The following is a 226,953-nucleotide window of genomic DNA, read 5'->3' as shown; positions in this document are numbered from 1 at the left end:
AAGACAGTTTCCTTTTATGGTAAAACTCTACTTCGGGGCTCTGTTATGGGTCAATAAAGCTAAGCTTTTGTGATGAAAGATTTGAACTTGGGACAAAATCTGCAGGATGTTAAACCATGCAAAGATGTCTCCTCCTATTTCCAAAAGCTTTGTCTGAGATCATTGCGGCCGGAGCACAGTGTAATTTAACCTACTGTGTACAGTGTCACCATTTTAAAATGTAGGTTTCTTGAAAGATAAGTCTGATATCATTTGGGTGTGTGCGGTGAAGCATTCCTTATCCAAGACAGTAGATATACTGTAGTGCATAGTACACAGCAGGGGTGGGGAACCTTTTTGCATTCGAGGGCCACTTCAAATTCCTCCAAGGGCTGCAAAAGTCCTCCAAGGGCCACACTATGAACACAAACCAGAATTTACCCCTACACTTTAGGCCTTCATTGAAGGCAGCCACCTTTACAACAGACCCCACCTTAGGTGCCTAAATATGACTTAATTGTATTGCGAAAGTAATTCCTAAGATTCCTTTACAGGACATAACATAAAAATGATATGGGGGACTGTATAAGACGGCCTCAAGGGGTGTAAACGTCCCTCAAGACATACACTGCATTAGGTTCCCACCCCTGAGCTAGATGGAAGAAAGTGAAAGCCCAACTGGGAAACTCCAACTCCCTTTGTCACTGTGACACAGCACAGCACAACATTGCATTTATGCCTCACCCGTGCAAGGGGGCAGCCCCCAATGGCGCCCCAAGGGAGTACTGTGGCGGAACGGTACCATGCTCAGGGTGCCTCAGTCATGGAGGAGGATAGGGGAGAGCACTGGTTAATTAAACCCCCCACCCAGCCTGGTGGGTCGGGAGTCAAACCGGCGGCAACCTTTGGGATACAAGTCTGACGCCCTAACCGCTTACCCATGATGACTGCCCAATGATACATCGGCTCTACAGCAGGATTTATCATTTAGTACAGTGTTTCCCAAACTGGGGTGCGTGCACCCCTGGGGGTGCTCGGCCTGCCTTAAGGGGGTGCGCGAGCTGAATAGAACAATGGCGGATATGGTATTTTTCATCCAGTATTAATGAACATTAAGTAGTTTTTAATTGTATGGTGCATTGTATGCTGGAAGGGTCCATCTGAAGTGTAGTTTAATTCCAAGGCTATTGGAAAAGAGGATTCCCCGAAAACGACTGTGCTTAATATGCAGTGAATGTGCAGTGAATCCATACTTGCACCAAAATATTTGCTCAGGGGGTGCGCGAACCACATTGACATGTACAAGTGGGTGCGCAGGGAAAAAAAGTTTGGGAACCCCTGATTTAGAATATCTGAAAATCCTGACCAATGATTCTTCTTTTATCATGGGGCTACATGTCAGATTTGTGTCTGAGGGGTTATGGAGGGCTACAATATTTTTTGATGTAGGCCTATACCAAGAAAACACTACCAACGCTGCTCAAGAAATGCAGGAGTGGTTAATATAGCCTACCGCAGTAGCAATGTCCCTTAATCAAAATATTTTCAAGATTTTTACTTTTTCTGGTCCAAAACATTAAACAATGTGTATTTGCAGTATGTTTGCAAACTTTCCACAATACTGTAAAACTACAGTAACTCTGCAATAATACTGCAGTTTTTATTGCACAATGCAACAGTTTTGTGTTTGTTTGTTTGTTTGTTTGTTTGTTTGCACAATACAAGAGTTTTGAGTTTGTTTGTTTGTTTGTTTGTTTGTTTGTTTGTGGAATGGAATGGACTTGACTGAACGTCTCAGCATTCAAAAAGCTATGGAAGGAAAACAAATCAGATAAGGCCAAGTGCTCATCCTCCCACTTCTAGGGAGGTGATCAGTCCTGCTGCCACATGTGTTTCAACATCCCATGAAGTAGCCCAATGCGCAGCTCGTGCAGCCAGGAAAAAGAGCGTGGAACAGTGAAGGTTCTACTCTGAAGCCAAAAGAGGACGACACCTCTGCAGTCAATTAATATTCATATACGTTGATAAGCTATTTTGCATTAGTTAGGCTATAATCACAGAAACATTGCTGTGGCTCACTGTAGACGCGTCTAGGGCACAGTGGTCATAGTCTATGAACTTCCTGGTTGGTTTGGTTCGCTTACTACAATGAGGCTGGTAGATCCTGTTGAATACACCAGGGTTTCGTAAACCGCGTGCTTCCAATGACAGGTTATTTGACTAGACCTATTTACATAAAACCATGAGCTAAGATAAGGTTTCGTTTAAGAGGCAGTTGAGGTTATTTACATGACAATGAGTATGCAAACACACCACGGACTTTGCTGAGTTTGAGCCTGGTGGAGCTCCGGTGAAGACGGACGGTGATGTGTCTTCCGTGGCTGCTGCTGTTGCTGCTGTCTTGAGGGTTTAGAAGAGGGTGAAGATGTCGGACTCTCTGTCAAGTTTTTTGCATATCGGGGACATTGTGTCCCTGTATGCGGAGGGCACAGTCAATGGATTTATAAGCACACTTGGGTAAGTCCTTTGTGGCTTTTCGCAATCGTTTGGACACTCACTTCTATGCGTAAAGTGAGACAGACTTTCACCATGCCACTTGTCAAAAGGGAAGAGTCGACATCTGTCAGACTACTTAAACAACGAAACGTTTAGCCTACTACACAACCTAATGTCCGATACGAGCCAGTGCTGTGTACAAACACGGTCTAATACATTTGGAAACTCCACAGGTTGTATGGCATTTCCATTACACCGCCGAGGCAGTGACTTGTAGTAGGCGTGAAGGTTGACAGTTTCGCTGTCGTTTTACATCGTCAATAGGCCTATACATTCTTAACTTAAGATCTAATTAATTATCACACAGGTTATAGGAGTGCTTCCACAGGTGCTGCAACCTTAAAATGATACCTGCTCATAGGCAAAATAACTACATACGTTACTGGAAGAAAATGCCAGTGCACTCAAGCACAGATGTTCAAACATCTGTAGACTACAGATAGATAAGATAGCCTGGGTTATCTGTAATGTTTAGCATTAGTCTTGGTCTGTTTTCAAATGGAACAGGTTTTACACCCCAACATTAATGAGTTGGAAAAAGCGGGAAAATGAGTTAGGCTATTTTACATTTTAACTCTCCTATAACTTGGTGTTGATGGAATGTCAGATTTAGGTGGCATAGCCTATGGTGGCTATGAGGGTGCCCACTTCTTAGGAACTGATAGTACAGGTACCAGCAGGGGAGAACACTGTAGGACAGGCTACTACACAATCAGCTGTTGAGCTGGAGTTGAATTCTGTTGAAATTAGATCCAGCTTTGCCAGTTCACTGGAATTCAGCAATGATCCTAAAAAAGTGATTTTCAGATTTGATAACTGGCCCTCTCTTCTCTTCTCTTCCTCCTCGGCAGACTTGTAGATGACCGCTGTGTTGTGGAGCCGGCAGGAGGGGACCTGGAAAATCCCCCAAAGAAATTCAGAGGTGGGTGTGTGTGTGTGTGTGTGTGTGCGTGCGTGCGTGCGTGTGTGCGTGTGTGTCATAGAGCAATGCATTCAATTCCCTTTAAGAATTAATGCTTTAAGTGTAATTTCAAAACAGGGGGGGTCACCAATGTGGTCTCTCCGGGCCCCTGGTTGACCTCCAGGCCCTTCTGAGGTGCCTGCCTGGAAATAGTGACTAAGACAGATTTTCAGTCACTATATATCTTTTTTCCTGTTTTCATGTTGATATACCATATTTTTTCTTAATAAACATTATTATTAATGAAAAACAAGTAAGCATTCCACCACGGTGTGCCTTGAAAAGGATGTCAAGTCAACTGCTGATGATTTTGAACTAACAAATAGCCTTCGGTACAAATTCTCATCCTCAGGGACCCCTGTTCCAGTACATGTATAACAGCATAAAAAAGCTACATGACAGGCTGAACATTCACATCATTGTTTAAAGCCACTGGCCTGCAGCCTGTCTCCTGATTGGACGCCGCAGTACTGTGTGGTCTGGCCATGATAGATAGTGAAAGTGAAGTGAAAGCCCATTGGGAAACTCCAACTCCCATTGTCATTGTGACACAGCACTCCACAGCACACAAGTGAACACTGCACACTGCACACAACGAAATTGCATTTATGCCTCACCCGTGCAAGGGGGCAGCCCTCAGTGGCGCCCCATGGGGAGCAGTGCGGTGGGACGGTACCATGCTCAGGGTACCTCAGTCATGGAGGAGGATGGGGGAGAGCACTGGTTGATTACTCCCCCCACCAACCTGGCGGGTCGGGAGTCGAACCAGCAACCTCTGGGATGCAAGTCTGACGCCCTAACCACTCACCCATGACTGGCCTGTGCAAACTGCCAATCAACAGCGAAGTGGTGTAGCCCCTTAGCCCCTTAAGATGCTGCTTTATACATTTGTTGTTACCAGTATGGTAGTGACCAAGTCGTGGTGCATCGCTAAAGGCCCTGTGTTGTGTCATAGTACTGTATTGTAATGCTATGGTAGTTACATTTCAATGACTACCACTGGAGGTACGGCACGCATTAAGGGGTTAAAACACAGCGTTCTACCAGTGGAACTCTGTAATAGACATTGAAAAGTTAACTACCATAGTACTACACCACTATGAGATTGCACAAGACCTTTAGTAATACATTACAACTTGGTCCATTTTGGTAACAGCTAATTTATAACAAGGGCTGTGTCCTACTGGGTTAAAGCCTAGCACTACATCAGTGCACCACCATTAAAGCGCTCTAGTCATTGTAATAATTCTATTCAATTTAGAAATAATGTTTCCAAATTGTTTCATGGAGTCATGAACTTGTAATAGAGTGAACGATCCCTCTGAATTTACTGTGTTGCCCTCCCCTCTAAGTTACTGTAGTTTACTTGAGTGGGTTGTCGACTGTTTCTTTGTAGTTTGAATGAGAAAAAAATCCCCTTCCATCCTGTACGTCAACCAAACAGGATAACTATGTGGTGGTTTTGGTTTAAAAATATTGACTCATACTGATACTGATAGGCTATTTATATTGACAGAGTTAGACTCAGATAACACAGGACTTGACTTACAGTTTTTAAAGAGAGAGATGGGGGGAGCGCTGCATTGGGTCTCAATCAGTTGTGTAGTGCAGGTGCTCTCCTAGTGAAAAGGGGGCAGCAGCATCAGAATAAAGGAGGGTCCCGAGGCAACTCTGCTATGAAGTCCTTTGTTTTATTTGTGCCAAAAGCACACATTTTAGCGTGTGGCACAAATAACACAAAAGTAGAGTAGAGTAACTTTATTGATTCCCGGGGGAAATGAAGATGTCCATTAGCTTACATAAAGACAGTTTATAGTTTATTAATAGTCCCGACCCCCAGTTTGAGAACCACTGACTTACAGTTTGTTCCTCTTTTTTACCATGTGCCAGACTGCCTCTTCAAGGTGTGTCCCATGAACAGATATTCAGCACAAAAGCAATTCTGGAAAGCTAAACAAGCGAAATATGCTAAAGACAAAATCGCAGATGTGGTCCTCCTTCAAAAATTACAGGTATTGCAGTTTCATTACTATTGGAATTACTACTAACAATTATCATTTTTCTGTGAAATACATTATAAATAGTAGACCATGTACTGTCTTTTATTGACATTTGGGTAATAAAATATAAACTAATATAACTAATATAAACTAATGTAATAAACTAGTAATAAACTAGTAATTAATGTAATAAACTTGACTTGTCATCTCAAAACACTGTTGTAGGATGTAGCATTATCCTGACATTATATTGCTATCATGTTCATAACAAATTGGTCATCTGTGAGTAAAATGCATCAACAGTAGTTATTATGACATTTCAGAAACCTATTCTTACACAAATTTTCTCCTTATTGCGTGCAGCATGCATCCAACCTGGAGCAAAAACAGAACGAGGCGGAGAATAAGAAGGTCCATGGAGACGTAGTGAAATATGGAAACATCGTACAGGTAAGGGCCACGTAATCACACACACCACAAACAAGCAGTCAGGTCAAGTCCAGTCACTTTATTATCCATTTCTCTACCTTGTGATTGTGTTGGTGTTCAGTCACATTGTGTCTGGGTAGAAGAGATGCATGTGGACTCCCAGGCCACTGTGATTTCATCCCTGCCGAAAAAAGGACAAAAAAAAACATGAATCATCATCTTCAATATTCAAACGTTAACACCAAGACTGCAATTTAATCTGGAGGTTGTGTTCCACAGGCATTTGCCATACTAGCCCTTATAATGCATAAGCCATTGGACCGACACTAACCCATAACATGGGTCAAAAATGACCCACATTCATTTCCAATGTATTTCTGAGCATTAATCTGGTATTCTCTCACAACTTCTTAGACCAATACATTTTTTCCCATAATTCTTCTAAAAGTAATAATATAGGTTGTCCTTAATTCAAAAAAGTATTTTTTAATGTTTCCAGGATCAAAAAATGAGAATAAATTCTCTGACTGAGGCCTATGACTTGTCATACAAAGAATTGAAATGATGTTTCTTACTTTCCCATTGCAGACATACACATACTGGAGGCATAGACATAGACAGTACACATACAGTACCCTACCCATACAGTACCCTACACATACAGTACCCATACAATACCCATACAATACACATATATACAGTACCCATACAATACACATACAGACATTGAAAGCGCAAGATATCTTAAAAGTTATCACTAAGAGGTTAAGGTATAGGAGTGGATCTCAGTATCCCCCCTTCTATCATCTCCTCTGGCCTCGGTATCACCCATCCTCCCCTCCTCCCTTCTTCCCCTGGAGGGATACGGTTCCCTACCCGTCAAGCAGGTCAGAGTGGCTATTTGGGATACCGACCTCCACCCACTTCAATATCCTGATTGCAAATAAGAGTCTTTTTCAGACAAAAACATGCCTTTGCTGACGGTTAGGGTTAGGAATTGTTTTGGTTTTGGCATAGTTCTTACTTTTCAGTAAAACGTAGCCTCTTACTGCAGCAGGGGTCGCCGGCGACCCTATTCACTTGCTGAAAATGCTTAACTTTTAACTAATGCTTAAAATTGCTATGACATTACAGAGAGCCATCGTGCTGCGCTAAGGGGTTAATAAAAGTGAATGTTTACAAACTTATGACGCTAAAATAATTGTATAATGACAGAGCATGCTTTTAATGACGGTCAGGGTTAGGATTTGTTAAGGTTTGGACATAGTTTTAACATGTGTGGTCGGACTAATGGGCTGTCAGACTCACTCAATGACCCATGCTGATGGACATTATTATTATTACATTACATTATATTGCACTTAGCTGACGCTTTCAGTTATTCAAAGCAACTTACAGTTATTATTTTTCAGGGTATTGGTTACAGTCCCTGGAGCAATGTGGGGTTAGGTGCACAAGGGCACTTCAGCCATGAATGGAGAGGTCAGGGGGGGATTTGAACCTGCAACCCCTAGATTGAAAGACCAACTCTCTAACCACTAGGCCACGTCTGCCCAAACGGCTGTGGACAAACACAAAGAAACCGTCACCTCTCCCATCTCTATGGGGGTAGGAACTAGAAAAGCAATCGGTATAAAATGATGTATGACTCGTGCGATTCCAGAGTTGTTGAATGGAACTGTGGGGTTCTATGGAACAGCTCTCCGGCCGTTATTAAAATCTGCAGTACTCACACCTGAATTATCTGTTGCCCATAACAACTAATAACTTCACAACAGGTGCTATGCTGGGTGTGGCAAAAATGAATGATTACTTTTATTTCCAAATGAGGACTGACAGCCAGGATGATGTGTGATGTGATGTGATGTGATGTGATGTCCCCACAGCTTTTGCATATGAAGAGCAACAAATACCTGACGGTGAACAAGCGCTTGCCTGCCCTGCTGGAGAAGAACGCCATGCGAGTGACGCTGGACGGCACGGGCAACGAGGGCTCTTGGCTCTTCGTACAGCCCTTCTGGAAGCTGCGCGCCAACGGAGACAATGTAAACACACACACGCACACACGTACACACGTACACACACACACACACACACACACACGCACACGCACACACACACACACACACACACACACACACACACACACACACACACACACACACACACACACACACACACACACACACACACACATGTATACAGAGACACACAGACACACACACACACACACACACACACACACACACACACACACACACACACACACACACACACACACACACACACACACACGCACACGCACACGAACACACACACACACGTATACAGACACACACACACACACACACACACACACACACACACACATACACACACACACACACACACACACATGTATACAGAGACACACAGACACACACATACCAATACGTAAACTTTTTTGCTCGTCGGCCACTGTGGCTTGTTACTTGTCACAACCAAGTTTCACCTGCATTTGGCTGGTTGGCAGGTGCCACTGTGTGTCAAGGCCTGACAAACACACTCACACACACACACACACACGCACACACATACACACCAGTGCAGTGATTTTCTCAAAACCAAAGTTGCTAACTACATTAGCTACTTTGCTGTTTCCAATGCATTTTCTCATTGGCAACTACCGAAGTTGCTAACAGGCTAACAACTTCTCTTTTGAGGAACTCACACCAGTGCAGTGATGGGCAATCTGGGTTCAGAAGCTACAATCCATATCCGCTTAATGCACACAGTACCTCCTGTGGCACACTGTAATAGACATTGAAAGTTAACTACTATACTACACTACTATGACAGTGTACGGGGCCTTTAGTAATACATTATGACTTGATCATTGCCATTCTGGTAACAGCTAATTTATAATGGCGTGTCTTAAGGGGTTAAAATCCTAATGAACTGATTTGTCCTGGAGTACAATTAGCCTTGTTCACTACTTTGTCAGACAAGTTCCCTTTTGAAGTAAAGCAGGAAAAACGACTACCAGTTTCCATAGAAAACATTGTGGTGTAAATTGATGTCTATGCCACTGGTCGCTACTAAGGCATTAAATCGAATGTGTCTTGACATAAGAAAGGTGGTCTATACAGTATAGCCTTAATTGGACTCCAGGTAAAACCAGGTTGTAGCGAAGGGGAGTAGAGTTGCCCAGCTGGGACTCGAACCCAGTCCTTCTGGGGTAGTAAACTGGGGCTCTGACCGCTACACCAAAGAGCCAGGCTCGTTGGCATGTTAGTCAGAACACACCCACAACCCTAGTGATGGTCACTCCATCACACCAGGTCATTTGGAATATGAGGCACTGGATTGCAGCTTCGGAATCCTGCTTGCCCTTCACCGCAAGTACATTACACACCACATGGAATTCCTGTTTTGATGCAGATGTGATCACAGGTGATTCAACACACACTGAATCCAGTGCATCATAATAACAACATTGTTATAACAATGCAGAGAGTCATCAGTAACAGATTTGGTTCTAGATTTGGTTATATCAATCATTTTGGTAACAACCTTATAACAGAAAGGGTTAATGTGTACCAGATTTTGGGGTCATTAGCAATGGATAACTTTCAGGATAACTTTGATTCCTACTGGCTGTTTCAGGATAACGTTGATTCCTATTGGCTGTTTCAGGATAACTTTGATTCCTACTGGCTGTTTCAGGATAACTTTGATTCCTATTGGCTGTGTCAGGTGGTGGTTGGGGATAAGGTCATCCTGAACCCTGTAAACGCTGGGCAGCCTCTGCAAGCCAGCAGGTATGAGCTGTCAGACCACCCAGGCTGCAAAGAGGTGGGTGCTTTTACCTACAGTATGTAACAAAACGTACTTTCAAATCACAAAAACTAACACTATGTATAAGTCTCAGGGGGTCTTTTAAAAAGGACATTATAACCAGGGTGCGATTTGAAAGGGGGAAAAACAGAACAGAAAAGCCTTCTGGTTTTGATATCTCCTCTTTAATGTAACTATTGATCCATCTTATATTTTGAAGTGAATCTCCACCCCCCTCTCTGTTTTTTCGACAAATCCCACCCTGATTATAACCCTATTGGATGTAGCCCCAATATGCCACCATGCACATACAGTATGTCTATGATTATGCACTTCTGAACACAATTACATGATGATTGAGCTTGAATTAAAAACCCCACCTCATTGCTAAAGCAGAAATATAAAACATACTCTTCTTTGCCTGTATTGTTTATTTTGAAATGTGTGCACTATTTTACACTTTTTGGTTTTATAGTTTGTGCAATACTTGTTTGTATTTCTTTTTAAAGGACCATCTAACCTGTTAAGGGAGAACATATGGAAATTATCTATAATCTTGTATATTTTGCATTTTTCTTAAACGCTAATTAAGTGCTATTACATGCTTAAATGCTATTTCAAACTTTCACCCTGCAGGTGAACTCGGTGAACAGCAACACTAATTGGAAGATCAACCTCTTCATGATGTACAGCGATCACAGAGAAGACGTCTTAAAAGGAGTAGGTGCTTTTCATCACCAGCCAAAACGGCTCGTAGATGTTTATCTTACTAGCCAAATATACAGTACACTCACTAATGGGTCAAAGTGGCTACTGGCTAGTAAGTGAAGAGTTCAGATGCAAAACCCCCTAACTCCATTTCTGAAGACCTGCACTTCTATATTTTTAGAGAACCCCGTTGTTGTTTTGGTTTACATTCATGTACTTGATAATACATATAACTATAACTATATTACATAAATAAAATAAAAAATGCAATTTTGATAGCTTTGTATTAAATAAAAAATGAATTAAGATTATTTTCTGAAAAGGCACTTAGGGGGTTTTGCATCTGAACCCTTCAAGTTTTCTTTTCTACCAGCCAAACTGAAATGCAGGAAAAACGTATGACACTATACTTATGATACTTATGATGCTATACTTTCAAAATATAGTCATTTCGGCTGCATTGACGTTGTATTATTTAGTATCAAGATAAAAGAGAAATAACTAATAATTATATCCAATGTGACCACAACAGGGTGACGTCGTGCGTCTTTTCCATGCGGAACAAGAGAAGTTTCTGACGTGCGACGAGTACAAAGCTGGAATCCATGTATTCCTACGAACGACGCTGCGGCAGTCTGCCACCTCCGCTACCAGCTCCAATGCATTGTGGGAAGTGGAGGCAAGTCTCAGGATTCTCTTATGTTTGTTTTGGGGCATTTTAGCCTGTATTGAAACAAGAAAGTCAAAGATGTAGACAGGCAACGAGTAGAGTCAAGTCAAGTCAAGTCAAGTCAAGTCAAGTGTACTTTATCGTCAAAAATCTATGTAACAGGGTTAGCACAGAAGTTTGACATTGCATTTGACTAGTCCCCAATGTTCAGTGAAACTAAACATATAAATAAGACATTGACAATAATCACACACTGACACACACACACACGCACACACACGCCAACGGAGACAATGTAAACGCACGCACGCACACACGTATACACACACACACACACACACACACACACACACACACACACACACACACACACACACACACACACACACACACACACACACACACACACACACACACACACACACACACACACACACACACACACACACACACACACACACACACACACACACACACAGAGATGGGGTAAGACCGGGACAACATGATCCAGGTGGGATCTGGGAGGGCAATCCACCCGCACCGCACCAGAGCACCCCACTCAAGTATTTTTGCCATTTGCCTTTATTGGGAAGGGAGACAGCGAAGAGAGAGAGGAAAGTAGTCCGAGGGGAAAGGGTTGGAAAATGGCTCCTGGCTCCCCGAGGACTATGCTGCCCGTATTTGGTATGAGTATATTAGCGCGCTGTGCCACTGCATCCCCAAAAGTCTCTGAATTGAAGCATAAATCTTATATAAATAGACAGACAGACAGACAGATATATCTCTTAATCATGCCGAAGGGAAATTCCAGTGCTGCATTAGTACACCGTGATCACAGACAGAAACATAACCAAGATGCAAACAGTAGCAACCAGGGGTCCGTTTCTCGATTCTTGTCGTTGCTAACCGTCTTAAGACCGTCTTAAGATCGTCTTACCATTCCCTTGGATTTAGTGGTGAGCGTCGCTGTCGAGAGAGAGTTGAGTCGCTCTTACGAAGGACGTTGCTACCGTCGTTAGCAAAGACGCTTTCGAGATACGGACCCCAGATGCAGACATAACACATATCTACTGTAGGTGTACACAGGAACGAGTCAGTCACGCCATTACAACATAATGGACATTTTGCAATACTTGTAACATGTTGCGCACAGCACACACACTGACTTGTAAAGGTTTAAAAAAAGAAAGAAAAATGCTTATCTCTCTGTTCACATGGTAGTCATCACGAAATACTTCTGTTGTGGATGAGGAGGAAGTTCCAAACGCTGTGATCTGGTGGAGGAGTTGAGATATTTTTTTCTTGAGCTGTCATTAAGGCTGTAACGATATTGTATTGAACCGAGAAATCATGATGCACAGAGTTATAATACTGTATTGTATACGGTGCAAGATGGCAGTATTGTGTTTAGTTTAGTTTAGTTTAGTTTATTTAGTTTAGTTCAACAGGGACCATGCACAATACACATTGATTACAGAAGTAAAAAGACGGCTTGTGCCAGATTATAGCTATATAGCTAAGTTCCATCTGCAGTCCCTGGACAGGAAAAACAAATATGTGATACACCCTTTCAAAGTACTGATACCCTTCATCCAAGCTTAAAAAGGTGAAAAAAGCGAATTAATTAATTTTAAAATATAGATTAAAAAAGCGTGGGGTGTATCGAACCGTAGGTCCAAAATCGTGATAGGAAACCGAATCGTGAGTTGAGTGTATTGTTAGAGCCCTAGCTGTCATGGCCTAATGGTTAGGGAGTCGTAGGGAGTGATCTTGCTTCATTCATAGCATTGTATGTCTTATTGAGGCCCATAGCAGCTGTAGGAGGAATGCACATTAGACTCTCTCCAGTACATCTCTGTCCAGTACACTCATCCATGGCTTAAGTCAGTGGTTCTCAAACTTTTCCCATCATTCCCCCCTTCGGAGGGTCTGGATGCTTCCGAGCCCCCCCACCCAAGCAACAGCAGTAGCCTACTCGCGCAGATTTTACGATTTCTGCGCTGTGCATAATTAAAGGAAAAGTGACTGGTGAGATAAAACAAAGGGACTGCAGTGGAATGCAGATGTGTGTTCATTTCCTATATGAGAATTAATAATATAATGTTTATAATTATGTATATGATGCTTAAAACGTATTGGCTTATTGGCGAGACAGGAAATCATTTCCTTGGGGGAAAATAAAAATCAGATGTCACAAGCCCCCCTCTGTGATGCCTCCGTGCCCCCCCCAGGGGGGCTTACGCCCCACTTTGAGAAACACTGGCTTAAGTTCCCTTGACCAAGATAAATGCATCAGCTAGTTGTACCAGAGATACGTACTTAAGGGATCTCTGGTTGTACTGTATTAGTTCAAAAAAATGTGATCCTGTGGAGGAGTGGAGATATTTTTCTTTTGAGCTGTCATGGCCTTATGTTTTGGGAGTTGGCCTTGTGATTTTGTTTCATTCATAGTTCCATTGAGCTAGACACCTAACACCACAGTTCTCCAGGGACTGTAACCAATACCCCTTTAATCGGCACTATGATAAAACCCTGAGGCTTCGTTGTCTAAAGGGGACCGCTGTCATTTCCCTGTCTGTAGAGAGGAGCCCTGACTTCATATTGTATCAACGTGAGGCATGTGCAGTATACTAGGCCTATATATGTGAGATTGCTGATGTTGGTTGTCGTGTAACCTACAGGGCAGTGCTAGCTTTATTACATTACATTACATTTGGCAGAAGCTTTTTATCCAGAGCGACTTACATTTACTATTTTTCAGGGTATTGGTTACATTCCCTGGAGCAATGTGAGGTTAGGTGCCTTCCTTGCTCAAGAGCACTTCAGCCATGGATGGAGGTGTAGGGAGAGGTCAGGTGGGATTCGTACCTACAACCCCCAGATTGAAAGACCAACTCCCCAACCATTGGGCCACGGCTGCCCATAAGCTTAGCCAGCTTACCTCAGACAAGGCAAACAGCCCATGCGATTGGCTCTATGCCGGCAATTCCAAGCATCTTGTTTCGGTAGTTCATTACGGGAGGGGAGGGAATGGGTCCTGTCCAGAAACTGACTTGCACGCACCGGTGTATACACTGACTAAATCTGTTGGGGAGAGAATAGACTGCCACCTTCTCTCCCAATCACAGAGTGCGTTTTAATATGCGACCTTGCCTCCTCCACTTGCGCTTGTCTCCTCGTCCCGCCTCCTGGCCCCTCCTCCGTGGAGAAAACGATAAAGTTTCCCAGCTGTCAGCCTAGCCACAACAACTTTTGAGGGACTGTTTTTCATTCACCATCCCAATTGCAAATGAGAAAAAGACTCTACAATTGAGCTTTTGCAAGATATTGAAATATAATGCTGTTGTCAGTGATGTCATCATGACGAGAAGCAAGTGGAGGAGACAAGTGGAGGAGGCAAGTGGAGGAGGCAAGGTCGCATATTGCAACGCACTCACAGGCCTTCCGGTGATCATCACCTCTCACTTCTCATGCACACTTCCTCATTCATATGGGCGGTCCAAGACAAGCCAGCACTTTCCCCTGGTAGGGTAATGAGATGTGTCAGGTGATAGTGTACTACTGTCTATCTAAATGTGCTGACCTCTCCATGACCTCTCCCATCGTCTAAATAGCTGTAAGTGGCTTTAGATACAAGTATGAAAGTGTAATATAATGTCATGTAATGTCTCCTCTGTTGTAGGTGGTGCATCATGACCCCTGTAGGGGAGGGGCAGGCCACTGGAACAGCCTCTACCGCTTCAAGCATCTGGCCACCGGACACTATCTTGCAGCAGAGGTGAAGAGTTCACACTTACACGCAGGGGCGGCGCTATTAGGGGGGAGGGCAAGTAGGGCATTTACCCCTGGGCCCAGGGCCCTCCAGCATTAGGTGATGGGGGGCCCTATTGTTCTTTTGACATTATGATGGGGGCCCTATCAGTGTTTTGCCCAGGGGCCCTGTGTGCAATTGTTCTGCCACTGTTTACAAGTAAGTGCAAAGAAATCCCGCACACTGTCCATTCCACCAACAAACTTTAATACAACGTTTCGGTCATCTGACATTCTTCAGGTAAACTTTACCAGAAGAAGGTCGGACGACCGAAACGTTGTATTAAAGTTTGTTGGTGGAATGGACAGTGTGCAGGATTTCTTTGCACTTGACTGGCAACCCCGCTGGGATAACATCTTACGCACCTGCCCAACTACAGAGGTGTGCAAAAGCGTCTTTGTTGAACTGTATGACAAGCAGTCATTGACGTCAACACGTCATACTATCTGTGTGTGCAAACAGATTAACATTAATAATTGTATTTTAGTGGAGCAGCCAAATAAACAAAAGATTACCTACTGCATGTTTACATACTGTAAACAGACAGTAGTTACTACAGTGTTAGTAAATACTGATAAATGTACATTCAAGTGTTTTATGCAACATAAAAAAAATCTGGGGCTAGTATAAATCATTTCTTAAATTTGTATTTTTTTGTCTTTGTGTACATGTTGTAGGAAAACCCTACTTATAAAGGAGACACAGCTGAGATCCCAACTTATGTGAGTATTACTCTGAAGAGACATTCTGGTACTCAAACATGATTTTACTCCATAGATGATCTTAGACTTGGCCTCCATCTGCAGTTGGCTACAGCATGGATGTTCTGAAATAGCCATCTGATGACGTATTTCAAACTGGGAACACTGATGAAGGGCTCGATCCGAATTTTTTGTCCCTTGTCTGTCGGTTTTAATTACTTTATTCGGCTTTTGTTAAACACAGTTTTGATTTTGCATTCAGCTCTTGTGTTCAACTCTGTCCTTCCTTTTCCCCTTACCAGTCTTGGAATTGTGCACTGAGCGAAACGCTCAGAAAAAGACATTGGCGCGGACGCCACTGAAATAAGCAGCCAAAGATTTAATTTGTTCAACCTGTTGTCAGATCCACAAATAATAATGAACTAAAGGAACCAAACACTGAACCGAATGAACCAAAACATTTCTTCATTTCTGTTGCTAGACGGACAACACCAACACCAGGAACAACAAGTGGAGCCTGGGCGAGCGGATAAAGTACAAACTAGTGGCGGTATCCCACGGGAACGACATTGCCTCGCTGTTTGAGCTGGACCCCACCACTCTTCAGAAGACAGACTCATTTGTGCCCAGGTACTACATTGGCATCATTGGTTATTATTCCACAATTGGCATCACCACCACACAGTGACACATGGCTTAATTCAATACTTCAAATCAGATTTTGACATTTCCCCTCCTGAAATGTGTGCTAAATAAATTGGATTGGATTAGAGTAGATGAGATTAGATGAGATTAGATGAGATTAGATTAGATTAGATTAGATTAGATTAGATTAGATTAGATTCAACTCCACTCTATGATCATTACACATGTATTAATACTGGGCAACTGAATGCAGGTATCAGAAGGGCAAATAGCAGTAGTCCAATATGTATATTGCATTATATTACTTCAAATGTGAGACAGCAGGTAAAGGTGCACACTTTTTTTCATGAATGAAATCTCAGCATCTGCAATATGCTCATGTTTAGATGATAGTTTTATTGCGAATGTGAAGCATCCAATATTACAGACCATCAACATATTTTAAGATACCTTTCACAATTGCTACACGTTCTTCAAACAGGGATGAATATTGTCCGTTTTCAATTTCTTTCACAGAAACTCGTATGTGAGGTTCCGCCATTTATGTACCAACACGTGGATCCAAAGCACCAATGCCCCAATAGACATTGAGGAGGAGAGACCCATCCGCCTCATGGTGTGTTTTTTGTTCTTTCGAGGGTAAGGTATGGTAATGCCTCTTAGTCATTTTGGCGCGTCGGTGAGCAGTTTGCCATCTTCATGTATCCCTTTTCTTCCCCTGCATATAGCTGGGGACCTGTCCCACCAAGGAAGACAAAGAGGCGTTTGCTATCGTGTCTGTTCCAGTGATGGAGATCCGAGATCTGGACTTTGCTAACGACGCCAGCTCCATGCTGAGCACCATGGTGGAGCACTTCAACAAGGGCCTCATCAACCAGAACGACCGCAGGTACCTACTAGAGCATGACACGGGAGTGGATTTTCACTCCCGTCCCATCGCGGTCCCAGAAAAAAAATCCCATCCCGTCCCATCCCGGACTAGAGTAAAAGAAACAAATCTCATCCCGTCCACTCCTGAAAAGAATGTCTCCCAATCATGCCCACTCCCACTCAAAGTCAACCCCAATCCCATTTCGTCAAAAAAAACAAGGCTTTTTTTGTTTGTTTTTTAAAGAAAAAACAAGCGGCATTCCCGCTCACGTTCATTTTTATTCCCGCTCCTGCCCGCTCCCATTCATCTTTATTCCCGCTCCTGCTCTCTCCCGTTCATCTTTAAAATTTTGACTCCCATCCAGCGGGAATTCCTGAAAAATGTCATCCTCTAGTACCTACCGACAAAGACTTTAGTTTTCGGAGTGAGGAGTCCGCACACTTAAAATCCCTTTTGCTGTTCTCTTATTATTTCATGGCTGGATCCATGGCTGGTGGCTCTAATGGTAAAGCACTGGGTTCGATTCTGGCCCGGGGTCATTTGCCAGTCCATCTCCGCCTCTCTCCCCCCACTCGTTTTCTTTCTCTCTTGCACCGTGCTGTCATACCGTTGCTGTCCAGCAGAAACCTTGTATCTCCACTATTATTTTTACTTTTTTATATTCGTTTTTTATTTTTATATCTACTGGTCAGTCTCCATGGGTATATGTGTATGATAAATAATTTAGTTGCCAACTTTAATGTTGCAATGATAATTTATTTAGAAAATAGTGATTTATGAATTAATACATAAAAAACAATGAGAAGTGGAGATAGGAGGTTTCTGCCTGACAGCGACGATACATGAAGTCATTGAATCCCAAATATTGTCATTGATCAGAGACACTGATCTGTTATGTTATGAGATCGATGTGTCTCTGGGGTTGTGCAGGTTTGTCATCAAGCTCCTGGAGGACTTGGTGTTCTTTGTGGTGGACCAGACCAATAACGGCCAGGCGGTGCTGGAGGTGGTGATGGGCAAACCCAACCGGGAACGACAGAAGCTCATGAGAGAACAAAACATCTTAAAACAGGTAAGACACTAAAGGGCTTAAAGCGCTCAGGGGACTTTGCAGGGTAATATTACTCAGGTGGTCATCTGTACCGGGTGAAGTGTAGGTCCAAAAAAAGGAAGGAAAAAGCAGAGGCACTCTGAGATTTGAGAAAAATATAAAAAAGCCTTTAATTTAACATGGCCATGTTAAATTAAAGGATTTTTTATATTTTTCTCAAATCTCAGAGTGCCTCTGCTTTTTCCTTCCTTTTTGGATCTTAAAACAGGTATCGCACTTATTACAGAAGAACAGCAGTTGTTGTAATTCTGTAATTGTAATTCTGAAATTATTTTTGACAATGGAGCCTTTTGCACACTTATGAAATCAAACGGCTGTGTTGGATATAATCAATGTCATCATTCAAAAGTGTAAAAAACAATCCAGCACTATTGTGTATGGTCAGTATGAATGGTATTGACCTGATATAGACCTTTTTAAATAAATAAGTTGCTTTGAAATGGCAACTGTGCAGGATTTTCCATAGTTTCCTGGGGTAAGTATGTACTAATAAAATGTCTGATGAAGGGCATGCTGCCCGAAACGTCACTATAATTAAATTAAGAGAAACGGGAGCAGCTTGTTGTGCAGATGGACTTTATATTTTCAGTTTTCATGTGCTAATAAAATGCCCATGATGCTCTGTGCAGATCTTTGGCATCATCAAGGTCCCGTTGAAGGACAAAGGTGACGGCCCTCTGCTGCGATTGGAGGAGCTGTCTGATCAGAAGAACCTTCCGTACCAGCACATGTTCCGCCTCTGCTACCGGATCCTGCGGCACTCACAGGAAGGCTACCGCAAGAACCAGGTACATTCACAACATAACATTTCTATATTCAAAAAAGACTGAAGGAAATGCATTTGTCCTTTAAATAAAGTTTGTTTTTTTACTACATTAGCCAACTGAAGTGCCTGGACCAAGGATTTTTTTCCTTCAGTCTTTTTTGAACATTGAACGCCTTCCAAGAGCACCAGTTGGTTTTGAGGGACACTAGTAGCGCTCTACTAACTCTTTTGATAAAATTTCTATATATTTAAAAAATATTTTTAAGGGCTTTTTGCCTTTTTTTTTGAGAGGACAGTAAATGAGTGGGGGGAGAAAGAGAGAGGGACGGTTTGGCAAATGACCCGGGCCGGAACTGAACCTTAGTCGGCGATGTAGTAACCCAGTGCCCTACCGTTAGGCCACGGCAGGCCAACATTTCAATTTTTGTGGGGGGCATTCATTATTTTTCAGACAGGACAGTATGAGAGAGACAGGAAACGAGTTGGGAGAGACAGAGAGACGGGGAAGGATCGGCAAATGACCCGGGCCAGAATCGAACCCGGGCCGCCTGGCGTAGCAGTCCAGTGCCCAGCCGTTAGAGCCACGGCTGGGCCAACAGTTACATTTTTTTACATTTGAAGAGTTCAGATGCAAAACCCCCTAAGTGCTTTTTCAGACAATAATCTTAGTTAATTTTTATTTAATACAAAACTATCAAAGTTGCATAGTTTTTAATTTTATTGGTAACACTTTATTTTAGGGATACATCTATTAGCACTAATACATACAATATTAACGGCTGTATAAGTAACTTGTAAGGCATGTACTAAGCAAAATAAAACAGTTGTTAAGCATGTATTCACAAATGTCTTGTTCATGCACAATAAGGGATTTATTACCAATATAACCTTATTAAGGACCTAGTAGACCTAGATTTCTATTTATGAGTAAGCAGTAAGGGCCAGAATACAATGTGTATAAGCTCCTGGTACACTGTGTGAACAAACCCTGAACAATGTGAAAACAGATAAGGGTCCCTATTCTAAAGTGAAGCATAGCTCAGCCCAGATGGCTTAGGGCCCCCACACTACCTAGGGCCCCCACACTACTTAAGACTACTTAAGACTCTAACCCCCTCCCCATCCCCGGGCAGTAAAGTGTAAGAACATTTCTGTATCTGTATGAGTCTCATTAGATATATAGATCTCACTTATTCCACTTAATATATAAGACAGTGATTGGAAGCATTATATAGCAAGGATTGGACGTAAACTTCTCAATGACGGTGGGTGGTGAGATGTCATTTTTTTCATACACCAATTAGTTTTAATTGTAAAAACCCTACAATAAATGCAGAATATAACGATGAGTAATAGTTTGGAAGTGAAACTAAGCTATTCCTTTGTGATAAATAAGTTAATGCTTAAGAAACTTTGCTCCAAGAAGTGCAGTGCATGATGGGTACGCCCTTAGTCAGAAATGCAATGCATGGCCAATGCAGCAATGATAATATTTCTGTTGTTACGTACATGGCAAATTGTTTTGGATAGCATCTAAATTTCACGAGTGAGGGGAGGAGCTAAGGACGTAGGCTCAGAGCTGGGTAGGTTGTCTGTTGGCCTAGATTGCGTACCCATCATGCACTGCACTTATTGAAGCTAATGTTCTCAAACATTAATTTAATTATCACAAAAGAATAGATTAGTTTTGCTTCAAAACTATTAGTCTAATGTTCTGCATTTATTTTGGGGTGTTTTTACAATTAAAACTCAGTGGTACATGAAAAAAAGTACATCTCACCAACCCACCACCATTGACAAGTGTACGTTCCATCCTTGCTATATATAGGCTCCTGTTACCTTCTTTACATTGTTATGAAAAAGAGAAAAGTAGATGACTCAGCTGGGTAAATGTTAATTATTTAATATACCCTTACACTTTGTAGATCCGGGGGGCTCGGTGGTGTGGGGGCCCTAGGTAACGAGGGGGACTTTGGTAGTGCGGAGGCCCTGAGCCATCTGGGCTGACCAATGCATCACTTTAGAATAGGGACCCTTATTCTGCATCTGTTTTCACACTGTTCAGGGTTTGTTCACACAGTGTGTCGGGAGCTTATACACATTGTATTCTGCCACTTACTACTTACTAATAAATAGAAATATAGGCTTACTGGTCCTTACTAAGGTTATATTAGTAGTAAATCCCTAATTGGGCATGAACAAGACATTTAGAACAAGTTACTTACACATGCATTAATATTGTATGCATTAGTGCTAATAGATGTATCCCTAAAATAAAGTGTTACCTAACTATTTATATGTATTATCAAGTACATGAATGTAAACCAAACCAACACGGGGTTCTCTAAAAATATAGAAGTGCAGGTCTTCAGTAATGGAGTTAGGGGGTTTTGCATCTGAACTCTTCATTTCTACTTTATATCTCCCTTGAGTCACTTACATACTTTTCAACTCTCTGGTCCTGTGTCTGTATGTATGTTGTCTACTTTTCCACATGATACTGCTGCAATACAAGAATTTCCCCATTGTGGGATTATAAAGGGCATACGTACTCACTGAATTCAATTCTTCTGTGTATCTTTTATATGCTATTTAGGTTTAAAACCTTATTAGGCTACATTTTATTGTGTGTTAAAATTAATTACTGGTAAGTCTATTCTAATGTAGACATTATTCATCATTCTATCGCCCTCCCAACGCCCCCCCTTAGGGCTCCAATGCCCCCCTAAGGGCTCCAATGCCTTCTTGGTGGGCTGTACAGCCCTCTGTTGAGAAAGTCTAAACATTGATGTACTTCATATGTGCCCATTACACAAATCTGTCAGGGATTTTTTTTTTGTAAATGAGGTGATTACAACGGGACTGTCATGGGTGAGCGGTTAGGGCGTCAGACTTGCATCCCAGAGGTTGCCGGTTCGACTCCCGACCCGCCAGGTTGGTGGGGGGAGTAATCAACCAGTGCTCTCCCCCATCCTCCTCCATGACTGAGGTACCCTGAGCATGGTACCGTCCCACCGCACTGCTCCCCATGGGGCGCCACTGAGGGCTGCCCCCTTGCACGGGTGAGGCATAAATGCAATTTCGTTGTGTGCAGTGTGCAGTGTTCACTTGTGTGCTGTGGAGTGCTGTGTCACAATGACAATGGGAGTTGGAGTTTCCCAGTTGGGCTTTTGCTTTTTTTTCACTTTCACTATGCAGCAGTACAAAGTATGGCCATCACATGGTCCTATTTGAGCAAATGAGGTGTCACAATAAACATTTCTCAGTACTGTAGATTCAGCAAGGGTTACTTTTACACAAAACAGTCCCAAGTTTAACTATAACTCTTTCATTATGTAATAATTTCACATAAGTAGTAGTTAATAAATACACAGCGCTCTCCCGTTTTGGTGCCTCTCCAGTTGATTCAATGCTTTTCCTTCGGCCATGTGAAAAAAACAAAAAAACAAAGAAAAGAAGAATCGAGTGCGATCCACCTCTTCAGTTTATATAGTAATTGCACATAACATGAACTTCTGTATGTCTGTGCAAACAGAGGTACATTGCCCCTCAAAATATCTGTACACGACGCCACTGAACTATTATACTGTATGTCTGTGCAAACAGGAGTACATTGCCAAGCAGTTTGGAGTGATGCAGTCCCAGATCGGCTATGACATCCTGGCTGAAGACACGATCACTGCTCTGCTGCACAACAACCGCAAGCTGCTGGAGAAACACATCACCAAGACAGAGGTGGAGACGTTCGTCAACCTGGTACGGAAGAATCGGGAGCCCAGGTACAGAATGTTACAACAAAAAAGGGGTTCCACGCGCTTCTGTTTTTACATCTGGTGCATCAACGGGAGGGAGGCAGATAATCTTGAACGAAGAGAAGACACCGGAGCAGCTCAGAGTTGTGCACTTGAATTAAAAAGAAAAAGCATCCCATCTGAGCTGCTCCAGTGTCTTCTCTTCGTTATAGAATATTACAACTTTGCAGAAGACCTATCATCTATGTGGCGATTCTTGCCTTCAAAATACTTTGAGAGCATACTTTTTAAACCTGTATAAAACACATTTTGCAATGCAATGCAATGCAATGGAATGGCCAATACAAAATACAAAAATACAAAATGTTCCAAAATGGATATACGTCATTTTGCAACGAAGCTTTTCATAAATTATGTTATATTACATTACATTACATTTAGCTGATGCTTTCATTTGTTCAAAGCGACTTAGAACTATTATTTTTTAGGGTATTGGTTACAGTCCCTGGAGCATTGTAGGGTTAGGTGCCTTGCTCAAGGGCACTTCAGCCATGGATGGAGGTGGGATTTGAACCGGCAACTGCTAGATTGAAAGACCAACTCACTAACCACTAGGCCACGACTGCCCCATGCCCCCCTTATGTTATCCTTACAGTAGTCATGTTGAAGCGTAACGTTATCCCTACAGTAGTCATGTTGAAGCGTAACGTTATCCTTACAGTAGTCATGTTGAAGCATAACGTTATCCCTACAGTAGTCATGTTGAAGCATAACATTATCCTACAGTAGTCATGTTGAAGCATAACGTTATCCCTACAGTAGTCATGTTGAAGCATAACATTATCCTTACAGTAGTCATGTTGAAGCATAACGTTATCCTTACAGTAGTCATGTTGAAGCGTAACGTTATCCCTACAGTAGTCATGTTGAAGCGTAACGTTATCCTTACAGTAGTCATGTTGAAGCATAACGTTATCCTTACAGTAGTCATGTTGAAGCGTAACGTTATCCCTACAGTAGTCATGTTGAAGCGTAACGTTATCCTTACAGTAGCCATTACTGTAAATGTACAATTTACCATAGCTGCATTTAATTCATGGGCCTACTATATGTTATTCAACATGTGATAATAGTGAGGGTTAAGGGTTGAATTGTTCACATTTCAGGCCATTGTACCCTTTTCCATTTAGAATGTCTGACAGTTTTTCCATACCATTGTTATGCCAATGGCAAAATTATAAAGTAACAACTGAATGGTAAATGTATCAATATATACATATTGATATCTGCAGGTTTCTGGACTATCTGTCGGATCTGTGCGTGTCCAACAACGTGGCTATCCCAGTGACCCAGGAGCTCATCTGCAAGTGTGTCCTGGACCCTGTCAACCAGGATATCCTCATTAAGACAGAGTGAGAAGACTCTACCTCACACTCTTCCTCTCTCGCCATTGTATCAGTAGCACAAAAATATTTATATAGGGTGGGCCAAGGAAAACTGGATTGATGATTGTCTGTTATTGTTTCTGGCCTCCCTGTAATGAGTTTTCCCAAGATGGGTTCTGTGGAAGGTGTAATGAAAACATGAAGTAGACGACTGAAAACATGAAGTAGCTTCAAGATGTTTCGCTTGAGGGCCAGTGCTGTGGAGCGCTGCGCTAATACACCCATGCCATTTAAGGGCATAATGATTCACTTGAGAAGTCACTGTGTTAGTTAATGAGTTTTGAAAAACCTTTGCACAGCTGAATAAAAATAATGAATAACTCATAAACAATAAAAAAGTTATTTTGAAGTCTACCGTTTGTGCAGTAGCATACCTTCTTGTACCAACCTCGCATTGATGAGAATCTGGACGATTGATGTCTAACATATTGGCTGTATTCCCCCAGTTTCATAAAATATTTCAGGTTATGTGTCTATGGCATCACACAGGCGCAGGGCACGCAAGGACTCTCCAGACGGCCAGGACTCTGACTACCTGGGTCTGGAGGAGGCGGAGGAGGACGAGGTGTGGCTGGTGTGGATGGACAAGGCTAAGGAGGTCCAGGAGAAGGGCGTGCGGCAGCTGGCACACGAGGCCAGACAAGGAAACGTCCACGATGAGAACGTGCTGACGTATTACAGGTAGGAACTAACGGTGTTAGAGGTCTTTTTAGTCGCCTTTTTATTTTTAAATTTTATTATTATTTAATACATTTTAATTCTGTGACGTTTAGGGCTGTACTGATACACTCAACTCACACATTTTTTTTGACCTACGGTTCGATACGCCCCACGAAGTTTGGAAACACTATCACATTAAATCATAAGGTTGTTTTCTGGACTAATGGGTAATAAAACTTTGAAAGAGCGTATCACGATACTGCCTCCTTGTATCACGATACAGTATTGTGACTCTGTGTATCACGATTCCTCGGTTCGATACAATATCGTTACAGCCCTAGTGACGTTGTTGGTCCATAACATGGAAAGTAGAATCTAAAAGTCAAAGTGAAGTCAATCACAACATGTGGAGTCTTGAGTCAGTTTTCAGTTTTCAAAATGTCCTATACTCTGATACCTATTAGGCCACATTTATGGGGCTTATGCCACACGTTATTCCATATGCTGATTCAAAATGGGAGAACGTGCTGATGTATTACAGGTAGAAACTATGGTGTTAAGAGGTCTGTAACTGTTTGAATTTGTAGGTCCATAGCGGGGACAGTAGAATCTCAAAGTCTAATTGTCCATTCCATTATCCGAATTCCCATCCTCGACCTGTGCTTGTGGCCTCACGCTTCACTGACGCCCCGTCTCTGTGGAGAAAAACATGAAGTTCCCGGTTGGGCCATTTTGGGCCATATTGGCCATGATGATAGCTAGGGTACGCAAGCTATTCCACAATGCTCAAACAAAATGGTACGTTGTACCAGAAGAGCACAAATCTGTCTTGTGTGTGGTTGTCCATTCATTGTTTTTACTGTAGGTACCAGCTGAAGTTGTATGCGCGCATGTGTCTGGACCGTCAGTATCTGGCCATAGATGAGATCTCCAAGCAGCTGGACGTGGACCTGATCTTCCTCTGCATGATGGACGAGACGCTACCCTTTGACCTCCGCGCCTCCTTCTGTCGCCTCATGCTGCACGCGCACGTCGACCGCGACCCCCAGGAGCTCGTCACCCCGGTCAAGTTCGCCAGACTCTGGACAGAGATCCCTACCAGTATCACCATTAAAGAGTAAGGACCTGTTCACATTGGCAACTATTTTTCTCAGATGTGGGTGAATGCTTTAGAATTTACATAATATATTCCTATGACGGAAGTTGTTCAAGGATACTGTTAAAAAATAGGTTTTTTTTTATTTTTATTTTTTTATTGAAGATCTATTGTATGCTGTCACATTTTTGTGGCTTTCCTACTTGATACAAATGTATACAAAGATTCTCTCCGCGCTCCTGCACTTCATAATCTGGTGCATCAGCTTGGCACTTGCTCAATAAAAACAGTAAGCTATCCACATCTGAAGATGCTCCGGTGACTTTCTTCTTTATCTGCATTATCTTATTACTTGTGCTTGTTAGTGATGTACTTTTGTTTGTCTTTGTTGCAGCTATGACGCTCACATGGACTCTTCAAGAGACAATAAGAAGAACAAGTTTGCCACCACGATGGCGTTCATGGAGGAGTATCTCAACAATGTCCTGAACGACGAACTCCCTTTTGCTAATGAGGAGAAAAACAAACTGACCTTTGAGGTAATTGCATTGCTTTTGGTTTGGTAGAAAAGCCGCATTCTTGAGTGTGATTCTTGTACTTTATTTTAGTGAGTTAGCATGACAGACAGATGTTTCGGCCTAGGCCTTGACGCTGAAGAAAAAAAAGCAGATGGAAGGGGGTTAATAGGAGGAGAGGAGTGAAAAGCCAAAAAAATAAAAATAAAAAACTCAAACAAACAAACAACAAAAAACAAAAACAACCTTGAAGATGCTGAAGAAGGCTTAGGCCGAAATGCCTGTCTGTCATGCTAACCCACTAAAATAAAATGCAAGAATCACACTCGAGAATGCAGCTTTTCTACAAAATATCACAATCGAGAGTGCGGCTTTTCTACAAAATCACACAATCGAGAGTGCGGCTTTTCTACAAAACATCACACTCGAGAATGCAGCTTTTCTACAAAATATATATGCATCTGTTCGCTCGTACCTGAAGACCTTGTAAGAAACCATTTTGGAGTTGAGCGCACTTTCTGAAAAAAGATTGCATTACCTTTGGACACTTTCCTTTACATTAGATAACCAGAAAATTAATATGACATGGCATTGAGTTTAGGGCAAAATTATTGATAAGTATTAATTATTGTTAGTTAATCATAGTTAATTGTTTGTTAATTATTATTTACATGTTATTAGGGCCCTAAATAAATACAAAAAATCACCTCATTTCACATGTTAACCTCACTAGCCAAAAACACTCACTTTCTAATGGGTAAAAGTGGATAGTAAGTTTTCTACCAGCCAGACTGAAATTTCCCCAGCATTTGGCCAGTTTGGTGGTGTTAATTTGCATGTAATTGTAAATTAGTGTTAATGTTAACATGTCCTGACCTCCTCCTGTAGGTGGTGAATTTGGCGAGGCACCTCATCTATTTTGGCTTCTATAGTTTCTTTGAGCTGCTGCGTCTGACGCGGACGTTGCTTGGCATCATAGACTGCATCCCCAATCCAGCACTACAGGCCGCCTCTGTCCAGACGAATGCCAAGGGTAAGATGACATTAACATGTTATGTTGGGGGGGGGGGGGGCAGCCGTGGCAGAACGGTAGGGCACTGGGTTACTACACCAGCGACCTGGGTTCTGTTCCGGAACTGAACCCGGGTCATTTGCAGATCCCTCCCCACTCATTTCCTGTCTGTCCTTCACGGTCCTGTCAAGAAAAAAGGAGAAAAGCCCCTAAAAACACTTTAAAAAAACATGTTATGTTGGGCAGTGGTGACTCAGTTGGTGGAGGAGCCTGTTTGGCAACCAGAAGATTGCAGGTTCAAGCCCCACTCCACCTGACCCCAATCGATGTGTCCTTGAGCAAAACAGTTAAAGGATAACTACAGCCAATTTCAACATGCAGTTGTAATGCTCACACTACCCTGGACTTGTCAGTACCTGAGATTTTTTTTTTCTTCAGCCTTTTCCGAGATCCTGGTCATTGTAATGGGGGCAGTTGTTTGTTTACATTTCAATTTTTTTTTATAGTAATTCCCAAAAACATCCAAAAGGTTATGCAACATCAGCAGACAACCTATGAGTAGGCCTATGTTAGGAAAGTTTTTAATGTAAACAAAATCTGCCCTCATAAGAAAAGCTCAGATCTCAGAAAGGGCTGAGCCAAAAAATGCTATGGTCACTTGTGTGTGAATGCGAGTGGGAATAGGTAAATGAGGCATACATGTACAGTAAAGCGCTTTGAGTACTCGAAGGAGTGGAAAAGCAGTGCATATTCATATAAATGCAGTCCATTTACCATTTTACATTTACATTATATTACGTTACATGGGATTAGATTTTATATATTTTCTAAATATTTTAATAAAGTTTCTCTACTCTATGTAACTTTCAATGTTTTTGTTTTGCATTTCTTTACATTGTATGGAGATCCGAAGGGACAATTGGTTAATTGTAAGGTTTCTGGTGTGCAAGAGAACATTTTAGTATGCATTTAAAGCTGCTCAGTGAGCACCAGTAAGAAGGCTGTGTACAGATAGCCTACTTTAACTTTGGTGTACAAGAAGAGGAAGTTGTCTATATAAAGCTAACAATGAATAAAATTAGCATTTTACAGTATTCTCACCCTGCTATCTTTTAGTTACTTAATGAAACTTGTCAGGAACTTAGCCCATGTTCAAGAAAGATAACTGTTCCTCATCAGCTGACATTCTTATCCTTAGCCCGAAGGCTTCCCTCCAGGATGCAGAGCTGCGCATTTGTGGTTTCCTGTGAAACCAGTTCAGCTTCTCACCCGGACATTTAATACATTCAGTAGACAGCATTTCTTTGCGGGCAAGATCAGATGACAGAATTTTAACAGCTCCAATGAAACTTGATCATGTGACGTGAAAGTGTCTCTCAGTATATTATATTACATTACATTACATTACATTACATTACATTACATTACATCACATTACATTGCATTTGGTAGACGCTTTTTAACCAAAGAGACTTACAATCAAGGTTGTTTGTAAGGACAAATAAACATCCTTGTATCCTTGTATCTCTGGATAGTAATTAGACTCAAATATAATGAATATGTGAATATAGGGGGTCTATACGTCAACAAATATTCAATTTAGCTTTCTGTTAAATACTATGCTGCTACAACATGCCACTCAATAACTAAAGACGAACTTAATAATGTGATTATTATCGTTACTTTTATGCCCCATTTCCTCTGTAGGGAAAAACATGAAACAAACCATCCATGGCGTTGGGCAGATTATGTCCACAATGGTGCTCAGAAAGCAGTCTATGATGCCGGGACAGGCCGGGGGGCTGGAGGGAGGTGGGGTCTTCAAGGACAGCATCGACATACAGGACGTCACCGTCATGGACACGAAACTCAAGATATTGGAAATACTGCAGGTCTGTTCTTTAGCAAATTCCTTTTGAACATACAGTTGTTATACTCCAAAGAAAGTTGTTCGCTCTAATAAACAAGCATAAAGTCAAGAATGTGTGCGGTAGACTTCTTTCTTTTGAAGTATTGAACATTCCTGCATCTACCAGCACCTAGGAGCTGTGCATGGAACTTTGAACTGTTGAATATACAGTTGTTATACTTTTGAATACACATGTAATTGACAAAAAAAATACTGTTCAGTGATTCAAAAATTCAATTGTTTGTTTCCTCTTTATTACAGAAGGTAGTATGGTGATGACAAGAAAACTGAGTGAAGTTGCTAATTAACTGCTCAATGAATGTAATTTGCTTTTGCTCTTTATCTTTTCTTAGTTTATCCTTAATGTCCGACTGGATTACCGCCTGTCTTACTTGCTGTCGGTCTTCAAGAAGGAGTTTGTGGAAGTGTACCCTATGGGAGACGCTGATGCCACTTCATCCATAGAGCGTGCAGGTGCATAATGCTGAACCAGTTGTTGCTTCTCGTATTGCTAGTCGATTTGTTAACCTTTGGATGGGGAAAAATATTTCTCTTCCACACTACACCATCCACACTACATCATAACAACATTTCTATGACAGTACTGAGAACCTTAAGTAACAGATTAAGACATAGCCATTACAATGTTGTTGACAGTAAGGTTATAACATGGGCTCTGCGCTAAGGGGTTAATAAAATATGTCAATAGTTGAACTGTATGTTTTTCTGTGTGGGAAATATAATAGACTTTCTATTGCCACAGCTGCCATCAATCTGCAGTTCATCGGAGAGCAGGCAGAGGCAATGTTTGGTCTTGGGTAAGTTGAATGGTTACCATGACACAAAATGTTCTTCATTAATGTAATTCCGTTGTTTTTGTCATTGATGATTCACCTACTGTATATGCAGTGCCGATCCTGCAATGACCGGCACCCCATGCGACGATCCCTGCAGCGTCCCGCACCCCAAGCCCGGCCCCACACCTCACCAAAACTCCCACAAAATTGGCGAAGAAACACTTACAACCGCTGATACAAACCACTCATACCATGTTAATATAGAAATAGTGTTGTAATAGTGCAGGAATAGCATGTTCATAGTGCTACATGGCGATTTTTGCAATGTCGACTGGAGCGGAATTTCATGATGATGCCACTTCCACTCTGTTTTGGGTGCTGCCCTTAGGACTGCCCCTGCCTATGTGTTACATTTATGACCTCATCTCTTTTTCCACAGTAAGGGTAACAGCATACTAGAGGTGGATGATGAGGGAGTTGAATAGTAACCAGGATACAAACACAAAATCCTATAATGCAGATAGGGAGCTTTTTCTTAAATTGCTCTCCAATTTGTGGTCTTAATTACCTCTTTTCTTGCTCCACACAGGAAGGGTAACAGCATCCTGGAGGTGGATGACGAGGGAGGCCGCATGTTCCTGCGGGTGTTGATCCATCTCATCATGCATGACTACGCCCCGCTGGTCTCCGGGGCGCTACAGCTGCTCTTCAAACACTTCAGCCAGAGGCAAGAGGTCCTCCACACCTTCAAACAGGTAGCTACCATATGTCAAGAGGTCCTCCACACCTTTAAACAGGTACAGTAGCTATATCAAGAAGTCCTCCACACCTTTAAACAGGTAGCCACCATATGTCAAGAAGTCCTCCACACCTTCAAACAGGTAGCTACCGGTACCTGATAGCAAGAAGTCCTCCACACGTTTAAACAGGTAGCTACCATATATTAAGAGGTCCTCCACATCTTCAAACGGGTAGCTACCTTGTGACAAGAGGTCTTCCACACCTTGAAACAGGTAGCTACCTTGTGACAAGAGGTCTTCCACACCTTGAAACAGGTAGAGATATCAAGAGGTCCTCCACACCTTTAAACAGGTCTCCACATCTTTTTTTTGAGTTATTTTGGATGTTGACGGGTTGCTGAGTGACCTAATTTCAAAATATGAAAACGGTTTGTGCACAAATGTTACTTTTACGTGCGCGAACGTGCACAATCGAAGCACAAACTATTCCAACCATTTTTAAGTCATTTGGATGCTGAGTGACCTAAGGTCGCCAACCTCTTGAAAGTTAAATATCTTCAAGACAGTTTGTGCACAAACGCTCATTTTGCCTGCACAACCGTGCACTACAGATGCACAAACCAAAATGTTTTTAGTCATATTTTCAACATATGGGGTGCCAATTCCACATAGGTACTGTAGTGGACAGACTGATCCAAGTATCCCTTTTACAGTAGAGCATTGACTGTACGTACATTACTTTTGTCAAATGTCTTGGTGAATGAAACGTCTGCTAACGAAAAAGTCCATCGAACGAATCGACCGTCTGTCTCCCTCAGGTCCAGCTGCTGATCTCCACTCAGGACGTGGACAACTACAAGCTGATCAAGAGCGATCTGGACCGGCTGCGCACCATGGTGGAGAAGTCGGAGCTGTGGGTGGAGAAGAAGAGCTCGGAGGGCAAGAAGGACAAGAAGGACAAGAAGGATAAAGGAGAGGCGAAGGACAAAGGAGAGGTGAGAATATAACAATACGAAAGGATGATCACAATGTCTGTCTGTTGATTGTCAAAGCATTATGCATGTGATTGTTGTGTATGTTGGTTACGGATGGTAAATGGCATCCCACTACTCTGGGTGTGTGATTATGTGTGCTGTGTACTAGTGTGGCATAGTTCACTGTATGTACATAACCTCCAGACTCCAGACAACAATAAATCGATTGAAACATTAATCAAATTTGAAAAAATGCAATTAATCGCCAACTTGACTGGTGAGAGAGCCAAATCAAATGGGCATGACGAAGTGTATATGAAGAGGAGTGTGAAGAGTGGGAACATTTCAATCATTTAAAGAATGTAAATATAGATTAATTTATGTTGCATTTAGGACTTCATCTCATTTTCAATTTTACATTTTAGATTTAATCTCTTTTTTGTAAACATTGAGCTTTGGTGGAAAATGCTGCTTATCAATGAATTGTAAGTCAATCGATTAGGTCAATTAACAATTAATTAATTAATCAATAATTTGTATTCCTACTCCAGACTGTTCAAATGTAGAAGGCAAATATAATCCATGGTGCTTCAGAATGATATAAAAGCCTTACATCACTAATTTGTCCCTGACAAGCATCTAATTAGATTGTTAATGATGTGTGAAGAGTCTGTTCATATTTGTGACCTCCTACATGTTATTTCTGTTTTCCCTTTGTTAGGCTTCTCAGGAGCCGGTGGCCCCCAAGAAGCCGAAACAGGAGAAGAACAACGAGAGCTATCAGATTGTTAAAGAGGTTTGTTTTCAGAGTCAAACTGTGAAAGTGCAAGACTGTGTTCGGGGAGAGGGAGGTTGAATTAAATCAGTGATACAGATATCTAGAAATTCATGATCTAATTTAATATTGATTCAGGTCAGTTCAACATTCAGTTGAAAGAATGATTGATATCAGTAGGCACGGTTGTTAAAACAGAACTATTACGTTTCGGTGAGTGTTGTTAAAATCATATTTGCATTTTTTTGACAAAATACCGTACACAGTATATGACTAGCTTTGTTCCACAGATTTTGGAGAGACTTAACAAGATGTGCAGCTCAGGGGTGTTTAAGAAACAGCAGCGCCTACTGAAAAATATGGGTGCTCACAAAGTGATGCTGGATCTTCTGCAGGTGTCTTACGACAAGGTGAGATTTCTTATGTGTTTGCATTGCCATAGGCATGCTGAATTGTGTAGTCAAAACAAGGTATACAGATCTACGTATGTTGCATACCAACACAGTCTCATCCCAAATCATACATTTCTTATTTCCACTGACCAGTAGCAATTTTTGAGGGCATACCTGCCACGTCAAATGTTGACCTAATTCTTGACCTTTTCCTAAGCCTAACTGTCAGTGAAGTTATGCTGCCCCCCTCGGCGCCTTTGAGGTGCACGTCACATTTTGACTCACATACCTTAGACGTCAAAAATTGGACTTACTTTTTCAGAAATTGACAAGTTGGGATGAGACACTATCGCATACAAACCTCAAAAAAGCTAACTGGTTTCTGACCACATTACAGACCTAATGGTGTAAAGAGTTGCTGCAGTGGACAAATACAAATCTTCCATGTCTACATATCACACTTAAAAAGACTGAAAAAACTACACAAATATATTCCTGAACATGGTATTATTTGTACAGTTCTAATTGTTGAATTCATCTCTTCATAGAACGACAAAAAGATGCAAGAGATCATTAAGTACACCCATCTGTTCCTGCAACGATTCTGTACAGGGAACCAAGAAAACCAGATCCTCCTTCACAAGAACCTGAACCTGTTCCTCACTCCTGGTGTAAGTTCCATAACATAGTTCACTAGTTCGCCATTGAGTGTTTAGTGTACATTAGGCATGTGTGACATGTTACCTGGCCTTGGTCCTGGAATGCTTTAAGTGGAGATCATGCAGGATGAGATCCGCTTCGACAGTAACCCCTGTGTGTAGAGGGATGGTAGAGTGGGACCACTAGTGAAATAAAATGGAGGAGTTTGGGGAGGAGGCGGGACAATTCAAGAGCCTCCTTCGCATGAGGCAGGTGGATGGGTAGGAGGGGTTAACTCTCTGCGAAGGTGGAAGCAGTAATGGCAGCTGCCAATCACTCCCCAGGCGCCTCCCTAACTACATTTGCATACAAACAACATTTAAAGGGACACTGTGTGAGATTTTTAGTTGTTTATTTCCAGAATTCATGCTGCCCACTCACTAATGTTACCTTTTCCATGAATACTTATCACCACCATCAAATTCTAAGTATTCATTATGAGAAAAAATTGCACTTTTCATACATACAAAGGGGGATCTTCTCCATGGTCCGCCATTTTGAATTTCCAAAAATAGCCATTTTTAGCTGCAAAAATGACTGTACTTGGACCATACTATAAAATATTTGTTTATTACTCAGTAAACTTTCACGTAAAGATCAAATTTGGCAATAGACAGCTCAGTTTCAATAAGCAGCATAGTTGCAGTACCTTTTTTGACCATTTCCTGCACAGTGTCCCTTTAAGTTGCATGCACTGTGTACTACACACTGACAATGGCTTAAGGACCGAAGCGTGTCTGCATGTGCACATGGCGGTATTTGATAAATAAAATAATGAGATTCAGCTTGTGAATCTTAAAAAACTATGACACATCATGTCATAATAAAGGAAGTTTGTCTTACTGCGCAGCTTCTTGTAATATTGCTACTTTTCCAGCCTGATTTGCTGGTGTAAGTTCAATCACCTCATTCATACATTTAGGAAAAGGCATTCTGTCACACTTCTTCCTCCTCTACCGTACCGGTACTTATTTTTTTCCCCCGTCTTTACTGGTTTGTCCTCCTCAGCTTCTTGAGGCGGAGACAGTGCAGCACATCTTCTGCAATAACTACCAGCTCTGCACTGAGATGAGCGAGCACGTCCTGCAGCATTTCATCCACTGCGTGGCGACGCACGGCCGCCACGTCCAGTACCTCAACTTCCTGCACACCATCATCAAGGCGGAGGGCAAGTACGTCAAGAAGTGCCAGGACATGGTCATGACGGAGGTGAGCGGACACACAGATGAGCCGTGGCCTAGTGGTTAGTAGAGAGTTGGTCTTTCAATCTAGGGGTTGCCGGTTCGAATCCCACCTGACCTCTCCCTACAGACATCTGTACATCTCCATCCATGGCTGAAGTGCCCTTGAGCAAGGCACCTAACCCCACATTGCTCCAGGGACTGTAACCAATACCCTGAAAAATAATAGTTGTAAGTCGCTTTGAATAAATGAAAGCGTAAGCTAAATGCAATGTAATGAGAACATTTGTTACATTACATTACATTACATTGCATTTGGGCAGATGCTTTATAACCAAAGCGACTTACAAACGAGGACATAATCATAGCAAACACATCACTAGCAGATACACAGGAAATATACAGAACCACAAGTGCAGATGCAAAGAAGGGTTGGTTAATTGTTGTTTTTTTGTAAAGTAGAGCACACACACACACACACACACACACACACACACACACACACACACACACACACACACACACACACACACACACACACACACACACACACACACACACACACACACACACACACACACACACACACACACACACACACACACACATAAGGACATTTGTCTGTCAAGATTTTCATTCATCCGGCCCTGCTGTGGCTCCAACATCTGGCCATTGGACTGCTACGCCGGTGTCCCTCTCTCTAGTCCCAACCCGCTTCCTATCTCTCCTACACTGTCCCATCTCAAACAAAAAATAAGAGGGCGTAGCCCCTTAATGCACACTGTACCTCCTGTGGCACACTGTAATAGACATTGAAAGTTAACTACTATAGTACTACACTACTATGACAGTGCACGGGGCCTTTGGTAATACATTACGACTTGGTCATTGCCCTTCTGGTAACAGCTACTTTATAATGCCTTAAGGGGTTAATAAAAAGATTTTCATTCATCCAGATCACGTTATCAAAAGAGATTAATTGTGAGCAGCAAGTACTGGGAAGAAATCCAGTAGCTCACATCTAAACCTTTCGGATGAGAGGAGTTGGCATCCGAAATATGGCTACAGTGTCTCATCCCAACTCGTCTGGTCTGACTACCTTTGAGCAGACTCCAATGTTTTACGTCTGATGTACGTATGCCCTCAAATGAGTCAAAATGTGACATCATGCGCTACAAATGCGTTACAAAGTCATCAGTTTCTTCATGGACCCTAAAACTCAAGTAGTAGTTGATAACGCTGCGCATTGATCCGTCTCCAGTTGAATAAAACGTAGAATGAACTGATGGATCGCACTAGGTTCTTCTTTTCTATGTGATACTTCATTTTTTACATAGCAGCTTTCTATTAGTAAGTATTACAAAGGCAAGAAGAACCCGAGTGTGACCAACCTCTTCATTCTACTCTAAGAATTAAACAAAATCTTTTTATGGTACTTTTTTCCATATGTCTAGTCTGACTATAATACAACAATGATCAAAACTAAGACCAGCCTTTACACTTGACGCAGTTAACCAATGCGGGTGACGACGTGGTGGTGTTCTACAATGACCACGGCTCCTTCTCCACCATGCTGGAGTTGATGGTGGATGCCAGGGAGGGCATCACTGAGGGCAGCCCCCTGCGCTATCACATCTCCTTGGTGGAGCTGCTGGCCGCCTGCGCCGAGGGCAAGAACGTCTACACGGAGATCAAGTGCACCTCTCTGCTGCCCCTAGAGGACGTCGTGAGGGTGGTCACGCATGAAGACTGCATCACGGAGGTATCCTCACTCACACGATCAGACAAGAAGCAAATTGATTTTATTTAAACTTTCACCCCAATGTTGTTGTCATTTCTGTCTGTCTGTCTGTCTGTCTCTCTGTCTGTCTGTCTGTCTGTCTGTCTGTCTGTCTGTCTGTCTCTCTGTCTGTCTGTCTGTGCCAAGTTGGTTTACCCTGTCAGTACTATACTACTGTATTCTTATCATCTCAAGACACCATTCATAAATAGCAGTGAAAAAAACTTAAATGAGCCAGACTTGTATGAATTATACTTTACAATCCACCACTTAGGTGTTGAGTGTATGGCTGGCCAGTAGGATTAACATCCATTGACTGGTGATGAAAAACGTTAATTCAGAGCCCTGCTTACAGTTACAGTTATGTACCAGTAGTAGTACCAGAGAGAGTAGAGAGAGAGGGGTTCCATTGGCCCATTGTTTCCGGGTTCTATTATTGCAAGAGGGAGGGGGGGAAATACCCCTTTAGGCAGACCTAAGGACTGTTCTATTCAATGCTAGGAATATTATGACACGCCCCTTTAGGCAGACCGGAACCTGGTCACGTTAGGTGCCCATAGCAGCCTATTACGTTGGCAACTTGGCATATCTCTATATACTTAAAGAATCTCTGGTAGTACGCTAATACCATTCACTGTGTGCCTTTGCAGGTTAAGATTGCGTATGTGAACTTTGTGAACCACTGCTATATCGACACGGAGGTGGAGATGAAGGAAATATACACCAGTAACCACATCTGGAGACTGTTTGAAGACTTTACCGTCGGCATGGCACAGGTAAGAAACACCAAGTATGTGCATGTACACAACAGAGATCGATAAAACACAGTGTCCCTATTATTTCAAATATGTGAAATATGTCGAGAGTTTGTCCAGATATTGCACTGGCCCTGTCAGTGTGTTTCTCCTCCTGTCTGTTTGTTTGTCAGCCCAATTGATTTGTCCATCACTCAGTCGTCAAGGTCTCGATTCTTACCAAAACTTTGTATAAAAATTCAGGTTTCTACACATATAGGAACCGATCCTGTACACTGTAAAACATTGCAACCAGTTACACATAAAAAAGTAAGTTTCCCTGCTGCCTGAAATTTGTAAGTTAACTCAACTTGAGAAAGCCTCAAGTTAAGTCAAGTCTCGAGTTGAGTTACAAAACTTACAAACTTCAGGCAGCAGGGCAACTTACTTTTTTATGTTTAACTGGCTGCAGTGTTTTACTGTGTCGGTGGCAGAACTTAATTTTCTGTGTGGGTCTTTAAAAAAAGCACTGAAAATATTGAAGAAGTCATGGCAGCAAGGGGCTCTTTGTTTTGAAAATAGCTGGCAGCCAGTGAGTTATGATCTCGATTGTTACCAAATTTGGTCTGCAGACTCATATGGAGAATAAAAGCACTCTGTTGAACTTCCATGGCAATCTGCCATCACATGCACCTACGGTATGAGCTAGTAGTTGGGGCTATGTTGCCTTCTCTGATTGCACTTGTTTTTTGTAAAACTATTCTGACATTGATGTTTTGGTTTAGATAAGTGGAAGACGAGACAAAAGGATTCCCGATGCGGCGCTGGAGAAGTACGTCATCAACACCGTTCTGGAGACCATTCATGCCTTTTTCAGCTCTCCTTTCTCTGAGAACAGCGCCTCTCTACAGGTACGAAAATCTATTTATGAAACCTTAACTTTTCATTTGAATGTCTTTTGTCTTTTTCTTTTTTTTCTATTTATATCCATTTACTCTGAGGGCCTGCACAAGAGTTCCTATGTGCCTGGACTACTTGTCCATTTCCAAATGGCGAATAAAGAACTTTGTCTTTGACTTTGACTTTGATATTGTTTGGTATGAAATTCTCTGTCCTCTACTTTGATTTCTTTATACCCGGTACCGTTAATGACTTTCCTTGTTTGTCATTGTGTTGGCAGTCTCATCACGACCTTGTGGGCCAGCTGCTCCAGGCTAGCTTGCGCCTGCTGGACTGTTCCTGGCTGCAGCCTGCACAGAAAACTATGGTGGACACCTGCGTTCGCACACTCGCCATCACTGGTGAGCAGACCGCACAACCACAACCACAAACCAAGATGGTTATCTATCTTGCTGATAAGGCCAATAGGCTTTATACAGGGCGCCGGGGAATGAGCTTGATTTGAATGCATGGCATGAGAATAATGCTTTAGGAGATATTACAGTATAATTAACACCTGCCTGGTTTACTATGAACACAATTATGCGCCAATGTCAAGCTAATCATTGCCTTTGCCACACTGCACCTTACATGCAGGGCTATAAATTAACTTCAGCCAACCGGCCAAAAGCTGGTTCAGTTTGGCTGGCAGAAAAGACCAACTTACCAGCCACTTTGAGCCATTAGTGAGTGTGTGCTTGGCAAGTGAGATCTACTAAAAACGTGCGCGCCGAGATAATGGGTGGATAGAAAGCTACCGGTGTGTACTTTGACTTTACTACTCAAAATACAAGATGGAAATGTACTCATTATACATCAAATTAGGTCATTTTAAATGGCAGGTACTGTAGATCACAAGTCTTCTACTTGGGGACAAAAAAAGTCAATTTAGAGCCCTGTTTACCTACATGTGTTATAATTAGCTGTTTTGTTCCATGTCTACCTGTACCCTGTGTATCTGCAGCTAAGAGTCGCTCCATCTCGTTGCCGCTTGAGCTTGAGGCCCAGATGAACATCACTCTGGCCGCCATCTCCGCGAATTCCCTTTCCCGAGCCAACCTCAGCCTCAAAAGCTCCTCGCGCTCCTCTCGCCCTACCGTACCCACCAACCCCTGGGACTACAAGAACATCATCGAGAAATTACAGGTGCAGTGAATATGGGGAAACAACCTCTTACTGCTGATGGGCCCATCTATGGACCTATTCAGTCTTGAAACACTCAATTGCATCATTACCTCAGCGCTTTCGTTCTTCTCCATTTTTTGTTTTATTTTGAAATTACATACATACATGGGCAGTCATGGGTAAGCGGTTAGGGCATCAGACTTGTAGCCCAAAGGTTGCCCGTCCGAATACCGACCCACCAAGTTGGTGGGAGGAGTAATTAACCAGTGCTCTCCTCCATCCTCCTCCATGACTGAGGTACCCTGAGCATGGTACCGTCTCGCCTCACTGCTCCCTTGAGGTGCAAATTGGGGGCTGCACCCTTGCACGAGTGAGGCATAAATGCAATTTCGTTGTGAGGAGTGTGCTGTGGAGTGCTGTGTAGTGTCACAATGACAATGAGAGTTGGAGTTTCCCAGGTGGGCTTTCACTTCACTTCACTTCACTTCACATACACATACACACGGGGTGGCCATGGCCTAGTGGTTAGAGAGTTGGTCTTTCAATCTAGTGGTCGCTGGTTCTAATCCCCCCTGACCTCTCCCTACACCTCCATCCATGGCTAAAGTGCCCTTGAGCAAGGCACCTAACCCCGCATTGCTCCAGGGACTGTAACCAATATCCTGAAAGAATAATAGTTGTAAGTCGCTTTGAATCAATGAAAGTGTCAGCTAAGTGTAATGTAATAATACTGCATATTCTTCATGGCAGTCTAAGTCTTGGTGTCCTATGTTTCAGGACATCATCAACACCCTGGAGCAGCGTCTGAAGCCGCTGGTGAACGCTGAGCTGTCGGTGCTGGTGGACGTCATGCACCAACCAGAGCTGCTCTTCCTGGAGGGCACAGACGCCCGCACACGCTGTGAATCAGGAGGATTCATATCCAAGTGAGTGGAGAGAGAGAGAGAGAGAGAGGGAGAGAGATCGAGGGAGAGCGAGAGTGTGAGAGAGAGATACAGAGAGAGAGAGATACAGAGAGAGAGAGATACAGAGAGAGAGAGAGACAAAGAGAGAGAGACAGAGAGAGAGACAGAGAGAGTTTGTGGGAGTGTGCAATGGTGACCAACATCATTAGAACACCTACCAATTCACCATTGTGTGTGTGTGTGTGTGTGTGTGTGTGTGTGTGTGTGTGTGTGTGTGTGTGTGTGTGCGCCCGTGTGTGTGTGTGTGTGTGTGTGTGTGTGTGTGTGTGCGCCGTGTGTGTGTGTGTGTGTGTGTGTGTGTGTGTGTGTGTGAGAGAGAGAGAGAGAGAGAGATACAGAGAGAGAGAGATACAGAGAGAGAGAGATACAGAGAGAGAGAGAGATACAGAGAGAGAGAGAGAGACAGAGAGAGTTTGTGGGAGTGTGCAATGGTGACCAACATCATTAGAACACCTACCAATTCACCATTGTGTGTGTGTGTGTGTGTGTGTGTGTGTGTGTGTGTGTGTGTGTGTGTGTGTGTGTGTGTGTGTGTGTGTGTGTGTGTGTGTGTGTGTGTGTGTGCGCCCGTGTGTGTGTGTGTGTGTGTGTGTGTGTGTGTGTGTGTGTGTGTGTGTGTGTGTGTGTGTGTGTGTGTGTGCGCCGTGTGTGTGTGTGTGTGTGTGTGTGTGTGTGTGTGTGTGTGTGTGTGTGTGTGTGTGTGTGTGTGTGTGTGTGTGTGTGTGTGTGTGTGTGTCTACTTGTAGGCTGATTCAGCACACCAAAGCGCTGATGAACTCGGAGGAGAAGTTGTGCATTAAGGTGCTCAGGACACTGCAGGAGATGCTGATCCGATCACTCGACTTCGATGAAAAGGTTCACCAGTTTCACCAATAGTCACATCTGTTTGTAGCCTCTTACTACAGATGGGGTCGCTGGCGGGCAGTAACAGATTAAGACAGTAACAGGTTAAGATATAGCCATTTCAATTTTGGTGTGGGTATGGTTATAACAAAGGCTCTGCACAAATACATATACTGTATGTAGGTCTACATATGTACATGTATAGTAAAAAAGTCGCACTCCCGGATCAGTTTCTTGCAGTTTTAATACTGGGTTAGCATGGCAGACAGACTGACGTTTCGGCCTAAGCCTTCTTCACTGCAAGAAACTGATCCGGGAGTGCGGCTTTTTTACTATGCATGAACTTTGCTGTTTGCTCGCACCCAAAGACCTTGTAAGAAACATTTAGGAGTTGAGCGCACTTTCTCTACTAAAAGGTCTACATATGTACTACATAAAGTATATATGGGACTGCAATGTCTTCATAGAGACAGGACAGTGAAGATTTTGAACAGGAAAGTAGTGAGAGAGAGATTACATCACATTACAATACATTACATTACATTACACTTAGCTGACTCTTTTACCCAAAGTGACATTGGGTAACACAGGGCATTGGTTACAGTCCATGGAGCAATGTGGGTTTAGGCACCTTGCTGCAGGGCACTTTAGGCATGAATGGAGGTGTATGGGGAGGTAAAGGTGGGATTTGAACCTGCAACCCTCTAATCTTAACACCACCTCCCTAATCATTAACTCCTGTTGTTATTCAGACTGGGTCCTCCTCATGGGTAAATCACTTACCTGTATTCATGCTATGGGGCGATGCAACACAGTGCTCCTAATATTTGCATAAGTTTGGGTGTCTTGTGACTGTGTAAGCAAAGAATGACGTTATGTTTCTGTTTTCAGGGGATGACCCTGAGGAAAGTGCTATTGCTGAGAATGACATGACATGATGTTTCTGTTTTCAGGGGATGACGCTAAGGAAAGTGCTACTGCTGAACTATCTGTACAGCAACAGAAAAGAAATTCCCGAGATCAAAGGAACAGGTAACATTGCCAGGAACTTGACAAATTGTTCTCTTGACATCCTGATATTTTCCTGTTGACGAGTCTTCGCATTGAAAATTGTAAAAATGTTTCAACTTTTTGACGGTTTAGTCAAATGTTGATTATCTTTTGGCTCATTGAAACAACTTTGCTTCCATAGTTCGTCATAGTCCTAAGTAATGCATTGCAACTTGGTCATTGCCATTCTGGCAGCAACACACTCAGCCATGGCTTAATGCACTCAGCTGTGATTCATTCATTCATTTAAAAAGAAACAATAAATGTCCGCAACACTGTTCAATGCTCCCAAATATTTAATGGCACATTGTTTCGGACGCTCAATAGTATTGAACAGTGTTGTGGACATTTATTATTTCTTTTAAGTTCTTTTGTTTTGTCCAGCACATGTGCACTACCTATGTGCGTGCATTCTCTACTTTTTTTGTCATTAATGTATTTAGTATGTTGTGTCCATCCTCAGGAGGCGATGACTGTGATTGGTTAATTTATTTCCCATGTTGTGTCGGTCCTCAGGAGGCGATGACTGTGATTGGTTAATGTATTTGGCATGTTGTGTCTGTCCTCAGGAGGCGATGACTGTGATTGGTTAATGTATTTGCCATGTTGTGTCAGTCCGCAGGAGGCGATGACTGTGATTGGTTAATTTATTTGCCACGTTGTGTCCGTCCTCAGGAGGCGATGACTGTGATTGGGCGGCCGTAGCTGCGGTGCAGTGTCGGCTGGACAAAGTGGGCGGGACCAAACTGTTTACGGACCTGGTGATGAGCACCAAGAGCGACAAGATCTTCCAGGAGTGTATCCAGCTGGCCATATGCCTACTGGAGGGCGGAAACACAGATATTCAGGTATAGCAGTGGCTCTCAACGGGGTGTTGGGTGTAAATTTAGGTGGATGGTGGTTACATGTCCATACCACTTTTGAGATAAACCTAGCTTGTCCCCACTACTTTTTCACAAATATAATGCAAAAATAGCTTGACCAGACAATATGCCATTGTAATGTCCCCACCACTTTCCAAGCCAAACCTGCACCTTTTTGTACAGCCCCTCAGGGGGCATCAGAGAGCCCTATGGGGGCGTTGAGGATACAGTTGAGAGGGGGCAGTGCTTAGTTGTCATTGGGGTCATTATAAGGGGGGCGTTGGCAGGCTTTTGATGAGGCCAAGGGGGCGTTGGGAGGCTTAGGATGAGGTCCACTGAGGAAAACAAACTGTTTACGGACCTGGTGATGAGCACCAAGAGCAACAAGACCTTCTAGGAGTGTATTCAGCTGGCCATATGCCTACTGGAGGGCGGGAACACAGACATTCAGGTGTAATATTTTTAGTAGTTTATTGCCAGAATTCATGCTGCCCATTCACAAATGTTACTGTTTCCATGAATACTTACCTCCACCATTAAATTCTAAGTACTCATCATGAGTGAGAAAATTGTATTTTCCATCTGCCTCCTGGAGAGCGGAAACACAGATAGTCAGGTACTGTACACCAGGGGTTCCCAAACTTTTTCAGTGGGGACCCCTTTTGGACTTCAGAATATTTTCAGGACTCCCCCCCACCCACCATACTCTTACTCTAGCCTAGCAATGCATTTTTAGCAATATCAGTGGAACAACTATTAGTGGAAAATATAGAAACATTAATGGACAAAAAAATTGCCAAGGCATTTTTTTGTCCATTAATATTGCTAGATTTTCCATTCATAATTTGTCCACTAATATTGCTAGAAATACACAGGACAGCATGAATTACATTACATTACATTACATTTGGCAGACCCTTTATAGCCAAAGCGACTAACAAAGGAGGACATAGTTATAGCCATACAGACAGCATCTGTTAAACATACAGGTGATTACAAGTCCATTTGTCTGCGACCCCCCTTCAGTACATCCGCGACCCCCCGAGGGGTCCTGACCCCCAGGTTTGGAAACACAGATGTTCAGGTAAACAAAGCGGATCGCTGCAGATTTAACCACATCCTTTGCATGGGGCGGCACCACCACATTTGCATAGCTCTAGGTTTCTAAGACTACGCACAGCACAGGGCAGGCACGTCTATCAATTGGGGCAAAGTTGAACAGGGGATTTTTTTTGAGTAGGCAACAAGCATTGCAGAGGGTTAAGTGTTATGTTCTATTTTTAGATCCTGGTGACTCAAAATGGTGACTGCTGGAAGGAATTGCATGTTTTGCACAACGTTGTAACAGCAGGTTATGGGTGTTTATCTGTTTTTACCTTGGCTTTTTTTTTTTTTTTCAAACCTCCTGATGACATGCATGTAATCCTTGCCAGCTTTAATTTAAGTTATACATGCACTGAAAATACATCCTTAACATACGTATATTATATGTCCCTTTTTTATTTACCATGCACTCAGAACTCTTTCTACAAGTTGATGATGGGCGACAATAAGAGCGAGCCGTTCTTCAAGGTCCTGAACGACCGTCTGAAGGACGCCCAGATGGAGATCAAGGCCACGGTGTCCGTCAACGTGGGCGAGATGAGCAGCAAGGCCAGAGACGAGCAGGACCTGGAACCTGGTCAGATTTACTGAGTCACAGATTTTTTTAATTTATTTTTTTTAGATATTTTTTTATGGGCTTTTTTTGCCTTTATTGCAGATAGGACAGTGGAGAGTGACAGGAAGTGAATGTGGAGTGAGATGGGGTAGGGTTGGGAAATGACCTCGTCCGGATACGAACCGGGGTCCCCATGGGCATGCAAGCCCAAATGTGGGGGGCTTAGCGTGCTGCGCCACAGTGCCACTTGGACTGGTGAGATTTACTGTAGTTTCTGTACAAAAAGGAGACATCCACACACCTCAGGTCTTTTTTGTGTAAAGTTTTACTTGTCCGAGGACCGAAACAAGCGAGGGAAGCGACAGAGTATGTCCGTTAAAAGCAGAATACAAGTATTCTGACATTCTTATGGCTGTGACATCTGTCACCGAACTGCATCATAGCTTATTTGATTAATATTCCCTCAAGTCCAACTACAAACTGTTGCCCAAGTCGCCCAAATAGGCCCTAGTTGTACAAATCGCTTTTGTCTCTTCGCTCACCAACGACTCAATACAAAGTCAGTTACTTCCTTCGCTGGAATCTCTCAAGTCGGCGCTTGGTGTATTTTTGCAGTAATACTTCTGAAGGCAAAAAGCCGAAAGCCCAACTGGGAAACTCCAACTCTCATTGTCATTGTGACACAGCACACAAGTGAACACTGCACAGTGCACACAACGAAATTGCATTTATGCCTCACTCGCGCAAGGGGGCAGCCCTCAATGGCACCCCAAGGGAGCAGTGCGGTGGGACGGTACCATGCTCAGGGTACCTCAGTCATGGAGGAGGATGGTGGAGAGCACTGGTTAATTACTTCCCCCACAAACCTGGCGGGTCGGGAGTCGAACCGGCAACCTTTGGGCTACAAGTCTGACGCCCCAACTGACTCTCTCCCTTGTCAGGGTCACAGCAGCTGGGTCTGGGTATCTTCCCTGTAATTTAATGTTATTTAATGTGATGTAATGTAACACCTCCCTTCCTCCTCAGGGTCGCAGCAGCTGGGTCTCTCCTCTGCTTCCCTGCTCCCCTTCGGCCCCGCCTCCTCCATCGCCCCGGCAACAGCAGCAGCAGCGGCCGCCCCCGAGCAGCCGGAGCAGGAGATCGAGATCGAGATGGGGCCCTCAGTCACCATCATGAAGCCCATCCTGCGCTTCCTGCAGCTGCTCTGCGAAAACCACAACCAGGACCTGCAGGTGACTTATTATTATTATTATATACCAAAACCAGGACCTGCAGGTGACATATTATTAATCACAACCAGGTGACATATTATTATTATTATTATATACCACAACCAGGACCTGCAGGTGACATATTATTATTATTATTATATACCACAACCAGGACCTGCAGGTGACTTATTATTATTATTATTATATACCACAACCAGGACCTGCAGGTGACTTATTATTAATCACAACCAGGACCTGCAGCTGACTTATTATTATTATTATATACCACAACCAGGACCTGCAGGTGACATATTATTATTATTATATACCACAACCAGGACCTACAGGTGACATACATTACATTCAAGACTCTAAATGAACTTTTTTCATCACCAGCCAAAATTATTAGCAGATGCTAATGTCACTAGCCAAACACACAGTGACTTATTATTAATCACAACCAGGACCTGCAGGTAACTTACAGTACATTACATTACATTTTACTTAACTGATGCTTTTCCCCCCCAAAACAAATGACACTTATTTACAGGGTATTGGTTACAGTCCCTGAAGCAGTGTGGGGGGTTAGGTGTCTTGCTCGAGTGTGGAGTGTGGAGTGTGGTAGGGAGTAAAAGGGTAGGATTCGAAGTCCATCTTCTTAACCATTACGGTAGGGACACATAGGAGGCGAAGAGAGGCGAAGCGAAGAGAGACAAAATCCAACCGTCATCAGGTCGCCACGGCGAATCAAATGGAATGGAACAGTTATGTTGTTGATTTGATTGCGCCGCGGCAGGCGAATTCGCTCCTCATTTGCATAACATTAAACTTTCTTTAATAATTTTGCTTTGCTTCGCTCCTGTTCGCTTGCCTTCGCTTGCCTTCGCCTGCCTTCGCCTGCAAAGTTCGCAAATTGGCGTGTATGTGTCCCTACCGTTAGTCTTCTTATTACTTATTAGGGCCCAAGCACCGGAGGGTGCGAGGCCCTATTGTTCTTGCTTTGTGATACATTTTTCCCGCACGTCGGGCTATTTTTGAGGTGGTTGCCATGCGTAACTTTGAACGAAACTTGGCACAGGTGTTGGATATGGTGGCACGATGGACTCCAATAAAGCTCAGCCCCCAAATCGGCCGACGGGCTCAGTAGCGCCCCCTTAAGTCATGGGCCTATGGGGCGGGACCGGCATAAAGTTGAAGCTAACGGCACCAAATTGTTTGTGCTTGTATAACTCACCAAGACAAGCAAAAAAGTCTTTAAGGTGCCATGGCCACACCCAACAGGAAGTGAGGTAATTGGAGCTAAAGTTGAACTTTTGTCAACTTTTGGCATACGACAAAATTGTCATACCATGAACTTTGATGTACTTGTCCTAAACCGTACAACTGTTTGGTTTCGTTTCAATTTGTAAATGATCTTAAGACATCGCAGATGATATATTGCAAAGGAATTTTCAATATGTTGTAAGAAAACAAGATGGCGGCTTGATGTATTCTGATGAAAAAATGACCGAAAATGTGCCTCCACTGTGCCCTTTCTGAGGGGGTTGCCATGCATATCTTTCAAAGTTGCTTTGCACAGGTGTTTTGTAGGACACAACGTACCTCTCAAAATAAGCCCCACCCTTAACTCAGGACATGGGCTCTGTAGCGCCCCCTTAAATCATGGGCCTATTTTGTGGGACCGGCATAAAGTTGAAGCTACGGACTCCAAAAAATTTTTGTGTGTGTATCTCACTATGCCAATCAAAAAAGTCTTTAAGATGCCATGACCACACCCAACAGGAAGTGAGGTAATTGGACTAGAAATTCAACTTTTGACATACGTCAAAATTGTCATACCATGAACTTTGATGTACTTGTCCTGAACCGTAGAACTGTTCGGTTTCGTTTCATTTTGTAAATGATCTTAAGACATTGCAGATGATATATTGCGAAGGAATTTTCAATATGTTGTAAGAAAACAAGATGGCGGCTTGATGTATTCTGATGAAAAAATGACAGAAAATGTGCCTCCACTATGCCCTTTCTGAGGGGGTTGCCATGCATATATTTAAATGTTGCTTTGCACAGTTGTTTGGTAGGACACAACGTACCTCACAAAACAAGCCCCACCCCTTAGTCAGCACATGGGCTCTGTAGCGCCCCCTTAAGTCATGGGCCTATGGGGTGGGACCGGCATAAAGTTGAAGCTACGGACTCCAAAATTTTTTTGTGTGTGTATCTCACTAAGCCAATCAAAAAAGTCTTTAGGATGCCATGGCCACACCCAACAGGAAGTGAGGTAATTGGACATGAAATGCAACTTTTGACATGCGACAAAATTGTCATACCACGAACTTTGATGTACTTGTCCTGAACCGTACAACTGTTCGGTTTCGTTTCATTTTGTAAATGATCTTAAGACATGGCAGATGATATATTGCGAAGGAATTTTCAATATGTTGTAAGAAAACAAGATGGCGGCTTGATGTATTCTGATGAAAAAATGACAGAAAATGTGCCTCCACTATGCCCTTTCTGAGGGGGTTGCCATGCATATATTTCAATGTTGCTTTGCACAGTTGTTTGGTAGGACACAACGTACCTCACAAAACAAGCCCCACCCCTTAGTCAGCACATGGGCTCTGTAGCGCCCCCTTAAGTCATGGGCCTATGGGGTGGGACCGGCATAAAGTTGAAGCTACGGACTCCAAAATTTGTGTGTGTGTGTGTATCTCACTAAGCCAATCAAAAAAGTCTTTAGGATGCCATGGCCACACCCAACAGGAAGTGAGGTAATTGGACATGAAATGCAACTTTTGACATGCGACAAAATTTTCATACCACGAACTTTGATGTACTTGTCCTGAACCGTACAACTGTTCGGTTTCGTTTCAATTTGTAAATGATCTTAAGACATTGCAGATTAGATATTGCAAAGGAATTTTCAATATGTTGTAAGAAAACAAGATGGCGGCTTGATGAATTCTGGTGAAAAAAATCACAGAAAAATGTGCCCTTTCTGAGGGGGTTTCCATGCATATCTTTCAAAGTTACTTCACACAGGTGTTTGATAGGGCAGCACGTACCTCTCCAAACAAGCCCCGCCCCTAACTCAGTACATGGGCTCTGTAGCGCCCCCTTAAGTCATGGGCCTATGGAGCGGGTTCGGCATGAAGTTCAAGCTACGGACTTCAAAATTTTTATGAATGTGTATCTGACTAAAACGAACAAAAATGTCATGCAGTGACATGGCCACGCCCAACAGGAAGTGAGATAATTGGACCTCTTATTGAAACAGGAAGTTGGCCACTCTTTTAGTTTGCAGTGTTTTCAAAACAGTGCAAATGCATGTGTTCATGCATATAATGAATATAAACCTTTTTCTATATGCCTACTATGGCAACCTGATATAGCGCCACCATGTGGTAGTCAAATGAACTGCAGTAAAAGTGGAGTTCTTAAAAATCTTTATCTCGTGAACCAAACGTCTTAGAGACTCCATTTTTGTTTTGGGCAGGATGTGATGGGATTTGGGGCGATATGCCTTGAGCCGTAGGTGCGAGGGCCCGTCATCGCCGCTCGCGGCTTTAATTAGTCTTATTACTGCTCTTTTGGCCTGCCAGTGGATAATCAGGCAGTTAGTTAGGCCCACAGTATTTAGCAGACACTATCCACATGGACTAAGAAAATGAAGTTTGGGTGAACACACCAGTGCAAGGGAGAGGGAGGAGGGGGTGAGCGAGAGAGAGACAAAAAGACGGAGCTAACCCACAGGTAGGCCTACAGAGAATGTTTGCAGGGGTTACTCGCACACAGAATGACCACTCAAACAGAGTGTTTTTTCAGAGTGTTTTTTGTACTTGGTGGAGCCCAGAAGGGTGAAAAAAAGAAAATAAAAGGTGCAAACGTTTCAGTCCTCCTGGACTTTCCTCAGTGCAAAAAAAAAAAGAAAAAACCTACAGGTAGGCCTACAGAGAAAACAGAACAATCCACTGACCTAGACTAGAGTAGAGTATGTCACCGGTGGCTTCCTAGGTCAGTGGATTGTTCTGTTTTCTCTGCACCTGTGACTTCCTAGGTCAGTGGATTGTTCTGTTTTCTCTGCACCTGTGGCTTTATAACCATCCTCTCGTTTCTCACGTCTGTCCCTCACTCGCTCTGTCCCCTATCTTCCTTGCACTGGTGTGTTCACGCTTCGGCTGAACAGAAATATTCTATTCTGTCTATAAAGTTCACTGCAGCTTCAACATTTGGGTCACACTGGTGGTCATGGCTCTTTGACTGAACAGAAATATTGCAAGTTCACCGCACAGGTCACAAAGTGCACATGAACAAATGTGGTCAGGAATGGTATTTCTACGTCTATGTTTCCTTGATTATTTTTTCGAAAAAAGGGTTAACATGGCAGTTCCCCAGTGCTCACGTTGCGTTGCTCTTTAACATGGCTATTCCCCAAGGGCTGCCGCCGTGTCGCTCTCAAGTAGCCTATTCTACGGTGGGCCCAGGCTTGAAAGTCAAATGCAGGTTTTTGGGAGCAGTAAACCTATCCTCTTTCCGGTGCTACGCATCTACTTTCACCCCTGCTGTAAAGTCACATTTTTAACCACTATTACATTAGTACCATTAATACCATGGAAATTGTAAAAAAAAATATCTAATCAATACTGCTGATTTTATGTCAAGGGAAACCACTGTTTTCAACGGACATCTTTGGAACTATAGATATCAAGATTTGTGCTCAATTTGTTTGTTTGTTTGTTTATTTATTCCAGAACTTCCTCCGCTGTCAGAACAATAAGACCAACTACAACCTGGTGTGCGAGACGCTGCAGTTCCTGGACATCATGTGTGGCAGCACCACGGGGGGCCTGGGGCTGCTCGGCTTCTACATCAACGAGAGGAACGTGGACCTCATCATTCAGACTCTGGAGACACTCACAGAGTACTGCCAGGGGCCCTGTCAGGAGAACCAGGTTAGTTTCCCAATGTTGGAATAGTTTTAATCTCTGAAGGAAGGAATGGCTTCTGTTTCAACTGCTATTTATAACTCCATATCAGGAATTGCATTGATCTAAAATCTGGTCATTACTGAAGACCTCAATGATGTATCTGGCAACTTGGTGGTTTTATCAGAAAAGCTTGTTACTGTTAGGAACCATTACATTTTATTACAGCTGCATGCACGCTGATGGACGGATTTGATATTGATGAATAAGTGAATTGCTAATGATTGATGTACAAAAAATAATAGTATTTAATTCTCTATGTGTTTCTCCTCAAAGACCTGCATTGTGACCCATGAGTGTAATGGCATTGACATCATAACGGCCCTCATCCTGAATGACATCAGCCCTCTCTGTCGCTACCGCATGGAGATGGTCCTGCAACTGAAGGTTTGATCTGCTCTTATTTGCAGTATGTGGAGGCACAGGTTTAGGTAATGGAAAGATGCACGATTCAACATCAAGTGTTAAAAAAAGTGTTTTTGCCTTTATTTTTGACAGGACAGTGGAGGAGAGACAGGAAATGAGTGGGGAGAGATAGATGAGGAAGGATTGGCAAATGACCCAGGTCGGAATTGAACCTGGGTCGCTGACGTAGTAACCCAGTGCCCTACCATTAGTAATGTTGTACAGTTAGGTTTTTGTCAGTGAACAGTGTAGCGTTTTACATACAGTATGAGTGAGTAGTGTGTACTGAGAGGCTACGTTCACTCTGCTCTGATCCTGACTGCCATTCCCTTTAATGCCTGACTGGCTGACATTCCCATTTCAGGACAACGCCTCCAAGCTGCTGCTGGCGTTGATGGAGAGTCGGCATGACAGCGAGAACGCTGAGCGGATCCTGCTTAATCTCCGACCCCGGGAACTGGTTTGGACTTTTTTTATGGAATCTATCCTCTTCAGGGCTCTAAATTAACCTTTCTCATCACCAACCAAAATGACTAGTACTAGATGCTAATTTTACTAGCCAAACACACACTCACTAATGGGTCAAAGTGGCTAGTACTATAAGGTGGTATTTTCTACCAGCCAAACTGAAACTTCACCTGCATTTGGCTGGTTGGCTGGTGTTAATTTAGAGCCCTGATCCTCTTTCTACTTTCACTTGTGTTGAATAAGCGTGGAGGAATACCGCCAGAAATCTAAATTCATACTTACTGTAACTATTTTACATTTGCATTAGAAAGCACCAATGGATGAATACAGCTTTGTCATACCATTGTACTGTAAAATATGCTGCTGATTTCTTTTTTTCAATTTACCCCGAATAAATACCAGCTCAATTGTCCAAGTTTGCCCTTCTCTCCAGGCATTTCTTTGTAAGGATAAGGCTTAGTGTGGGCAAACATTTACAGTCAGGACCTAGCTGATAATGTCTGTTATTACGTAGTGTTTGAAGTATTGCAATTACAAATGTTTGTGCATGCCTCCTCGCAGGTGGAGGTTATCAAGAAAGCGTATCTACAAGAAACAGAAGAGACCGAAGAAGAAGGGGAGGTTTTACCACAAGAAGTTGGACACAACATCTACATCCTCGCTTTGCAGGTACAGCAGTGCCATCTATGGGTCAAAATGTGCACAGTTTGATAGCAGTTTTTACCCAAGTAGATAGACATGAAGCCGTTTTGCGCAGACGGGCCCGCCGGTGGGCCTGTTCACACTTGGCGAGAAAGATTCAACTTCATTATAATATTATTACATAACATTGCATTTGGCAGATGCTTTTCAACCTCAGCGACTTACTGTACAATAAAGGACATGATCATAGCCAACATCACTAGCAGATCCGAAGTGCACAGGAAATATACAGAACAACAAGTGCACAAGTTGTTTTTTTTTAAGTACAGTACACACACATACACATCATGTCAAGAGTTTGGCCCAGAACTAGGGGTTCAGTTTGAAATCTTTCGCAAACATCTTTAAGCTGATAAAGATTTCAATTTGCTTTTGAGTCAGCTCAGGTGAGCAACTATTTTGAATGTCATGTGTATCATATACATACAGTAGTTACACGTGTACTAATGCACTAGATATCAATATTGTGATATAATAAGCCTTGGACCTTATCTTCCTCTCCCTTACAGTTGGCAAGGCACAATAAAATCCTGCTGAGCCTCCTGAAACCTCAAAAGAAGAGCAAGGATGATGAAGAGGAAGGCATTGGCTCCATGGTACGCTATGCTTGTCTATTTGAAGTGTGTGTGTGTGTGTGTGTGTGTGTGTGTGTGTGTGTGTGTGTGTGTGTGTGTGTGTGTGTGTGTGTGTGTGTGCGCGTGTGTGCGCGTGTGTGTGTGCACGCTTGCGTGCATGCATGTGGGCGTGTGATGTGCGTGCGTGCGTGCCCGCACGCATCTAAGCTAACTGGGTTTTGTATGTATTCCCAGTTCACCCAGATTTTGATGGTGTGTGTGTGTCTGTGTGTGTGTGCGTCCGTGAGTGTGTGCACGTGTATCCAAGCATACTTGGTTGTGTATGTATTCCCAGCTCACCCTGAACATGATGGTGTGTGTGTGTGTGTGTGTGTGTGTGTGTGTGTGTGTGTGTGTGTGTGTGTGTGTGTGTGTGTGTGTGTGTGTGTGTGTGTGTGTGTGTGTGTGTGTGTGTGTATGTGAGTGGGACTATGTATGCAAGTGTGCGTGCGTGCGTGCGTGCATGGTACGCATGTGATTCAATCTAACTGGGTTGTGTTATGTATTCCCTGCTCACCCTAAATATGAGTGTGTGTGCGTGTGCGTGTGCATGTGTGTGTTCGTGTGCGTGTGCGTGTGTGCGTGTGTGTGTGTGTGTGTGTGTTCCCAGCTGACCCTGATCTTGGTGGTGTGTGTGTGTGTGTGTGTGTGTGTGTGTGTGTGTGTGTGTGTGTGTGCGTGTGTGTGCGTGCGTGTGTGTGTGTGTGTGTGTGTCCTGCAGCTGACCCTGAACAACAGGCAGTTCTCCCAGATGCTGACGTCTGGCGGCCAGGAGGAGAAGCCGGAGGAGGAGCCACTGGAGTTTTACGACAAACACACGGCTCAGATCGAGGTACAGTAGACCACACACACACACACACATATATACACACACATACACACACATACACACACACACACACACACAGCACAGATCGAGGTACGGTAGTGTAGACCACACACACACACACACACACACACACACACACACAGCACAGATCGAGGTACGGTAGTGTAGGCCTCAAAACACACACACACACACACACACACACACACAGCACAGATTGAGGTACGGTAGTGTAGCCTTCAAACACACAGCACAGATCGAGGTACAGTAAACCTCACACACACACACACAGCACATATTGAGGTACAGTAGTGTAGACCTCATACAAACAAACAGCACAAAATTGGGGTACTGTTGGCCTTAAACACACACAGCACAGATCGAGGTACGGTAGGTCTTAAGCACAGTAGGCCTCAACACAAATAGTCCTCAAACACACAGCACAGATTGCGGTACTGAAGGCCTCAAACACACAGCACAGATTGCGGTACTGAAGGCCTCAAACACACACACACACACACAGCACAGATCGAGGTACAAGTATGGTAGCCTTAAACACACGGCACAGATCGAGGTACAAGTACGGTAGCCTTAAACACACGGCACAGATCGAGGTACAAGTACGGTAGCCTTAAACACACGGTACAGATCGAGGTACGCTAACCGGGCGAACACACCGGCCACAACATGAGTTAGCTGAACGACGGAAGTTAATTGACTTTGTATTGAGTGTCGAGACAAAAGCGATTCTGTAGACTAGAGCAGGGTTTCCCAAACTGGGGTGCGAGCAATGGTGGATATGTGTGTTTTTTTATCCAGCATTAATGAACGTCAGGTAGTTTTAATTGTTTGATGAATTGAAAGTGTAATTTATAACTCATAGACTTGTCATGAAATAAATTCCATTGTAATGATGGCAGAAAAAAAGGTCTAATTGGAAATCAGGATTACCAAAAATGTGCGGTGGTGCAACATTTGCTTAGTGGGTGCGCGAACCACATTAAAATGTGAATCGGGGTGCGCGGGGAAAAAAGTTTGGTAACCGCTGGACTAGAGATTGCACGATGAGAGCGACAGTTTGGAGTTGAGCTCCACTGGGAATATTACGCTAATGAGTTATGAAACGGTTCGGCGACAAGCTGCCACTGCCAATGACTGCATAGAGGTCAGTGACCACAGCCAATGGGAATGTTGGAATGCTGTGCGTTCTGTGTGTGTGTGTGTGTGTGTGTGTGTGTGTGTGTGTGTGTGTGTGTGTGTGTGTGTGTGTGTGTGTGTGTGTGTGTGTGTGTGTGTGTGTGTAGATTGTGCGTGACGACCACAGTATGGAGAAGCAGATCGTGTCCCCAATCCACCCCATCTGCAACCTATACTGTATTATACCTATACCTAGTATACCTGTGTGTGTGTACATGTGTGTGTGTGTGTGTGTGTGTGTGTGTGTGTGTGTGTGTGTGTGTGTGTGTGTGTGTGTAGATTGTGCGTGACGACCACAGTATGGAGCAGATCGTGTTCCCCATCCACCCCATCTGCGACCTATACTGTACTATACCTATACCTAGTATACCTGTGTGTGTGTGTGTGTGTGTGTGTGTGTGTGTGTGTAGATTGTGCGTGACGACCACAGTATGGAGCAGATCGTGTTCCCCATCCACCCCATCTGTGAGTACCTGACGGAGGAGTCGAAGGTGCGCGTCTTCAACACCACGGAGCAGGACGAGCAGGGCAGCAAGGTCACGCACTTCTTCGAGCAGACCTCTTTCCTGCACAACGAGATGGAGTGGCAGAAGAAGCTGCGCAGTAAGACAAACTTCCTTTATGACATGATATATCATATTTTTTTAAGATTCACAAGCTGAATCTCATTATTTATTCATCAAATACCACCATGTCCACATGCAGACACGCTTCGGCCCTTAAGCCATTGTCAGTGCGTAGTACACAGTGCATGCAACTTAAGTTATTTATTTTACTCTAGACGTTGAGCGCACCCGCTGCCACACTTTTAGATCATATTTTTGACACTGCTTTGCTTTCTTTCTAAATAGTTTCTTAACAATATGTGTAACTCTTTTTGACATTCATGGTGTTATAGATTGGGTACTAGCTAACACACAAATACACATGAAAAACTGGTGTTAGAATCTGCTACTATGTGTTCATCATTACAATTTTGGTACACAGATCAGGGTTTTTTTTCCAGGTTTTTTTTCTAGTATTAATGATATACCAAAACGTGCTTTTTTTAAAGATAAAAACACACTTACAGTATGTCATGGAATTATCATATGTGTGATTCAAGAGTACTGGCATTCCTATGTGCAGGTATGGCAATATTGTGGGCAGCCGTGGCCTAGTGGTTAGAGAGTTGGTCTTTCAATCTAGGGGTTGCAGGTTCGAACCCCCCCTGACCTCTCCCTACACCTCCATCCATGGCTGAAGTGCCCTTGAGCAAGGGACCTAACCCCACATTGCTCCAGGGACTGTAACCAATACCTTGAAAAATAGTAGTTGTAAGTCGCTTTGAACAAATGAAAGCATCAGCTAAGTGAAATATGATGTAATGTAATATTGTACTGGCATTCCTATGTGCAGGCATGCCGATACTGTACTGGTTTTCGGGCCGCATGACGTTGTGGGGCAGCATCTCCTTCAACTTGGCCGTCTTTATAAACCTCATCATCGCCTTTTTCTATCCATACAACTCTGGCGAGTTGATAGGTGAGACATCATGCTTCCTTTTATATTTATTACATTGCTTCATAAACGATGTGACATTTGAAATATCTGTCAACAAAGCAGCTTGGCTGAATCATGGCCCTGCCGATCTTGGCCTAACGATAGGGCACTGGGTTACTACGCCGGCGACCCGGGTTCGATTCCGGCCCGGGTAATGATCCCCCTCCATCTCTCTCCCCACTCACTCACTCTCACAATCTCCACTTTCCTGTCAGTAAAGGCACAAAAGCCCCTTAAAAAAACAGCTTGGCTGAATCTTCACAGGCAGGAATGTGGCCGACTGGTTAGGTTCTTACATCAATACACTGTTGTACATTGACTGACTGAAATGTTTCTGTGTTGTGCTGGCATAACTCAAGCACTACGCGCAATGTTCAGTAATTGTTCAACACAATTGGTTATCTATCCGTTTTAACACTTAACATAATATCTCATTAAGTACTAAAGTACATCTGCGGTGTGTTTCTCGAAACCATAGTTGCAAACTACGTTCACTTCATTTTTTCCAATGCAATTTCCCATTGGCATCTACCCAAGTTGCTAGCTGGCTAACAACTACAGTCCACCTTCGAGAAACGCAGCAACCCCAGATGTTGTATCGTTGGCTATGAATGATGCTGAGTGTTGTCTGCCAGGTACCTTGGACACGTCTCTGTTGTCCATGATGTTCTGGGTGTTTGCGGGCCTGTCTGTGATGGGCCTGCTGTCCCAGCGCTACGGGCTGCGGCCCCTGACTGTGGCCCTCATCCTGCGCTCCATATACCACTTCGGCATCGGGCCCACGCTCATCCTACTGGGCACCCTGAACGTGAGTCCTGTTCAGCTTGAGAACAGTGGATAGCTGCTGATTAAATGGTTCTTTTTGCCTTTTTCCAATTTACTGTTATACAATCAGTTTGTGGAGTATGGCGTGCTCTTATCCAGATCCAGTTTGTTGGCTTCTTGGGTTTGGGTGCTCTTTAGTCCAAGGTATAGTACTTCCAGGATCAAAAAATAAGAATGAATTCTCTGACGAAGGCACTCCAAATTAAAATGTCTTTATTAATATGACAGGTCCTACATGGACATATTAAAAACAAGGCCCACGCGTAGTGGCATGAGTGCCTTCTTCAGGGCAGTAACACAAAATTGAGTGCCTTAGTCAGATAATTCATTCTCATTTTTTGATACTGTTATACAATATTATACAATAGTATGGTAAACAATATACTATTTTTTCCAATATTTTGATTTAGATTTTTAAGTTTTTACCCTAGACACATTTTTCATTCGAATTAACATCCACACTGTCCACACATCCACTGTCCTTTTCATTGATTGCATCGGCCCCACGTCTTCGGCATGACCACAGTGTCTCCTACAATGGCTGCTGATGAAATAGTACTGAATACCTTGATTTGTACCTCTACCCAAAATTACAGTGTTACTTTAATGTTAGTTAAAAAAAAACAACATCCTCTGTACGTTACACATTGTACTTCAGAATCAACACTCAACGCCCTCAACTCCACTTCAAAAGATAAATGTCTTTTTCAGTGATGGCTCCATTGTCCCTTGTTTTCTTCTTTTCCAGCTCATCAACAAGATTGTCTTCGTGGTGAGTTTTGTGGGCAACAACGGCACGTTCATCATGGGCTACCGTGCCATGTTCCAGGACGTGGAGTTCCTCTATCACCTGGCCTATGTGCTGACCAGCACGCTGGGACTGTGTGTACACGAATTCTTCTACAGCATCCTGGTACGCTCCAAATTTATTAATACTTAGAATTGAATACATTATGTAAATTAATTTTTAACTTACCCAATTTAATTATATTGATCATTTCCCCTATTATATATGGGATAAATGACGTTACACTATTCTTAAAGGGGTATGCCACTATTTTGGGGCTTAATACAGTTAAAATCGTTGACTGGGGTTTATAAAGGTGGTTAAGTGTCTTATTTTTCATGTTAAGCGTTGTCTTGCTGTAAGACAAGTTAAAAGAGGGAATATGTTGCTAAGCTAGTGAAAGTCAATGGATCCATGTAGCATTGTAGCATGCTACACGGATCCATTGACTTTCACTAGCTTAGCTTATTATGAAAAATAAGACACTTAACCACCTTTATAAACCCTGGCCAACGATTTTAACTGTATTAAGCCCCAAAATAGTGGCATACCCCTTTAAAGTTACTCTATATTTGCCCAAGAGTTCACTGTGCCATTAGGCCTTCAATTCAATTCAATTCTACTTCAATTCATGAGGGACCATGTACAATTAAAACATGAATGTTACCATTTCACCCATTGTACCAGAGTTAGCCTCAGGCTAATATACATCTGCAAATCTTACAAGTTGAAATGTATCTTGTCAGTAATATTTTAACTTGTTCATTCTCGCTGCAGCTGAAATTGTAAAGCACTTTGTGACTGTCTTGTCTTCGAAAAGCGCTGTAAAAATAAAATGTACTTACTAAATTTACCAGATACTTACTTTTACTTCCTAACAGCTTTTTGATCTAATCTACCGGGAGGAGACGTTGTTTAACGTGATCAAGAGTGTGACGCGTAACGGACGCTCCATCCTGCTAACGGCTCTGCTGGCCCTCATCCTGGTCTACCTCTTCTCCATCGTGGGCTTCCTCTACCTCAAGAACGACTTCATCATGGAAGTCGACCCTCTACCAAGTCTGGCCGGTGGTAAGCTGTCATGTCTCAGTCATGTAAATGGGCGGTGGTAGCTCTCATTCTCATTGTAAATAGAAAAAAAAACATGCACATCATCTATCTAAACAAATTGGGTGCAAGACTTGCAAATTCACATGAAAACTGAAAATTAACTCCACGACACCAAGCTTCCGTTTCTCTAACTTAAATGTGACGGTTCGGGTAGCATGCCCTTCATCAGACCAAGCTTTCATTCTCATTCATGTACTGTAAGTACAGTAGTTGTAAATTGTACCTAACTGACTGCTGCTTTACGATTGACACTACACTGTATATTACTGTTGACATAACCATCACATTGTTTTGAATTGCACATTTTATGAAGTGCTCATAGTGCATTGCAATAAAATGATATCGAGTCGATATTGAGTTATTTAGTGAGTGAAACAGGACCGCTATTGCTTTACTTTCCATTATGAAAGTTGACCCTTTACCAGGTCTGTCAAATGGTAACATGTCATTTGTATTTTTAATAGTACATCAGTACTGCCTGTCTAGTAGGTGGCATTTCACATTTGATATTCAGTATTATTGTGTGATACAACTATCACATTGTCTGATGAACAGACACTATGAAATGTTAATAACTCATTATACTAAAAATATTCTTATCTCATTCATTTTTGTGTATTCTTGTGGCTTTTTATGTCAGAAGGCGAGGAGGGAGAGGAGGGTGACAATACAGCAGTTGCAAATCATGCCTTACTGATTGCCACTTTACAATTGATACTGTGTATTACTGTTGACATAACCATCATCTTGTTTGAATGACACTACGTTTTATGAAGTGCTCATAGTTCATAGTAATAAAATGATATTGATCTTATCTCAGTGATTTAAGGATTTCATTTTTGTGTATTCTTGTGGCTTTTTATGTCAGAAGGCGAGGAGGGAGAGGAGGGTGACAACACAGAGGGTGCCTGTGACACCCTGCTCATGTGCATCGTCACCGTGCTGAACCACGGCCTCAGGAACGGAGGAGGCGTCGGAGACGTGTTGCGCAGACCATCCAAAGAAGTATGTATGGTCATACGTATATAAGGAAGCTAATTCTCTTTCTAGGTGGTAATGCCATTATTCAGCCTACTGGACCATGTCTAATAGCCATACATAAGGAATAACGGACAACCTGTTTCTTTCATATATTAGAGAGTTTGTGCATGATTAAGTGGCAACGCCATTACCATTACGGGACTCACTAGAACGACGCCCTTTCGTGACTTACCGCTTACGTCATACGACTCTAAACCTAATCCTAACCCTAACCTTAACCCTAAACCTAACCCTAAACCTAACCCTAACCCTAACCCTAACCTTAACCCTAAACCTAACCCTAACCTTAAATCGCTTGTTTGAAATGTTTGATTACCATGTGAAGTCACGAGAGGGCGTCAAACTAGTGGGTCCCTTACCATTACACCTCAAAGTGCATTTACTTCCTGGCCCTACTGTCACTCTAATGGTAGGGCACTGGGCTGCCACACCGGCGACCCGGGTTCGATTCCGGTCCTGGTCCTTTGCCAAACCTTCCCCCTCTCTCTCTCCTCACTCATTTCTCACTCTCATTTCATTACTCACTGTCCTATCATCAATGAAGTCATAAAAAAGGGCATTTTAAAAAAAGGACATTTACTTCCTGATTCCTGGCCTGTCATGTCATGCATCTATATTTGTAATTAATCAATGTGTCACCTTTTTGCCTCTGCAGGAGACCTTGTTTCCCGCTCGTGTGGTCTACGACCTCCTCTTCTACTTCATCGTCATCATCATCGTCCTCAACTTGATCTTCGGAGTCATCATTGACACCTTTGCTGACCTCCGTAGTGAGAAACAGAACAAAGATGAGACGCTGAGGAACACCTGCTTCATCTGTGGTACAGTACAGGAGGAGCCTAAATCAATACACTTTTACTCAATTACGTACCTACATTTGCACCTTAACCCAGTTAAACCTAAGGCACCTGCAAAAAAACGACTTCTGAATGCCTAAGCTTGAATGAATTTGTACCGTCTTGTATTGCTTTAGGAATAAAACCCACAATTCATTATCTTTCACCTTTTCCTTCCATAGGTTTGGAGAGGGATAAATTTGATAACAAGACGGTGTCATTTGAAGAACACATCAAACTTGAACACAACATCTGGAACTACCTGTATTTCATAGTGCTCATACGGGAGAAAAACAAGACAGACTACACGGGTCCAGAGAGTTACGTGGCCCGTATGATCAAGGTAATTTGGTGAACACAGGGCTGGACTGGACCGGGGGAGAAATAGGACACGGGCACTTTTGGCTTAAAGTGGCCCCTCATAATTAGCGACACAGCACCGACTCACCGGTGCGCCCCACACCCTCGTGGGCCCCTATTTTCAGAAATGTAAAAAGAAAAAACATTTCTGAAAATAGGGGCCCACGAGGGTGCAGGGCCCACCGGGAAATGCCCGGTATGCCAGATGGCCAGTCCAGCCCTGGATCAACAGGAACTATTCGTGTACTGTATTTAGCATGCCTGTGGCAGTGGCATATTTAAAAAGAATGTTAAAATATGCTAATATGCTTTTACAAACTGGAATTATGAGAAATTGATATTAGGTTGTAATATAGCTTCAAGCACTGATGAAAATGCAGTTATTGCTGAGGTAGGAGAAGTTGGGGGAGATACATAAATGAATAATTGGGAAAGACTTCCGTATTTGACAGAAGATGAAATAGGCATTGCATGTCTATAATGACTATATTACCCCCATTACAATGCCTAGATCTCGGAAAAGGCTGAAGAGAGAGAGAGAGAAAAAATCACAGGTACTGACAAGTCCAGGGTAGTGTGAGCATAACAACTGCATGTTGAAATAGGCTGAAGTTATCCTTTAAGACAGACAAATAGAGGAGGCACATACATAAGACTTAAAGTTAAGACAAACAAAAAAAGTACATGCAAGAATATGCATAAGCCATACACATATCAGACATGGGTGCAAGCAGATAGAGACACTAGACCAGGGGTATTCAATTAAAAGTCACCAAGGGACAGTTTTTCAAATTCCTTCCAGTGAAGGGGCCGGACATAGAATCTGTATAACTGCGAGCAGCACAGTGTCTGAGGTTAGGGTGCAAAACAAGCGGATAGCTTTCCAGACAGAGCAGATACTGTATTCACATCTCTATCTCTTAGTAGCCTTAGGATGGTCTATTTATGACACTGTTTTAGATTAGATCTCACTCTCATGTGAATGCATAGCAGAGCTATGACCAACAACCTTAAGTGTTAGTGATTGCAAATTATGCACGGCCACAGATAGCATACATATTACTTTTCATTTTGTTCTGACCTTGCCCATGACCTTGCCCATGGGGGGGGCAGAACCTTGCCATCCAAGAGCCGCATCTGGCCCCAGGGCCTCCATTTGAATAGCTAGACAAAGGGTAGTTAGCAAGGCAGGCAAGCACTAAGTAGTAAAAAAAAAGTAAAGAAAAGCAAGCACACAACAGACAAGAATACAGGGGACCACAAAACTCAACTGACAAGGACTGACATAAAAACAAACACAGTAAAACTGAGATTAAAAACAGTGACACTAAAGTTGTAGAAGTTTTATAAGATGTTTAAAAGTATCTATAGAGGGGACAGATTCCAAGTTTAAAATGTTTTGGAGGTTATTCCAAGCATGTGGGGCATATGAGCTAAAATAGGTCTTTGGTCATTCAGTTTGTACAGCAGGAATATTTAAGATTAGACCTAGTGTTTAAACCTAGAGTTTAGCATCCAATGTCTTCGCAATAAAAATGAGGGAATGGCATTTTCTCCTGAGTGATAGTGAAGTCCATGTTACCATTTCATAGCCAGGCTGTGAACACTTTCAGCGTTGCAACTAGTCAGGTCAAGAGCAATGCAAGTACTTTCTGAGTTCCCGAAAATACAGGAACTCCTCCCACTTTGTCGGTAAGCAAACAACCCTAAGCAAAGCAAGGGAGGCGTGTCAACCATGCCGTTTGGGACATGTTAATTGTTCTTGGTCAGACCAACTCTCGAAGAGATTTGAACGTCGATGATAATCAGGCCAACCATTTCATACAGTGTGCAGTGATGTGTTCTCATGTTTGCAGTAGTAATGAAATTCAGCGCTGCATGGTAAACTACATCTAGCTTTTTTAAAAGAGAGGTACAGTATAAGCATGTATATACAGTATGACACCGTAGTAGTAGCAGAGTGTATATGTATTGGAGTGTATATGAATAGATGTGTGTATATGTACAGGTATTTGTATATGGATGACTGAGGATGCTTTGTGTCTGTGAAAATGGTGTCGACCTGTATTGTAAATGAGATGTGTACTACAAAGATCTAACCTGATGGAACTGAACAATCTGATGTGAAAACAAATATCCCTATGGGACGATAATGAGTCTAATATAGGCTAGTCTTAAATAAGTAAAAATGTACTCTGTACCAATCTCAATCTGGCAGGAAAATGAAAACACTTTTCCAAGCGGAAATAAAAACTCAGTTTTGGTCTAAGCTTTTTAAGAAGATGGTCAATATGTGTTTCATAGTTCAACTTTTCATCGAGCCAAATCCCTAAATACTTGCATGTTTTAACCCTTTCTAACAAGGTGCCAACACCAGTGGACACGTCAACTTTAGATAAAGATGAGCGGGTACGCCTGAAAACTATGTACTTTGTTTTCTTTGCATGTAGAAACAGTCGCAGACTAAGTAAAGACGCCTGCAAAACACTGAGAGCAGATTGAAGATTGATGTATTATAGTACATATAGGCTTAAGGTGGTGGACATCAAGACACGTTTTAGAATCGAGAACAAACAGGAAAATGGATCATTAGTACGACATTCCACAACCCAGTTGCCCCATAATGCATGTGGAATGCTGTAATACGCATTGAAAAGCTAACTACCATAGCACTAGAGTACACTACTATGACATAACACAGCCCTTTAACTAATACACTAATACACTACGACTTGATCATTGCCATTCTGGTAACAGCATTTAATGTATAATGCCGACGTCTTACCGGGTTACGTTCCAATCCTCTTCCTTGGACAGGAACTGAACCTGGACTGGTTCCCGCGCATGCAGGCCATGTCTCTGGTGGTAACCGATGGCGACGGAGAGCAGAACGAGATGAGGAACCTCCAGGACCGGCTGAGTATGACCATGAAGGTGGTGACCCAGCTCACTGGACAGCTCAACGAGCTCAAGGAACAGGTGAGAAGAACATAGCGTTGTTTTGTAGTGGTGTTAAAGGAACAGTCCACCCTTTTTGATTTTCACAATTTGCAGCATTTCCAAGCATTATTCATGAATGTGCATATAATTTTCTTCTCATTTTTTCAGTACTTAGATTTATTGGATCAGAATTATTAGCATAGCTTAGCATAATCACTGGAAGTGAATGGGGGCATTAGCATCAAGCCACAAGTGATCACAGGACAGGATTAAATAGCTGTTTTGCACTCTGGTGAATTGTACATTAATTTTAAAGTACTTTATAAGTACATTTGATGATGTTTTGTTTGCCCCCATAGACTTGCATTGCTACGCTCAATTTGGCTCTTAAACTAGGCAATGGAAACACATAGACGAAAAGTATATGCACATTCATGAATAATGCTGGGAAATACTGCAAATATGTGAAAATCAAAAAAGAAAAATTGATAAAGGAATCGAATAATCGATTCAGCAAATGCCATAATCGATGTGGATTTTTTTTTTCAAGTTTCAATTACTTCTGTGGGCATTTCTGGAGCAAATGAACTTTGAATTAAATTAAAGCAATCAAAGCTTTTAAAACCGCAGGAGTGATTGTACAATCAGACGGCATCGATTCAAATCGAATATTTACCTCCTGAATTGTAATCGAATCGTAAGGGCAATGCCAATGCACACCACTATTGTTTTGTGTGGGACAGTGATATGATAACATGCTGTATTAAGTTACATGCAACAACCCTATACGCCACCATGTCATTCAGTCCATTGGTTGGAAACCGGTTTATGACCAGTGAACTGAAGAAACAGATGGTGGCATGTTGTGTCTTGTTAGGAGCCTTTTAGACGTTTAGTGCAATGAACTGCTATAGTCATGGGTGAGCGGTTAGGGCGTCAGACTTGCATCCCAGAGGTTGCGGGTTCGACTCCCGACCCGCCAGGTTGGTGGGGGGAGTAATCAACCAGTGCTCTCCCCCATCCTCCTCCATGACTGAGGTACCCTGAGCATGGTACCGTCCCACCGCACTGCTCCCCATGGGGCGCCACTGAGGGCTGCCCCCTTGCACGGGTGAGGCATAAATGCAATTTCGTTGTGTGCAGTGTGCAGTGTTCACTTGTGTGCTGTGGAGTGTTGTGTCACAATGACAATGGGAGTTGGAGTTTCCCAATGGGCTTTCACTATAGAACAGATAGAGGATCTGGTTGAGGTGTGGTGGTTACAACCTCCATGGATATGTGCACAACTTATTTCCTCATGTCATATGAGGATTTTTTTTTACAGGACAGGGATGAATTTCTCGAAACCAAAGTTGCTTACTACAGTAGCTACTTTGTTGCTTTCAATGCATTTTCCCATTGGCAACTACCGAAGTTGCTAACAGGCTAACAACTTCCCCTTTGAGAAACTCACCCCTGTATAGCAGGAGCATTCGTGGGATTAGTCCAAAGCTGGGGGGAATGTATGACATTTGGACTACACACATGAGGTGCATTTCTGGAAAGCGTAGTTGTTAGCAGTTAGCAACTTCGGTAGTTGTCAATGGAAAATTGCATTGCAGCCAACAAAGTAGCTAACATAGTTAGCAACTATGCTTTCCAGAAATGCGCCCCTGGACAGAGCATGTACTACTTTAGATAGCTACTTAGCAGTCTAGTAAGAGCTTTGTGTGCAGTCCAGTAACAGGCGCTACGAGCCCCCCAGTGCAGTTAACTAGCATAATACTCTTATCAGCTTATCCTGAAGTTCAACTTCAAATGCACTCCCCCATGGAATAGGTCATTTGGATTATTTAGACCTATCAGTCTATTGCTTTCTCTGTGGTGTTTTCACAATCCAATCCATTCTGAAGTGTTTTTCAGTATTATTTTTTTCTGTATTTACCAACATCTCTTAGTGTATATGGGGTCACCGGCGGGTCTATTCACTATTTGCTGAAAATACTCAACTTACATCATTGTAACATTGCTATGACATTACAGAGAGCTTTAAGTAACAGATTAAGACATGGCCATTACAATTTAACATAAGCTCTGTGATAAGGGGTTAAGCACTATAAAATGCTTGAATACTCAAGTTGTTACTCCGTAGATACCTATGTAGTATATAGTGAACTATAGAAAAGGTAAGCAAAAAGAAAACAAAACCAGGAAAAACACTACCCTCAGCTTTTTCCAGAATGAGCCTTTTGCCTTGTGACTGTGTGATTGTGATCGATTGTGTGTACTGTCATTTCCGTGTTACAATGGCAACAAATAAAAACATATTCGATATTCAATAGTGTCTACTGTACCTGTGTACCTGTTTTGCAGATGACGGAGCAGAGGAAGCGGCGGCAGAGGATGGGCTTTGTGGACGTGCAGCAGGCCAGTGGACCCAGCACCTCCCTGGCCCCCAGCATGGCAGCCGGCAACCTCCAGATGCAGAAGTCTGAACGACCCGCACACTAGCTAGCACATGGACGCAGTGACTGCCAAGTAGCCTTCGTCTACGCTCCTCCCGCCAGTCATATGTGTATTTATTATATTGTTATTAGCAGGAAACCTCCAGATGCAGAAGTCGGAACGGCCCTCACACTAGCCAGCACATGGACACAGTGCCAAGTAGCCTTTGTCTACGCTCCTCCCGCCAGTGATATACGGATTTATTATAGCAGATGCAGAAGTCTATATTATTATTAGCAGGAAACCACCAGATGCAGAACTCTGAACGGCCCTCACACTTGGCGGCGCATGAATGCAGTGCCAAGTAGCTGCAACCGTTCAAAGATCCATGCACATCAACTTCTAGGCGCTGGTAAACAGGGGTGCATTTCTCGAAACCATAGTTGCTAACTACATAAGCTACTTTGTTGTTTGCAATGCAATTTCCCATTGGGAACTACCGAAGTTGCTAACAGGCTAACAACTACGCTTTCCAGAAACGCACCCCAGGAGTGTTCAATACTTCAAAAGAAAGAAGTGTACCGCACACTTGTTTGACATTTTGCTCGTTTATTCAGAGGGAACAGCCTGGCCCTGACGAACCTGATGACGCACAGAAGCGAAACGCGTTGTTTGCTCTGAATTAACGAGCAAAAAGTCAAACAAGTGTGCGGAAAACTTTTCTCTTTTGAAGCAGTGCCAAGTGGGCTTCGTCTTCGCTCCTCCTGCCAGTGCCATATTTATTATATTATACTGTATATAGTGTATACTATAGAATGTGTGTGGTCTATCCCTACTCTTTCATACATGGCAGGGACCGGGCAGCTGATTCGCTGTAGGGGGTGACGACCTGTAGTGGGTACAGTAGTATGTATGTCAGGGGTGGGGAACCCATGTCTCGAGGGCCATTTGCAGCCTTTGAGGCCGTCTTATATGGCCCCTGACATAATTTTAATGTTATGGAGCTTCACATGGTATATGATGTGTTTTGTAAAGAAATGTTAGAAATTATATTTGCAATACAATTAAATTATATTTTCAGGGAACCTAGTGGAGGTGGGTTCTGACTTCTGAAGTAAAGATGGCCGTCTTCAATGTAGGCCTAAAGTGCAGGGGGAAATCCTGGTTTATGTTCATAGTAAGGCCCTTGGAGGACTTTATAAAATTTGGAGTGGCCCCTCGAATGAAAAACGATTTCTGGTGAGAAATGCAGATCCATGCAGTATGTGGATGTTTATCCCAAAAAAATGTTTTATATTATTCAGCAGGATAGATGTGGCCAAAGTGCACCGCCCTGTAGCCTTGGGCCAGGGACATCGCCTTCAACCTTATCCCCATCCCCCACTCACTCCGCTTATGAGCCATGCCTTATGTGCCCTTGGGCAAGGCACTTAACCAGGGACTGAAACCAATACCCTGTACCTAAATATACTGCAAGTTGCTTTGGGAAAAAAGAATCAGCTAAGTGGAATGGAATGGAATGGAATGGAATGCTCCTGCAGGTTGGCAGTGGAATAGTATGTCATAAGTAAGAGACTACAGAGAGATAGTCCAGTTCTGCAAACTTGTTCAGTGATGTGTAATAGCCCATGGGGACCAAGACAGCATGTTCAAAAGTGCCTTTCGGGGCCCTACTGTGGCTCTAATGGGGGCGCCTCGTCTGGCTGCTACTCCGGCGACCCAGGTTCAATTCCAGCTCGGGTCGTTTGCCGACCCTTCCCCGTCTCTCTCTCCCCATAAACATTTCCTCTCTTTCTACTGTCCTGTCACTAATGAAGTCTAAAAATGCGCCATACCATTAGGTCGGGGACCAGGGTTCAATTCCGTCCCTATGCTGATTCCAGATTATCCCCCATCTCTCTCTCTCTCTCTCTCTCTACTGTCCTATTTGTCTCTCATCAATCATTTCCTGTCTCTCTCTCTCTCCCTGCCCTATCTGAATAAAAAAGGTGTAAAAGCCCAAAAAAATATCTGGTGATTAAGTACATTTTACCCTGTTACGAGTTAAAGAAATACTATGCAACTTTTTGTGAGCCACTGGGTTTTGTGAATGTTGATTTTAATATTAAAGGGACAGTTTAGTCAATTTCAACATGCAGTTGTAATGCTCACACTACCCTGGACTTGTCAGTGCCTGAGATTTTTTTTTCTTCTTCTTCAGCCGTTTCCGAGATCCTGGTCATTGTAATGGGGGCAGCTCTTTGTTTACATTTCAAAAAAACATTTTTATTTATTCCCAAAAACATCCAAAAGGTTATAAAACATCAGCAGACAACTAGCAAACAGCAGTACCTTTTGGGAAAATATTTGGAGTTGGCCTATGTTTCATTTTTAAAAAATGTAAACAAACGCTGCCCCCATTAGAATTGCTCATATCTCGGAAAGGGCTGAGCCGAAAAATGTGGCATCACCAGGTACTGACAAGTCCAGGGTAGCGTGAGCAATACAACTGCATGTTGAAATTGACCAAACTGTCCCTTTAAGAACATTTGAGTCTACTTTAAAAGCAGGACACTACCACATTATTGTGTGAATTATCAGTGACACATTAAAGGTCCCCTGACACGGAAAACTATATCTTTAAAATTCCTATTGTTTTATTTGCAAGGTTATAAGTTAACTTTTTGCCTGCGTCTTTGTGATTGTCTTTTTGGAACCCTTGTAACAAATAACTCTTTTGTAGATCTAACATTCACTAACTTATTTACTTTACTGGCTTAATTTGACATGTACTAATGGGAGGCATAAACATCCAATTATCTTAACGTTCAAGCCACTCCCTTACATTTCAGTGTCTTTCGTATGCCTTTTTCATTTGCCCATTTACTCCCAGAGTTATAATTCAAAGATCTGCTTCTGTCTCATGGGACTTTTTGAAGTTAACACCTATGTAACTGACTGTATTTATGATAACGAATGTTATGAAGGTATTCTTGTTTAGGGTGTAATTTTTACCGTCACTTTTATACTGCTTTTGGGGGAAATCCTGTTAACACACCAAAAAAAAAACAACTCAAAGCACAAAATTCCAGAACAGCGAGTTGCATAGGCTACTGTAAAGTAGGCCACATTTTGTAAATGGTACACGTACATGGCAAAGGTTGTTTTGCTGTATGGGTTTTAACTTTCTTCTAATAGCATATGGTTATGGCAACATTGTCAGTCATAATAATGTCTGGACACTGCTGTGACATGTTGTGGCCAAATGCATCTGCCACTGGCGAAGTGGTGTCATAAGAAAAGGTTAGTTAGTTATATCGTCTTAATCATAGTTTATTTATAACCTTGACCTTTTCACTTTGACTGGGTTGGGATTAGGTTCTTTTGTGGTGAAATATTCATGAGTGGACAGTTTTGAGACTGCTTCTCTGACCCCCAACAAGATGGCACATACTGAATATTAAAAATGGTAAACTGATTGTTTGTTTTTTGTATATTTGCAGTTTTTGCCTCAAGCGTGTGAATATTCTGTAGGCCTATGTGGTTCAATAAATCCAAATAGCCTATATCTGCAATGAATGTGACTTGTCTTATTTGCCATAAAATAAAACATTTGATCAGATCATTTTTACATGTATGAAATTCAAATGTTAAAGAATATTGTGTTATTATTACTATTTATCTATTGTAAAGCACATTGATTCCAGCCCAGGTGACATGGATTGGTGACTTAATTAATTTACTTTTGCTTTTTTGATATTTCTGTAAAATGATTAAAAAAAGTAATAATTATAATAATGAAAAACATATTCAGATGTACACTGTAAAATTGGTACAGCGTGCATTGGTTTGCCTGTGATGAGAATTAGAATCTATTCCAATTGCTGCTAGTTGGTGTGTTGTTATGGTAGGCAGGTCAATGTGCGCAGGGTCACGTTCAAACCAAACTCCAACGCCGCGGACGGGCGGGTTGTGAAGCACAATATGGCGCTATGCTCGAGGAGGTTGTTCTGCGTTCGGTCACTTTTGCTCTTTGAAGTTCAAGCCTCCAGTGCGACAACTTCTTTCACAACTTCGAAGCTACTGCCAGCACGAACAAGGTGATGCATTGCCCTTATGAAACGTTTGCTTTGTTTGACACATTCTGGGGAAACAGTATCAAAGTGACATGCTAAGTAAGTTGTTGGACGGAAGGAACTCTCCCCACGAGAACTACATTGTAGCTAATTTGAACACACGTGTACGTCGCATTGTAGTTCTACAATGTTCCCCGGCATGTCAGTTCTTCAGAGGCTGCTTGAACTTCTTGGCAAAGCGTTGCTCGTATTTGTGTCACCAAAAACTAAGCGTTCCTTGTTTATTTAAGCTTGGTGGACCTCCTTCAGTGACACGCCCTCAATCGTGAAATATTTGATAGGCTAGTTCTACTTTTTTGGCGGGCGGTGGGACTATGAAACACCCTTTTGCTTACTAGAGGTCATCATGCCTTGGTTGCGAAAGTGAAAGCAAAATAATCCGTGCGGGAAGGCTGTCTTCATGACATTTGTGCGAAGCCTGCATCCAGTATGCTATGACAGTTTCATGCAGGTGGTTTGTTTTTGAGATTTCGACTGTGAGCCAACACTGAGCTACATAGTTACAAGGCAGTGGCTGTGATGATGGAGAAATATGACAAGTGGGAACTGGGCAAGAACCGCCCACAACACTTTTAGTCCCACTCCAACACCAAACTATCTGATTTAACCATCCTACGAGGGAGATTTGAAGGATCAAATTTTAGAATGATCCAATTTTAGAATGACTAATAAGCCTACTGCCTATTATTATACTACTTGAAGTGAAAAGGAGAAGTAGATGTCATGAGAGATGAAGTTCCTTTATTATTATTATTATTATTATTTTACTTCTAACTATTAAATTATGGTTTAGCTTGTTTTGCCCATTTTCCTTCTAATTGTCCATGACTTTCCTGGTGAACCAGAAGCTATGTGTTGACGCCCAGGGCGGGGGCCTGTTACTTACAGGCTACTGGTTCACCAGGATAGTCCATGACCCCCACTGGCCTACAACTCGCACGTCATTGGTGTGATCAACTACCATACGTTAAAGTAGTTTGTCTGACACTTGTGTTTTTTCTGCTCCGACAGAGTGGTATGGTGCCAACGCTTCTCCACATCGAGAGCAAGAGAAGGCCTGAGCCAGAGGATCGTGTTGGGAGCACAATGGGCTAATGCCAAATATGAGCACTTTCTACAGCAACGCTTCCCACGCTTTTACAGACTCTACAGCACGTTCCTGAAAGGTAAGTTACGAGGCATTTTAACACTATTTCAGTAGTAAATAAAATGGGGTAACACTTCACTTATGTCATACGTATGACATAACGGTGTCACATACCTGCCGACCATTACGCATTTTGTGTAGCAGATACGGATTTTGACATCAAACTACGGCGCTGTCACTTCAAAATACGGGAAAAACCAATAGCAAAGTGTGTTCATGGGCCCAATACATTGCTCTGTAGACTTGCAACCAGACAGAGCCGTAGATATGGCTCTGCTTGCAATTGTCTCGCGCTGGCCTTTCCATTGGCCAGCAACGTGTGTGGGGGGAATATTGACCAATCAGAGCGCTAGTTTGAGGTCTTCATTTGGTGTGCTGTGCTGCGCTCCTCTCGAGTCGAGGCATCAGCTGCCGATAGAAAGTTTGCTTCGAAATCACACAAGCAGAGAGACTGAGTAATATAGTCCTATAATCTCTGACACAAGTGTCCTCCTCCTGTCATCATGTATTATCCATCTTGGTACTGTCGCTGTAGTTTTACAAGTGAGCACCGTCAAAATCACCGTTTCAAAGGTAAATGGGCTTTGAGAAAGGTGACTGCATGTATGGGAATAGTGAATTGCGTCCAGTTGCTAAATTCGTAAACTTATGAAAATAAATAAAGGCCGAGGTTGATATTGGACCGAAAGGAGATTACTTCCGAATGAGAAAATGTCTCGATGACGGCGCTATAAATTAGCAGATTAGCAGCAAACTAAATTCGGTTTCCCTTTGCGTCGGATCATTTTAACTCGGGGAAAATAAAGCGATATTTCTAACGGTTGTGCTCGGAGTACATCCGTAACCTACCATGACACCGTATAGGAATACTGTTCCCCCCCGAGTCGTGACCCATTCTGTGAACAAGTGTAACAGGTCGTGCGTCATACCAAATATGCATCACTCCACGACTACTATCCGTAATCACGTATGGCAATCTATTAATAAAATCAATTCTCCTATCATCATATATGTGCCGAACAGTGAACAATAGCCAACTCATGGCGGCAGATGAGGGTAGATAGGCCTACTATTATGCAGAGAAGTACAAACAAGAAGCGTGCATGCCCCTAAGTTAGTGCATGCCCCTATACGTCCCAAGAGCAATGGCCATTAGCCCCCGTCCCTCAGTAGAGCCACTACATGACGCATTTTGTACTGAATGGATGCAAGTGTGATTTTGATGTTAGCCCCCAAGGCAACCTGATATTATCCTAGTTTAGATAACACTTGTCTTTATTTTTTTCTCTACTCTGCTGATGCTTCTTCACAGTAGGTGACAACATTACCATTTATTAATATTGGGGGAGATGATGTAAGAATCATTACAATTTAACTTTTTTGTTCATTAAAATAACTGAAATGCCTCTGTATTATATAATCAAATTATACATTTTCCTACATGTACCTTCTACAGCCAAAAAAATAATCAGCAAATGCTTCAATTTCATACTCAATTCCAGCTCCTTAACACCCCCCAATTGACCAAATGCTCTGTTTGGCTGGTACATAGGATAACTTAATAGGCCTATAGCCACTTACTAGCCAGACTGGTGGTATGTTTGACTAGTAAGATTAACAGCCATATTGGCTGGTGATCAATAAAGTTAATTTAGGGGCCTGAATTCCAGCACACTATATCATAGCATTTTATTGGTGTTATGGTGTGAAACAAAAAAAAAAAACATCTTCCATGAAAAATTAATAAATTATGGTAGTTCAAAGCACTGTGAAGAGCAAGATAAACTATTTGCCAGATACACAGGATGTTAGGCTAAAATGCATTAAAATGCAGGAAATTGCATCTAAGAAAAGCAATTTTTCTCGGGGAGGACCCCTAAACCCCCTGCCTGAATGAAGTGTCTCATATCTTCCCTGTTGACATTTGGCAACCCTAGGTGTAGGGCAGACTATGCAAAACAAAGTAGCCTCTCAGATGGGCCCGCCGGCGGCCCCGTTGCTTTGCCATGCCAAGTTGTTGCGCCGTGAATTGCCGCGCCGCGATAAGTTGCTACTCAAAAAATTTTGTAAAGGTTGGCAGGTATGGTGTCATAACATTGTCATTATGCAGTCATGCATGTGTCATAAACATTATGTCAATGTAATAAACATTTTATGACTTTGTATTTAAGTGAAATCCGGTTATGACAAAGACAGGCCTAACAATGTCAACTTTTCATGGCCATAAAACGTTTATGACATTGGCATTGTGTTTATGACTCGTTCATGACACTATTATGACACGGTTGTGACGCTGTTATGTCATACATATGACACCGGCGTAAAATGGTTATGATATGGTAATGTCGGCCCTGCCGTGGTTGAAACGGTAGGGCACTGCACTGCTTCACCGGCGACCTGGGTTCTATACCTGACCAGAGGTCATTTACCGATCCTCCCCCGTCTCTCTTTCCCACTCGTTTCCTGTCCAACTCTTCACTATCCTGTCTGAATAAAGGTGAACCAAAAAAAAATGTTTTGGTAATGTCACGACTCGCTTCGCTTGTTTGCCTCTTTCCATCCTTGAATCAAGCTGATATAGCCTGGGAATTTCCATACTACCTTGTGCACTCTTTTCGATATGAAGGACAACTCACCTGAGTTTAGGATCTCAACCACAGAGCATGGATGGATGGCAAGACATATTGTACAAACATGTAAGGCAAACGGAAGCTTGTCATTTTTGTTACAGATCCACCATGCCGACGACCCCAGATGTGAAACCAGCTTTCCAGCAAGCTTTAGATATTAGTATTTTAAATAGTTTTGGTCCACCTCCCTTACAAGAAAATGTATAGACCGTTTCCAAATGGTAAATGGTAAATGGACTGCATTTATATTGCGCCATTCCACTCCTTCGAGCACTCAAAGTGCTTTACATTGTATGCCTCACATGTACCCATTCACACTGTCATTCACACACTGGTGGCGGTGGCTGCCACACAGAGTACCACCCTGCCACCAGGAGCAACTAGAGGTTAAGTATCTCTAGTGAGGAGTACAGTTTCCCTCTGGTGGCGAGTCGCAGTACTGCTTTAGGTTTTTTTTTTTTTTTAAGAATAATGTTTATTGAAGGAAATAGACATTTTACAAGATTTCAATATACCACATATTCCTTCGTATTTTGTTTACGTTTTTCACACAAGGAACAACAAAACAATCCCAGCCAACTCCCACCCCACACAAAATGCAGTACTGCTTTAATCCTTGCCTTTCGCATGGATCTCCCTGTATATCCCTGTGGCAAAGTTGCCAATATTGTTGTGGATTGTCTCTCTTTAAACGATCCTTGAATTTAACCCATGCTATTTGGGGAAAATCCCTGACTGTTAATAGATAACAGCTGTGGCCTTATATTTAGTGAGTCGGAGTTGAAAAATCTAATCTGAAGAACCACCGTTCTCTTCTGAATCTTGAATTTCTTCCTTTTTTTTTTTTTTTACAGGATTTCGACTACTGTTTCAAGATGCCAAAGAGGTCAGAAAGATTAAGGCGAGAATGTATTCCAACGATACAGATCATTGGAACCTGCCATATCGGGACATGGAAAAACTCAGGCAGGTTAGTAGTGTACCTGAAGCACATTCACTCACACCTCACAAAGTGAACTTTCATGACGACCTTTGAAGCTGTTTGTCTGATGTGTGTGTTGTGTTGATCTCTTTAGTTTCGTAGAGACATGATTAAAGCCGTCCCACTGCTGCTCATCTCCATCCCACCCTTCGCCAACTACGTGGTATTCCTCCTAATGTGAGTAATAAACGTATTATTATACTATTACTACTATACCTATTATACTATTTATCTTTTATATGATATTTTTGTGTCCCACAAAATATTTCCATATATACACACTTGCAAAAATCTGGGTACCTTCCCACATACTGCACTATGTCTTTGATATTGTGTGTGTGTGTGTTGTGTGTGAACTGTCTAATGGCTGAATGTATGCAAGTGTGCGATATACATGTATATTAATTATGTTGTGCGATAACCTTCTGTATAGAGGCAGCTCTGTCGCATGAGAACTACAAATTCTCAAAGTAGTACTGTACATAACCTTTTGTTGTCCTACATTTGTCTTATTGTCATTAGGTACCTCTTCCCACGGCATTTCCTCATTCACCAGTTCTGGACACCTCAGCAGCTGGCAGAGTTCCAGACGGTGTACCATTCCTCTCGAGCCCAGTCCCACCCCCCTCTCCTGGACGCCCTGACGCAAGCAGTGCCAACTGTGGAGGATGACCATCTCAGGTCCCGCCTCAGACAGCTGTGTGAAAAGGTCGGTGTTACTGCCCTCAGTTTATTTATCGGTCATTTCTTAGCACTACATACAGCATTCACACACTTTTTTTCATTCTGATAGTTTTTGATGATAGTCAAGATGGAACACGTGGTACTGAATATAACTGTAACAAATGCTTAATAGATGTATGATGTTCATTATGTCTTGAGGTTATAGTAAATATTCAAGTTCTTTTGTTTCAGACTGTTTGTTATCTTGTTATCTTTTACCTGACATGTTTCGACGGTGAAACTTCCGTCATCATGATGTAACAAATGCTGTTTCATTACTGTGAGTGAGTGGACAAAAGTTTTATTCATTTTGTTTGACAGATATATTTGGTGTCTTGTGCATGTGCAGGTGCAAGGTGGGGGCCATCCTTTAGTCTCGGAGGTGCATGCGTTGCGGTCTCTGTTTGCGGGATCCGGCCTCGGACTCGAGAGCTTGTGTGGCGGCCACAGGGTAGTACATGAAGCTTGTGATATTTCCAGTAGCCTACTACAGTGTTTCCCAAACTTTTTTGTCTCGCGTACCCCCTAAGCCTCTTAGTAGTTACATGAGTACCCCTTAATTCATGTTCTATATCGCTTTGTCTGTCCTGATGTGACTACTGCTCCATACATTTGTTATAATAATACAAAATTTCCAAGTACCCCCTGCAGTGTGCTCGCGTACCCCTAGTGGTACACGTACCCCTGGTTGGGAAACACTGGCCTACTACTACTCAAACTCAAACACATGAATGAATGGATGGATGAATGAATTGATTGATCTATTTTTGGTCCACCTTTTCATGTATGAAAACTGATAACTTAAGTTGTGATAGGCCACCGCTCATCTGTTTAGAAGGTGCAGGATTCAGTAGAAATTTCTGTATAAAAAGAAGACAATCCGCACACTTCAGGTCTATTTTTGTGCAAAGAAGCTTTACTTGACTTGCAAGCTTTCGGTCCTTAGACCTTCATCAGGCAGGTGCACCTCTAATGAAAAGTGCCATTTTCCCAGTCATAATGAATACTTAGAATTGGATGCTTGTGTGCTTTGTGAATGGGCAGCATGAATCCTGGAAATCCGCTACTAAAAATATTACATACTACAAAAGAAAATAAATAGTCTGGGATGACGCAAAAAGTCCAGAATTTTATTTCCATTGTAGTTCCCAAGATGGCAGGAAACCAGGGCATATGGCGGCATTCTCGTATATGCTACATACCGTACATACATTCAAGCATAGGGGGGCACAGAAAGGGACGAGGTGGTGATTAATAGTGGTGTGGATTGGCACTGCCCTCACTATCCGATCCGATTCTACAATGTATTGCAATGCATTACATTTCTACTGAAAGCAAAGCAAATGTTTAATCAGTCATGATGAGGCAATACAAGTAGTCAGATACTGAGCAATAATTTATTGGCTGTTTTCTTTATCCGTCTGTATCAGTCTTGCAATGTTTTGAGGTGCTTTTATTTAATTTAACATTCATTTGCTCCCGTAATATCCATGGAAGTAATTGAAACTTGAAAAAATTTCCGGATCGATTCTGGAACTTGCCGGATCGATTCTGGATCGTCCATGCCCCGCATTGGATTGGATCGCCGAATCGATCATTGTTGAGAACACTAGTGATTAAGCACCTTTGCCCTACTGCCCCTTTGCCCTACTTGACTTGTTCTAAATCATATGACAACAATGCTGTATATAGCCTCTATGGCAGGGGTCAGGAACCTGTGGCTCTAGAGCCATATGTTACTCTTTTGGGGATTGTATCTGGCTCTTGCTTAGTTAGGGTTGCCAACCGTCCTTTGAAATAAAGATTCGTCCCATATTTATAAATAAAAGTATGTGTTCCGTATTGAGCTGAAACGGGACACGGCACATTAAAATACGTTAAAATGCAGGAAATTACATCTAAGAAATACAACATTTTCGGGGGAGGACCCCCGGACCCCCCCCCCATAATAAAGTTGACAGTTGGCTACCCTTTACTTTTACCAGTTGTCAATAAAAGTAATAACTTGACAGTACACTAAATTTTTGGGCTTAATTGAAACACATGCTATTAATTGTTTTCCGTGTTTTTAAATAGTATGGCTCTCAGGAACATTTCTTTTTTTTAAATTGGCTTTTATGGCTCTCTCCACCAAAAAGGTTCCTGACCCCTGCTCTATAGTCTAGTAATGTAGCTGGAAGTTCCACATATCCTTGCCCCTCCTCCCCCTCGAGCACCTGCCCCCAAAATGTCTGTGCACGCCACTGCATTCAAGTCAAATCTATGAATTCTTCCTTATGTTGTGTTTCCTCCCCAGCGACAGCTCTGTTCCTTACTCTTCCTCACTACTCATCTGCCGTCTTCGCTGCTGGCCCGGAGACTGCATAGCCACGCCGTAGAGCTGATGCACCTGGACAAAGCCCTCGCACAGCTCAATCCACACCTCCTCAGCGATGCGGAAATAAAGCAGGTTAGCGGTTGGGATACATTTTTATGACTAATATCTGTGACCTTATGGTTCCTGCTGTGTTATTTTGAAAGTCAGTTTGATTGGCTCAGGAAAGTGTAATAATAGCCTGATAATAATAATAATAATAATAATAATAATAATAATAATAATAGTTCAAATGTTTCTTTTTCTTTCGTTCCACAGGCATGTTATGTGAGAGGAGTGAACGCTCACTCTTTGACTTCGTCTCAGTGCACAGAGTGGCTTCTTCAGTGGCTGCGGTTTTCCCTCCAACTGAAAGGTTTGTTTTCTGCCATTAAAGATCCATTAAAAAGCCCACCCTGTCAGTTTTAGACGATTTTCCACACACACGTGACACGTATGTATATTTCCAATCTGTGGTGAATTTCTCGAAAACAAAGTTGCTTACTACATTAGCTACTTTGTTGCTTTCAATGCATTTTCCCATTGGCAACTACCGAAGTTGCTAACAAGCTAACAACTTCCCCTTTGAGAAACTCACCCCTGTAATGTTGTTTTCTTGTTTGTAATGTAGAGTCAGAGACGTCTATCTATCTGCACAGTATGGTTCTTCTAACTGCCAACTACCCCGAGCTTCATCATCATCATCACCATCATCATCATCAAGACTGACAGTTTTCACCAAATGGTATTTTGAAGTTGAAGTATTGTGAAAATAACTTGTTTCCTTAAGGCTGTAAAACTGAAACTTCATATATCACTGCTTTATCTTGAATTCAGCTGCCCCACTTAAATACAGTGATTTATGAACGTGTTCAACCTGTACTTGACTACATGTGTTTGACGTTGATACAAGTGCCACATATATGAGATGATTTTATATTACTAAATATGATGATGCTAAAAAGTTGTGCAATAAATGAATCCTTGATGGTATGGACATGACATTACCTTCACGATATTTTTGTTTGCTTGTAGAAAAAATAAATACCTTCTGAGTTTGTGTAGAGCTGATATTGCACTACCTGATCTAAAGCATCACAACAGCGACATTATAAGCATGTTTTTCCCCAAACCATCACAAAGGTAGAGGCAAATGTAAAAGGTATGGTAAACGGCAGCATTTTAGCAATTGTGAAGGGTGACCTTTTATAATGTGTTTTTCCCAACTAGACAAAGCCACTGACAGTGCTTAGTCAAATATTTCCTTATTTCTGAATTCCTGTTGATATTAGTGAAATATGATGTGACAAGTACTAAGGAACTTTTTATTTCCTCAGAATTTATTAAAGGGACACTGTGTGAGATTTTTAGTTTTTAGTTGTTTATTTCCAGAATTCATGCTGCCCATTCACTAATGTTACCTTTTTCATGAATACTTACCACCACCGTCAAATTCTAAGTATTCATTATGACTGGAAAAATTGCACTTTTCACACATGAAAAGGGGGATCTTCTCCATTGTCCGCCATTTTGAATTTCCAAAATTAGCCATTTTTAGCTGCAAAAATAACTCTACTTGGACCATACTAGAAAATATTTGTTTATTACTAAATAAACTTTCATGTAAAGATCAAATTATGCAACAGGCAGCCCAGTTTCAATGAGCAGCATAGTTGCAGTACCTTTTTTGACCACTACCTGCACAGTGTCCCTTTAAAGGTGCACTGTGGCTGGTGGTCAGAGTAGGTATTACAACTATGCTGCTCATTAAAGGGGTATGCCACTATTTTGGGGCTTAATACAGTTAAAATCGTTGGCTGGGGTTTATAAAGGCGGATCCATTGACTTTCACTAGCTTAGCGACATGCTCCCTCTTTTAACTTGTCTTAAAGCAAGACAACGGCTTACATGAAAAATAAGACACTTTACCACCTTTATAAACCCTGGCCAACGATTTTAACTGTATTAAGCCCCAAAATAGTGGCATACCCCTTTAACGCTGTACTGCCTATTGCTAAACTTACTAAATAAACAACTAATATTTACTAGTATGACCAAACTACAGTAAGTTTTGCAGCTAATAATGTCTATTTCTGGACATTCAATATGGCAGGCATAGAGAAGATCCCCCATATCATGTATGAAAAGTGCAATTTCACCAGTCATGAATACTTGGAATTTGATGGTGGTGGTGGTATGTATGTATTCATACAAAAGGTAACATTTTTTAATGGGCAGCATGAATTTTGGAAATAAAGTACTGAGAATATTACACAATTCACCTTTGAAAGGGTGCTTTGATTTGAAATACATGATACTTGTACACGCTTTTTGATGTTCCTCTATTCACACAAAATTAGTGAACAAAAAAAGAAAAGGGTTCAAAACTGGGCCAATTCTTATTGACCTCGAGAGAGGTGAGCAGTTTTAATATTAAATGTGCATAAATAAATAAAACAAATAAATAGCATAAACCTGTCTTGAGTTGTTACAGAATTGACCAGTGATGAAAATGGGATTTCGAAATCTTTGAAATCTTTGAAAACCTTTGATGTTAAACTCATCAGCCATCAGCCAACTCACACGTATAGCCAGCAATAGAGGGACTGTTACTGCCACATAATAAGAGCCCTTGAATTGATTGCAAATATTCACAATATAATAAAATTAATGTTATTTAAATAACTGAAGTTTCATAATTCCATCTTTGAAATGTCCCATGAGTGTCCATTAAAAAAGTAATACTGTAACAAAATATAACAAATTGATGTGGACTGATTGACAATGAAGTGATCCAGACTAAATGTTTTATTAACTAAATCAATATTGTTTATTTCCTCTAGCCACTTGTCCCCTTAGCATTCTTTAAATAAATAACAATGAAAACAATATAAAAGAACAAATAAAAATGTAACCAGTTTAGCACATCCAAATGTACTTTGCCTGAATAAATAATTATCAGAACGAATAAAAACACACAATGATATAAGTTTCCCTATGACTTAGCAGAGCATACCTGATGCTTTAGTAGTCAAGCAAATTGTAGCCTACATACAGTAACATCAGAGATTCCAGTCTGTCTGCTCACATGGAAACACTAGCATTCTAGAATGTCTTCGGGCGGTACATTCTGGTAACTAGTGCTTTCCTAGCCAGATACATCTTGTTCCTTGCAATGTAGAGAAACTACGGCAAGTTCCGATTTCTGTGAATTGAAATTTTTTCATTGATCCGGGTCCGCATTGGTAATTTCAGTACAGTCTGTTCCATGGAAAAAGTGGATTTCGGTCATTTTCTAAAGACATCAGGTATCACTGGGATGTTTAGTCCACAAAATGGTATTTGTTTCCATGCATACCTTTTACTTCTGTGCCAGGCATTGTCATTTCTCATGCCGCACATATGTAAGTTGTGTAATAATTTTGTAAAGAATCGTAGATAAGGGCAACATCCTCCGTGCTCCTGTACTTCACAATCTGGTGTGTCACAGGAAAGGACTAGTAACAGCAGGCAAAGAAGAGAGTCACCGGAGCCTCTTCAGGGGTGAGTTTCTCAAAATAGAAGTTGTTAGCCTGTTAGCAACTTTGGTAGTTGCCAATGGGAAAATGCATTGAAAACAACAAAGTAACTAATGTAGTAAGCAACTTTGGTTTTGAGAAATTCACCCCAGATGTGGAAAAAATACTGTTTTATTGGGCAAGTGGCAAGACTAACATTTCAACGTTTTCACGTCTTCTTCAAAGTTGATATGGCAAATCAGGTTTACCATATTGACTCTGAATAAGACGTAACAACGTCGAAACGTTAGACTTGGCACTTGCCCAATAAAACAAAGAATCCTTTCACTTCATTACGCCTTTTTGATGTTACACTGTTTAGTCAGGGAAAATTCAGTTGAATGCTGTGATATTCCTGGGCTTTCACCTTCACAGAGGCAAAGAAAAGAAAGCTCCCGCACACTGTTCACACTGGCAAGGTTTACTGTGACGTTTCGTTTTTTTATTTGAATTGCTTGAAGGTCAGTAGACCGAAACATCGCTGTAAACCTTGCAAATGTGAACAGTGTGCGAGAGCTTTCTTTTCTCTAACGTTGGTGAACCAGGGGTTCTTCTCCGACGCACCTGACCAAAGGTGCAAGAATTCTACACAAACCGACCTGCCCAGAGGCAATCCATTTCCTGTTATTCAAAACCAGCACTGGCACCCTTGACTTGCATCCATGCAGCCCACATAAATCAAAGTGTGTTCTAAACCTGAACATCTATTTAAAAAAAAAAAAAAGTACTTTTTTTTACAAGTCTTTCTGCTGTCGTTGTAGTATATTTTGTTTTGTAAATTAGGTGTCTATCTATCGTCCTTTAAATAGTCCGTCCAGCATGCGATCTCCTTTCTCTGATAGCCAGTAGCCTGCCATGGCTGCGAGGCCTCCGATGAAGATGGCTGTGAAGACCATGTCTCCTTTTGCGGCCAGCGTGGCCAGGGCACAGATGACTACGCCGAAGAACATCTGCTGGAGGACCAGGACCTCGTCATCCGTCATGTCGTCAAACAAGCCTTTGTCTGGCTCAGCTAGAGAGAGGAAAGACAGAAAAGATAGAAACATTTAAACAGGATTTCATTAAACAGCCCCTTCTCACGCTCAGCTAGAGAGGGGGGAAAAAACAGAAAAGATGGAAACATTTCAAAATGAATTTTAATTCAATCCAGCCCTAGGGCCTTGTCATTTGCCCTGTCATCATCAAACAAACCCTGAACAGGTTCAGTTAGAGCAGTTTTTCTCAACCGCCCCCTTGACCTCATCGTAAGCCTCCAACCGCCCCCTTGACCTCATCATAAGCCTCCAAACGCCCCCTCCACCTCATCATAAGCCTCCAAACGCCCCCTTGGACTCATCATAAGCTAACGCCCCCTTGACCTCATCTTAAGCCTCCAAACGCCCCCTTGACCTCATCATAAGCCTCCAAACGCCCTCTTCACCTCATCATAAGCCTCCAAACGCTCCCTTGACCTCATCATAAGCCTCCAAACGCCCCCTTGACCTCATCATAAGCCTCCAAACGCCCCCTTGGACTCATCATAAGCCTCCAAACGCCCCTTTGGACTCATCATAAGCCTCCAAACGCCCCCTTGACCTCATCATAAGTCTCCCAATGCCACCTTGACCTCATGATAGGTCTGCCCCTCCATTATTGAAAAATGAATAGACTAATGGTCCTCAATGTTAACTAAGCCCTGCCCCCACTCAGCTGTATCCTTCTCAACACCCTCCGTGGGGCTCCCCAACGCCCCCCTGAGGGGCTGTTCTGCCCCCGTTGGGAAACACTAACCTAGAGCATGAATGATCATGAATGAAGAATGATCGCAGCAGTGTGTCAAAGGGGTTTTTATATCATAACTACTGTATTTCAATGCAGTTCCTAGGATCTCATCATCCATCCTGTAATCAAATAAGCCCTTTTCTGGCTCGGCTAGAGAAACCAAAAAAGATAGCAATGCCTGTCAAAATGACTTTCATCATAATTGTTCAAATCCAGGCTTAATATTGAACCTACACTTAATAAAACAGCTTGCGGCAAACCCAAATCCCCGCTTCAGCTTCAGCGGGTTTTTAATCCCCAAGGGTCACATTAGATTGAGATTCACATCATTTGGACCAGGGTGGTGGGTCACAGATTCACATGATTTAGACCAGTGTGGTGCATCACATGCAACGTCTGGGTTAGTGACTCACTATAACGTCCAAAATATGAAAAGATGAAACTACGAGAGTGCAAACATTAAATAAATAAACTGGAAATGCACTCCGAGTGCAGACCTCCGCCAAGGAAGGTGTTTGATAGAACATTTGACTATGTTACATCCTACATCCGTGTAGCATGCTACAATGCTACACGGATCCATTGACTTTCACTAGCTTAGCGACATATTCCCTCTTTTAACTTTTCTTACAACGCTTAACATGAAAAATAAGACACTTTACCACCTTAATAAACCCCAGCCAAAATAGTGGCATACCCCTTTAACAGGATGACTAGAAGATCACTATCAAAATTCTTTCAGATGTTAACAATGCCTCCCTCGGCCTCTGAAACACTCCCTTCCCTCCGTACCCCCCGAGGGGCCCCAGCCGCTAGTTTGGGAAACTATTTATATGCACCAATAGCTGCCCAAATATACAGTATACCAGGGGTTCCCAACCTTTTCCAACTTGGGGCCCACTCGAAATTATCACAAATGTTCGGGGCCCACCTCTGACCCGATTACGAATAAAACTCACATAAATCAGCAGCAACACACACCCCAAAATGTGATTATAATTTTTTGAATATTATTTCAAGGCACGCTTGGTATACCTTCAGGGCCTACCAGTGGGCCCCGGCCCATAGGTTGAAAATCACTGCAGTATACAAAAGGTAGACTACTGTACACCACTGCATACGTATATGGTCTCTCCAAACGAGTCATTAGTAAACCTTTTTTTCATAATTGTTTCAAAATAAACAAAATAAATAATATGTTATCACCAAGTTTCACATAAGGTTCCCCTAATTTGTTCAAGTGTGTGTATCACATAATAAAAGCATCCCGTGGGTTAACTTACTGGGTAACACGTTTTCCACACATATGCTGTCTCTGCGGATGAATCCCTCGGCACACTCGCAGCGGAACGAGCCCTCCTCGTTAATGCAGGCCTCATTAAGACCCTTACAAGCCATGTTGCGATCACTGCACTCATCCACATCTGAGAGATAAAAACGGAAACAACAGAGGTATGTTTTATCATAAAACAGAAAAACAATACCAAGGCTAATTCTGAAGTTTGTGGGCCAATAAGTTGCAGGCTGTTGATTTATTATTATTTGACTACTTAACAGGAGTTCATCTTCATTCAACAGTAAAGAGTTCAGATGCAAAAACCACTAACTCCATTTCTGAAGACCTGCACTTCTATATTTTTAGAGAACCCCGTTGTTGGTTTGGTTTACATTCGTGTACTTGATAATAGATATAAATAGTTATATTACATAAATAAAATTTAGAAAATGTGCCATTTTGATACATTAATTAAGATTATTTTCTGAAAAGGCACTTAGGGGGGTTTGCATCTGAACTCTTCAATTACTCATCCACATCTAAGAGATTAAGTGTATAAAAAAAAAAAAACTAAAAATGGAGGACTATTAAATAATAGCCAACACTACTTTTGGTGAAAGTATGTCAAAGGTACACTATGTTACATTACATTGTCAGTTGTTGAGGACACTTGGGTAAATGTGGCCAATACATTGAATTGAATTATTATTTGGATATTTGAACAAGAGTTCTTTTTCTTTGTAACAGTAAAGGAATGATAGTAGCGATACTATTACATAATATTTTGGTAACACTTTATTTTAGGGATACATCTATTAGCACTAATACATACAATGTTCCTGTATAAGTAACTTGTAAGGCATGTACAAAGCAAAATCAAACATTTGTTAGACATGTATTCGCAAATGTCTTGTTCATGCACAATAAGGGATTTATTACCAATTTAACCTTAGTAAGGACCTAGTAGGCCTCAGCGTTTGCTTAGTACATGCCTTATAAGGTACTTATGCAGGCATTAACATTGTATGTATTAGTGATAATAGATGTATCCCTAAAATAAAGTGTTACCAATATTTTGAAGTTAAACCAAGGCACTTGGAATACTTATTCCCTACACAGTCTCACGCCAAGTAGTCAATATCTGAGTACCTTTGACCAGACTGCAATTTTTGACGTCTTGGGTATTCCTTCCACGTCACATTTTGACTATGTCCTCAAAGGCGCCCCCTTGTGGCAGCATAACGTCATTGAGGTTAGGCTTAGGAATAGGTTTAGGGTTAGGCCACATAGTCAAAATGTGACGTGGAAGGAATACCCAAGACGTCAAAAATTGCAGTCTGGTCCAAGGTAGTCAGAAATTGACTACTTGGGGTGAGACTGCGTTGCTCCTACTCACCAAGGCACTTGGCCCCCTGAAGTCTGTAGCCTCTTGCACACTTTTTACACCTGGCCGGCCCACTGCCCATGCAGCCCACGCAAGACTGGTCACAACCTGGCAACACACACAAGGGGAAGAGGATGGTGAGGGGACAGGACAGCGCTAACATGGTCACAACCTGGCAACACACACAAGGGGAAGAGGATGGTGAGGGGACAGGACAGCGCTAACATGGTCACAACCTGGCAACACACACAAGGGGAAGAGGATGGTGAGGGGACAGGACAGCGCTAACATGGTCACAACCTGGCAACAAGAGGAAGAGGATGGTGAGGGGACAGGACAGCGCTAACATGGTCACAACCTGGCAACAAGGGGAAGAGGATGGTGAGGGGACAGCGCTATCATGGTCACAACCTGGCAACAAGGAGAAGAGGATGGTGAGGGGACAGGACAGCGCTAACATGGTCACAACCTGGCAACAAGAGGAAGAGAATGGTGAGGGGACAGGACAGCGCTAACATGGTCACACACAGACACACACACAAGGGGAAGAGGGACAGTGAGGGGGCATCGCTAACATGGTCACAACCTGGCAACAAGGGGAAGAGGATGGTGAGGGGAGGAGACACGCTCACAGATGTACAAGTAGAATGATGCAGCATCATATACAGTATGTAATTATGCACAGTATTGCAGGATATGTTCCAAAACCGTTGAGAGTAATTTGAGATACATCTCAAGGGGGTAAGTGGGACATTTGCCCCAGGAGCCAGAACCCTCTCATTTAGTGGTGGGGGCTTTGTTGGGGGCCCTATCAGTCTTGCGCTGGGTCCCTGTCTACACTTGTGCCGCCACTGAATGTATCTACTTACCTCTGCACTCATATGAACCCTCTGTGTTGAAACAATACGTATTTGATGGACAGCGAGCCAGCTCTGTCCCACACTCATCCACATCTGTAATGCATACAAAAAGACGAACACATACAGTAAAGACATAAATACATAAAGATAATGGTAGAGGAAAGAATCAAATTGACCAATAGAAAGAAGATGTTGTTTATGGTGAGACATTCAAATCAAATTATACTCAACTGGGGTAACAAATATTCACATTTTAATTACGGTCAAGTTAAATTATTAAATTATTAAATTATTCTTTTTATTAGTATTTTATTAACTATTTAATGACTATTAAACCATAACAAAGTGGTTTTGACAAGCCGCTGTCTACTAACCCCAACTCCGATGAAGTTGGGACGTTTGGTAAACAGTGAATAAAATCAAAATGCTATCATTTTCAAAACACTCAATCTATTCATTAGATGGAGAATAGTGAAAAGACAACATATTAAGTGTTAAAACCGAGAAAAAATATTGTTTTGGGGGACATATGTACTCATTTCTAATTTGAGAAATCCAACACGTCTCAAAAGAGTTGGGACGGGGACAATAAATGGCAGCAAATGTCGAGGAAGACTAAAAACAAAACAAAAGACAACACTTAACAGTTAAATACATTAACCGATGAGATGATTTTATATAAAAAACAGTGTTAATTCCTATCTTGGACATGATTTCACCAGCTTAAATGGTGGGTGTATTCCTTGTCATGTTTTGCAATGTTTTCTTTTCTGTAGTGCTTACAGTGTGACAGGTCTTGACCAAAAACCCACCATTTTATCACATGCTGGTCCTTATGATGGAGCCAAACTGTTAAAACATAGTAGAGAATGCAATTTGACCTTACTATGTGGCAGTAATCGAAGATCTCCCTTCAACATATAATGCATGAGTGGCTTTTCATGCTGTTTAAAACCCATTTATACTATTCAGCACTGTATTTAACTCTACAGATGAGTGAGAACATCTTAACCAATGCACTACTGCATCCGCATGCCATCATGGAGGCTGACTTTTGAAGCTAGCACTAACAGAAGTTGGATGGTCCATTTTCACTGTAGCACAGGATGTGCAATGCTCTATTATTGTCAAAAAGAATGGACTTCTACAACTTCTGCTGACTTCTGTAAGCAAAGGACAGTTTCCCATGTCTTCTGGGTCTATTTCAAGTGAGCTCAGGTGCTTAGGAGAATGTTAAACCCCTGTGTCATTTTCATGCATTAAGCATTCTTAATATGGTCAATTTTCAATAGCTCTAGCACTCCAGGAATTAGAGTGAGACTACAGCCAATATATATTTCATGATGTCATGAACCTATACAATGATTTTATTAACAAAAATATGTCTTATATACACTCAATCGTGGTAAATCAAAGGGAATTCAAAAATGTATGTAATAACTATGGTAATTATTCCCTTTGCATCTTTAATTCTGAGTGACTCAGCCTCTCTGTGATGATCTTATACCTGGACACCTATATTGTCCGTCAGTACAATTCATTTTGAAATGTTCTTCTTTGTTGTTTTATCTTATTTGGATGTTTACTAAATTTCACTGATCCCCGTCCCAACTCTTTTGAGACGTGTTGGATTTCTCAAATTAGAAATGAGTACATATGTCCCCCAAAATAATATTTTTTCTCGGTTTTAACACTTAATATGTTGTCTTTTCACTATTCTCCATCTAATGAATAGATTGAATGTTTTGAAAATGATAGCATTTTGATTTTATTCACTGTTTACCAAACGTCCCAACTTCATCGGAGTTGGGGTTTGTAGGTGGCTAGCATGTCAGTGAATGCTTCCTGCTGAGCAACATGGTTGCAGATGATTGATAGAGGAGCTTGCCTCTTATACTGACCAAAACATTTGTTGTCGTGCAGTATCCATCCTGAGTTGCAATCGAGACAGCTGTAGTCATGTGGCCCCGTGCACTTTCGACACGTGTGATAGCATGCTGTGGAGAGAGGGAGAGACAGTGTGTCAGTGGTGTATATTACATTACATTACATTATACTTAGCAGACGATTTTATATCCAAAGCGACTTACAGTTATTTACAGGGTACATTGGTTACAGTCCCTGTAGCAGTGTGTGATGGTCGGAGGTGTAGGAAGCATGGGTGAGGGTTTGATTCGAACTTGCAACCCTCTGATCTTAAATCCACCTCCCTAGCCAGGCTATGGCTGCCCCATGTATAGGTTAAGTAGCATGTGAAATACTGTAGACACTAGACATGCTGTAGATTCATATCAGAAATGTAAAAATAACCAAATATATCCAAATTTGGGTATGTTTGGTCAATGTTAAATCTGGCATATTGTTCCAGACCATTACACTATACTGCCCTACAATTTCAGGACGCAGTATAATTCGAAATGGCAAACTGAGAAAAAAGGCTTTAAAGTTTCCTTTCTGGCCATGCAACTGTGTTGGAGGTCAAGTGATTATGACACTTCCATATAATACTTTTTTATGATGGAAATTTATGCACACAAGAAAAAAAGCAAAAAAACAACATTCTCATTACTTTTTAGCTGAAAAATCATTATACTGCGTTCTGTTGTGATATTACTGTCTACACCAAAACCACGGTGTCAATGGAGAAGTGCAGTATAATGCGCGTTATACTGCGTTCTTGGCTAGTACGGCATAACCTCCTAAAAGCAAAAAGCGCAGTATAATCGGTTTTTAGCGTTTTTTTCTGAAACGGGACCAAGTTGGACCAAAAAAAATTAACACAAGAAAAAGAAGGTATTTTAAAGCCAATTTACGGTCTAAACCTATTTTTGACCATTTTCAAGATACTGCGTTCTGATATTGTAGGGCAGTATATGAAACAAGTTCTGGAATACAACGTTTTTTTTTACCTGAACATGGAGGTTGTGTTCCATTTGAGCTTTTTTCCCTGTAATACCCGTCAGCACATTCTTGGCAGAGCGGTCCAGAGTAGCCGGGGTCACAGACACACTGCCCATCTCCTAGACGAGTTCCATCCCCCTCGCAGCGGCCCAGACCACCACACACACCTCCAGGGTTCAAGGGGCACTCTAGGAAAGACAAGGCAAATATTGTTTTCTTTTATATACATGTACAGTAGGCTACCAATCATTTTGGTAGATCACATTTTTCATTCATTCATATTTGAGCATTCAAATATCAAGATTGTGTAGTGTTGGCTCAAATTATAACTGAAGAAAATATTTGTACCATATTTTTTTATTAATAATAATACCGTACAAATTATCAGTTACGATACAAATACGGTACAAATTATTATCAATGTGTAGTTTCATCTTGCAAAGGGCAAGGCAACTTTTGATCATCAGCCAAACAATAAAGTATTTTGACAATATGTATATATTTTGTATTATTATTATTATTATTACAGCATTCTTCGCCGTACATGAATGGAGGCCGTAGCGTACCTGCACAGTTGGGCCCGTAGCGGCCCGGAGGACAGCAGAGTCTCAGCTCCTCAATGCACAGCCACTCAAACAGGTCCGGAGCCTCATCCTGCCTGCAAACATACAGGAAGCTTGGTTAAAGGGACACTGTGCAGAAAATTGTCAAAAAAGGTACTGCAACTATGCTGCGTATTGAAATTGGGCTGCCTATTGCCAAATTTGATCTTTACATGAAAGTTTACTAAGTATTAAACAAAGATTTTCTAGTATGGTCCAAGTACAGTCATTTTTGCAGCTAAAAATGGCTATTTTTAGGAAATTCAAAATGGCGGACCATGGAGAAGATCCCCCTTTTCATGTATGAAAATTGCAATTTTCCCAGTCATAATGAATACTTAGAATTTGATGCTGGTGGTAAGTATTCATGAAAAAGGTAACATTAGTGAATGGGCAGCATGAATTCTGGAAATAAACACCTAAAAATCTCACACAGTGCTCTTGTCTCATTTACATTTTTATGGTGGGATGATGGATTTAAACACAGTACTATTTTGTAACAGGGAATAAAAGAACCAAACTGAGACAGAAACAGTCAGCATATTGCTACAATGACATTTTCACGATAAGCATTTTGCGAACGGATGTCTCATTTTCAAACCAGCGGTGTTTAGAATGTGATATGGTACAATAATATAACCCAAGATGTATGTCAGTAGTTAGGCTGCATTTTGCCTTCTTTCTCTCAGTCTGTTGTAGGACAAAGGGCACATAGGCGAGTACATTTAGGTTTTAACCCCAAACAAATTGATACAAAAGGTTTTTTTATGGATTCTATTACTATTGGACCTGCTAAATGACATACTAAAAATCCAGTAAAATCTGACTTAGCTGCCATAGGCTTATCATAAGGGTCAAGAGACACTCCACGTGAATAGGCCAAAAAATTTAGCTTGCAGATATCACCATGAAACTTAATCAGGTAATTACTCACATATTTGTGAGAAAAAAATGTATTGCAAGTTTTCTGAAATGTTATGTTTTAATATGGTAATTGGACTATATCTAATTAAATATGCATTCAATTTCAAAATGCAAAAACTCAAAATCTGAAAAAGCCAAGCTCAAAATTACTCTTTTATTTTGTTTCTAGTAAGCCAGAAGATATCTTCAGAAGAGATTATGGACATCTCTTTTTGTTTTGTAGTAAATCTAAAAATCTTTGTGCAGACTCACCAGCTAGCATTTTTTTTCAAAACATGATTATTTAACATCTCTCTTAGATAAATAATTGAGTTTTATGTTTCTCAAGTTCTTCAGACATTCTTTGAGTCTGGTGGTATCATTCTTAGCATGTATCAAGGGCAAGGTCAGCTGTCCTCAAATCATAGCCTCTCCACAGAGGTGTCCTAAGGGCTGGTGCTGGGACTCCTATTTGCCATGTACACCACATCACTGGGCCATGTTATCTGTTCTCACAGCTTCTCATACTACTGTTACACCGATGAAGCACAGTTACTTTGTGCCAGATGACACGGTCACACACATTTCCGCTTGCCTCTCTGAACTATCCACAAGTATGAAGGAATGCAACCTTCAGTTGAACCTCGCCCAAATGCACTGCTGGTGATCCCAGCCAAAGATTTAGGTTGCCATGATATCAAACTCAATATGGATTCTGCTACTGTTGCCTGAAATAAGGCCACAAGAGATCTAAGTGTCATTGTTGATGACCATCTATCATTCTCTGACCACATAGCCTCAGTTTCCCAGTCATGTCCCTAATCGAATACAAGCCCCTGACCCTTGCCTATGAAGCTACAACAGGCCCTACTCTGACATACGCGAAAGCTATGCTAAAGCCAGGACATTGTCTGTCTCCAGTACCAACCGTTTCACCTTGCCCTCTACTTACACATGTAGTGGCTCCTGTCTATTCAGTTCAGCTGCTGAAAGACCCAAAATACCTAGTGACACCATGATTCATTACTGATGATGTGCCCTGACAAACAGCACATGGATATTACCATAGTAGTGTCTTTATCCACCCAAACAGCACTCCAAACAAACAGATACTGAAAACATGTTAGTTCATGCCAATGTAATTATCATGTAGTAACCTTGATTTTTAAAAACTTTGATCTTGAAAATGACACCTTTCCTGAAGTTAGATTTTCCTAGATTTTTAGTATGTTAGTAAGGACAGCTGGATGTATTGAAATCAGTTGAAAAACCTTTTGTATCAATTTTTTGGGGGTTTGGTGCATTTTGGCCATAGATGTACTCGACTAACATTAATGTTGGTGTTTTAATATGTTGGTCAACAACCAATTTCAACATCTTTCTAACCAATTGGGTGCCTGAGAGAAAAAGTCAGCTTCAACCAGGATATCCTGCTCCCACTTATTTTATTTTCCTGTGACGTTACGGGTAAAAATCCTTCTTCAGATGTGACAGAAAAATAAAATAAGTGGGGGCAGAAAATCCTGGTTGAAGCTGACTTTTTCATTTTTATCTGGTCATTTGGTTCGACTCCCGACCCGCCAGGTTGGTGGGGGGAGTAATCAACCAGTGCTCTCCCCCATCCTCCTCCATGACTGAGGTACCCTGAGCATGGTACCGTCCCACCGCACTGCTCCCCATGGGGCGCCACTGAGGGCTGCCCCCTTGCACGGGTGAGGCATAAACGCAATTTCGTTGTGTGCAGTGTGCAGTGTTCACTTGTGTGCTGTGGAGTGCTGTGTCACAATGACAATGGGAGTTGGAGTTTCCCAATGGGCTTTCACTTTTCACTTTTCACTTTTCGCTTTCACTTTGGTTGTCCCGCTCCCAGGTCAGACGTTTGGATGTGCAGGCTTTAACCTCCTCATTGCCTGTGACATGAGACCATGCGGTGAGCATTTGAAGACGATAGGTCTGCACACTGCGGAATAAGCTCCAAATAATAAAGTTCATTAAATTAAATCAGCACCGTTTCCTGACGTTGCTGTTTTAATATAATAAACGTTTTTTTTTGGTGCTTATTCCGCAGTGTGCAGACCTAACTACTTCAACTGTCTGACACTTTTGTCTAGCACCTGCAATAAGAGACTTTGGATGTGTGCACCCTACCCAAAACGATGAACATGCATTGAACACACATACGTACCTGTGAAACCACCAGGTCTCCACCTGATCTTCTATCTGTTCTAGCAGTTTATTGCAGTCAAAATCAGTCTTCTCACAAGCCGTCTCCACAATCTCCAGGAGCCGGGTTTCACTGTAAGCATATATCGGAAACATTACATATCATAACTACCTGATTTCTTTTTCATTAATGCAAATAGCCCCTGTCTTTTATGTTACGTCTCATTGTTTGCATTAGAACAACGTTTACCGTCTTCAGAGTTCACTGACAGCCAGTGTAGGCTACAAATGGTCAGACTCAAATAAACTGCATATATCACACCCATACTGTATATACCAAAACAGAGACGTATTAAGTACAAGTAGAAGTACTCTGACTAGGGCTGCACAATTAATCGAGAATAATCGAAAATCGTGATAAATTAGTGAATTAATCGTGGCAATAGTGACCTACCTTTGAGAGTGTCCTTGAAGCCAGAACATATTGACAGGCTCGTGTTTCTGGACAGAAATCTGTCCACCTAAGTTTCATGCTATTGTCTTTACATAATTATTACAATTCGTTTTATTTTGCTTATCCCGTATATAATTCATTCTTGGTTATATTTCATCTTGTTATAATTTTCAAAAAAATCTGCGAAATTCAATAATCGTGATTAATAATCGTGATTACGATTTTGACCAAAACAATCGTGATTATGATTTTTTCCATAATCTTGCAGCCCTAAGTCTGACAGTGCGTTTACTATAATTAGGTACAGTGTTATAACTGGTGTATAAACTATATCAGATCATGTCATAGTGTTGTAATTACATCAGCAAGAGTACTTTTTACTTCTACTTTATACACATGTGCTAAACAGTTTAGTTTGTGTCTCACCTGCGTGCATATTTAGCCAGTTTTTCCTCCTCCCAGGCTGTGTTGCCCCCACCAAAGTTCTTTGAAGCCGTTCGCTCGATACCCTGAAATTAAGAAGATAATCATTTTGGGGAAATATCACTCTGATATCCAGGTCGGTCGACAGAGGGAGATAAATGGGTCAGGGAAATGGGGGGCCCAGAATTGGAACCATTCTGGCACTATTATATTGTATGGGTGGATTCCAATATGCGGACTCCCGTCCTCCCGTGCTAACTAGGGATGTAAATAAAATCGAAATTTAAATCGGCGATTTAATCGAATCGCATCGTATCGTGGGGCATTCTTAAGAATCGAAAAGAATATAATCGCTGTCCCCTGTGCAATGCCCTAGCTCCATAACACAATAGTAGTGGAAAAGTAAATGGAAAAAATTGAATCGAACCGAATCGCATCGTATCGTGGGGAATTCTTAAGTATCGAAAAAAAACAATCGAATCCCTGATTTAAGAAATCGATACTGTATCGTATCGTCATGAAGGCTGTGATTTACACCCCTCCCTTGCTAACTAGCCTCCTTGTGGCCTCGCGATGATGTCACCGGCCACAACAGTGTTGTATTTCAATATCTCGCAAAAGCTCAATTCTAATGTCATTTTCACATTCGCAAACGGGATGGTGAATGATGAATAGTCCCCCAAAAACTGGTGCGGCCAGCTAGGCTGACTGCTGGGAAACTAAATGGTTTTCTCCACGGAGGAAGGGGATCAGCAAAACGCGAGGCCACAAGCAGAGGCGGACTTTACATTAGGCAAACCTAGGGCCCCGACCAAATCTGCCCTCCATAGGGGCCCCCAACTGTCACACACACAAAAAAGTAGGCCTGACCTTAATGTGTCACTTGTGTAAAGTAATCCAAGATGAACGTATATGAGACAAAACACTAAAATGGCACCCTCGCTCCTGCCATGCCAATTGTTGAATTGTTAAAAGAATTACTTTTGAGGTCACCATGTTTATATTTCGCCTAGGGCCCCAAAGTGGCTAGATTCGCCCCTGGTCACAAGCACATATTGGAATCCAGCCCATGTCTTGAGAGGGGGCCTTTTCAGATGATTTTGTGCCAGGCTTGGTTCAAGGGACACTGTGCAGGAAATGGTCAAAAAGGGTACTGCAACTATGCTGCTCATTGAAACTGGGCTGCCTATTGCCAAATTTGATCTTTACATGAAAGTTTACTAATATTAAACAAATATTTTCTAGTATGGTCCAAGTACAGTCATTTTTGCAGCTACAAATGGCTATTTTTGGAAATCCAAAATGGCGGACCATGGAGAAGATCCCTCTTTTCATGTATGAAAAGTGCAATTTTTCCAGTCATAATGAATATTTAGAATTTGATGCTGGTGGTAAGTATTCATTAAAAAGGTAACATTAGTGAATGGGCAGCATGAATTCTGGAAATAAACAACTAAAAATCTCACACAGTGCCCCTTTAAAGTTGTCAGCGGTCCTGCTGATATCAATTATCCTTCAAAAGTGTATCGACTATAAAAAACACATTTTCACGTTCGTATTGAAATGACAGAGACAGATTTCATAATCGGCTGTTACCAGAATGGCAATGACCAAGTCATAAGTTATGACTAAAGGCCCTGTGCACTGGCATAGGGGAGTAGTACGATGGTAGTTACATTTTTCAGTGACTATTACGGACGGTGTCTGGTAAGGGGCTAATGCATTACTACAGTGAAATGTATGCAATATCAACAAAACACATTCATCGTATTAGTGCCCTTAGTGCATGATCAGAAGCGCATCTTGCCACCAGGCCAAACCTTTAATTTCGCACCTTCAAAAGCGGCAGCGATCCGACGAAATTTAGGCAATTCCGTGGAGGATTGGTGGCGTCCACAGAGCCACAAATTCCCCTTTTGGTGCTGTGAGGCCAGGCAGGCAGCCGCTTGGGGCCCCCAAGCCCTAGATAGTGACCACACTTAACCACAGCCCACACTTTACCACAGTAGTGGCGATTTTGGTTGAAATGCTTTCGCATTTTAGCTTGGGGCCCCACCTGACCCAAGAATCACCTCTGCGCGTGATTGTTTTCTGGTCACTGCAGTTCAGAAAAATAAATCATCCGTACCTTCACAAAGTTCTGGGTGAGTTTGCGGCAGGTTTGGCACGGTGCCGTGTCCACTGTCATGACGTAGGCGAAGGGCATGAGCAGCACCGCCGGCAGGAGAGAGTACGGCCATCCCATGACTACCAACAGAGACACAAGCACAACACAAGCGAGTTAACCCTTTGAGGAGTACCATTAGATATATGTGATTAGAATTTTGCCAACATTTTGAGTTCTCATTATGATGTCATAATGACTTTTCTAAATTTTTTCCGCAGACTTTTATGGGAGCTGTAGAGTGTTCGAGTACAATTCTAGAAGAATTGGGGAAAAGTCTTTACTCCTCAAAGGGTTAAATGCCAGTAATTATCTGATTGTGTGACAAAAAAATGAAATGGAATGTACTGTACGCCACTACTTATCTGTAATTCAGTCAGAAAATCTAAATACACACAAATCAAAACTACTTACTTGAGAAAGGAGGTAGCAGAGACACTCAAATATTCAACAAAAATGTAAATACCGTAGGTAAATAAAGCCTATGTTATACATTTCCTGTCTTCAAGAGCTGATGAGGACCAGAGTAATATTATACACCTATGTAGTTCATTGTGCTCTAAGTACCTTGTGTCTCCTCACTGCGCTACTTTGAATATTGGACATACAGACTGTAAATAATGTGGAATACTTGAATTAGTTGAAAACAATTCATGGACCTCAGATTACAGGGCATCACAGAAGCCTTGGTTTAGTTAGCTCAGGGTAAAAAGCAAAAACTAGTAGCCCAATGAAAGAGCCCAGTGGCCTTATTGTGAGGATTAATTCTCAACATTCTCCTATTATATTAGGACAGGGATGGGCAACTGGAGGCCCAGGGGCCACTTGTGGCCCGCCTCCTCACCCTTTGTGGCCCGTGGATAAAACATAATTTTAAAAGAAGACAATTAAAAAAAAACACTAGTTAATCAATACATTGTAATTATACTGTTGGCTGATAGAGAATACTCCTATATATTCCTTCCAAATAATATCGGCAGTCAGTGAGCGAACAAACTGCATCTCAAACTTTCCAAGTTAGAATCAGATCCGTTGTCATATGGCCCTTCGATGAAAAAAATGTGGCCCCCCTTATCATGAAAGTTGCCCATCACTGTATTAGGACGTGTAACCAACCACTCTACATGAAGGCATCTGGGTTAGCCCTATATACCCTAATTATCATAGCATGGGCTGGGCATGACAGATGGTACAGTGCAACCCCCGCATGGAAACCAGCCAATGAGTTCAAAAAGGGAGCAGTACGCCGCCACCCATCCCTCCCAGAGAGAGAGAGAGTGAGAGAGACCTCCTCTCCTCTCCTCCACACCCAGCCCAAGCTAGGCGACTGCAGGTGCTAGATCATAGGACGCACAGCTGATGCTGCTTCATGAAGGGCGTTGTTTACCGTCCTCCCGTCCCGACAAGCATCCCATTTCCTGTATCTCCCCTTCAATAACAAAGCGAACATCCTATCAGGCCTAAACTTTCATGTCAGCAGATCAATAAGGCTTACCTCACGTTTACTAAACGGAAAACGTGTGTGCATTTATACGGTAGCCTAGATGCTGCGCTCTTTGCGCTGTGCGTCCCAATAAAAGACGCGGTAGGCTCCTGGCAAGATTATCGCATTACGCCAGCTGTAGCCTACTATAACACTAGCAAATAGATAAAGCATTTGCTTGCATATGCTACAATTGCTGTCAAATGACGAATCTGCCACATCCTTAATGAGTAAAATATTGATCAAGAAATATGAAAACTCGACTTTACAATCAGGAAGGCGCATTCACTTTTCTCTGCGACATGCTACTAAAAAATGTATGGAGACTACTGCGGTTTACATTGTCCACTAGGCTACAACAGCTGACCTACCTTTGTCAACGAAGGCTCCACGCTACCAGCAATATCCCAAAAACCATAAAGTCCTCGGTTTCATGACAGCGGCGGTTTCGGGTTGCGGATGTGTGTGTTCCGGTCTTTTGCAGCTTTAACGACGCTCTCCTTCTCATAGGACAAAGGCTCCCAGCCAATGATGTATCACGACCGCAGCCCACACTGCCAATGGACTGCTGCCGTGTAGGGCTCCTATGGACCTTAATGAGGATGAGAGAGTCCCATCGGGTACTGTTTTCGGGACGCCCATTGGCTAGCCATCCTTCCCGTCCGACCCCGCCCCTTCCATTAAGTAAAACATGATGATGCGAGAGGGATGCTGAGGAAGGGGGATGCGAATCGGACAGATAACTGGATGATGGAAGAGTCGGATTTCTTACCCTCTGACTTTACTTGTCTCTGTTGCACGACCACTGACTGAATTAAGGAAATACTGACTGCGTTATTTTGTGCCAATATGAAACCATGAAATGCAATTTTTTTTGTTATTTTTAAAAAAAGGGACTGTGGAAATGGACAATGTAAAAAAAATGTAAAAATTTAAACACTAACCTGAATTAAGTAGTTTGCTGTTTATTTATAAATAAATAAATGTGGTCCAGAACTGAGTCCCAGGGGCGGCGCAGAGGGGGGGGGGGCATAGGGGCCAGGAACCCCCGGCCTCACCACTTGGGCCAGTGGCTTTCGATTGCCAAACATCTTGTAGGGGCCCCATTCTACGATATTTCGTGGGCCCAACACCTCAGACACATCTCCCGCCGCCCCCCCCCGTCCCAATACCAGTGGTCCGCCCCTGCTGAGTCCTTTTGCATTTCATGTACTGGGCAGCGGGGCCTTTTTAGACGACTTTGTCCCGGGCCTGGCCAAAACTGTTAGCAACCCTGGGTATTGGTGATGCTGCTCTGCAGTCCTCTCTCCAAGTAAACCACGCGCATATGCAGTTGGGAAAAATCCTACAACGTGTGGAGAACAAAGTTCATGAGGACACTAAAATACCTAACCATTACAGTAGGGGGGGGGGGGGGACCTACTGTATGTCTCGAGGGCCTAATGCGGCCCCTGATGTCATTTTAATGTCATGCCGTTTCACATGAAATATGACATTTTGTAAAGAAATCTTAGAAATTAAATTTGCAATACAATTAAGTAATATTTTCAGGGGACCTAAAGGTGGGGTCTGTTGTAAGGGTGGGCACCTTCAATATAGATCTTAATTGCGGGGGGAAGTTCTGGTCCTGCTGGAAAATCCATCAAACCTCAAAAAAGGGTTTCGGCTAGATTATCACATGGCTCCAAAGTAAGCTACATACATTTCATCTACAGTAGGTATAGGAACATCTCCCTGGAGTAATGTGGGTTTAAATGCTTCTTTCTAATGGTACAGGATTTGCTGCTGTGAGCCTGTGACCCTTTTGACCCAAAACCAAACCCTGTTATCCATTCTCCTCCTGAAACTAGCCTGCAGTAATGTGCCATTACTGTCAACAAGGTCCCAAAGACTCTTGAGTTGGTGTGTAACCAAGTTGACGTATAAACAACAGCATGTAACTTTCTGTGAAGTTACTTCATCTTTAATTATTCTTACGTGTGAAACAATTATGTATTTTTGTCGAGTAGTTCAACTATGACCAGGGATAAAGAAGCCTGTAATGGTATAATGATATTATAAGCCTGTGATTACTTTAGTTCTATATTATAGTTTAGTTATATATTATTATGTTATCTCATATTAGTTATAATCCTCAATATCTTCAGACAGGCCTATTACACACAGTACAGAAGAAATGGTCATTTTCACCATGGCTATATGATGACACCACCACCCACCTGATGCGTTCAACATCACACGTTAATATAGCTACTAAAACAGTTAGGCTCCCCTGCCGGGTGGTCCGCAGCAGGTGGTCCTAGTTTAGACCAGAACTATTTAACCTTGTTGATCTGTTGATCGGTTCCTGTTGTGCTTCAAGTATGTCTAAGCCACAATCACCTCCTAAAAGAATTGACTGGCGGGCCGATCCGGGCACCTTCCACTTTCACCAGCAGGGTCGGATTAATGCACAGGCTAGATATGGCTGCAGCCTAGGGCCCCCACCTGCCAGGAGGCCCCCACTGGCTAGATATGGCTGCAGCCTAGGGGCCCCACAGGCTAGATATGGCTGCAGCCTAGGGCCCCCCACCTGCCAGGGGCCCCCACCACCACAGGCTAGATATGGCTGCAGCCTAGGGGCCCCCACCACAGGCTAGATATGGCTGCAGCCTAGGGCCCCCACCACAGGCTAGATATGGCTGCAGCCTAGGGCCCCCACCTGCCAGGGGCCCCCCACGGGCTAGATATTGCTGCAGCCTAGGGGCCCCCACCACAGGCTAGATATGGCTGCAGCCTAGGGGCCCCCACCTGCCAGGGGGCCCCCACGGGCTAGACATTGCTGCAGCCTAGGGCCCCCACCTGCCAGGGGCCCACCACAGGCTAGATATGGCTGCAGCCTAGGGCCCCCCACCTGCCAGGGGCCCCCACCACCACAGGCTAGATATGGCTGCAGCCTAGGGCCCCCACCACAGTCTAGATATGGCTGCAGCCTAGGGCCCCCACCTGCCAGGGGGGGCCCTGATTAGTCAAAAGTGAAGACCTGCATAATTGTGACAAGACGCAACATTGAAAAATGTATCTGTTGTGTTGAGTAGAGTTGGTAGACATCTCTTTAGTTCCCTAGCTTGTAATTATGACACCATCTATGTAAATTTGTCACAAAATGTGCCTTCTGGTGGGCCCGATGTAACCAGTAGCCTAGGGGCACCAGGACAGCTTACTCCGTCCTCTCCCCACCACTATAACACTAGCAGGCTCAAAAGGTTCTGCCAACTGTGATCTGACCTCTGTATACAGGGCAAATCTGGGCCTGCACTGTATCTGACCTGCGTCTAAAGGAACGTTATCGCAATGTCACACGAACATTATCGCAATGTCACACGTTAAATATGACTTTGGACCTCACACGCATCAGCAAATTGTTTCGACTGCTTGGTTCCCACAAACTCTTCACAGCCATATGACGATTAGGATTGTTGGTGAGTTTAAAATGAATGTTAACGTTAGACGCTCAGACACTTGATATGTACTGTAACAATTACCATATAGTTTCAACAGTCAACTTGGAAAAACACCCTGGTACACGGTTGGACAGTACAGTAAGTGTGTATGTCCTTAAAACCCACACAGTAGAATTGAAACAACCATTAATGAATACATCTTACAACTTCAAATACACCACTGCGTGACCAGGGGCAGATCTAGGGCCGTAGCCAGCATTTTGGAATAGGCGGGGTCCATGATGCGCATAGCAAAAAAAATGTAGACAGAACATGATATATTTTACATATTTATACATGTTTATATTTATATTTACATATTTGTACATGTAATGTACATATTTATACACAGTACAATATGTCTCATAAGTGAAGTAGAATAGAAAAGGGTGGATTCTCAATTAGTGTTCGCATTTACAGAGCTCTTGTGAAATGAAAATAAACTATTTCACGAGGGCAATGGTGTCCCATTATTAGACAGACAACCAACTTTCAGTCCCCCTTAAGATTTTTTTGCTGAGTGGTTTAGGGAATTCCGGTGCCATACCTGCATAATTATGAATTATGGGGCATAGAAACATGATAGATATTTGGCCTTCCAATTTTTTTTAAGAAAACCTTGGACAAAATGAGCGAGGTCCAGACCTCCCTGACCTCTAATGTAGCTACGGCCATGGGCAGATCTAGCCATTTTGGGGCCCTAGGTGAATTATAAACATGGGGCCCTCAAAAGTCATCTTTAAACATGTAATGTACACATGATGAGGCTCACTAATTGGCATGGAAGGAGCGAGGGTGCTACTTTAGTGTTTTGTCTCGTAGCCTAGTGGTTAGAGAGTTGGTCTTTCAATCTAGGGGTTGCAGGTTCGAATCCCCCCTGACCTCTCCCTACATCTCCATCCATGGCTGAAGTGCCCTTGAGCAAGGCACCTAACCCCACATTGCTCCAGGGACTGTAACCAATACCCTGAAAAATAATAACTGTAAGTCGCTCTGAATAAATGAAAGCGTCAGCTAAGTGCAGTGTAATGTAATGTAATGTAATGTATATCTTCGATTACTTTACATAAACGGCAAATTAAGATCAAGCCTACTTTTTGTTTGTTTATCGCGACTGGTGTGACAGTTGAAGGGCCCCATGGAGGGCTGATTTGGTCGGGGCCGTATGCAATTGCCTAGGTTTGCCTAATGTGAAGTCCGCATCTGGGGCACAGGGTATCCCAGGAGCTTTGAATAATATAAATTAAATCAGGGTTAAAAGTTAAAACTACCACACCAGTTGTTATCGCGACTGGTGTGACAATTGCAGGGCCCTATGGAGGGTTGATTTCGTCGGGGCCCTATGCAATTGCCTTGGCTTGCCTAATGTAAAGTCCACCTCTGCGTGTGACATAGGGGGTCTGCAGATGTCTGCGGGTGAGCGTTCAGGGGTCCAAGACGTGACGGTGGCCTGCGGGCGGGTGTCCTATTACCTCTTGTCATCTTTTCCCACCCAGCTGTCTGAGACACTCAGGACCTGCCATATGCTTGATGACAGCCCTCCGCTAGTCCATGGTTAAGCCGTCTGGACATAAACTTCATATCAGAAGTCTGTGAGCGTATGTTTTCTTCTGGCATTTTTGGATCCTGGACCATAAGTGGGGAGGGGAACAGTTGCTGCTTTTATTTATTTTATTAATCCTTCACCTCAAATTAAGGTAAGGTAGTCCAGAAATGCTCAACTTCTTCAGCATATCTTAATGGAAAGGTGTTCTATTTTTTATTCCTAATGGCAGTGTTTCTCAACAGGGGTGCCGGGGCACCCTGGGGTGCCGCAGGCCCTCCTCAGGGGTGCCGCGGAAACGTGGCTGATAAATAAGATATGTAATATAATACATCATTTTCTAAACTGATAAGTTAATGCTAGTCAGTGGAATCTTTCATCTGCCATTTACGCACAATTAAGTATATATAGGTCGCCGCAGTCAGCTGCAACTTCGAACGTAGGTCTTGTGACGTCTCCAAATGTGTTACTTTTCTACAATGCCATGCCATGTTGACTTGTTGGTTTGGGGTGCCTTGAAATTTTTCATGAATTGAAAGGGTGCCTTGCCTAAAAAAAGGTTGAGAAACACTGCCTTATGCTAACATAGGGGAAAGTGTTGTTCTTCTAGTTTGAGCTCAATGGGTTGCTGCTTTGAATGACATTTTACTACGATACTTTTTGAGCAGGCATGGATTGATATATGATTACAGGAGGTACCTATATCATCTGGTTCTTGCCAACAGGAAGACTTTATGATAAAGTATTTGTGTCACAAAGATTTTTTTCAGAGTGAAAGTGTAGACAGAAGATGCAACAGGGAGGCAACATGTATCACATGATTTCTGTATTTGTTGTAAAGCTGGCGTGACCATTTTTAATAGATACAGTAGATGTATGCATTTCTCAGGACACCTGTGTGGAAGCACAAGAAGGACCTTTGTTTTACAAAAGAATATATTTGGAAAAGCAGTTTTACAAAATCACAACTAATCACAACAAAATCATAACTCTAAGAGCTATATTAAACTAAGAACCTAGAACTAGCAAAAAATATAGGTCAAGTTTTTTTTTAAATGTCAAGTTAAAAAATGTTTGAAATACATGAGAAAGTTTGAAGACTTTTCTAGAAGTGTGTATCCAAGGGTAACAAAGTTTGTCACTCCACCCACTCAGACACTGTATTGACATGATGCATGGCCACTCTTCAGGAAGGTACTTTTCACTTCCAAAAATGCTGCCTAGATTGTCCTCTTGGGTGAAAGCTAATGATAGCTCTTTGGCTGGTGAAGTATACTTTGACTGCATACACACATACACACAGACACAGTGTGTTTTAAAACTCAACTCCACGCCATTATAAAGGAATCCTAAGTAAAGGGTGTGGACAGGATAGAATTGCTAACCGGATTAGCATACTGTAGCAGGGGCTACATACACCCCATGGGCTGGAATGGGATCGAAAAATGACCCAGGCACTTTTGACACAGACTGGCCCCCTAGGGTGACCTAACCTGGCTCTCACGCTGATGGATTACGAAGTGTAACGAAGATGCACGAAGCACTAGGGGTCTCGCGAGAGCCAGGCTAAGGGTGACCATCTCGGTGAAAGGAAAAAGGAGGACATATTTTAGGATGAGGGGTTTTGGGGGGTCCTCCCCCAAGAAAATTAGCGTTTCTTAGATGCAAATTCATACATTTTAATGCATTTTTGTCCGGCTTAATGCTGTGCCTTACGCTGGACAAGGCACTGAAATGGAGGACGGTCCTCCCTAAAGGAGGACGTCTGGTCACAGTACCCCTAACACATCCCTGGGCCACCGTCATACTGTATCTTGACTGGTCAAATCCACCGTCTATGTTGACGATGGACCGATGGGCCTCCCCCTCTAAAATGTGAAAGTGAAATTTGTGGGCCAATCCTCAGGAAAACAACAACAACAATTGGCCCCTGAGGACTGTCGGCCCACCAGGGAAATGCCCCGTATGCCAGATTACCCGTTCTGCCTTGCAGATACACCCCATGGGCAACTGGTGTCCAGTCGAGTGATGGGATGAATATAATATGCAGGGCAGTGCCCCGAGGCCGCCCCAGGAACGCGCACACACAGGGGGGGCGGGCAAGGCCGGCTTAACCAGGACTTGCTCTGCTTAACCCCACACCATATGATCGCATAGTACATCCACCCCTAGTTAGCCTGGCTGTAGGTATTGGTTTGACTTCATGGCTAGTACTGTAGTTATTGCCCACGTTTCCTGCTCAAGATGTTTGATTAACCTCTTACTGCAGCAGGGGTCGCCAGCGACAGTATTCACTTGCTGAAAATGCTTAACTGCATCATAACAATATTGCTATGACATTACAGAGAGCCACAGTGCTGCGCTGAGGGGTTAAGGTTGCCTGGCAATCATGGACGGTTTTAGGCAGGGGCCAGGGTGGGCCAGGGCCCCTGTAGATTTCCTGCTGGCCCCTGTTGTGGCCCCTGTGCTGAACACTGAACAGCCAATGATATACATGACATGATATACATTTTTGTATATTATATATTTATAACATTAAAAATGTATCTCTTTTGCCAATTCATGTGCCCCCCTGAAAAAATATAGCCCCCACCTCGGCCCCCCTGGTAAATGTGGTCTAGAACCGCCCCTGCTGGCAATCGCACTAATCTTCTCGAATTCAACCAGTTGGGATGATGTGATATGATATGGTACGGCATACACCAGCAGTGTAAAGCTTGCGTTTGAAGCTATGAAGATTCTGCATTCCAGGCCCTTAGAAAGTGGGCCATTATTTCATTGCATGATCTATGTATTGTGGTTCATTGAAAGTAGTATAGTATACAGTAGTAGTTTTTCTGTTCCTTAATTTCAGGCTGTACTGGTGATTGTGTTGTGGTGGGGTGTGTGACCTAGGTGGCAATCTCAACCATCTTTTTTTTCTTGCTCCAACATGACCTCTCCAGAAAAGCAAAATTAGAGGTTGACCATGGCACAATATGACACGTAAGTAAAATGTTTCATTTTGTCCACTTATTGATCAAATGAATATCCAGTAGTCGTTCAGAGTGGTGATGTGGGGTGCGTTCCTTTCCTCATCTAGGTTAGAGGACAAGGACTCCTTGGATTTCCATGACAACCCACCTGTCTCTGAAAACCTGGTGAAAGAGGATGAAAACACGGTAAGTACTATACGGCGCAAGACCACTGAACATGCAGGAATTATACATACATTATACATACATTACACATTACCTTACTAAGTATTTTGAGTGAGGTTTAACCCACACAGTGTAATAAATTTGCTGTTACCAGAATGGCAATGACCAAGTCATAGTGCCTTATTAAAGGCCCTCTATGTTACGTCATTGTAGTGTAGTGCTGTTAAAGCTAACTTTTCAATGACTACCATTTTTCTCGCGTTCTGATTGGCTTATCACAAAAAGTTGCCAGAGGCGATCAAAGATGTTCAGAAACCAGCAACTTTGCACAATATCAAAGGGAAACACTGTTTGCACCATCCCCCGGCAACATTGCTTGGCAACATTGCCCAAAAAGTTGCCCCGTAGAAAGGCTATGGTATCATGGCCTTTAAAGTGTTCTACTGGTGGAACAGAGTGCATTGTGGGGCTACTGGGCCTTATTGTAATAGATATGTATTTGCTGTACTCTGGTTCCACATTCTACAGTAGTCTTGGTGGGTACGGTTTGTCCGTGTTAGCCTGGCTTTGGTGCCTGGCTTTGGTGCATGGCTAAGGGGCTGCGTTCCATTCCAAGCCAGGACAAGGTCAGGCCAATTAGCACATTTACACTCCCGGCCCAAGCCAAGCCAAGCCATGCCCACACCAGAAGCTACGGCTAATAGGTGCTAATGCATACACAATAACACATTGTAGATAACCCATCCATAACAAGGAAGATAAATGAGATAGGGATATAAATGTTGTTATCAGGGCTCTAAATTAACACCAGCCAATCAATCGGCCGAATACTGGTGAAATATCAGTTTGACTGGAAGAAAAGACCAACATTGACTAGCCACATTGACCCATTAGTGAGAGTGTGTTTGGCTAGCAAGATTGACATCCAGTTGCCATTTTGTCTGGTCATGAAAAAAAGTAAATTTAGAGCCCTGATTATTATTAATAAAAAGTAGCACTTTATAATTTGCCAAAAATTGCTTTATCAAACTAGGACTGTTATACATACATCCTCACAGCTTTGATGGCACATACTGTATTCTTTCAACTTTTTCTAAACACGGAAAGTTTTGGAACTCCCACACCCACATCAGTCCAGTCAGTAAAGCTCTGCTGTGGTTCAAGAATGTTTTTCTGTCCTAGTGTTACAAAACAAAGTCAGACCTCATGGAAGTCAGCTGACAGCTGAATGAAATCCAAGTTGAATTGCGTGAATTGCCGTTCCATTCCTCTCCACACATGCCACCCCACCGCACAGCACCCCACCCCATCGCACCACACAGCACCCCAACGCACCGCACCGTACCGTACCGCACAACACCCCAACGCACCGCACCGCACCCCAACGCACCGCACCGCACAGCACCCCACCGCACCGCACCGTACCGTACCGCACCGCACAACACCCCACCGCACCGCACAGCACCCCATCCCACCCCACCCCACCCCACCCCACTCCTTCCCCCCCAACGCACAGCAACCCACTTTACCCCACGCGACCGCACAGCACCCCACTCCTTCCCACCGCACCCCACCCCACCGCACCCCACGCCACACCGCCCCACGCCACCGCACCCCACCCCACGCCACACCGCCCCACGCCACCCCACCGCACCCCACCGCTTCCCACTCCTTCCCACCGCACAGCACCCCACCCCACCCCACTCCTTCCCACGCCACCCCACCGCTTCCCATGCCAGCCCACCCCACCCCAGCCCACTCCACCCCAACCCATGCCACGCAACCCCACCCCACCCCACCGCTTCCCACTCCTTCCCACCCCACGCCACCCCACCCCAGCCCATGCCACGCAACCCCACCCCACCCCACCGCTTCCCATGCCAGCCCACCCCACCCCACGCCACCACACCCCACGCCCCCCTACCACACCCCACTCCTTCCCACAGCTCCCCAGCCCAGGCCACCTTGCACGGCTGTGGCACCTGCTGCCGGAAGGTATTTGCGAGGTCAGATATTGTGACCCTTTGAAGTGACACAGCCAAACTTTGACACCATTTAGCTCCGTTCCATAACGGTGCAGACATGTGGGGCTCCCATACAGTACAGCTGTTAGCTAGTTGTCTTCTCTTCAGGGTGATTGTGTTAACACACAGCTACTCCTACTGGTTCACCGGAACACCAGGGCCGCTGACAGCTTTGACTGGGCACGGGATGAAGTCATCTGGAAGCCACCCGCCCATCCCCCCACTTATTACATACAATGTAAAGGGAACCCAATTCTGGATCCCCTCTCTCCCTGGGCCACATAACTGACCTCTTTGTCCACCCCTGTCTGTCGGCTTCCCTGGTGGCCACCAGCTGCAAGGCACATTTGTGCTACTCATAGCCCTGGATATCCCTCATGCTAACCCAGTTTAGTTAGCAGCTAACCCAGTTTAGTTAGCCCTGGATGTCCCTCATCATGCTAACCTAGTTTAGTTAGCCCTGGATGTCCCTCATGCTAACCTAGTTTAGTTAGCCTCATTCACAGTGGGTAGCACACAGGGAGCACCCTTATGTTCTCATAACCCTATATCTTCACACGGCTCTACTAATTACAGTGAAGAAAAAACTTGGAAATGGTGCTACCTACACCTATACCAGGCGAAGACCAGACTGGTCGAAACGTTGTGTTAAATAAACTGAGAGCAGCAACAGTGTGCAGATCTTCTTTCTTTTTTTTCTTTGATCGTGTTTATTCTGGCTCCTGTTTACTTGGATGTGCGCACACTCCACACGCTTACTGTAGAAATGGCTCTCCCATGGCCTTCAGTTGAAGGAGAAGAATTGTGCATATCCCAGGAAAAGGTGCAGGACAAAAGCTGACTGTAGTTTTCGAAGTAAGAAGTCTGCACACTGAATATCCTTTTTGCTGTCTTTTATTATTTCATGGCTGGATTACGTTTCGACTTCAACAGTCTTCTTCATCAGATTCGAGAGTCCGATGAAGACTGTTGAAGTCGAAACGCAATCCAGCCATGAAATAATAAAAGACATCAAAAAGGATTTTAAGTGTGCTGACTTCTCACTCTTAAACCTCCCATGGCCTTGTCATAATCCCAGACCTGAATTTGCGCTGCCAGGCCAAAAGGCTCATCCCTGTGTTCCCCATTTCTCTTGTGCTCCTCAGTCAGTTGTGATCATCTGAATAGGGTTTGGGATGAGGAAAAAAGGNAAATACCCAGTGGTGCTCATATGTTTACATACCCCAGCAGAATATACGCTTTCTCTGCGATTTCTCACAAAATATGACGGATTACACAAAAACCTTTTTTTCACTAATTGCTAGTGACTTAAGATATTTATTAGCAGTATTCTGTGTTTACTCTTTCAAAAGCATGATCACAACCCAAACTACCCAAAATGACCCTGTTCAAAAGTTTACATACCCTAGTTTCTGATGCTGAATATGGCCCTGTTTAACACCACGGAACGCTCTAAATGGTTTGTGGTAGTTGTGGATAAGGCTCTTAATGTTCTCAGATGACAAAACGGCACATTCTTCCTGGCAGAATGGTTGTTTCCTATAATGTCTTTGGGTGTCTTGCTGGAACCTCACATTTGAGGTTTCTCCTGAGTGGCTCAATGATGTTGAGATCAGGAGAGTGAGATAGTCGCACAAAAACTTCATTTTATTCTTTCTGAAGCTAATGACGGGTTGATTTGGCTTTCTGTGCTGAAATATTGTCATGTTGGCTCTGTTGGAATTTCAATTCAGTATGAGCAATATGAGGGGTTTGGTTGGAATCAAGCAAATGGGAAAGGGAACCATTGTATTGCAATGATCATTGCAAGGGAAATTGTTCAGGAGGCATAGGACAACCAAAAAATAACTTCAGGTGAAATATAAGACAACATGAAAAAATGCTTTAAACTGTACAGGAGGCAGGCACTTGAGGAAAGATGGGCTGTCGGGGGTTGCCAGGAGAAAGCCATTACTACAAAAATGCAAACATGTTATTTTGCATATGATACACCAAAGTCAAGTCAAGTAGGTTTTATTGTCAATTTCTTTACATGCACTGGTCATACAAAGAATTTGAAATTACATTTCTTGCTTTCCCATACAGACATAGACTAAATCTAGGTAAGGACATAGACAGTATAGACATAGACAGTACTTATACATGGACTTAAGACAGTATGGACATAGACAGTGCTCATACAGACATTTAAAGTGCAAGACTGGACAACAGAAGACTTGTAGAGGACATACATTAAGAGGTATTGTTGTGCTTTTGTGCTTTTTCCTAAAAAGTCCTTTATAGCGTTCTGACATGGTAATAGTATTTGAAGAAAAATAAATATTAAAAAGGTCTGTCAAGTACACCAGCAGCAGTGTGTGTGTGTGTGTGTGTGTGTGTGTGTGTGTGTGTGTGTGTGTGTGTGTGTGTGTGTGTGTGTGTGTGTGTGTGTGTGTATGTGTGTGTATGTGTGTGTATGTCTGTGTATGTGTTTAGTGCAGGTAGAAGGTGCGGTGTGCGTCTGTGTGTGTGTTCGTGTGTCTGTGTGTGTGTGTGTGTGTGTATGTGTTTAGTGCAGGTAGAAAGTGCGGTGTGCGTCTGTGTGTGTGTTCGTGTGTCTGTGTGTGTGTGTGTGTGTGTGTGTGTGTGTGTGTGTGTGTGTGTGTGTGTGTGTGTGTGTGAGTGTGAGTGTGTGTCAGTGTGTGTCAGTGTGTGTCTGTGTGTGTCTGTGTGTGTCTGTTTGGGTTTAGTGCAGGAAGTGCAGTGTGCTTGTGTGTGTGTGTGTGTGTGTGTGTGTGTGTGTGTGTGTGTGTGTGTGTGTGTGTGTGTGTGTGTGTGTGTGTGTGTGTGTGTGTGTGTGTGTGTGTGTGTGCATGTTTTGAGTTAGTGCAGGTTGAAAGTTCAGTCACGAGTAGTAGTGCAGGTGGAATGTTTTAGTCGCAGATATGGTGGTGGGGGATGGGGGGGGGGTTGTCAGTGGCCTTGCTGGCTAGAGGCTGACAGTGGAAGGAGAGTGGGTTGAGTGTTCAGCATCTTGATCGCTTGGTGCATTGTGCTGCTCGCCAGCTGGTGGTACGGGAACGGAGGCGCCTGTATCTCTTTCCAGAGGGCAGGAGGCTGAACAGTTTGTGGTGCAGGGTGGCTTGTGTCTTTGATGATCATCAGTGCTTTCCGGGTGAGGCGTGTGGTGTAAATGTCCTGCAGGGAGGGGAGTGGTACTCCAATGATCTTCTTCGCTGTGTTCACAACACGCTGGAGTGTCTTCCTGTTTTTCTCCGTGCAGCTTCCTCCCCACACTGTGATGCAGTTGGACACGACGCTCTCTATGGTTCCTCTGTAGAATGTTGTCATGATGGAGGGTGTAGCACTTGCCTTCTTTAGTTTGCGCAGGAAGTAGAGACGCTGATGGGCCTTCTTCGCCAGTGATGTAGTGTTGGTGGTCCAAGAGAGGTCGTCGCTGATGTGCACTCCAAGGAACTTGGTGCTGCTCACTCTCTCCACAGCATCGCCGTCGATGGTCAGTGAGAAGCATCAGAATGCATGTGACAAAGTCATTTGGAAAAATTAGATCAATATGGAACTTTTTTCAGCCACTATTAACAGTACCATTTGGAGAACAGTCAACGGAGCCTATGATGAAAGTTACACCATCCCTTCTGTGAAACATGGTTATGGACCACTGATGTCATGGGGACATTTGAGTTACAAATGCACTACACTTTTGGTCCATACTCACAGAATGATGAATACATTGCCCTGTGAAAAATACTGGAGGAAACTTGACACTCATCAGCCTTGAATCTGCACATGGTCCATTGTTTGGACATGCCAACATGACAATATTTCAACACAGAAAGCCAAATCAACTCGTCATTAGCTTCAGAAAGAATAAAATGAAGTTTCTGAGCGACCGTCTCACTCTCATGATCTCAACATCATTGAGCCATTCAGGGGAAACCTCAAATCTGAGGTTCCAGCAAGACACCCAAAAATATTATAGGAAACAACCATTCTGCCAGGAAGAATGTGCTGTTTTGTCATCAGAGAACATTAAGAGCCTTATCCACAACTACCACAAACAATTTAGAGCAGTCCCTGATGTTAAACAGGGCCATATTCAGCATCAGAAACCAGGGTATGTAAACTTTTGAACAGGGTCATTTGGGTAGTTTGGGTTGTGATCATGCTTTTGAAAGAGTAAACACAGCATACTGCTAATACATACAGTGAGTCCAATAACTATTTGATCCCTTGTTGATTTTGTTGGTTTGCCTACTAACAAAGACATGATCAGTCAATAAATGTTATGATAATATGTATTCTAATATGGAGAGACAGAATATCAAAAAGAAAATCCAGAAATTAACTTAAGAGAATATATATTAATTTATTTCCATTTCATCGAGCAAAATAAGTATTTGATCCCCTGCCAACTGATTACAGTTCCGGGCCCACAGACCAGATGGGCACTTCCGATCAACTTGTCATCTGAATGAAAGACACCTGTACATAGTAACATGCATAAAAGACACATTTAATCAGCAGAATCAGTTCATAGTATGAGTGAATCAGTCACACTCCAACCTCACCATCATGGGAAAGACCAAAGAGCGGCCAAATGATATCAGGGACAAGATTTTAGACCTGAACAAAGATTAAATGGGCTGCAAAGCCACAAGAAAGAGACTGGGTATTAATGATCCAGCTGTTGATGCATTTCTTCCAAAATGTGAGGAATACAAAATGACTATCCATCAGCCTGTCTGGGGTTCTTTACAATATTTGACCTTTTGTAGGGATTTGATAACCATGAGAACAGAAAGAAAGCACCCTAGACCTGTACGGGATGAACTAGGCAATGATATCAAAGCTACTGGGACCAAAATCACTGAGAAAACTACTGGTAGAACTTAATAGTGCACACATGATACCTCTACTTCAGAAGGAACCTGTGCAGTCCCACCTGAGGTTTGCCAACAGACATCAGGCTGGTTTAGGATATGATAAGGAGGTGCTGTAGTCAGATGAAACCAAAATCAAGCTGTTTGGCATTAACACAATTCAATGTGTTTTGAGAAAGAGTACTGCTGTCTATGATCCCAAGAACACCCTCCTCACCATCATGCATGAAAGTGGTATCATTATGGTTTGAGGGTGTTTGTCTGGCCAAGGCACAGGACAACTTCACATCGTCAACGAATGGATGGAGGGAGACATGTAATGTGCAATCCTGAGTGCAAACGTCCTTCCTTCCACCACTACACTGAAGGGTGGGCCATTTTTGGATCTCCCAACATGACAATAATACACAACATACAGTCAAAGCAACGAAGGAGTGGCTCAATAAGAAGCATATTAAAGTCGCGAAGTGACCTAGACAGTCTCCAAATATTAACCCTATAGTAATTCTATGGAGAGAACTGAACTTCCCATTTGCCAAGCTACAGCTACAAACTCAGGGTTCCCACACGTCCTGGAAAACCTGGAAAACCTGGAAATTTAGAGATGTGTTTTCAAGTCCTTGAAAGTCCTGGAAATTCACCAAATGTCCTGGAAAAAAAATATTTGTCCTGGAATTTTTTTCCTTCAACTTTTTCCCGATTTTGTTTGTGGTATAATTTTTACTCTTCTCCGAGTCTAGACATGACGATTCAATTTATATCCACCTATTGAATACATTATTGTCCACACACACACACACACAGTTTGGTCAGGTTGCCATCTTTGATTGCACTTATACACAGTCATATTCTTTGACTCAGTGTTGCTAGAAGTCGCTAGTTGGCTTGCTGAAAAGTCGCTAGCTGATATCATGGCCTTATATATCTCTCGAAAACCTGCTTACGGTCATAATAGGCCTACAAATAGGCAGTGCTAGCACTTCCTTCCAAAAAATTGTACTGCTATCTTTTTTGGAGATCAGAGCTTTCAGTCTCACTAGCCACTTTGAAAGCTAGTTTGATCTTTGGTGTGACAAATCACAGTAGTCGCATCAATTGTTTGTATGCAAGAATATCCCAGAGAAAAAGAAACTGTCAACAAAACTGGCTTGCAGAAAGACAGAAACCACTGGCCACAATGGTTGGTGAGCAAAAAAGTCAAAGTCAAGTCTTGTGAAGAATGCATTTAAATCCAAGTACACCATTTTTTTTCGATAAGAGAGAGACTATTAAGGTATTAATTTCTGAGATAATGTGACATTAATGTGAATTTACATTGCACTTTCATTTAATTCCGAATAAACGTTTTGTGGATCAGAAAGCATTTCAATTGAACAGAGGCTGCACGTGCTGGGCTTGCGAAATTTGACATAGGGGTGTGGTCGCCAAGCTCCAGCAGATTCCTACTAGCGGGACAGCTGGTGATCTTCAACCGCAACCCAGGTCAATACCTTTGGACAAAGAACATAGAATGGATAAGAACGCTTATTCGCATTGGCCACGGTGTAGTAAGGGGACGTAGCCCGGGTACACTATGCGCAGTGGATGCAAGGCCATGATCGATAAAAATTGTGACACTGGAAACTCTGCAATTTGAATTGCATTGTGGGTGCGAGGAGCTGCTGCTAGTTCCGGCCCGGTCAAAATAGGATGTCCTGTCGTCAATGTTCAGTTTGTGGTTAAATTACAGCTGTCATTCAGCCTTAATTACAGCTGACACAAATTCACTATGTCCTATTACCTGTTCCACACTCCAGCCCTGGCGGTAGTGGCTTTGCATTTTACCTTGCCGCCAGTACTAAGCAAATAACGTACATTGGATAAGAAGTATCACTCAATGGAAAATGCATTGGGTTAGGTGTAGTCCGAGGACATTGCTTAAAGACACTGTGCTCATGGTCAGTGGGTGCAACGCCATAATGGATAAAATCTGAACTCTGTAACTTCGCAAAATTGGTCAAGAGAGGAGATCCAGTTGTCAGTGTGTAATGTAATCCTCCTATCACTAGTCTCCTTAGTACTAACTGCAAAGTGACTCCCCTTGCGGCCATGCCATACTATGCTCTTATGACGTCTTTGGACGTACCCTCTTCCCTAACACACTGTACTCATTCATTACAACTCATTTCAACCTTAAAGTCACATTGTCTCTAAAATGCATTGTGTGTCGCTGTGTATGTCCAAATTGTGGGTCCGACAGATGAAATATCCGTCCTGAATTATCCAAAAATAGTCCTGGAAATGTCCTGGAAATATCCTGGAAAATGATTTTTGAAAAAGAGTGGGAACCCTGAAACTATTAATGTTTTGGAGATAATCTGCAAAGAAAAATGGGCAAAAATATTTTCTACTATATGCACAAACATTGTCATCAACTCAAAGAAGCATCTGACCTCAGTGCTAGACAACTAGGGCTTTGCCACAAAGCATTTTATCTTCTTTAGCTAGAGGGGTCAAATACTTATTAGCCTAAATTAAATACAAATAAATTAAAATATATTATTTTAAGTTATTTTCTGGAATTTCTTTTTGATATTCTGTCTCTCCATGTTTGAATACATATTATCATAAATTTATAGACTGATCATGTCTTTATTAGTGGGCAAACGGGCAAAATCAGCAAGGGATCAAATACATATTGGACTCACTGTATCTTAAGCCAGGCACTAGCAATGAGTGAAAAAAAAGGTTTTGTGTAATCCTTCATATTTTGAGAGAAATCGCCAAGAAAGCGTATATTCTGCTGGGGTATGTAAACATATGAGCACCACTGTAGATGAGTTGTGTCTGTGGGGTAATAGTGTGAAAACCTTCAGGTGCTCATCGGTATCCAAAGTTGCAAACTTGTAGTAGAGAGAGAGAGGGTCCGAGGCACTCTGAAGTCCGTATTAAAAGTCCTTTATTAATACATGGACACCATTGATAGCCGGCGCGTTTCGGTTGCGTGCGACCTTTAGGGCTAATTGAAGGTTGAGGGTTTGGGATGAGTTTTGGTCTGGCCACAGTTCACAGTGCTCATACTGTCATTCGCTGGTACTTACTTACTTATCCTCTTCATCCCGGCTGGGACATAAGGCCGCAATCATGCACTGCCACTGAACCCTGTCTGGTGCTTTGGCCTGTGCTCCATCCTAGGACAGCCCCATCCCCTTTAGCTCTGTCATCACGGTCCTTCGCCAGGTGTTCTTTGTCCTTCCCCTCTTTCTTTTCCCGACCAGGGTCTATCTCAGGGCGACTTTTGGTGTTCTTTCATTGGGCATTCTGAATACATGGCCGAGCCATCTTAGTCTACATTTCTGAATTTCAAGAGACATATGTGAGCTGCCTGTCCTCTTGTAAAGTTCTTCTCATTCTCTGGTGCTCACATAGAATTTCCACATAACGTAACACTATCAAATGACAGAAATTGTCAACCAAAGGCTGACCTGGGAACATAGGACGACACAGGAGACATAAACAACCAAAAACAGACATGCAACCCATATATGAGTGAGACTGTAATGTGTAAAACCTGAAAAATAGTTTTCATAATCTGTTGCTTCTTTTTTTTCCAACTTCTTTTCATTGAAAGTAGTTGAGTAAAAATACATAGAAAATAGTTACATTGTTTTTTGTTGTTGTTTTTTGTTTTAGCACACAAGCAAGTAGTGTGTTGTTTCTGATTGTTGTTTCGGTTCGCCTACAGGTTTATGAAACGTATCCAAGGCACTCTTCTTCTTGGTTAAAAAGATTTTAATAAACTTACCTAGTTCATAGTGGAACCGTTAAAAATTGCCAACATGTTTTGAAATGTTTTACAGCCCTGAAGAAGGCCATTGTCGGCCGAAACATGTTGGCAATTTTTAACAGTTCCACTATGAACTAGCTAAGTGTATTAAAAGCTTTTTAACCAAGAAGAAGAGTGCCTTGGATATGTTTCATTAACCTGGATCCTTAGTAAAGGATAACCAAAGAGCACCTTCGCCAAACTTGACTGAACGTCGAAGCCCTCTGACCCTTTTTCTTTGCACCTATAGGTTTATTTTGTGTATGATGAGGAGGTGGAGGAGGAGGATGTGTAAAACCTGAAAAATAGTAGTGTGTTGTTTCTGATTGCTGTGTTTCTGACTGTTCACCTGCAGGTTTATTTTGTGTATGATGAAGAGGTGGAGGAGGAGGAGCCTCTAAAGCTGCCCACCCCAGAGCCTGTCGTTATGATCAACCCCAACCCACACAAGTTTAAAGACCACTACTGCAAGAAGCCCAAGTTCTGCGATGTCTGCGCAAGAATGATTGTTCGTACGTTTAACACCCAGCCAGCACCACAACGTATTTTTTTAAATGTTGAATTGTTTTAAGGGTCCACTTACTTTCAATTGTTAATTTTACACTCAAATAAGTTGTTGTTAAATGGTCTTACCACACCACATTATGAAGGACTGTGTAGGTCTTTTTGGGAGTGGATTGTCTATTTCCCAGAGTGCATGTTTTTATTATGTGAGCCCACCGCTTTTGCCTTGTTGCACCTATCTGACTATGCTTGGACTTTGTACAGGATGTGGCATGTTGTAATATGACAGTTTTCTAGTCCCTCTGCTTGCCACAAGTGCCATCATCTTACCAAGTTCCCGCTCCGCACTAGCCATCATTGTGATGAGACCTGCTTGCCGATCAGGGATGCTATATCTGTGTGTTACGCTATTGGTTTGAAGGCGTCGTTCAGTATATGGGTGAGCTGTTAACCTTTTGTGCTCTTGCTATTAGTCCTAAACATTCCAGCACCAGCCCCAGTGGCAAACTCAACATCTACTGTGACTAAGGGGACAGACTGTACCAATCATTTGACTAGGCAGAGGTTTAGGAGCTTTAACCCCTTAGCGCGCCGGAGAGCCTGTTATAATCTTACTGTCACTTCAAATTGTTATGGCTGTGTCTCAATCTGTTACTTAAGGTTCTCTGTAATGTCATAGCAATGTTGTTATGTATCGTAGTTAGAATTGTTTTTAGCAAATAGTGAATAGGCCCACCGGCGACCCCATCTGCAGTAAGAGGCTACAGTAATAGTGAATAGGCCCGTCGGCGACCCCATCTGCAGTAAGAGGCTACAATAATAGTGAATAGGCCCGTCGGCGACCCCATCTGCAGTAAGAGGCTACAGTAATAGTGAATAGGCCCGCCGGCGACCACCATCTGCAGTAAGAGTCTACAGGAATAGGCCCGTCGGCGACCCCATCTGCAGTAAGAGGCTACAGTAATAGTGAATAGACCCGCCGGCGACCCCATCTGCAGTAAGAGGCTACGTACTGCTTTGAAAAATGTCTGGATCCAAACAATGACCCAGAATCCCAGGAGATGTCATGCAGATCAAATCATTATTCTTTTTGGAAAGTGTCTTGCTAACAAACAGCCAAGCCCACTAACACAGGCATTTGTTTGTTGAGTTTGTTGCTGTAGCACAGTGGTTCTCAACCTTTTTTAAACAACCGCCCCATTGATCTCATCAAACGCCTCCCAATGCCCCCTCGACCTCATCATAAGCCTGCCAATGCCCCCCTTAATTTTGAAAAATAAAATAGACTAATGCAACTAATGGTAATGCACAAAAAACAAAAAACAATGGTAATGCACTCAGCTGCATCCTTCTCAACGCCCCCCTAGGGCTAGGGCTGTACCACCCCCATTGGGAAACACTAAACTACTACAGTGTAGCACTTCTGAGGGATGCATATTAGTCTGTGCACCTGTGCATTACTCTCTAATGTCATGAAAGCTTGATCATTAATGAGTGGAAGAACACGTTGTGACTAACTCAAAACCTTTCACCATCATCAGCACATGCCCAAGACATTGAAAGTAGCTAGTTACTGTACTAATCCCAAAGAATGAATCTGTCTGGCATCACTTTTTCCAGTCCAATTCGACAACTTCTTTAATATATCTGATGCTGCAGCAACAGAGTTAATCTAATCATCTAGAAATGTTGGCCTCGTTGTCAAAATAGTAGGGATGCACCGATACCGATACTGGTATCGGTATCGGCACCCGATACTGGTCATTATACTCGTACTCGTCAAGCACTTGCCGATACCAGGAACGATACTGCTATTACACAAAACACTTAAAAGCAGCATGGAAAAAAGTGCCACCTCATACATTTACTAACATCACAGGTGCAAAAAACAAGGCCATGCATTTATTTTCATTGTATTTTGTTGGTAAAAGGTATCGGTACTCGGTATCGGCAAGTACAGACATAAATGTACTCGTACTTGTACCGGTTTTCAAAAAAGTGGTATCGGAGCATCCCACAAAATAGCCATCCTTTTTGTACTGTGTAGCAGTCTATATATCCTCACATTTTGAGTCACTGATCTGAGCCTATAGTCCTGTTTAGGCTGTTCATTATTTTTTAATAAGGTTTAGCATCTGAATGGAAAATTAAAGTGTATTTTGCTTCTGTTGACAGAATATTTGCAACAATAGGTGGTACAATCTTATGCACATTTTAGATGCTAGATGACACTGCAGAGGTACAGAATCAAAAACTGTATTAAACAAAGCCGAAAAAAGTAAATAAAACCGACAGGCAGGGGACAAACGTGATGATGGGCTAGACCCGAAACGTTTGTCCCCTGTCTGTCGGTTTTATTAACTTTTTTTGGCTTTGTTTAATACAGTTTTTGATTCTGCATTCAGCTCCAGTGTGCAACTCCTTTCTTTCTTTTCATTATACTGCTCTTGGAATTACGCACCGAGCGATACGCTCAGGATAAGACATTGGCGCGGACGCCACCCCACCATTACTGCAGATGCACAGTAATCTGCTCCATCTATCCGCTCATTCCACAGAGAACAACAAGTTTTGCATCCGGTGCAAGAACTGCAAGACCTGCATTCACCATTCGTGCCAGTCCTATGTGGAGTTCCAAAAATGTTTCGGAAAAATTGTAAGTTTCTCTTTTGTCTATTTTAACATTGTAGAGAACATTTTGGAGAAATACTATTTTTCTTTTGAGTGATGGTAAAATTAATGGTTCATTTGCTTATTGTTTTTCATTGTTTGCATAGGCTATATTAATTATTATTAGTATCTTGGTAATAATAATTCTAGTTATTTGTTTAGTTCATTGCTTTGCTTTGCTTTATAGGTATAGTGATTTTCTTTTATTTATTCACTGATGTATGATTTGGACACTTGGGGGTAGTAGTGGGCACAGGTACACCTGTATATAGGTAAGAAGTAGGTAGTGATCTGTGTAGGCACCTGGGTGATGGACATTTTTACCAGTGCGAGAGAGACCATGTTTGTTTGCTCAACGGGAATACAAAATAAACCACCATCAACTTAAGAAATCTGCCTGGAAATTGCCCATGGTGCCTCAAGTGTTTGTTTGATATGCTTTAATTTAAGTTTCATTTTATTTGTTTGGCAAACAGCCACTATAGAATAAAATTGGCAATTTCCCTCATGAATATGTTTTGTCTCTCTATGTAGCCCCCTGGATTCAGAAGGGCATACAGCTCCCCTCTTTATGATCAGGACGTAACAGGCCAAGGTAAGCAATAAGCATGCCAGACCTGCATGCAGAATTTTAAAGGAGCAGTCCACCCTTTTTTGATATTCACGTCTTTGCAGTATTTCCAAGTATTACATATGAATGTGAATATAATTTTCTTCTCAGTGTGTTCAGTACTTAGTCTACATGTATTAGCATTAGAATTATTAGCATATCTTAGCATAATCACTGGAAGTAAATGGTACCATTAGCATCAAGCTACAAGTCATCCCTGGACGGCATTAAATAACCGTTTTGCACTCTGGTGAATTTTACATTCATTGTAAATTGAGTGGTTTATAAGTACATTCGATGATGTACATGTACATTAGATTATTCGCTATGCTTAATATGGCTATTAGAGCTATTACTGTACAGAACAATATGTATTCTCATATTTTACAAGGGATTAACTACATATGAAGAATTTCCTGAAATGAGGTGCACTGTTCCTTTAAAAACATACCTTTGATTTCAATTCAAAGAGAGTAAATATGAGGAAAAGTGGTACTTGAAATGATGTGGACGTTGATGTGTAGGCTATGCAGACATGCCTTTTCAGATATATATATCTTTGTGTTCTAGGACACAACCACACAGACCCGGTCTTTGAGACACTACGCACAGGTGTTATCATGGCCAACAAAGAACGCAAAAAGAATTCAGAAGAAGGGAAAAAAGTAAGCGTTTAAACTTAATGACAGTTCTTATATCTGCATTTCACTGATTCATAGTCACTATCCACCATTTTGTTTCTGTTGAAAAAGATGCCGATGCTTGAAGAAGAGGAGAATGGCGAAGAGCAGAAGCCGGAAGAGGAAGGTGGGGAAGGTGAGTGCAGAGCAGGCTCTTCTGAAAGGAACAGTCCACCGTTTTTTGATTTTCACATATTTGCAGTATTTCTCAGCATTATTCACGAATGTACATATAATTTTCGTCCATGTGTTTCCATTGCCTAGTAAGAGTAACAGTATAGCCAAATTAAGCGTAGCAATGCAAGTCTATGGGACAAACAAAACATCATCAAATGTACTTATAAAGTACTTTAAAATTAATGTAATATTCACCAGAGTGCAAAACAGCTATTTAATCCTGTCCTGTGATCACTTGTGGCTTGATGCTAATGCCCCCATTCACTTCCAGTGATTATGCTAAGCTATGCTAATAATTCTGATCCAATCACTCTAATTACTGAAAAAAACTGAGAAGAAAATGATATGCACATTCATGAATAATGCTTGGAAATACTGCAAATATGCGAAAATCAGGTCTGCAGGGGCGCAGGTAGAATGGAGCAGGGGCGGCGCTAGGCATAGGCAGACTAGGCGGTCGCCTAGGGCGCCAAATGTCCTGGGGGGCACCAAGGCCCACATAATTACAAAATTAAGCTAAATAAAGCATTACACTTTACATTTAATTGGCACTCAGTATAGTACATGGTACTAGATCAGCTGTGCTCAATCAGATGACATTATGTTTACAGATGCCAATGTCAAATTCCACAAAAAGGAAAGATCGGTGCTCGCCTAGGGCACCAAATTGTCTAGAACCGGCCCTGGAATGGAGTGCTGAGGGTAGCAAGTAGGACTGCACTGGGGGGACCCACTAGTTTGACGCCCTCTCGGTACTTCACATGGTAATCAAACATTTCAAACAAGCGATTTAGGGTTAGGTTTAGGGTTAAGGTTAGGGTTAGGGTTAAGGTAAGGGTTAGGGTTAGGGTTAGGTTTAGGGTTAAGGTTATGGTTAGGTTTAGGTTTAGGGTCGTATGACGTAAGCGGTAAGTACCGAAAGGGCGTCGAATTAGTGAGTCCCTGCACTGGGACCAAAAAACAGCCCATGCATTGTTGGCATAGACCAGCCCCTCATACAGCCTGGGATATCCCATGATGCTTTGCACAATCATTCCGATCTGAAAGACAGCATGGATTCGATCCAGGGGCACCGCCAGAAATATTGGGCCCCATAAAAGATTCAAATTTTTGGCCCCCTTAAGGGCCCCTGTCAGTGCTGTCAGTGCTTGGGCCCTTAGAATCTGTATCACCTTTCCCCCAGATATTGGGCTCCATTCAGAGAGCGGGGAGGGGTGGAAAGGTGATGATGACTGCAGTTTGTTTTAATAGATAGGACTGGTATGATTGGCTGTGGGCTACGTTCATACCGAATGTCACATTCGTAACGCCCAATTGACGGCCATTCTTAGTATAAGCCCCAGCCGAGCAGGAAACAGGACAGACCGGTTATCCATGTTAATTATGCAATTATAAATGAATACTGTATATCCCTTAATCAATGCTGCATTGTATTCTTTTTTACCTTTTCCCACTCTAAAGATTACTAACATGTATCGTTACGATGTACTGTCCTTCATTGTCTTTAGCCTTCTCTAACACTAATGGGCAGTCATGGGCAAGCGGTCAGGACATCAGACTTGTAGCCTAAAGGCTGCCGGTTCGACTCCCGACCTGCCAAGTTGGTGGGGGCAGTAATTAACCAGTGCTCTCCCCCATCCTCCTCCATGACTGAGGTACCCTGAGCATGGTACCGTCCCGCCGCACTGCTCCCTTTCGGGCGCCATTGGGGGCTGTCCCCTTGCACGGGTGAGGCATAAATGCAATTTTGTTGTGTGCAGTGTTCACTTGTGTGCTGTGCTGTGGAGTGCTGTGTCACAATGGGAGAATGTGAGAATGGGAGTTGGAGTTTCCCAGGTGGGCTTTCACTTTCACTTCACCTCACTACATCATTTACTAATACTAAAACTACTACCATTTTACCAGAAGGGGGAGATGACAAGAAAGGAGACAAGGACTCTGCGGATGACAAGGTAACTGACTCTTTAAGGGAAGTTGTATTTCCTCCTTACTTGAAAATACAGTAGATTGCCTCATAAAGGCTCACAAGTCTGAGAAAGTGATTTTTTTTGGCACATCAGTCAAGTCAAGTGTACTTCATTGTCAAACATCTATGTAACAGGGTTAGCACAGAAGTTTGAAATTGCGTTTGACCAGTCTCCAATGTGCAGGTTAACTAAAAAACATTTAAATCAGTGTTGCAGAAATTATAACGATAATGACCAGGAGATGTTAAGGGTCCGCAACACAACAAGGTTTGTGTAGGACCATAGAACAGTGAGTGCATTCCAATATGCGACCTTGCGTCCTCCACTCATGCTTGTGGCCTCACCCCGCCTCCTGGCCCCGCCTCCGTGGAGAAAACAATAAAGTTTCCCAGCTGTCAGCCTAGCCAAAAAAAAATTTGGGGGACTATTCCTCTTTCACCGTCCAGTTTGCAAATGAGAAAATTACTTTACAATTGAGCTTTTGTGAGATATTGAAATGTAATGCTGTTGTCACGATATATTACTTCCTGGTACGAGGCCACAAGCACAAGTGGAGGATGCAAGGTTGCATATTGAAAGGTACCCACTGTTCCAGACTTTTAGCATTTCTTTTCAGTTATCTTCTATTTGGTCCAGCACATGTGCTACTGATGTGCGCATGTTGTCAGACTTTTTAGGCCTATGTTGCAGACCTGCATTATTTCTTTTCAGTTTATCTTGTTTTTCGGTATCGGTACACCTGCACTACTGTGATGTGTGCACAATTTCTTTCTTCCTAGATTTTCTCTATACTGTAACTCACATCACAGTGACTAGCAAAATGGGCTTTTATTTGTATCCAATATCACTGTCTTCAAAATATCATACTGTGAACTAATTCTGTACTATTTTACCCATAGAACTAATTTACAGAATCTTGGGGCAATTTTAAGGAAATTTTTTTGAGTACTCCCTTAAAAAGATTTTCTTTTTCGGTGTTCAGATAGCTAAAATGGTGTCAAAGTCTCTACGGGCATTTTATTTGGTTTATTTGTGTTTTCAGAACAAGAAGAATGTAGGCGCCCCAACACAGACCCATTTCTACGTGGCCCTGTATCGCTTCAAAGCCATCGAGAGAGATGACCTGGACTTCCAGTAAGCGGCCCATCTTATTACCTTACAGCAGATGTGGGCAAACTCAGGCCCGGGGGGCACATGCGGCCCGCTCAGCCATTTCATGTGGCCCTCAGAGCCTTTCCAAGAAAAAAATGCAGATTCATATGGTCACTCATTCTTAAATGGGCTACCTAAAACAAGGGTCTTGGAAACCTAAGATTACTAAAGTCTACATCTAGATACAATTCGCAGGAATGGCATAACTGACAATGGTGTAATTATGTTGGTGTACACCTTTTCTTTTTATTGGCACGGGCAAGTTGCCTATGACATCCGGCCCTTTGGTCAACTTTCTAAACCCAATGAGGCCCTTGGGCCAAAATAATTGCCCGCCCCTGCCTTACAGTGTAATGTAGCCTTTTTTTTAACCCGTTAAGACACGGCATTAGCAAGTGGGGAGAGAGAGAGACAAGGAGTGCATTCCAATATGCAGACTTCCGTCCTCCACTTGTGCTTGTGGCCTCACATTTTGCTGACGGCATGCCTCCGTGTAAAAAACAATAAAGTTTCCCCGCTGTCAGCCAGGCCAAAACAATTTTGGGGGACTGTTCTTCATTCACCTTACCGATTGCAAATGAGGAAATGACATTAGAATTGTTGCCTGATTATTATAGACTTGCAATCGCGATTCGATCTGAAGCAACGCCACAGAGGGTGTTGGGTCACTAGGATGGGGCAGCCTGGCTATTAGAATTGTGCTTTTGCAAGATGTGTCATTAATTTTCCGTCGTCTGTGACGTCATCATGAGGTCACAAGCAGGCAAGTGAGCAAGGGAGGACAGAAAGTCCGCTTATTGGAATCCACCCAGGGAAGGACCAACAAAGGACCCATACTGGAATCAAACCTGGGTCTCCGGTGTAGCAGTGCAGTGTAGCTTTGTGTACGGTGTAGCCAGTGTAGCTGTGCCCTGTAATGTAGCCTTTTCATACAGAGGGGCTTGCCAACAAGCCCACACAGCTTAAAAAGCTTAACTACCAGCCAGTACATCATAACAACATTACTATATAACATTGCAGAGAGTGTTAAGTGACAGATTAACCCTTTAATGCAGAGCTTCTTTTATAATCTAATTGTCACTACAATGGTAATGACCATCTCTTAATGTCATCACATTATTGATACAGTTTAAGGTCCAGATACAGCAGTTGTGTGTGTGTGTGTGTGTGTGTGTGTGTGTGTGTGTGTGTGTGTGTGTGTGTGTGTGTGTGTGTATGTGTGTGTGTGTGTGTGTACGCTGGGTTTCTGGACAAATATTGTACACTCCCCTAGTACATCTAAAATGTGTCCTGCTGTTCCTTGTCTTGTAGTCCTGGCGACCGCATCGTTGTCCTTGACGACTCCAATGAGGAGTGGTGGAGGGTACGTACGTCATGCTTGTATACATTAAGTAAACGCTTATATACTGTATTATTATGATTTTTTTGGTCTTTTTGGCTTTATTTATGATAGTACAGTGAAGGTGGTGACAGGAAGCGAGTGGGGAGAGAGAGACGGGGAAGGACCGGGAATCGAACCCGGGACGGCTGCATAGCAGACGAGTGCCCCACCGTTAGCCCATGGCAGGGCCTACTATATTATTATACTACTATACTGAATGCTTATTTAACTAAATAATAATTGGTAATTAATGTATAATTTCTAGATAATCCAGTAAAAACAAAAAAAAAGATTTAATTCATGCAATAGTGGCATTAGCTGTTGTTGGACCACTCTGATGTCTGTGACGTCAAATTACCCATTTATTTTTTACATTATCTATAAAAAAATGGCCCATTCAACAAAGCACTGTCATTGTATTATGGATGGACTGCCACCCAAAGGTGCAGGAGCCAACATTTCTCTGGTCTTCTGGCTGCATGTGAGTCCAGTCGTCTGTCACACATTGTGCAATACATTTTTATTGAATTGTGAGATTGCAAAATCTGAGTGCTTCTGGGTCTTCACCTTTATTCCTTGGTGATCATCAGTGTAGGAGCTCTCAAACTTGGTCCAGGTTTTTTACGTTTTTTGGCTACAATGCCGTGTTTTGACCCATATGATATGGCCTATGGCTGAAACATAGGCATTGTAGCCAAATATAAAGAAAAAAATTGTGACCTTGAGTGCCTCAGATTTTCTCTACCTGGACTTTGTAGATGGTCGCTTTGCCATCAGAATCATCACTTTGTCATTTTTGCATTTGTTTGTGTCCACTCTGTTTGTGTGTGTTTAGGGCAAGATGGGTGAGAAGACTGGCTACCTTCCAATGACCTACATCATCAAGGTCCGCGCTGGAGAATTGACCTACAAAGTCTTGCGCTCGTTTGTAGGGAACCGAGAAATGGGCCAGATTACACTGAAGAAAGATCAGGTAAATCAATCCCTACTTTTTTATCGGATCATTCATTCATTCATTTTGGCTATCAGTGTCTTGCCCTGAGGCCCTGTGTGCAATTCTACCCCCCACTCATAATCATTCAAGAGCAGTAAGCCTAGTTGACAAGGTGGTCGAGCTACGGGCAAAATATAATATCTTGATGTATTTGAGGTTTGTTTTTACAGTATGTACAGTATCTGAGACAGTAGACTGTAAATAAAGTAGATATATGATATTCATTACGAACAGTCAAAACATGTCAGGTAAAAGATAAAAAAACGTTGTCATGTCTGAAACAAAAGAATCTTGAAGATTTGATGTAAATAAAGTAACTGTCTTTTCCCAGATTGTGGTGAAGAAGGGAGACGAGGTAAACGGCTATTTGAAAGTCAGCACCGGACGCAAAATGGGATTTTTCCCATCGGACCTTCTGGAGGAGATTTAGGTTTCTGGATCAGAGATTCTTTAAGTATATAGAGATATGCCAACATAATAGGTTTCTATGGGCACCTAACGTGACCAGGTTCCGGTCTGCCTAAAGGGGCGTGTCATAATGCTCCTAGCATTGAATAGAACAGTCCTCAGGTCTGCCTAGGTCTGCCTAAAGGGGGGTTTCCCACCCCCCTCCCCCTTGCAATAATAGAACCAGGAAACAATGGGCCAATGGAACCTCTCTCTCTACTCTCTCTGTTTAGGTCACTGGATCATGTAAAAAAAAAAGTCATGCATGTCACATTGTCACCTTCTGCATGTGTCACATCTTTTTTTATTCGTCTTAAGGTTTTAAATATAGAAAGAGAATGTTGCTGCTTTTCTGTAAAAAAAAATAGATTGTGTCTCACCATTAATTTAATTTATTTATCAGATGTGTGTTAAGTTATGCTGTGTAATTATCAGTTGTGTTATGCACTACTTTTGTTTACACTAACCGAAGATAAGGAGGATGCTTGGATTCGTTCACATGAAGAGTACTGTACATTGGCATTGGGTCATCATGTCATTTTTATATCTACTGTAAACTGAAAACAGTCAGGCCATGTGTCAAGCTATGATTACTGGTGAAACGCATTATGTCTTACTATTTTAGTTATATAGACGATCTAATGATAAGTGAAGTAATTTCACACCACGCCAAGGAAAGAACAGGCTGAGATGAGCACAAGTTTTTAAAATGTAAATTCTTGTAATATGAATTATGTATTGTGTTTGACACTGGAAGAGTAAAATAAAGCGCATTTAATGTATTCCCATCTTGTCTTTTTATTTCTGAAATATATTTACATATGTAACACATTTAAAGTTTATCTTTTTGTTATGTAATTAGACTGTTATATGCTCTTAGGCAAGCACACTAGAAGGATAATTTAGATACAGCCAGATGTGTGTACTATAGGCCTACATTTAAGAGCACAAATGTGTCACTGTAGTTAAATGAACTGTCAGGCTCTTCAGGTTGCTGAATGTGCAGTACTGTAGTTGTCCTGCTTGCAGCTTATCTTTCTGTCTGATGTCTATAGGGATGCAAATTATCGATTAATTAATTAATCATTAGTTGATAGCCTTATCGGTCAACTTACGATTAATTGATAAGCAACGTTTTACCCCCGAAATCTCAATGTTTCTCGAAAAAAAACTACTACATCTAAAACATTTAATTAAAAATTTAGATATTTCAATGAATTCTATTTCAATTCTTTAATCCAAAGGTGATTTAAATATTCCGACTATTCACACCCCTCTTCACACACACTCTTCACATGCCCATTTCACCTGGGTCTCTTGTCAGTCGATTCATTGCGATTAATGTTTTTTAATCGATTAATGCATTGATAGATTAAAGTTGATTAATCGTTTGCATCCCTAATGTCTATAGTGATGGTTAAAATGTTAGAATGAATTGAGAGACTGTTTGGGAACAAAAAAAATCAGAGGCCTGAATTCAGTAGCATTGACATTGAGGTCCTTACTCATAAGGTCAACATGTTTTCACCGTAATACAGACAGGAGTCACATCATCAATACGCGCACACATACACAAATAACCTATTCTCCATCCACTGGGCGTTTACCTCCCTCCTATGGCATAATTGAGTGCAGATCTCTGGCACCAGGCCTAATAGCCAACTGGAACAAGCAGCCCATACATTAAGCTGATAGGCCTACTAAAAATAAAGTGGACCGCAAACCACAAATTTTTTTACAACATTTTTAGGACTTCAACTGTCACAGCCTGTTTCTTCTTCACCATCACTGGCCAATACCTAACTGTCCATAGGGATTCCTTTTTTTATTTATTTTGGGTCTTTTTTACTTGGAAGGGCCGGCAAAGGTCAGCCGCATGGCAGACGAGCCCTTTGGCCACGGCAGGGCCTTGTCTATAGGGATTCCATTCCTGCTGGTCGCACTGATGGGATTATCACACGCTAGATCAGATGGCCTCAAGGACACTGAACGGCCTCCGAGACAAATGTAGGTTCCCCACCTCCACTGAACGGCCCCCGAGACATACGTAGGTTCCCCCCCTCTGCTGAACCCCCCCCCCCCCCTTATAAGTTCCCCACCTCTGCTGAGGCCTAATTCCCAGTGCCTTCAGATCTTTTTGCGCCTCTTCTGTTGTTTCCACAGTAGGTCCTGACAGTGTCCACTTACCCCTTTGTCTTACACTCAAAAAAGATTACAGGGTTACAACTGTTTTTACAGTATCTGCATTGTCTCTCTCTACTACCATACTCTTAACATAGACAAGAAATGAAAAGGCATGTTTAAAAGTATGCTGCGTCTACATTTCATTGACATACTGTAGAACTGTGGACATGTAATGATTCATGAATAGGCTTTGCTATAAGGTTTATTACCTCCGCCAAGGAGGTAATGTTTTCGGTCGTGTTGGTTTGTCCGTCCGTCCGTCTGTTTGTTTGTCTGTCTGTCTGTCTGTCAGCAGCATAACTCAAAAACCAATCATCGGATTTTTAATGACCTAAGGAAGTGATTAAATTCTGGTGGTGATCCGGATCAGAAACCGGAACCAGGACTTTTCGAAGGATTCTTCAATTTCTAGACCAGAAATTGAATTACGGGGACTCCACAAAAACAGATTCAGATTCAGATTCAGATAACTTTATTAGTCCCATCAGAAGGGCAATTCAGTTTGCGGTCCCAGTCTCCATCAGTCAATGAATAGATAGTATAAATAAAAAGAGTAGAAAATGAAATACAAAACCTAAAGGAAACAAAAAACAATAAATAAATAAATAGGAAAACAAAAACATACACATTTTAACACATACATTCAAACACCCTGTCCTGTCAGTGATGAGCAGCCCTCAGTAAATTAAATGGTCAGTAATGAACTCTATCCCTACAACCTTGTTTAATAATCTAATGGTTGTAGGGATGAAAGATCCAGAGTAACGTTTTGTTTTTGTCCTGACAGAATAATAGCGCCTCCCAGAGGGCATTAATGAAAATTCACCACTTAAAACATGGTCAGGTTGACTAATGATACTTTTAGCCTTTTGGACTGCCTGTTTGTTAAACAGAGCACTCAGACTATTTAGCTGTGTTCCAATTATCTTTGGTGAAGTCTTAACAATGCTGCTAAGACTGTTCCTGTCTTTGACTGATAGGCTATTGAACCAACATAAAAAAGAGGAAGTTAAGAGACTCTCAAGGCAGAAAGACTTAGGGTGTAACATAGTCAAATGTATCAAGCAGCTTCCTTGGGGGAGGTCTGCGCTCTCTGAGTGCTTCTAGTTGAAATATATTTTTACTAGTTTGAAATATTTTCTTTGTAATTTACTTTTACCATAGAAGAAGTCTATACTTTCACAAATTACTCAGCACAAGATAGATCAGTAGTATGTATTTGTTTTATTTACTCATGATAAGACATATAAGACACACTGTATTCCGTGTCTATGCCGTACCATAATGTTAAAACAAACTATTTCAGAGAGTGAAGAGCAGGAAACCACTGAAGTTGTTATAGTGGCCACCATCATCATAGACGCGTTCTCCACCATGGAGTTGCAGGTTAACTGTGTCTCCCACCTCCATCAGCAGAGTCAGGCCATTGGAGCCTTGGATACGATACGGATTATCATCATACAGAGGTGTATACAGGACCTGATTTCCATTCTTAAGAGTTCTGATGGCCAAGTATCCTGATCTATAAGCATCCATTACATTAAATCTGAAGTAGTAGACTCCTCTGACTGGTGCTGTAAAGGCCCCTGTATGAGGGCTGTAGGCCTGTCCCACGTTTGTAACAACATTACTGAACACCAAGTTCATGTCAGTATTCCCGGCCTGCATGTGCCCAGCTGTGTTAGTCAGTCCTGCTGAGAATGCCACCTTGGGGGTGTGTGTCATCTTCTCCTCTAGGTCGTCGATGTCCGTCTCAGTGGCTGCCAGTCTGGTCCTCAGTGCTGCCAGCTCTGCCTCTTGTGCTGATGTCGCCATTTTCAGTTCCCCTACTTTGGCCTCGTTGGTTGAAATCTGTGCCTCTTGTGCTTCAGTCAGTCTTTCGAGAGCCTCCACCTTGGTCTCAGTGGTCGCAAGTCTTTCTTTCATGACCGCATTTTCCATCTTCATGTTCACCACTTCAGTCGTCACTGCTGTCAGCTCTGTTGTGAGAGCCTGCACTTTCGTCTCACTGGCCACCAGTCTTTCTTTGATGACCGCATTTTCCGTGTTCATTTCATTAGTCACTGCTGTCAGCTCTGTCGTCAGACCCCACACTTTAGTCTCGCTGACCACCAGTCTTTCTTTCATTGCAGCATTTTCAGTGTCCATTATCTTCAGCTCATCCTGAGTGGATTTCAGAATGACTATCTGCTCCACCACCATGTCTCTGAGTTCCTTCAGCTCAGCATAGATGTCCACCTGCGTAGAGACCTCAGCGATGGCAGTAGCAGCAGCAGCAGCAGCCCCAGTGCCCTGGCTCTCTGCCTGGACTTCAGTCTGGGTGCTCCGAGTCTGAGCTCCACACATGGAGGACAGCAGCAGCAGCAGTGAGATGGCAGACTTCATCCTAACAACACTACAGTGTCTGTCACCGGCAGCAACAGCAATGGTGGTGATATTAGTATAACACAACAGCAACAGCAGTTTGAGAGTTGTAGACGTGAGTGAGTGCCACTTCCAAGACAGTCAGACACTTTTGTCTGTCTCTTTGGGTCTCTTTGTGCAATCCTTTTAGGTGAAATGCAGCCAATGGCCATTGCTCTTTTTCTTTTTTTTCCAGGTAGAACCGTATTTGTTTGATCAGATAGCGGTGTTCCATGTTTTCATGGCTGTGAGTGCTGTGGGAAATTGCAAACCTGTCACCTATCATGAAGGCCACTGGTTGCGAGCAACGTGTACTTATTTTATCTCACGTTGCCTGTCGTGGCAAATAGATTATTCAACAGAAATGTCTGGTTGGTTTGTGCATGAAAAAAACAATGAGGACATGCAGTTTGGTTTAAAAGGTAAATAAATGAGTAAAAATATATATATTAGGCCTATGTTAACTCACAAGTATGTGGTGTGTTTGACTGTGAGTTGCTTTGGGTAGAAGCGTCTGCCAAATGCAATGTAATGTAATGTGTTAAAATGCCTGCTAACCATTATAGCCTGCAAGTCATTATACTGACTCAAGTGAAAGTCACATTTCCGTCATTGTGACAAAATAAAACTGTATTTCTTTTATTACTGTATTTCTTGCCCAGGGCCGCTGACAGCTTCGGGTGGGCCTGGGACAAAGACATCTGAAAGGGCCCCAAACTCAAATCAATGTAATAAGGATCCAATTCTGGGGGCTCTTTCTCCCTGGGCCCGCTGTCGTGCCGAAAATCGAGTCCCTGCCAGAACACGACTGCCCTCATTGAAACCAATGGAAACCAATTACCAATTTTTCAGATATTTTTTACTAATTTTTGCAGACAAATCCAATACAATTTAAGATGGAAAGCCTATCAATAAAGCATCTACATTCCTTCTGGAAGTATTACAAAGAGCTGGTTACAATTTCAGTATTATTTCCATAAAAGAATCGAAGAATTGTCATAACAAATGTTAAGGTTTCATTCAAATAGCTCATATAAAGTGGAGGACGAGTAATGTTTCATAAGCATATGTTTAGTTCATAACTTATGTAATTCATTCTGCAATAATTAGTATAATTTTCTCTCAAAAAATGTCATTGGTTTCAATGAGGGCAGTTGTGTTCAGGGACTCGCTTTTCGGCACGACACCGGGGCTCATTTCTTCCGGTCTGCCTCCCTGGTCTCACCTATTCAAACAGGGAAGCCCAACAAGTGCCCTAAAGGAGCAGTCAGGGGAAACTGTACCAGGCTCGATTCCGGACCGGGCCATTCGCCAAGCCTTCCCCATCTCTCTCTCCATGCATTTCCTGTCTCTCCTCCACTGTCCTGTCAAAAATAAAAGGCAAAAGAGACCTAAAAATATACATTTTGACCCCTTAGCACAGAGTCTATGTTATAACCTTACTGTCTTACCAAAATTGTAATGGCTATGTCTTAATCTGTTACTTAAGGCTCTCGGTACTGTTACAGCAATGTGGTTACAATATATATAAACTTTATTACAGGCTCAGGGCCCAATAGGCAGACACACAACATATACATAGAAATAGAATGTGCAGGAAAAAGAAGAAACAATAACAATTTAAAAAAAAACAGCAATGATGCCAAAGCATATACAAACTATGTCATGACGGTCTTAAAAGGCAGCCATACCAATGTTTCCACATATATGATTGGTATCGGACAGAGCTATATCTGGCACTTGTGAGCATCATGATAATGCAGTTTTCAGACTTATCCAAACGGCACATGAACTTAAACATTAGGTTCCTCAGGAGAGCCTGTAAAGTACATAGTCCTGAGTCACAAAATAGTTTACTAGCACTGCAACTCCTGGGCTTTTTCAGCAATATCCTCAGGCAGTCATTATATGCTACTTGGAGTTTACGCATTGTCTCTTTTTTATAGTTGATCCATAATGGAGCTGCATACATAGGACTACAGTAGGCACGAAACAAGCTTACTTTCACATCATCAGGACAGTAATGAAATGTTCTTACTAACATGTTAGCTTGTGCATACAACATTCGTCTCTGCCTATACATGTCAGCATCATCCTCCAGCTTGTCAATATAGTTGAGTAATTTCAGCAAATAGTGAATAGGCCCGCCGGCGACCCCATCTGCAGTAAGAGGCTACAAAGGCGCACTACAAGAATTACTTGCAGAAGGAGAGAAGTGCCGCACACTCTCAAGTTGAATGAACAAGTTTTTAATGTGACAACGTTTCGGGCCTGTCGACCTTCCTCAGGCACTATAAGGATTAACCAAAAATCATGTGGAGTCAGGGCCAGATGTATGTAGCACATTTGCTAACACAGGGGGTATTACTTCAATGCAATTTGGGGCTCTTCAGGTCAAAGAAACTACATGCTGGTCACCTTCTGGACTTTCTCTAGCAGAGTTATCATGCCTGAAGCTCGTCTTTCTTTCTGTCGTTTGTGGTGGTTAAAACGCTGAAATTGAGTTGCTGTTAAAAAAATAGTCAATCTGTGGTCAAAAAAGGGACAAATATTCAGGACCATTGCGGCTCGCTCTGCTGGACATTGAGGTCCTCTCACATTATTATATAGCCCATAACATTATTATCCTTAATTTTACCCCGTGATCAATAAAGTTACTCTACTCTACATAGACACATGACCCAATAGACACACACATACACAAATAACCTATTCTCCATCCACTGGGCGTTTACCTCCCTCCTATGGCGTAATTGAGTGCAGATCTCTGGCACCAGGCCTAATAGCCAACAGGAACAAGCAGCCTATACATTAACCCGATAGGCCTACTAAAAATAGAGTGGACCTCAGACCACAAACTTTTTTTTGAACAACATTTTTAAGGGCCCCACTGAATGTTTCTTCACTATCGCTGGCCAATGCCTCATCGTCTATGGGGATTCTATCCTGCCGGTTCAACTGGTGGGGTTTTGGGGAAGGCCGCACGCAAGGTCGAAATGTCATCATGCTAATGAATGAATACAAAAAAAATTGAACATAAAGAAGATAAAAAATAAATCCAAAGGAGTGCGCGTGCAAACCTTTTTCAAAAAAACGTCAGCACCAGGGATTGTGCCTAAGCAAAGCCCTGAGTCCACTGGTGGGGTTGCCTATCGCTGCTTACTTCCTCTTCTTCACACTTCCCCTGAATCAGACTTACGCATCTACCGCCTGTGCCCCCAGATCTTGCTCCACCAGGGCTGGACTGGTTATTTGGCATACAGGGCATTTTCCAGGTGGGCCTACAGTCTTACAGGGGCAATGCTGTTGTTTTCCGTTCGTTTGTTTGTTTGTTTCCCTTATATGGAATGAGGGGGGACCCCGAACTGAATCCTCAGGATGTTGTGATTAATTGTTTTATTTTATTTCAAAATAAAAGGGGCCCATTCAGAGATGTTTGTCCCGGGCCCAGCCAAAGCTGTCAGCGACCTTGCTGATGGACATCACACATCTATACAATTCTTATTTCAAATCTTTTTATTGTGAAAAGCATTTCAAAGTATCACATATTTATGTACATTCAAAATTGTTTTTAAGTAGAAGATAACAACAACCCACATATAACAACAGACAACAAAGACCAAAAAAGCAAAACCCACCCCACCCTCACACAAATACACAGCACACCCTGGGACTTCCTTACGTATTACAATGATGAGGCAATCAGATATTAATATGAATTAACAAACAACAATCAATGAATGTGTTGGAGAAGGGGATACCAAATCTCCTCGAATTTCTCCAGTCTGTCTGATAACACATACCGTATTCTTTCCCGGTGCCAAAGTCGAATCATTTCGTCTAGCCACATTTTAACAGAAGGGATCTCACTTTTCTTCCAAAACTGTAAAAGTAGTTTCTTGGCTATAATTAACATGTATGATAACAATTTTATGTATACAATTCTGTAAGGAGGAGACGTGTGTCCTCCATTTTACCCTGGGGGTGACATCTAGGCCTACAGGCATATTGTCCAGGATGTAGCAACTACAGTACCTCTGCTGTCTCTGGCCTGAACCAGTGCATTTTCTGTGCACATTAGATTACATTACATTACATTGCATTTGGCAGACACTTTATAACCAAAGTAACTTTCAAAAGAGGACATAATCAAGCCAACATCACAAGCAAATACAAAGTGCACAGGAAATATACAGAACAACAAGTGCAGTTGCAAAGAGGGGTTAGTTTTTTCTTTTTTTCTTTAATTAATTAAGAGTACACACACACACACACACACACACACACACACACACACACACACACACACACACACACACACACACACACACACACACACACACACACACACAAACTAAACTTAACTAAACTAAACAAAACATCATGTCAAGGGTCTGCCCTGGGGCTAGGCCAGCTCAAGCATTATTTTAGTAGCTCCTCTCGAAAGAGGAAGGTCTTTACTTGTTTCTTGAAGGCTGCAAGATATGTGCACCTCGTCCAATTTGCTACAACAATATAGTCCAAATTGCATTTAATTTCTACGATGTTGCATCATGTGCCATGTTTTAAAGACATTCTTTTCAGATTAGAATACTTTCTTATTTTACCCATATTTCTTCTTTCAATTATTACAAAAAATGTTGTTATAATACATTTATTAATGCATAGATGTATTATATTTTATTATTGTAAACCCATTGCCAATTCTCATGCATGGCTTAGTTCTAGGCCTAACTGATGTGTACTCCACTGCGGTCATCTTGACAGGTCGAACACACCCTAAACGCCACATTTTCAGCAGACGTCACTACGTCCATGTGGTCTCCACCCTTGTTATGATTTTGTCCATGCGTGGAAAAAATAGACTTCTTACTTCTGCATCAGAGAAGTTTTTAGTGTTGGTGAGATTTTCTACAGCTTATATAGTCTGACCGTATCTGGACTGTACCATTTATCCACGTCCTTTCCAAAATCTGCAGTTGCGTAATTATAGCTAACGGTCAGCCAACTCTTTCAAATATTTGGTGGACACCCCGTCCAAGAACTCCGTCGCCAGGGCTTGCCATATGATTACGCTGCACAACTCCACCTCCGAGTAGTTTCCGCTAGTTGGACCACAGTCGCACGCGCTCCTGAGGCAGATATTCTCGGCAAACCGTTACGCGCGAGCAGAATGCTTTGGATCTGTTTGTCATGAGAGTAAACTCGCGGTTGTAACTTTTCAACATGACTTTCCGGAGAAAGAACAAGCAGCGCTCTAATGAAAGCCTTGGCCGTATTTTTGGAGACAACAGTGGAGACAACTTCCCCTCAAAGCCGTACAACAAGTCCCCGGAGTTCGTTCCCACTTGGACCGACGTTTACATTTATGACACTGTCGCGTACTGCGGAGTCACTTTGCTGAGAAGTTTTCAAAACGTAAGTTTACCGTCGTCATGCGTCTGTAAGGCTGTTTATAATGCTACAAATAGATAATAGAGGATATGTTTTTAAATAGCCTGGAGCAGTCGACAGGAGGCAGTACATCCTGACTGACTGTTACTGTAACATGCTGTCACTTTTCTAGGAAATCACAAGGAATCTGGGGAATCACATGGGAAAGCGAAACAGAACAGAACTAACTAAACTAATGGAATGTAAGCCTGGCTATGGTCTTGGATTAATAGGCCTATCTATATGGCCTAATAGCAAAAGCATACAGCACAGCAGTTATTCATATCCAAGAGTGTAACATTTGAGATTTCTTCAGGTCTATGATTTTCCACCTTCAAGTTCACAAGTGTTTCCCACTTTTGACTGTTTGCCTTTAATTTCCATCTTCTTTCTCTGTCAATGTCTACTGTATGCAAAGCGTTGATAATGTTCCAGGCTGCTTTGGTAGAATAATAGCCTAGTTGGCCTACAATATGAATGCTTTGATATCAAAGTAGTTAAGTTTTTGCATTATCAATTGTTTTGGAGTTCCTCTATTCATGGTCACTGGCTGTAGTGGCTTATCTAGTGTTTGAATCCAGTGAAAACAATAGTCAAGAAGCAAAAACTGCAATACAGTATAGTCCAAGATAATGGAAGTATCTCAGTCACTTTACACACACACACACACACACACACACACACACACACACACACACACACACACACACACACACACACACACACACACACACACACACACACACACACACACACACACACACACACACACACACACAGCAGGCCTGCACAGACATGTGCCTCATAGACACATAATCTGACTCCCTGTCACTCTGACATACAGTGAGCACATACAGAGTTGACATAAATAATGTAACTGAAAAGGTGCCAAATTCTTTGCCATATTACTGTATGGTAATAATAATAATAATAATAATGATAATTGTATTTGTATAGCACTGTGTCATACAAGGCATGTAACTCAAAGTGCTTAACAAATGGAATAAAACATCATTGTTATCATTATAACACAATGGTTATTAACATGTTTATCTGTTATTGTTTTTGGCACATCAGAGATGAAACTAATGGAATAAAAAAAACTCTAAAAAGTATTTAAAAAATAGCTTGCTTAATCCAAATGTAATACTGTGCAAAATACTCAAAAGGGCAGCCCCCCAACAGCTGTTCTGTGTGTTCTGTTCTCCATGGGTGTCCTTCGTCATCAAGACCCGAATTAATTATTTGGCATTTAACAACCTCTGATGTGTGTTTTGTAATGAGGCCCCCGTGCCCTCCTCTAAAGGCACAGCTCTTTGGCACTCGTCACCCCAAAAGACACTTGCGTCACCCCAAAACGCCCCCTCCTCTCGCCTGTAGAATCGGAGCGTTGTGTGTGTGGCGCTTGAAGAACGAACCACCAGATGACCCAGATTTTTAAGCTACGCTAATCATGAATATGGAGATCCTCACATCTACTCAGAAAATGTTCGTTCCCAACCAAACTTTGCCGTCAGTAAGGGACAAAGAGCTGTGTGATAGATGAAGCACTAGGCGAAGAAGTCGAGGGACTGTGTCGAGTGTTGTTGTGGACCTCTGAGCCGAGTGGAGTGGAGAAGCAGGGGCGATTATAGGGTCAGAGGGGGCCCCAGGCAAATATTCAAAAGAATGAACATTTGAACCAAAATCACCACTATAGTCAAGTGTGGGCTGTTATTCACTATCTAGGGCAGGGATGTCAAACTACTCATGCCCCGGGGGGCAAATATGTCCCGCAGGGTCATTTTATTTGGCCCTCCAATCATTTCAAATGTCTATTATTATTGGCCCACATACACTATTAACATATAGAAACATGACTTGAACATGAAATCTGGTGTGTCATAGGAATAAGGACTAAGGCCAATGTAACATTTCCCACTCATACAACAGAATATGGTCAGGCATATTTAAGCTATATGAGTGTTTGTGAAATTTGCCTTTGAGTGTAAAGTCCGTGCATGCAGAATTTTAGCTCATTTTAAAATATCTGCATGTTGTGTTCGGCCTGCGACTTCACCACAGATTTCAATTTTGGCCCTCAGCGATTTTGAGTTTGACATCCCTGATCTAGGGGCTTGGGGGGCCCCAAGCAGCTGCCTGCTTAGCCTGGTGACAAGCTGCACCTCTGTGTAGAAGCCGCACCAGTTAGACCACCGGTTCTCAACCTTTTTTGAACAAACGCCCCCTTGATCTAATCACAAGCCTCCTAGCACCTGGCACCTCATCATACACCTGGCAACGCCCCCCAAGTATTAAAACAATTAAACGGACTAATGCCCCCAATGTCAACTGACCACTGTCAACTAACCACTGCCCCCTCTCAACTGTATCCTTCTATCCTGTATCCTGTATCCAACGCCCCCCTAGAGCTCCCCATCAACCCCTGGGGGGCTGTACCGCCCCCGTTGAGAAACACTCTGTTAGACAGTAGAGTGCTGGTTCTCAGTCTCCCGTCCTGACCGCCCACATGTGCACGCAGGCCACATGTGGCCACAATAAAGCGTTTGTGCTGCGGGTCCCGGGGGGGAGGGGGGGGGCCCGGGGCATGGGGAACATATGTCAGCCGCAAGAACACACAATCAGCCACTTCACACATAAATTAAAGCAGTTCAAATCCAGCTTTGAACAACTTACAACTGCAGATGATGGAAGCTTTCCCCCTGCTAGACGTCACGGGACAAAGAGGGTTTTATAGTGTGGTGCCCTTTCTAGGTTAGATTAAGAGGTATACCAGGGTAATATATGTCAGAGGAAATAAAAAGGGATTATTTGTGCAGACCTTTTCCGGTGAACTGAATGACGTTGATACTTGTTTAGAAAACCACAGCTGGAAATGCCATGGGTAGAAGTTTGTGATTAAGATCCGTCACGGAACCAACATTTCTTAAAGGAGTCACTGGCTTTGTATTTCTAGAGGATAGACATGGAAGCTATAAACCAATTGAAAACATGTTTTTTGTGTTTTACTTCAGTAAGCCTAATCACTGGGTAATGTCGGATTTCTGTTTTGTGTATGTGTCTGTCTGGGTCAGTCATATCTATGCTCCCGTTAGGTTGAAATGTTGTGTCAACACTTCATATCTTATAGTGTTCATGTAGGCACATCTGAAATCTTGTATGTCAACACACATATCTTACAGCACAGTATGTTCTGAGATGCATTACAAGAGCACTACAACCTACTCAGTTGCAAGTCAACCATAATTGCTGAAATAAGAGAGAGAGAAAAAAAGAGTTGTCCTTTCATCTTAGTAGTTCAGTGAGCACAAGTAGATAAATAATAATGTTGAACGCTGTAATAGTCACGGAAAAAAAGCCCACCATAGTACTACACCACTTTGACGGTGCACAGGGTCGTAAGTAATGCATTACGACTTGGCCATTTTCATTCTGGTAACAGCTAATTTATAACAGGGGCAGTGTCTTACTAGGTTAAAAGATATGAATGTATTAAAAACAACATGATAAGGAAATACATCATGCATTCCAGGCAATGCAAAGCAAACAGCCAGAAGCTTAAAGGTGAATGATTGTAAGTGGCTCACCCTTGTCTCCTGTCTCTCCACCCTTGTCTCCTGTCTCTCCACCCTTGTCTCCTGTCTCTCCACCCTTGTCTCCTGTCTCTCCACTGCTGTCTCCTGCCTCTCCACCCTTGTCTCCTGTCTCTCCACTGCTGTCTCCTGCCTCTCCACCCTTGTCTCCTGTCTCTCCACTGCTGTCTCCTGTCTCTCCACCCTTGTCTCCTGTCTCTCCACCCTTGTCTCCTATCTCTCCACCCTTGTCTCCTGTCTCTCCACCCGTGTCTCCTGTCTCTCCACTCTTGTCTCCATCCAGCATGGACAGCTACAGCAGTGGAGACCTCTGACAAAGTCGTCTGGATCCATCAGGTGGGTCATTGTGATGTCTTACTGTAATCTTAATCTCTGATCTGATCAACGCATTCATCTTGTACAGCAGGCATTTTATGCACTGCAAATGGGTTATCTAGCATGTTAAGTTTTAAAATTCACAGCACATTTTCCTGATGAGGTATTGTAGTATACTATAGAATACAGTACTGTGAGAAAGTATAGAAGAAAACGTGTTATTTCAACAGCACATCATCAAATCACAATACATATCTATTGCAACACATGTTGATGAATTTGGGGACATGGTGTGAAAATGCACATACTGTACCTGTGAGCATTATGTTTACCAGTAGACTGCTGTCCGTGTGTATTACCAAGATATCTTTCCCATCAGTACCGGTTTGTGCCTATATATATAATACTATATTATCTTTCCCATCAGTACCGGTTTGTGTCTATATATATAATACTATATTATCTTTCCCATCAGTACCGGTTTGTGTCTATATTACACTTCCTGCCCACTACTACTGGGTTGTGAAGTGTGACTTGTTATTCTTGTTTCTCGGAATCTCGCACACAAGGCTCAAGTTAAAAATGTACATTTTGGTCGAATAGCTAACAAAATAAGTCATTAGGACAACACTGGAGCTCCAGTTTCCTCCGGTTTTGTCCTAATGACTTCTTTTGTTAATTTTTTTCGGCCACAATATACATTTTTAACTTGAGCCTTGTGTGCACCTCTTTTTTTTTTTTTTTTTTAACTTTCTTAGTATCGTTACTTTTGATGAGCAGTCGCAAAAAGCAACACATGGTTCTAAGCTAAGGTGCAGACGCCAACCGTTTTGGTTTCCCTTTCTTGTTTCTAGGACATCAATGGTTTTGGAGAAGAGTGAAGATGAAGCCTATGGCTTTGAGCTGCAGGTGAGAGAATATTCCGGTTTCCTGAAGTACAGCTCCTGTTACTGTACTTGAGGCAAAACACTGACGCTTATCTGTCTTGCATCTTCATCTTGCTGTTCTAACATAACACAAAGCATTTCCCTGTGCCAGACGACCTATTTGCTTCAGGTACACTGTAAAACATTGCAGCCAGTTAAACGTAAAAAATGAAGTTGCCCTGCTGCCTTAAGTTTGTAAGTTAACTCGACTTGAGAAAGCGTCAAGTTGAGTTACGCCTCGAGTTGAGTTAACTTACAAACTTGAAGCAGCAGGGCAACTTACTTATTGATGTTTAACAGGCTTGCAATGTATTACAGTGAAGCCAGACACTTAGCGTTATCTACTATCTCACATCTTCATCTTGCTGTTCCAACATAAAGTGTTTCCCTGTGTGAGGCGACCTATTTGCTTCAGGTGCTGTCCCTTTTTGTTTCCTTCTTCTAGACATATGGCCTCCACCACCAGACTGAGAACTCGGTAGAGATGTGCACCTTTGTGTGCAGGGTTCACGAGGGCAGCCCAGCCAAGCTCTCCGGCCTGAGAGTGGGTAAGTATGAGGAGGATCAAACGTTACTCTACTACATACTGTGTACTATACTGTATTGGGATTTGTATAGGAAGGTGTTATGTCCTACTGGGCATTGCTGCCTGTCGCACCTCCTCCGGTGCCAATGGGTCAGCTGCAGGGTCATCAGTCTGGAACCACCATTCACTAACGTTTCGCCCCTTTAATCCCAAAACGTTTCGTGGTGGCTGTATAACTTTCTGTGGTATTTTCCTTTGTTCATTACTCTTACCATTTGTTTTGCTTAGTGCTCTTCTGTGTTGTAATCATATAGTAAGAAATGTTCGATGCCGGTAGTATTTTTCACATAATATGAACGTGTGTTTCATACTTCTTGGTAATTTTCAGTTGTTCCACCCTCTGGAACAGTCTACCTCCCAACATAATATACGGCAAGCCCCCACACTGGCTACGTTGAAGAAGCACCTTAAATCCCACCTACTCACAGAGGCATATGGACTCTGACCACCCTGCCCCTTTCCCCCAGCCCCTACACCCCCCTTGTAAAGCCACCTTGGGGTCCATGAAAGGCGCTATATAAAACCAAGTTATTATTGTTAGTAGTAGTAATTCTGACTTGTAATTTTGGACATCGGCCTAGATTTCTATTGTACCGTATGTGCCGGCATCTCAATTCCAGTCGAAATCCAATGCATGTCTCCAGGAGGTGCAACATATACACTATATCACCAACATACCTACTATATCACCAACATATTCACCTGCTCCTTACCACTTGTGAAATATGTCACCTATCATGATCGATTTATTGATGCACATGTTGTATATGTAGTACGGTACATGCCACATATTGGCAAGTGATGTGCCCACCCCAAACAAAATATATATCTGTGAAATATATTGTATATATCTGCCTAGCTTCTATTTTGAATGTCTGCCTAGCTTCTATTTTGAATGTCTGCCTCATGTGTGTTTGCAGGACACACCATTGCGTGTGTTAATGAGACGTCAGTGGAGGGTTTCCAACACAAGGACATTGTGCAGCTGATTAAGTCATCCGGAAACAGTCTCAGGTGAGCTTGTCATCTGCTTGTTTGGCAAATTACTGCCACTTAAACACACTGAACAGCCTGGAATTAAACTTAGGCCTAATTTAGTCACACAGAGGGGGCTGGAAGTGCCGAATTGAGAAATAAGGGGTAGTGGGAGGGGGAGGGGTGAACTCTGTTGAAGATTGAAATATGCATCTGACTCAATTCGGGCTGTAATGATACACTCAACTCACGACTCGGTTCACATCATGATTTTTGACCTACGGTTCGATACACCCCACAATTTCTGAAATGTATCTCATTGGAAGCTTGCAAGCACTATCGCATCGAATCATATGGTTGTTTTATGGACTGAAGGAGAACAAAATGTTGAAAGGGCGTATCACAATACTACCTCCTTACATCACGATACAGTATCGTGATTCTGAGTATCGCGATTTCTCGGTTCGATACAATGTCGATACAGCCCTAGAATCAATGAACCCCCAAAGCCCCCAAATTACCCCTTTGTTGATTTCTCCGCATTCCTACCAAACTATTTTGCTTTAAGCTATTTACTAAATAAGCTCTTCCTGTGTTTGGCAGACTGGAGACGCTCTACAGTGATTCCATACGAAAGGCAGAGCTTGATGCCAGACTGCAGTATTTGAGGGTGAGTTTTATTCTCTTTTGGACTCATACTTGTCCCAATTTAGCCTGATAAACCAGACTAAATGTGGATGTCTAATTTAGTCTGGCCTCGATGCATAATACATCCGAAGATTGTTGATGAGAACAACCTTCCCTCAAAACCCTGCCCGCTTTGATTCAAAACACATCTTTGCGTTGTAATTGGTTTGCCAGATTCATGGCATTCTGGCTTCATTGAATCATTATGCGAGGCCAGACCCACCCGTAGACAAAACATTTTGCCGTCCAGCGGGTGGCGCTGGTTCACCAGGCTAGTGCTCATTAGCTTTTGTTAATGTCCAAGGTGCATAACTCGGTGGGTGATCCCATAACTGGCTACGGATATAATAGAGCGCTAGACCGAATTTTGTGCAAGTTATGTCAGAGTCAGAGATAAGTAGTGCTATAAAAAGATGACGTGTCCAATTTTATAAACCCCAAAGTGTAAAGTGAACTGTTGTCATTTGAAGTTGTACATGTTTCCTACAGCAAACCTTACAGGAGAAGTGGGATGAATATAGATCCCTGATGGTGGATGAACGACGACTAACACACGGTAAAGAACATACAGTTGCACCCAGCTTTTACCAAATAATGGAAAAAATCTTCAAAAACTATACATGCACATAAAAGGCAGCCTGCATCAATCTCATATCTAAACTGGTGTCCTGAGAAATCAAGTTATGGGTAATAACTACACGAAGGATGACATTTTACAACACAACATAAGAATTCCAAGTCATTCTTTTTTCAAGTCGCCTTTTCTTAACTTGAAAAGAATGGTCGTCGCACACTCAGAACTTCATGCAGTTCCATTTAATAAGACCAACGTTTCGGCTTACGCCTTCATCAGTGTCATCAGGGTCATCAGATAACCCTGATGAAGGCGTAAGCCGAAACGTTGGTCTTATTAAATGGAACTGCATGAAGTTCTGAGTGTTCGACGACCATTCTTTTCAAGTTGAGTCTATTTGTCCGCCGTGTGCACCTCAAATGGTGTGTGCGTTTACTGAAAAGTTGTCTTTTCTCAACATTGTGCTCATCCCCCATGCTCATCTTAGGTGTTGTGGTGAACGATGCAGCCATCTACGAGTCCTTAGAGTCTGCAGGGACATACGGGAGCTTCAGCTTGGGTCTTCCCAGCCCGGTTCTGCTCCGCGCTCACCACTGCAACCACAGCAGCAGCGCCAGCCTCCCGGGTACCGACCCGGACCACGACATCTACAAGACCTACCACGGCCCGCCCAAGTACCCCACCATCTCCAGCGCAGAGTCCTGCTGCAAGCTGTCCATGCAGTTCTCGGCCCAGTGTCTTCTTCACCCAGCGGCCGGAGAGGTGTTCACCACGACCAAGAGTCCCCTCACCAGAAGTGCCAGCACGCGCTCTTACGTAAAGGAACCGACGAGGAAGACTGCCTCGTTACCCTTCAACAAGCAGGGGTGGTCGAGCGTCATGCTGCACAAAGCGAAACAGAAGAGCTTCCCGATCCCGAGGAAACTGTTGAAGTTTATACCAGGCCTGAATCACACGCTCGAAGAGGAGGAGAGCAAGTTATGATGGCCTGTACTTAGGGATCAATTCATGTGTTTTTGTTTTGTTTTTGTAAGCCAAAAGTAGTATTACTATTTGATGTCTTAAGCCCGATTTGGATGGGACTTTTATTATCTATGGACCCCCAGTAATTCTGAATAATTACGGAGAATGTCTGAGTTCTTAGTCCTGTGCGAATGCGTCATGTCCGTGATTTGTGAAGTAAGACGTCCCGGGGTCATTTCATGTTCCATATCCACATGCGCGCCGTTTGCACCCCCTCACTTTGTCTGTGAATTGAGTAAATGACAGACGTTTGCTTATCCCGTCCGAATGCGCCACAAAAAATCACAGAGGTCCGGGGGTAATTGCGAATGACCAGGGGTCCATAGGTAATATTGATCTGGTTGCGAATCAGGCTTTAGAATGCCCTTCATTTCACTGATATTATGGGCTGGCATTCATTGCATTGCATGTTGCAAATGCTATTTTTTTACCAGCAGCTCGTATTGTCTTATCCTTAGGTGCTGGTGGGTGTGTGTGTGTGTGTGTGTGTGTGTGTGTGTGTGTGTGTGTGTGTGTGTGTGTGTGTGTGTGTGTGTGTGTGTGTGTGTGCAGTCGTCTGTGTGACAGAGAGAGAGCGAGAGAGAGAGATTTCATAATTGACATTAAATGTCAGAGTGAACTATCCAAATAACTCTTAAACCAAAAGTTACTATACTAACAAAACTGACTGGAAAATGCTTAAATTGCAACCAAGTTAATGTTGTACTGAGAGATTTAGTATTTTATTTTATGGTCAGCTTCATGCAGTTAAGCACAGGAGAGAATAATTGCCAGAAATATTGAACAATGTGAGGGAAGATAAGTTAATACAGGCAATCGTTATTTATATCACAACAATAGTAGTATTATTAAGATTGCTTACAACAAATGACTACAACAAATCAAGACAGTCAAGGCAATATAATATAATTAAGTGATCCATAAATAAAGCCAGTTGCACTAAACCTTATTAACAACATTTCTGTTTGAACAAGTGCCTTTAAATTATTTAAGTGTATTTAATAAGTATTCGCTGAACTCTTTTATAAATCAATACCAGAATGAGTATTATAATGTACAGATCGCTGTTTTGGTATGACAGTACTCTTGAGTTTTTTTTTACTGGTGTATTTTGTTTTGTTTTTTTACTTGTTTTTCTTGGCTTCAACATGTAATCAGAATTCCACAGCAAAATTGTTTTAATGAAATTAACTTAACTTTTTCAAAGCTTCAAGTACGTTACAAGTTACTGATGGAAACCTTGTGATCTAGTTGGCATTACCTGACATTATCATCAGGGCTCGAGTTGTAGGGGGATGAGGGGGGATGCCATCCCCCCAACGATGAAAATGGTCAAAAATCATCCCCCTCTAAAACAGGCCTCCCTTCTTCACATATTGTGTTTAAATTGCACTTTTAACAACAATATTTTCAAAATTTGAATTTCAATCTCTGACCATCCCCCCCTGCTTTGATTTTACAACTCGACCACTGATGATCATACTCTAGCCAATGGCATTACTTGTTGTCTTGGTATTTTATGTTACTTGTGGAGAGAGGAGTGAAGATCTCTATGCATCTTTGCAATTACTCATTTGTCCAGAAGTATTTTCAATAAATCAAGTTCACAGTTTGTACATACTTGACTATATCCCCTACCCAAAAATGAAATCTAACAATTAACTGATGCATCAATAAATTATACTGTTCAAACAGTTTTATTTAAAAAAACACACGCTATCACAAAATATGTGGCAAATAAACAATATATACAGCATAGAGGCATGTTCAACTGTAATGTTGTAGAAAACCTCTATTAGAAATTTTATCAATGGTCCTTTTCAATGCTAGCATTATACATTTCTATACATTGCTGTGTCAGTGTTGTAACATTACTTTGACTTTGTTCCTGAGATCTCTGAATGAATAGACGACAAAACGCACATAGCTGCCGAATATTTCAATATACAGTACATGTCTTCTATATACAGAATGGTAAAATTGTATCATAAGATTGGAGTAAGGAGTCAGCACACTTAAAATCCTTTTTTCCTTGACTTTTTATTCCATGGCAGGATTACTTTTGGAACGAAGATGGAATGAAATGGAATAATGCAATAAAAAAATAAAAGGAAAAAAGGATTTCAAGTGTGAGGACTCCTCACTCCAAACTTACAGTCAGTCAGCCTTAGTCCTGCACCTTTTCCCTGAGATGAGCACAATATTCACCTTCAACAGGTTGCATTATAACCATCACCCTTTTAAGTGCTGCAGTGAGTGTACGTACTGTAGCTTAGTGATGGACATTCTGCAGCCTCTGAATGAATAGTCCACAAAATACACATACGTAGCTGCAGAATGTTTCTTCTACAGAATGGTCAGGTTGTCTAATAACCATCACCTTTGTACAGGACTGGACTGGGGGAGAAATAGGGCCCGGGCACTTTTGGCTTAAAGAGGCCCCTCTTAATTAGCGGCGCAGAACTGACTCACCGGTGGGCCCTGCACCCTCGTGGACCCCTATTTTCAGAAATGTAAAAAAAAAAACGTTTTCAACATTTCTGGAAATAGGGGGCCACGAGGGTGCATGGTCAACCAGGAAATGCCCGCTATGCCAGATGGCCAGTCCAGCCCTGGCCTTGTAAATGCTGCTGTGAGTGGAGTGGAGTTCAGTGGTGGGCACTCTGCAGTCTCTGAAAGAATAGTCCACAAAATACACATACGTACATACAGTAGCTGCCGAATATTTCAATATACTGTACATGTCTTCTATATACAGAATGGTCAGGTTGCCTAATAACCATCACTCTTTTTCACATTTTTCCATCACTTTTTTTTAACATTTCTGAAAATAGGGGCGTACGGTGGTGCGGGGCGTACGGTGGTGCGGGGCGTACGGCGGTGCGGCGCCCACTGGGAGATGCCCGCTATGCCAGATGGCCAGTCCGAATATTTCAATACATATGTCTCTTCTACATTCAGAATAAGCGCTGCAGTGAGTGTACATACTGGAGCTCAGTGCTGTGCGTTCTGCAGTCTCTGAGCGATCTGCCATGACACCTGCTGTGCCCAGTACAGGTCGGGCAGCCACAGCCAGCAGTGAGGCCTTTTAAAGGCACGCTGCAATGCTCTCCTAGCCAGGCTGTGCCCTCCTAGTGATGCAACACTTTCAGGTGCCCCTCATAATAGCGGCGCAGAACTGACTCACCGGTGGGCCCTGCACCCTCGTGGACCCCTATTTTCAGAAATGTAAAAAAAAAATGATTTCAACATTTCTGAAAATAGGGGCCCACAAGGGTGCTGGCCCACCAGGAAAGGCCTGTTATGCCAGATGGCCAGTCCTGCCCTGCTCTTGGAAGCGCTGCAGTGAGTGTCCGTACTGTAGTAGCTCAGTGCTGTGCGTTCTGCAGTCTCTGAGCGATCCGCCATGACACCTGCTGTGCCCAGTACAGGCCGGGGAGCCACAGCCAGCAGTGAGGCCTCTTAAAGGCACGCTGTCCTCCTGCTCTCCCGTCATGCCTACTGGGGCCCAGGCTCAGCTCCAGCACCAGCTCCGGGAGGTCCTTTGGCAGGTTATACGAGGGTAGAGTCTGTAACAGGCCTGAGAGCGTCCCGTCTGTTTCACTTTCATCTTTTGACGCCGAAAAATGAAGTACGGCGAAATTGGCGCTCTTGTGATTTGACTGCCGCGCCGCTTGTACGTATGACAGAGTGGCGTCCAGCACCACTCCAGTCACTGAGGTCTTCACGTCACGTTTGCTCTCGTCACATCCCAACAGAGCCGCACCGTCTCCCATCTCCGTGTTTGGAGGTGCCCCATTCATTTCTCCTGTCTCTGCTTTTAATTCCAAAGTACAATCTTCTGGATGGCATTCACACGTACTGTGGTTCTTCCTACATTGATAACTTGTCAGTTGTGAATGTTCACATTCAACACGTCTGCTCTCGTGTCCTGTATCCTCTCTCCTCCCAGCCTTGTGTCTCCTTTTGTGGCTATCAGAGGCAGTAGTATCTAGGGTTGTGCAAAAAAAACGTCATGATATACTGCATCGATTCATGACAGTGTGTGTATCACAATACTTATTTTCACAATATACTGTGAATTGTGAAAAAAAGTTGTGAACTGCATTGATTCATGACACCAAAAATGATTATTTAACGATAAAAAATAGATTAAAAACATTGTGTGTGGAATATGCCCATGTGTTCATTTTTTCAGTAAAGAGTAGGTAATATTTCTGTTGTACCAGATAAATTGACTTATGAATGCTACAGCTTCTGGCAAGTAAGCTGTATTTTTTCACACATTTACTTAAGTAAATATCGCAATGAATCGCAATAATCCATGTAGGTATTAAATATGTATCGTGATGGGCATCAAATCCTGAACCTCCTTAATAATATTAATAATAATAATAATAATAATAATAATAATAGATCAGTTTTATATAGCGCTTTTTTAGTACTGAAAGCCGCTTTCCTATCAAATTCACACATGATGTCAAACACACACACACACACACACACACACACACACACACACACACACACACACACACACACACACACACACACACACACACACACACATAGGAAAAAAGCAGATAGATAACAATACCCACCCCTAGTAGTATCCCAAGTGATAAGGAACAAAACTTATCATACTTATTATATTATATATTATATATCTATATCTATATATTATATTGTATTATTATGATGATTAGTGCCAATACCCACCCCTAGTAGTGTCCCAAGTGATAAGGAACAATACTTATCATACTTATTATATGTATTATCATTATTATGAGTATTATTGCCAATACCCACCCCTAGTAGTAGTATGCCAGGCGATGAGCACCATGCCCCCGGCCTGCAGTACTGCTTGGCACTGGGCGTGTAGCCAGGGCACGGGCCCCAGGTGGGCTATGGAGGCCTGCGAGGAGCACTGGTCCCAAAGGGCCAGGCGGACACTGCACTGGAGCTCAGCCTTCAGGCCAGAGGCCAACGCCAACACGGAGGACACGTGGCCACACTCCTCAGAGGAACTGACCAGCAGGATGGGCCTGTTCAGACAGAAGCCTGCAGAAACATAGGATGGGATGAAGATAAGATAAAATAAACGTAATTGTCTGTTTGCACAGAAATTTGTCTTGCATGACACTTCTCCACAATCCACATTAAAAACAAATTAAACACAATGTGGCCTATAGAGTCGATGAACATAGAACAAATAAATATTAATGTAGAAGGGGTAATGTAATGCAAAAAGGACAATACCAAAGCCATCCAACATATGGAGTTATGTGTATATATTCAGTTGATTCCGGCTTGCGTATTTCACAACAATGAACCTATTATGATATTTTTTTGTTCCATATTGTGGTACCCAGCCCAGAGAGTGTTCTGACTGTGCAGTATGTTTATGTACAAATATGATTGAAAGACATTTACCTGACAATTTCTTTGATAGTTGTTGACAGGCAAAACCTCCCAGGATCACTAGTGTGAGCATGAAAGCCAACGCTGCTCCGAAAATCAGACCCCCTCTCCTGTGCACCTGGGGATCTGGGGCATCAAACACATCCTTTAAGAACCCTTAATGTGATATGGTCCCATTTTTTGAAATAAGCTTATTTTACACCTCTCCTTGAGTTAAATAATTGGGTTTTACCTTTCTCCTGTACTTTCAATCATTCTTTGAGTATGGCAATGAACATTTCACCTTCAAGCTAGCAGTTAACATTGAGTTAAATAAGATCAGCCGGCGGCTAACTCAAAGGGAGGTTAATATGAGCTTATTTCTAAAAATGGTACAGTATCACTTCAATGTATATGGCATTTGCTGATTCAACAATGCCCTCAGTTACATGGAATATTTAATTCCGAAACAACTCAATCTAATTCCAAGTAAAACTTTGAAAACATCATGTAAACACGCAATTCGGATTTAAATGAAAGTGCAATGTAAACTCAATGGAACTATTTAATTTGGAATTAGTCATTCGGAATTAAAACCATCATGTAAACGTAGCCAACGAAAACTAAAATCTACGAGTGAATACTGATCACACATATCATAGCCAGAGTAGGCATTTGGATAATATAATGAATAATTGCACTGACCATCCAAGCAATGAATTCTTCTTCCAAGAAGAAGCGGTTCAAATCTCCACACCTAAACAAAAAATTATTCAGTTCATTTCTATATAAGTTAAATCACATGACAGTCATGTTATGGACCACTGTCTAAAATACAGGCTATATTGTATCACATATGCAATTATTTCAAATGGTTACAGGTTTTTTGAATCAATGTTTTAAGATCTTACCTGGACACAAAGCTTAGCAAATGAGAAGGGGAGTGGTAACATCAAGTCGGCTGCACTGTCGCCCTTCTATAACAAAAAACATACAATACAATACAATATACTCAGATAAAAAATATGTGTTTTGAGTTTGAATATGAACTTATCAACCCTTATGAAGCAAACCTAGTTTTGTAATAAGCCATAAACTAGAACTAATAAGACCGCTTCTCTTGAGAACCTTTTCAGTGATTTAGAGAAAAGCCAGGTTAGCCAGACTGACTAGCGGACTAAATTCTACAGGCAGCAGGCTGGGTGGGCCCACAACACTGGATTACTTTTCACTACCATTGACTGTACCTAGAAATGTGAAATAGTGACACCCTTGCATTGACTGTAAAAATGTGAAAAAGTCACACCCTCGCTCATATTCTATTACTTATAGAGTCTACAGAAGAAGAGACAATTCGTACATGTGTATCTAATTGACTATTGCAAAGAGAAAATTGAGGTGGCACCTGTTTCTTTCCATCCCCATATTGGTTCACGTCACCGATCTCCCCTTTCACTACACTCCCTTTAAAGGGACACTGTGTGAGATTTTCAGTTGTTTATTTCCAGAATTCATGCTGCCCATTCACTAATGTTGCCTTTTTCATGAATACTTACCACCACCATCAAATTCTAAGTATTCATTATGACTGGAAAAATTGCACTTTTCATACATGAAAAGGGGGATCTTCTCTATGGTCCGCCATTTTGAATTTCCAAAAATAGCCATTTTTAGCTGCAAAAATGACTCTACTTGGACCATACTAGAAAATATTTGTTTATTACTTAGTAAACTTTCATGTAAAGATCAAATTTGGCAATAGGCAGCCCAGTTTCAATGAGCAGCATAGTTGCAGTACCTTTTTTTGACCATTTCCTGCATAGTGTCCCTTTAAAACAGCAACTGACCTCAGATCAACTTTATGTCCACACCTGGAGGGACTGAAGCAGCTTAATATACCCAAACAGCAACGTTGCAGACAGTGCACATGAAACTCATCACACATCATAAAACACCAGACACACCAGAGATGTCTGATGTGTGCCAGAGATGTGCCGGAGATGTTAATGTGCTAAATTATAGTTGCCAAAGGGGGGCGCCATTCAGCAACAACAAATGTCCACCCATAGCCTAAAAATTAGGGTGGCCTCATGATAATGTGCACACTGTTTTAAGTATTTTTGGGGGGCTTTTCAAGCCTTTGTTTTTAGTTTTATACGATAGGACAGCGGTTCGGCCGCATAGTAGACAAGTGCCCTACAGTTAGCGCCATGGTAGGGCCAAAAATATTGAGATGTTTAACTTGAAACTGTTTTCAGTAAACAAAAGTTCTAACTGAAGATAAGGGAACAATATTTCATTCAACTAGATCAACTTTAAGGTCATCTAAGATGAAAGAAGTAAGAAGATACAAATGACATTGCCTCGCAATCAATCACAATCACAATCACAATCACAACAACAGTATTATTCCCATCAGTGATTTACCATGCTGATAAAGTGCTCATTCCCCAGTGGGCTGCATTCTTCATCCGCAGGAGTGCACAGTACGGCCGCATAAGATGCGGTAATCTTGGATGTGATAGATACTCGCAGATGGCCACTGGTTACTGCTAAACTAGTAACATCCCACAGATGACCATGGCCTACACATGCACATGAAGGGGAGAGAGAGAGAGAGAGAGAGAGAGAGAGAGAGAGAGAGTGAGAGGAGAGAGAGAGAGAGAGAGAGAGAGAGAGAGAGAGTCATAATCCTTCTGTGATTTAAAAACTGAATACAGAAAAAAAATCTGTACATGCTTACTTACCAAATGGACAATGGACATGCTGGTTTTTATTCAAAGAAAACTAAAAGCATAAAAAATAAGTATCAGTCTTTTTATAATATAAAAAATGCTTGCAGTAACAAAAACAAAGCAGAGACTTGTCAAGGTAAGTGTTATGTTATGTTATATTATAGCATATTATATTTTATGTTAAAATCTTACCTTTATACACAGTTGTGGGTGCCTGTCCATGGCAGATACATCATAGTTCTGAAATGGGAAACAGGTTTTCAGATTTGAATCTACTGGCATGAATGAGATGTTTGGTCAAGCAACACACCTACATTTTAACAAAGAGTGTTAAACCTCGTAAAGGAGGAGCCGATGGCCATTTACTTAGTGAATACATTGCCCTGCCCTCTTCTACTAACAGGTGTATGACTAGTTTGAGATTATGATCCCAAGACTATGATCCATAAATTAAATACACACCGTGACTACCAAAATATTTCTTCATCTTTAATAACCAAACTGACAACCTTTTGTAAGATAATGGGCACATTTACATGTTTTTAATTCCGAATTAGTAATTCAGAATTAAATGGTTCCTGCGAGTTTACATTGCCCTTTCATTTAATTCCAAAATCTGAGGTGTTTACATGTTTTCAAAGCGGAATTAAGCTTTATTCAGAATTAAATTGAGTTAATTTTGAATTAAATGTCTCATGTAAACGAGGCCAATTGTGTACTTACAAGGTCAGCTCCTTGTAGTCTGGTGTTGGGCAATGCTAAACAGTCCACCCGACTGGTGTTCCAGCAGAGACTGACTGAGGGCATGAGGGTGGTGGAGGGGCAGAGCCAATGCAACGCCAGCGTGGAGTTATTGTAGATGATGTCAACATAGGACCAGACATCCGTAATACCTGCAGAGGAGAGGGAATTTGTTGTGGAGCAACAGCACATGTATAAGACGGCCTTATGTATTTCTTTTTAGGCCTTTTTATGAATGAAAGTTCAAGTTTGAATACAGTATACAACCAGGAAAAAAACCATAAAATCATAAAAACAGAAACCTGAACGCTACACTCAGTTATGTGTGCTGCTGCACACCATACAAAGCACCACGCACTGCATTGCGCAGGAGCCTCTGTTATAACATGACAGTAACTAATGACCATGTCTGTTACTTAGCTGTTACTCAGGACTCTTGGTGTTGTCATAGTAGTGTTGTTGAGATGTATTAGTTGATTTTTTTTCAGTAAAGAGTGACTAGGCCTGTCGACGGGTTTGTCTGAATGAAGACGCTATACTCACCCTCCTCCGTTATGTTCTCCAGAGGGCATATGGTCCTCCTCTCTGTGTCATAACCGAGTGATGAAAACATCTGAATATTGAAGGACAGAATAATGATGACATGTAAACTAGTTCAATCCAAGAATCAAGTAGAATAATAGTATGAGCAGAAGCAGGATCTCATTATAGTGACAGCAGGAATACAATAGAACAAATGAAGGCTTTATTTGCAAAACGGTCTATCTCCATTATATAGAATGTTGGGAAATTGACATTTTTGTATTGGGCATCCCATTGAAATGCATTGCAAAATGCATTTTATATAGCTTAAAAAAGTATGTTCTCAAAATATTTGAATGGTAAGAATTCACACATGGGTGATATGACCAGTCTGAACAGTCAATTCCAATAATAAAATGCAAAAGTCAAAAAATGGAGATACACCGTTTTGCAAATAAACCCTTGAAATCCTCATCACCCTGGAAGATAGAGGCACTAGACGTGTAAGGAGACATGAGAAGAGCGACATCCACAGTTTTCCTCCGCATTTCATTGGCCTTGTTTAGGCATACATTATGTTTTTGATTTACATTGTTTTTTTATTATTCTGAATGAATAATGGCAAATTAAATAGTTCTGACAAGTTTACATTGCACTTTCATTTAGCTCCAAATTGCGAAGTGTTTACATGATGTTTTCAAAGCAGAATTAAGTTTTATTCAGAATTAAATGTAGTTAATTCATGTCTCATATAAACGTCTTGCTTTTTCCTGTTGCGGTTGCCTAAAGTGTTGTGTATAAGGGGTCTTACACACTCGGGCGGTAAAGCGTCACGGAACGGCCGCGATTTTTACCGGCATCGGTGAAAATACATTGAAACATAACGGCGGTACTCGGGCGTCAGTGGCACGGGAGCGCCGCCGCGCTGCATTTGGAAAATAGAACTCGAGCGTATTTTTCATGCCGGCGACCGGTGGTGTCTCATTCAAATGAATGGCGAAGTAGCATGCTAGCTTTGGCTGTGGGGGGGTTTTGAACAGGACTGGCCGCGTACGCCGACGCTGTCAGTGTGAAAGGCAGAGTAGAAAACACCATCCGAAACTAAGCAGAAAGACCACGTTCGTCTCGCGTCCGTTCAGTTCAGCTTTGGTATGTTTGACGCCTAAGGGCCAAAACATACCAAGGCGGAACGGAATGGTCGCAGGACGAACGCGGTCTTTCTGCTTAGTTTCGGCCGGCGTGTGCGGCGTGCGTCGGCGTGCGCGGCCAGTCCTGTTCAAAACTCTCCCCACAGCTAAAGCTAGTATGCTGCTCTGCCATTCATTTGAATGAGACACCGCCGGTCGCCGGCGTGAAAAATACGCTCGAGTTCTATTTTCCAAATGCAGCGCGGCGCGGAGCCATCTCCCGTGCCGCTGACGCTCGACTACCGCCGGTTGGTGTGTAAGGACAGATATGTTTCAATGTATTTTCACAGACGCCGGTAAAAACCGCGGCCGTTCCGCGCCGCTTTACCGCCTTGATGTGTAAGACCCCTAAGTGTCAGTGGTGCTGTTGCTACAAAAGCGGCCTACCTGTATACAGAGGCATGGCAGCATATGTGGGAACCTGACGATAGTGGGGAAGGGGTTGGTTGCGTTTGTCTGAAATAAAAGACAAAGAAATTCATTTGATGTATTTGAAAACTGATCATCAGAAAAACAAGTCATTATTCACCTCAGCAGACACTTCTAGTATGTCAAGCAACTGACCACACATGATGCATATCAAACGCACATTAGAGGACACACATCTACCAATAATTAGGTCTATTTTAACACCAACTTCTCACCTCAAATTCGACTGGAGGAGAGAGAGAAAGGCAGGTTGTGGAGGACCTCTTGTAGCATAATCTGACTGTGACCATATGAACGCCCTCCGTCATGAATGAGAAGCTACGCCTCTCCGTGTTCAATGTGAGGTTGAGATTGGGCACTGCAAGCAAAGGTATGTAAAAGACTGACAGTCAGCATGGGCCTGAATGATGTGACTTTTCCCAAAGACTGATTGGAAAAAAAAACGCTTCTTCAAATGAGGTTCTTTGATAATGCATGATTTCACTCTCAACATTACAGAAAACATTTGGCAGCTGTAGTATTATTTCAAATATCAAACTGAATGAATGAATGAATGAATGAATGAATGAATGAATGAATGAATGAATTCATGAATTAATGAATTTTATTAATGAATGAATTAATTTTATTTCTTTACACCATAATTTCTCTTTCAATTACATAGCGACAGAGAATGTGTAACAGCATGGAGAAATGCGCAGTATTATTTATTACTTAATCACTTTACTGACACCGTAATTTCAATTTCCTTCTATGACCTGTGCATATGAAGAAACTGACAAATAATAAAAGCTGACTTGACTTGACTTGAAAACTAAAGGGTCCCCAGGTGAGGCTAAGAGTGTAGGCCTACGCGTACGTATATATAATGGGGCCCAAGGCAGGCCACAAGGCATACAATATGCAAATATCTATTGACACTAGGTTGGCCCCACTGAAAAGTGGGTTGTGTGAAAATAATAAAGCACAACAGAAAAGGTATAAGAATGAGATGAAAAGTGCCATAATGTGATCCATGTAAAAACAGATCATATGCCCAGATGTATAGCCTAGGTCCTGAGTGTAACCTTCTCCTTCTTCAAACTCTATAGGCCTGAGAAAGTGGTTATATGATAATCTCTGTATGCTGAGAGTTTACCGTATCATCTCATGGTGAGGAGGGGAAACCCCAAAGCAAAAAAACACAACAACAGTGGAACAGTGTAGCCTACTAACTCTGGGAGCGTGTCTATGTTCCCACAGCCCATTGGTCCCACACAGTGGTGTAGTCTACTTTTTCATGGTGGGTATACTGTATATTGGAGCATTTTTTGAAGTGGGTATACTGTATATATTTGTGCCATTCAAAATAATGGATCAATCAATTTCAAGTGGGTATACTGAAATCCCTGAAATTTAGAAGTGGGTATACTCCGTATACCAGCGTTCTACGTAGACCACACCACTGGTCCCACATCACTAAGACTTTTAACATTATTTTTTAGGCCCATTGGTCCCAGAGCCCATCTGTCCCGCAGCATATTCCTGCTGCTCCATGTGCACATTTCTAAGAATTTATTAAAATGTAGGCCCTTTTTTCCCCAAAGGCACGTTCTCTTAGTTTACTCTGTCTGCGAAGAGTGCAAAACATTTTGCAGACTGTTACCATCCTGCTTACCACCTGCTGCTCTCAGGCAGAAGATACAGGTCCTTACAGGCACGAACTGCAAGACTTGGTAATAGCCTGTGACCTGAAGCCATTAGACTGCTTAACTCTAGCGCTCTTACATACGTAGGACTCTGGACTGGTGATTGTGACTGTGACTGTGATTATTTTAAGGGATGACGTTTAAGATCCTATTGATTTGTTCATTTATACATGGACCTGTGTGTTTTTAAAATATCAACAGCACTGGGGTTAACCTTGAATTGTGGGGAGGGGGATCTCATTTTGCTTTACTTTATTAATTACTCATATTATTGCTTTATTATTTAGTTTAATGTATTATACTTGATACTGTTGTATATATGATATACTTCATGAATTTTGACTTTTTGGACTACTGCTCTTTGGCTTATTCTATACTTGAAACTAGACAATGTTGTTGCTCCACCCACAATTTCGTTGCCTTCATTGACAATGACAATAAACTCCTTGAATCTTGAAATGTGGGAACATGGAGTTGTAGAACACAGGGCCTATATTTGAATAATTCAGTTAAAATGTAGGAACATGGAGCAGCAGGAATGAGGCCGTGAGACCTTTGGGCTATGGGGCCAATGGGCCGTGGGAACATAGAGCTGACCCCCTAACGCTTAGGTAAGCTGAAGGAAAATGGCCATGGCAGTTGGACCACCCTTTCTGGCACAGAAATACATACAGTCAATGGTAATACAGGAAATTGTTTGTGGTGCTAAGCATTCACATAAATAGAATAACAACAACTGTCCTTTTGGGTTAAGGTGGGTGTTTCTTTTCTTTTACATTTTTAAATGTGTATAAAAGACAATAAAGCTATTTTGGTAAAATACACAAATAGTGTAACAAGTACTCTATTCTGCTTCTTCCCAACACCACCAAAGTGTAGGCCTACTCACACAACCTAACCAAGTTCTCAAATAGCATTATATTGGCATGAGATCTAATAGCCAATCTTTAAATAAACAAAACTTACCTGAATCTGCCAATGCCTGTGTGGGACAAAGGGGAAAGTAAGACAGTCTGTTGAACAGGGATGTGAAGGTAAATAGGCCCTACTGGAAAGAAAGTTAAGTGAAATCGGAAAAAATAATAAGTGTAGTATCATATATTAGTCTGCTATTAGTTCGGTTACTTTAGAGTATTTAACGCCTGTTGACAGAAAACTGCGTGGGACTTTAGTAAGGCCCAATGGCAATGCCATACTGCTCGGAAAACCCCATGACTGAAGATGTTAGGCTTTTAGGGTAGCCTGCTATGCACAACAAAAAACTTCCGGTAACAGGCGAGGATTTGATTTATTTTGCCCTGCGTTATGCACTGACATGTGCCCAACGGCTGCCCAACGCAGAAGTTGTACTCAGACTAAGTGTCCAAATCCACACGTGAAGCGTGAAGTGTTTGTGCTAAAATAAGCTACACTAGTAACAGTAACACAGTTTACGTCCATGCAGTGTTCAAAGTTGACACCTGCACACAACACATGCTTCTACTGTACTTCTGAAGAGTGGGCTCGCGCTGACGTGCTCAGTTCCTGTGCGTGCACTGTCTGCGTCTCCGCATCCTGTAGGCTACGATGTGTGCTTCTGTTCTGGCACAAGGCCAACTCCGGTGAGCGCTATTCTCAGAAGTGAAGACCGATTAACCGCAATAATCCGCGAAATTAACTTGATGTACAGCAAACTAGAAATTACCCTTAGCCAAAGTAGAGGCTACTGTTAACGTCACCAGTAAGCGCAACACCTGTCCTGTGGGCAACTTGGGCATCACGTTCCCACACACTCAATGGGACACGACTCTATGTGAACCCTTTTCCAACTTACCTTACGAGCGTCCACTGATTGTTGTTGAATTGCCATCACGGCGTTCAGTAGATACACTATCAATGTCAGGGGTAGGCGACCCATGGTTGTAATGTCATTGCGCGCGGAGAGAGTTCACGGATAGGTTTCAATAAGAGCTGCCATAGTGATGTGTGAGCGCTGAGAACAGGGTTGCAACTGACGCCTGAGCTCAGTTGAAAGAGGTCAGAAAGCTCCTCCCAAGAGTCACTCACTTTGATCATTCGGGTTCTAGGAACAGCATGTAGAAAGAGTCGAATGTTTGCCTATTGGTTTGACAGTATTTGTCAAATGGTGGCAAGAACAGCCTCTATTTGCCACCACTTGCTGTAGTTTGGCCATTTAATGGGGACCATCAAAATAGCCTCATAAATAGCCTCAAACATCTCTGGCTACAGTAGGCCTATTTATTGTAACATAAATAAATAAATCTATATTCTGAGAAATCAGCCTATCCAGTTTGGAAACAACACTGATTGTGAATCCATTTTACCAACTTGTGCAAATACAACAGGCAACAAATGAAGGTAATAGTTAAGACACACGCTTAAAAATATTAGTGTCCACAGACCAGTTCTCCATTTCACAATTTTTGGCTGATATGTTGGTCACAATTGCCTTTTGCCAGTGTTCACCCCTGGAGGTCACATGAGGTTACCACTGGCCGACCACTGCTGTGGCCAAAAGGTTTTAGACAGGTCATCAGATGGGAAAATTAGGCCTTTCGTCCTACCGCACTTTTCTCTGTGGATTACTGACCAGAAGCCCTATTGGAAGAAATTAAAACATGGGGCCACGTCAATTTTTGCTCAGAATTCAATATGGCCGCCATTTTCCAAAATGACTTGTTTTCATGTATTATTACATTGTACTATAAGGTGATATTCATGAACGATTAACATCTTTCAGCACTATTCTGTCCTATTTCCTTACATACATGTTTACAAAGGTTGACTAAACTGAGTCTATGGCTGGGACAATTAGGCCTATTGTCCTGTCAGGGTTTTCACAGTGTAATACAGACCAGAAGGCCTATTGAAAAAGAACTTGGGGCCATCTATGTCCTCCAAAATTCTCTGTTTTTCAGAATGGCAGACTTTCACACATTTTTCTCAATACTGTAAGGCCATAATTATCAATAAAGATTACATATTTTTCAGTTAAATTGTCCTATGTCCTTACAGACGTGAGTATAAAGGTTGTAGAAAAAGGCATGAATTAATATATCCTGCCACTTTGAAATATCCAAAGGAATGCTGTCAAATGATTGAATTTCACAAACACAGTGGACTGCTGAAAAAAAGGCATATTGTCCTGCCAAACTGTGTGTGTGTGTGCGTGTGTGCGGGCGTATGTGTGTGTGTGTGCGTGTGTGCGGGCGTATGTGTGTGTGTGTGTGTGTGTGTGTGTGTGTGTGTGTGTGTGTGGTGTGTGTGTGTGTGCGTGCGTGCATGCGTGCGTGCGTGTGTGTGCGTGTGTGCGTGTGTGTACGGGGGTAGCCGTGGCCTAGTGGTTAGAGAGTTGGTCTTTCAATCTAGGGGTTGCAGGTTCGAATCCCCCCTGACCTCTCTCTACATCTCCATTCATGGCTGAGGTGCCCTTGAGCAAGGCACCTTACCCCACATTGCTCCAGGGTCTGTAACCAATACTCTGACAAGTAATAACTGTAAGTCGCTTTGAAGAAATTAAAGCGTCAGCTAAGTGCAATGTAATGTAATGTAATGTGTGTGTGCGTGCGTTTGTGTGTGCGTACGTTTGTGTGTGTGTGTGTGTGTGTGTGTGCCTGAGTGCGGTTTTCTCAAGTGTGTGTGGCCAGTGTGCTTCTTACACTGACATAGACACAGTAGACCGGGTGTGTGTGTGTTGGGGGGGTAGGCGGGACCGAATGATGTGGAGGAGCGGGGGGATGAATGAGGGGGTGAGGGGTAGGGGGGGCAGATTGGGGGGTGGGGGGGAATGAGTCGGGGTTGAATTAGGGGTGGGGGGCAGAATAGTGTGTGGGGGGATGAGTGAGGTGGTGGGGGGGAATAGTGTGGGGGTTTAGGGGGGCGGAATAGTGAGTGTGTGTGTGGAGGGGGTTAAGTTGAGTCGGGTGGGGGGGTTCACCTGCCAAACTTTTCACATTGGGTCGGGGGTGGGCGAGTATTTTGTGGGGGGGTGGGGGGAGAATGAGTCAGGTGGGGCAGAATAGTGGGGGGTGAGTGAGGGGTGGGGGGGCAGAGTAGCATGGGGGGGAGGAGTGAGGGGGTGGAGGAGGCAGAATAGTGTGTGGGGGGAGATGAGTGAGGGGGTGGGCGAGGCAGAATAGTGTGTGGGGGAAAGACACTGTAGAGCAGGGGAAAGATGAGCGGGGGATACGCGCGGACACACGCACACTCACCCTTGCTTTATGCAAAAAAAAATGTAGGCCTGAAAAACTTTTGGTCAGTAATGTAATGTGAAAGGTTTGGCAGGTCAATAGCCTTTTTTCAGCAGTCAACTGTGTAATTCAATCATTTTCTGACAACAATCCTTAGGATATTTCAAAGGGGCAAGATATATATTTAAGTTACATCATTCTGTTGCCAACCTTTGTACTCACGTCTGTAGATTAGAGATAGGACAGAATTTCACTGAAAATAGGAAGCCTTTATTGATAATTATGGTCTTAAGGGCCGTACACACACATCGCTGCTATTTACTAGCTTCTCGCTTGCTCGTCTCCCATTCTAAAAAACAGAGAACATTTTGAATTTTGGAGCACATTTGAGATGGCAACCAGCTGGAGAATCTTTTTCAATAGGCCTTCTGGTCTGTAATCCACTGTGAAAACCCTGACAGGACAATAGGCCTAATTTTCCCTGCCATAGACTCTGTATGTGCATTTCAATCATTATTTTCAGCACTTTCCTTTGAATATTGCAAGGTGGCCAACTTTATTTTCATTTGTTTTAGTTTAGTCAACCTTTGTAAACATGTATGTAAGGAAATAGGACAGAATAGTGCTGAAAGATGTCAATAGTTCATGAATATCACCTTATAGTACAATGTAATAATGCATGAAAACAAGTCATTTTGGAAAATGGCGGCCATATTGAATTCTGAGCAAAAATTGACGTGGCCCCATGTTTTAATTTCTTCCAATAGGGCTTCTGGTCAGTAATCCACAGAGAAAAGTGCGGTAGGACGAAAGGCCTAATTTTCCCAGCTGATGACCTGTCTATTTTATTTGCCGTGTCCAGAGCATGGAAGAGATACCAGGATTGTATCTACCAACAGAAACCAACGAGAATTAAGCTTTTATCCCAACACGTTTGAGGCAGGACATGATACGTTGATACATAATATAGGCGTTTGGGGAGGGATAAGCAAGGAGGAGGTGGGGGGTAGGCCTAGGGTGCATCCCAATATGTGACCTTGCCTCCTCCACTTGTGCTTGTCTCCTCGTCCCGCCTCCTGGCCCCTCCTCCATGGAGAAAACGATAAAGTTTCCCAGCTGTCAGCCTCGCCACAACAACTTTTGAGGGACTGTTTTTCATTCACCATCCCAATTGCAAATGAGAAAAAGACTTCACAGTTGAGCTTTTGCAAGATATTGAAATATAATGCTGTTGTCAGTGATGTCATCATGGCGAGAAGCAAGTGGAGGAGGCAAGTGGAGGAGGCAAGGTCGCATATTAAAACGCACTCCTAGCGTCTTACTGCAGATGGGGTTGCCGGCGGGCCTATTTGTTATTTGCTGAAAATACTTAACTACATCATAACAGCATTGCTATGACAGTACAGATAGCCTTGAGTAGCAGATTAAGACATAGCCATTACAATTTTGGTGACAGAAGGTTATAACATAGGCTGCTGCATTAAGGGTTAAACCGGAACTAAAGATGACGTTTGTGTTGATCCGAATTACTGGATCATCACATCAATGTCTTGAGAACGATTTGTGTGCTCACACATCCGCATCCAAAGCTTTCCCTGTCTACACAATGCTGCAAAAAAATCTTGAAATGTGACCACACATTCACCAGGGCATGCAAAAGCTGGCATAAACAATACAATTATATGTAGGCCTGGCCTTGCCGTGGCCAACCAGTGGGGCACTCGCCTGCTGTGCGGCTGACCCGGGTTCGATTCCCCGCCCGGGTCCTTTGCCGACCCCTCCCTGTCTCTCTCCCAGTTCGCTTCCTGTCCACATCTCACACTGTATCAAATAACACCTATCAAATAAAATCGAAAAAGATGAAAAAAAAATCCTTATTAAAAAATAATTTAAAAAGAAATAATATGTAGGCCTATATGCATTTATAATATGAATATACAAATCCAAACATGCCAACAGAGTTGCAGTGCAAACTTGATCACAGCAGCAACCTACAGCTGCTTGCAGCATGGGCTATTAGGCAACGCTCACATCCACAACAGCTGAGCTGATAAGCTCTACTGAAGAGTAATGGACATTTAAACTATGCAAGTTTGCAATTATGATGGATGTACAATAATGTGAAGTGACAAACGAGAGAAGAAACAGTGCCAATGCTACCGGTCCCTTCTTTCAGATCAGCGAGGTAAAAAAAAACTCTCTCTCTCTCTCTCTCTCTCTCTCTCTCTCTCTCTCTCTCTCTCTCTCTCTCTCTCTCTACTCTCTCTCACTCTCGTCTATGAACAGGGCTGGACTGACCATCTGGCATACCGGGCATTTCCAGGTGGGCCATGCACCCTCGTGGGCCCCTATTTTCAGAAATGTTAAAAAAAAAAAAAGTTATTTCTCCCCCAGTCCAGCCCTGTCTATGAACAAGAAGAAAGTTTTATAACAGACCTACTTGCCAGTCTTCATAATATGAGATGGGCTTAACCAAAATAAATTGTGTGCAAACTATGTGGTTCACAAGTTGCAAGTCCCTGAGGTGATACACTTGGCCAAATTTCCATCACATCGACAAAATGTCTGATAACATCCAATGCTGGAACAGTTCCGTATCAGGGTGAATACGTGGACTGGTGGTTTCAAATAGTTCCGCCTGTAGGTTTGTTTTCCAGCTTTTCAATCTGCACGGACAGTGCATTCACAATGGAAATGATTCAGAAATGGTCTAATGTGAAGGGTTAAGACAGTTCAGAATCAGATTCAGAAGCCAAGGCCTGTAGCCTACTGCCCTGATAATTGAAACTACAACTCCAACTACAATTTGAAAAAAATGTTGTAGAATTGAAAACTGCAGTTTTTAAGTTGCAGTCTGTAAAGCTGCAGTTTTACTGTTATAGTAGGCTATGTGTATTACTACAGTTTAATGCAGTGAATGCAATATTTGGGGATTGAAAATAGGCCTACTGCATTACTAAACATCTTGCACACTAATTCTGCAAACACTGTAGCATCACTGCAATTTTTAATGGTTGAAATATGCACATCACCAAAATGTAATTAATTAGTTAGTTAAATGGTTAATTTAGTTAATTATTTAGTTTAATTAGTAAAATAAACAAATTAATAAATAAGCCCTAAGGCGTTGGAAGAGGGGGAGTAGGTCTTACAAATATAACTTTAAAAAATAATAATAAATTGGCCGGATTAAGATGGACTGGGCTGGGGCCACTAGGCTACAGGTTAATAGGCCCCCACGAAAGGCAACTAGATGGATGAAGAGTAACATTTCCCCAACAATGGAAAGTATAAATGAGATTTCAAACTCTACCAGACATATCGGACTGTATTTTGTCACAATTCTGAAAATATTGATTTACTTTCGGGCCCCCTGGCAGGTGGGGGACCTGGGCTGCAGCCATATCTTGCCTGTGCGGAAATCCCGTCCTGTTTGTAGGCCTATTCGTCGCAAATAAATGAGAATATATAGGAGAAAAAAAATGTTGTGTCAAAAATCCTTTAAAATTATAATATAGGCCTGTATTTGTTTTTAAACAAGGGACATCATAGTTTTATCTGCATGCATGTAGGCCTACGGCTCTGATTGTGGCCTAAAATTGCTCAAAACCTCTTTTGAGGAGGACACACACACACACACACACACACACACACACACACACACACACACACACACACACACACACACACACACACACACACACACACACACACACAGCAAATCATTTTTGGACTGGGTGGCGCTCCATACTGATGAACGTTGGTACGTCACACATGCTAACTGTCGCTAGCCGTTGCATTTGTTTTGTGAATGGAAAAGCCTGCTAGCATTGCTAGCAGAGAGAGGCTATGTTGCTAGCTAGAATAAAGGAAGGCGTCTCGTGGGCTGCACCCGCAGATTCATCACAAAAACAAGGGGGAGAAAAATGAATGCCTGAGTTTTAACCGTCAAAAACTGTTCTTAACTGAAAGCGAGCACAAGGGCAGGATATTGTGTAAGTTGTTGAATACCAAACAGTGGTTATTAACGTAGGCCTGTAGTGGACGTTTTGAACCAGTTGATTTTGTTGAATGTGCTGTCACAGAAATGTAGGTAAAGCTTTGTGTGTAGTGGTTTTGGTGAATCCGAATAATTCGACATCGTAAAAACAATAGGACTATTAAAATTACCCAGCCATGCTTACTACTGTGATATGAATCTTCAGGTGTAGGCCTACTCATCGCTGTATGCCAGTAAGTTTCACAATCCATGGATAAGACAGGTTCAGTTCCTATAATGACTTCAATCAGATACGTTCAAGGAAAGGATGTGTTGTAGTAATGTCAGTGATTGGCGATATTCTGCACTTATTTGCTTTCCCTGCAGTCTTGATCAACATCGTAACACACTTGAATGTGGTTTTAAGATAGCATTTTGTCGCTATGGTGAAGTTAACCTGGGAGGTTTAATTACAATGGAAACATAACACGAGAAATATGTCTTCAGAAGCAATTCTTCCGCGTTAAGAGGTAACGATAAGGTTTGACGTTTTGATAGGTGATGCCCATTGATGCCAGATACACTGTAATTTCGAATGTTTTATTGTAACAGAAATCAAGCCGCAGCCTGTTAGATACATTGTAGACCTCTGTTACAATCGTTTGCTGCAGGAAAGACTCGCATACATTTCGTTCGCGGTGCTGTGTTTTTGAATACAGAAGAAGCGGGTGCTTGTAGTCACAGAAGTGGACGAGCGAGGGAAACAACTACAAGAACTACGCTTGTGTTGAACTCAGAAATGGGACTTTTGTAAACAACATTGTAAAGCAAATCGTTTCATGTTGTATACATTGCAAATGTCATCCGTCATTCCGTCATCCGTCATTATACAACTTTGTTGCTTGCAAGTTGCAACTTTGTTACGGTTTACGCGGTTGTCTGGTTGTATTTGATTTGGGCTGTAGTAGGGAAGCGCGCAGTGTACACCTGTATTTTAGATTCATAACTAATCGAATGAGCTAATTTTGTAATGGTAAGCTTACCGGTATTTTGTAATTCTAATAATAGCAGTTTCGTGACTGTTACTTTGCGGCATACCTGCAACATCAGCTGCAACATCAGGGATGCCGTTTTCTTATACCCAAGTGTTGCATGAGAATCTTACTCAAAACCAATGAAAAAATATGTTCAACTGAAATTGTAAATAGTGAAGCGAACAGCCAACCACTTTCATGTTCTTGTTGTCCTTTAGATAGGTCTTGGAGAGGTCTCGGAGAGGTGTAAGGTCTGTTAGTTCTGTGAGAATTCTGCTTCTGTGTTATATTGTGAAGATCTTGGCAAACCAATTAGGGGAAAGGTAAACATTTGTCACATGCGTTTGTGAAAACTAGTGGTACTAGTGGGTTTACATTAGTGGTTTTAAGTTACTCTTTAGGTTGACATTACTTTTCTGACACTGTCAAGATGATGTTCACTTTTAACTTCAGGAGAACTGTATTGGTATTTATTATGACAGGCCAGTTAAGCCATGCCCAGGGCCTTTTTCATACCCTTCTCTCTCTCTCTCTCTCTCTCTCTCTCTCTCTCTCTCTCTCTCTCTCTCTCTCTCTCTCTCTCTCTCTCTCTCTCTCTCTCTCTCTCTCTCTCTCTCTGTGTCCTCAGATGTAAAACTGGAATCCTTGGCTGCATGGTAATGCGTCATAATGGGCCCGGACTTCGACGTGAAGACCTTCTGCCACAACCTGCGGGCCACCAAGCCTCCGTACGAGTGCCCCGTGGAGAGCTGCCGCAAGGTCTACAAGAGCTACAGCGGCATCGAGTACCACCTCTACCACTACGACCATGACAACCCCACGCCCGCCCAGGGCAGCGTCCCCCCGAAGCGCCGCAAGGGCCGTCCGCCGCGCGTCTCCCAAATCGGGAGCGACGAGGGGGGCGCCGGAGGGGATCACGGTGTCTCGCCGGGCAGCGGGGCGAGGCGGACGCCGGGAAGCCCGCAGAACCAGTCGGAACACTCGGGGCACTCGCCCGGCAGGGAGACCATGACGTACGCCCAGGCGCAGCGCATGGTGGAGCTGGAGATCCAGGGACGCATCCATCGCATCAGCATCTTCGAGAACCTGGACGTGTTGTCCGAGGACGAGAACGGGACGGACGATCACACCAACGAGGGTGGGGGTGGCATGTACAATGGGGGCGGAGGGGGCGGGGGTGGGGGCGGTTCAGTCGGTGGAACCGGGGACATGGCAGGCGGGAGCAGTGACGGGGCCAACAGTGGCAACACTGCCAAATGTGCGGGGTCCACGCCTAAGCCTGGCAAGCACAAAAGCAAAGACAAGAAGAAGGAGGGCGTGAGCTCGTACCCGGCGGTGAAACTACCTGAGGTTGTGTACCGGGAGCTGGACCAGGAGAGGCCTGACGCGCCACCACGACCGTCATCATACTACAGGTTTGTCACGTTCAAGAGAAAACATGTTCTTTTTTTAATGTACATTTTTAGGTATAGTTGGGATGTGACCCAGGCCGTACTGAAAACTTTATGTACACATATGGTAAAACTGCATTTAGTGCAGCACGTAGCACACTCTGAAAATGTCTAGACTCTAACATCAAATAATGTCCTTTCCCATGACTGGAAAGACTGAGAAGTATACAGCTACATGGCTGTGTTTTCCTTTTTCTCCAAAAAATGCATTTAATTTCAGTGCTGGTCTGCAGTGCAGGCGTCAGTACACATTCTAAGTGGGAGCAGGTTCGCACACTGAATAGCACAAGGAGTTTTTTTATTTTTCTCAGAGGAGAGTAGAGCCGATGTTTCAGGTTTCTGTCATTATCAGTGCTCTCTGTGCTCACCTGCCCTGATGATGACAGAAACCTGAAACATCTACAGGTACTCTACTCTGCTCTGAGAGAAAAAAAACCTCCTTATGCTTGCCTCAGTGTCTTATGCAGTGTGCAAACCTGCTCCCACCTTGAACTGTACTTTTTGAATCCATGCACCTGCTTATTTTTCTTAACATCTAGAGTACAAAAATACCCTTGCCATCAGTACACAACTACACATTCTGAAAAAGTCTTTTCTGCCTCTTTCATTTTCTCAGATACATAGACAAGTCTTTGGAAGAACTGGATGAAGAGGTGGAATACGACATCGACGAGGAGGACTACATCTGGCTTGACATCATGAACGACAAACGGCGTAGCGATGGTGTGACGCCAATACCTCAAGAGGTCTTCGAGTATCTGATGGATCGGTTGGAGAAGGAGTCGTACTTTGAAAGCCATAACAAGGTGAGAAACACTTGAAGAATGCAGACAGGGAAAAACAATCTGGCATTGAAGGCAACTCACAAAGTCAACTAACCAAAGACCAGTTCCATGCTAAGAGGCTGTAAACATTTTGGTTGAACAAGAAGCATACCAAGCTTTTCTACACGACTTCTTCTGACCACCTCTTTGATTGATATTGCTGTTGTTGTTAATATGATGTGTAGAGGCAATGGTCAGCGTGTGGTCAACATTTTGTGTGCATCTCTGAATTTTTGTGCTGGACCACCTAAAAAAAGTTAGGTATACCAAGTGCAAAAAGTTAATCTAGAGCACCAAAGTCTTTCGTTTGTACTGGTTGGATTGCTTTAATGAAGAAAAATAATGTTGCTGTGTCTATGTCTGTGATGTATCTGTGCTTATTTTTATTGACCAATGCTTGTGTTGCCATTGCAGGGAGACCCCAACTCTCTGATCGACGAGGACGCGGTCTGCTGCATCTGCAACGACGGCGAGTGCCAGAACAGCAACGTCATCCTCTTCTGCGACATGTGCAACCTGGCGGTGCACCAGGAGTGCTACGGGGTGCCCTACATCCCCGAGGGACAGTGGCTGTGTCGCCGGTGTCTGCAGTCGCCCTCGCGAGCCGTCGACTGCGCCCTGTGCCCAAACAAGGGAGGCGCCTTCAAGCAGACCGACGACTCCCGATGGGCACATGTGGTCTGTGCACTGTGGATCCCAGAGGTGCGTACTAGTGTTTTGTGAACCATACACCTTTTTTACACATTTTTGTTCAACATTGCACCTTCCAAGAGCACCAGTTGTTTTTGAGGAATTACAGCCCCTGGCATTAAGTATGGAATCACCTGACGTGGAGGATGTTCATTCAGTCGTTTTTATTTTTTAGAAAAATTATGGATCACAGACCTGACTCAACACTGAAGTCATTTCAAAGGGGAACTGTCTGGCTTTAAGACACACTAAAAGAAATCAAGAAAATCAATTTAGTCACTTTTTAGAGCATGCATAGAGAAATAAATATGGAATCACTCAACTCTGAGGAAAAAAATATGGAATCATGAAAAACAAACAGTGGCCAACAAGGCCAAACAGTTGCCCTTTGAAATGACTTCAGTGTTGAGTCTGGTCTGTGATCGGTAATTTTTCAAAAAAATGCAAAGGACTGAATGAACATCCTCCACGACAGGTGATTCCATACTTTATGCCAGGGGCTGTAGCAGCTCTCTACCTACTCTTCGGCTGACACTGTAATGCGTAATTGAAGTCAAAACATTCAATTCATTTTTTACAACTTAGTTATGGGTCCCATCACTTTTACAATTCATTATTATGAGACAATATTACAAGACACACGCATGTAACACAGTGACACTAACACAACTCCTGGAAGAAGAAAAAAGATGACTGCCGGTTACAATGTATCATAAATGTAAAGATTAGTGCAATGTACATGTAGCTAGGTAGGTAGGAAGAATTGATACATTCCAGAAGTTGTGGGAAAAACGCATGTAAAAACGCTCGTGTAATGTGCAAATGCACTTATTTATGTCACGTTTCATGTTTCTTGTCTATTATTGTCGTGTTTGTGTCTTCCATGTATACTTTATGTCATGCTCCATGTTTGTATTATGTATTCTGTTATTGCTGTTTTTGTGTCTTCCAGGTATGCTCTATGTCATGCTCCATGTTTGTATTATGTATTCTGTTATTGTGGTGTTTGTGTCCTCCAGGTATGCTTTGCGAACACGGTCTTCCTGGAGCCCATCGACAGCATCGAGCACATCCCGCCGGCGCGCTGGAAGCTGACCTGCTACATCTGCAAGCAGCGCGGCTCTGGCGCCTGCATCCAATGCCACAAGGCCAACTGCTACACGGCCTTCCACGTGACCTGCGCGCAGCAGGCCGGCCTCTACATGAAGATGGAGCCCGTCAGGGAAACCGGCGCCAACGGCACCTCCTTCAGCGTCCGCAAGACGGCCTACTGCGACATCCACACGCCGCCCGGCACCGCCAGGCCACTAGGGGGCAGCCTGGGCACCGGCAGCCTGGGGTCGTCCAACAGCGACGGGGAAGGAGCGGAGGAGGAGGATGAGCTGGTGGTGACCGGGGAGGAGGAGGGGAAGGGAGGCTGGAACTCGGAGAGGGCCAAGAGGGCGAAGGCCAAGTCCAGACTGAAGATGAAGAGGGCCAGGAAGATACTGGCGGAGAAGAGGGCGGCCGCACCCGTGGTGTCCGTACCCTGCATACCTCCACACAGGTGAGGGCCTGGCACAGAGTTGCGGACGTGCTGTATACCCGTGTAGTTCTCTTATTGTCTTCAGACTGATCAGGACTGCGTTTCCCAAAAATCCTTAAGTAGTACTTAAGCCTAAGTTGTACTTAAGTATGAGGGGCCCTCTAGGCAATATACCATATCACTAAACGTTTATGCATACAATAATTTTATAGGCCTACGTACAAAAAAAAAATCTTGCACATGGTAATAAAATGGTTGCGCCAAGAGCATTCACAAGGTAAAATAGTGAATGTATAGACTTTTAGTGATGATGTGAGACCTATTTCTAATATATTGCCTAGGCGGCCCCTCATACTTAAGTACTACTTAGGCTTAAGTACTACTTAAGGTTTTTTGGGAAACGGAGCCCAGAACGATGCCGGTGCCTGCACCCCTTACGTTCGGCACTAAAGTGCTTATCTGCAAACCAGCCGCGTGCATACGGGGCTCTTAACTTTTTCCGCATGTTACTGTGTTACCTGGATGGATGAACCTGCTGACGTCCTTGTTGTCGTCACGGTTGGAGGAGAAAAAAAACAAAGTATTTTTTCGGTTCGCATAGAAACTCAAAAGAAGAACTAAACGCTCAGAAGATCACAAGTAAACGATCCTCTTTTCCCCACCCCTCAGGTTGAGTAAAATCACCAGCAACTTGGAGGTGCCCAGGAAGAGTCAGTTCATGCAGCGCCTGCACAGCTACTGGACCCTGAAGAGGCAGAGTAGGAATGGAGTCCCCCTGCTCAGGCGTCTACAGACACACTTTCAATCCCAACGCACTAACGAACAAGTGCTTCCCGCTATAGTAAGTACTATCTACAGACACACTTTCAATCCCAACGCACTAACGAACAAGTGCTTCCCGCTATAGTAAGTACTATCTGCTATCTACAGACACACTTTCAATCCCAACGCACTAACGAACAAGTGCTTCCCGCTATAGTAAGTACTATCTGCTATCTACAGACACACTTTCAATCCCAACGCACTAACGAACAAGTGCTCCCCGCTATAGTAAGTACTATCTGCTATCTACAGACACACTTTCAATCCCAACACACTAACGAACAAGTGCTTCCCGCTATAGTAAGTACTATCTGCTATCTACAGACACACTTTCAATCCCAACGCACTAACGAACAAGTGCTTCCCGCTATAGTAAGTACTATCTGCTATCTACTGACACACTTCCAATCCCAACGCACTAATGAACAAGTGCTGCCCGCTATAGTAAGTACTACATGTACTACTATTTATTTGGATTTCGTTCAGGAAGGTGTATTGCGTGCGAAATGTGGTTCGACCGTGTAACATGCCAATACACACAGTCTGAGCTGGTCACTGTCAGAAAAGTGGCATCAACTTAAAATATATGTGGCAACATTTTTAGAGGTAGTTTATTCCTAATCTGTTGTGAACATCCCCTTGCTTCCTTACTAAAGACTCTAAGCACTAGGTTTTTAAATGCGTTGTCAGTATTGATGCATGTCTCATGTTTCATGTCAATCCTCCCATTTCTGCAGAGACTAGACAGTGAAGACAAACACGCAGCACTAAAGGAACAGCTCAAGGCCTGGCAGAGGCTACGGCACGATCTTGAGAGAGCCAGACTACTCGTCGAACTCATTCGCAAGAGAGAAAAGCTCAAAAGAGAGACGGTAAGAAGCACACGCACACGCACGCACGCACACACACACACACACACACACACACACACACACACACACACACACACACACACACACACACACACACACACACACACACACACACCAACAGCAGCACTTTGACCACAGGCGATGTCTAAAGTGCAGAGCTGTTTTAGCGATCTAGGTTAAGCAGTCTCGTACTGCTATTGTTAGAGCATCTGTGCACCTTACACACACTGTCAAAACTGTCGTAACAAGAGTATCACTTTCCCTGTCTGGTTTGTAACTGGCATTGTGTGTACCTTGAAGGAAGGTTGCAAAGTTGTTGTGTTTGTGTCCAAGAACAATAGCAATCAGGCTTTAACAGTCACCAGCAAAAAAACGCCTGCTGAATGTCTAAGCCCTTTTTGGGAAAAGGTGACCTTTGCCTATTAACCTAAATATTTCAGCCTCTGAAGCACATAAAAAACATGAAATAAGCAAGCAACCACATTTTGCATTAGGATGTGTTCATTTGACTCTAATATAATCACATTTTTTATAAAAAAAAAAAAACCCTCAGATTTCTCTTCTCAGCCTCAAGAGCCTGAATGCAGCGGACTCTTTATTTTGCTCCAGGCCCCAAAGGTCAAACAGCGTATATCCCAGCACCAGGCTGAAATGGGTTAAGTGTGTGTGTGTGTGTGTGTGTGTGTGTGTGTGTGTGTGTGTGTGTGTGTGTGTGTGTGTGTGTGTGTGTGTGTGTGTGTGTGTGTGTGTGTGTGTGTGTGTGTGTGTGTGTGTGTGTTGTGTCGTCTATTTTAGGGCCCACGCACCTTATACATCCTGTTACAACAAGTGTAACAGTATTCCTCTCCCTTTCTTGTTTGTAACAGTCGAATCATTATCTGCATGTTATTCTGGCATTGTGAAGGTTTTAAGCTTGGTGTGTGTGTGTGTTTTTGGGAATATCAACAGCTCTGCAATTAACCTTGAATTGTGGGGAGGGGGATCTCACTTATTGTTTTACCTTATGCATTTACTCATCAATTTATATGGGGGTGGGTCCAAGCACTTTTACAGCTTGAAACTATGCACTGTTGTTGCTCCATTCGTTGCCTTCAATGAAAATAAAAAAAAACCCTCTTTGACTCTTTGTGTTCCAGATCAAAGTGCAGCAGCTGGCGCTGGAGATGGAGCTGACCCCCTTCCTGGTGCTGTTGAGGAACACGCTGGAGCAGCTGCAGGAGAGGGACACCAGCAACTTCTTCACCGAGCCCGTGCCCCTCAGCGAGGTACAGTAGTTGTTTTTTGGTTGTTGGTGTCGTAGTTCAGGGCTGATAGTATTCAGGCTCCATGCCTCATTTCAGGCTTGACAGAGTTTGCAAAAATAAAAACACTGATAATAATTAGCCATTAGGTTATTCTTATCTCAGAAAGTGTTACAGATTCAGGGTTTTCTTCTACTATCAGGCTTGAATAATGGTCATACACAGGCTATTAAATGTTTGAATAATGTGTCAAAATAGACCTACGTTACGTCACTATGCAGTATCTTGTCGTCATTAGAGCAGGGGAAAAAGTTCAGGCTCAGGATTTTTTTTCACTATCACCCCTGATCACCCTAGCACTAGCCAGGCTGTGCCCTCCTAGTGACGCAACACTTTCAGCGTTGCAAATAGTCAGGTCTCAAGAGCAATGCAAGTACTTTCTGAGTTCCCGAAAATACGGGAAGTCCTCCCACTTTGTCGGAAAGCAAACAACCATAAGCAAACCAAGGGAGACGGGTCAACCATGCCGTTTGGGAAATGTTAATGGTTATACTCTTGGTCAGACCAAGTCTCGAAGAGATTTGAAGGTCGATGATAATCAGGCTACTAGTGTTAATTTTGTCAGCTTTTTTTGATTTAGTCATAGTCTTAGTCACAATGACGAAAATCAATTTTAGTCTTAGTCATATTTTGGTCATTGCCTTCCCAATTTAGTCTTAGTCTAAATGACGAAAATCAATTTTAGTCTTAGTCAATTTTTAGTCGTTTTAGTCATTTTAGTCAACACTGTACATAATAGAACTTCTCCACACACTGCTTCTCTTTTTAACATATACCATTGTCTGTACAGAGTAAACCTTCTCCGCACACTGCTTCTCTTTTTAACATATATCACACTGTACAGAATAAACCTTCTTCACACACTGGTTCTCTTTTTCTCTATTTTATTTAACACCAGTGTTAATTTCGTCAGCTTTTTAAAATTTTGTCTTAGTCTTAGTCACAATGACGAAAATCAATTTTAGTCTTAGTCATATTTTAGTCATTGCCTTCCCAATTTAGTCTTAGTCTTAGTCTAAATGACGAAAATCAAAAAAGGGCATTGACGAAATATTTTAGTCATAGTCATGGTTGACGAAATTAACACTACAGGCTACTCTAGCACAGCCCAGTGCTCTGATACTGTTTTCAGGCCAACTAGAACAGTGCCCATGCCTGTGCCCGTGCCCGTACCTGCACCAGTTACGTTTCGAACTAAAGTGCTCACCTGCGTAGCACCCATATTCATACCGGGCTCTGGACTTTTCCGTATGTAGTTAGTTGGTTAACTTTAACTTTTCAAAAATGTAAAGGTATCCTCATATTAAATAAATACATGGCTCATATATGTAATCTTAGTATGGCAGATCTTCCAGAACATAATACAATGTCTAAGTTTTGCTTGATAGAAGCTGCAGTACATGTATCGTATGAGATGGGATGCTAGACGTATGCTACATGTATGCTACATGTATGCTACATGCACTGTATGCTATGCTCAGTGTGAATGATCTGTTGGCATGGGGGTCAAAGACGTCCAAAAAGGGATTGTCATTCAGTGTAACGGATACCTTCTGCTGACTGTAACGGTAAAAAAAACATGATTTTTAAATTGTTTCAAGTGAATGGATGACAGCCGAGGCTTTCATGAATTCACTGGAAAAAAAATAAAATAAAAAGAGTCATGTTTTTTACAGTTACAGTCAGCAGAAAGTATCCGTTACACTGAATGACAATTCCTTTTTGGACGTCTTTGACCCATTGGTATCTTCTCTAGGTCCCTGACTACCTGGACCACATTGATCGGCCGATGGACTTCCAGACCATGTGGAGTCTGCTGGAGGGACACCACTACCCAAACTTCCAAGCCTTCGAGTCGGACTTTCTGCTTATTGTCAATAACTGTCTGAAGTACAACGCCAAAGACACTGTGTTTTATCGAGCCGCCTTGAGACTTCGCGAAACAGGCAACTTTGTACTCCGGCAAGCTCGGCGGCAGGCGGAAATCGTGGGGTATGATTTCGAAACGGGTTTACATTTACCGCGAGAGCCCAGCCCGGAGAGAGAGGAGGACTGCGAGCGGGAGAGCGAGCGGGAACAGGAGTGGGATCCGGACAGGATGGCCTCGGTCATGGAGGAGGGTGAGGATGTCAACTGTATTCACAATTTTATAACCGCTTGCAATAATTTAAAATGCATCTTCATGTCTCTGCCTGAGCTTTGAAAAGGCCAGCTTTGGTATTGGTGGTCCTTGCAGGTCAATAGACTTTGTGTATGCCAGCCTGGTTTTTGGAGGCCAGCCTGGTTTTTGGACCATATTTCAGAACTGTCTCTTCAACCATTTGACTACCAAATAAAAAAATGGAATCATAGCTGTTAAACCACACAGAGCAATTATCCTTTTAACTCATTTATGGAATCGGTTGGAAGTATTTGGCTTAACCACAAATTGGTGTGTAGCATTGCTACTGCATGGTGCTGCCATCTTCAGCACAGGGAAAGGAGAACACAATTCCAGACTGGTTTGCATGGCTTACTGTGATCAAATGCTTCTGAATCATTACTTTTTCTCTGCAAAGGTTCTTTTTATGTTCCATTGCACTTTCATATCATCTCATGTAGCTCAAATCCATTTGATCGGTGGCCTGCTGGGCATGGGGACCTTAATGAACATGTTTTCTGTCCTCATCATTTCAGTTGAAAACCTGTTACAGAAAACTGTCGTGAAACTCTCATGGCATGTATAGAGAAAAATATTCTGCACATTCTGGCTGTGACCTCCTTCTAAGGCCTTCCTAGTCCGCCTACATGAGCCATAGAGTATGAGGGCCTTGAGAACAATATTGTTTAAACTGACTGAACTGCATTGTGCCAAGCGCATGGTCTTAGCATGTGATGGCTTGTCAGTATTTTTGAAGCTAAGGGAACAAATAGAGGGATGAATAACCAGTTCACGTGAAAATATAATGATTTTGTTTTGTTGATGACTATTTTGCATCTTTAGTATTGCAGGAGAATTATTTGCATTTTAGCCTGCCACCAAAATTAGACATTTTATTTCAGTAAAATATATCACTTTCACATTGGGCACAGAAACCCCTCTGTAAACTGCACTGATGGCAAGAATGCTGACTTGTTGAAGAGGGAAGGTGTGCCCTTGTTATCAAAGGATATTGAAGACATTTGAGCTGTCTTTAGTAGGGCTGACTGCCGTTAAGGAATTGATTAGGAATCCAAGATGGCCTGTGACCTGCATCCGAAAAATCTAACACTGTTTCCCAATGACCAGTGTTCTAGCCTTGCTAGGACGTGAAATGCCCAGTGATTGGATAGTCTTTGGTGAACTCCACGAAGTATCCAATCACTGGGCATTTCACATCCTAGCAAGGCTAGAACACAAGACATTGGGAACCAGGCTAAGTGTGCGAGTCAGACTACTACGTCCCATCCTTTCCCGTGGGTCGTGGCGTCTTCTTGCCTCTGTGTTGCCCGACTTTGTGGAAAAAAAACAATTGAGTTTCCTCGTTGTCCGAAAACACTGAGCAACGTATGGGGGGTCTTTCCCCTCTTCAACATCCCCACAACAAATGGGAGAATAACCATTGAATTGTGCCTTGAATAAAAACTAGTCATCAGGGTCCTAAATTAACTTTTTTCTCCACTAGCAAAATGGCTAGTAGATGTAAATCGGACTAGTCTAACACTCACTAATGGGTCAAAGTGGCTCGTAAGTTGGTCTTTTCTAGCAGCCAAACTGAAATTTCACCAGCATTTGGCCGGTTGGCTGGTGTTCATTTAGAGCCCTGGTGGTCATCACTGACGTCGAGCTGTCGGTTGTTTCGATCCAGCTCCTGGTCCTGTTGACGTGCACCACAAGGTGGTTGTCTGGTGGAGGACTACTAGCTAGGGGTGTAAATCGCTGCCTCCATGACGATACGATATAGTATCGATTTCTTAAAGCAGGGATTCGATTATTTTTCCAATTACTTTTTCACTTCTATTTTGTTATGGAGCTAGGGCATTGGGCCGGGGCCAGCGAGTCGATTATTTTCGATACTTAAGGATGCCCCACGATACGATGCGATTCGATTAAATCGCCTGCCGATGCATCGATACATTTTCATTATTATCTACACCCCTACTACTAGCCTAGTCCATCCTCTCCCCTACCGCCCCCTCCCTGATTGATGTGTCCTTCAATCTGCAAGTCCAACATCAATCATGGCTATAACCGTCCATCAGGCTGTTTGGCTTGCTTAAATGTTGTCAGTCGGAGCTGCACACTGCTTGTCCTACTTCTTTGCAAAATCTTGTAGCCTAGTTGAGCCAATAGACTTTCCGTATTTCGTCCAAACATGGCTTCCTACCGCATATTACGATCTGATGCTGCAACGAGCTCATCTATCGATCGATCAATCAATCAGTCAATCCAATTATAAAACACCTCGAAGTAAGCAATTAACTAATGTTGTAGTGCAATAACGACCCAATAAATGCAAAATGCAGAAAAACTAACAAACTAATCCTCTGTCCAGAGTAACTAACAAAAAACTAATCCATGTAGAATAGAGTAACTAACCGACTAATGCTGCCAACTACTAATAACGTTAGCACCGTAACCCGTTTCGCCATGTGTCTCTGTTTCAGAGTTACTTCTGCCAGAGAATCGAAGCAGGCGTGGCAGCTTGCCACTACTAGACGAGCAGTTGCAAATCTTGCAAGGGCGCTTTGAGGAAGCCAGTTCTGGAAAGCATACTAGTGTCTCGGCGCGGTCTCGGCGCAACAAAGCACTTCGAAAAGAGATGATGATGATGATGGCTACTGGGGTTAAGCGCAGCAAGCTGTCGCATCACCAGCGCGATCGGGATCGGGATCGGGATGGGGGTGATGGAGGAGGTGTCGGAGGAGGCGCGGCTGAGGACCGAGGAGGGTCTTCTGCTCTGCTGCCCCACCGGCTCTCGGTAGGCTCAGGACAGGACGAGGATGAGGAGGAGGAGAGCAGCAGCCAAGAGAAAGGTAGCGCCAAACGCCGGCTGTGCTGAATGCTAGTGCTAATAGATAATAGCTCATCATACAATGTTTTGTTTTTAAGCAGCTCGTAGTGAAGTGGTGAAGGGTCATCATCACCGCTCACCCGTTTAGAAGGCGCAGGATTCAGTGGACATTAAATAAAAAGGAGACAATCCACTTTAGTGAGCTACTTTGCACAAGAAAAGACCTGAAGTGTGCCGATTGTCTCCTTTTTAGTAAAGCAACTTTTAGAAATCACATTTGCAATATATAGAAAGCTTTTCGGGGGACTTGGTCAAGGTGGGAGGTGGTTGCTTTAACTATGAAAGGAACCTCGGAGGAAACCGTGCCAATGTCTCATCATGGATGCTCTTCCCTCCTCTCCCTCTTGTCCTGCGGTTTAGAAACGTATTGAGTCCAGTATAGATTAAATGTTGTAAATCTCACCAGGTAGTGTGGAATCAACAGCTTTTGGCCATTTCTCCTCCTCCAACACTGGAGATTCATGCAAAGGCACATGTTCTCCGCCTGCCGGTGTTCAAACTTTTGGCAGAAGACATTTGAAGAGAAATAGCTTCAGATCAATCATTCCTGCTGATGCCAAACTCTATATTCAGCCATGTTGATGAAGTGCACGTCATGTCCACAGCACTGTTGTGCACTCCTGCATGGCTGATTTGGGATCAACCACCATCAAAATTGCCCCTTACAGCATTGTTATGCTGTCGCAAAAAGAAAAAAAAGTGGTAAGCCTGAAAATTGAATTGACACGAATGGCCTCGATGGAGCCCATGTGATAAATAACCATCTCCCTTGCCTCCATATCCCTACTGCCCCTCCTCTATCTCAGATGACACGCACACAGACATGAGTGAGTGCAACCTTATGGCGGCCCAGGCCAAACAACTAGTGCATCTGAGGTGCTGTATCCGCGGACCTGCCTCTCCTCCTCATTGAAGAATGTCTTTACAAAGAGAAAGTTAAAATGCCTTTATAGGCATTTTAACTTTACAAGAAGATGTACTTTGGTATTTCACTACTTCTGGAAAGGTCTACAAAGCTGGAAGAATAGGGCATGTACCTGGGCAGTCTAGTGTCCATTTCCTTGGTTCTTGCTAAGCCCTCATACTAATATCCATAGGGGGGGTGGAACGGCCGAATTGAGGAACGATTCCTGGAGGAAGGGGTGAACTCTATTTAAATCTGAAATGCACATCCTATGTTATGCCAGTCACTGAAATTGGCTGATGACATTGCGAAACGATTAGTGGTGGGGAGGGGTGAACTCTTTTGATATTTGAAATGTGTGCGTCCCTCAATCGGGCGCTGATTAGCCTGGTTGTCTGGGAACACGACCAATCCCTTCCGAGAACTCCTGTTCCAGACTCTCTGTACAAATGAAATTGGTAGGAGGTGATGGTAGAACCGGGCCAATTTCCATAAGACCTAAGGAGAACCCTTTAAATTGCACCCTTAGGCCAAACCAGGGGAAATGAGAGCATAATGAATAAAAATGTAAGTAGACCTACATTGCATGCAAACATCCCAACAAATGTCTTTCCGACTGACTGACTGACATACTGGTGTACACAGAATCACGTGCAGGTAAATAAAAAGTCACTGGTTGGCCTAAAAGGATGGTGCCACTCTGGGGTTTCGTTTCTCAACAACATTGTTGCTATCAGCAATTTACTTGGTTGCAATGCAATGTCCCATTGGAAACCTAGTAAGTCGCTAGCTGATTAGCAACGATGCTTTCGAGAAACGGGGTCCTGGATTGATGGTTGGATATAAGACAAGCCGAACCCTGTAGCTCTAAGCTATTCTGCCCTACAAAGGGGAAAGGCAGCAAGTTACTGTGATTTTTTTTTTAACTGTGATGACGTCAGTGACTCTGCCGTTTTACTTTGTAGGGCAGTATTGTTAAGGGTTTACACTGGCAGAGTAACTGATCAACATGTCTCTGAATGCTTCAAAAGAAAGAAGTTCAGCGCACACTTGTTTGACTTTTTGCTGATTTATTCAGAGCGAATGGTTTGCTCTGAATAAGCGAGCAAAAAGTCATACAAGTGTGCGGTAAACTTCTTTCTTTTGAAGTATTGAACACTCCCTGCGTTTACCAGCACCTACTGTAGAAGCTGTGCATGGATCTTTGAACTGTTGCGTGTCTGTTAAAGGGACACAGTGCAGGAAATGGTCAAAAAGGGTACTGCAACTATGCTGCTCATTGAAACTGGGCTGCCTATTGCCAAATTTGATCTTTACATGAAAGTTTACTAAGTAATAAACAAATATTTTCTAGTATGGTCCAAGTACAGTCCTTTTTGCAGCTAAAAATGGCTATTTTTGGAAATTCAAAATGGCGGACCATGGAGAAGATCCCCCTTTTCATGTATGAAAAGTGCAATTTTCCCAGTCATAATAATGAATACTTAGAATTTGATGCTGGTGGTAAGTATTCATGAAAAAGGTAACATTAGTGAATGGGCAGCATGAATTCTGGAAATAAATAACTACAAATCTTACACAGTGTCCCTTTAATGCCTCCTCCACTCTAGAGCTGAGCACGTCGTCCTCGGTGGCCCCAGAGGTAGGCCGGCGGACGTCTGTGCTGTTCTCCAAGAAGAACGCGCGGGTAGGTGGCCCGCCCAAGCGGCCGGGGCGACCGCCGAAGAACCGGGACGCGCTGCACCTCTGCTCCCCGGTGACCTCGGGAACCATCGGACCCCCGCAGCTGCCCATGATGAACCCCATACACCCCAAGAAGAAGATGAGGAGCCCCCGCACCAGCTCCAGCTCCGAGAGCGAGAGCGATAACGACGACCCTCTTCCTGGTACGCTTATTGGAGCTATTCCTGTTACTGCATCTATTGGGGTTCTCTTTTGTCTTTTTTATGGAAAGGGTGGTATTAAGGTATTTTGTATATGGGCATATGTATGGGTTCCAACAGGTGGACATACCAACTAGTGAAAGGAAAATAGCCATTTTGCACTGGGGTGAATTTTGCATTCACTTTAAAGTGCTTTATAAGTACTTTTGGTGATGTTGGTACCATAGACCTCCATTGCAGTGGTGTAGTCTACGTAGAACGCAGGTATACGGAGTATACCCACTTCTACATTTCAGGGATTTCAGTATAGCCACTTAAAATTGATTTATCCATTATTTTGAATAGCACAAATACAGTATACCCACTTCAAAAAATGCTCAAATATACAGTATACCCACCATAAAAAAGTAGAGTACACCACTGCTCCATTGCTATGTTAAATATGGCCATACTGTCAAACTTGGCACCTTTCCCGAAATAAGCTCGACTGTTCACTTAACTCTGATAAATATGCAACTCTTAAAATGCTTTAGGTGCAAGTGCAATGTTATTTAGGCAGCTGCTTTGCCCCTTTTGTTTTTGCCCAGCAGAAAACTGGATGAGGGAATGAATTGAGTTTCAATACTCACCTTTGCTACGTCCTTGTTCCCGTCTGCAGGATTGCCCAGTAATGGCTTTGACGGGGGCAGCCAGCCGGTGACGGAGAGTTTCCGTGTCTACCGTAACGAGCGCAGCTTACCGCGCTCCAGCTCCGACTCCGAGTCCACCAGCAGCAGTAGCAGCAGCGCCGCCTCAGACAGGACCAGGTACGTATGCGGCACACCTCCCAAATGCACCTACGCCACCATAGTGTCTGTCTATTGAGTGCGTTTTTCATCTGTTTTCTGTTTTTTTTTTTTTTTTTTTTATCATGTTCTTTCTTTTTTATATAAGGCTATGTGCCCTTGTGTGTCTTCTTTGATCTGGACCTTGAGTTTGGAATAAAGTTGTTGTTGATGATGATGTTGATGATGATGCAATAACTTAACAGAACTGAATGTAAGGGAAGATTAGGGCTTTCGTTTTCCTAACATGAAATGGCCTACCAACATGACAACCAAGTTGACTTCCTGGTTCAATTTGTGAATTGAAAGAAGGCTTTAGATGTTAAAAGCTAATTTGGTTGTCGGATGATATGAGCTAATTGGCATTTCTTAGGTATTAATATGCATTGTAACATGTGTGTCCCTTCACATTAGGCAATATATTGTACTTATGTCTTCGCATGTCCTCTGTTCCTCAGCACCACTCCGTCCAAACTGGGCCGTGGGAAGCCTCAATTCTCCCGCTCCGCTTTCCAGGAGGACAGCAGTGAGGAGACGTCGGGGACGGAGAATGACAGCTACTCTGTGGGGGCAAACCGGGGCGTGTCACACAGTAAGACAAGTTGCACAATAGCAAACTTTGCACCTGTTAAATGCCTAATACACGGTATACGTTCAGTGGATAAATACCGGTAATTAATGAACGTGTGTGTGTGTGTGTGTGTGTTCCAGTGGTCCGAGGTCGCAGTAGGTCGGGTTGCTGGATGACGTCAGATGACTACACGACCCTAGATGCCCTGGACCTTGTGTGGGCCAAGTGTCGGGGGTACCCTTCATATCCAGCACTGGTACGTTAACGCCACTACTGTAGGCCCTGCCGTGGCTCTAACGGTTGGGCACCACACTGCTACTCCGGCAACCTGGGTTTGATTCCGGCCTGGGTCATTTGCCGATCCTTGCCCATCTGTCTCTCTCTACTCGATTCATGTCACTCTCTCACTGCTCTGTCGTAAATAAAGTATAAAGTCCTTAAAGCTCTAAAAAAATATATACATATATTAAAAAGAAAAAACTAAACAAAAATCACTGTAGAGAGGCAGAGTTGGACTTGAGTGGTTGATATTCGATTCTTGTACACAGAACCTTAAACAAGAAACAGGTGATGGAGATTCAATCTCCATCAATTTTGTAATTAAAGTAAGGAATAGCTGTGAACAGTTCAGTGAAAATAATGGAACTGATCACATACTAGAACTACATTTTTTTCATATGAATTTCTGAATCAATTTAAGTAGAGTTGATTCGCTACTGTCTCTTTACCATTCACCTGTAAGTAATTATCGAAACAAATGTTGGTCGTTCATTGAAACGAGTGTTGAAAGGACAATTGGTGCCATACGGCAGCTTCCAGAGCTGGTGTGTGAATGTGGGAATGTGTATGCAATGCATGTGTGGGTATGTGTATTTTGACAGTGCTTTGAGTCAACTTCATAGTTGTGATACTGTAATATAAATGTATGTTGTATTGTATTGTATTGTATTGTATTGTATTGTATTCATCATTCGAGCGCCTCTCTCCCCTGTCTGCAGATCATAGACCCCAAGATGCCTCGTGAGGGGGTGTTCCACAGGGGTGTGCCGATCCCCGTGCCCCCGCTCGACGTGCTGAAGCTGGGGGAGCAGATGACACAGGAGGCCCATGAGCACCTCTACCTGGTCCTGTTCTTCGACAACAAGAGGACCTGGTCAGTGGAGCGGACACTTCCCATTACATTACATTACATTACATTACATTACACTTAGCTGACGCTTTTATCCAAAGCGACTTACAGGTATTTAGGTGCAGGATATTGGTTACAGTCCCTGGAGCAATGTGGGGTTAGGTGCCTTGCTCAAGGGCACTTCAGTCATGCTGAAGGAAGGGATTGGCAAATAGTTATCTTTTTCTAGGAATATTATTGTGTCCGTGTGTGCATTTGTGTGCACTTTCCCACATGAACCCCGCTGGAAAATTGGCAGCCTGTACGGCAGCCTCCAGAGCTGATGTGTGAATGTGTATGTGTGTTTTTTTATGTGGGAATGTGTATGTGTTTTTTTTATGTGGGAATGTGTATGTGTGTATTTTTGTGTACTTGGAAAGCCCTTTGAGACAAATTCATTATCTTGATACTGCGCTATATAAATACATGTTGTATTGTAGGGGTGTAAATCACAGCCTTCATGACGATACGATACGGTATCGATTTCTTAAATCAGGGATTCGATTTTTTTTTCGATACTTAAGAATTCCCCACGATAAGATGCGATTCGGTTTCGATTTTTTCCAATTGCTAGAGAGAGTAGAGAGAGAGGTTCCATTGGCCCATTGTTTCCGGGTTCTATTATTGCAAGGGGGAGGGGGGGAAATCCCCCTTTAGGCAGACCTAGGCAGACCTAAGGACTGTTCTATTCAATGCTAGGGGTATTATGACACGCCCCTTTAGGCAGACCGGAACCTGGTCATGTTAGGTGCCCATAGCAACCTATTACATTGGCATATCTCTATATACTTAAAGAATCTCTGCAATTACTTTTCCACTACTATTGTGTTATGGAGTTAGGGAATTGCACATTGGCCAGCGATTCGATTATTTTCGATTCTTAAGAATGCCCCACGATACGATGCGATTCGATTAAATCGCCGGCTGATACTTCCAATACATCAATACATTTCGATTTTATTTACATCCCTGTTGTATTGTATGTTGAACTGCTCTGGCTTCTTGTTGTGTTTCCAGGCAGTGGCTGCCGCGCTCCAAGCTGGTGCCTCTGGGCGTGGACCAGGAGCTGGACAAGGAGAAGATGCTGGAGGGCAGGAAGTCCAACATCAGGAAGTCGGTGCAGGTGGCGTACCACCGCGCCATGCAGCACCGCAACAAGGTGCAGGGGGACCCCAGCAGCGACACCAGCGACACCGACTAGACCGGCCCGGCGGACGACGACGACGTTTTTCATTCGAGGGGCCACTACAAAGTCCTCCAAGGGCCGTACTATGATGAACACAAACCAGCATTTCTCCCTGTACTTTAAGGCCTACATTGAAGAAAGGCGGTCACCTTCACAAAAGCCCCTGACTTTACTAGGTCCCCGGAAAATATAACTTAATTATTTTGCAAATGTAGGTTCCCCCCCTGGACTAGACCGTGCCCATGACCGACTGAACGACCCATGACCGAGCAAGACCCACCGACTGGCTGACCGCCCAACCGATTACAGACTTCAACACAAATGCACAAATAAATACTTTGTCATACACATTTTAAACAAAATCAGTGTAGTAATTGAAACATGGACTGTAATAGACTCACAGCAAAGTGCATTCCCTTCTTGGTACAGTAGGTTTTTGTTTGTTTTTTTTGTTCAAGTTTTTAAAAAGGTCTGTACTGCATTCCACATTACACTGGCAGCGTTACATTTTTATTATTTAAATGGATAACAATCATGTCTACATTTTACTGTCACCTCCACTTTTAGTCACCAACAAAACATTCTCAGCACTGTAACTAAGACAGTACAGAGGTACTGACAGATCATGGCATTTTCATAACAATATCACACAAAGAAAAATCATTGTAAAAAAAAAAGAAAGTATTTTTTTCACCGTTTCTACAGATTGTTACACTCGTACATTTTAAATGTCATATTCTCCCACTGTGTCCCATGGCCCTCTTTTTAATTTCTTTGTTTTGGTATGGCGTGTTTTGTGGAATAGGGGTGTTCGTCTGGCCACTTTTTATGTGTATTTTGAGAATCATTGTCGAGTTAACGAAAGGCCTCTATGCATCTTGTCATCATGAAGTAAATAGATATTATTATAGGATCTCTGCATCTGCTTGGTCTTCATTTCACGTCGACAAGGGGAAAAAATAATTCATTCATTCTGCTATTTTGGGCATTGAATTTGTTAATATTGAATAAACGTATGCTAATGCTAAAGGGTGTTAATGGTTTTAATGACTCGCCCTTAAATCTGAGGTATACATGGGTTCACCGTGTTTATAAACACGATGTTGTGAGGAGGGGCAAGACACTGGCAGCCGACCACGTGAGCTAATTTTTTGACCGACAACGGCTAGTGTCGCGCAGCCAGGAGAAAACAAAACATTTGAACCCATGTATACATGTATGGCAAATATATAGCTCATTATAATATCTATTACATATAATATATATTATGTAACCTCTCTGATAAAGTGATACTTTGTTGTTTGACATTAATGTGAATCTGAAGCCAGTGAGTTGTCTCTGCCACACCCCAAACTCCTTGTGGGCTTGGCTGTAGAGTAATTCAGTAAATCCAGGACCATTGTAGAGGACATTAGAGCTGTCAACGCGAAGCACTATTGAAAAATGTCTGGGATTTAATGGATGTGGTTACAGCACACACACCCAAGAACCATTTGAAAGGGAAAGGCACAATAGGTCATTTCACACACACTGTGACAGTGTTGCAGGTTTTTTGCAACAGTTTTTTTTCTTTGAGTCTTGAAAATGAACTTTATATAATATATGAATAATATATTATTTAAAAAGTAGATGGCAGTCTATTCAGGAGACACATAATTAATCAGATGAGTGCCAATTCAATACAACACATTGTCATGAGTAAAGGATTAGGTTCATTTGGTTTAGTTTTCACACCTAAGATACACCTATAATGAGCCATTGGAGAGTAATCTAGACTAGAGCAGATCAATGTCCTTGTAAGCCATGTTTTTCACTCATGGCTTGGCTTTGCATTGTGTCATCTCTAGACAAAGTAGATGTTTGGGTTTTATTTTGCTTAGGCTGCATATTTGTCTCAGCTGATATGTTTTCTGCCATCGCAACATTCCAGGTGACATACTACAGGCGACATCCTCACGACCCACAACTCTGCATCCAGTTCAGCTAGAGAAACCCAGTCATGAGAACAGCCTGCTGATTGTTTAAAAGTCAACGGTTATCAAAAAGTTAACAGTAGCTCATAATATCTCGTTTTTTTTCATATTACTGTACCAGGATAATGTGGGGTTCTGACAACAAACTTAAAATGGTACTTCAAAAAGATATCACAATATAAAAGTTTACCAAAATACCCTTTTTATTTCACCCTCTTTATTCAACTGATGGCGCTACAGACATAATACCGTACACAATGCTGCGGTGTTGAAACAAAGAGTTTAACGCGCTGACAAAACATCCTTCACTGCCACCACGATCAGAGCCACAATCTGATCCCAGAAAATAACAGTGTGCACATAAATTAACGACTTTCAGTAGGGCACCCACATGAAACATGGGTATTAGAAAATATATAATAAAAATAATGTATCTGAGGGCTCTGAACTGTTGTCCATCTTGTGATGCAATTAGAAAGAAGCGAAAACATCAGTCGTGAAGTCTTAACTGTCCTACTGTCCAAAAAAACCTATGCTATGTCCTTTCATATATGTATTCAAAACTACACAATAGTAAATATCATCAACGGCAAAATTAACAGAAGCAATTTCTGTGTATAGGTGATATTTCTTTTTAAAAAGTACTATAAAAATCCTCTGTATGGGTCTAACTGTACTGCAATGTTCCACCACAAAATGAGCAAAGCTGCGCTGCTGCTTTTTTCCAGTATGGCTGCAGCCGAGCTCCTTTACAACCTTAGAAGACGCTAAACTTAAATTTCTGCGTGAATGCTGCTCAAATGAGGAAATCCGTACGTTAAGAAATGATTTCTAGTGGGTTAACTGAAGCTTGTCAACTCTTATTGTGAAGTAAGGCTAAGGCCGCAAGCCATTCTACTTCCTCCCGTCCTTCAAAATAAGAGCTCATTCAAGCTGCACAGAGTGACTATTTGGGGTTTCCTCCCCATTCAATATCCTGACTGAGTAAGAGAATAACGGCTGACTGTGTTTTTGCTGGATATTGAGTAAAAAGTTGATGATGTCCACGACCATGATGTCGTGCCTTTCGTTGGAAGCCGGCGGAAGGACACGAGGAGCTAGAATGGTTTGCAGCCTAAGCAGCCCGAGATGATGATGACGATCAGTCTGTGGAGAAGAGGTCTCCTGCGGAGGGGAGAGGCGCCAGGCCACCGGTCACGTTGGGGAGTAAGGAGAGGTCGGGCAGGCTCTGGATGTGAGACTTCAACTCCTTCCGTACCTGTGTTACTCGCGCCAGCTTCTGTTTGTACTCCTGCAAGAAGATTCAAGAGTTAAAAAAAAAAAAATCAAGACACTCCATGTAACTTTGTACGCTTTTTTCCCCCCCAAGCTGTTTTCAGGTGTTCCCTTCTCTACCACGACTCCCATTATCACTGCTCTTAGTGAGATCATGGAGTAACAGATTATCCATAATTGATATTTTATAGACTATTTTAGTTTTGTTGCACATACATAATATCTCAAATCAAGAGTTTTTTTTGTCAGGCTAACAAACGCTCCACTAGATATCTGTGTAATCAGGTTCTGCTAATCAGCTCGTGTTTATTTCTCAACCATAGCAACCTCAAACACTCTGATCCCTTATCTAGATCAGGGATTCTTAACCCTTTTTTTCTTGAAGCACCCAAGACAAGCCGCGCACCCCAACCCAAACGTCTACACGTGTGTATGCACTAGAAAATGATTTAAGTGTATAAATACAATGATTCTTGCTTTAGATATTAATCAATACTTTAATGACTTAACTTTAGGTCCAAACATGTTTTAATTTGGTATTGATTTGGCCTAATTATAATGTTTGGAAGCAGCATTTTAGTCACAACCTCAACACAAACAAAATTCCGCGCCCCCCCCTGAAATCTCTGGCGCACCCCCAGGGGGTGCCCGCACCCCAGGTTAAGAACCGCTGATCTAGATGATGATATCAATCATGTCCTGAGAAAGTGTTGTGCTTTAAACCTGCCTCTAGTTTCTTCTCTCGTTCGCTGAGGGCCTCCTTCTGGCTGCTGATGTACTCGGTGAGCATGCGTGCCAGCTGTCGTCGGTCCTCCAGCTCTGCGGCCAGGCGTCCATTATACTCGGCTAGCAGCAGACACGCCTCATCCACCGTCTTAGACAGCTTATCAGCCGCCTCCTTATCTGTTAAGAAGAGCAGTTAAGACACATTTACTTTTATTTATATATCGTTGGTCTTTTTTATTAGTTTATTCATGACAGGATAGTTAGAGATTATGACAGGGAACGTGTGGGAGAGAGATGGGGAAGGTTTGGCAAAAGACCCAGGCCAGAATCGGACCCGGGTTGCTGGCATAGGGCAGTCATGGGTGAGCGGTTAGGGCGTCAGACTTGCATCCCAGAGGTTGCCGGTTCGACTCCCGACCCGCCAGGTTGGTGGGGGGAGTAATCAACCAGTGCTCTCCCCCATCCTCCTCCATGACTGAGGTACCCTGAGCATGGTACCGTCCCACCGCACTGCTCCCCATGGGGCGCCACTGAGGGCTGCCCCCTTGCACGGGTGAGGCATAAATGCAATTTCGTTGTGTGCAGTGTGCAGTGTTCACTTGTGTGCTGTGGAGTGCTGTGTCACAATGACAAAGGGAGTTGGAGTTTCCCAATGGGCTTTCACTTTTCACTTTCAGTGCCCTGCCGTTAGAGCCCCGGTAGGGCCGAGAAGAGACATTTAAACATCACCAGTGGCAATCTACTGCTGTCATTCTGATTCTTTATCCATGTCCATTTGTTTTGTAACGCATTCACATGAACAGCTGAGAAATCATTTCAATGTGCAGGGAAGGTAAGTACAGGGTGCTGGTTACAGTCCCTGGAGCAATGTGCGGTTCGGTGACTTGGTAAAGTGCACTTCAGCCATGATTCAGGGAGTAGGGACACCAACCATATTATTTCTGCTGTTATGGGATTCGAACCGGCAACCTTCTGATCCCAAGACCGCCAGAAGTAATGGGTTCTTCTTTCTAATATCCTGACTCCCGTCCTCCCTTGATCCCTTGCCTGCTTGGTGGCCTCGTGATGACGTCACTGACGACAAAAGTATATTTCAGTATCTCCCAAATGCGCAATTCTAATGTCATTTTCTCACTTGCAATCTGGATGATGAATGAAGTCCACCAAAACTTGCTAGGCTGATGCCAGTCATGGGTGAGCGGTTAGGGCGTCAGACTTGCATCCCAGAGGTTGCCGGTTCGACTCCCGACCCGCCAGGTTGGTGGGGGGAGTAATCAACCAGTGCTCTCCCCCATCCTCCTCCATGACTGAGGTACCCTGAGCATGGTACCGTCCCACCGCACTGCTCCCCATGGGGCGCCACTGAGGGCTGCCCCCTTGCACGGGTGAGGCATAAATGCAATTTCGTTGTGTGCAGTGTGCAGTGTTCACTTGTGTGCTGTGGAGTGCTGTGTCACAATGACAATGGGAGTTGGAGTTTCCCAATGGGCTTTCTTTCACTAAAGGGCAACTCCTGCCAATTTCAATGTGCTGTATTGCTCACGCTACCCTTGACTTATCTGTACCCGGTGACGCCGCATTTTTTGGCCCAGCCCTTTCCGAGATATGAGCTAATAATGGGGGCAACTTTTGTTTACATTTTTTTTAAAAATGAGCATAGGCCTACTCCAAATATTTTCCCAAAAGGTATTGCTGTTTGCTAGCTGTCTGCTGATGTTGCATAACCTTTTGGATGTTTTTGGGAATAAATAAAAATGTTTTTATGAAATGTAAACAAAAGTTGCCCCCATTAGAATAGCTCATATCTTGGAAAAGGCTGAGCCAAAAAAATGCGGCGTCACCGGGTACTGACAAGTCAAGGGTAGTGTGAGCAATACAACAGCACATTGAAATTGGCAGGAGTTGCCCTTTAACCGTGTTCTCCACGGAGGCGGGGCGGCAGCGAAACGTGAGGTCACAAGCACAGGTCGAGGACGGGAGTCCCCATATTGGAAAGAACATAATGAGTGCGTCTTAATATGCCACCTTGCCTCCTCCACTTGCGCTTGTCTCCTCGTCCCGCCTCCTGGCCCCTCCTCCGTGGAGAAAACGATAAAGTTTCCCAGCTGTCAGCCAATAGCCACAACAACTTTTGAGGGACTATTTTTCATTCACCATCCCAATTGCAAATGAGAAAAAGACTCTACAATTGAGCTTTTGCAAGATATTGAAATATAATGTCTCACCTGTGATCTTCTCCAGCAGCGAGACGTCCTGGACCTCTTGCGGTAGTGAGGCGATCTTCTGTCTCACGGCCGCGTCTCCCGAGGCGGCGTTCTCCAGATCCTGCAGAGCCTTCACCAGGTCTTCAGTCTGAGGAGGACGGGACGAGAAATGGAGAAGACAGACACATTATATTACATTACGCTTAGCTAAGGCTTTTATCCAAAGTGACTTAGTTATTTACAGGGTATTGGTTACAGTCCCTGGAGCAATGTGGGGTTAGGTGCCTAGCTGAAGGGCACCTCACTCAGCCATGGAGTGAGATCTCATTAAGTGAGACCCATCTCGCAATGGTGAAGAATCTTTTTTTAAAAATCCCAGATCTGAATCACCACCAAAATGTAATCACTTCTTTTCACTTTTCTTTTCACTTGTCATCTCCAACAACCCCACAAAGTTTTATCCAAATCCGTTCGTAACTTTTTGAGTTATCCTGCCGACAGTCAAACAAACGAACAGACAGACCAACAGACCAACAGACCAACAAACCAACGCGACCGAAAACATAACCTCCTTAGCGGAGGAGGAGGTTTGTTTGTTTGTTTACATTTATGGCCAAATATGCAACTGTGGCTATTTCATGGCCAGTACAGGTAATAGAATTCACCTCAAATTAAAAATCTACAATGATATAAATAATTGAATAAATATATTAAATAAGTTTGGTCACATCAATACATTTTAAAAAGTTCAAAACCTTTAAAGGTGGGACCTTATTAAAAATACCAAAAATAGTGTCTTCTTTAAAAAACTGTTGTCTTTTCCTTCTGAAAGCAGGGCAAGTTAGAATATGCTTCGGAGGTGGAGGTAAATAAAAGACGAATGGTGAAGCGTCTGTCTGTACCAGCTGTGGTCCGCTGCCGTCTGGTTCTCGTGGCGAGTAGTGTCCTCTGTAGTCATCCTCTTCTTCCTCCTCCTCGGGCGGCGGTGGCTGCACCTTCTGGAAGCTTCTCTTAGGAGCCTTCTTCTCTTCTGGGGGAAGAACAGGATTCAACATCTCATCACCACTTGAGGACTGATGCAATTCTAGTCACAAAAACATACCATCAATAATAGAAATAAAAGTAGAACATCAGCTAACTTGCACATTTTACTTATTGGCATTAACTTGAAAATGAAAACTACAACAACAAAAGAAAGTGATCTTCTCTGTGCCTCGGTTTGATTGACGAGACCTTTGTGATGAAGTGTGTAGCGTTTTTGAGGTTGTTTATAGCGGGGAAACATCAGAAAATAATATTTACAAATTGGCCCCGCCGTGATGCATTGGCTGCGTTTTTCGCCAAAAAAGCTTAAAATAAGCTAACTCCATAACGGCGCGTCATTGCCTGGAATGGCTCATCATTAGATACATTATGTGGCATGGGAAATCGATGGTGAAACTTTCATTTTACGCCGGAACTATCCTTTAAGAGGCAGTTTCATAAACAATTTTCCTTGTGGGGACGTGAGCTCCTGGCCTGGCCTAGGCCTGGGGTGTGTTTCTCAAAAGTGTAGTTGCTAGCCAGTTAGCAACTTGGGTAGTTGTGAATGGATATTGCATTGCAAACAACAAAGTAGCTAATGTAGTTAGCAAGTATGGTTTCAAGAAATGCACCCCAGGTGTGTAGTGTCTACCCCGTCTGGGGTGAATTTCTCGAAACCAAAGTTGCTTACTACATTAGCTACTTTGTTGCTTTCAATGCATTTTACCATTGGCAACTACCGAAGTTGCTAACAGGCTAACAACTTCCCTTTTGAGAAACTCACCCCTGGTGTGTCTACCGTGGCCTCAAGTTTTGGCAAAGGACGCCCTCAACTTCTTGGAAAAACGAAAGTCTGCGCGACAAAATGTATCAACTTAAGGAAGAAAAATCTGCACTCACAAACTGCGTCTCATTATTTATTTATCCACCATGTCCAAAAAGCAAACACGTTTCGGCTATCAAGCCTTCATCAGTGCGTGGTACCGTGGCCTCACCTGCGGGCTTCTGTTTGGGGCTGTTGTAATGTGTACCCTGTCTGGCCTCACCTGGGGTGTAGTGTCTAGCGTGGCCTCACCTGGGGTGTAGTGTCTAGCGTGGCCTCACCTGCGGGCTTCTGTTTGGGGCTGTTGGAGTCTTCGATGGCCAGTCTCAGCTGCTGGATGAAGTCGGCTCTGTACAGGCTCCTCTCCTGCCAGATGGTCAGCAGACGACCCATCTGCTTCTTACAGCCCTCTTCTGCCTCCCTGGAAATACAGGTACTGGCCATAGAATTAGAATATCATAGGAAAAAAGTTGATATATTTTCATCATTCCATCAGTAATGTTGAACTTTCATGGCTTGTAGCATGTATGCATTGCCCACATTTTGAACTATTCCAATCATTCATTAGTTTATTTTTACATATTTTCACCTTCCAGCTCAAAAAAAAAACATGCATTGAGGAATTCACATTATTAGAATATTGTAATTAAATCACCATTTTCTTCAGAAAAAAAGACAGAAATTCGGGTCACATCAAAGCGGTTGAAATGTGTTACTTTCTACATAACATGTCAATGTTCAATATTTGGTTAGGACTGTTTTTGTCTTAATCACTGCTGTGATGCATTTAACATCAAAGTCAATGGCAGAGGCATTGCATGGGCATTATGGAAGCCCAGATATCCTTGATGCTTTGCTGTCAGCTGTTTTTGTCTGTTTGATCTGGTGACCCACACTTCACTCTTCAATTAAATATACCATTTCCATGCCATGTTTTGGTGCTAAGTCACCAGTTTAATTCTAACTCACCAGAAATAAAGCCCCATTCATTTTCAATGGGGTTTCAATTCTGGTTTGTTTTTTAAAAGTAGTATTTTTTTAAAGTAAAGTAGAGTACACACACTTACAAATCATGTCAAGAGTCTGGCCTGGGACTAGGGCAGCTCAAGCATTAGTGTAGTAGATATTCACGAAAAAGGAGAGTCTTTACTTTCTTCTTACAAATACAAACCATGAAGGTATAAGACAGTACTGGAGCATAGCTCACCTTGCAACATGGGAGCAGGCGTCCACCAGGACCCCTTCGAAGTCTTTAGTGAACTCCGGCCCTTTCTTCTTACTGTTCTGGATCACATCGTTGGCCAGGTAGAGGAAGGTCAACTTCCTGCTGCTTTTAGCTAAAGGAGCAGACATCAAAAATAAGTTACTTATGGAGAGAACATACACATGATGTAATACAGTTAGCTGATGATTTCACCCCAACAAACTTACATTTATTTAGGTACAGTACAGGGAATTAAGCAGGGGTTCCACTCCTTTGGGGGCACTAGGCAATATACTGTAGATATGGGCCCCTATTGGGTGTTTTTTGTGTGTATTTACCACAAAGGGGCTGATAGTAGGGGGCCACTACTGAGGGCTGATTTGGTGGGGCCCTAGGCAATTGGCTAGTCTGCCCTATTGGTTAAACCGGCTCTGAGGGTATCAGTTACTGACCCCGGAGACATGGAGGATTTTCTCAAGGGTAATTCAGGATGCTCAAGCGTAATTCAGCCACAGATGAGGGCACAGAAGAACAGCCACATTTTTGCTACTGCTACCTTCTGATCACAGCAGTCCCCTAGGATACACCACTGTGTGCCCTTGGAGGACAGGTTTGGGTTAAATCCTGGACCATTTTTGAAACACCATGGAACGTGGCCATACAGGCTGCCGATGAATAGAAAGCTTTGGTGTCCACTACCAGCCATATTACAAAGGAACCCAACCACCAATATCAATATGACCTTTTCATCTTTTCACAGGAGTAAAGCTTAGATGTTGCACCCGAAGAACAAAGATGGTTTGTCAGTCCAAGCCGTGCATACCCCTTAGCAGTGTACTAGCCTTTGATAATTGTAAATGTAACCAATAGCTGGCTCTTTTTCACAAGCATAACAGCTACATAAGCCATCTAATTAACCAGGTTTTACATTGGCCACATGAGCCATATTAAGACCTGTGTGTTCCGTCTACTGAAGGGCAAACTAAGGGCATGGCACTCAGGGCCACACCAATGCAGCCTGTGCAGACCATGGGCAGTCCATACCAGAATGTTCCACTCCTTCACACTTTGTTGTGAGTGAGGCTTTACCAAATACGATTCATGACATTTGTTAGGTATCCTTGATTTGATAGAACATAGAACAAGCAAACCTGAACCTGTCGAAGTTCAGAATTCTGGGCTTTTCCCCCCACACATCATTTTGCATGAATACGTCAGAATGCAAACTTGCACACATTCACAAGAAAAATAATCTAAACTAAATCTGACTGTTTATGTGAATTTAAGAAGAACAGTAGTATGTATGCAGTTAGATTGTTGGACTGCGTTGTGTTGTTGGACTGACCTGTTGACAACTTCATGCGTCCTCCACATAATTTAAGATAGCACTACAACTTCAGATCACAAAACAAAGCAGGTGCTCGATGAAAACACTTACCTTTCTTCATCTCTCTGTGCCATACTCGTACAATGAGGGACGAATGCTTGCGGTGGTGGATTATCCATAGTGACAAGGTCTGGACACTCTGTTGGGAATTGCTGAGCTCTGACAACTTCTTCTCCAACGCAGACTCGGAGAATGATGACATGTCGGAATTGCAGCTTGTGCTAACCAACACTGGTTAAGCTGACAAGTGTGATCAACACCGTGACGTTACGTTAGATACGTTTTGTATGTGTTATTATAGTAGTGAATCCTAATTACCCTCACACGAGTAACTTAGCGTTACTGTTGGTAACGTCCGTGTGCTCATGAAATGTGAAGCACCTTTGGAGGATAACAACGAAGCTTTGACTAAATAACGTCAGATTATAAACAGTTACCTTTGCAACGCCTCAATACGCTTGACCTACGTGCATAATTCTAGTTAGACTATTATATTTCTACAGAGCTTTTTATTTATATATATAAACACAAACCAAATTTGTGTGTTGATGTCTGCAAGCTGGCGATTTTCACCCCAGGATGAACATCTTCAATATGGAGTCAACCCGAGTATGTGTCAAAATAAGAGTTTATGTACTATACTGCTTTATGCTGTTATGTTACGTTTAGGCTGTGCACTTTTACTTTGAACAAAGAGGTAATCCCTATTTTATACCCGGAAGTGCTATCTGTTATCATGATCACGCTGCTTCACTCAATTTTGTCCGCCACTACACACACCATGCATTCATGCACTGAAAGTTTGCTGATAAATAGAGCTGGTTTGCAATTGCGTTTTTCACTCACACAAGCCTGCGACTTTTTATGGTGAGTTCAGCACGCACGCACTCCATTACCAAATCAACCGGTCAACTATCTTCTTTCATTCTGCTTCAAAGAGCCTGAATTCATCATCATTCCATCACTGGTCTCCATGTGGGCAATAGTTTTATGCACTTCTTGTGTTGTGAAGATGTCATTTCAGACGGAATGCAGTGATATGTTGTCATATTTTGTTCCCAATAGCTACAAGTATTGAAAAAATGTTGATGTTATGACAGCGTCAGTCAGAGTGTACCCAAATGGTCTGCACTCACTGACGCCCTGATGTATCCCTGGCCTGGGGTAGCCAAGAGAGCTCTGATTTTATCCCTGAATGAATCTATTAGTGGAGCCGAGCAAAGAGGTTTTCATGAGGGTAATTTTTAAGCAACATGCCAGAGTTGTATAAAGTAGATTTACTCTTACATGTGTAATTACAACAACACAAGTGGTATGATATTACATCATATGTATATGGTTTCAACTTTGTAATATCATCATACCACTAGTGTTGTAATTACATCTGCAAGAGCACTTCTACTTTATACAACTCTGCAATGTACGTACTGAATAATAACCAACAACCACTTCTTTCTACCTACAGATTGGAACAAGCTCTTGTATTTCTAAAGAGGATGACACAAATAGACAACCCTAAGGAGGCTTTCGCCTTCCTCCGCCCAAGCTGTGTGACGTTGACTCGGGCGCCCACAATCTCAAACGTGAAGATCTTGCAGAAGAATCTGCACACGGTCAGCGACGAGGCCTTGCAGCAGATTCAGGACTATGTCCTGTTCCCGCTGCGCTTCGTCCTCAAGGTCCCCGGACCAAAGCAGGAGAACCTCGTCCTGGCCGTGATGGACACGGTGGGCTACGTCCTGGAGAAGACCACCGTGAGCAGCTGGGAGTCGTTGCAAAACCTCTTCACAGACTTCTGCATGTGTATCTCCATCCCAGAAGACCCTGGGAAGCCAGCACCGGTCTCAGAAGAGCTGAAGTCATCGGTTTTGAAGTGTATGAATAACCTGCTCCACGCAGCCTATGGAGATGTGGTGTTTAAACTGTACGAGCTGTCCATGCTGCCTACTCTTGGTGCGGCCATGTCGCTGCTTCTGGCTCTGGTCCAAGAGGAGCGTGCCGCTCGCGGAGTCCAAACGGCGGCACTGAAATGTCTCCTGTCTCTGGCCTTCCAGTGCGACTGTCCAGAAGATCACGTAATTCCCAACAAGCAGGAGAGCTACGCACTTGGGAACGCGCTGGCCTCTTTTCTGCCAGGGGCGTCAAGGACATTGAGCCAGGTCATATGCCACAACACGATGTCGGGCCATGCAGTGATAACGAGGGCTACCAGAGCACTGTACAGAATTATAGGTGCTGTGATGGACGATGCAGAACTTGCCAACCAGGAGACTGCCAAAGCAGCATCATCATCATCATCATCAACCAAAGCACCACCAAGGCAACCTGGGAAATTGGGGGAGTTAGAAGTTCATAGAAGTTCGAATTGGACCAAGGAAACCTCTCAGAGACTTTCTATGGTTTTCCAGAAAATCATCTCCTGTATTTCCGGCCATCAGCATTGGAAAGTGAGGCTGGAGATGGTAAGCATGTGCGAATACCTGTTGACCAGGTGTTCAAGTTCCCTTTCGGAGTGCACAGGTTCTTTCCTTGAAGCTCTGGTCGGAGCGGTTAATGACGAAGACATCTCTGTGAGGGAAAAAGCAAGTAAGGCCTTACAAAAGATTTCTCAAAGTGAAAGTGACACAGCAGGGCGTGTGGCCTTTACTGACATCCTCTCGGAAAAGCTTCACGCGTTGTCCACCTCCTTGCCACAGCTCATGAAAGCGTCCGATGATCAACGCAAGCTTTTTGTCCTCAGAGTTTTTCTGGGATATCTGAAGGTCCTTGGGCCCAGTGTAGAAGTGGTGTTGAATTCAGCTGTTCACCTTAACCGCATCTCTAAGGCCATGATGCTGGTATTGGAGATGGACGTGACTAACGTGCGAATCGTGGAAGAGAAAAACTTTCCAGTGGTGGTGGTTCAAGACAAGCCAGAAGCCTACGACGAGGCAAACATAGTGAAGAAAGACTTCCTCTACTTCACAGATGACAAGATCCATTCCGTGATCAGGGAGATTTGTCAGATGCTGGGTTACTATGGAAACCTCAACATCCTTGTGGACCATTTCCTTGATCTGTATCGAGAGTCCTCCATGTACCGCAAGCAGTCGGTCCTGGTGCTAAACGAGATCATCGCTGGGGCTGTTGGCACTGACCTGAAGATCGACCTGAAGCCAGCAACGGCCATAAGAAGCCACTTGGAGTTGGCGCCAGTTATATCTTTAGTCATTGAAGAATATATTAGCGCAGAGAACTGGCAATTGCCCACCAGCCATGACCATTCAGATGAACAAGATGAAAGCCGTCAGCGTCAGACTTCATTATTAGCAGTGTCCCAATATCCCAGTGAGTCATGTACAGCAACAGCTCAAGGTCTGAAGCAGTTGAACAGTAACATATGGCAGATATGCCTTCAGTTGGAAGGAATTGGAGTTTTCTCGAGAGTCCTTGGACCTGCCTTTGACCCATTTTTGAAGACAGTGCTCTATGCTGTGCTGGAGAAAGTAGGAGACAAGTCGTTACTCGTTAGCCAGTCAGCCGTCAGTACCTTGGCCTCGATTTGCCAGGTGTGTGGCTATGACTCTCTAATTCAGCTGATCAACAGGAACGCAGACTACCTGTTGAACGACATCTCGCTCCACCTCGGGAGGCCCAGTGTCCAATCACACGCCCCGAGGGTGTTCGCTGCCATGGTGACCCATTCGGATGCGAGCCTGCTGCCTCTGGTGCTGGACGTCGTTCAAGATGTACTGACGGCCGTCGACCTTCACCATGACAACAGAGCTTCAGAGTTTCTGGAGGTGCTTCATGCGGTCATGAAAGGAGTGGGTGAGTTATTATGTTATTATTGGGTTACACTTTATTTTAATGGTTCACTATTACAGTGGATCTACCACATTAGGTACAGTGTAATAACCAGTGTAACAATATTTAATACCATGTAACACCATGTACCAATTTTGTACTTACATCTAGGGTTAGGGTTGGTACATGGTATTACACTGGTATTACATGGTATTTAATATTGTTACACTGGTTATTACACTGTACCTAATGTGGTAGATCCACTGTAATAGTGAACCATTAAAATAAAATGTTACCTATTATTGTTATTATTATCAATAGGAGTGGGTGAGTTAGTCTCCTTCACTAAGGTGGCGTTACTTGATTGAGTTGAATGAGCTACACTGCCCTACAAAGGCAAAGTGCACTAAATGCGCCAACATTGAAACTGAAGAAAAAGACGCTCAAAGAATTGGCATTTGGTTGGATATTGTAGTTACTGGATATGTGACATAGCGATATCCCTAAAACGGGACACATTTGGACAATAAGGCTTTGTCACAAGTAAGGATAGACCGATAGCGGTATCGGTATCGGGCCGATATTTGCATTTTTAAGTGTATTGGATGGTATCGGCCGATACGCGTGTGGTTTTGGCCGAATCACAATATTTATAATTTTATGTCATTCTGTTTTTTTTTTAAAGCACCAAGACACTTTATTTTTGTATTACTTGATTGTTAAACATTACTTGATTGTTAGAGTGGGTTTTTAAATGTTACAAGTTCTACCACAGTTTGATAATGTTAAAGGAATGTTTATTTTTAACTTGAGACCTGGAATATTTGTCATTTTTTAACCTTTTTTAACCCATATCGGCCCCAAATATCGGGTATCGGAAATGGGGTATCGGCCAAGGGTGATGGGGAAAAAAATCGGTATCGCATCGGCCATTAAAAAACCTGTATCGGTCGACCCCTAGTCACAAGTTAGAAGTGTTATGAAGGACCATAAACTCGAGGTTGACAAAATATGCAGTTACTGTTCTTTGCCTTTGAATGGCAATACAGCCAATCTTTCTTACTGATGTTTTTTTTTCTTTCTCTTACTTCAGCAAGAGTAGTCTCCAGCAACAAGAAGGAAGAAAGTTCACCAGAAACAGAAAACAAAGATGTCTTTGATGCTAGAAAATTCTTGCTGGAATATCGAACACAAACAGAACTGGCTGAAGGCATCGTGGAGAGTGAGAATGTTGAAGATGAACAAGGTTTGCTAATGTTTTATTTTGCATAGTGTCCAACACTTATACATGTTTGTATCATGATGCTGTAATATTGCAGTGTCTAGGTGTGGGTAGTCATCTGTAAGCTGTTAGGGCATCAGACTTGTAGCCCAAAGGTTGCTGGTTCGATTCCCGACCCGCCAGGTTGGTGGGGAGAGTAATTGACCAGTGCCAGTGGCTTTCTTCATTAGTCATCAATGACTTTGATACATGTCAAGTGGAATAACATGAGATACTAGCCCTTTTTAAGAATAATAATGTCATTTTGGGATATTATATTATGGAAATTAATATTATTATATTTAATATGCCTGACACTGCTTTTTCCCATTTTAGGAAAAGACGTTCCATCCCCGATGGAAGAGAATGCAGCCCCTGATGTAGATGTTGAGATGGAGGTGGATCTGCCTCCGCACGTCACCATCGCCAAAGATGTGATGGAGAGATGCATCCACCTGCTCTCCCTCCCTAGCCTCAGACTGCGGCTCAAGGTACTGTATTTAGCATTCTTTTTGTTAACATTGTTTTATGTTTTTATTTTCCCTTTCTGACTATTTACCTGTGTTAAATGTGTCTTGAAATGTCCATGTGGACATTATGTGTATTTACGTAAGCTACTTGGCATCTTAAATACCCCCCGGGGATCAGCAAAGTTACTCTACGCTACTCTACTACTCTACTGTTCATTCTTTATGTTAAGGCCAAGTATTCCCTTTGAAGTTCCTGATGGCAGATAATATAAAGTTACCACCACTAATCACCTCCTCAAATTTGACATGAACATTGATGTAAACAGTGTGGTTTAGTCCTGTCTTTCTTATATGCCGTTAACGTCATAAATAATTAAATGAATAAATGTCTTTATATGGTCAGTGTGTCTCTATTAGTACAGCAACACTCACACACACACACTGACTGGTATACATTCACCCATTCATGTCCACACGGATGATTTATAGCCTGGTTAGTCTTGCCAGATCTGTGCGTTTCTGCTCAGCTTCGTGAGCTACTTTTTGTGCACTTCCTTCCAGAGCGGTGGACTTGTGACTTGGACTTGAGTCAAACCTGAGTCACAAATGACTTGACTTGAGACTTGACTTGGCAATATTAGGAATGATTTGTGACTTGACTTGTACGCTATTGACTCGAGAGTTGACTTGGGTACGACTTGGACTTTACTTGGTCAAATATGTCTTAACTTGTGACTTGACTCGGACTTGATTGGCAGGACTTGAGACTTACAAATTGTGACTTGCAAATCAGTGACTTGGTCCCATCTCTGCTGTCTTCTGTTTTATGGGGCCACGTTCATCATGAGAGCCAGGTTAGATTATTTTAATAATTTTTGTTGTTGTTGTTTTTTTACATGGCAGGTTCTGGACATGCTGGAGCTGGGTGTGCGTGTGATGAGTGAATGTAAGGACCAGTTGTTACCGATGGTGCATCGCTGCTGGCCAGTGCTGGAGCGCCGTCTCAATGATGAAGATCCCTTTATTGTCCCCCAGGCATTTAAGGTACCAGCCTATGTTTATTGTATACCTACATAATATTCCATATCCACCGGAAGAAATCATCCTAAATTGTGAAAGACAATTATGGTGTATTGTGCAGAAACACAGAGGATATTCTTCATTGTCCTTTTATCCGAAATTGAACTTCTGTTGGCATGTCATCAGTCAATGAATTAATGTCAATGACAGTCAATGATGAAAATTACTTGAATTTTGTTAGGTCTCATTTTAATGACTTTGGTTTTCCATTCTTCAGGTTCTTTGCTCTCTGGGAGAGGTCTGTACCGACTTCCTGAGGAAACGAGTGTCCAAATCAGTGATACCAACTGTGGCTGCCTTCTTGACCAAGCAAGCGCTAACCAGCATGAAGACGGGCCCTCACTACACCCAAACCCTCAACTTCAAGAGGCAGCTGACCTACCTCCAGGGCCTCGGCTCTCTGTGCGTCTCCCTGGATCTAGGTATGCATCTAAGCATCATCACTTGCCCTTGTCTTGACGCAACTTTAATATTTGGTATGTTGAACAACATGTTGTCTTTTGATAAGCCCAGCTGCCATTCTGATTTCATCTGAATAAAAATGAACACTGCATTTGATTATGAAAGAAGTAGTAGGGCCCTGCCGTGGCCAACCAGTAGGGCACTCGTCTGCCATGCGGCTGACCCGGGTTCGATTCCCGGTCCGGGTCATTTGCAGACCCCTCCCCGTCTCTCTCCCCATTCACTTCCTGTCCACCTCTCATACCGTCCTGTCAATAAGGTCGAAAAAGACCCCAACATTTTTTTTTTAATTTTTTTTTTAAAGAAAGAAAGTACTAGACTGCTGGTATTTTGTCCATCTGTCTGAATCACAGCATTGAAAAATAGCACTCATCTACCGTCTTACGTTTCTGATATTCTTGTGTTGTAAATGTTAAGAATTGAGTGTTTTGTTTTCCCCCCCTCATGCAGCGGAGTCAGATGTATTCTTGGTGACTGACGCCTGTTTGCCATACTTGAGTGCCTTACAACCACCAAAACTTCAAGAAGCCGGCTGCAGGTAAGTGCAGCCTAAATGATCACATTACATTACACTTAGCTGACCCTTAATTCAAAGTGACTTGGGACCACGCCCTGGACCAATGCTGAATTAGGTGCCTTTCACAAGGGCACTTTAGCCATTAATGGAGGTGTAGGGTGGGATTTGAACCTTTAACCCTTTGACCACCTAAATGATGTAACTCAGATGACCCTTTTATGAATTTTGAGCAGTTCTCGAACCTCTGTATTATTTGGGACAGGAATTGCTCAGTCATGCATTTATTAATATCGTGCTGTTTTTCCCCCTCCATTTCAGTGTTTTCCAGTGTTTGATTGCGAAGGATCCTGATGTGGTTTGGTTCACCCTGTGTGAGCAGTATTGTCCCTACACATACCCGCCCCCCCATGAGGACCTGCTGCCTGTTAACCTCAGTGGAATGGGGCGCCAGAAAAACGAATATTCATCCAACGTGATGAAGCTACTGGAAGAATTTAAAATGGAGGAAACAGGAAATAGTGTATGACATTCATACAATGTGAATATTAGGGTGCCTTGGTCCTTGACTGTGCCGTAACTGTGGCTAAAGAAGGCTAAAGAACTAAACTGTAAGGATAATGTGTATATTATTGTATAATATTTGTCTTCTTGTAAAAATCAGTGTACAGAGTATACAGTGAGTGAATTGAGGACAGTAGTCAAGTTATTCAGTGATTTAAATAATAAAAAAAAAAACCCATCCAGGTGTTTCTAAATACAAAGCATGTTTTATTCACACTAACAGATAAGAACACAACGGAAGGGACAGGAATAAAAAATCAAATATAATTCCAGGAGCCCTAATAAGGGTCTGAATATCGCTGGTAGGCCTAAATCAGAAGTTCTCTACGAGGTCCAGTATCCTCCGTTGTTCAGTCTGTGCGTTCTCCTCGCTGCTCTTGTTGCCCATGTTTTCTGCATATTCTGTAAATAAAAACATTTTTTTAAATAAGTAATTAAACCATGTAATGTTTGTCATAACATTTAGGCTTAAACGTTTGCCAGTGATAGTCTGAAGACAACACAAATATGTCATTGCCCTCTCTGCATTAGTATTTAGGAGAGTTGATTGTGCTGTAATGACACTACATGGCACAAAGATGCACAATAGTTGTGATATTGCACTGTATAAATACAGGTTGTATTGTATTTGTATTGTATTGTATTGTAATAGGCACAATGTACCCATTCCATGGTACGTTTAATTGTTTTTTTTTTCATCAAGCAGGCAGCCCTACTGCACAAACTATAATTTGCCATTAACAACATTAGAAGTAACTACACCAGTCAAGACTATGTTAGTACGTAGACTCTAGGTTGTTAGATGGCTGTGTTTATAGACACACACGAGAGCTATAACTATAAACTCACCTCGCATGATGTGTCTGACAACTTTGGTAGACCCTCCTCTCAAGTTCAGGATCTGGTAGACTCGCTGTTGCACCTGGAAAACATTGCATTTGGATTGATTACATTACATTAAACATGGCTGCTGATCGCCCAAAGCCATTCACAGATATTTACTGGGTATTGGCAACAGTCCCTGGAGCAGTGAGAGGATAGGTGACTTGCTCAAGGGCACTTCAGCCATGAAGGGATTGGTAAGGATGGGGGATTGAACCTGCAACTCCTGTGATCTACAGTCCCAGCGCCCCTAGCCATTACACCATGGCTATCCCATCACACCCCATTCTCGAGTGCGTTTTAATATGAGACCTTGCCTCCTCCACTTGCTTCTCGTCATGATGACATCACTGACAACAGCATTATATTTCAATATCTTGCAAAAGCTCAATAGTAAAGTCTTTTTCTCATTTGCAATTGGTATGGTGAATGAATGGTGAATGAAAAACAGTCCCTCAAAAGTTGTTGTGGCTAGGCTGACAACAGGGAAACTTTATCGTTTTCTCCACGGAGGAGGGGCCAGGAGGCGGGGCGAGGAGACAAGCGCAAGTGGAGGAGGCAAGGTCGCATATTAAGACGCACTCTCAGTCTGTGATGGGCTCAAAGAAACACTGAGTTCTTTCCCATAAGCGGCGGACACCCGTCCTCGACCTGTGCGTGTGGCCCCGCGTTTCGCTGACGCCTGGCCCGCCTCCGTTGAGAAAGCCAAGTTTACCAGCTATCAGTCTAGCCACAAAGCGTCTTCATCCACCATACCGATTGCAAATGAGAAAAGCTTAGCATTGCGCTTTTACAAGATATTAAATTAAACTTCTGTCCTTGGTGACGTCATCCCGAGGGCAAAAGCAGGCAAGGGGGGGACGGGAGTCCGCATATTAGAAAAAAGAACCCCATGTGTCAAATCTATTGTAAGTCTTTTCGGAAACTGGCTCCTAAGCATACCTGTGAGGTCCCTGCACTGCAGATCTAAACACCATGTCTACTACAGTCTTTTGGTAAAATAGCTCAGAATTAAACATAGCATGCAGACGCTTTACAACCAAGCGACTTTCAAAAGAGAACATAATCATAGCCAACATCACAAGCAAATACAAAGTGCACAGGAAATATACAGAACAACAAGTGCAGTTGCAAAGAGGGGTACGTTTTTTTTGTTTTTTTTAAAAAATAAAGAGTACACACACACACACCCACACACACAAATCATGTCAAGAGTCTGCCCTGGGGCTAGGCCAGCTCAGGCATTAGTGCAGTAGGTCCTCTCGAAAGAGGAAGGTCTTTACATACCTGTGAGATGCCTGCACTGCAGATCTCCACCATGATGTAGCAGATGAGCTGCAGTACGAACAGGCCGGCGTCCAGACGCCGCAGGTAGAACTCGTCCTCCATGCCCTCGTCCAGGATCTCCCCCTGACGCACGATGTCCTGAGGTGAACAGCAAGAGGCATTGCACACTTTTATTAAACCTGGTCAAAGTCACGTGCAGAAGCTATGAACCGCTACAGTGGTTGTGTCATCCATGGGTAGCCAAAAACTGGTTTGCTTTTTGTGGATCCTCTTCCTTCATATAGTAGATATATTGAGCAAGAGGAGTACAACTCATCCAGGATCTCTCTCTGAACACTATGTCCTGGGGTGAACAGGAACAGGCACCACACTTTTACAAAACCTATTTTTAGTTTTTTTGAGTTTCATCACATTATACATGTATTACATTAACTGACGCTCATTACTAAATATAGTAAAGGGGAGTACAGTTGCCCTGCTGGGACTCGAACCCAGACCTTCTGGGTTACCAAACTGGGGCTCTGACCTCTACAACAAAGAACCAGGTCTGTTGGTATGACAGTCAGAGTGCACCCACAAAACCCTAGTGATGGTCATTGCCATCGGCTCAGGGTATTTGTTTCACTTTATGGAGCAATACCAGGTTGGGTGGTTTCAGCTATTGATGGAGGTGTAGAGAAAGGTAAAGGAGGCAAGACCTTGCAACCATTTGAACAGAAAACCAACTACCCAAACATCTGGACATAGCTGGGCATCTTCCTTCATGTAGATTTTGAAGAAGTAATGCCACTGATCAGATCATAGCAGCCTGTCAGAAACTGCACCTTTCCCATGGTAAATGTAAAGGTATAGAGAATGGTAAAATGGTAAACGGACAGCATTTATATAGCACCTTTCCACTCCTTGGAGCACTCAAAGAGTTTCACATTATATGCCTCACATTCATCCATTCACACACACTCATAGAGAAGATGAATGAAAATTATCAGTATTCTGAGTTCTTACATGTTTCTCTCCTTCAATCCTCTTGTCTGCCTGCTGTACAGCTTCCAAGTATTTGAAGTGGATCTCCATCAGCCGGTCGACCTGAAGGGAACAGTAGAGCACATTCACAGTCACACACAGCTGATCTTTAACCATTAGATTAAGGCTGACATGTGCACTGCATCGTACGATGCCTAACAAGTTTTAATCTCAGTGAAACAGATTTTAATTGAATGTTCCATGTGGATTTGGAACACTTTTTGTAAGAAACTAATCACACAGCAATTTGCATATGCCTTGAATTAATTTGAAAGAACAAAGAAGCAAAAAACAAAAACGGGATGACTGGATAAGTACCGTAATAGTAGGGTATAACTTAATATCAAGACATTACTTACTTTTTCACAGTCATTCTCAGTGAACTTGCTCAGCAGCCTTGATCTTTGCTGGGCTTTCAAATTCCGTAACATTGAGGAGATGATGGAACACACATGTTCTGTATGACAAAAACATTATTGAAAGTTATTAACAATATATCATGGATAACGAGATTGATTAAAGTGTTTTTACATGTGTCCATAAGCGGAGTTTGACATTATTATTGTAATCCCCCCCACTGTCTTGACTGTTCTATGACCACTGACATCATCGTCATCCTCATCTTCATCCTCATAATCATTACCTACGGGTTCCTGAAGGATCTCACGTTTCGTTGCTTTTCTGCCATTCATGTGTTTATTTACTGTTTTTGCTATCTTTAAATTACAAAGACAAACTTTGCCTATCTGACGTTTGAATCACAAGGACGCACAGCAAGACAATACCCTCTGTGCGGAGACGCCAGCTGTTCAAACTCGCCCCCTCCGGGGTGAGAAACTCGACCCTTAGGTGAGGGAGGTATCCAGTTGTTGCGCGTGCACAGGAATACCACGTGCCCAGGAGAGACGTGGGCCAAATGTATTGATATGTGTAGTAAACGCTTAACATGTTGTATTGAGAATTCCTATGATGTGTTTGGTATCAATCTGATGGAAATACTTTGGGTGGTGAACAGGTCTCGGTCTTGTAATTGTTTTAGGTAATGTAATAAAAATGTAGTATTTTAGGATTTGAGTACAACTTGGCTAGAAGCTAAAGTTCCCAAGCCAAACCCCTTGGCGTTAGGACTGCCCATGTTCAGGTAACTGATTGCTCATTGGTCCCTGGCTGCGGTCGTCCCACGAGGCGACCAAGTATTAAACTTTGATGTAATGATCAAATCTTTGAGTCGAAACCCGGTAAAGGGCTCCCGTGAACCTCAATTCACGTAGTATTTTCCCCTTAATTTAGGTAGTGCATTGGCTTCTTTCAACATTGTATTCTGTTCGTAATCGTATTGCTGACACAGTAGGTTTTGTCTGCTAATAAAATTTCATACAAATCTGGGGAAGAATTCCGTTTGGTCTATGCATATGTTTATTGTTCTGGTTATTGGTAATTCGGCAGTAAGGCTCATTCCCTGTGGATGGAGCGAGGCACACACACTTTGGACCAACTAAGATTTGGATCCGACATCAATGGTGTTTACCTGGGGGTGAAATATGTCATGAAAACTGGGACGTATGAGCGGGGCGATTGCATCTCTTTTGGGCCGTGTAGCCTTAACCTGAGGCAGTCGATCAGTCGCGGGACACGGAGGAAACACCTCTTTTAATAGCTGTAATACCATCCTGGCACCATGACCTCTGTCTCATTCCTTAACGACTTACGTGCAGGTCTGGGCCCTCAAATAACCAAAAGTCGCGCGCTGATGGAGCACCAACGAAATGAACCCTTAACTAGCTGAACCCAGACGTAACAAGGATTGGTAGACTAATCATTTTATAACAGTAATATAGTAATTAAGTGCAATCACATAATTACATTGGACCTAGAGAGTCTTTCGACTGAGACTCTGTTTAATTGCGGTATTGGAAATAGGATGAAATGAAATCTTTTCTACAGTCCAGAGCAGAAGTGTTCCTGATCCTAAATAGTACCGTCGTTGGGTATTTAGGAGTTTACATTATTATTATTATTGTGTCTTACAAAAATATAATAGGATTCATATTAATTTCATACTAGCGTGTATTTTAATCAAAACATTTAAAATATCACTACGTTTAAATTTTTTACATTTATTTTTATTTTTTAAATGTATTTTGCCATTTCCTTGACTTGATGTCATTTTATGCTTCAGCCACCGGCCCCCCTTAAGCTACATCCATGCATGTGTCATGTGCTCAACGCCCACCTTCGTGCTCCTTTTCTGATATTCCTGCCTTCTTCATCTTCTTGGGGGTCTTCATGAAGAGCGGGAAGACGGTGCGGAGTCCCAGGATGTCAACAAACTTGTGGCAGTTGTCGTGTCCCTCCGGTCCCATCATACTGTGGTCCAACACCTTCAACGCACCAGCACGAGACATCTTTTTCTCCCTAAAAAAGGTAATAAAATTGACTTTTTTTCTTATATCAATACACCAGATGCATTTACTTTACATTGGACTTGTAAAAATGTACTCAAAATTCACCCTATCCCGAAATGGTGAAGAATCTTTTTTTTTTAAATCCTGGATCCGGATCACCACCAAAATTTAATCACTTGTTCCTTTTGTCATTTCCAACAAAATTGTTTCATAACCTTTTGAGTTATCCTACTGACAGACAAACAAACCAACGTGATGGAAAACATAACCTCCTTGGCTGAAGTAATGAGAATAATCTGTAGAGTACAGTACAGTACAGTGCAGTACACAGTAGATAACTACCTGAGCATGTGTTCATGGTAACCTTACATTTATGTTTATTTTGACTAATTTGTGGTACTAGACAATGAAAATTGTACACATTGTACAGTACGGTACATTACACAGTTTATTTAAGTATAATCTACAGTACGGTACAGTCCACAGCAGATGACTAAATTAAGTAATTAAGTATAATCTACAGTACGGTTCAGTACACAGTTTAATTACGTATAATCTACAGTACGGTACAGTGCACAGCAGATGTCTACCCACCTGAGCATGAGGTTCATGAGCTGTAGCCCCTCCCCCTTGAGGAAGCGATCGCGATTGGCCCCCAGCATGAGGCAGGAGCAGAGGGCCCCAAACAGGTTCTCCATCATCTCCTGTTCCTCAGGGGTGGACGGGTTGTGGCGCTTAAACACCTACACAGAGAGACACACACAACAGGCGCTTACACACCTACACTGACACACACAACAGGCGCTTACACACCTACACTGACACACACAACAGGCGCTTACACACCTACACTGACACACACACAACAGGCGCTTAAACACCTACACAGAGAGAGACACACACAATAGGCGCTTAAACACCTACACTGACACACACACAACAGGTGCTTAAACACCTACACGGATAGACACACACAACAGCATCTTAAACACCTACACTGACACACACACAACAGGCGCTTAAACACCTACACGCAGAGAGACACAAAGATGCCAACATAAGGGACGCTTAAACAACTACATGGATACACACACAACAGGCGCTTACACAGCTACATGGATATATACACACACACACACACACACACACACACACACACACACACACGCGCACACAGGTCGTGGCGCTTTAACACTTACAAACACACACACAGAATGTAGACGGGTTGTACAGAGTACTTACAGAGAGCTGCTGAAGAAGTACGTCAATACCGTCACACTCTCCCAATAGACCTCTTGGCCCTTTGAACACACAATATATGTATTTATATAGCGCACACTACTACTGCACACACCACACGACTATGAAGTCGACTCAAAGCGCTTTCAAAATACACATAAACATTCCCACATCCACACACCAGCTATGGAGGCTGCTATACGGCGTCAATTGTCATGGGTTCAATTGAGAAGGTGTACGCACACACACAAATAATAGTCCTGAAAAAGACAACTCTGGACATGGTGCGATTATAAATATTTCACATTCTATACGTCACATTCCAGCTTTTTAGCTGTAACTAGAATATCATCCTTAAAATATTCAAAATAATCCCAGGACAAACGGCAAATGTATGATATAAATAGAGAAAGTAGTCATACCATCATGGTTTTGGAGTAAAATGGCCAAGATTTCACTGCAGTAAAGCTTGTTGGCATCAAATGGCATCTTCACCTAGAGAACAACACAATTCAGAAGTTCATATTAAAAGTTGAAATGTATGTGATGAAATGCCAAACACTTGAAACTTTATAAAAACCTGTGTTGTGTTGTAATAATACCTTTATTCTCTTCAGAAGCCACTGCATCAGTCCCTGCTGGGCAGCTTCTGTGCACAGGCCTGGTCTGAATTCTGCCATGTTTTCAATGATGGCTGCAAAAAATGAATATTAGCATTATAATCCTGGAACTTCAAAATCAAAATAAATGAAATAATTATAATAATGATTATTTTCCTCCTTGTTAAAGTAAGTCATTTCCACGACTTCTTACTAGTCAGAAAAGGATAACAGTGGGACCACACTGACATTTCAACTTAGCCCAACTACAAAAGCTGCTAAATGGCTTTCAACTGAGATAACTATTAACTATTAATCACTATTAACTTGGGAATGGAAGTTACTGACTTAGTTACTGACATTAGTACAGTGCAGTGTTAATTTTGTCAGCTTTTTTTGATTTAGTCGTAGTCTTAGTCACAATGACGAAAATCAATTTTAGTCTTAGTCATATTTAAGTCATTGCCTTCCCAATTTAGTCTTAGTCTTAGTCTAAATGACGAAAATCAATTTTAGTCTTAGTCAATTTTTAGTCATTTTCGTCATTTTAGTCAACACTGTACATTACAGAACTTCTCCACACACTTTTAACATATATCATTGACTCTAGAGAATAAACCTTCTCCGCACACTGCTTCTCTTTTTAACATAATCACACTGTACAGAATAAAACTTCTTCACACACTGGTTCTCTTTTTCTGTATTTTATTTAATACCAGTGTTAATTTCGTCAGCTTTTTAAAATTTAGTCTTAGTCTTAGTCACAATGACGAAAATCAATTTTAGTCTTAGTCATATTTTAGTCATTGCCTTCCCAATTTAGTCTTAGTCTTAGTCTAAATTACGAAAATCAGAAAAGGGCATTGACAAAATATTTTAGTCATAGTCATGGTTGACGAAATTAACACTGGTACAGTGAGTCGAATAAGTATTTGATCCCTTGCTGATTTTGTTGGTTTGCCTACTAACAAACACATGATCAGTCAATAAATGTTATGATAATATGTATTCTAATATGGAGAGACAGAATATCAAAAAGAAAATCCAGAAATTAACTTAAGAGAATATATATTAATTTATTTCCATTTCATCGAGCAAAATAAGTATTTGATCCCCTGCCAACTGATAACAGTTCCGGGCCCACAGACCAGATGGGCACTTCCGATCAACTTGTCATCTGAATTAAAGACACCTGTACATACTAACATGCATAAACGACACATTGAATCAGCAGAATCAGTCCATAGTATGAGTGAATCAGTCACACTCCTACCTCACCAGCATGGGAAAGACCAAAGAGCGGTCAAATGATATCAGGGACAAGATTTTAGGCCTGAACAAAGACTAAATGCGCTGCAAAGCCACAAGAAAGAGACTGGGTATTAATGACCCAACTGTTGATGCATTTCTTCCATATTGTGAGGAATACAAAATGACAATCCATCAGCCTGCCTGGGGTTCAATACAGGATTTGACCTTTTTTAGGGATTTCATAATCATGAGAACAGAAAGAAAGCACCCTAGACCTGTACGCGATGAACTAGACAATGATATCAAAGCTACTGGGACCAAAATCACTGAGAAAACTACTGGTAGCACTTAATGCCACAGAGGTTTAAAATCCTGTAGTGCACACACGGTACCTCTACATCAAAAGGATCCTGTGCAGTCCCACCTGAGGTTTGCCAACGGACATCAGACTGGTTTAGGATATGATAAGGAGGTGCTGTAGTCAGATGAAACCAAAATCAAGCTGTTTAGCATTAACACAATTCAATGTGTTTTGAGAAAGAGAACTGCTGTCTATGATCCCAAGAACACCCTCCTCACTATCATGCATGAAAGTGGTATCATTATGGTTTGAGGGTGTTTGTCTGGCCAAGGCACAGGACAACTTCACATCGTCAACGAATGGATGGAGGGAGACATGTAATGTGCAATCCTGAGTGCAAACGTCCTTCCCTCCACTACTACACTGAAGGGTGGGCCATTTTTGGATCTCCCAACATGTCAATAATGCACAACATACAGTCAAAGCAACGAAGGAGTGGCTCAATAAGAAGCATATTAAAGTCATGAAGTGGCATAGACAGTCTCCAAATATTAACCCTATAGTAATTCTATGGAGGGAACCGAACCTCCCATTTGCCTAGCTACAGCTACAAACTATTAATATTTTAGAGATAATCTGCAAAGAAAAATGGGAAAAAATATTTTCTACTATATCCACAAACATCGTCATCAACTAAAAGAAGCATCTGACCTCAGTGCTAGACAACTAGGGCTTTGCCACAAAGCATTTTATCTTCTTTCGCTAGAGGGGTCAAATACTTATTTGCCTAAATTAATTACAAATAAATTAAAATATATTAGTTATTAGTTATAAGTTATTTTCTGGAATTTCTTTTTGATATTCTGTCTCTCCATGTTTGAATACACATTATCATAAATTTATAGACTGATCATGTCTTTATTAGTGGGAAAACCGGCAAAATCAGCAAGGGATCAAATACATATTGGACTCACTGTACATGATTTCTAATTTGCATATGTTTAAATTACATACCATGAATGTAAAAAAGGCACACTAAAATGAGCTGCAACTCACCCAAAGTGTTGTAGACTCCATCTGCCTCCTCCTTCACCTGCTCGTTGAGGCGTTCCATGTTCTGGACTAGCAAAGCCACCACCTGCCCCTCCAACTACAGGAAACAGTACAACACATACACATTTTGTACCAAGCACCTAACTTATTTATCATCACTTATTTAACCAAATGAAGTCAAAAGTTGAATGAAAAGTTTCTTTTGATTGCTAACAAGACTTTGGAAGTCAATACATGATGTACAGTAGTAGACTACACGAGCATTTGTACCAAAACTACAAAGAAGAGGAAGTCTGATTGTAAGCAAACCGAGAGATCTTCCCCAGTGCATAGAGTAGAGTAGTGTATCATTTATTAATCCCGAGGGAAATTAAGGTGTCCAGTAACATACATACATCAATACAGAAAAAAACACAGACGTTACACACATCATAGAGCTCCCAGTGTTCCGCCAGTCTCCCTGAATGACTTACCAAAGCATCGATCAGGATCTCCGCTCCCTCCTCACTCTCATGAAGAGTATCGATGTCTGTTAATTCTTGCAATAGATCCACGACTGCAATCGAAATATGTGATGACACAGTCAAGGAAGAACAGTGGGAAAGGAGGATTGAAGTAATGCCCTCACAGTACTGCCAAGATGTCCTGAGGGAGTGAGTTTCAAATGGTTTCCGAATTACATTACATTACATTACACTACATTACATTACATTTAGCTACAGGTAACGCTTTTATCCAAAGTGATTTACAGTCATTTAAAGGGTATTGGTTACAGGCCCTGGAGCAATGTGGGGTTTGGTGCCTTGCTCAAGGGGACCTCAGCCATGAAGTCCGGTAGGGAGTGGAAGGGTGGGATTTGAACCTACAACCCTCTGATCTAAAACCCATCTCCTTAAGCACTACACCATGGCTGCCCCTGAATTGAAAGCACTTAAGGCAAGGCAAGGCAAGGCAAGTTTATTTATATAGCGCATTTCATACACAGGTGCAACTCAATGTGCTTCACAAAGTTAACAAATGTAAATGAAAGGAAACAGGGAAGAAAGAAGGAAATGAATTAGAGTCAAAAAGCATTTAAAAACATTAAGATAAAACATAAGGTAAAAATAATAATAAAATAAAATAAAATGAAACAAATTAAATAAAAAATAAAAATAATAAGAATAAGTAATTTAAGCTAGGGGAAAGCATCTGAGAACAGCTTTGTCTTGAGTCTAGATTTAAAGCTATCAATAGTGGGTGCATTTTTTATGTCATCTGGAAGCTGGTTCCAAAGCTTTGAAGCATAGAAGCTAAAGGCTGCCTCTCCACACTTTGTTTTGACTTTTGGAATCACCAGCAAATTCTTCTCCGTTGACCTTAGTGACCTAGTTGGTGCATACAGCTGAAACATATCCAGTAGATATGTGGGTCCCATTCCATTTAGTGATTTAAACACAAGTAGCATAGCCTTAAAATCAATTCTGTAGCTTACTGGGAGCCAATGCAGCGATCTTAAAATTGGAGTAATGTGGTCGAACTTCCTTGTCTTTGTAAGAACCCTTGCAGCTGCGTTTTGTACAAGTTGAAGCTGTTTAATGGTTTTATTGGGGAGGCCAGTAAAAAGACTGTTACAGTAATCAACTTTACTAGAAATAAAGGCATGTATTAGCTTCTCCAGATCATGTTTAGACATCAGGCCCCTAAATTTAGAGACGTTTTTTATGTGATAAAATGCAGACTTAGTAATAGCTTTCATGTGACTGTTGAAGTTTAGGTCACTGTCAATGAGGACCCCAAGATTTTTAACTGTTTCCCTTGCTTTCAGTCCCTTCGTTTCAAGGATAGTAGCAATCTTTTGTCTCTCCTCTCTTTTCCCAAATATAATTACTTCAGTTTTATCTGTGTTCAGCTGGAGGAAATTGTGAGACATCCATTTGTTAATTTGGTCCATGCAATGATAGAGTGATTCAAGGGGGGTATAGTCATTTGGGGACATAGATAAGTAGAGCTGGGTATCATCCGCATAGCTATGGTAATTTATGGAGTTATTCTCGATAATGTGTCCCAGTGGCAACATATACAGATTGAACAGTAGTGGTCCCAGAATGGAGCCCTGGGGGACCCCACAATCCAGAGACATTGGTGATGAAGTATGTCTTCCAATGGCGACAAAAAAACTTCTTTGTTGTAAGTACGATTTTAACCAGTCGATCACTATGCCCGTAAAGCCAACCCAGTGTTCCAGTCTATGTAGTAGTATAGAATGATTAACTGTATCGAAAGCAGCACTCAAATCAAGAAGTACCAAGACGGATGATTTGCCAGCATCAGAATTCAATCTTATGTCATTCATAACTTTAATAAGAGCTGTTTCAGTGCTGTGGTAGGCACGGAAACCTGATTGAAACTTATCAAAATAGCTATTAGAGATTAGAAAAGCAGTTAATTGGTTAAAAACAATTTTCTCTATTATTTTACCCATGAATGGTAGATTGGATATGGGCCTATAGTTGTTTAGTACCAGTGCATCCAGGTTGTTCTTTTTCAGTAAGGGTTTCACAACTGCTTCTTTCAGACAGCCTGGGAATATGCCTGTTTGTAGTGAGGTGTTGATGATCTGAAGTACATCTGATGATATTAGATTTAAGATGGATTTGAAGAAGGCTGTTGGTAAAATATCTAAGTCAGATGTAGAGGAGCTAAGACTTTGTACCGTTCTATTAAGAATGTCCACATCAACTAAATGAAAATTTCTCATGAGGTTAGGATTTAACTTCACCATAGCAAGCTGGTCTGAATCTTGGGTCGGTTGCACATGTGTGAGTATGTTTGCACGTATTTTTTCAATCTTTCCTTTTAGAATCTTTCAAAGGAATCTTTCCACTTAGACATTCTCTTCGCTAGAGTACGTATTTCCAAACATGCTTAAAGGATATCTGTGTTCTCGTGGCTGAGGAGGCCCAGTAGGGAGTGGACTGCGTTCAGCTCCACCAGAAGGTGGTAGAGGTCCGGCATGGTGGCGATCACATGCATCTCCTGAAGAACATCATTCAAATCCAACTCGGTCTCCATGAACCTAGAACACAAGACGAGGCAAGGCAGAGGAGGTGTGAACAATACTGTGCTCTGATCATCAATAGAAAACCTGACCAACTGAATATAGTGAATAAAAATTAGGACAGAGGTCGACACATAGTTGCACTTTTTTGTACACCTGCACAAAAAAATCTAACTGGGAATTGAAATTACAAGAACAATTGTTGATAATGAATGAAAACTTACTTTTCAGGGTTGTCTGGGAACTTGATTCGTAGCTCCTGGTTTTTGTAAGACCTCTTCTCAAAAGTCAGAATCATTTTTTTCAAAGAACTTTCATCCACTGGTTCAACCTGTGAAAAAAGCAGTAATAATGTTCTGCATTAGCAATATCATATATGGTTTTAGTAGCTCATTTACACAAGTATTGTTCAGCTCTGACTGAATAGTAATGGTCTTGATTGAATTTCAAAATCATCACAAATGCCAGATTTCGATTTGGAAGTCGAAGTCCAACTTCCAACTTCATGACTACTCCACAAGAAGCATCTTCAACTTGATAAGATTGAACACAACAAATAGGGAAAAACTGTTGTGTTGTGGCAAAGGATTATCATCTATCATTCTCTATACACCCTCTTTTCTGAAGAGCCAGTTTCTTTTGCACTACAACAGCATAGCATTTAAATCCAACACATACATCAGTCTCCTCCTCATGATCCAGAAGCTTCTCCAGGATCGTGTCTCTGTCCACTTCCTGCTCGTCCCCCTCGGCCTCTGCAATCATCTGCTGCAGTCTGGCGGCGTCTCGGCTGGCCTTGGTTTTACTCCGTGCCTCATCTCCATCCTCCTCCCTTGGTCGCTTGGCCCCGCGGTCGGGCTGGGGGAAAACACATGTTATGTTACATGGTTAGGATGTGTATGTGTGGAAATATGTAATGGTAGCAAATGAATTGGGACAAGGCAGACATATGAATGTAACTTTTAAGTGGACATGCAACCAATCATTGTGTTTCATTCTACAGTTGCAAAATTATCTTTTCTAAGTCACTGCACACAGTGGAAAAACTGGTATTCACAATATCATGTCAACTTTTTGTGCCTTGTTACACCACATATATGAAGAATGTCTTTCAATTTGGCAGTTCATATTCATATTGTCATTTTTCTAGTCTATGACTTGTATGTCATGTTTGTATGCCATTTATAGGCCTATAGTAGGCCTATGTAATTTAGTAGCCTAAGTTGGGAAATATCTCAATTAATTACCATTCAGTATATGCTGCTTTCAATGAGCACCTATAAGTATTTACTGAAACTGCACATACTAAAATGACTGGCATATTATTTCTAATCTAATATAAGTTTACAACATAACTTTAAACGTGTGGCAGAGTGCTTTATGAATGGATGAGCAACATAGAAATGTGTCCCGAATGATGGTGCTCTTTCAACTACTTAAAGGCTAACTGTAATACTCTTAAACTCATGCAACTGAAAGAATATAATTACTTGCCCACTGTTTGAGATAACAAATATATAAAAGGCGTTGTGTGTGAGAGAAAAGGGCACAGATGTTGGAATGAGAGGTAAACAGTATCCTGATGTATCCTGTGTTCCACCAACACAGCCTAACCAGCAGCATTAACTACGTTCGGGAAATGTTCTCACATCCACACAATATGGAAGAAATATAAATGTCAGAAACAGCATGCATATTCGCACAATTATCGATAAATACCTGATAATTCAAGAGCTCACCAACATCCATTGCAACTAAAAGCGTGCAATCGTACGAAACGAACTAGTTCCCACTTCCTGTGATCATGGGTTAACTTCCGGTGAAATTCAGAAAAATGTGTCATATTAAAAGTCGGTCAGACCCAGGCGTTTCAGATCTGTCCTAAGTCAAAAGAAGTGAGAAAAAAATCTTTTTTTTTCAACTTTCACATACACTTACAATTTTCCCAAATTCTTCAATAATTCCCTTCTTCTCCAAAATGATCTAAATTGGGCCTACTTTTTTGGTTGTTGTTTTCCGTTACGCTTTAGCAATACATAGGCTAGGCCTATGATTTCTTTTGTAAGGGACAGCAGGGATTTTTTATTTGCATGGTTAGTTACGGTACCTTCAACTTCTCATCGGCATCGGCAGTGGTTCATTATCTTGTGTGTGTGTGGGGGGGGAGGCATTTGACTAGATTTGCCTAATGTAGTCCTCCTCTGTTTGTGTGTGTGTGTGTGTGTGTGTGTGTGTGTGTGTGTGTGTGTGTGTGTGTGTGTGTGTGTGTGTGTGTGTGTGTGTCTGTGTGTCTGTGTGTTGTGTGTGGAGGTAGGCCAGACCGCTAGCGCTAGAAACAGAGTGGGAAACATGACAGCAGCTGACCCAACCACCAAACTGCAGACATTCATACTGAGAGAGAGAGAGAGAGAGAGAGAGAGAGAGAGAGAGAGAGAGAGAGAGAGAGAGAGAGAGAGAGAGAGAGAGAGAGAGATGGCTTGATGCCCCCTGCCCCACCTGATGGGTAACATGTTTTTACTTTCCCACACAACAACACTGATAGTTCAATAAACAATCATGATGTGGAAAAACACCTAAAAACATAGCTGACCGGCCTCCCCAAACGTCCTTGCATAACTCCTGATTTCTAAAAAGAGGGTGATCACAGAGTCAGAGTCCCAGACACTACTGCTGCTGCACCTACATCTACCATCAATATTGCTGCTACGGACACCAGTGACAGACAGGACGTTGTACTGTTGAAGGTAAGATCAATATTTCTTTCACTTGGTAGTCTTAAAATATGAATAACAGGGTTTTTATTTCTCAAAAATATTATCTCTGTGTAATTGTTCTTTGAGAGCTATATTATTATTATGTGTGTGTGGTTGTGTGTTATGTCAGTATTCTTATTGCACACTGTGTGTGTGTGTGTGTGTGTGTGTGTGTGTGTGTGTGTGTGTGTGTGTGTGTGTGTGTGTGTGTGTGTGTGTGTGTGTGTGTGTGTGTGTGTGTGTGTGTGTGTGTGTGTGTGTGTGTGTGTGTGTGTGTGTGTGTGTGTGTGTGTGTTAGGGTGCATCAAACGCCCCTCGAAAATGAAAACTTTGCAATACTCCACTCTGCTCTTGCAGTAGTTCCTTTGCACTATCATACCTCCCTTGTACATTTCTAGCAAATTTGATTGATGTTAAAGGGTGGCACAATAAATTTGACATTTTGAATGGTACTGAATGGGCATTTTTAGCTAAATCTGTGCAAAGTGTTGTTTGAGACTGTTTTGATCAAAAACAGTGAGAACAGTCATTTGGAAGAACGCTCTAGTTGCCTTTCCACTGCGCCAGGACATCAAAACCCCCCAAAATGGCTAAATAATGGATACATGGGTGTTCGAACATGGCTAAAAGATTAGCAAATGGGGCCTTAAGCCATGCTGAAGGAAGGCTCTAAAAAACAGACACAGGAAATTTCAAATTTGGTAAAGCGGAAATGGAACTGGAGCATTCTTACAAATGATTCTCTTGGCTAATTTTGACCAAAGTAGTGCAAAAACACACTTTTCAAGGATTTGGCTAAAATAGCCCACCCACTGCCATTCAAAATGTCAAGCATAGGGTGCCACCCTTTAAAATTAACCAAATTTGTTAAGATTTTTACACAGGTGTTATGTTTATACAAAGGAACAATTATTCAAAAGCAGAGCAGGATTTTCAGACGTCGGGGCGTTTGATGCACCCTAATGTGTCTTGTATTGCACATATCTATATCCGTGTTTGAAAAACTGCACGTGTCAGTGTGTATTGTCTGTGTGTATGAATGTGTCAGAGATGTGTGTGTGTGTGTGTGTGTGTGTGTGTGTGTGTGTGTGTGTGTGTGTGTGTGTGTGTGTGTGTGTGTGTGTGTGTGTGTGTGTGTGTGTGTGTGTGTGTGTGACAGGGGCGCTGATAAAAATGTTGGGCCCCATGAAAGATTCAAATTTTGGGCCCCCAAAATGACAAATTATGTTATCAGCGTCCTTCCAGGGCCCTGTCAGAGCTGTTGGGTCCTTAGAATCTGTAACACCTTACCCCCCCTCGTGGCACCCATGGTGTGAGAGAGAGAGAGAGAGAGAGAGAGAGAGAGAGAGAGAGAGAGAGAGAGAGAGAGAGAGAGAGAGGATAGGAAGAGATTTTAAATTGGCACACACACATTGGTGGAACATGCCTGTGTAACACTCATACAATTGTGGACATTTTTTATGAATAAAGAAGCTAAAATGTGAATGCTGCTTAGCATAACCTGAAGTCAATATTTTAACATTTTAGTTAGCAGCTCAGTAAGGATTCTTTCCGGAGTAAGCCACTCAGAATCTGTTTTATTTTCAGTGACTTGGAAGATGAGGGCTGCCATCTCCCTGCTGGTGCTGCTGCTCTCCATGTGTGGAGCTCAGACTGGGAGCACCCAGACTGAAGTCCAGACAGAGAGCACTGTTGCTGGAGTCTCTACCCAGTTGGACGTCTCTGCTGAGCTGAAGGAACTCAGAGACATGGTGGTGAACCTGAGATCAACATTACAACATACTTAAGATTATTGGGAGCTGACGATGACGCAATGAAACAAAGGCTGGCAGTCAGTGAGACTAAGGTTGAGGCTCTGGAGAGCGCGCTACAGGACACCAAAGCAGAAATGAAGACTGAGGTGGACAATCTGAAGAAGGAAAATGCAGCACAAGAGGTAGAGTTGGCAGTAGCGAAGACCCGACTGGCAGCTACTGAGACTGAAGTAGAGAACCTGAAGATGGACAGCACATGAGCAGGAGCTGGCTGCTCTGAAGACCAGGCTGGCTGCTAGTGAAACTGCAGCAGATGACCTGAAGGTGGAAAAAGCAGCACAAGAGGCAGAGCTGACAGCAGTGAAGACCAGACTGGCAGCTACTGAGACTGAAGTGGAGAATCTGGAGAACGAGATCAAAGCAGCACCCAAAGTGGCCTTCTCAGCAGGTCTGAGGGAATCTGGCAATGGATACACAGAGGCTGGGAGTAGTGACCTGAACTTAGTGTTCAAGAGTGACATCACCAATGTAGGACAGGCCTACAGCAGCACAACTGGCTTCTTCACAGCTCCAGTCAGGGGGGTCTACTACTTCAGGTTCACTGTTAAAGATAATCTTAACTCACGCTCCATGAATATCAGGATGCATAAGAATGGAGAGGAGCTCATGGGCCTGTGGGAGTATGAGACTGATGGACAGTCCACCTTTCTGTCCAGTGGCCTGACTCTGCAGCTGGAGAAAGGAGATGCGGTAAATATGGTGCTACCAGGAAACAACAGGCTCTATGATGATGTTAATTATAGCCACAGCAACTTCAGTGGCTTCCTGCTCTTCCCTCTCTGATCGCCAGAAGATCACCATGACCACTCACCATTCATTTTGGAGATTATTTGATTGAGAAATGATCAATGTAAATCATTATCATTTGTTTAAAAAGTTTACATGTAAATCCTCATGATGATCAAATAAATTTCGCAAATGTAATGACGGCTTTTTTTAACGCATCACCATCACACCACAAACTGCTTTAGTGAGGATAAGAAAATCATGACAGGATTGGAAAAAAAGACAAGTAAGAGAAGTAAGCCTCTAGCATTTTATTAAAAGCTGTGTACAGAGATGATTTCATTGCAACCTTGAAATAAAAACAGAGACCCAAAAACAGACAAATAATACATGATGGGTAAAGATTTAAATAAAAATAACAGACATAACATCACAAAGAATTTGAATTATCATAATTTTATCTCCTGAAGTAAACATAAGCGCATGCAAAGTAACTAACAACTTTTTCTGGTGATCTACAAACCCCATCGATTCAGCAGACGTGTCAGATTTTAAATTCATTCGCAAGTGACATCAGTTGCAAAATTCCACCCTTGATGGATAAAAAAAAAATGTTTTTCATGAAGGTTAACCTCTAAACTACATACAGCCCCTGAAACATTCAATTCCTCTTCCTGCAGCTCCCACTTTCAATAGGAATATTTCCATTTGTTTTGCAGATATTTTAAAAATATAACACCCACAGTGGAAGCATCTATAAAAAACATCTTCAAAACGGTTTGAATAAAGTGTCTATGTTAAGCGATTCAACCACAGCTACATTTAAAATTGAATTTAAAAATAGCTAATCTACAACAAACAATCCAGTTTGTTGCTTTGCATGCGCTGTACAATTACATAATAAAAACACAAGGAAGAAAAACAACAAGATATCATACTAGAAATGCACTCAGAGAGCACAGACCTCCGCCAAGGAAGCTGTTTGATAGAACATTTGACTACAGTATGTTACGCCCTATTTTTATTATTTTAAGTCTTTCTCCTTTCTTTTTGTGGAGTTAGAAACTGGAATGTCATATTCACCCTGTCCCGCAATTCAATTTGTGGTCACTAGGGGCATCTAGATTTCTAGGATAGCAATGATGAAGAATCTTTTCAAAAATCCTGGTTCCGGTTTGTGATCACCACCGGATCCCCACCAAAATGTAATCACTTGTTCCTTTGGTTATTTCCAACAACTCCACAAAGTTTCATCCAAATCCGTTCAGAACTTTTTGCTGACAGACAAACAAACAAACAAACAGAGAGACAAACAGACACACAAACCAATGTGACTGAAAACATAACCTCCTTGGCTGAGGTAATAATTAGATTACATGGAATAGTAAAATAGCTTACACCCACTGAACAATATTTACAGTGCATTTACCTCATGACTCCTAGTCAAAGCGCAAGTAATGTGCAACATAGCATGATGTGTAACATAAGTGATTTTAAGTGCTACATATTCCCAAAGCAATTAAAACTACGGTAGTTCATCATCATCCAGGCTAAATTGTCGGTTGAAACCTGAATGTGTAAGCCTTCTGTTGGCATGGAGGTTGGACAAAGATGTCTCAAAGAATAA

The 226,953-nt window shown here is 42.5% G+C and overlaps 10 protein-coding genes across 14 annotated transcripts; 6 read left to right on the top strand and 4 right to left on the bottom strand.

Moving 5' to 3' along the window:
- Nucleotides 1-1,906: 1,906 nt before the first annotated feature.
- Nucleotides 1,907-69,323, top strand: itpr3 (inositol 1,4,5-trisphosphate receptor, type 3). The gene is made up of 57 exons (XM_063207908.1): nucleotides 1,907-2,496; nucleotides 3,387-3,457; nucleotides 5,387-5,508; nucleotides 5,860-5,946; nucleotides 7,812-7,970; nucleotides 9,661-9,759; nucleotides 10,378-10,461; nucleotides 10,982-11,128; nucleotides 14,802-14,897; nucleotides 15,608-15,652; nucleotides 16,113-16,261; nucleotides 16,793-16,892; nucleotides 17,005-17,165; nucleotides 18,078-18,219; nucleotides 18,888-19,046; nucleotides 22,631-22,803; nucleotides 24,069-24,188; nucleotides 24,711-24,902; nucleotides 25,747-25,998; nucleotides 26,372-26,516; nucleotides 27,381-27,525; nucleotides 29,212-29,396; nucleotides 29,767-29,887; nucleotides 30,177-30,231; nucleotides 30,800-30,965; nucleotides 31,769-31,945; nucleotides 32,646-32,720; nucleotides 32,990-33,109; nucleotides 33,640-33,762; nucleotides 34,799-34,999; nucleotides 36,482-36,733; nucleotides 37,402-37,527; nucleotides 38,271-38,396; nucleotides 38,666-38,786; nucleotides 39,389-39,570; nucleotides 40,327-40,475; nucleotides 41,261-41,369; nucleotides 42,311-42,389; nucleotides 43,083-43,255; nucleotides 44,789-44,951; nucleotides 45,957-46,162; nucleotides 50,896-51,096; nucleotides 51,406-51,516; nucleotides 51,899-51,994; nucleotides 52,564-52,671; nucleotides 53,214-53,300; nucleotides 54,040-54,150; nucleotides 55,752-55,944; nucleotides 56,740-56,865; nucleotides 57,519-57,691; nucleotides 58,457-58,621; nucleotides 59,377-59,566; nucleotides 60,474-60,610; nucleotides 61,302-61,467; nucleotides 61,665-61,825; nucleotides 64,660-64,821; nucleotides 67,135-69,323. The coding sequence occupies exons 1-57, from the start codon at nucleotides 2,405-2,407 to the stop codon at nucleotides 67,270-67,272; spliced, it is 7,974 nt and encodes a 2,657-aa protein (XP_063063978.1). The 5' UTR covers nucleotides 1,907-2,404; the 3' UTR covers nucleotides 67,273-69,323.
- Nucleotides 69,324-71,134: 1,811 nt separating this feature from the next.
- Nucleotides 71,135-80,158, top strand: letmd1 (LETM1 domain containing 1). Of its 2 annotated transcripts, XM_063207899.1 has the most exons (9): nucleotides 71,135-71,285; nucleotides 72,333-72,487; nucleotides 75,953-76,068; nucleotides 76,175-76,257; nucleotides 76,603-76,789; nucleotides 77,153-77,254; nucleotides 79,100-79,252; nucleotides 79,436-79,532; nucleotides 79,788-80,158. In XM_063207899.1, exons 1-9 carry the CDS (start codon nucleotides 71,170-71,172, stop codon nucleotides 79,883-79,885), a joined length of 1,107 nt encoding a protein of 368 aa, XP_063063969.1. In that variant the 5' UTR covers nucleotides 71,135-71,169; the 3' UTR covers nucleotides 79,886-80,158. The 2 variants fall into 2 exon arrangements, with proteins under 2 accessions (XP_063063969.1, XP_063063971.1); XM_063207901.1 differs by lacking the exon at nucleotides 77,153-77,254.
- Nucleotides 80,159-82,981: 2,823 nt separating this feature from the next.
- On the bottom strand, nucleotides 82,982-99,532 carry LOC134456518 (protein disulfide isomerase Creld1). The gene is made up of 11 exons (XM_063207897.1): nucleotides 99,459-99,532; nucleotides 97,569-97,687; nucleotides 95,444-95,526; nucleotides 94,586-94,696; nucleotides 91,462-91,553; nucleotides 90,904-91,083; nucleotides 89,896-89,991; nucleotides 88,004-88,087; nucleotides 87,147-87,242; nucleotides 85,758-85,898; nucleotides 82,982-83,725 (listed from the first exon to the last, which is right to left on the bottom strand). The coding sequence occupies exons 2-11, from the start codon at nucleotides 97,683-97,685 to the stop codon at nucleotides 83,505-83,507; spliced, it is 1,221 nt and encodes a 406-aa protein (XP_063063967.1). The 5' UTR covers nucleotides 97,686-97,687; nucleotides 99,459-99,532; the 3' UTR covers nucleotides 82,982-83,504.
- A 4,558-nt stretch (nucleotides 99,533-104,090) lies between these two features.
- On the top strand, nucleotides 104,091-129,325 carry LOC134456522 (SH3 and cysteine-rich domain-containing protein 3-like). 2 transcript variants are annotated; one of them, XM_063207903.1, is made up of 14 exons: nucleotides 104,091-104,266; nucleotides 107,058-107,097; nucleotides 107,195-107,273; nucleotides 118,317-118,473; nucleotides 121,024-121,121; nucleotides 121,670-121,730; nucleotides 122,316-122,410; nucleotides 122,498-122,561; nucleotides 124,508-124,554; nucleotides 125,612-125,703; nucleotides 127,033-127,084; nucleotides 127,938-128,075; nucleotides 128,428-128,526; nucleotides 128,777-129,325. In XM_063207903.1, exons 2-13 carry the CDS (start codon nucleotides 107,081-107,083, stop codon nucleotides 128,524-128,526), a joined length of 999 nt encoding a protein of 332 aa, XP_063063973.1. In that variant the 5' UTR covers nucleotides 104,091-104,266; nucleotides 107,058-107,080; the 3' UTR covers nucleotides 128,777-129,325. The 2 variants fall into 2 exon arrangements, with proteins under 2 accessions (XP_063063973.1, XP_063063974.1); XM_063207904.1 differs by having other exon boundaries at nucleotides 122,498-122,552; nucleotides 128,428-129,325.
- On the bottom strand, nucleotides 128,075-221,832 carry ctnnbl1 (catenin, beta like 1). Of its 2 annotated transcripts, XM_063207894.1 has the most exons (17): nucleotides 221,753-221,832; nucleotides 220,712-220,891; nucleotides 220,258-220,364; nucleotides 219,912-220,051; nucleotides 217,467-217,564; nucleotides 216,997-217,090; nucleotides 214,392-214,483; nucleotides 214,212-214,284; nucleotides 213,793-213,851; nucleotides 213,145-213,293; nucleotides 212,379-212,560; nucleotides 210,505-210,602; nucleotides 210,128-210,208; nucleotides 209,123-209,260; nucleotides 207,803-207,875; nucleotides 207,271-207,355; nucleotides 128,075-128,084 (listed from the first exon to the last, which is right to left on the bottom strand). In XM_063207894.1, the coding sequence occupies exons 1-17, from the start codon at nucleotides 221,780-221,782 to the stop codon at nucleotides 128,081-128,083; spliced, it is 1,683 nt and encodes a 560-aa protein (XP_063063964.1). In that variant the 5' UTR covers nucleotides 221,783-221,832; the 3' UTR covers nucleotides 128,075-128,080. The 2 variants fall into 2 exon arrangements, with proteins under 2 accessions (XP_063063964.1, XP_063063963.1); XM_063207893.1 differs by lacking the exon at nucleotides 128,075-128,084 and having other exon boundaries at nucleotides 207,138-207,355.
- tamalin (trafficking regulator and scaffold protein tamalin) lies at nucleotides 137,892-149,582 on the top strand. The gene is made up of 8 exons (XM_063207884.1): nucleotides 137,892-138,548; nucleotides 142,440-142,492; nucleotides 143,326-143,380; nucleotides 143,843-143,945; nucleotides 144,904-144,997; nucleotides 145,562-145,628; nucleotides 146,135-146,201; nucleotides 146,707-149,582. Exons 1-8 carry the CDS (start codon nucleotides 138,357-138,359, stop codon nucleotides 147,201-147,203), a joined length of 1,128 nt encoding a protein of 375 aa, XP_063063954.1. The 5' UTR covers nucleotides 137,892-138,356; the 3' UTR covers nucleotides 147,204-149,582.
- On the bottom strand, nucleotides 149,714-158,799 carry LOC134456507 (interleukin-17 receptor E). The gene is made up of 12 exons (XM_063207883.1): nucleotides 158,472-158,799; nucleotides 158,215-158,283; nucleotides 156,662-156,731; nucleotides 156,101-156,270; nucleotides 155,570-155,617; nucleotides 155,390-155,429; nucleotides 155,070-155,227; nucleotides 153,554-153,619; nucleotides 153,348-153,399; nucleotides 152,676-152,789; nucleotides 152,052-152,303; nucleotides 149,714-151,233 (listed from the first exon to the last, which is right to left on the bottom strand). Exons 1-12 carry the CDS (start codon nucleotides 158,562-158,564, stop codon nucleotides 150,611-150,613), a joined length of 1,755 nt encoding a protein of 584 aa, XP_063063953.1. The 5' UTR covers nucleotides 158,565-158,799; the 3' UTR covers nucleotides 149,714-150,610.
- brpf1 (bromodomain and PHD finger containing, 1) lies at nucleotides 168,234-189,114 on the top strand. Its single transcript, XM_063207882.1, has 16 exons — nucleotides 168,234-168,367; nucleotides 169,776-170,562; nucleotides 171,215-171,404; nucleotides 171,837-172,124; nucleotides 173,132-173,658; nucleotides 174,307-174,528; nucleotides 175,199-175,331; nucleotides 176,468-176,596; nucleotides 178,389-178,752; nucleotides 181,259-181,627; nucleotides 184,180-184,455; nucleotides 185,111-185,258; nucleotides 185,735-185,868; nucleotides 185,988-186,103; nucleotides 186,846-187,000; nucleotides 188,033-189,114. Exons 2-16 carry the CDS (start codon nucleotides 169,817-169,819, stop codon nucleotides 188,214-188,216), a joined length of 3,981 nt encoding a protein of 1,326 aa, XP_063063952.1. The 5' UTR covers nucleotides 168,234-168,367; nucleotides 169,776-169,816; the 3' UTR covers nucleotides 188,217-189,114.
- Nucleotides 190,354-199,399, bottom strand: rprd1b (regulation of nuclear pre-mRNA domain containing 1B). 2 transcript variants are annotated; one of them, XM_063209543.1, is made up of 7 exons: nucleotides 198,868-199,399; nucleotides 197,433-197,562; nucleotides 196,507-196,661; nucleotides 195,282-195,409; nucleotides 194,401-194,527; nucleotides 192,177-192,352; nucleotides 190,354-191,465 (listed from the first exon to the last, which is right to left on the bottom strand). In XM_063209543.1, exons 1-7 carry the CDS (start codon nucleotides 199,016-199,018, stop codon nucleotides 191,316-191,318), a joined length of 1,017 nt encoding a protein of 338 aa, XP_063065613.1. In that variant the 5' UTR covers nucleotides 199,019-199,399; the 3' UTR covers nucleotides 190,354-191,315. The 2 variants fall into 2 exon arrangements, with proteins under 2 accessions (XP_063065613.1, XP_063065614.1); XM_063209544.1 differs by having other exon boundaries at nucleotides 196,507-196,646.
- Nucleotides 200,282-207,041, top strand: tti1 (TELO2 interacting protein 1). The gene is made up of 7 exons (XM_063207889.1): nucleotides 200,282-202,626; nucleotides 203,696-203,848; nucleotides 204,200-204,354; nucleotides 205,237-205,377; nucleotides 205,631-205,835; nucleotides 206,326-206,413; nucleotides 206,711-207,041. The coding sequence occupies exons 1-7, from the start codon at nucleotides 200,313-200,315 to the stop codon at nucleotides 206,916-206,918; spliced, it is 3,264 nt and encodes a 1,087-aa protein (XP_063063959.1). The 5' UTR covers nucleotides 200,282-200,312; the 3' UTR covers nucleotides 206,919-207,041.
- Nucleotides 221,833-226,953: the final 5,121 nt, after the last annotated feature.

Source organism: Engraulis encrasicolus, chromosome 10 (assembly GCF_034702125.1).
Source record: "Engraulis encrasicolus isolate BLACKSEA-1 chromosome 10, IST_EnEncr_1.0, whole genome shotgun sequence".
Classification (NCBI taxonomy): Eukaryota; Metazoa; Chordata; class Actinopteri; order Clupeiformes; family Engraulidae; genus Engraulis; species Engraulis encrasicolus.
The sequence above is the reverse complement of the archived record's forward strand: the minus strand, read 5'-3'. Positions and strand labels throughout refer to the sequence as shown.

Bases quoted from the DNA above. Each gene is read 5' to 3' on its own strand.
- itpr3 (XM_063207908.1), top strand. From the start codon at position 2,405: ATGTCGGACTCTCTGTCAAGTTTTTTGCATATCGGGGACATTGTGTCC. The intron at 5,509-5,859 runs GTATTGCAGTTT...TATTGCGTGCAG, and splicing joins TCCTCCTTCAAAAATTACAG to CATGCATCCAACCTGGAGCA. The intron at 32,721-32,989 runs GTTTGTTTTCAG...TTTGTTCCACAG, and splicing joins GCTATCAGATTGTTAAAGAG to ATTTTGGAGAGACTTAACAA.
- letmd1 (XM_063207899.1), top strand. From the start codon at position 71,170: ATGGCGCTATGCTCGAGGAGGTTGTTCTGCGTTCGGTCACTTTTGCTC. The intron at 79,253-79,435 runs GTTAGCGGTTGG...TTCGTTCCACAG, and splicing joins GCGATGCGGAAATAAAGCAG to GCATGTTATGTGAGAGGAGT. The intron at 79,533-79,787 runs GTTTGTTTTCTG...TTTGTAATGTAG, and splicing joins GTTTTCCCTCCAACTGAAAG to AGTCAGAGACGTCTATCTAT.
- LOC134456518 (XM_063207897.1), bottom strand. From the start codon at position 97,685: ATGGGATGGCCGTACTCTCTCCTGCCGGCGGTGCTGCTCATGCCCTTC. The intron at 91,084-91,461 runs GTACGCTACGGC...TGTCTTTCCTAG, and splicing joins CTACGGGCCCAACTGTGCAG to AGTGCCCCTTGAACCCTGGA. The intron at 83,726-85,757 runs GTAAGTTAACCC...TCCTCTCTCTAG, and splicing joins TGTGGAAAACGTGTTACCCA to CTGAGCCAGACAAAGGCTTG.
- LOC134456522 (XM_063207903.1), top strand. The intron at 122,562-124,507 runs GTGAGTGCAGAG...CCATTTTACCAG, and splicing joins GGAAGAGGAAGGTGGGGAAG to AAGGGGGAGATGACAAGAAA. The intron at 124,555-125,611 runs GTAACTGACTCT...TTGTGTTTTCAG, and splicing joins AGGACTCTGCGGATGACAAG to AACAAGAAGAATGTAGGCGC.
- tamalin (XM_063207884.1), top strand. From the start codon at position 138,357: ATGACTTTCCGGAGAAAGAACAAGCAGCGCTCTAATGAAAGCCTTGGC. The intron at 138,549-142,439 runs GTAAGTTTACCG...GTCTCCATCCAG, and splicing joins TGCTGAGAAGTTTTCAAAAC to CATGGACAGCTACAGCAGTG. The intron at 143,946-144,903 runs GTAAGTATGAGG...GTGTGTTTGCAG, and splicing joins GCTCTCCGGCCTGAGAGTGG to GACACACCATTGCGTGTGTT.
- LOC134456507 (XM_063207883.1), bottom strand. From the start codon at position 158,564: ATGACGGAGGGCGTTCATATGGTCACAGTCAGATTATGCTACAAGAGG. The intron at 155,430-155,569 runs GTAAGATTTTAA...TTATGCTTTTAG, and splicing joins ACCCACAACTGTGTATAAAG to TTTTCTTTGAATAAAAACCA. The intron at 151,234-152,051 runs GTGGGTATTGGC...GCACAACCCTAG, and splicing joins CTGGCATACTACTACTAGGG to ATACTACTGCCTCTGATAGC.
- brpf1 (XM_063207882.1), top strand. From the start codon at position 169,817: ATGGGCCCGGACTTCGACGTGAAGACCTTCTGCCACAACCTGCGGGCC. The intron at 171,405-171,836 runs GTGAGAAACACT...TTGCCATTGCAG, and splicing joins ACTTTGAAAGCCATAACAAG to GGAGACCCCAACTCTCTGAT. The intron at 174,529-175,198 runs GTGCTTCCCGCT...ATTTCTGCAGAG, and splicing joins CCCAACGCACTAACGAACAA to ACTAGACAGTGAAGACAAAC.
- rprd1b (XM_063209543.1), bottom strand. From the start codon at position 199,018: ATGTCATCATTCTCCGAGTCTGCGTTGGAGAAGAAGTTGTCAGAGCTC. The intron at 194,528-195,281 runs GTACAGACAGAC...CGTCCTCCTCAG, and splicing joins ACGGCAGCGGACCACAGCTG to ACTGAAGACCTGGTGAAGGC. The intron at 192,353-194,400 runs GTGAGACATTAT...TCTTCTTAACAG, and splicing joins GCTGCTGGAGAAGATCACAG to ATAAGGAGGCGGCTGATAAG.
- tti1 (XM_063207889.1), top strand. From the start codon at position 200,313: ATGACACAAATAGACAACCCTAAGGAGGCTTTCGCCTTCCTCCGCCCA. The intron at 202,627-203,695 runs GTGAGTTATTAT...CTCTTACTTCAG, and splicing joins TGCGGTCATGAAAGGAGTGG to CAAGAGTAGTCTCCAGCAAC. The intron at 204,355-205,236 runs GTACTGTATTTA...TTTACATGGCAG, and splicing joins GCCTCAGACTGCGGCTCAAG to GTTCTGGACATGCTGGAGCT.
- ctnnbl1 (XM_063207894.1), bottom strand. From the start codon at position 221,782: ATGGATGTTGGTGAGCTCTTGAATTATCAG. The intron at 220,365-220,711 runs GTATGTGTTGGA...CTTTTTTCACAG, and splicing joins ATCATGAGGAGGAGACTGAT to GTTGAACCAGTGGATGAAAG. The intron at 214,285-214,391 runs GTATTATTACAA...GTTGTTCTCTAG, and splicing joins GGCTTCTGAAGAGAATAAAG to GTGAAGATGCCATTTGATGC.